Source organism: Pogona vitticeps, chromosome 5 (assembly GCF_051106095.1).
Source record: "Pogona vitticeps strain Pit_001003342236 chromosome 5, PviZW2.1, whole genome shotgun sequence".
Classification (NCBI taxonomy): Eukaryota; Metazoa; Chordata; class Lepidosauria; order Squamata; family Agamidae; genus Pogona; species Pogona vitticeps.
The window spans coordinates 65,388,557-65,593,841 of record NC_135787.1 but is presented as its reverse complement, the minus strand read 5'-3'; the positions used below and the strand labels follow the sequence as shown (position 1 = coordinate 65,593,841).

Genomic DNA, 205,285 nt, shown 5'->3' with positions numbered 1-205,285 from the left:
ACCACATCCAGTATCCCCTTGCATTGCAAAATCAATTTCACATAGACAGGGGTTGGGCAACTTGTGACCTTCCAGATATTAGATTGCAGCTTCCACTGTCCTCATCAAGAATAGTCAGCAGTGAGGACCAGTGAGAGGTATTAAATTCCTCACCCTTGACAGAAACATTGATGCAACACACTTTGCTTTTAGAAACAGGACACAGCAAGATTGGTTCTTGAATTATTTCCAGTAGAACCATTCTTCTTTCTATTCTTTTCTTTTAAAAATACTAAAGAGACTAATTGCAATCTTATTTTCTTCTCAGTCAATTATTATCATTTGCTGTTAATCTATACTCTTAAATGGGCACATTTGCTTTGTATGACAATAGATGCTAGTTTTATGTTCCGTATTTTTTCCATACCATCAAGAATGTCTGTGCACTGTCAGACATTTTGTGACTGTGTTTCTAAGCCGCTGTGCTGCAAGGCTGGAAGACCAGCAGTCATAAGATCGAATCCATGCATTGGGAGTGAGCTCCCATTGCTTGTCTCAGCTCCTGCCAACCTAGCAGTTTGAAAGCATGTAAATGCAAGTAGATAAATTGGTACCACCACGGTGGGAAGGTAACAGCATTCCATGTCTAGTCACGCTGGCCACGTGGCCACGGAAACTGTCTACAGACAAATGCTTGCTCTATGGCTTGGAAACAGGGATGAGCACCACGCCCTAGAGTCAGACATGACTGGACAATTTGTCAAGGGGAACCTCTATCTTCTGACCACTTCTGCTGCATACCCATTTTGTAACATCCACAAAAAAAAAACAACAAGTGGCACCAGCACTAAAGTGTCTAGTACTTAACATTAAAGCACTTCTCAATGCTATGCATAGAATATATGGATGTGATCAGACTGATGCTTAGTCCACTGTTTGGACCATTGCAGGAATGAGCTGATGTGCTAAAGATGGTGCTCACATGACATCTTTGCTAGAGTGCACCAGCTCAGCCACAGAATATTCCTATCCACATCTTTCTAGCCCCTGTCCAAGGGCTTCTACTTTTTTGGTCCAGGTAGGATTGCATTACTTTGGTTTGTCTCCAGTGTGTATGAATGCTGGGAATGAATGAAAGGAAGCCTTCCTCTTTCAATTTAACAATATTGTGAAGTGGCTAAGCTCTGTGGAAGTGTTTAACTTCCAAAGGCAATCCAAGGAGATTTACCTTTGGAAAACTGAAACCTGTGTGCATGCGCACATGCTCACCTATGTGTTTGGCGACCACTGAAATGTATTTCTATTGCCACATCTCTGTATCTTATTAATTTTTTTAATTCTTTATCTTCAACTCTGGCATTTCCTGGAATTGCAATGTCAATCATCCAAACATTTCTTCTTCCTGTTACTGTTATGCCTGGTTTATAAGGTGTCTGTCCATTTAAATCCAAAAATCCCAAAAGATTTTCCCAAAAAAACCCAATAACTAGAAAACTTCAAATTTAATATGAAGAAAGAAATGTATATTATATATTTTACCTCTATTTCTCATTCTGAAAAGGATATTCTATGACCTTCATACTTGACACTTGCTTGCTATAGCTAATGACATGGCTAAAGAAGAAGGAAACTTTACCTAAGAGGTAATAAATATCTTATTGATAAGGAATGCAAACTTGGCTGCTGTGAAGAAGTGGTAGAAAAACTACTACTTTTAAGACCTGGATAGTTTCCAGCCACTGGCCAGTCTCTAGTCCGTTTTGTGGCAAGACAGCTGAGAATGTGCTAGTCATCAGGCTCCAGAAGCTTGTTAATTGCACTGATTATCATTCCCTCTATGTATCATGTTCAGACATGAGTACCAATGTTTTTGTAGCAAAAATGCCAGCTCAAGATAAACTCAAGCTTTGCAAGAGTGTATACAAAATATTCAGAGAAAAATGCTAAAAAGGAAGACAAGTGTATCAGTGGCTAATAATCATGATAGCTGTAAATCCAGAATAAGAAGCAATGTGCTTCTCATTACAGAGTACTATTGCACTCAATTCTGCTGATAGACTTCACATAGGTATTGTCCATTTAGTGAACAGAATGTTAAACTAGACATACCTTTTCTCCAAAGGGCCTTTATTGTCCTAACTAAATGAGATTTCAAAATACCATTGGGTGTAGGTATGTCTAATTTAGAACGCATTCAGACAAGTAATTAATCATTGTTGATGGTCTACCGGAGAATAATTGGCAGGTGTATCTATAAATGTATATTGTGGTGAATTGTGGAGCTAGAGGAGACTCTTGAGAATCCCCTGGAGAATCCCCTGGACGACAAGGAGGTCAAATCTATCCATTTTGAAGGAAATCAACCCTGAGTGCTCACTGGAAGGACAGATCCTAAAGCTAAGGCTTCAATACTTTGGCTATCTCATGAGAAAACTCCCTGGAAAAAAAACCCTCCTAATGTTGGGAAAGAGTGAAGGCAAGAGGAGAAGGGGACGACGGAGGACAAAATGGTTCAACAGTGTCATCGAAGCTACCAACATGAATTTGACCAAACTCCAGGAGGCAGTGGAAGACAGGAGGGCCTAGCGTGCTCTGGTCCATGGGGTGACGAAGAGTCGGACAGGACTTAACAACTAAACAACAACGTCTACTGGAAATTGAGACAAAGAACAAAAAATATAGTAAGCTTTTATGTAAGTATCAGTTTTGCAGGACATCTGTTAAATATTTGGCCATGTTATCACAAGTTATTTTATTCATTTATTTATTCATATCACTAGGACAGCATCATTAAGAGACATTGGAGATCTAGATAAAATTTCAGCTGTTATTAGCTGGCCTAGAACATATAATTACAAAGCTTCTCAGGCTTTTGTAGCTCTGTTTTCTAAAATAAAAGTAACATTAACAATTGTGAAACTTTTGAAATTAGCTCACTAGAGGATACCAAGTTATCAAAACCACAGTGAGAGGCATATAGCTACTATAATATGGTATTGAGTGCATATGTATTGAGAACTATGAGAAGGCTTTCCAGAAAAGTATTAACTGACTTAATCAGCTAACTTTGCTGATCAAGTTAGTATTTTTAAATTGGTCATCCTAATACCAGAATGGATGGTTTGTGTAGACAGTAGTATATCAGAAATCTAAGTGAAAACAGACACGGGTTTCACCAGCAATAGCTTTAGTGCCACTGAAATGTTCTGCTAAACACCATGATAAGAACTTTTAGCACAGGAATTAACTGGTATTGAGTTACATATATTTATAATTTCATATATTTCTCCCTCTCACACACACACTTGTATATTCATGTATGTATTAATGAATGGCTACCACCCCTTCTTTCTGATCCATGTGGGAACAAATGATGCTGCTAGTCATAGCCTTCAATATATTGCCAGTTATGATAGAGCTTTGGGTAAGAAAATGAAGGACCTTGGAGCTCAAGAGGATTTTTTTCCATCTGCCCTTCCTGTCAAAGATCATGGTCCAGGAAAAGACTACTTTAAAAGATAAAAAGAATGTAAACATTGTATATATACAGCACATATGCATATATACGAAGGTACAGTGGTGCCTCGCTTAACGAGCGCACGGTACAACGACAATCCGCATAGCGATCCCCTTTTCGGGATCGCTAATGCGGAGGCATACCGATCGTTCCAATGGGCAAAACTCGCATAGTGACGATCGGTAAGCGTTTCGCTTACCGATCTTCGCTTTGCGATGCCCACGGATCAGCTGTTCAGCGGTTCTAAAATGGCCGCCGGACACCCAAAATGGCCGTGCACAGCGTTTTCGCACCCTCCCCTCGCTTACCAAGGGCGCGAAAATGGCTGCCGCTATGGAGGAAACTTCGCTGAACGGTAAGTTTAGGGCCCATTGTAACGCATTAAACGATGTTTAAGGCATTCCAATGGGTTTTTATGTTCCGTTTAGCGATGTTTTCACATAGCGAGGGTTAATCCGGAACGGATTAACCTCGCTATGCGAGGCACCACTGTACAAGAGTTTATGAATAAGACATTTATCATTGTATTATAACATGTATTGTCCAGTTCTGCTATATTGAATGGATTGATAGAAAACCATTTTTTCGAAAAACAGGAAGACAAATATGATTTAACAGGCATTACTGAAATTTGATGGGATGAGACTTATGACTGGGATTTAGTAACTGAAGTGGGTAACTTATTCAAAAGGAATAGACTACACAAGAAGAACATTACATGAAAAGGATATGTAAGGAAATCCATGGCTAAAAACGTGGAATGCCTTTGGGGTTTTAAAAAAGGCTAAAGAAATAGCACTGACATCACTGTGGAAGTCTGCCAAAGTCATCTCATTCAGACTGAAGATTTGGATTATGCCCTTCTAAATAAGATTACCAAGCAATCAAAGAGAGGAGGGATAGTAATAATGGGAGACTTCTCCTTCCCTAATATCTGTTGGAAGTCCAATCCTGCCAAGAAGGTAATGTCCAACAAATTCCTGAGCTCATCTTCCAGAAAGTGAAAGAAGTAACAAGGGAATCTAGACTTGTCCAGTTGCCTAGATCCAGTTGCCCAGAATCTAGTCAGAATTAAAAAGGAAGAACTGGTCAGGGAAGTGGAAACATTAGGAAGCAAACTTGCACTTTTAGGATTTGTTATACCAAGAAAAGAGAAAATTAATTGTCAGAGAAACTAGATTATCTGTGCCCTTACTGGGGAAAAACTGCTCACTCTGGAAAGACAGCTGTCCTTCTATTATTAGATAGATTGACAGCATTTCAGCCATACCAACATAGGTGTGACACATTCTGTAGATGACAATTTCATATGACTATATTTTTAAACATTTGCAAACCTTTCATAGAAGTGTGTGTATCAATATAATTGCATGAATATGTCTACTGTGGATCTTTTCCTGCTTTTTTGTTCTTTTTCATGATTTGGGAAAGGGAAAATATGAAAACGGAATCAGCCCTCATCATGTTGAAAGCATTTCAGAAAAACAAACAAACCTGAAAACAATTTACAACAAACCCAGCTCTTCTTTATTAATGTATCATAAAATGGAGTTGTGGAGAGACAGAGGAGATGACACGTTGATATAATTTTGATTCCTTGTATAAATTATAGTGTCTTAAGTTACCATTAGTCTCCAGGTGGGCAGCCAGGAAAATAAGACCTCTGTGATATGTTAATCAGGGCAAGCTAAATGTTGGGCATGTTGCTATAGCCCAGAGGGGAAACAACTGACAGTGGAATGGTTCAAAAAACTCACCTGGATCTGTATCCCAGAGCTGTGTCTCTTGAATCCACATCTTGGAGTCTTTGAAGTATGGAGACAAAAACTTCAGGAAAACTTTAAGAGTGGTCTTAGAAGACAAGAGAGGTAGAGGACAATATTGACGCAGAACAGCATCCATGAGAAGGACATCAATGGAAGAAAGGACATGGGTTAGTCCTTAGGCAGAAAAGGCAACTAACCCTGCCCTCCAAGGGAGGTTTTAGAAAAAGAACTTGTAAATACTCATGGAAATGTGAAGGAGTGGATTTCAGTACTCATGACAGAATGGCTTTTCTTGTTTCGTTAGTGTGCTCATTATAGGGGACTGGAATGCTAAAGTAGGGAGTCAAGAGATAAAAGGAACAACAGGTAAGTTTGGCCTTGGAGTTCAGAACGAAGCAGGGCAAGGACTAATAGAGTTTTGTCAAGAGAACAAGCTGGTCATCACAAACACTCTTTTCCAACAACACAAGAGGCGACTCTACACGTGGACATCACCAGATAAGCAATACCGAAATCAGATTGATTATATTCTCTGCAGCTAAAGATGGAGAAGCTCTATACAGTCAGCAAAAACAAGACCTGGAGCTGACTGTGGCTCTGATCATCAGCTTCTTATAGCAAAATTCAAGCTTAAACTGGAGAAAGTAGGAAAAACCACTGGACTAGTCAGATATAATGTAAACCAAATCCCTTATGAATACACAGTGGAAGAGAAGAACAGATTTAAGGAACTCGATTTGGTGGACAGAGTGCTGTAACAACTATGGATGGAGGCTCGTAACATTGTACAGGAAGCAGCAACAAAAACCATCCCAAAGAAAAGGAAATGCAAAGAAGCAAAGTGGCCGTCCAACGAGGCCTTACAAATAGCAGAGAAGAGAAGGGAAACAAATGCAAGGGAGATAGGGAAAGTTACAGAAAACTGAATGCAGACTTCCAAAGAATAGCAAGGAGAGACAAGAGGGCCTTCTTAAATGAACAGTACAAAGAAAGAGAGGAAAAGAATAGAAAGGGAAAAACCAGAGATCTGTTCAGGAAAATTGGAGATATTAAAGGAACATTTTGTGCAAAGATGAATATGATGAACAACAAAATTGGAGGGACTTAATAGAAGTAGAAGACGTCAAGAAGAGGTGGCAAGAATACACAGAGGAATTTTACCAGAAAGATTTGGATATCCCGGACAACCCAGATAATGTGGTTGCTGACCTTGAGCCAGACATCCTGGAGAGTGAAGTCAAGTGGGCCTTAGAAAGCCTGGCTAACAACAAAGCCAGTGGAGGTGACGGCATTCCAGTTGAACTACTTAAAATCTTAAAAGGTGATGTTGTTAAGGTGCTACACTCAATATGCCAGCAAGTTTAGAAAACTCAGCAGTAGCCAGAGGGTTGGAAAAGATTAGTCCTCATCCCAATCTGAAAGAAGGGCAAAGCCAAAGAATGCTCCAACTACCGTACAATTGCACTCATTTCATACGCTAGCAAGGTTATGCTCAGAATCCTCCAAGGTAAGCTTCAGCAGTATGTGGACTGAGAACTCCCAGAAGTACAAGCTGGATTTCGAAGGGGCAGAGGAACTCAAGACCAAATTGCTAACATGCGCTGATTTATGGAGAAAGCCAGAGAGTTCCAGAAAAACATCTACTTCTGCTTCATTGACTATGCAAAGGCTTTTGACTGTGTGGACCACAGCAAACAAGTCCTTAAAGAAATGGGAGTGCCTGACCACCTTATCTATTTTTAGGCATCCTTCAGTCTTGAAGACTATGGTAACATACTCTGTATGGAGGACTTGGAACAGCGTCTAGTGCGGCTGAGAAGGCCAGTTGGAGAGTGACAATCGCTTCCACACTGAAGACAAATCCAATTTGTCCCCTGTCCAGCTCCCTGATTTTGCTGCTTTCATGACTGCCTCTTTGCCTCGGCCTGCTGGACAAGGGTCTCTTCAAATTGGGAGAGGCCATGATGCACTGCTTGCCTCTAGGCTGTACGCTCAGATGTCAGTGTTTCCCATCTGTTGAGGTTCATTCCTAAGGCCTTCAGATCCCACTTGCAGATGTCCTTGTCTCGCAGCTGTGGTCTCCCTCTGGGACGATTTCCCTGCACTAATTTTCCATACAGGAGATCTTTTGGAATCTGACCATCAGCCATTCTCACAACATGCCCAAGCCAACGTAGACGTCGCTGTTTCAGTAACATATATATGCTAAAAAATTCCAGCTCGTTCTAGGGCTACACTATTTGGAACTTTGTCCTGCCAGGTGATACTAAAAATGCGTCGGAGACAACGCATATGGAACGTGTTCAGCTTCCTCTCCTGCCGTGCACAAACGGTCCAGGACTCACTGCAGTACAGGAGAGTGCTCAGGACACAGGCTATATAGACCTGGATCATGGTATATGTCGTGAGCTTCTTATTGAGCCATAATTTCTTTGTGAGTCTAGAGAACATGGTAGCTGCTTTGCCAATGCGTTTATTCAGCTCGACATCTAGAGAGAGGGTGTTAGAGATCATTGAACCAAGGTACATAAAGTCATGAACAACCTCCAATTCTTGTGTGGACATGGTAATAGAGGGAGGTGAGTCCACACCCTGGCCCATGACTTGTGTTTTCTTCAGTCTGATTGTTAGTCCAAAGTTTTGGCAGGCCTTGCTAAAATGATTCATGAGTTGTTGGAGGTCTTCAGCAGAATGGGCAACAATGGCTGCATCATCTGCGAAGAGGAAGTCCCATATGCATTTCAGTTGGACTTTGGTCCTTGCTCTCAATCTAGAAAAACATCTACTTCTGCTTCATTGACTATGCAAAAGCCTTTGACTGTGTGGACCACAGCAAACTATGGCAAGTTCTTAAAGAAATGGGAGCGCCTGACCACCTTATCTACAGTATCTCCTGAGAAATCTATATGTGGGACAGGAAGCAACAATTAGAACTGGATATGGAACGACTGATTGGTTCGAAATTGGGAAAGTAGTACGACAAGGCTGTATATTGTCTCCCTGCTTATTTAACTTCTATGCAGAATACATCATGCAAAAGGCAGGAATGGATGAATCCCAAACCAGAATTAAGATCGCCGAAAGAAATATCAACAACCTCCAATAGGCAGATGATACCACTCTGATGGCAGAAAGTGAGGAGGAATTAAAGAACCTCTTAATGAGCGTGAAAGAGGAGTTCACCAAAAATGGTCTGAAGCTCAACATCCAAAAAAAAAACTTAGATCATGGCCACTGGTCCCATCACTTCCTGGCAAATAGAAGGTGAAGATATGGAGGCAGTGACAGATTTTACCTTCTTCGGCTCTATGATCACTGCAGGTGGTGACAGCATCCACAAAATTAAAAGACATCTGCTTCTTGGGAGGAAAGTGATGACAAACCTTAAAAAGTAGAGCATCTTTAAAAGTAGAGACATCACCTTGCCGACAAAGGTCCTCATAGTCAAAGCTATGGTTTTTCCTGTAGTAATGTATGGAAGTGAGAGCTGGACCATTAAGAAGAGTGACCACCGAAGAATTGATGCTTTTGAATTGTGGTGCTGGAGGAGATTCTTGAGAGTCCCCTGGACTGCAAGGAGAACAAACCTATCAATTCTGAAGGAAATCAAGTCTGAGTACTCACTGGAAGGACAGATCCTGAAGCTGAGGCTCCAATACTTCGGCCATCTCATGAGAAGAGAAGACTCCCTGGAAAAGGTCCTGATGTTGGGAAAGTGTGAAGGCAAAAGGAGAAGAGGACGAGATGGCTGGACAGTGTCATTGAAGCTACCAACATGAATTTGACCCAACTCCAGGAAGCAGTGGAAGACAGGAGGGCGTGGCATGCTCTGGTCCATTGGGTCATGAAGAGGCAGACACAACGACTAAACAACAACAAGCCAGCTCAAGGTTCACTCAGCCTTCCATCCTTCTGAGGTTGGTAAATTGAGCACCCAGCTCGCAGGGGGTGAGATGTGTACCCTGCATAATTTAAATTGCAAGCAACCCAGAGAGTGTTTTAAGCCCTGTGCAGCAGTATATATAAACAGCACACTTTGTTGTTCCAAATAGATCACTATTAAATATAGACTAAAGTTGCTCCCAACTCACCGAAGCCACCAACATGAATTTGACCAAACTCCAGGAGGCAGTGGAATACAGGAGGGCCTGGCATGCTCTGGTCCATTGGGTCACGAAGAGTCGAACATAATGACTAAACAACAAAAAAGTTGCTCCTGGGGCCTGGCTGGGATTAGAGGCCCTGAAGCTTAAGCTTGATTAATTTCATAGTAAATCTGCTCTTGCCCTTGAATCATTGGAAGAAAACATAAAGAAGCCACCATGGCTGTCCTTGACCTAAGACATCTATTGTCACATTCAGTAGCACCTTGAGCCTACCAAAGATCTGTGTCACTGCTGAAGACAAAAGAGGTTTGTTAGCAGAGTTCTGAAGGGATCGACTTTGAGGTCTGTGTTGTCTGGAAAACTGTAGGGTATTGTTAGATTCTGAATTCCTGGAGTGTCTCCCATCCCAGCAGACTGACATCAGGAATTGGACACTACCCTAACTTGTGTATGTCATGAGTGTACTCCTTGAGGGCAGACATTTGTTTTCAAGCCAGTCAGGTGGTTTTCAACATCATAACACTATCTTAACAAAAATTGTACTATGCTTTTTACAATATTTCTACTCTTAAGAAAGGATGAAAATGATGGTATACCCATCATATGATCCTGTGAAAATGTTCTTGAAGGCAAGAGAGTATCTTTGTCCATATTTTGGTTAAGAAGCAAAAGCTAAAGGAAGAAAGTGATAATGCAGCTCACTGATACAAAATTAATGAAACTTCCTCTTATTGGCACTTGGAGGAAGATACCCTTCAAATCTAGCCAAACCACAAAATCACCTGGTTCAGTCACAGTTACTAAGATGATAAGAATCTCCATGCCAAAGGATCCAAATCTCACATTCTTGCTTAGCTTTTCAATCCAGAATAAACCAAGCATTTAATTGCTTTTTAGGTTTAAGATTTACACAGATCATTGAACATATATTCATGTCTCTAATATGTGTGTCCATGCAGAAGCTGGATTATGGCCTGTGGCATCCAGATTCTTTCTTCCATGTATTCAGATATAGGAGATGATCAACTTTCCATGGGAAATCTCACAAATTCTGTGATGTAACATTTGGAAATAGTAGCTGTGATTTATCTGTCCTGAAACACATGAGTCTCCCAAACATTGTGATATCTCTAGTTCATTTGGAAGGAGAAAAGCTGTGGTATTTATTTTCATTTGGAGGCTCTGGTATGTCTTACCCGCTGTGCACTCTGCAATGGCCAATGTGCTCTTTATTGAAATAATATGTTGTTATGTTGTTTGTGTTTCTGCACAGTTATGACTCTATGTACTTCTACCTGGATGAACTGGCTTCTTAGCTCTAAATTCTTTAGTCAGAGTTCCCCTTTGGAGGATGCTGTGCTCTCCCAGAATGGAGCTGTAACTTAGTGCTTGAAGAAAGGGAACATGTCCTACTTTTATTGCAAAAAGGAGCACAGGCTGTGATTTATGGGGTTAATGCTCTTCCTGGGTGTTTTCCATTCATTCATTCAATCCACTGAAAATTTTCCAAGAAAGCATTCAAAAGAAGGAGCTAATTTATCAGTGCTAGCTGCCAGCATACATCTATGCAGAAGAACTGCTAAAAGATTCAAGTCTGCTGGGCACAGAACCAGCTCTTCAAGCATACTAAAGTATGGAGAACTGGCTTGATAGCTCAGTGGTTTAGGTGAAGGTTGGGTGTTTGGTTCCCCACTGTGCCTCCTGCAAGAAGAGCCAGCCCATGCAGCCAAAGGCAAGCTGCAGAGTCCCAGGGTGCCCCCAGAAGAAGGGAATGGCAAACCACTTATGTGTATTCTCTACCTAGAAAACCCTGGAAAGAGTTGCCATAAGTTGGGATCAACATGACAACACACAATTATTAGTGTGGAGAGAGACGCCATCCCATATTTTAACTTATGAATGTTAATTAAACAACAATATGCATTTGCAAGTGCCAAGAGCACATCTAATACACTTTCTAATTGTAACCACATATCACAGCACTATAATGTATGTCAATATTACTATTCTTATATCGTGATGGAGAACACGAAGCTAAGACAGAGTAAGTTGCCTAAGGCTACCTAGAGAGTTCATGTTAGACACATTCCAAGCAAAGACTTCTTAATTTGAAGGATATATGAATAACTACAAACTGTGATGGATAGAGGAAGGTATGGCATTGGCACGGTAGCACTTAAATCTAAAAGAACGAGGGCTAGATGTTTGAAGGCTATCCCTCTTTCTAGCTCTGTCACCAACAGAACTCACTCAGCCAGCCGTCCACTCTATCCTTGATGCTGTTAAACTCCAGATCTGTCCTAAACAAAGCCCAACTCATTCAGGACCTGATCCTGAATCCTGAAGCGCCAGATCTGGCATGTATTACCGAGATCTGGGTGGCTGCTGAGGACGGTATAGCCCTATCATTAATCTGTCCACCCAGATACAGTATTCCATCCATCATCAAGGTAGACTGGAGGGTTGGGGAGGGGGAGTCGCCATTACAGTGGGGTCTTGACTTGAGAACTTAATCCGTATTGGAAGGTGGTTCTCAAGTCAAAAAGTTCTCAGGTCAAATCTGCATTTCTCATAGGAATGCATTGAAAACCATTTGATCCGTATCTGCTCTTTTCCGTCCACAGAAACTAATGGGAAGCTGCTATTCCACCTTCAACCACTAGAGGGGGATATTTTGTTTCTTTTTTTCTTAGGTCAAGAAAGGTTCAGGGAAGGCAGGCAAAATACAGTCCAGGCAGTACCGTACCAGGCAGTCTGAAGACTTGTCTCCCAGTCCACTCTCTAAACGCTGGGAGGAGTGAGGAAGCAGACAGGCACCCTTTTCACTGGCCAACAGTTAACTGAAAGTTCAAATTTTGCACTTTCCCTGCCTCCCACGTGGTTTTTTTCAGTTCGTAACTCAAATCTATGTACGTAAGTCAAGTCAATATTTTCCTATGAGAGCGGTTCGTAAGTCAAAATGTTCGTAACTCGGGCCGTTCGTAAGTCAAGACCCCACTAAAAACACCAAAGAGCTTGTCAGGCTTTCTGCCTTGACAATCCCAGGCCTGCAGGCCCTCCACATGTCAGTGGGAGCCAGGGACGGATTTGGGATGGTGCTGGTTTACTGTGCTCCCTGCAACCCAGCACTCTCCTTTCCAGGACTGATGGACTTCCTCTTGGTGGTGGCATCGAGGTCCCCCAGGCTTCTTGTCCTGGGAGGCTTCAATGCTTATGCCAAGACTGGGGCCACAGCTCCAGCTGTTGAGTTGTTGGAAACCATGGCTTCCTTTAACATGTCCCAACATGTTAATGGTTCCACCCATGTGGCTGGTAATACACTAGACCTGGTATTCTCAACTGGAAAGGGAGTGATACAAGGGTGACCAATTTGACATTGGTCCCTGTGTCATGTTCGGATCACCACCTGATAAAATGAAACCTTTCTCTGGCACTTCCCCCTGCAAGGAGCAGAGACCCATTAAGATGGCTATTGGATCCAGTTGGTTTCCAAGATGCAATGCGGGGGTTACCTGCTGTACTAGTCACTGCTCCTGTCGAAGCTCTGGTGGATGGATGGTACACCAGGGTAGTTGACATGATTGCACGTAAACACCACTTCCTTTGCCGAACATGTCCAGTTGCTTGGTATAACCAGCAGCTATGTGGGATGAAACAGAATAGGAGGAGGCTAGAGAGCATTTGGAGATGGGATGTGATGGAAGCTAATTTAAAAGCTGCAAAATTGCATCTCAGTGAAAGCCACAAGACGATCTTACTTTGCTTCCTGGATAAGCAAAGCTTGTAACCACAAAGCTAAACTTTTCTGTATTTTGCGCAATTTACCCGAGACTGGTCACCAGGACAGGCTTCCCAGTAGCATCTCCTATGACCAATTTGCGGCCTTCTTTAAAAACAAAGTGGAGACAATCTGCCAGGGCCTGGAATCCTCCTCTTTAGCAGTAGATGAAGCCGAGATGTTCATTGCTCCACCTTGCCTGGAGAACCTGATACAAATTTCAGCCTGTGACATCAGCTGAGGTTGACAGGGTACTTGACCACTGTAGGGCCACTAGCTCTTCACTAGATGCTTGCCTGGCCTGGTTGCTGAAAGTGGTCAGGCCTGTAACAGTAAACTGGGCTACTGTAATTATTAATGGGTCTCTTCTTGAGGGCAGTGGGTCCCTTGCCCTCAAGCAGACACTTAATAGACCAATTTGGAAAAAGCTCAACCAGCCAGTGGATGACATAAGCCATTATAGATCAGTCGCCAACATCCCTTATATGAGCAAGCTGGTGGAGAGAGTGGTGGCAAATCAGCTTCAGGCGCTTCTGGAAGAGACCAATGCCTTTGATCCATTCCAGTCCAGGTTCAGGCCATGCCACGGCACAGAGACAACATTGGTTACCTTTTGTGGGAGACCGATAGGGGCAAAATGTCCTTGTTGGTCCTCCTTGACCTATCTATCAGCGGCCTTTGATGCCACAGTATCCTCCTGGGGAGGCTTTCCGGTGTGGGGATCAGAGGTCAGGCCTTGGCCTGGTTGCAGTCCTTCTGGAGGACCATCCTCAGAAAGTGCAGCTTGGCAAGATATTGCCCACCCTGTGGACTCTGAACTGTGGAGTCCCGCAGGGTTCAATCATCTCCCCAATGCTATTTAATATCTACAGTGGTGCCTCGCAAGATGAGCGCCCCGTTTAACGATGAAATCGCATTACAACGAACTTTTTGCGATCACAAAAGCGATAGCAAAACGATGTTTCCTATGGGGGAATTTCGCTTTGCGATTATAGGTTCCTTGCTTTGGGAACCGATTCTCGCAAAACAACGATTTTTGGCCAGCTGATCGGCGGTTTCAAAATGGCCGTCGGGTAAAAGAAATGGCTCCCCGCTCTTTTCTGGGATGGATTCCGCGCTGCAGGGGCAGCAAAAATGGCCACACTATGGAGGATCTTCGCTGGACAGTGAGCTTCAAGCCCATAGGAACGCATTAATCGGGTTTTAATGCGTTTCTATGGGCTTTTTTATTTCGCATTACGACGTTTTCGTTCTACAGCAATTTCGCTGGAACGAATTAACGTCATAATGCGAGGCACCACTGTACATGAGACTGCTGGGGGGGGGGGTCATCAGGAGTTTTGGGGCTTTGTGTCATCAGTATGCAGATGACACCCAGCTCTATCTCTCCTTCCACCCTTCTGCAGTGGATGTTGTCCCATCCCTTGAGCGCTGCCTGGACACTGTGCTGGGATGGATAAAGGACAATGGACTGAGGCTGAACCTGGACAAGACGGAAATCCTGCAAGTGGGGGCCCCTAGTCTCTGTAGTCTGTGCCTCCCTTTGGGGGGGGTTCTCTTGCCGCAAAGGATGAGGTGTGCAGCTTGGACATACCTCTGGACCCAACACTATCAATGGAATCTCAGCGTCTATGGTCCAAACCGCCTATTCCTGTCTAAGGTGGATCACTCAGCTGCCTCCCTACCTTGACATTGGGTCCCTCACTACGATGATCCATGCACTGGTAGTCTTGAGATTAGACTACTGCAATGATCTCTACATGGGGCTGCCCTCGGTACTGTCACAGAGACTTCAGCAGGTCCAGACCTCCACCGCCAGACTACTAAGTGGGGTGAGAAGGCATCAACTTATCTTCCACACTCTGGCCGCCCTGCACTGGTTACCTGTTTCTGTGCCAACTTCAAGGTCATTGTGTTAACATACAAAGCCCTAAACTGTTTGGGATCTCATCTGACAGAATGCCTCCTTCCAACCAGATCTGCCCATCCTATAAGATCTTTGCAGGCTGGACGGCTGAGAGTTTTGACCCCAAGAGAGGCCCGGAAAACAGTAACCAGAAACCAGGCCTTCTCAGCAGTAGATCTACAATTGTGCAACACTCTCCCCACCAATATTCAACTAGCGCCTTTATTGGGAACCTTCAAGCAATTATTAAAAACATTTCTATTTAAATAGGCCTTCCCAGACTCTACAACAGCTGATACAATAGCCCGAAAATAACCAGAATTTGCTAATGTTCAACCTCTCCCATGCTTTCTTAATTTTATTTTAATGTTCTATTGATATTGTTTTCATGTGTCTATCTTGAATTATTTTATTTTATTGTCTTCTTTTGTATTGTTTGTCTTTATACTTTGTTTTATGGTATTATTTAAATCACCCAGAGTGGCCTGGGTTGCCAGTATAGAAATAAAATAAATAAATAAAAATAATTACTGTATCATAGTATATTTTGGCCAAACTAGACTGGCTGTTCAGAAGACATTTAGAAACTGTGCTCCCTTCAAGTGGTGAGAGGCATTTGTCGTATCTTGTGCTTTTCTTCACCCTATCCTGCATTTAGCCATACTTTGTTTTTCACCTAGTCACTGGAAGACAAACATGAGCTTACTTTGCAAGGCTGATTGCAGAGGCATGCATCTTTGTGGAAATCTAATTGCAGGAGAGAACAGATTTGCAGCGATACGTGTATCACTCAACATCTAGGTCAGAGTCAGATTCTTTTTTGTGACTAGGCATGCAGCTAGGAATGAGAGCAGCACTTCATTAATTAACCTTAGCTTCACACCATGACTTCTCAAACTGCTTCCATGTTCAGAAAAAAAATCAATTGGATTCTGGACTTAGATGCTACAGATGCTGGTTAGATACTGCTTAGATGCAGGTGAAAGACCTGGAAAGTGCAAACGTAATCCTACAGAGCAGGATAAATTGGAGGTGTTTTGCCAGTTTTGAATCTTGATAGGGATGACAGCAAATCTTAGCCAGATTTCTTCAAATGAGGAGACTACTCTCTTTCTTTCCCACTTCTAGCATCTGTGCTTGCAGATTAGGAGAGATCTTAGTATGAGTGATTCTTCATTTCAGAACCCCCATCATGCAATCTGTGCCTTTAAATGGCTTATTCACAGGAAGCATGACTTTTCCACTGAACCCCACAAATTTGAGGAAAATGTGGCAAGGTTTCAGGCCTCTGAAATAGGTCAAGGAGAGCCTTTGATGGATAGGTATTACTAATTAAGAGAGCACGGACAGAGTTCCTACTCCTGTCCTCTGAAGATGCCGGCCACAGAGACTGGCGAAACATCAGGAAGAACAACCTTCAGAACACGGCCAAAGAGCCCGAAAAACCCACAACAACCATCAGATCCCGGCCGTGAAAGCCTTCGAGAATATATTACTAATTACTTTGCCTCTCACTAGTGAGAGAACAATTGATAAATTGATAAATTATACTAATAAACAATTTCTCTCATATAAGAGGGATAAAAGCAATGTGCAATAAGAACACTAAGGCAGCAATGTTATAACCATTTATGGAGAATAAGGCACACTGAATTCAGTAAGGCTCACTCCTGATTAGACATACATAGGATGAATTATAAAAATACAAAAAACTTTATGAATTGGCTCAGACAGAACATGATGCTTAAGCCTCTGTCAAATTTCTAATGTTCAGTCCTTCGGATTTACTTACTAGTTAATCCTTTTTGCTGAATAAATTCCCCACTTTTCATGCTAAAAAAAAGCTGTTCAACTGAATAGGAATACGTCTCTCAGCTGTGAGAATTAACTAGTTACTCCAGTTCTCTGGCTCATGTTTCTTGGTTGCCATGGTAAGGCAAATATTAATTTTTTAAAGTTTAAAACTGGTTAGTTTGTTCAGAAGGAAGAGTGTTCTCCCTAAGAGCTGATCATATTAATTCCCCTAAATCAGTATCTTATTTTTATATATATCCTCGGGGCATGTGTGACTTCTTAAACTTGGAAATTCCTAGACCAACTGTTCAGGCGTCAATGTAGAATTCTGTACACTGTCCCCATTTTTTTTAAATTTAAAAACCCAGCAAAGAAGAGAGAGATTAAAGACTCTAATACTTGAAGAAACCTCTAGAAGCATTTTCATCTACAGTACTCTGCTTTAAATGCCAAGCTAACTGAATTCACTCTTCTTTAAATGCCAGGCCTGTGATATATTGGCCAGGTAAGACCCATGAAATTCTAGATCCAGTCCATTATCTTGTTCCTTGGGATCGATCCCTTCTCCATAGACAGGGAAAAGCTCTTATCTGTGTCGGCTGCTGATCAAAGATAAGAATTCTCTCTGAACAAGATAGCTCTCCTTAAAGCTCTTCACTGCTCAGCACTAAGCAAGGGAGTCATTGCTCTGTGCAGAGGATGGGGGTGGGGAGTAGTACAGAACTGAGAAAGAAGTTTTATCTGTAATCAACAATTTCCCCTTTCTTATCAGTTAAAAGGGAAATTTCTCTTAAGCAGCTCTGTATGGATCAGTGGAAGATGAAAGGTTAAGAATGGTGTCTGTATGGATGTTGTGTAAACAATTAAAAGAGAGCAGAACAACCATATCCACTTTGTCTAAATCAGTGGTTCCCAACCTTAGATTTCCAGATGTTTTTGGACTAAAACTTGCAGAAGCCTTCATCACTAGCTGTGCTGGCCAAGATTTCTGGGAACTGTAGTCCAAGAACATCTGGGGACCTAAAGCTGGGAAATACTGGTCTAAATCATGTGCATGGTGTATATAAGAGAGCAAATACATGTACTTTAGGCTTGTGTGTTTGGGGGTCTGTGGGACATTTATAAGCTGCTTTTCTCCCAGTGGGGGGAATCACAAAACATAGAGAATATCCAAGAGAAATTCTAATTGACACTGGATATATTTATTATCCCAGAGAGGTGCACTGTAATTCTGCAGAATAGCATTAGATACATTTCTCTCTATATCTGAAAGCTGAGTCATTGCAACTAGACTTCTTCCTTATTAGGCTTAAATGTTTTGCTATTCATCCAAAGTAGCTTCTTCAGTCTGAGAGAGTTGGTAGGACAGCCATGATATATCCTCCATGTTGGTTTCACTTCCCCTTGGTCTGAATAGGCTTGTTAGATGGACAAAGGACTAACAAGCCTTTTCAGACCAGGGGGAAGTGAAACCAATGTGGAGGATATATCAGAGATCTACTACCAACTCTCTTTAGAATGAAGAAGCAACTTGGATGAGTAGCAAAACTTTTCAACCTAATAAGAAATAAGTCCAGTTGACTCAACTTCCAGATAACCTTACCTGGATGACTGAAAATCTTCATAGATATACCGGTATTTCTCTCTGTAGCATCTCACACACACCCTCTGCCATTATCTCCACTTTCTTCCTTGCCAAACCCCTTTGTCTGTTCAGTTTATGAAGTAACCCGGCAGGCAATTAACTGTTATGTCTACCAGCTGAAGCTGTTTTCGGCTTCCTCAGATCTCCCTGTATACAACTGTGCATGTGTGTCTGTATCTTCCACAAAAGAAGCAAAGAATCCTGCTTCTTTTTAAAAAGAATTCTCTTTCCATGTTCTATAACTCAGTGGCCCCCAACCTTGGGCCTCCAGATGTTCTTGGACTTTAACTCCCAGAAATCCTGGCCAGCAGAGGTGGTGGTGAAGGCTTCTGGGAGTTGTAGTCGAAGAACATCTGGAGGCCCAAGGTAGGGGACCACTGCTATAACTAACCAAAAGGTTTCAGCCAGCAGGACTTAAAACAACAATAACCATGTACGCATACATGAACACCAGCCAAAGCTATGTCTTAAGTGTTGCTCTAAAAGAAACATCCCAGAACTGCAAGAAATGGATGTTGGATTGAATGGTCTGATGAGGAGGCAATAAAAAGCACTAATAAGGAAGCTGGCAAACTGGACAGCAGGACACAACCTCATCCCTCCTCCACTTCCATCTCTAACACATACCGTGCCTCTCGAAGCTGCAGACAACTCTCTCTTCCTCATGTTTTGGAATCCAGCAATGCTGACAAAAATGTTGGTCATGTGCTCCAGGCAACTGGAGAAACTTAATAAGAAAGATAAAGGCAAAGTAGGGTTGGAAACTCAGCTCAAGTTACAGTCATTCCTTTATGTATGTACTTATTTAAAATATTTTCCCCACCTTTCTTCTTGAAAAGGATCCATGATGGCTTGTATCAGGCGCTATTGAAAAGCTAAAAATAGTAAGTATACAAATACTAAAAATAGAATTAAGCACATATTTTATTTAAAATGATAAATGAAATCAAGATTAAAAACACATTTGAAAGCAACAGGGCACAACAATCCATTTAAAAACCCCTCTTAGACAGCCAGTTATCGGAGATGAGGAGTTGCGCAACTTGCTGTCGAGTCAGACTTGCACTCGACTCAGAGTTTTCTTTCAATGACTCTTGACTCAGAACCATTTTTCCAAGTCACGTTGCTGAGTTCCCCTGCCACTGCACCCCCCAGCTCCTGCTGCCACCACAGCTGCCATGCCACCTTCTAGGCCTTCAGGCCTGGAAGGGAAGCTGGGCAGGCCCATGCGACTACACAGAGACAGCGGGCCTGCGTGGCTTCTCTGCCAGGCTTGCTGTCTTTGCAGGCCTGGAAGGTAGTGTGGCAGCAGGAGAGTGGGGGTCATGGATGGGGGAGGTGTGGTGTGCAGTGGGTCACAGAGGGGGTGGGGGTCACAGAGGGGTTGGAAGGGTCAGGGGTTTCCCTTCTAGGCCTGCTGTCTGTGCAGGTCTGGAAGGCAGCATGGTGGCAGGAGCAGTGGGGGGTGCTGGGGGGCGGACAGAATCATGGAGGGGGTGGGGAGCACTTACCCTCTCCTAAGAGTCAGTAGCCATCTTCAGAGGCAGCAGGCCTGGCTTCCCTTCCAGGAGCCAAGGGCCTGCTGCCTCCCACCAAGCACCCACCACACAGCTGATAGGTGGACATGCACAGAGACAGGGGCCAGCTGGGGAAGGGAAGTAGGCCACTGTCCCTGCACATGCACCTAAGCTGTTTAGGGGTTTATAGGTTAAAATCAGCATTTTGAATTGTGTCTGGAAATCCATTAGCAGCCAGTGGAGCTGCTGTAGAAGGCGGGTTATACAATCCCTGTAACCCGCTCCAGTTAACAATGTGGCTGCAGCAATTTGGATCCACTGAAGTTTCTGAACACTTTCCAAAGGCAGTTCCACATAGAATGCATTACAGTAATCCAGCCGGGATATAACTAAGGCATGTGTCACTGTGGCCAGATCAGACCTCTCCAGGAATGGGTGTAGATGGCACACTAGTTTTAATGATGCAAATGCAGTCTTGGTCACTGCCAAGACGTGGACATCCAGGCTTAGAGATGTGCTCCTGTGTTTTCAGAGGGAATATAACTCCACCCGGGCCAGGCTGCATCCCTATTCCTTGCAAAAACTGCTGTCTGCGTTCTCTTCTGCTCTGAACTAGTAAAACGCAGTCATTCTACTACATTCAACTACTACTGCATCAACTATTTGAAATACTGTTAGTGATGTTAACAAAAATAGAAGATTCTTTTTTTAAAAAGAGAGGTCAATCCTAGGGGTATAATTGGAAGGAGGTAATGCTAAAGCTATCACTCTGAATTTTTCAGGACACAACTTCCACCCCAGTGGTCCAAAGGATCAATATAACCAATTATACAAGCTAGAAAGTGAAACAAAACAATGCATATGCAAATGATATCCAAAAAACATGAACTCTGCCAGCTGAACAAAATGTACTGAACACCATGGAAAAGACCAGGTTTGTATGCTTTGGCTGACAGGGAAAACAAAGATCAAGATTAATAGTTTATAATAGAAACAGAAGGACAAATGTCCATTTACTCCATCCAATCATGACCCCATTCCAAACTGGCCTACTAGAAACAGCTCCGATGTCAAGAACTCCTTTGTGAGCCTAGTTTGACAAAGGTTTTCCTCTCCTGAATTCCAGGCTCTAGACGTGCTTTCAGCAAAAAGGAGAACTTAAAAAACCAGGAAAAGAAGAGGCGAGACAGACAAAAGCAGTTCCATGATTGCTTCTCTTTGCTAAAATGAATGACCTGGAGATGCCACCAAGCACAGGATAACTATTATTTGGTTCACACCAGTTCAGAGTTGATGGTTTTTACTGAATCCTCAGAATCTTGTTTAAATGATGATGGTGGCATTAGTGATGATAGAAAATATATAAAAAGATGTATAATGCAAGGCCTGTTTTCAGAAGTAAATCCCTGTGAGCACAACGGACATTGCTCCAAGTGGGAATAGGACTGTGGTTTTAGTGATGCAAAACTGTTCGTGATATATGAAAAAGAAAAGTAACAGAGTTTAGACCATGGTCCCTTTTCATCTCAAAAATGATCTTGTAATATTAAAATCTATCCTTTTTAAATTCTCCTTCTCACTTCTCCATTCCATACAAACTTGTCTATAGATTCTCATCCGACAGTTCTCAATCTTCAGACACACTGCACTTCAGTTTCCAGAAGCCGCACCTAACATGCCACAATGGTCAGGGATACTGGGAATTGAAGTCAAAAACATCTTGAGGGTCACGTTTGTCTACATGATTTCAGAGAAATTATGGGAATATTTTGGCCAAATTTCAACAAATTTTACCCAAAATCTTTTAGCATTTAGCATATTGTTAAACAGTATGATGATCTCATATTTATTCAAGATTATATTGCTCAGCCTAACACTTTATAAATCATCAAATATCACTTCTTGTTGAGATAATTAAGACAAGTATAATTTTAATATCCAGATGTTCTAATATTCTGAAGTTACATGATGCACCATGTAATGCTTTGCATGTTTATTTACTGAGGAATAATCCCTTTACATTTAATGGATGTTACTCTTATGTAACTGCAATCTCAACTATTGTTAACACTTGGTAATGGATCCCACTGAATGCTGTGTAACTTATTTCTGAATCAAACACTCATTGAACTGTTTGCACCATAAGGATAAAATCTTATGCCCATTTATCTGATTACGTATAGGTCTTCCTGTCTTGATTCAGTGGATAATTCACTGTAGAGTTCACAATGTATAGGATTTTGGTATGCCTTGCTTAGAACATCAGCTGGATAGCTCACTTTTGAGTACTCACTACCTAGAAAACCCTGGATAGGGTTGCCATAAGTGTGAATCGACTTGATGTCACACTTTATTATTATTATTATTATTATTATTATTATTATTATTATTATTATTATTATTATTATTATTATTATTATTATTATTATTATTATTATTATTATTATTATTATCATCGTCATCGTCGTCGTCGTCGTCGTCGTCGTTGTCGTTGTCATTATTATTATTATTATTATTATTATTATTATTATTATTATTATTATTATTATTATTATTATTATTATTATTATTATTATTATTATTATTATTATTATCAGCAGCAGCAGCATGGAAGCAAATGTAGCTGGTACTGATGAGCAAATTAACAGACTCAACTCATCTGTGTCTTTTTAGCATTCTTGTGTACTGTCAAGTCACTTCCAATCTAGGTTGATCCTATGAGTTAATTGCCTCCAAAAATGTCCTGTCATTAAACGCTCCGAGCTTGCAAAATGAAGGGCTTGGCTTCCTTTATTGAGTCAATTCATCTCATGTTGTCTTTCCCTACATCATTCACTTTTCTTAGCATTGTCTCCCTCCTCCCCCATGAGTCTTCTTTTCACCATATGCCCAAAATATGATAGCCTCAGTTTAGTTCTTTGGTTTTTGACACCACCATGATAGACATGAATAGATATGAACTCCCAGATAGAGCATTTATACAATGAGTAAGTTTCTACAGGAGTAGCATGTTGATTAATTTATTGTGGCATTAACTGGACACCAGATGCTTTTCAGAACAGCAAAATGGCTTACTTTATATCCTGCATATACTGTATGATATTCAAACTAGATGCTCACTTCAAATCAATTCCCCAGTTCCTTAATCTTCTTTTAAGGGCAAACACTCAAGATAATTTTAAGTGGCTCCACTGTAAAAGTGAAGAATCACCTGATCTCCTCCACAAACAAGATGAATAAAGAGTTTTATAACGGAAGGGGGTCTGTAATCAGTGGAATGAGTTTGTAATCTTCATCAGGAAGATTTGAGGCGATTGTTGGCACAGGTAAATTAACAGGGCCTATCCCAGCATCTCCTACTGTACGCATAGCCTCATAATCGCTTTCCTCACAGGAGAACCGCTTCCTGTCCGCTGTCCGTCTTACGGTTAAAGAACTGGGACGGCAGGGATTTAGGGCGGTTATTGGCCAGGAGCCATGTTTCCTTTTTTCCTTATCCGGGCTGTTCGCATTTGGGATAAATCTATATACTGTAAACAGCGCCTATATGCGGGGGATTGTTGTTCCTGAGGGGATTCGCTGGACTGGAAGAACCAGGATTATTAAAAAAAAACAAACCACAGCTACTCTGGAGGGAAAGCCTCGTCTCGGCTTTCGCAGCCCCTTCAGGATGTCGGTCTGGTAGCACAGGCGGCTCTTCAGCGCTAACGGGAATAGGGGGGGGGAGGGGGCACGACCAAGAGCCGCCTCCCTCCTTCGCTCTCAGCCGGGGAGCGGGGGCATCGCCGGCTGAGGCGGGCGGCTTCCCAGTCAGCTTGTGAGTGGCGGGAAGGACAACGGGAGGGGAAGGCGGTGGTTGGCAGCGGCCGAGGGGAGGAGCGGCCGCTTCGCAGCCACGGGAAGGGGCAGGAGGAGGGCAGGGAGAAAGCGCTGGGACCGCACAGGCGCTGCTGTTTCCGGCTGCCGGTGGGGATGTGGTGCGAGGGCCCCGGGCCCCCCAACAGACGGAGAAGCTGAACCGCCGGGCAGAGGTGGAGAATGGGGTGCGGGAAGATGGCGGCGCCGGCGTTGCCGACGACTTCTGCAGTTTCCTCTGGCAACTCCGGGTCTCGGAGCCGTACTCGAGTGAGCGGCGTGAGGAGACGCTGCCAGTGGCTGATTTACTGGGTGCCTGTTCTCTTCATCTGCAGTATTTTGTCCTGGTCCTACTACGCCTATGTCGCCCAGCTCTGCCTGCGTGAGTCCCGCCAGGGGAGGGGAGGGCGCTGGCTTTCTGGCAAGTGGGGGCTCCGGGGGGGGAGAGGAGGGGCCCCAGTGGCACTTCTGGCTGATGACAAACGTGACAGGCAGGGGAAAAGACGGACTGGCTGGCTTCTCCCCGAGTTGGAGATTTGTGCTAATCTAGTTCCTAGGCAGGTTCTCCCTCTTTCCTCCCTGGCCGAAGCAGTGGCAATTTTATTTTCGAGTATTTTACTCCATCCCTTTTGCCTGCAAATGAGCCCAGTTTCACTCTTGCTTTCTTGGTGCTCAGGGACGGATACAACAAGCTTTGAATCTGACTCTTTAGCTTGTTCTGTTGTTATGGTCTGGTATCTGGGTCTGCATATATATATATGGGCTTCTTGCTAGGCAACTGACCTCTAATACTCAGCTGACAAGAGTATTTTGCAAGAGAGAAAAAGCGTTGCAGACTGGGAAACCTGACTTATTGACAGGAGTAAGCAGGAAATTCTATGTCAGACTTTTTAAAAGAAGTTTTTTAATCATTTGAGATCAAGATTAGTTTAGCCTCTTGAATCTTAACCATCTTAGACAGTAAAATAGTGGTAGAAAGACAAGTATGCTTCTATAAACATACATGGATTTTCCCTAGATATTTATGGAGGAAGTGATGGTTCCAGTTGATGTAATATTTCACCTACAAAGCTGAATATTTAGTGTTCTGGATTATTTAGTGCAGAATAACAAGGGTAATGTTGCACAAATGTCTCGGAACACAACACTGCTCCTGCTTTGCTGTAGTTTGGGAGTGGTGGTGACTGCTACTACTGCAGGTTGTTGTTTACATGCTTAGCATTTCCTGGATTGAGACAAGTAGGCTCTCCTTTTCTCACACTGTCTTCACAGTCTTAACCTTTCCCCAAGGATACAGCAGGCAACATCATGGATGTACAATGATAAGGTTGGAAGGTGAGATAAGAAAATATTAGCTATATAACACTCAGCAATTAAGATTATTGTAATTTGCCCCTTTCTAATAAGCAACATGTGCTCAGTCAGTAAAATCCTGTGCTAAGTGTAGAAATAAAAAACAGACATACTACTGGATTTCTTTAAAGACAGAGAGATACAGTTAACTGTTGTGACATATAGTCAAATTGTTGGGGCTATTCCAGGTCTGATTTTTATTGTGAGTGCTCTTGTTCAGTGACTGTGTTTACTCTAGCTGGGCACATGTTGCTTATTAGAAATTGGCAAATTACAACAATCTTAATTACTGTTATAGAGCTAATATTTTCTTATCTCACATTCCAACTTTCCATGGTATCTTGCATGTTTGCAGTTCAGAGTTACGGAATAATGTAGGATTGCTGAAAGATGGCTGCCATTAACATAGTACTGTACTGGCATTGTAGTATTAATGGTGATCAAAAATGGTTTCATTTGAATTTAGCATCCCAAATTTATTTCTGTTCTTTCAGGTGTTATGTAGCAGGTGTTTAAAGGACTGACAGCTATGTTCTAGACTACCTAAAGTCCAAAATAGTAAATGGTGCTTCAGTTCTTCCATATACAGTAGTAGCAATCTCTTTCAGAACTATAGCCAACTTTAAGCCCAGTGGGTTCTATTTGTAATCTATGGCTTAAATCCAGCATGAATACACTAGAGGAATGCTACTGCATTTTCCACTAATGCAAGCAATAATGCATTTATTCCTATGGTCAGTAGTCATAGTAGAGCTTCCTTGACAGCCTGCACAAGTAGAAACTATGTTGCTCCCCCTCGCCTGCACATAATCAAGAACAATGTGTCCATGACCACAACATCATTTGTGCTAGCAGAACAATACTTTAGGTTGTAGCTTACATATTGGTGGGTTTGGATCCCAGTTCATGCCCCTGTATACTAGAATTTATGTGCAACCATCCCTGATTTAGTTTGGTCTGTCAGAGAACAAGCAACAACACAAAATAGGTGGAAATATTGTTAGTGTCTAACATTTGTTATTTAGTGGTATACTTTGAATGTCGAGGCTCTATGTAGCTGCCTAGGCCAGGGAGTCTGCATATAATTAATTACAGTAGTAGTGGTTTGTGACAGACATAGGCATAATTGTGGCAAATAGCTAAAGCTACCAGTGAACTTTGCCCAGAGGAATATATGTATTTTTGAAATGTTGCCAGTACATTGACAGAAAGGCACTATGTTGGGTTGGAAGGGAGAACCTGTTATAAACGAGCCGCAGTGCTTAAACTACAGTATTGCAGTCAAGATTCTGCCCATGACCTGAGTTCAATCCTGACAGGCTCAGGTAGCTGGCTCAAGGTTGATTCAGCCTTCCTGTTTCCCAAGATCAGTAAAATGAGTACCCATCTCACTGGGGGTGGTGGTGGTGAAGTCTCCCTTGTGTAATTATATTGTCAACTGCCCAGAGAGTGCTTCAAGCATTGTGGAGCGGTATATAAGTAAAGGCAATGAACATACATACACATATACTGCCTGTTTCTACTTTCCTGTTAGAAACAAAAACAAGAACTTATTGAACAGCTGTTAAAACAGAAATGTTCTTACTTTGTTATGTGGAGTACCATAGAGAAGAATCGCATGTACTGTACATAGATTTGAGGATTTTGGACTGTAAAATGAAATATATTTGGGGGGGAGGCTATTTGCTTTTTTCCTAAAATACAGGTCTGATTCTCACAACAATCTGGACAAAAAGTATCTTTCTAAAACTAATACACACATTGATGGTTTGCACATGGTAGTGATGTTATGTACAGATGCTATCACATATAAGATCATATATTTAACATAGTATATTTTGGTTTGTTTATAATGCTGTGCCAAAAGTTCAAACATGTACAAACATATTATTTTATTTTACAGTATAGTGCCTGTACATTTGCATGCAATCTATTTAAATACCAAAGCATAGTATGGTCTTGATGGATGGGGAGGAGGGAATTGAATGGATGGAAGAAAGGTGATTGTATAGAAAGATATGACTCTTACCCATATATCTTGGAAGAAGGAGACAGTACATTTAGCAAAATACAGAACTTCAAAGCCATCTACATGTTGGAGCTTCTCTGTTAATGAAAGTAGAATTCTATGTGGTCAACCTGCCCAGAGAAGTCAGTGTAAAACAAAGGATAATAGGCATTCTTTGAAAAATTATACAAAGATACAACAATTAGAATATGAGGAATGTTGTATAGTAGGGGACTTCAGTGTGGTTTTTGACAAAAAGAGAGAGATTCATCTAAGATACAGAGCAAAAAAGGAACTGAAAGCTGATTTGATCTCCAAATCTTTCCTACAGATGGCAGACAAACTCTCAGTGATAGATGCATGGAGAACAAGATACCCAAAGTCTAAAGATTGCACTTTCTTCTCAAATTGACATAAGTTTTGGTCCAGAATTGATGCTGTATGGATTCCAAGAATATGGATAAAGAACTTAGTGGGGACAGAAATAATCCATAGAACAATATCAAACCATTGTACTGTGGGGTCTTGACTTGCAAACAGCTTGACTTGCGAACTTTTTGAGTTGTGTACCTCTCCGTCCGCAAAAATCCATTTTGACTTGCGGACGGAGACTTGAGGTACGTACCAAAAAGTTCAGAGGAAAAAAACCCGGGAAATTCGCAAGTCAAGACCCCACTGGTTGGCGGGCAGCCTGGACGCTCCTCGGCAGCCCCAGCCAGGGCTCCCGCCTCCTTGCTCCCGTGCCGGAACAGAGCCCTTGCCCTCCCAGGAGCGGCGAGGAAGGATCCATGCAGCATCCACCCAGCCCCCGGTGGCTTCCGGCTTCCGGTGCCTCCGCCAGCCGAGCTCTGTTCCTGCGCGGGAGCAAGGAGGTGGGAGCCCCGGCTGGGGCTGCCGGGGACAGTCTGGCGCGCTCAGCTGGCGGAGGCGCCTGAAGCCCCCGGGGGCTGCGCTTGCCGCCGCCGCTCCTGCTCCCCGCCGCTGCCTTCTTCCAAGGGCCACCCTGCTGGACGGCTGGACGGTCACTGGGGAGGAGCCGGGAGTGAGGCAGGAGGTCGCCGCTCGGCCCACGCAAGGAAGGGCGGCGATCCTGCCTGGCAAAGGGTGCCCGGAGGAGCCGGCCCTTGCCCTCCCAGGACCGGCGAGGAAGGATCCCCGCAGCATCCGCCCAGCCCCCGGGGGCTTCCGGCTTCTGGTGCCTCCGCTGGCCGAGCTCTGTTCCGGCGCGGGAGCAAGGAGGCGGGAGCCCCGGCTGGGGCTGCCGAGGAGCGTCCGGGGCGCAGGGCCCGGGCGAGCACCGGCAGGCTCCACGCCATGCACGACCTGCCCGTGCACCGAGGTCCGGGCTGCCCACCAACCCGCCCCCTGCCCGCTTTCCTTCGGGGCTGCCGAGGGCCATGGGAGCAGAAGTGGCTTGGCTTCCCCGTGCGAGGGCGGATGCTCTCCAATGCCTCCCCTTCTCCTCCCGCCAAGGCCGCTGCCACCGCTGGGACCTGTGGGCCGCCGCCGGGACCTGAGGTAATGAATGCCCTGACTGACGGCACCCCTTCCCTTCCCTTCCTCAGGGCCCCGCGCTGCCCTATGGAGAGCGGATACGGATCAAATGGTTTTCAATGCATTCCTATGGGAATGCAGATTTTGACCTGTGAACTTTTTGACTTGCGAACTGCCTTCCAATACGGATTAAGTTCGCAAGTCAAGACCCCACTGTATAATAAAGTTAGAGCTGGAGACATCGAAACTAACAATATTGTGGTGATTGAATACAGACTTACTTAGAGATGAAGAAATCACCAAGACAGTAAAGAAAGAAATGAAGGACTATTTTCAGAGGAACCTTGCCGAAGGAATGCCCATGTAGACGGTATGGGAAGCTGGCAAGGCTGTCCTCAGAGGCATTTTGCTAAGACTTGGAGCAATGAAAAGGAAGGCAAAAGAGGGCAAGATATAAGAATTTGGAGAAAGAATTGGCAAATTTAGAAAAACAGATGAAAAAATCCATCAGTAGTACAAATAAAATAGAAAAATAAAATTACACGACATAAACTACTCTTTTGACAAAAGACATTGCATCTAAATTGAAATTTGTCAAACAAAATTATTTAGAGAACGCCAATAAAACATGAAGGTGGCCTGCATACAAATTGACGAGAGAAAGATCCCAAAACTATATCCAGAGTCTTAAGAATAAAGTGGGTGAAAACTTCATAAACTTTAAAGACTTTTTTAAAAAGTGGAAAAATTCTATACAACACTGTACACGGAGAAGGGACTGCCATCCCAAGATCAAAACAGATACAGGAAAAAAGCATTTGAAACTATCCACACAGCAACAGGAAATGTTAAATCAACCATACGTTATGAATGAAATTTCAGCTGCTTCCTCTAAACAAAAATTTATGAAATATCCAGGAAATTATGGGATTAGTGCAGAGTATTATAGAAAGTTTGAGGAAATATTGATTTTACATTTTAAGAAACTGCTTGACGAAATTCACCAGGAGAAAATGATACTGAATATACGGAAAGAAGCTGTAATCACAATAATTCATAAAGAAGACACTGATCCTGAAGAGATTCAAAATTATAGACCAATACCTCTTCTTAATGTTGACAATAAAATATATACAACCATTTTAGCTACAAGATTGAAGAAGGTATTGATCAGTGTAATTCATGATGATCAAGCAGGACTTTTGCCAAAAAGATATTTAAGACACAATGTGAGGAATCTTATAAACTTCCTGGAGTATTATGAAAAAGAAAAATCAGAACAGCATTATTTTTATTGATGCGGAGAAAGCCTTTGACAACATAAACTGGAACTTTGTGATATTTTTATTAGAAGAAACGGAGGCAGGCCAATCCTTTATCAACAATATAAAAGCAATCTATTCCCATCAAAAAGCAAAAAATAAGAATCAATGGAGAATTATCAGAAGAAATTGAAATACGAAAAGGTACGAGACAAGGTTGCCCTTTATTACCACTGCTGTTTTGTGATAGTAATTGAAAATTTAATGCATCAGATAAGAATTTATGATAAGATCAAAGGGCTCAAAGTTAGAGGCAAGTTATTTAAAGTACAGACTTTCACAGATGACTTACTTGTAAAGTAGAGGTGGAAAATCCACAAGAATCAATTAAAGCACTTATGAAAGAATTAAAATAGTTTGAAGAAATGGCGGGCCTGAAAATAAACCATAGAAAGACAAAAATTCTTTCCAAAAACATGCAACGTAAAGAGATACATGGCCTCTTGAATTTCACAAATTTCCAGGAAGGAAAGTAAGTATCTTGGAATAAACTTAACAAATAAAAAGTACCTTAATAAAAGATAATTACCTGAAATTGATGGAAGAAATAAAGAAAGATTTGACCAGATGGGGGAATCTACAATTGCAAATTGTTGCAATCCTGATGGGCAGGATTGCAACAATTAAAATGAATATGTTACCAAAGTTGATCTTTTTATTTCAAAACATTCCAGTGATTTTGAAACAATATTTAAAGAACTCGATCAGCTTATTTCTATGTTAGTTTGGCAAGGGAAGAAATCAAGGATAAAACTAAAGGCACTTCAGGATCTGAAACAGAGAGGAGGAATGGGTCTCCCGATCTGGCTGCTCTATTACTGGAAAATCAAAGACTGTTAGAAATGGGGTGGCAATGCCTTTCTTTGGTACAGCAGAGTGAATGATTTTAAACAATTTAATAATCATATTTTGAGAAGATCTTTACTATGGTCTTGAAGTAAAATGGATGTATGCCAAAATACCATGTGGAGGCATTTTCTCTTCTGAACTCGAGAGAAAGAAAATCTTAAAATATACAGAAGTATTAAAACCAGATGGGACACTGAAAAACAAAGATGAATTAGTAGTGCAGAGAACTGATATGGATTGGTGGTCACATTCTCAATTAATTTCAAGATATGGTAAAGATAAGCAACAAGGTTGCTCATCTTTCTCTATATCTCTCTTCGACTTTTATTTCTGTTTAAGCGTAACGTTTTTAAAATTATATTGTTGTTCTTTTGTAAGCTGCCTAGAGTGGTCTAATATGACCAGATAGGTGGGATAGAAATAAAATAAATAAATAAATAAGGTTTCTATGTAGACGATACTCCCTTTGACAGAATCCTCCTGGATACCAAAGACAAGGATATTAAAGCTCTATATAATTTTCTGTTAGATTTTGATACCCAGGAGGAGGTGGTTAAGGAATGTATGATAAGGTGGACACATAATATCGGGTATAATATAAGTTTGGATCAGTGGGAACAAATATGGAAAAACAATATAAAACTTACCAAGTCAGTAGCATTTAAAGAAAATATATATTAAATGTTCTATAGATGGTATATAACTCCCACAAAACTAGCCAAAATGGATGCAAAAATTTCAAACCTCTGTTAGAGATGTAAACAAAAAGAAGGTTCTTACTACGTGGTGGTTATGCAGGAAAGCCCAACGATATTGGAAAAGGGTCAAACTGCTTTTGCAAGAGGTTCTAGAGCAGTGATGGTGAACCTTTTTGAGCCTGAGTGTCCAAATGGCAACACAAAACCACATTATTTTGAAGTGACAACACTGCAATTAAACCTGAATACTGAAGTTTTAGTTTAGAAAAAAAACATTGCATGTCATTTACACATTTTGTCTATCTGGTTGTTTATTGATTCCTCCAACTGAGAGCTCCTTTAGAAAAAAGTCAAGTGTTTTGTAGAGTCACATCTATCATGGCAGCATTTCTCAATGTTCCCAGTTTGGGGACCCAGGGAATCAAAAACAGAGGCTGGGGACTTTGCTGAAGCCTCAGGTGATCAGGATCTAACCAGTATCTTAACGAGGATCACCTAAGGCAATGGTCCCCAATCTTGGGCCTCCAGATGTTCTTGGACTTCAACTCCCAGAAATCCTGGCCAGCAGAGCTGGTGGTGAAGGCTTCTGGGAGTTGTAGTCCGAAAACATCTGGGGGCCCAAGATTGGGGACCAGTGACCTAAGGAACCTGATAAATGACATAACTGAATTCGATTAAAGATAGGGGGAGGCATTCTGAATGTTATATTTAACCAATGAATAGATTAAGTACTCATACTGTTACTCATCCTTTAAAAATCCAGAAAGATTAATGAATAATCATTTATCAAGCCTGTCTTCATATAAACACCTTGGGATTAAGCATCATTGACTGCAAGGGACTTATGCTTGTATAAACATGGATAGCATTGCATTTTAGAAGTGTTACATCACAGGATTGCAGAGCTCCATCCCATAACATATGGTGAAGCTCTAATGATATATTTCTTACATATTTCTATAGTACTATAATTTTTCAAGACCTATTGCTGCCAAGTTAAAAGTTTCTTTCTTTCTTTCTTTCTTTCTTTCTTTCTTTCTTTCTTTCTTTCTTTCTTTCTTTCTTTCTTTCTTTCTTTCTTTCTTTCTTTCTTTCTTTCTTTCTTTCTTTCTTTCTTTCTTTCTTTCTTTCTTTCTTTCTTTCGTATATTACACATTGAGCCAAGCTATTTTGGGTGGTTCATAGCACAAACAAAAAACATAATTACAAGTATAAAATAAATTCAACATATAAAGCATCATAAAATACCGCACTGCCTTTTTCCATCTTTGGCAGATAGCCCAGCTGCGTCCCTATCTTGATGTTGGGGCACTCACTACCCTGGTACATGCACTTGTAATATCGAGATTAGACCACTGTAATGCACTCTACGCTATCTTTGAGGTTGATGTGGAAACTCCAAGTGGTGCAGAATGCGGCGGCCAGACTCCTTAAAGGAGTGAGAAAATACATTTCTCCCACTCTGGCCGCTTTGTATTGGCTGCCCATTAGGTTCTGCATTGACTTCAAAGTTTTAATGCTTATGTATAAAAACCTAAATGGTTTAGGGCAGGCGTGTCCAACCTTTCACCTTCCCTGGGCCACATTAGAAGATGAAAATTTGGTTTGGGCCGTACATACATTTGGTTTGGGCCGCATGGGGGGGGCAGCCCTAGCCATCCTCCGCAGCCCCGCTCCAAGCACGCTTACGGCAGCTGTGATCTCAGACAGCAGAGGCTGCCAGCTTTGACTCCAGCGGCTTTATGGGGCTGGGAGGGGGTCCACCTATTGACGGGGATGGCGCAGTGCAGTCACACAGCCCCCCTGTCCCCTCCCCTCCCACTACTTCCTTCCTTCCCTCTCTCCCCCTCTACTGTTGTGACATGTCCCGGCCACATTCCGGCCGCAAGCGCCGGCAGTGTAACTTGAAACTTTGGAATTTCTTTAAAAATAAAAAATTGCACTGGGCCACATTATGAGTTGACCTGGGCCGCATGCGGCCCTTAGGCCGCAGGTTGGACAAGCCTGGTTTAGGGCCTCGATACTTGGCAGAACGCCTTCTCCCACCAAAATCTACCCGTATCACCAGATTGAGTCAGGAGGTGAGGCTGAGGAGCCTGACGCCAAGGGAGGTCCGGAGGGAAAAAACAAGAAACTGGGCCTTCTCGGCGGTAGCTCCTCGCCTCTGGAATAATCTTCCTCCGGAGATCCAGGTAGCCCCTTCACTGGGCATGTTTAAAAACCAATTGAAAACTTGGATGTTTAGGCAGGCCTTCCCCTCAGTTATTTGATTTATTTATTTTTCCATCTTGAATAACTCTACAGTGGACCCTTGACTTACAGACTTTTTGAGTTACAGACTTCTCTGGCCGCAAAATTTAGGTTTGACTTGCAGCCTGAGAATTGACTTACAGACCAGAAAAAAACCAAAATGGAACAAAAACTGCCTGTTACGGGATTAATCGGTTTTCAATGCACTGTAGGTCAATGGAGACTTGACCTACAGACTTTTTGACTTGAGAACCGCCTTCAAATACGGATTAAGTTCTCAAGTCAAGACCCCACTGTATTACTGTTATATTTTAATATTGTTATTATATGTGTGGGAAACCGCCCAGAGTAGTCAATTGACTAAAGGAGCAGGATACAAATGCAATAAATAAATAAGTAAATAAGTAAGTAAGTAAGTAAGTAAATAAATAAATAAATAAATAATGACAAATAATCACATAAAATATTAGATAAAGTGGTGCCTCGCATAACGATGTTAATTGGTTCCGAAAAAAAACGTTATGTGAAAATGTCATTATGTGAAGCACCATTTCCCATAGGAATGCATTGAAAACCGGTTAATCCGTTCCAATTAGAACAGATTATCCGGTTTTCTCCCTCCCCCCGCAGCTTGGATCTGACCCATGGCGGCTACCTCAGCCATGGCTGGACTCCCTAGAGTCCAGCCATAGCTGGGGTAGCCGCCGCGGCTCAAATCCAAGCCGCAGGCGGAGGGTGGTGGGATTGGAATGCCTTTCAGGCATCCCGGGCTTGGATCCCACCCGCCGCCGGTTACCCAAGGGTAACTGGCGGCGGGTGGGATCCAAGCCCGGGATGCCTAAAAGGCATCCCAATCCCACCACCCTCCCAGCCTCCCCCACGGCTTGGATCCAAGGCGTGGGGGGAGACTGGGTGCGGACACCCCCCCACCCTGCAGCCGCTGCTTGAAGCCTCCCCGTGTCGCTTTCCCCAGCCGTTCTCGGACTTCCAGGCGTCCGAGAACGGCTTGGGTAGGCGGCGCGGGGAGGCTACCGGCATCGGGGACGGTGGGGGGGATCGGGAAGGCTTGAAGCCTACCCGCATCGCTTACCCAGGCCGTTTTCGGACTTCTGGAAATCCGAGAACGGCCTGGGTAAGCGGCACGGGTAGGCTTCAAGCCTTCCCGACCCCCCCTGTCCCCGCCGCTTAAAGCCTCCTTGCGCTGCCTACCCCAGCCGTTCTCGGACACCTAGGCAGCACGGGGAGGCTACTGGCATCGGAGACGGGGATCGGGAAGGCTTGAAGCCTACCCGCGCCGCTTACCCAGGCCATTTTCGGACTTCTGGAAGTCCGAGAACGGCCTGGGTAGGCGCCGCAGGTAGGCTTCAAGCCTTTCCGATCCCCCCCCCCACCCTGTCCCCGATGCTTGAAGCCTCCCCGCGCCGCTTTCCCCAGCCGTTCTCGGACTTCCAGAAGTCCGAGAACGGCCGGGGGAGGTGGCGCGGGGAGGCTGCCGGCAGCGGGGACAGGGTGGCGGGGTGTCCGGAAGGCTTCCAGGCCCCGTACCCTTCCCCACCGCCGCTGAGAGCCTTCCGAGCAAAGCGATTTTTCCCCATAGGCAAGATCGTAGTGCCATCGCTATGCGATTTCTTCGTTAAACGGGGCGCTCGTTATACGAGGCACCACTGTATTTAAATATTTCAGATGGTGCAGAGGGCATAAAATCTTTTCATCAAAGGCTGTTTTAAGACAAACATGTTTAGGCTTCTTTTGTTAATTTCCCTACTTACCAGAAAAAGACATTGCAGTGCCATATTTTGGATTAAAAATAGAGTTATGTGGGAAATGCTTTAAAATTACTTCCACCTCCCACTCTGTCAAACAGAAAGCACCAAAGCAGCCTTTGTAAGGCTGGCCAGAAAAAAATCAAGTGTGTACCATAATACAATCTTACCGAAATCCTTTACTGGGTACTTTCGAATACATTGCAATCCACCAATTGTGATTAGCTTTTGATGCCTTTTTAAATCTTGTTTTATGAGTCAAGTCTCTCTGTGTGTCTCTCACACACATACACACACAAACACTTTGGAAGGTTCCTTTTTTCATGGTTTTATGAAAGAGTCAGTTTCTCACACACACAACCTCCCTCCCTAAATTTTCAGCAATCATTTGCATCAGTTCAATATGTCCCTGTTTTCTCTCATTACATTTAAGCAAGCTGATGAATCCACTCGTCTCTCTCTCGCACTGTCCTTCCCGCCTTAATTGGAGCTTTCCCTCCTACGTGCGGTCATCTTCAACGGAAGTAGTAATTCACAAGCTGGATTGACTGCCCCAGTCTGTTCTACAGCAGTAAACAATAAAGCAGCCTTATCTCTGATCTCTAAAAGAACTGATTTACAAGTGCTTACAATTTTGCAGTTTAGGGTTCGGCAGTGGGGGTGGAGGGTAGCCCTCTGCTCACATGCCCAGGGAGAGGTCTCAGCTTGCCAGCTGTGGCATGCGTGCCATAGGTTCGCCACCTCTGTTCTAGAGAGTCCAATAACTGTAACCCCCAAATTCTTTCTTTTAAACATAATTCCAGACTCAATAGAATGCAATGAAAACATATTTAGCCATCCATATCTTGACAGCTACAAGAATTATCTTTGATAAACATTGGAAAGACCGAGAGAATCATCACAAGATGAGTTAATAGCAAAAATTCTGGACACAGCAGAAATGGATAAATTATCAGAATGGTTAGATCCAACAAGAAAGACAGAACATGAGGACTGTTGGCATAAATTTCACGACTGGCTCAGAAATTAATATTTGATAATAGAAAGCCTATGATCAATTTAGAAATAGAATGTATATCATAACCAAGTTTTACCAGGAACATATGTACCTATGAAATGTAACAGATGCTAATGAGTATTCTAAAATGTTTATGTTGATTTGCACCACCTGTTTATCCCATGCCCCATTTTCTGCCATCCGTACACCCAACCCCTAAAACAAAATAAGAGAAAAAGAAAAAAGAATCTTTGCTGCAGTGAAACTTTTATTGGGCCAATGAAAAAGGGACACAACAACGTGTAAATTTTCAGGATCACTGGTCTTTTTTTCAGGCAAGAGGTTTATAAATTATATGGGTGTGGGAAGGGAAAAGAGAGTGAAGACATGATCTTACAAGCTTGCAGACTGTGTAGTGACCCTGCATGATGACTTGAGATGTAACAGAGGAGGAAAACTATGCAGACAGTGTTTATGAGGAAGGAGATGCATATAGTCAGACATGGCTCATCAAGTGATGGTGTTAAGTTTCATCTATAGTAGGCCAATATCTGGAGCCTTAGAATGGAAGATCAATCTTTTGCTGTTCTGGATGGAGCAAAGGCAATCACAGAGGTTGTTTTATCACAAGGTCGTCATCTCCAGTTTCTTTTTGAAAAGAAATAAACTTCTTTTCAAAAAGATGATTTCCCCTCACATTCAGCCTGTAGCAGATCAAAATTGCTCCCTTCCCAGGATCACTCAGTGGTGTGTACTTAATTAACTAACATTTGTTATTACACTGTTCTGCTACCATGTTGTAGTTACTTACAGTGGTGCCTCGCAGAACGAGCACCCCGTAGAGCGATGAATTCTCTCTACAGTGACGCTTTTGCGATCGCTAATGCGATCGCAGAGCGATGCCCCCAATGGGCGGAAATAGCAGAGCGAAGGTCGGTAAGCGGTTCGCTTACCGACCTTCGCTTTGCGACCCGCCGATCAGCTGTTCCGCGGCTTCAAAATGGCCGCCGGAACAGCCGAAATGGCCGCACGCGGCATTTCCGCGCCCTTGGTAAGCAAGGGGAGGGCGCGAAAACACTGCCGGAACAGCTGAAATGGCTGCGCGCAGCGTTTTCGCGCCCTCCCCTCGCTTACCAAGGGCGCGAAAACGCTGCGGCCGGACATTTCAGCTGTTCTGGCAGCCATTTTGGACCCGCCGGACAGCTGATCTCAGCCATTTTCGCGCCCTTGTTCAGCAAGGGGAGGGTGCGAAAATGGCTGCCGGCCATAGGGAAGCATCGCTGAACGGTGAGTATTCAGCCCAATTGGAACGCATTAAACACTGTTTAATGCGTTCCAATTGGTTTTTTCTTACCGCTCAGCGATGTTTCACACAGCAAGGGTTAATCCGGGACGGATTAACCTCGCTGTGCGAGGCACCACTGTATTTTCCAATTCCCAGTGTCAAAAACTATGCAAAGAAATGTGATTTTATTTTTCTCTTGCTCTTTTATTCTAGTGGTACTGTATGTTTTCTTGTCTGTGCCGTTTCTGTTTAATTCCTTTTCTCAGGAAAGCCATGTCTAGGGCGTCTCCATCAGTTGTGTTTTTTAAAGCATTCGAAGATGCTTTGTTCTCTCTGGGTTATATACATTGCATTATTTTTTTCCTTTCCTTTCTTGTTGAATCCTTTCCCTGTTTCCTTCTATCAAATTATAAGACAACATGCAGGGACAATATTTTATTTATTGTACAGTCCTTTGTGAGGTGTAAGCAATGATGAACATCGAACTTTAAAATATAGTGGCATTCTTTTAATATATTTCCATTTTGTATTTATATAAATTAAATTCAAGTGAGAGATGAGGATTATATTTCTAGTTTGAGGGAAATAATGGATGTGCAAGGACAGTAGCATGATATAGTGCATGGGACTGCCACTTAGTTTTCTAGCAGTGTCTGTACAAGAATCAAAGGCTATAGTTCAAATCGTGTATTTTTGTTGAAGGAAAAATGGCTCTAAACATAATATGGTGACATTTTTTTCAAAATCATGCAATGCATGGAGAAAGTAAATAAAATATTTTCTCCCTCCCCAATAACACTAGGACTCAGATAAATCTAATGTGTCTTTTAAAAAAAATTAGAGACAATTGTGATGAATACTCTATTTTGTATCCCAACTCCGTTTGCCGGCCAAGGGCCTGAGGGTTCCAAATTAAAGGCAGATACAGTACTTTGCAGCAAGCTTGTTGGTGGAGATATTCACATGATGGTGAATGAATAGTTCTCTGTCATTCATCCTGTTATAGTTCCAGATCCACAATGAGAAAGTTGAACTCTCATGTCATTCAATCTCCCTGTAGTGCCATTAAAAATCATCATCCTCTCTATCTTGAATTTATCCTATTAGCTATTGAATTGAACAAAAGAAACATGGTTCAATTGGCAGGATAATTTGTCTGGCAAGATTGCAAAGTTCAGAGGCTTCACAAGGCAAGGACCAGGATGAGATGGAGCAACTTGTGGATCTTAAAAACATTACGATCAGGATTTAGGCCTGAAAGACCTGGACAGATTGCTGGTGCATGTGGGGATGATTTGTAAGCAAGCACAATTTGTGACATTGCACAACATCATTCCTAAATGGCAAGGCATGTCTTTTAAGGCACTGGTCCCCAACCTTGGGCCTCCAGATGTTCTTGGACTACAACTCCCAGAAGCCTTCATCACTGCCTCTGCTGCCCAGGATTTCTGGGAGTTGAAGTCCAAGAACATCTGGAGGCCCAAGGTTGGGGACCACTGTTTTAAGGCATCAGTCTTAGCTTCCAGCTTTCTGCCTCTGTGGGGCATGAACCAACATGAAATAGTTCTATCTCTGGCCCTAAACCACTGGGTGTTTAGATAATTTAGGTAGTTGGATTTCGAATGTTAGCCGTTGTGGTGTTTGCCCTTGTGGCCCCTGCTTGTCTTTCCTTCACAAAGGCTCACATTGCGTTTACTTCTTGCTGCCACCAATGGATTACCTCAGTCACAATATAAATGACGTTTGTCTGAACACTTGTCTTGTGAACAGAAATAGAATTTATTTATTGAAGTGAAGCAGATTGAATAATAGCAGAAGTGTTTCAGATACACATTATACATAAGCAAATTATGAATAGTTCTCTCAGTACATACTTCTTTTCTCTTGCTGTATCATTACCACGTTCTCTACCTATTTTTCTAACCAGCTCTATCTCTCAGTATCTGTCCCCTCTCTCTGACTAACCAGCCCTATCTGACTTCCTCCTCCTCCCGCCAAATGTCATGTAGCTGCTGACTCTGCCTCTCCAATCCTCTCATAGGTTCATGCAAATCAGCTCATGAATATGAATGGCAGGAGTGATGTGGGCGATCGTCACAGCCATCTTGACTACAGTATATTTGAGTCTTGTTTTTGTTCAGCTCAATCTATATGTTATGTGCAGTTATAACTAACTAATGGTAATCACAATTTTTCTCCAAGATGCAAAACTTTTTTTTAAAAAAGTTCATAGAAAAGTAGGAGTACATGACTTTTCACATTTCTTAATTTTCACAATTGCTAGTATCTAATTGTGGTGCAGTGGACAAAGTGGCAGACTAGGAATCTAGAGAATAGCATTCTGAAAGTCACTGGAGGAGTGGAACTGGTCAAACTACTCCTTAAATATCTTACTTACCTTGAAAGCCCTTATTAGAGAACACACACACACACACACACAGCAAAATATATAGTAATTGAGTATCTGTCTTTTTGTTCTCTATCAGCTGTCTTTAACACGATGATGCTTATTTTTCCTGTATGCACATGTTACAAGTCACTTCACACAGGTCTTACAACTAGAAATTTCTCTTCAACAGTTTCCATATGTATTGCTGTAAAGTACTCATACTTTTTTTAGTTCTGTATATTTCTCTTTATCGAATTATTTAATTGATATTGTCATTTATTCATTTCAGTTCTCATCTTCCTTTGTAAAAAGTACATATAAGTGTGATTAGGTCAGTAACATGAGCAGTTTCTTATTTAAAAGACAGGTTTAAATCCAGTATTGTACTAGCACGAAGGCTTTGTTTCCCAATCCACTGCAGCTTTTCTTAAAGCTAAAACCCTGATCCAGAAAGTTTCTCTGCCTTTCAGATTAGGTTTTAGAGCACATGTAGGACTTCAAGATCAAAATGTCCTGTTGATTAGTTTCCAAAGGAGACAAAGCAGTGAGGTATTAATGTATCTCTTATTCCAGTGTTATCTACCGTATTTTTCTGTGTATACAACCCCCAATGTATAGGATGACCCCCTAATTTTTACCCTTGCCAGAGGCAGAGGAGCAGTCAACAGGCAGCAGCGAGTGGTGGCCAAGCATGGCTGCTTCTTTGCCTCAATCTCCACTTCCTCCTGCTGAGCCTGCAACTGGCGCTAGAGGAGACTGCAGCAGGAGGTGGAGACAGAGGCAAAGAAGCGGCCGCGCTTGGCCACCTCTCACTGCTGCCCATTGACTGCTTCCACCGCCTCCGGATCGCCTCCTCCAGTGATCATCTCCTTTGGGCAGGGGACAAGGTGGCGATATGAGCTAGAAGTAAGCCCTAGCAGGAGGAGGTGGCAATTCGCCAGCGGCAGCAGCAGTCAATGGGCAGCTGTGAGAGATGGTCGAGCCTGGCTGCTTCTTTGCCTCAGTCTCCGCCTCCTCCTGCTGCCTTCCATGTATAAAACGACCCTCAATTTTTCCTCTAATTATTTTAGGAAAAAGTGTTGTTTTTATACACAGAAAAATACAGTATTTCTTACTTAGCTTTTCAGCTGTCTTTGAAATACTTCAAATATTGGCTGAAATCCTATTGCTTATCATACCGTATTTTTCGCTCCATAAGACGCACCTTTCCATAAGACGCACCAAATTTTTAGGAGAAGAAAACAGGAAAAAATTATCTGCTTTCTTCTCCTAAAATTTGGTGAGCCTTATGGAGAGGTCCATCTTATGGAACACACCCTAGGGTCCTAGGGTGTGCTCCAGGACCCTTTGGAGCCTCCCCCTGCCTCCCTCGGGGGCGAGAGAGGGTGAAATCGCCACCTTCTGGGGCTCTTCTGAAGTTTCCCAAGCCTCAGAAGAGCCCCCAAAGGTGGTGATTTCATCCCCTCTGGCCCCCAGGGGAGGCAGGGTCAGTCTCCAAAGAGTCCTAGAACACACCCTAGGACCCTTTGGATACTCACCCTGCCTCCCCCGGGCGACAGAGGGGGCAAAATAGGCAGCTTCCAGGATCTTTTCTGAGCCTTTCCAGGCTCAGAAAAGGTCCTGGAAGCTCCCGATTTTGCCCCCGCTGTCCCCGTGGGGGTGGGTGGGTGGGAGCCTGGCAAGGGTCCAAGGGAGCCTCCCACCCCCCCATGGGACCAGGGGGGGTAAAATCGCCAGCTCCCGATTTTACCCCCCCTGGCCACGTGGGGGTGGGTGGGGGGAGGGTGGCATGGGTCCAAGGGAGGGTCCCTTGGACCCTTGCCACCCTCCACCCACCCCCCCATGGGACCCGGGGGGGTAAAATTGCCAGGTTCTGGGAGTGTTTGGAGGCTCCCCAAGCCTCCAAACACTCCCAGAAGCTGACGATTTTAACCTCCCTGGCCCCATGGGGGTGGGTGGGTGGGAGCCTGGCAAGGGTCCTGGGAGGCTCTCTTGGACCCTTGCCACCCTCCACCCCCCCATGGGACCGGGGGGGTAAAATCGCCAGCTTCTGGGAGTGTTTGGAGGCTCCCCAAGCCTCCAAACACTCCCAGAAGCTGGCGATTTTACCCCCCCTAGCCACATGGGGGTGGGTGGGGGGAGGGTGGCATGGTCCAAGGGAGGGTCCCTTGGACCCTTGCCACCGTCCACCCACCCCCCACGGAGCGGGGGGGGTGTTTAAAATCGCCAGCTTCTGAGTGTGTTTGGAGGCTTATCAAGCTTCCAAACACTCCCAGAACCTGGCGATTTCGCCAGGGCTGGCCCCGTGGGGGGTGGGGGGAGGGTGGCAAGGGTCCTGGGAGGCTCCCTTGGACCCTTGCCACCCTCCACCCACCCCCCCATGGGACCAGGGGGGGTAAAATCGCCAGGTTCTGGGAGTGTTTGGAGGCTTGGGAAGCCTCAAAACACTCCCAGAACCTGGCGATTTTGCCAGTGCTGGCCGGTGCGTGGGTGGGAGGAGCGTCGCAAGGATCTGAGTGAGCTCCCAGGACCCTTGCGACGTTCCCCCCACCTGGAAGCTGGCGATTTCGCCGGTGCTGGCCCCGTGGGGGCGTGGGGGAGCCTCGCAAGGGTCCTGGAAGGCTCACCCGGACCCTTGCGACGCTCCCCCCCACGGGGCCAGCAGCGACGAAATTGCTGCATTCACACCATTAGACGCACTGACTTCCCCACCCACATTTTGGAGGGGGGAAAGTGCGTCTTATGGTGCAAAAAATACGGTAAGTCAAAATGTAACTCTCAGTCCATTGCTCCCTGATAAATAAAGCACCCCCCAGGTTTTGGGGTGAGGGTGCACATGTGCTGGCTTGGAGTGTGTGCACATGTACATCCTTGGAGTTGAAACGGTCCAGTTTGTTTACCAGGGAGAAACAGACTGAACGTTATGATTTGGTGTGGCCATTATGTTCTATGTCAAACTATCCCTGTATTAGTTTGCATATGTGCCCATTTGTTGTTTATGAAAACATTTCACCTGCAGTTCTACACACACATATCTGGTCCAGTTATATTCAGAAATGCATTTCACTGTTGATAGGTTTAAGTAACATTACCCATTTATCTGCTATAATACTTGTAAAAATGAATGTATGTCTCTGCCTGTCCTTTTCTGCCCCTCTAGCGTAGCTCCAATATATGAGACCTGGACACTTGAAGCTTGGCGTGCATACTAAGGGGACCATGAGAGTATATGACTTGGGGTTACTATAGTTTTAAATTTTATTATTTAATTGTATTTAAGTAGACTCTACCTGTTGCCTACAGTACCACATAGTGACACTTAGTGCTGGATACCATGTTCCTTAGTAGTAAAAAGACTGCTTAAGAGCAGGGATTCTTCAAGAACAGGAAGATTTAAAGTTTGGTCCAGAGGCCTGCATCTTGTTTGATATGGGGCACTGAAGGATCAAGTTACTTAAATTTTGACTTCTGACCCTTTCACTACTGGAACAGGACAGGTGCAACTTGTGTGTGACCAGGCTGCCTGAAGAACCTTGCTAATTCTTGACTCCAAGTACGTACATGCAGTTGCTCTCACATGTATAAAATGTGAATTCCTGCTGTCTGGTGTGTGTGGGGAGGACACCGGGGAGAAGGAAAGGATGAAAATGCACTTGTCATTCAGAATTGAGATAGATAGAACAATGGAGAAAGAAAATACAGTAATGGAAGGTACAGGTCCTATACGGCCTAGTTGGCTGAGGTTGGATATTAGCTTTGCCACTTTGCAGTTTAGCTGGCCTAGACTCTCAGCTGTTTTTAAAAAGTCGTTCTCCGGCTGTATTGAATCCAAAAGTTTAGGCAAAAGGTGCAGTTACTAGCCCCACTGTTCTGTGAGAAAATAACTTGCTACCATCTCTCAGTTCATTTAGCCAAAGAGTGAAGTTTCAGTTGTGCTTGACACTTCATATTCAGGTCTCATGATCTTAAAAGTGACACAAGAAGCTCTATGCTGCATGTACAGCGCTGTGCATAATCATGCAAGTATCGGTAGTATTGTTGTTAAGCGCAGCGACAGAGCTGGTGACAGAGCTGAACCATGAATGCTAGAACAATCTAAACATTTGTTAAAGGAAGGCGGTGAAGGCTCATTCCCTTCCTTGTGCAGTTTTGTATTTTCTAAAAATATTTTGCCTTAAGTAGGAGCAAGTGCAGCCAAGCTAAGTTTTATGACTCAGTAAGTGAGAGAAAGTGTGTGTGTGCCTCCTTTTATCATTTCTTTATTTTTCAAGATGTTCTCTGTTCTAAACTCACTTGTCCATAAATATCCCACTGAAGTTACTCAGTGGTACCTACTTTTGAGATGTTATACATGAGATTGCATTACTGTTAAAAATAATAATAATAAATTAGATGTATGGCAAAGATTGGAAACCTTTTGCAATTTCCTGAAGGTCCTGGACTTCGACCAGTGTTTAAAAACAGAGCTAGATCACTTATCAGAGGGAAGTTACTCTGGAATACTATAAATTTTGTCCTTGTTATGATTATATAGTATCATTACTAAAAACAGTACATAGAATTTTAAACACGTTTGAGCACAAAATGCACTTTTCCTTATGACATCCCTGACCTGAGTCAGGTCAGTGTGATTTCTCCCATTTTGCAGATAAAGTTTGGAAATGAGGCTAAGCATAGGCAAGTTTGAGTAATATTGGCTCTTCAATAACGGTAATAGTGGATGTAATCGTTAATATGTATAATGGCAATCATTTTATACTTTTTTGCAGTTTTTTGTTGGTCACTCTATTGACTCGCTATCTATGGAGCATGCAATAACTGTGAATCTGTAAACATTCTTACAGGGTGATTTGCAGTATGCTTGTGCAGTCTTTGTGTGCGTTATGGTCCTCTGTACTGAAAATCGCTTACAGCTCTGAAGTGGGCACTTAGAATAAGGAGTTAGAGGCATTTTAAGGTGCTGTCAAGCAACAGTTCACTGCCTTCTTTTGTGCTGAGGCAATTTGTTTTGCAGGAGAACCAAATCATTTGTTCGAAAGAAAGTACAGTATTTTCTCTCAATGTCCTGCTTTATTTATGAGAAAAGAAGTGAAGATGTAACAGATCATGACCATCTTTTATTTTGGTGGTAGGAAGTTGCTTAGAAACCTTACAAATATAAATGTATTTTCCCAGGTCTTATTCAAAAGATAGCATGCCAGTTTTAAATGTACACAAAAGCAAATTTGATATGGTTATATTACCAACCAAAGAAATGTATATACTGTATTAGCTTAATAAAATGAGAGTCATATCTGTTTCCAGATAATGGTACCTATTATTTTTCACTTTGTTTCTCTCTCTCTCTTGCAGTTACAATGACAAATATTGGAGAAAAGGGTAAGCATTTGTTTATTTTTATTTATAGTCTGCTGGTCTTCTATGAAGAATTCACATGGATAGAATTCCCAGGCAGTGACTTATTCAGGCACTGGCCAGGTCAGAGAGGGCACTTTCTGTTTCTAGGAGATGGCATTGGACCCACTTCATAAGGGGCCCCACCACTGGACAATAGCAGCCAGGGTTCCTGAAACCACCACAGTTGCCCCCAACATTCGGAGAAAACTTTGGTAGCTCTGTTTGTTTTTGATTTAACATTGTATCGGAATCAGCAGTTCTTGAGTTTATGACCCACTGCTAGAAGAGTTACTGACAGATCTGAAAGGAATCTTTCTCTAAGCATAGTAAAAATAAACCAGTGTCTGCTACGAGTCAAATGAAACAAATCTCTTTGTTTTCAAAAGAAGACTTTATTTATACTTATCTTAATGACATTGTTTCCTACGTATTTTGAGTAATTGAGTACAGTGGTGCCTCGCTTAACAATTGCCTCGCTTAATGAGGAAATAGCTATACGATGAAGATTTTGCGATCGCAAAATGATGGTTTAAATGGGTTTTTTTCATTTAATGATGATCGGTTCCCTGCTTTGGGAATCAATTTTCGCTTTACGACAATCAGCAAACAGCTGATCATCGGGTTTCAAAATGGCTGCCAGCTGAAGAAAATTACCCCCGGCTGTTTTCTAGGACGGATTCCTCGCTTTACAGGCACCGAAAATGGCCACCGTATGGAGGATCTTCACTGGACGAGCAGGTATTCAGCCCATTGGAATGCATTGAACGGTTTTCAGTGCGTTTCAATGGGTTTTTTTAATTTTGTTTGACGATGTTTTCGCTATACAGCGATTTTGCTGGAACAGATTAACATTGTCAAGCGAGGCACCACTGTACATATGGCTGATTCTTGTTCTGTACATATCTCTGACATTGCCATTTGTTTAATGCCTTCATGTTATTATTTTTTTTTAGTGGTGTGCCTGATTGCGTATCATCTATTTTTCATCATGTTTTTGTGGTCTTATTGGAAAACAATCTTTACATTACCAATGAATCCTTCCAAAGAAGTAAGTGACCATTTGATGCACCAAAACAAAAGTTAGTGAATTTTGTTTCTGGAATGTAGTTTGCAAGTGTATGAGGAGAAAATAACATCCTGTAGGAATTCAGTATGTGTAGCTCTACTTCCTACTGATTTGGAGTCCTCCAGTTAGCAACATACAGTTTTGTTTTGTTTGCTTGCTTATATATTATTTATTTATTTACATCTGTGTGTATCAAATAACAGCTGGTGCTACAAATGTTCTGCCATATTCATATTATATACCAGTGACTATTTCACATAGCTGCTATTAAATATGAGCACAAATTGCTAGTTTGGCATTGTACCGGTTTGGTGGATCGAGAAACAAGTTTTCTGCGGTTCACCACCCCACCAGCTCCGGTAAGCACCCACTCAGAGGCAGTACCCAGAGGAGATAGGGCAGAGAAGCTGTGATACTGCTTCCAAGTGGGTGCCCACCAAAAGGCACTGAACCACAGAACATTTGTTGGGCCATATGCTGAACTGACACAAACTGCTGAACCAGTACTTCATGCCCATCTCTAGTTGCTATCATTCCTCTTTATATTTCCTGTTCGGTTACTTACTGAAAAGTTAAGAAATGAATATACAGAAAACATTACAAGCACCATTATACAGTGGTGCCTCAACCTATGAATGCCCCTACCTAGGAACATTTCGAATTACGAATAGCTCCGCTCGCAAGTCGAAGCAAAATTTTGCGAGCGGAGCTTCGAAGTACAAATGGAAAAAAGGCAGGGGAGAAACGCAGGAAATTCAAACCACCGCCTCTGCCAGGAGGTGAGCCGCTGGACCATGCTGACCGGGCTCTGCCTCCCGTCCCCACTGCCTCCGCCACTGCGGGAGGCGAGCTGCCGGACCATAACAGCTGGGCTCTGCCTCTTGTCCCCGCTGCCCTCTGCCTCCTGTCCCCACTGCCTCTGCCACTGCGGGATGCGAGTCGCCGGACCATGCTGGCTGGGCTCTGACTCCCGTCGCTGCTGCCCTCTGCCTCCCATCCCTGCTGCCTCCACCACTGTGGGAGGTGAGCCGCCTGACCATAATGGCTGGACTCTGCTTCCTGTCCCCGCTGCCCTCTGCCTCCCATCTCCACTGCCTCCGCTGCTGCGAGAGGCGAGCCACCAGATCATGCCTCCCATCCCTGCTGCCTCCACCATGGGGCAGTGGGATGGGAGGCAGAGAGCAGCGGGGACAGGAGGCAGAGGACAGTGGGGACAGGCGACAGCGGGGATGGGTGGCAGAGGGCAGCGGGGACGGGAGACAGAGGGCAGCAGGGATGGGAGGCAGAGTCCGGCTAACATGGTCCGGTGGCACGCCTCCCGCAGTGGCAGAGGCAGCGGGGAAAGGTGCTGCTTTTTTTTAAACTTCTGTTTTTACAGTACAGTATTTTAAATTTTTGTTTTTGTTTTTTGTTTTTTGAAATGCTGGAACGGATTAATTGCGTTCCCGTGCATTTCAATGGGAAATGGTGCTTCGACCTACGAGCATTTCGACCTATGAACACCATTCCGTTACAGATTAAGTTCATAAGTCAAGGCACCACTGTAGTGTTGTAATACAGTTGTGTTAGATTCTTGACTCACTTCTGCATTGCTAATTTGCTGCTCAGTTAATGCATTCAGGGCTATGATAAGTTTTCTACTCTATCATGTCCTAAAATAAAAGAGCCATGAGCTAATATTAATTATGCAGTGGGAAAGAGGCAATGATTTTCAATAAATACCAATATTTTGTTGTTTAATGGAGAAGTAAATTAAAAAAGCGTGCTGCTTATATACCGCCCCATAGTGCTTCAAGCACTCTCTGGGCGGTTTACAATTTAATTATGCAGGCTACGCATTGTCCCCCCAGCAAGCTGGGTACTCATTTTACCGACCTCGGAAGGATAGAAGGCTGAGTCAACCTTGAGCCGGCTACCTGGGATTTGAACCCCAGGTCGTGAGCACAGTTTTAGCTGCAGTACAGCGATTTAACCACTGCGCCATGAGGCCCCATTAAGTAATGGGTTTTTTTTTTTTGACATTACCTATTCAGTATGCTTGTATATAGTTAGTTACATTAGATTCACATCTATTTTGTGTGTTTGTGTGTGTGCGCGTGCGCGCGTGCGTGAGTGTGTGTGTGTGTAAAATGATATAACAATTCTTAATATATAGCACAAACCATTGCAAAATGTTAACATTCTAAATGTTAAGTTTAAAAACATTGTGTTATAACTTCTTTTTATAAACTAATAGGTTGCTAAAATATTGTGCTTTTATTTACTATCATTCATATATGCTATAATTTGCTATCACTCATATATCAATGGTTTTATTTATTATATTTGAATGAGCACATGTGGAAAAGTTATTTTTATAGTGTCTTTTGCTGGGGGAATTTAAGGGTTGAAAGCCTGCCAATTAGACTTTTACTTAAAACATACAATTTATGTGAAATAACAGTGATTTTTAGCTTTGTGTATAAAACCTAAATTTTCTCCAGGCAATCAGAACAATAGCTGAACTTTCCATACATGTCACAATGGATACCTAGGGACCAGGTCTCGTTTCATAATCTGAATTTGAAAGTTTGTTGAGGGCAGGTCTGAAAGTTATCTCCACATAGCATGTCCTTGAGAAATACTTTTTTTAAAAACAATACTGCACGTCGTGGGTATTCCTACTTAATTCTTTGACTGTTGATCTAAAGTCATGTAACATCTTCAGAGCAAGAGCAAATTTCTGATGCTGGTATGAGTGACTAAATGAGCCAACATATGCATTATGGACTCTGAGTGGCTGAAGTACTAATCTTGTTGGTAGACTCATACTTTGTTTGCACAACCTATTGCAATTTTTTCATTTACACTTAAGAAATTACTAGATTGGTCTGCATTATGTCTGTCGGCCCAATGACAGCTGATCACCCGTTACTGACTCATTCTAGTATCATTCCCCATGCTGCTTTTCCAATACCTTATAGTTTTCTTCTCCCTTCCCCTGCCCGCTCCCTGTAATATAAGTGGTGCCCCGCATTACGATGACCCCGCATGATGACAAAATTGCTTGATGATGACTTTTTTGCGATTGCTGTAGCGATTGCAAAACGATGGTTCCTATGGTTTTTTTTTGCTTAACAATGATTAGATCCCTGCTTCGGGAACCGTTTTTTTGCTAGACGACAATTTTCCCAGCTGATCGTCGTGTTTCTAAAATGGCATCCCACTGTTTTCTGACCCTTGTTTCAGAAGACAGGCATTAAAAACAGCTGATCGGCGCTCACCAAATGGCCGCCCTATGGAGGATCTTCGCTGGACGAGCAGGTATTTTCCCCATTGGAACGCATTAACCAGTTTTCAGTGCATTCCAATGGTGTTTTTTTTCACATGACGACGATTTCACTGTACAGTGATTTTGACAGAACGGATTATCGTTGTCATGCGGGGCACCACTGTATTAGAAAGCCAAAACTATAGATAAGAAACACATGGAGTCATCTGTAATCCTTTTCAGATTACACTCATGATTTGGCAGACATAAATCATCTGGTACATCTTAACTTTCTCTTTTAGGGCAGTAAAACTAACCTGTTATGCTACTAATCAACAAGTGTATTGTTTCTTAGTTTCACCTGAGCTATGCAGATAAGGAATTGTTAGAAAGAGAACCTAGAAGTGAAATCCATCAAGAAGTGCTGAAGAGAGCAGCCAAGGACCTCCCCATCTATACACGAACAATGTCTGGAGGTAAAAACTTGTGAAGGGTGAAGTCTGGCTGTATCTTACCATCTATCAGAAAACAGGCAGTTGAATACTTATATATGGTTTAAAGCTTACATTGGGAATGGCCATGTTAACCCATAGGCTAGTGATATTAAATTACTGAGAAACACTGTCCATAGTTTTGGAATGAGTTGTCTTCAGGTTGTTATAGCCACTCTGTTTTCTGTTTCAATTATGCATGCCTGCTCTGTCTTGACCTTGATAACAGACTAGACAAGGTAATAAAACACAACCTAAAAAATCAAAGCAAATTGGAATCATTTAAATCCAGCAAGGGTCTGTACATAAGAGAAACAGGCTTCCCTGTGTCTAGCTCTAGCTAAGTGAAATTCATGCTACAGATCAGTGCTGCATGGGGAGTTCCCCAGATTGGTAAACTAGCTGGAGGCTGATTGAGCATGCTCCTGTCAAGCAATTAATGGTAGCTTTGACCAGCTGCTGTGGGGTCAGGGACTCATTTCACACTCTAGCAAGGTTATACTCAAAATCCTACAAGGTAAGCTTCAGCAGTATGTGGATCAAGAACTCCCAAAAGTACAAGCTGGATTTCGAAGGGGCAGAGGAAATAGAGACCAAATTGCTAACTTGCGCTGAATTATGGAGGAATCCAGAGAGTTTCAGAACAACATCTACTTCTGCTTCATTGACTATGCAAAAGCCTTTGACTGTGTGGACCACAGAAAACTATGGCAAGTCCTTAAAGAAATGGGAGTGCCTGACCACCTTATCTATCTCCTGAGAAATCTATACGTGGAACAGGAAGCAACAGTTAGAACTGGATATGGAACAATTGATTGGTTCAAAATTGGGAAAGGAGTACAACAAGGCTGTATATTGTCTCCCTGCTTATTTAACTTATATGCAGAATACATCATGCGAAAGGCTGGACTGGAGGAATCCCAAACCGGAATTAAGATTGCCGGAAGAAATATCAACAACCTCAGATATGCAGATGATACCACTCTGATGGCAGAAAGTGAGGAAGAATTAAAGAACCTCTTAATGAGGGTGAAAGAGGAGTTCACCAAAAATGGTCTGAAGCTCAACATCCAAAAAAACCCCAAAAACCTAAGATCATGGCCACTGGTCCCATCACTTCCTGGCAAATAGAAGGTGAAGATATGGAGGCAGTGACAGATTTTACTTTCTTGGGCGTCATTATTACTGCAGATGGTGACAGCAGCCATGAAATTAAAAGATTCCTGCTTCTTGGGAGGAAAGTGATAACAAGCAGAGACATCACCTTGCTGACAAAGGTCCGCATAGTCAAAGCTATGTTTTTTCCTTGTAGCGATGTACGGAAGTGAGAGCTAAACCATAAAGAAGGCTGACCACCAAAGAATTGATGGTTTTGAATTGTGATGCTCGAGGAGACTCTTCAGAGTCCCCTGGACTGCAAAGAGATCAAACCTATCCATTTTGAAGGAAATCAATCCTGAGTGCTCACTGGAAGGACAGATACTGAAGCTTAGGTTCCAGTACTTTGGCCATCTCATGAGAAGAGGAGACTCCCTGGAAAAGCCCTTCATGTTGGGAAAGTGTGAAGGCAAGAGGAGAAGGGGACAGTGTCATTGAAACTACCAACATGAATTTGATCCAACTCCAGGAGGCAGTGGAAGACAGGAGGGCCTGACATGCTCTGGTCCATGGAGTCATGAAGAGTCGGACACAACTTAATGACTAAACAACAACAACAAGTGGGGTCAGGGACAAGGCATAGACCTTGCTCCACCTACCATATCTTACACGATTATCAGTTATTTACCAGAACTCCATGTCTGCACAGTCAGCTTGGGATTAGTGGTTAAAATCAGTAGATTGTTTTGTTAAGATACAGCTAGAAATTCTATATTTTTAGGAAGTTACAGCCACAATTCCATACACATATACTTTTTAATAAATACCCCGTGAGTAGATAAGCACAAGATAAAATGTCAGGACCTGAAAAGAAGTTTTGCCTTAAAAAGAATCATGAGACTCTTGACAGAACAGTCTACAGTGGTACCTCACTAAATGACGACCCGCTAAACGACGAATCCACATGACAATGGCTTTTTGTGATCGCTATAGCGATTCGCAAAACAGTCATTCCAATGGGGGATTTTTGCTGGATATCGATTAGGTTCATGCTTCGCAAACCGTTTGTTCGCAAGACGACGATTTTTTTGGCTCCGCAAAATGGCTGCCCTGTCTTTTCTGGACCCATGCTTCGCAGGGCAGCCATTTTTACAGCTGATCGGCGCTCGCAAAATGGCTTCCCTATGGGCGATCTTCACTGGACGGTGAGGTATTTTCCCCATTGGAACGCATTAAACCGGGTTTCAATGCATTCCAATGGGGAAAGGGTTTTCACATGACAACAATTTCGCTAAACAGTGATTTTCCCAGGACGGATTATCGTCATCATGCGGGGCACTACTGTATGTTATTATTGTTACTAATTTTTGCTTCAGTCTCTGGAACCAGCAAAGCAGGTATATTTAAAAGAGAATGTCAACAAATTAGCCCAAATATTAAGCAGAAGCTTTTTTTTCCTTCATTGTGGTCTATATGATTCACACACATGGGTACTTCTGCACCTATGCAGAAAATCTTGGGAACATTCTAGAGTTTAAACTTATCCCCTCAATTCCCTCTTACCACTGACCTGACAGTGTTTAGGAAGCGTTCAGAGCAAGTATTTTCTCTTCAGATCTTGTTCGTTATAAAGTTTTACTTATTAACTTGTGTCTTCCTCTTACAGCTATCAGATACTGTGACAGATGCCAACTTGTAAAACCAGACCGTTGTCATCACTGCTCTGTCTGTGACAAGTAAGGAACAAATATTACATTGCTAAGTAGCATGTATTGTGTTTTCTGTTAATGCTGGAGAAAGTGAATAAAGAAACTAAACAAAATTACTTGCATCAGTTACTGAAAAACCTATATACATACATTTTTTATTTAATAATAATAATAATAATAATAATAATAATAATAATAATAATAATAATAATAATAATAAAATTTATTGTCATTGTAAGTATATACACAGTATACCATACAACGAAATTCACAGACACCCAGAGACCAGACACATGCACACACATAACATTCCCCAAACACTCCCCACCCACTAGAAGTTCCCCACTAAAAATACAAACATCTACACCTCAGGCCAAGTAACACAGTCCAACTAATTATTCACTACTGGTGGTCTTTAAGCTCATTATTAATTGCAATTATAGCTCTAGGATAAAAACTATTTAGAAAACATGTGGTCCGAGTCTTAATTGTTCTATATCTTCTGCCAGACGGTAACAGTTCAAAATAGTTATAAGCAGGATGGGAAGAGTCTCTCAGGATGCTGTGTGACTTCCTCAGACAGCGGGATGTGAAGATGTCATCCAGGGTTGGTAGCTGGAGCCCGATGATATTCTGGGCAATTTTAATGGTTCTCTGTAGAGCTTTTTTGTCCGCTACAGAGCTACTCCCAAACCATGCCAGAATGCCATAAGTTAGGACACTCTCAATGGTGCTACGGTAGTAGGACAGAAGTAAATGCTGTGATAAATTTAACTTCCCGAGCATTCTCAGGAAATACAGCCTCTTCTGTGCCTTCTTTATTAGCATGTTGGCATTTATAGTCCATGAGAGGTCCTCTGAGATGTAAGTACCCAGAAATTTAAAACTACCAACTCTCTCCACTTCCTCACCGTTTATGTACAGTGGTAAATGTACATTTCTCTTCCTCCTAAAATCAATTATGAGTTCTTTAGTTTTTTTGATGTTAAGTGTGAGATGATTTTCTTTACACCATAGTATCAATCTTTGTACTTCCTTTCTATAAGCAGACTCATTGTTCTTATTTATGAGTCCCACCACTGTCGTATTCTTTACAATGATGGTATTGGTCTAAACCAGGGATTGCTTATTCTCTCAAGAAGCAATCTTGTTGTTATTCGCCTGTGTGATTGACCCAGTGTGTCTAAGGATCTATTTGAAAAATTGTTCTCTTAGTATTTTGGAGTACTGCATTTGACATAAGCTATAAGTAAGGAACTTTTGCACTGTACTTCTAGAATATTATTATGCATACTCTTCTGTGACTGTAACAAGGGCAAAACAATTATTTGCGCTGTTGTCATTAAATATGTGTTGTGTTTGAACTCACTCCTGGAATTTTATGTAAGGAATATTTACTCTCTAAAACAGACATATGTCTTATTCTCCACCATAATTTTCCATGTTTTAGATCATGTCTGTGTCCACTTATCCCCTGTAACCTTTTTTTTAAGAAAAAAGAGCAATTGCATGGAACGTCAATATTATTTCACATTGGTTGAAATTCTTAGCAAGGAGTGGGATCAGAGAATCAGTGGAATTTATGGAACTGATTCTCTCCTCAGTAATTCAATGGACGTACCCTAGTTGTGATGTACTACCACAGGCAACAGGATTTCATCAGTCATGTAATCCATTTATTACGAACAGAACTCATGTAGCATTTAATTTCCTTCTGTGTTGTCAAATATTAAAAATAATAGTTATCAAAAGTAAATGTATTTGTATCTTCTTCTGCCATACGTGACACCATTATACCCTTTGAACTGCAGAGCTGGAAGGGACCCTATGGATCATCAAGTCCAACCCCTGTCACGGAGGCACAGAGGGATTTGAACTCCCAACCTCTGGCTCCACAGCCAGAGACCTAAGCCATTCTAAGACAGAGGGAGACAACTTGTGACTTTCCATCTTTTTTAAAAAAATTTCAGCCCACATAATCTCTACTCAGCATAGCCAGTAGTGATGAAGCTGCAATTCAGGAACTTTTCAGGGGCCATTAATTGCCCATCCTTGTTGATTCAGGTATTAGTTGCTTACAAGGAATTCAGAAACATTTAATGGATCAAATATCTGATTACTCACTTTGGCTGTAGTATTTGAAATGGAAATTTTAGAGATTTCTTCTGCAGTGAAATCTGTATGCTATGGTCTACTGCAAGAGATGAGGAACTACTTTGAATCATGCAGCAGTGGAAAGAAATCTAATATTGTTCAAATCCCAGTCAGAGGAAAATAACTAAGTTGTCACCTTGGGTATTGGTGAAGCTGAGATGCTGTTTCTGAGACAATAGGTTGGCCTTAGATTAGTCATACCTAAGTTGTGACTAATATTTGACATGAATTTCAGTGGGACATAAGTATGACTGACATGGCCTAAGACCAACTTATTTTGCCCATTTATAAACTTAGGTTTAGTGTAAATAGTTTGATCTTAACTATAATGTTTTTTGTCTTAAAGATGTATTTTGAAAATGGATCATCATTGTCCTTGGTAAGTAGTATGTTACTTAATGAATTTGGAATAGGTGATATACTGGGAACAGGTTCCCTTTCTTGACGATAAAGAGAAAACAGATCTTTGTGTTAGTGTAGAAACTCAAAAAGATTTTTGGTAAACACCCCATACCCATGCACTTTAAACCCAGAAACACACTTAGGCAGAGACTCGTCCACCCAAAAGACCGGACACCAAAACACAACAGGAACAATACGGTATATGTGGTCCAATGCAAAGAGCAGTGTTTGGAGCTCTGCACTGTAGAAACCAAAGAGCCACTAAACAGGAGAATGGCCCAGCACAGGAGAGGTAATGGCTCAGGAACACAATCAGCAGTGTTCATTTGAGGGACAAAGGACACTCATTTGATGACCAAGATGTACTCATTTTGGACTGAGCAGATAGGTGGTTTGAGAGAGGGGTCAGGGGGCCATACATGTGCATATAGAAAATCCTTCACTCAACAGGGGTGGAGGCCTTAGACACAGTCTGTCTCCTATTTATCATGCTTCCCCAGAAAGATCAGGACCACACACACCAGAAAGACCACTGTTAACTACCTTTGACAAATGGGTGGAGAACGACTGCAGAAGTGGGATTATCCCTCACCCCCAGTCCTTTGTCCTTCTAAGGAGCCTATTCAGACTAGGGGAAAGTGAAACCAACCTGGAGGATATATCAGGGGTCTGCTACCAATTCTCCTCAGACTGAATAAGCTACTTGGATGAGTAGCAAAACATTTCAACCTAATAAGAAAGAAGTCCAGTTTCCGTTACTTATCTTCCAGATACATAAGAATTTCTGCTGATATGATATTAGAGGGTCACTCAGCCTCTTAAAGAATTTCCTCTCCCTCCTCCCACCCCAAATATTTCAGAGATATAGCCAGAAAGCTGTTAGTAAGGGCTCCATGCACACTCTGCATTTGCCTGGGTCATCTCTAGCTTGCAGTTAGATAAACCAGAGATTGCACTCTTGAAAACAGAATGGATTTGTCTCTGTATAAGGGGTTAGTGGATTTTCACTTGTAAGAACAGTGGAAAAAGAGGAACAGACCATTCCACGCATGGTTTATAACCCACAGGATAATGGTGAATATGTATGTTCAGAAACTATTGAATAGACAACTATTATGAGGAAAGTAAGAGTTGTGTATCTCCCAGAGACATTAAATGGTGGGTGCTTATGCAAGCTGTACAGTTTCTGCAAGGAATTCTAAATAGTGAAAATAGTAGCTAAAAGAAAAATCAAAAATTTCAACTTTTTGAAAGTCCTACTATGCAAATGTGGGTGTTATAGTTTGCATGAACTGCCTGGATTCACTATGACAAGCATGCATTTTTTATACAGTCCTGGGGAAAATCTGAACAGTTGGTATTGGCATTTAAATGTCTAATTGTGAGGACAGATATGTTAGCTTTTTTATTATTATTTGCAACCTAGTTGTTAATGGTTTAAATAAAGAAATTCCATCAATTACTTTAGCTTTTTAAAAGTAAGGAGGGAGAAACTTATGCTTTCCTAAGGCATTGAAGGAATATTACAAATGAGAATAAATGTATGTGTGTTCCTGTTTACATTTATTTATGCTTTCTTTCTTTTTTCTAGGGTGAACAATTGTGTCGGATTCTCCAATTACAAATTTTTCCTTCTTTTTCTGGCATACTCTCTTTTATATTGCCTTTTCATTGTTGCAACTGATTTACAATATTTCATTAAATTTTGGACCGTAAGTGTTAAATAATTTCCTGGTCAAAAATACTTAGATGAGAAAACATACATTTATTTGATTACTGCTATTTTTAGGTTTCAGTCCAAGATGGAATTACTGGAGTGCACACTTATTGAACACAGTGTGACATATTGTCCAACTTACATGAAAGAAATTAAATGATTCATTGGTATGTATTTGTAAATCAGCTGGCTGGTTACCTCAGTGGTTTAGGTATTTGGCTGTAGAATCAGAGGTTGGAAGTTCAATTCCCCACTGTGCCTCCTGAGAGTAGAGCCAGCCTGTGTGACCTTGGGCAAATTGCACAGTCCCAGATGTCCCCAGAAAAAGGAAATGGTAAACCACTTCTGAGTATTCTCTACCTAGAAAACCCTTGAAAGGGTCTCCATAAGTCAGAATTGACTGGACAGCACACAATTATTATTATTCTATTTGTAAATCAGGTATTCCTAACACTATCCTAGTTTCTTGAGCTGTTTGTATACTGTATTTATGTACAGATACAGGTGTGGTTGTGCTTTTAGGATAGAAGGAACAGTAACGAGTAAACTTGTTACTGGAATTTTGTTGTTCTTCGTAGTGGTCTCTGTGAATGCACACAAATGAGTTATCCTGCGCCTGCGCAGAAACGTCTGGAAGATTCTAGAGCTTAAGAAAAAAAGAGTCTGTTAGCTCCCTCCCCCGCGGGGTATATAAGCCCCGCCTCCTCCATCTTCCTTTCAGTTCCTCTTTTTCCGCCATTCCTATAGGACGTAGGAAGAGCAGAGCTATCGACCGTTAAGTACTTAGCTAGCTAGCTACCTTTTTCTCTTGTTTTATTATTTACTTTCTCTTACTTTAATGGTTATTTGACAGAACTTGCTAATTTTAAGTTACTTCTTTTGTTCTGTCGCGTTCCCCCCCCCCGATCAACGATCCCCCCTTTTTCTTTTTTGTTTATGGCCCCTCGGGGCTTCAAGCAGTGTGTCGTCTGCTCCCAAAAAATCCCTTTATCAGACGGACACGATAAATGCTTGTTTTGTCTTGGAGAATCGCATCAAGATCAGTCTTGCTCTGCTTGCAAAGGTTTTTCAAAGCAAGCAATTAAGCTGAGGCGCCAAAGACTTTGAGCTTTCCTTTACGAAAAGACTCAGTCTCCAAACATGGAAAGCGGCTCCCTCACAGCACTGACCTCCGCATGCTGAGGCTTCTAAACAGGACTCTTCGGCAGACCAACCACTGCTTACCGTCTCTGTGCCGGTTAAGGCTAAGGACGCTTCCAAACCACCAAAAGCCAAACCGCCTTCACGCCCTGCAAAAAAGAAAGCTACCAATAGAAACCAGCTAAGTTGCCTGTTGTACCTCCTCCTACTCCTTCGATATTGCTCGAGGAGTCTTCGAGGGAAGCAATTGGACTCTCTGATACAGAGGAGCACATTCCTTTAGCCCAGACGGCTCAAGAGCATAGGTGCATGCTACCAAACTCGGGCCGATTTGAGGCTGAGCCAGACGCCAGCCGGGCCGTTGCCCATTCAAGCCCTTGATACTCATGGCAGTCTGATACCGAGTTTCCATCTGAACGGGAGTCTGATCGTGAAACTCCTAGGAAGCATACCGCAAAGCGCAAAAATATCGCTCCGTGCCAGCCTCAGGATGGAGGCGATGGGTACTATCCGCAAGGACTACCACAGTTTGGCCACTCTTTTATGCTCCATTCCAATCGTGTCCGAACCCAGGCTACGCCTACCAGCTGGAGCTGCAGACACAAGTACCATGGCACCATACCGTGGCTTCCTCTATCCCGTGTCAGCCACATACTCAACAGGAATTTTCTACACCTCAAGCACCATCTCGTAAGAGGCAATTTCCCACGGTACCTACAGCATTTCCCAAGCATGCTAAGTACAGTGGAGGACATTCTTTGGTTTGAGCCACAACACTCTACTCCGGTCCTGATGCCCACGATACTGTGCCCTTCTCCCAGTCCACCCAATCGGATGTGGGAATGGCACCAGAAGACGTGGTACCAAGGCGTTCTCCTTCGATCACTTCACAGTCTAATCCATCTACGGTGTCCACTGACTCTGACGCCCCTGACACTGCTGCCCAAGGCTCATCATCTCAGCCCTCGTCAGAGGACTTTTCATCTTATGTACAGCTTATTATGCGGATGGCGAAAACCCTACAGCTTGATGCACAAATCCCTCAACAAGAACGGGACCTTGTTTTCCATGATATGGAACAGGACAAAACCTCACCTCCTAGCCTCAGTCTCATTCCTGCTCTGTTTGAGCTGGTAAAATCTTCTTGGGACAAACCTCCTACATTGGTACAGGTCCCACGCAAGCTTGAGCATCACTGTAAGACTCATGGTTCAGACTCTGACTTTCTGGCCAAGCATCCTTCATCCAATTCCATTGTGGTCGAAACTACTCAGTACAAATCCTGTACCAGATCATCAGTTACACCTGTTGACAAAGCCGGAAAGAAATCGGACACCTTTGGTAAGAAGCTGTATTCGTTCGCCGCAATGCTGATTAAAATTGCTAACTACTAGGCCGCCATGGGCACCTATCAGAAGCACTTGTGGGACAGGGTAGTTCCAGTACTGCAATCACTACCTGACCCCGCAAAAGCAGAAGCCCTTAACGTTTATGAAGAGGCTAACATCCTTACCAGGCAACAGCGATTTGCTGCAAAACATACAGCTGATATCGTTTCTGAATCCATGCTGACTGCCATTGCTGTTAGACGCCACGCTTTGCTTCGAACAGCCAACATCCTTGAAGAGACTAAAACCAAGATTGAAGAACTTCCCTTCGATGCTGTGGGACTATTCAACTCTAAAACTGATGAGACTATGGACAATATCCATAAGATGAGAAAGACGACAAAGTCTTACGTACCATACCAGCCGTATAGGTACCAAAAGTTTGCCTACAAAAAGCCACAGTACCAATCGTCTACTCAGTACCAGCCCTCTCGGTACAGTAAGCAACAGCAGGACCTCACTTACCAAGTTCAGCAGCCTCCTGCGCCGTTGTTCAAGCAACAACACTTTCGTAGCCCTAAGCAGTCCTTTCGCAAGACTCAGCATAAGGGTAAGCAGTTCTCATGAATCTACCTCCTATACAAGATTATCTCCATTCTTACGAGAATGGAAAAACATCACTACTGATAAGGTCTTTAGTATCATTCAACATGGATATAGGATAGAATTTTTCCACATCCCTCCACCAAATTCAATCAGGCCTACTCCCTTTTCCAAGCCGCTGCATTTGGAAATCTCATCCCTGTTATCTAAAGAGGCCATAATCCAAATTCCATCTGACAGTACCAATGGTTTTTTCTCACACTACTTTGCAGTCCCCAAGAACGATGGGGGCATAAGGCCCATCATGGACTTAAGAGACCTCAACCGGTACATACTTCACAAGAAATTCCGTATGTTCACCCTTGACTCCATTCTTCCCCTCTTGTCTCAGGGAAACTGGTTCGTCACCTTCGATCTGCAGGACGCATATTTCCATATCTCCATCCATCCGTCTCATCAAAAATTCCTCCGGTTCCGGTTCCACCACGATACCTTCCAATTCACTGCCTTACCATTCGGGCTTTCAATGGCCCCCAGGACATTCACAAAATGCATGGCACCAGTCGTTGTGTACCTACGAACCCAAAGGATAAAAATCTTTCCTTACATCGACGACTGGCTTCTGGTGGCCCCATCCTATCACGAAGCGCTCTTGGCCATGAGATTCACCCTGTCCATTCTAAAGAAATTAGGACTAAAAATCAATGCAAAAAAAATCCAATCTCATACCCTCTCAAGTAGTCTCCTACATAGGAGCAACCTTGGACTCTGTTCGCACAATGGCTTTTCTCCTACCACAACGGATTCGAAAGATCAAAGCAGCCTTGCGCAAGCTCAAGCCGTGTACCATACTTACAGCACACTACATCCAACATGTTCTAGGGCGCATGGCATCCACTACCACGGTGGTACCGTACGCCAGACTCGAACTCAGACACCTGCAGTCTTGGTTCATCACCCAGTTCGATCCCGTGACAGACCCGCAGTCCAAGAGGTTGAGAATCCTTCTTCAGGTCGTGCGGTGCCTCGCTGGTGGTCCAGCTCCCGCAACCTGTCACGGGGAAGACCGTTCCACTCTCCTCACCTGTCTGTACAGGTCGTCACCGACGCCAGCCCCTCAGGTTGGGGCACGCATTGCCAGAACCTCCGTGCTCACAGTCTTTGGGCCCCAACCCAAAAGACCGTGCACATCAACCAGCTAGAACTGCTAGCCGTCATGAAGGCTTTTCAATCCTCCCTTGCATCCAAGGCCATGCCGTGCAACTGGTAACGGACAATACTACAGTGATGCACTACATCAACAGGCAAGGTGGAACGCGATCACCACATCTCCTCCAACTGACCATCAAGTTTTGGAAATGATGTCGCTCCCACGATGTTTTCCCACAGGTGATCCACATCGCTTCCAAGGACAATTCTCTGGCAGACCACCTGAGCAGGCTCCCTAACAGGATGCACGAGTGGGCATTGAACCACACAGTCTTTCGCGATATCTGTGCACGATGGGGACAGCCCACCCTGGATCTTTTTGCGTCCCACCACAACACCAAGTGTTTCTGATATTGCTCCAGGGCAGGCATGGATGCCGCCTCCCTGGGAGACGCCTTCCTCACACCATGATTGGGGGAACTAACGTACCTGTTTCCTCCAAAACCACTGCTTCTCAGGACTGTGACCAGGATAATGTGGTACGGTACAGATGCAATCCTCATTGCCCCTTGGTGGCTGAGGCAACCGTGGTTTGCTCACCTATCAGACAGCACAAGAAGTTTACTGCCTTCCGAAGATACTGTCCCTCCTGTCACAGAACAACGGGGCTCTCCTCCATTCCGATGTTCGGTCCCTTTGCCTGACAGCATGGAGGATAACCCCCGCTTCCGCGAGGTGCTAAACCATGCATGAAAGCCCTCTACCTCATGCTTATATGAAGGCAAATGGAAAGCCTTTATCAAGTTTGCCCAATCTAAGGGCATGACCACAGTACCAGCTTCTCTAAGTACGGTACTTACCTTTCTGCTGCATCTCTTCAATTTGGGACTTGCTCATTCCATGCTTAAAGTTTACATTTCAGCGATTGTAGCACACCAGCCTCCTCGTTCATACTCTGCGAGGCTTTTTTCTGACCTTACACTCAAAAGATTTTTAAAAGGTCTCCAAAACATATGACCACCCTTCCAAACCATTGCACCCCAATGGTCTCTTCTGCTGGTCTTAGAGGCCCTTACTAAACCTCCATTTGAACCAATGGCTACGTGCTCTGAAAAACTTCTTTCCTTGAAGACAGCTTTCCTAGTAGCCATTACTTCAGCCAGATGAGCAAGCGAGATTGCTGCCCTAAGGTCGGACCCTCCGTACCTGCAGATGCACCCAGATAAAGTTACCTCATACATGGACATTTCCTTCCTACCAAAGTTGGTGTCAGAATTCCATGTCAATCATCCTATTGTGCTCCCCCCACGGAGTATATAAGTCCCGCCTCCTCCATCTTCCTTTCAGTTCCCTAATCCGCCGTTACCATAAACTAGATAAGCATGGTATCATAGAACAGTACCGTGACGGATAGAGGGGAGGAAGGGAGGGATGTGTGAATTCACAGAGTACCATTAGAAGAACCAAAGTTACAGGTAAGTAACCTAACTTTCTTTGTAGTGGTCTCTGTGAATGCACACAAATGGGTGAATAGCAAGCTGTACTCACCGGCAGGAGGGCCGTCACGGTATCATAGATGACAGTATCGCGTGTCCAAACGCTGCATCATTTCTGGCTCTGACATCCAGTTGGCAGTGTCTGGTAAACGTCAGAGGGGTAGCCCAGGTGGCTGCTTTGCAAATGTTCTGCAGTTGGACACCTTTAAATAGGGCTGTCGAGGTGGAAACCGCTCTGGTGGAATGTGCCTTTAAGCCCTCTGGATGGGGTTTCTTGCCCAGCTGGTAAGCTAGGTGAATGAGCTGAGCAATCCACCGTGATACTGATTAAGAAGAAGCAGGAGCACCTTTGCGTGGTCCGTGGTAACATAAGAAGAGACTCAGAGAGCGTCGGATGGACTTGGTGCAGTGTAGGTAGAAGGCAAGGACCCTTCTAACATCAAGAGAATGAAGTTTGAGCTCCAGAGGTGTAGTTGGAGATGGGAAAAAGGTTGGAAGCTGGGCTACCGCACTCCCCGCAACCCAGCCACTTCTCTTCCGGAGCTGGCCGACTTTGTCTCCGCGGCACAGTTGGGATCCCCGAGGCTTTTGGTCTTGGGTGATTTCAACGTGCAGAGGTTTCGGGGCCAGCTCTTGAGTTCCTGGAAACCATGGCTTCCTTGAACATGTCCCAACATGTCAATGGCCCCACCCACGTGGGTGGTCATACATTGGACCTGGCTTTTCCACCAGTTGGAGTGAGTGTGGTCTGATGGTGACCAACCTAGTGTCGGTCCCCTTGTCATGGTCAGATCACCACCTGATAAAATGTAACCTCACAGTGGCTCTCCCCCCTCGCAGGGAGCAGGGACCTATTGTCACAGTCCGCCCTCGAAGGCTACTGGATCCTGTTGGATTCCAGGATGCCATGAGAGGTGTTACGGCTGACCTGGCTAGCGCTCCTGTCGAGGCTCTGGTTGATAGCTGGTCCACCGCTGCGACCAGGGCCATAGACACGATCGCGCCTAAACGCCTTCTCCGTCGTAGAGCTCGCCCGGCGCCCTGGTTTAACCAGGACCTTCGGGCGCTGAAGCGTATGAGAAGGCTAGAGCGTAGATGGAGGAAGAACCCGACGGATTGTAATTGGATAGCTGTTAAGGTTGCAGCTAACCTTTACCTGAATAAGGTAAAGGCTGCATGTCGATCTTTGTTCGCTAACTGGGTAAGCGAAGCGTCAAATCAGCAGGCGGAATTATTTCGTATAGTGCGTGACCTATCCGGAACTGGTTCAGGTGATAGGCCTCCCCCTAGTTTTTCACCTGACCAGTTTGCAGCCTTCTTTAAATCTAAAGTGGAGACCATCTGCCGGGAGCTCTCTCCTATTTTGAATACAGTGAGTCGAGCAGAGATGTCCAGCGCTCCGTCTTGCCCGGTAACTTTTGACAACTTTCAGCCTGTCACGCCTGATTCTGTGGCCAGGGTGCTTGATCGTTGTTGAGCCACCACCTCCTACTTGGACCCTTGCCCGGCCTGGCTAATCAAAGCAGCCAGGCCGATAACAACAGAATGGGCCACTGCAATAATAAATGGGTCTTTCCTTGAGGGTAGGCTTCCTTCTGCCCTCAAGGAGACACTCATTAGGCCCATAAGAAAGAAATCCAGTTTGGCGGCGGACGAAATTGGCAATTACAGGCCCGTCGCCAATGTTTCTTTCATGAGCAAAGTGGTCAAGAGGGCGGTGGCTGACCAGCTTCAAGAACATTTGGACAAAACAGATGCCCTGGATCCATTTCAGTCAGGCTTCAGGCCGTACCACAGTACAGAGACGGCATTGGTCGCCCTGTATGATGACCTGTTGAGGGAGGCTGACAGGGGCAAAATGTCTCTGTTGGTCCTCCTTGACATCTCGGCGGCCTTCGATACCGTCGACCACGGTATCCTCCTGGGGAGGCTCTCCGAGTTGGATATCGGTGGCCTGGCCCTTGCCTGGTTCCGCTCCTTCTTGGAGGACCGCCCCCAGAGAGTGCAGCTTGGGAGAGTATTTTGGCCCTGTGGAGCCTCAATTGTGGGGTTCCACAGGGGTCGACTATTTCCCCAATGCTGTTTAACATCTATATGAGGCCGCTGGGTGGGGTCATCAGGGGGTGTGGAGCATCGTGTCATCAATATGCTGATGACACCCAGTTCTACATCTCCTTTTCACCAACTGCAGGTGATGCTGTCCTGTCCCTTCAGTGCTGCCTGGAGGCCGTACTGCAGTGGATGCGGGAGAACGGGCTGAGGCTGAACCCGGACAAGACGGAAGTTCTGAGGGTGGGCGGCCCTGTGGATGGTGGCTTCGGCGGCCCCCTCATGTTTGGGGGGGCGGCCCTGGCCACGAAGAGTGGGGTCTGCAGCCTGGGGGTACACCTGGACCCGACGCTCACCATGGAATCGCAGGTGGCGTCAATAGTCCGCACCGCCTTATTCCACCTTTGGCGGATTGCCCGGCTGCGACCTTACCTCGACACGGGGGCGCTCACTACCTTAGTACATGCGCTCGTAATCTCTAGATTAGATAACTAACGCGGTCTACGTGGGGCTTCCTTTGAAGCTGATGCGGAAACTTCAGGTGGTGCAGAATGCAGCAGCCAGACTCCTTACTGGAGTGAGAAAACACCATCATATTTCTCCTATTCTGGCCATGTTGCACTGGCTGCCCATCCGTTTCCGCATTGACTTCAAAGTGTTAATGCTTACATACAAGGCCCTAAATGGTTTAGGACCTTGATACTTGGCGGAACACCTACTCCCACCTAGTTCTACTCGGATCACCCGCATGAGCTAGGAGGTGAGGCTGAGGAGCCTAATGCTGAGGGAGGCCCGGAAGGAAAGTACACAAAACCGGGCCTTCTCAGCGGTGGCTCCTCGCCTCTGGAATAACCTTCTCCAGCGATTCGTGCGGCCCCTCCACTGGGCACCTTTAAGAGCCAACTAAAGACATGGTTGTATGTTCAGGCCTTCCCTCCTGTCAGTACTTAATTTCTTCTTTCTCCTTCTATTTATTTTTTGTTTTATTATTGCATGTCTCATTGTCTGTTTGTTAAATTTCTATGGTCTATTGTATATTTTTATTGGAAGCCACCCAGAGTGGTCGACCAGACCAGATGGGCAGGATATAAATCAAATCAAATCAAATCAAATCAAAGAAAGAAAGAAAGAAAGAAAGAAAGAAAGAAAGAAAGAAAGAAAGAAAGAAAGAAAGAGCTACAATGTAGTTAGCTAAGTTGGGTGCCAGTTAAGTTGCATTCAGTTCTTCTTTGTGATCCACATCTGCGTGGAGTCTCATCAGAAAGCTCTAGAGCTTCTGCAGTAGCAAAAAACATTAGAATAAGGCCCCTCCCCCCTCGTATAAGTACCTTGGCACAAAGGCTCCCCTTCCAGTTTCTTTCACCTGTTGCATTGAGAGCCTCATAGTTCTGCTTCTTTGAGTAAAAGAGAGAGTTTATTTCTTGATTCCTTCCTGTTATCAATCTTTTTTCCTTTAAACTTTTAGATCAAATTCATTATCATCAGAAATATTTCCTTTCTACCTCATTCGGCCTCCGGCCACAGTACCCATCCCCAATCTTTACTTTTTCTCCTCAAATTATTTTCTCCTATTTATAGCCTTTTTGGGCCCGTTTAAACTCTGTGTGGTCTGTGATAACAAAACACAGTGGAGCCCCTCTTGACGACGATAATGCATTCCAGCAAAATCGCTGTTAAGTGAAATCGTTGTCAAGCAAAAAAATAAATAAATCCTCATTGGAATGCATTGAAAACCGGTCAATGCATTCCAATGGGGGAAATACCTCATCGTCCAGCGAAGATTGCCCATACAGAACTGCTGATCAGCTGTTAAAAATCGCTGTAAAGTGAAGCTTCCATCCGGAAAGCAGCCATTTTGAGGAGGGAGGGAAGCCAATTTGCGGAGCTGTAAAGCAGCCATTTTGAGAAGGGAGGGAAGCCATTTTGCGGAACCAGAAAAAACAGGCTCCTAATCAACGTAAAGCGGATTTCTCCCATTGGAACCATTGTTTTGCGATTGCAAAAGACTCCCAGAAACTGGCGATTTTGCTGGCGCTGGCCCTGTGCGGGGGTGGGGGGAGCGTGGCAAGGGTCCTGGAAGGCTCCTTCGGACCCTTGCCACGCTACCCCCACCCCCCCACGGGGCCAGGGGGGGTAAAATCACCAGCTTCTGGGAGTGTTTGGAGGCTCCCCAAGCCTCCAAACACTCCCAGAACCTGGCGATTTCGCCAGTGCTGGCCCTGTGCAGGGGGGGAGCATGGCAAGGGTCCTGGGAGGCTCCCTCAGACCGTTGCCACGCTCCCCCCTCCCTCCCACGGGGCCAGGGGGGTTAAAATCGCCAGCTTCTGGGAGTGTTTGGAGGCTTGGGGAGCCTGCAAACACTCCCAGAAGCTGGTGATTTCGCCGCTGCTGTCCCTGTGCGGGGGGGCATGGCAAGGGTCCTGGGAGGCTCCCTCAGACCCTTGCCATGCTCCCCCCACCCCCCCATGGGGCCAGGAGGTTAAAATCCCCAGCTTGTGTAAGTGTTTGGAAGGTCCCCAAGCCTCCAAACACTCCCAGAACCTGGCGATTTCGCCGGTGCTGGCCCCGTACGGGGTTGGGAGGAGCGTGGCAAGGGTCCTGGAAGGCTCCCTCAGACCCTTGCCACGCTCCCCCCCCCACGGGCCACGGGGTTAAAATCGCCAGCTTCTGGGAGTGTTTGGAGGCTCCCCAAGCTTCCAAACACTCCCAGAAGCTGGCGATTTCGCTGGCACTGGTCCCGTGCGGGGGTGGGAGGAGCATCGCAAGGGTCTGAGTGAGCTTCCAGGACCCTTGCGACGTTCCCCCCCACCTGGAAGGTGGTGATTTTGCCGGCGCTGGCCCCGTGGGGGGTGGGGGAGCCTCGCAAGGGTCCTGGAAAGTTCACCTGGACCCTTGCGACGCTCCCCCACGGGGCCAGCGGCAACGAAATTGCTGCCTTCGGGGAAGTGCGTCTTATGGTGCAAAAATATGGTAATTGTTGTCTCTCCATTACTTTTTTTAAAAAATGATGCTTAAGGTAGCATATCATGATTAAGGATAATATAAAACTGTAATAAAGCTACCTTAAGTTCCTTTTTGAATAGAAATAACATTAGATAGATAGATAGATAGAGAGGGAGAGAGAGAGAGATCAGTTAAGCATATGTCAGTTGAGCTGGCTGGCATATTTGTAACTCAGTTTACTTTTTTTCTGGTGGGTGGTTTCGAACTGTCTGTATTTCTCAGAAGGATCCTTGGCATCATTGTATAAAATAAAAATTCCTGATATATATCTTCATAGGTCAACAGATACACCAGTTCCTCTAGATTTACAGTGGTGCCCCACATGATGACAACCCCGCAGAACGACAAAATCATGACGATGACTTTTTTGCTATTGCTATAGCGATCGCAAAACAATGTTTCCTATGGTGGATTTTCGTTTGACGATGATTAGGTCCTTGTTTTGCAAACCGTTTGTTCACAAAATGACAATTTTTCCGGCTCTGCAAAATGGCTGCCGTGTGTTTTCCAGACCCATGCTTCGAAGGGCAGTCATTTTAACAGCTGATCGGTGCTCGGAAAATGGCTTCCCCATAGGCAATATTCGCTGGACGACGAGGTAATTTCCCCATTGGAACGCATTAAATGGGTTTCAATGCATTCCAATGGGGAATTGTTTTTCACATGACGATGATTTTGCTTAACAGCAATTTTCCTGGAATGGATTATCGTCGTCATGCGGGGCACTACTGTACAAGTCTTCTAGTAATTCTGTAAACCTACTAATAAATCAGTACAGTATTCCATGGCACCAAACATACCTAAAATGTTCCCTTTCTTATACTTCTGAAATGAATTGCATGTGACAGATAAACAAATTATGTGTATAATATTTGGTGATTTTAAAATATATTTATAGATGTACAGTATATGTACTATTTGTCTTTCACTGCATTCCAACAACTGTTGTTTTCTTTCTTTATAGAATGGCCTTCCTGATACTCAAGCCAAGTTCCATATCATGTTTTTATTCTTTGCTGCAGCCATGTTCTCTGTCAGCTTGTCCTCTCTCTTTGGATATCATTGTTGGTTAGTCAGCAAAAACAAGTCAACATTAGGTAAATACTGTTTCATTTTATTAATAATCTATTCTCTCTCTTGAGTTGTGTTGCTTTATATGGATTAAGAAATATTAATATCTTTTTTTTAAGAGGCATTCCGAGCTCCTGTTTTTCGACATGGGACAGATAAGAATGGCTTCAGCCTGGGCTTCAGCAAAAATCTAAGACAGGTCTTTGGAGATGAGAAAAAATATTGGCTGTTGCCAATATTTACCAGGTAGGAGCTATATTTGGAAGACAGTTGTTAATCCCAAATAATGGGGAGCACATTCATATTTTGAAGCTAATTCTTACATCAAAAGTTTCAATTTTTGTTCTGTGGAATCTTATTTGCACCGTTTAGCTTAGGTGATGGGTGTTCCTTTCCTACTTGCCTCGTTAATCAAGATCTTGAACAAGCTTCTACTCCTGCAGGACACTGTGCTGCAAACAAAAAGTAAGCCCATATTTATTTGCTGCTTATGTTGCTTTTTGTATGTTGTTCATTGCTTAGTACTAGACACAGATTTGTATGTCCATGTGTAAATGTATATTGGCATAGAAACAGAGTCATAAACTGTGGTTTACAACAGTGGTTCTTAACCTTTGTTACTCGGATGCTTTTGAACTGCAACTCCCAGAAACCCCAGTCAGGACAGCTGGTGGTGAAGGCTTCTGGGAGTTGCAGTCCAAAACTCCTGAGTAACTCAAGGTTAAGAACCAGTGGTTTACAATGCATGAATACAGCTCTATCTACTGACATACTTAGAGTTCATCTTCAGTATTAGAAAAAAAAACTTAGTTTAACAGAAAGACAACATTGCTGATGCATTTGCACACATTCAAATATATGCAGTATATAGAATGCTAGATTGTGATAAGAAAATGTATGATATTAATAGTATAATAATTGTGATTATTCTGTGGTGCGCCTTCCATCTTAATGTATGGCAGACCTGTAGCTTACTTCTCTCTTACTCTACTTATGTCACATACATTACAAACAAGCCCAAACTAGTGTTTTTGAGCATTGCTTTGCATGAACCACTGCTAGCTTTCCATCTTACAAGACAATTGATAGAATTAAAAATTATCAAAGCGCATTGTTTTATTTCCTTGTGATCTGTTTACACTGATCAAATGGTATGTTCACCTAGTGAGAAGTTATGTTTGGGCATTAGAATATCATAAACAGGGCTCTTTTTGTTTCAGGTGTCATTTTTGTATTGTAGATGGTTTTAGACCACATGCAGTAAATAAAATAAGTTTAACTATTGTTACTATACAGTATTCCATGAATGTGTGTATAGAGTACAGTGTCTTATGAAAGCCACTGTTCATGTGATAACTCTGTATTGAGCCTGTGAAGGCTGAACCCTTGAATAGTAGCTTTTTATATCATTATAATCAATAACAAATACCATGGAAAAGTCACAGGTCCTTTCATATGCTAAGATAATTAGGTAAAGATGATTCCATACCTCACTTCAGAGGTCTAACTTTTCTCATCTTCATCTATGGTAATGCCAGCTGACATAATACCAAACAACAGAAATCTCTTGATTGTATCAGTAATAAAATGAAACATAGTTTTGAACATATTGATAATTATATCAGTTCTCTTCCAAGGGTGAGATAAATGTAGCTGTTTTCACCTTATGTGAGATAACTTGTTTTTAAGCAATGTATGTAAGATGAACATCTTTAAAACCTTTCCAAGTTGCTTAAAGAAATTAATAATAATACAAGGATGAAAGTTTATCTCCTCGCTTACTACAGCAGAAAATAGTAATCTGTCCCATATACAGTGGTGCCCCGCATAGCGATGTTAACCTGTTCCAGGATTAACGTCGCTATCCGGATTCGTCACTATGCGGGGGGGGGGGACCCATAGGAACACATTAAACTCCGTTTAATGCATTCCTATTGGGGAAAAACTCACTGCTAAGCGGGAATCCTCCATAGGGCCGCCATTTTCACCGCCTCGATAAGTGAGGAATCGGCATGAAAACGCTGCGGGCGGCCATTTTTTTGATCCGGCGGCCATTTTGGAACCACCGATCAGCTGTTTTCTAAACATTGCAATGCGAAGATTGGTAAGCGAAACGCTTACCAATCATCGCAATGCGATGTTTTGCCACCTAAAACATCGCAATGCGATCGCATTAGCGATCGCAAAAAACGCATTGCTATGCGGATTCGTCATTAAACGGTGTGCTCGTTAAGCGAGGCACCACTGTAATATATGTTAATTAACATATGTTTAATATAGCAAACTATGGTTATATTTAACTATATATATGAAAATATATTGACAGAAATGCAAATACAAACACCAAGGGGCTGGAATACTTAGAGGAGAAAGAGTGGCATATCTCTAATGAATTTTTTTCTTCTAACCTCAAATGTGATATTCTTATAATAGTGCAGTGATATCCTTGCTTCTGTTTTAATATTTCATCATTTTTAACAGTGAGAATAATCCTCATTTTCCTGCCAAACCATTACGAGACTCCCAAAGCCACCTCCTTACTGACACTCAATCCTGGACAGAAACCAATGCAAACATTGAAAAGAACAAGCTTGGTAAGAGATTAGCACTTTTCCTTTACTGAGATTTTTCATGGTTGTTTTCTAGACTATTAAGGGTAACATTTGCAACTAAAATAAAATAACTTTTAAAATAAAGGAGCAAGATAATAGTCAGGAAGTAATAAACCTTATGGCAAGATTAAAATGGGGGCACATTTTTAAAATCCCAACTTATTAAATTGTTCAAACTCTCCAGCTTTTATTTATTTATTTTATTTTATTTTATTTTATTTTATTTTATTTTATTTGTATCCAGCCCATCTGGTCTATGCGACCACTCTGAGCAGAGTTTCCTTGTATTGGAAAAACAGCTTAATTACATTTAATTTCCACAATCCATACTTATGACTTACCTCATGTTGAATTCAGAAATCTTAGCTTAAGAAAATAATCATGAATAAGTAGTTCTTGGAAGTGCAGCTTCTTCCAGTGCTGGAATCCCTGCTATTGGTTCTGATCAGAGTAGCGTGAGAAGACAGATCCTTGCTGGTAACTCTGGTGATCCTTCTTTGTGGTCTGCCTGCCATCCCATCTAGGACAGTGAATGTCATCTGGTGCTTAAATGTTATCTGAGCATCTGGAAATCTCCACTGCTGCTTCTAATTACTGATAGAAGGCCAGAGTAGGAATTCCACTTTTCATTCTGTTTGCCACCACTTGCTGTAGCATTCTGCTTGGGAAGGGGAATCCCAGCTGTTGACTCTAATTATGGATTCGAAATAACAGCAGAATCTTCTTGTGTGTTGCTCATTGCCCCAGCCTTGATGATGAGTAATAATGAAAGCAAGTACCTTGCTTTGTCAGCGCTTGTGGAAATTCAGTCTTTTTCTTTTTGCAAAGTAATGTAGAAAGCAAAATATGGACTGGGGGAGATTATGATCATGATGGCAGGAGAGGGGAAGTATATGCTTCATACAGGAGTGAAGTAATTTCCTCCTCAATCACAAGACGCCCCACAGAGGGGGTTTCCTGTTTAGAAGAAGCCTTCCCAAAGAATATGAGGACTGTGAACACATTTAGGTGTCTCCTGGGAAACAACGGAACTCATTGGTTGATCCTTCCACTCCTGAAGCATGATTGGATTGCTTCTGACATAATTAAGAATATTGACCAGCTTTTGTGAAAAATAGATAATGTGGGGCTTACATTTATGTCAGCTAGAACTAATAGCTGCTATCACCTCTATCTCCCTCATCCATCCAAAGTGCAGATAACTCTGCTTATACAAAAGCTGTGAGGATTTTGTCCCCTGGATCTAGGAGGTTCAATAAACAAAACCAGAAAGAATCCCAAGCCTTCTTCCTTAACTGGGGAAATCTCTGGTACGTGAACCAAGCAGATAGGCTGTGAATAGGCTGGATTATATTTAAGAAGGAACTGAAATGTACTACATCTTAAAGAAAAGAGTTACATCACATTACAAAAAAAGGTTAGTGCAAGGTATTAAAATCACAGAGACAAAACAATAAAAATACATAAAGAAACAAGAAAGCAAAAGAGGCATTTTGGCTGTCCAGCACAACCAGAACAGAATCATTATCACTGAAGCAAACTAGCTCGTTACAGTCATCTAGTTGGTTCTCGTTTGCTATTGTACAGGGATCCGTTTTCCCACATGTGAAAGAAGAGATAAAAGGTATCTCTTGCTAGTAATTTAAATCTCCCCAGGGAATCTTATTGTCTGATACCTATGAATTATCAGTAGCAGCCCCACTAACATCACCTTTTGCATGCTTTTTTCATATATTTTTCCACAATGCATAAAATTGAGAACGATGATGATGATGGTTTTATTTTATTTTATTTTATATATATTAGATGCCAAATAATATTTTTAAGACTGGTTTAATCTATGCTGTTGCAAACAACCTAATTGGCTATAAAGCAATAAAGTACTCAATGCATGAAGTGTAAAGCCTTCAGATAGCTCAACGTTCTTCTTGTAGGTTTTGTAAATGTTTTTATTTAATTTGACCATGTCTCTTGGCCTGTGGGAAGGAGCCATCCAATATAAAATGAGGCATTAGCTTACCTCTGTGAAGGTCTATTCTGGTCTACGGAGAAGGAGACATCCAAAAATGGCTTAATTCCTTTCTCAATCCAGTCCAGGCAGGATTGAGCTGTGTGAAGAAAGGAATTAACATTCCTGGATGTCTCCTCTGCAGAGCAGAATAGGTCTTCATAGAGATAAGCCAATGTCCCATTTTACACTACAGTGAAAAAGGCTTCCATGGTGGGTTGCAAATATGTTCTTAATGATTCCATTCCAGAATGTCTGTCAGGGCCAGTTCTGATATAAGAGTAAACCATAGTTTAGTGTTAGGGGAAAAAGCAACAGTATTCTTGGATTCACTCACTCTCTTCTCTGTCATGGTGGCAAGAAGTGTTGGGAAGTGATTACTTCCATTTTAAGTTATGTCATTTTGAGTTATTTGGTTTTGTTATTCTGTATTTCATTATTCTTCAAACATAGCAAATTGGTTTATCACAGGTTATGAAGCTGACTTGCATGAATTTTAAAAAGTAGATGTTAACCATAGTTTAAGGTTTGATGACACACTAAGCTATGATTTATTATTTGACAATGGAAGCTTCTGATCTCTAACTATTTTCCTGCCCCTTGCACTCTGATACAGTTACAACATTGGATACAGCCTTTTTGGATTATATGCTAGTGTGGCAATGGTTTTCATTTACATTAACGCAGAATGAAATTTTCATTCCAGTTAGCCAAACATATTGCCAGATATGATCATTCAAATCATTACTGAAATTTCTATTATTTTAGGCAGTATCTGTTGCTGTTTGAATTTCGCCTCTTTTAGAGTAGTTATGTGTAAAACTAAGTATCAGTAACAACTTGAAGAAGTAGGCTGATCGCCCTTTTAAGAGAAAACAACAAAGAATGATTACTCAAAAGCATTATTTTGTTTCAAAGGTATGAGCAATCCCGCACTAACTATGGAAAATGAAACTTAAGAGCATCCAAGTAAAAATAGAAAGCCTGGATTTTCAAAGTAAGTTATTTTTAAAATGTTTGGTGGCTCCTCTCTTAAATTCTCTCTTTTGTAATCTTTTCTACATCAGGCTATGCATGCTATTTAGGTGGTAAGACACTTTAAAAAATAAATTAACTTGTATTTGGTTTTCAAGCTGATGTGGTCTTTTTTTTTATGGGTAGTTTGTTATTGTTGATGAGAGGCTGAAGGACTCCTCCATAACATCAGCATTCATCAAACAGCTGCTCCAGTCCACTGCTGTGTGGATCTGTCCAGAAGATATTTCAAGACCTAATTCAGCTGTCTTCGTATCATTGCTTGATGACCTGTTGTCATGTGTGTAAAAGAATGTTTTAACACATTCCAAAATATTGTTAAAATACAAAAGGGAAGTCAAGAAAATCATATGTTGGCAAAGCAGGAACACAGGATAACACAGTTCAGAAAAAAAGCCGTTTTTGCAGCGGCATTGATAGCTCAGGTGAGTATATGTATAGCATGAACATGCTCTTGCAGCAGTTCTTAAATCTTTCTCTTGTTTCTGATTACTACCTGCAAGATACCTTTATTCCTGGAAATGGACTGTCAACTTGGATCAGTTTGTTAGGTAGGCTGGGTATAATGAGTGGATCACGTTATTATGTCTAGCTGAGTTAGCAACACAGTTGTAATTCTGAACTGATTGCAGATAACTTGGGTAAACTTGGAAAAGGTTTTGCTTGGTACTAACATCACTACTCTCCTCCCTTCTTACATACTGACTACCTACTTATAGGTAGACTATACTTTGTATCTTCATGGAAAAGCAGGAAAAAAAGTCCACACTTAATTTATATGTGTGTTCGTCAAGGGTATGCAGTTAACCATGCTCAAGGTAATGTTTTGTGAAACTGTAAATGTGCAATAGCTTACTATTTAGTTATACAACTTTAATAGAAATGTTTGTCAATATTGAGAATGCTAGACTTAAAGCTTAACCTAAGTTTGTGCCTGTAATAGGCTTTTTAAATTTACACTACTCTTGTCTCAATTTGATTTACTATCCTTGAACTGCTGCATTCCTCATCATTACCCTGCTGCTGTATATGAGGCAATGTGTATTATCATGTTGCACTCATGCTCATACTATTTATTATTCCTCTGACTATATTTATTAAAAAGCCAAATAGGCCTTGCAGAGACATAGTCACTAAGGTTATCTAGTCTTTCAGGATACTTTTGAAGGATCAGTTTTAAAACCAGCTTTACAATTTCAGAAAGTTCTGAAGCCAAGGAAATGGCAGTTTCACAAACAATGCTTTTATCAGTGCCTTTGCGTGCATGCTGTGTCCAATGGAATTACATACATTTAATGTGTCACATTTTACAGTATGTTGTTTACATAATATAAGTGATCAGATTTGCTAAGAGACTAAATGAGAAAAATGTATGTCTCACTCAAGGGCACAGCTAAGGAACAGATATTGCCGTTTTCAAAATCAGCTTTGTGATCAGTTTACATTGCTTTTATGGGCACAGTACAATATAAACATGGCTCTGTGATGGAACTCTGCAGCTACAGTAGCACTAAGAGTTTTTTCCTTTTCTGTGACCAAGTAAATAGAGTTTTATTCATGATTCTTTGGGGTGGGAAGGTTCTTTAAAAATGAGGTGGCATAATGTCTCTGTGAGTACATCATTACAATTGCAAGAGGATGAATTGGAAAGGTCCGAGCCCTCATCCTTTGAATTGATGTGAAAAACCTTTGCAGGCTCAATCACCAAAAGTGCCAGAACATGAGTTGGGATGTTTAAAAACTTTCTGTGCAATAGCACATGGTTTTACACCACATACAGTATATAGGCATTTTCCAGTCACTGGTTTCCATAGCATAGTCTTTGGATTATTTCATATTTCTGTTCTGACTGGGAAATAATTAGAGGGAAAGGAAAAGCTTCCATTGCTGAATGGAATATGCTGAATAGGGATGAGGTGCCTCCCTTTCTGTAGCTACTTAATTGTCTTGGTTATAGAGAAACAAATAGCACACCTCTGTCCCCATACATTGTGATACAATAATTATGTAAGGCTCTCTTTAAGACTTACCAGCATATATTAAAGATATATGTAAGTTCAAATGAAAATCTGGAATTCTAAACTCCCTGGAACATATTTATTACAAATAAATATAGCTTGTAAGGGATTTTTTTCAATAAAATTTAGAATATACAGTTTAAATATGGCTCTTAGCATCACTTTGTGGAAATGGTGGCTTTTACTTTCCTGACACTAACTTTTTGAGAAGGAAGGGAGATTTGAGCACACAGCTGAGAAGCTAGATTCAAATAGAACATAAGTCGGACCCATAATGGGTGTGGCTGCGACATAGTGATGCACTTCCACATGTCCACATGTTTGATGTTGGCAAAGACAATGTAAATGTAACCTAGATATGATAATGGCTCTTGCACTTTTCAACCTCAGTTGTATTACACTGGAAACAGATTCTGCTGGTTTCTGTGAGCAGTGAAGCTTCCAATAGAAGTGTATGGTTTTGGATTGGGTTGATACTGGTGGTTAGTGAAGATGTAGGGATGAGGTGCCTCCCTTTCTGTAGCTACTTAATTGTCTTGGTTATAGAGAAACAAATAGCACACCTCCTCTGTCCCCATATGGGAGAAAGATGTACATAATCTTAACCCATCACCACCTGCTATACACCTGTGAGACCACAACTTTAATTGAAAACTAGGACTGTCATGTGATTAAAGAAATCTCAATAACTGCATGTGTGTGTTGATGACTTTGTTGCTGCATATACTTATGTTTGCAATATATACTTATGCAAGAAAAAGATTGTTTAGCATCTGCAGCTTCTTTAAAGTATTTGTGTTACACATAAATATTTATTTTACAAATCTGTTATTGTATACAAGCAGTAACAAGCACTTTAGATAGTTTATAGTACAGATAGAGTTACATTCCCAGTGAAAGTTCTGTCTGAGTAGACATGTGTGGGATTGAATTTAGAGTGGCTTACTTCTCAACAGACATTGCTTGAAATCCTATTGCTTAGCATAGTAAGTTGCAACTAAAATAGGCTTGTTGAATTAGTGAACCATCTAGAATTGACTCACCAAATTTCCACTGATTTAATGAGCCTAGTCTAGTTGTGACTTGCAACAGGATTTCAGCCATTCTATAGGATAGCACTGTAAACTTTTTTTTTACGATGTACTCCACCTTATCTCTAAGGAGTTCAAGGTAGCAAGAACAGGTTTGATCAACTGACAGAATATTGCCATCCTGTTTTAATTATTTTGGTTATGTGTGCATAGGATAGATCATGAATATATTTTAAATAGTCTTATAATTCACATTCTGTTACAACACACCCAATATATTATATTTTTAATCTGTATAATTAAGACATTCAATTCAATTTTACAAATGTAGCAGTCAAACCCACATGAGATTTTCTGCAGGTTAAGAATTCTTGATGAATAAAACACTAAGTGCTAGATAGCTCAGTGGTTTAGGTCTCTGGCTGTGGAACCAGAGGTTAGGAGTTCAATTCCTCACTGTGCCTCCTTGACAGGGGCTGGAGTTGATGATCCATAGGGTCCCTTCAAGCTCTGCAGTTCTAAGGATTATTATCATACCCAGCATAACAGCTGTTACTGCCATGTAGAATACATAGACTGTATGCTCAAAGGACTAGTATATCAGGTTGAGGTGCTGGTGTAGTACCACTTGCTATGCCATGCTCAGCCGTTATTTAAGTTAGTTGATTTCTACTAGAACTCCACACTGTTCCTTTGGAAAATCTGCAGGCATAAAACTGAATTGCAGTATCTGTACAAGTTCACAGCCTGGTTCAAATATGAAAAGCTTGAAAACACATATTCTTCAAATAGTTTGTACAGAGACAGTTCTTCATATTTTACATTATAGTATTGTCTAGCCCACAATGACTACCAGATATCAGGCTTCCAAACTGGTAAAATGAATATTGTAAGCAGCTACTAGAATGGTTTGTCTTAGACTGATCACTAAGAGGGCTTGTTGTACAGCACATAAAGTGAAAAGGAGGAAAAGTCATACATGCAGCCCATTTCAAATTCATATTGTAAAAACTGAGATCACCAGAAACCAGCAGCATAGCAAGATAGATTTGTTCCATCTGACAAAACATGGGTTGTTTCTAACTACATTGCCCCATGCTACGCTATCCAGGATGCGTTTTCAGACTCCATCTGGTATTTTTATAAAGCAAACAGATTGATCATGCAGCGTGTGTTACAGACCTAAAACCTGGAATGAAGCAAAACATATTGCCTGTATGTCAGGATTACTGTTTACAGCTGTCTGAAAGTATCAGCTCAGCCAAGTCAGTTTGCACTGTGATGTTCCCATTGGGATATTAGCATAAACATGCATGTGTCTACATAGGAAGTGTTTAACAGACTTGAGAAAAATTTAGCAAGGGGTTAGTCACAAGTAGCACTTCTGTGACATTGTCATCTCTAGCTGTCACCATTTAAATTCTTTGTGCACATCCAGATGGATATTCTACTCATTCCATCCAACATGCTGGTATGTTTTTGTGCCATGAAATGAAGGCATCTGATCTCTGTAATTTGTATGGAGAGAGACTTGATTCTGATAATGATTTCTGCTGATCCAGAGATTTGTGGAGCAGATTATAGGTGATAGAAAACCAGCAACATTACTACCTTCACCTCAGGGTAAATAGTATACCTTGTGTTGAATGTTTTTCAAATGGATGTGTCTGTGCACTACATTGCCAGGGAAGGCCAATTCATTGTATTATTCACAACTTTAGTAGCCTCCTCAAATAAGTGTTTGCCTTTCTCTAAACTCATTTTATGTGCTACATGTCATAGCTAGTAGCCGATAAAGTGCTGCAAACTGGGCACATTTCCCAGGATTGTTGATAATTGCTGCTAGAGCAATCCAATGGTCCCTTAACTCAACTTTAATGCTTGTTCACACAAATGCATCCTCAGATGTTGGGACTGCTTGTGTGAATTGTATCATATTGTATTTAACCAGCCCTTAGATTACTGTAAAGCACAGCTTGGAATGGAAAAGTTATTCATTCTTGCTACTATTGCAGTGTTAAAAAGGGAGTTTGTCATTACAGGTCAAGTTGTTTAAGATGTAACTACTGATGATATCACCTGGCAACATTTAATTTAAAACTGACCCCCCCCCCCTCCAGTTTCAGAGGTTCCCTAGAGATGCCTTTTGACTGGAAGGCCTTTGGGCACCTTTAATATCAGGAAATTGCTGCAGATGGTCCCAGTCTTAAAGGCTTCCCCCATCCCAGTGTTCCCAAAGCCTCCCCCTTCCCCAGAGGAAAAGGGATTCCTAGGAGGCCTTGGAACCTGAAGAGGGGGTAGGAAATTTTAAATTAAATTAATGTCACTGGGTGATGACATCATCGCCATTTACACATAGCAGAGTTGCATTAGCTGGATTTCAGCCACTCTGTCACACTGTGAATGACCTACAACCTGAAAAATCCAACTCAAGATCCATCTAAACTGCTCTTTCAAAATAATTTGGAAACCTTGCAATATAAATGAAAAAACCAAGGGCTGCTAATCATTCCCACTCATTACAGTGTCAATGACATTTCACTATAAGCACCAAACCTCATAGGTAATGAAAGCCTGAACTAGATGACAACAACATGTAATTAGAAGCATAACTCTCTGAAACGATAAAAGACATTTTATTGCCGTCAGGAGGTAAACACAGGCTTCACCTGCAAGTCTGATTAAATTTTGAAGAACTTCATGACTGGAAAGAAAATGGAGCAACAGAAAATGTTTCCTCTAGTGCAGTGGTGTCGAACTGTGGCCCTCCAGATGTTCTTGGACTTCAACTCCCAGAAGCCTTCACCACCACCTCTGCTGGCCAGGATTTCTGGGAGTTGAAGGCCAAGAACATCTGGAGGGCCACAGTTCGACACCACTGCTCTAGTGCATAAATTGATTCCAAGTTATGATTCAGTCCAAGATCATATTAATAGCTACATTTTAATGTATCTATTTTATTTCTATGCTGCCTTTCTCCCGATGAGAGGGCCCATATGCTCAAGAACTGCTAAAATTCCCACAGCTAATTACAATAGATAAGGTGGCAAGTGCATGTTGGGTGCCCAAGGAGCCCCTCATCAATTAATTGCAGGAACATCTATTTCTTTTACTTACAACTAATTAGTCATAATAATTGGCCATTAGTTTTGAATGTTGTGATCACATTAACTAAACAGACCATGTAACACTAGTAGTTTTCCACTGTTTGGTACAACATTATCAGATTATGCCATGCCAGTAGAACGGGAGGTACTATGTGGGATATAGTGTCCAATTAGTGTCTTAATCCCTTCAGATCATGATAAATACCAGGGTATTACAGATTTAAAGGTTTTTATATTTCTTAACATTCTACAAGATGGTATAATGTACCTGAGAGTGAGAATAAGACTATTCAGTTGCTCCTCAGTATTTTTTCAAGTGGGTGATACTGTCTTTTACAGTGTTCATGTTTGAATCTCAAATACTTAGTGAGCCCTAATATTGGCAGTGCACTTCTAAGACCAATATATATATGGCCATTGAAGGAAAACTACCCATTCGTAGCATTTGCTTTTTTTCTAAGGTAACATAACTAGACAGTAGTACTCTGCTTCGGTGTTATGCTTCTATTTGAAACTTGTAAAAATATGTTGAATTTGTGATTTTCAAGGACTCCTATATCTCTGTTCCTGCCTGGTTCATTCAAGCAAGACTAGAGGCAAGAGCCTCCCTTTCCATAATTTTATTTTCTGCATGCAGAGCAACATGACTGCAGAGAAGAGGTTCCTTGCTCTCTACTTAAGACCCCCGATTTTCCAGAATTTTTGCTTGCATGGATAGCCATTATGTGAACAGGCACTCCTCTGCAGCCACATCATTCTCCACATGGAGAATGCAAGTATCGAAAGCAGCTAGCTGCTCCCCTCCTAAGCATGCTGGAGAACCGGGGAAATTACAGTTGAACAGTGGAGCTCTGTCTGGGCAGACCAACAAATCTCAATACTAAGATACAACTTAAGGATCTCCCACCACGGGAGACTACACAAAATACATATAACTACATTTCTGTATCAGGTATATACATCTGAAACTTTATGGAAAAAAATTCTTACTAGTAATGCATTAAACAGGCTCAATCTAGGATTTCTACATTTGAGAAACAGCATTTGTGTTAGAGAGCTGAAAATGAAAACATTAATTACATTTAACTTCAGAGCAGTTAGCTCCAATGATTTAGCTGGCTGCTGTATTGTTTTTCCATTGATTTACATGAATACTGGATGCATGTTTATGTATAAAATGGTTGCTATTGTACTGACTATTGCAAATTAGCCTTTTGGACTACTCAGGGTACTATGATTAGACAAGACCTTCAGTTACCATTGACATATTACCCCATATTTATGCTCCATTTATCATTTCATTTGCTCTTGGTCCTGCTGTGTTCCTTCAATAATGCCAGCAAGACTCTGAAGCAAAAGGAAGAATTGATCTCGGAATGCTTTGCTGCAGAAAAACATTGTGCAGTTCCTGTCATGAAAAACGTATCTGGTGGTTGCCCAAGTATATTTTGCCAAGAAGCAACATTGTACAGTACATAATAGCTATAAAGGCGTTGAACAGAGTGAAAGACCATCTTGCTTTCCTTTTTTGGTACTCTACAAAGTAGTATATGTATTTTTGTATTATATTAACTTGCCGCTGGAGAACAAATTAAAATCTTTAAAACAAATGACAAAGCTGTTGGGTTCTGAATTTGGGAGACAGAAAATGCTTGTGCTACAAAGCAAACACTACTGAAGATGGTTTAACATACATGCTAGTTTACAGTGTAGTAATGTACATTACATACAGGTGGATGCATATTGGCAGTGCAGGCTTTGCCAGCTTTTCCAGTACACAAAGCTTAGGAAAGAGACCCAAAACTGGAGGCCCCAGGAGCTGAATCTGCACATGCACGCACACACATGTCCCTTCATAGCTGCCTTCTGAACTCAGAGTTAGTTATGTAGATGAAGAAGTAGCTATTTAGAGTGGGATACACCTTAGCCGTGTCAAGGTTGTGGGAACATAGGAAGATGCCATATACTGAGTGAGACCAATGATCCATCTAGCTCCAATGAGTTTCAGGCTGGATTCTTCCTTGCAAGGCTAGGGAAAATAAGAGGTAGGGAAGTAGACTGAGAATTAACAAATATATTCCCTTGAAGGCTTCTGGAGACATAGTTTTCCATGTTTAGCCCATTTTTAAAATCAGTGATGGGAGGGCAGGAGGGACCATCTTAGGCCACACAATTTGCACCCATTCTAGATAATACCATAACATTGTGAAGTATATTATCTTGAAGCATTACAGGTTTGAAAGCAGCAGCAAACAAGCATTTACATGAAAAAGGATTTTTAAAAAAACCTGGGGTTATGCAGAGTGCACTACTTACCTAAGAGTGTGCTTGATACATATGTGGTAAGTATGCAGGCTCAACACCATTTATATATAATGTATAAAATAACAATGTTTTCTAGCACAAGATATGACAGCTCAGACTGCAGTGGCACACATGTAGAAAGATATGAATAAAACAGGCAGTTAATTTGCTCTAAGGTTAAAATAGAGTCCTGGTTGGGCATATTTTATTTTGGCCACAGTAAGGTGCCACCCACTATAGCTGTGGATTTTCAACACAGTATATGTCTCTTGATAGGTAGATTTGAGGCCAAAACAACCAAAAATTAAACAGCTAATGCAGGACACATTTAACACTAAAAGGTTACACTGAACAAAAAGAGATTTAGTGGAACTATCGGTCTGTTATGAGCAGAAGGTAAACAGGTACGACAGTGTTCCAGGTGCAGTAGAATGTAGGCTGTATGGTACAAAGTTGGGAGTGCTTTTTATAGCACTTCTTAATTACAATATGCCTTGTTTGTAGTATTTAATGATTAAAACTCTTCCCTGTAAGAACCTGTACACAGAAAAGTTCCAGGCAGTAAAATAGTCTAATCCAGTGGTTCTTAAACTTTGTTACTCAGGTGTTTTGAACTGCAACTCCCAGAAACCCCAGCCAGCACAGCTGATGGTGAAGGCTTCTGGGAGTTGTAGTCCAAAAACATCTGAGTAGCAAAGGTTAAGAACCAATGGTCTAATCTACCTTCTCCCAAACCTTATTCTCCATTTTGTTGAAACCGTTCCCACATAAGGTTCCAACTGATCAATACATCAATTTACTTCATTATTATCATGTGTAAAAACTATTATTGGCAGCATTCCATCCATTCCTCCAAAGCTGAAGACATAAAGCAGCAGCAGGCAATGTACTTCGTAGGTTGGACTGCAGATCCTATCATAGCCAGTATTAGCAAGTGGTGTAAGATCGTGGGAACTGCAGTCTGACCACCTCTGGAGGGCCCCAGATTGCTCCTTCCTAGCATGAAGGGCTTCTTAGCCAAAATATGAAAAAAAACACAAAGGTTTTCTCCCTGAACCCACATGATGCAAATTAGGTGGTCAGGTTCATAGAAATGAGAATTTCTTTAAAAAGAAAAGGAGGTGCACAAACAGTGCGTTTTTTTCTAGAATGAGAGGGTTACTGCTAAATATGAATACATGGGCCAAAGCTGCCTCTTCTAACAGGCACTGGTGTGTTTGGACCTTCTTGTCCAGTTTTTAAGTTGAAACACTGTACTGCCTGCAGATGTTTAAGATGTGACAGGTGTAATATAATGAACTAACTGGATATGCAGACATTCTAGCAGAGGTTTCAAAACAAAACCACAAGTCTGTGAATATGTAAGAAAACATTTCTGGAGCCTTTATTTACAAAAGCTTTAAAAACAAATACCCTCTTTTGCAAATGTATTTTGTTTTGTTTTTTTCTTTAAAAAGGACCACCCAGTTACATCATTGTAACTTAATGAGAGAAAAAAAGGAAAACAGGTTAAAGTACATGGTAAACAGATCAACTTTGCTGAACACAGTTAAGATTTACTGTACTTGAACTGATCTTCAGTGTAGATGACACACAAAATGTTGCCACAGGCACACCATCATTTTAGGTTAGGGTTTAGATATTCAGTATCAGTTAGTCTTCCTGCACAACTGTAGAAGCACGCTCAGAATGGTGAAGAAAGTACTTTGTGGTCCTTTAATAAAACAATGCATTTATAAAATATATTGCTAAGATAGACTCAAAAAATAAGCTAGCCTTACAAGCCTCAGGTAACTTTATTAGGTACAAACAGATTTGTTGTTTTACAAGAAATGTCCTTTGCAATGAGTTCAAAAAAAAGGACACACCTATTCTCCTTTTTCTATCTAGTTCAATATCACGTTGGTTTCAAATCTTTGGATCTTATTCTGAAACTGAGTTATGTTCATCTATTCAAGTAGACAATAAATAAGATTTTAAAATAGTGTATTTAGGGCATAGCTGGCTGAAACAGGAATAAGAATTGGATCCATAATCAGTGTGTGCTATTCATCTATCTGCTCTCTAAATCTTTTCAATTATTCCACCCAGACACGAAATCAAAGATAGGCACAGACACCTTCTTGAAGACTGTAATGCTTATTTTCAAAGGGGACAAATCCATGAGGAATTTCTTTATCTTTAACACAGACCACCAGGAAATTAACAGATTAGATGCCACACAAGTGTCTCTCAAGTCAGTGGAGTGTCCATAGGGGTGATTCTTCCTGACTCCACCTAGTTATTTCTGTCAGAGCAGTGTTAAACTGGCAAGCCAATTAAAAGCTGGTGAGTGCAGGATACATTTGGAAGACCGGACACCAGTTTACATACAAGAGCAGCTGCTAAGATTTCAGTAGTTTTCAACAGAGATAATGCAGTGGGTTTAATGGATTTGAAACTGGGCAGACAGCGGGGCAACCATGAGCTTGCCCTGTTGGGCAGACAAACATTTTGCCTAGTTCAGAGAAGAGAAACCAAAATTTCAGATAAAACAGAGGATCTGACTCAGAGTCACTCTTCTAAAGTGCACATGTGATGGTCCACAATCTTGAATAGCTAAAACTCCTGTACAGTGGAAGGGATGAACATCAAAAAGGGAAATAGACTACAATCAGTGCTAGTTCAAGTTTGTTTGTTTTTTGGAGGGTGGGGATAATAAACCAATACTAAGACCAATCAAAGTTTATCAGAAATTTCATTATCATTTCAGCTTTCCTCTTCTATCTGCCACGCTGCTCCTACATGTGCTTACGTACAAATGGGAAGGTACAAGGCCACATTTCACCCAGAAACGCCTAAATGTCAAGATCAAGAAACTGGGATAGGAACAGTCAGATTTAGTACATACAAAGGCAGAAAAAAAGTGTGCTGATGGAGGGGGGGGGAAGCCTTGTTGTCCAAGGGGATTCAACCAGAGATAAAACCTATGTACAAGCATGTGGTGCTCAGAAAAAGTGGCTTTCCATTTCATGTCATGATTGCTTGTTGGCTTCTTCTTCATATGCATTTCCTGTCCCATTTTGTACATAAGATGACCCCGAACCAAGACCATACAGGTGACCACAGTATTTGGCGTCATCGATGTGATCTTCAAAGAACATCTGAAGAAAATTTGAAATAGAAGTCAATATTGACCCTTCTTTGAAGGCTGTTAGTAAGAACTGTGTGTGATCTATAATATTCATAGATAACAAATATCCAAAACTTTATAAAATGTCTCCTCCCACAGAATGAAAAGCAGTAACTTTACTCCAACTCTCCATGAAAAGTACGAGAAATTATGTACAGCACAATCGTAAACCAATACACGATATTTCTAAAAAAAATCAACATTACGCAAAGATTTAAACACAAACCAAAAACTTAAAAGCAGCAATAATAAAATAGGTTACAGATCAAAACAATTTTTTCCCCTCAGGACTACAGTATATGTGAGTAAATAGCCTTAAAGCAGGATTGGGCAACATCAATAAAATGCCATTTTTCAAATCTGCTGGCAGACCAAGAGCTCCACTTCCAAGAGGCAGAGCTAATTTGCATTTTTGAGCATTTTAGTTGTTATGTACTGTAAAAGTTCCAATAAAGGGTTATTCTTAACTGGAAAAGGGGGGTATGGGGTCCCTGTGCATGTTAACTCTGCAGAATTTTCCCCTGCACCCTTTGAAGAATACAGAACATAGAAGACTTTCTGAACAACATAATTCAAAGGAAGTTTTAAATTGGGGGCTGCTACTTCCCACCCCAGGCCTAAAGTGATGATGCAGAACTTCCACCTGGCCAAGGACACGGACAAGCACCCCGATTTCCCCCATTCCTTCACAAGAAAGAACATTCCATATGATGTCCTGCATGCCTCAAATCAGCAGTTTGTTAATCCCTTCGGGGATGTAAGATGGGCTAGAAATCAACAGAGTATTTTAGTTTAACCATCCAACTCCTTGTAACTAAGCCTCAGAAGTATTTTTTTCAACCTTGCAGAATGTGTAAAAGGTCACCAAGGAGCAATGTTATGGGGAAGGTAGCTTGGCCAGAAGGGGAACTCAGAGTCAGACCAGAATTGCAAGAGGACTGTAGGCTTTCTCACCCTACAAAAACCTGAGTGCTTCACAGTCATTCAGGTGTTGGAAGGTTTGAAATTTAACTATAAATTTAATGTGGAAGAAAACAAGAAGTCTTGGCCCCATCCTCCCAAACCACCCATATTTTTATTTTTACTTTTCAAAAGTTGTCCCAGAAGCTCCCTTGCATCTTCTATAGAGTATGGGAGGCAATTTTAACATTTGGGGGGGGGGGGGGGTATCACCTTTCAAATTTTGAGAATTTTCTAAAAACAATGTTTTTGTTTTGATTAGAGGACAAAAAGGAACTTTTTTATTTTTTAAAAATGAACTGTCCTTGGAGTAAGCAGGATCCCTGACTGGGTGTAACCCTATAAGGCTCTTTCTGTGTATAGCTTCCAGACCTCTGCAGGTTAATCCCCCCCCCCAAGTTACGTATAAGCAAGTGGCATCGTATTTTGAACAATCTGATCTTCCAAACTGTTTTCCAAAGCAGCACTCATGCAGGGCACTAGAGGTAACTCAAGCATGAATGTCTGCAGTCAAAGTTTTCTTCTCTAAAAAAGGCTGTAGCTGGCCTGTAAATTGAAACTGATAAGAAAGCTATCTCCTCTTAACCTCCATCACTTGAATACCCAACAATAACAGTAGATCAAGGACTAGTTCCCTATCTGAAACCTGTGTATAAGTTCCTTCAAAGCAAATGCAACCCACACCTGAACAGGATGAACCACTTGGTCCAGATCACCAGAATGTCTGATAAACAGTACCTCCACTTTAACTGGATTAAGTTCAGCTTGTTTAATGTCTATCCACTCCAAACACATTCTTACCACTCCCACTCTCTTCCTGTCACCCGGCCTTGGAAACGAGCAGAGCTGGGTGTTACCAGCATACTATAGTGACATCAGCCCAGACTCGGATAACTTCCGCCTACAATTCCATATAGGTATCAGAGACAGAATGGACTTTTGTGGCATTCTCAAACTGAAAGTCTGTCTTAAGTTTGGAAATTGCACATTTAGAATGAGAGTCTCTCCGTACTACCATGTAGGTCCAGTGTTACAATCAGGAACAGAACCACTGAAAAACAGTAACACCTCTGCCCATCCCAGACACAAAATCAAAAGGACATGACAGATGAAACCACCATAATAACAAGGCTGCCTGTGTCCTTCCTCAAAAAAGTTGTACTGTACTTTTAATAGCAGCAGTGTTTCCCACACAGCTTCTCTCTCTTGGAAGAGACTGCAGCTGTTCCTTCCTCTCTCTAAAACTTGGTGAAAATATTCCTGAAGCTGCGGGGAGGGGTGACAGGACAAAGAGCTGGTGATCTTATTGCCACTTTCATGATTCTAATATTCAGCCCTACCCAATATTAAAAGAAAAAAGGGGATTACAGATGTTTCCCACCTTCCATCTTCCCATTTAACTTTTTCTGAATTTACACCCAAATTTAGCAGGACACTGGCAAGCACCCCAATTTCCCCCATTCCTTCACAAGGAAGAAAATTCCGTATGAGTCTCCGCCTGCTTCAAATCAGCAGCTTGATAGTCCCTCACCAGATGGGCTAGAAATGAACAGCATTATATTCAGACCTCCAGAAAAGTTCCTCTTGTTCTCTGAGAACACAGCTACAGGGACAGGCACCACTGTATCACCATCAGAGCTTGGGAGCATGAGGTTTTTTTACTACAACTCCCAGAATCCCCCAACCAGCATTCCTAACTAAAGGATTCAGGGAGGCGACTTAAAATTTTTTTTCCAAGCACTGGCTATTGCATAGCTTACAGACACTGGTGCCTTCTTCCAGTTAGCTCAGGGAACAATGTACCGTATTTGCCGGCGTATAAGACGACTGGGCGTATAAGACAACCCCCCAATATTTCCACTCAAAATACAGTTTGTTATATACTCGCCGTATAAGACTACCCCTTCTTCCACACACCTTCCACACACCAAATAAAAGGTGCTATTCATTGTCACCATTGTACGGCTGCAGCGTGACCGCAGCGCCTCCAGCCCGCCCCTGCATCTCCCTGTGACCGGCACTAGTGTGCAAGAGCGCATGTGTGAGCTCTGCGTAGACAAGGGGTGGGCCGGATCGCCGCTGCTTCCCGCCGAGCAGAACAGGCCAGTCACATTGAAAAGGCTGGCACCCCGTCTCGCTGATGATGATCGCCACGGCTGCACTGGATACCATGCGATACTGGACGGTATGTAGAATGAGGTGGGCAGGCATTGGGAGGCTACTATGGGCACCAGGCAAGCACTGGAAGGCCACTATGGGCAGCTATGTCTATCCCAACTGAAATGCATCCGGCATATAAGATGACCACCCCCCCACTTGGAGGCATGTTTTTCAGGGCAAAAAACTAGTCTTATATGCCAGCAAATGCAGTACTAACTCCCTGAGTTAGCTGGAAGAAACACAACAGCTGAGAGAAAGAAATAAAGCAGCTGAGAGAAAGAAAAGTGCCATGGGAGGACGTCTAACAAACAGAGAAAGACAAATATTTTAATAAATGAAAGAACACAAATATTTTGCATGGGTGAAAAAATCATGATACAGAAAGAAAAAAATAAGCTACAACTGCCCTTTGGCACAACACACACAGAGAATGGCACAGGGGCAGGTTGCTCCTATGGTACTTCCGCCTTATTCTTTGAATAACCTATTTCCAGTGTAACCTCATTCAGCACAAACCCCAGTAACAATTAAAATGACACTTTCTTTTATCCAACTGGCATAGCAAGAAACAAAGACTCAAAGCCACCTACCTCTCTCATTTTGAAGAATGCCATGCCCGTTAACAGAGAATCCGATCCTGCCTGATGCTGTGGACCTATCCGCTCCAACTCTAACTGCTCAGCAACTTCTTGCAGGCCACCCTGAAAGACAAAAGCACTGCACAATCAGAAAATGGCATGTTGAGGCATCAGGTAATGGGACAGCAGATAAAAAACCTCTTTCTACCCTTCCCTCTGACCCGCTCTATAACACTTTTGGGAGAAGAAGAAATTCACAGGGAAAGCAAAGCCGGAAAAAAGGGATATTTCTTGGAACTATAATCCTAGTTGAAGTTCTATGGTTCTGAAAGTCTTCTCACATAAGAGTATGGATTTTCAGATGCCCCACTTATTTATATTTGTACATTCCAAGCCACAGAAATCGTTATACCAAACAGGGCATTCCATACAGTCCAAAATAGAATGTCTTTTTTCTAATTCAGATCTTTGATACAAACACAAAAGCTTGCATTATCCTTAAAATGTTACCTAAAATCAAATATAACTCTCCCTCTACAACTCAAGTTCAAGATACAGCGTTTTCATATTCTATGACAGAAAGACATAGGCATTAAGGTAAGGATTCTGTTTTATCAATTAAGAAAAGCATTCAAATTGCTGAAACGGTAAGGTTCTAGTCAAAATGGAGTACTCTTTTAGGAAAGAGCAGATTTTTGGCAACAGTCTTGATATTGAGATGCTGTTATATTATTCACATGGTGTTTTTTTAAATCATCATCATCATCCCCACTCTGGAGGACACTAGGTTGTGGAAGCTAGTGTACCAACCAGACAATTTAGAATGAACATGTGGAACTGATTAAATAACACAAAGCCACAAGAAATAAAGCATTTGACAACTCTTAGATATTCCCAGCAACCAGACCAACCTTAGATGCCCTCAATACACCTCGCACAGTCCCTGGTTCTATATAGTCTTTTATTTCTTTGTAAAAACACTTGCACTCACCTTGCACATTATTTACCTAGCTCCAGCCTAACGGCTGGAATGAAGCCAAAAGAAGGTAGTAAAAAGGTGAATACAGAATGGGGGAGTGGGGAGGCAAGAGGAGAGAAGACAACCTTAAAGCAAGATGCATACATACAGGGTGGCCTAGATTGAGGGAAACACTGCAAAGGCCTGGAACATCTAGTGTGTCCTCCAGGAACACTCAAGAATTCTACAAGAAAACCTTCAGACCCTGGAGGTTTAAAAACTAAACAGACGTTGACAGCCATTGCTCAAATGTGGTACTGATTGTGCACTTTCTGCCTTGCAAATCAGCTATCCCCAAATTACTTATTCTGCAGGTTTTAGTATTCTCAGGAGAAATGTAAAAGACGACAAGAGATAAAGGAATAGATTACAACAGCCAGATATGGTTTTATTGTGTAGTAAGTGAGCAAAACAAACAGCATATTCATTAGCAAGTTAGACCATTTAGTTGAGCAACTTTAGAGTTCTGCACATCTATACATAGGACAAATATCAGATCCCATTGTTTGAAAAACTTAATGTTTACTTGACATGTCACTAACAGCAACATGGAAATCAAGCTGCATGGTCATACAATTATAAATACTGTATCAAGATGGTAGCTGACATTCAAGTGAAAATTGGAAAACACTGCTACTATTTAACCACCCCTTTCCCCAGAGACAATTTTTTAAATAAATCCTTTATGAAGACAATGTATCAGGAAGGTAAGAACTCAACTCACTCCAGCCCCTTCCCCACAAAGTCTTCAGATTTATCTCTCTCCAGAATGTTCAGTATCTACTTGTATTTCTTTACCAGTAGATAATGTTTATTACACACAAGCAGGCCATAATTTTGACTACATCTTTACATCATTATCTGAGCAAAAAGATGACCAATATACACTTAAATCACAATCGAATCATACTGCAGAAAAGCACACACTTTAAATTCTTTCCTTACAAGAACCCATGCTTGTTTTCCTTCATAATACTAAACTATACTTTTGCCTCAGGTCAATTTTGCACCTTTAAACTCAGTAGCAGTCTGTATTACAGGGTTTTTTTTTTCTTGAGTCTGTTAACACCACAGGAGCAGTAACATTCCACCTTGCTCTTCTTCCATCCATGCCTCATTTTCCAGGGTGCATTTGTTCTTCAGTCCAATATACGTTTCCAAATGCTATGCCTAACAGAACAGGCCAGTTAGTAGCCCAACTGGCTTCTTAGCAGTCTCAACAAAATAAATCCAAGCCCGTCCTGTTTCTTGACTTCTTCCGATGCCTTTGGTCATATACTTGCTGTTTCATGCCATCTACTTTATTATCAGACTAGGAGTAAGAAATGAAGCTTGGAAGTTCACACAGGAGCACAAAGGAGAACTGTCATATACTGAGAAACCTTTAGGTAACTATAGTTATCTATAAGTGCTTTAGGTGATCATGAAGAGCTCCTTTCCGGACCTCCCTTAGTGGTGCCACCCTTCCAACTATAATTGTGAAGAAATAAAAAGAGTGTTACCATTTGCTTCAGGATTTTTAAAATTCCTCTCTGCTACAGCCTGTACTAAAGACAGCTAGAAAGGAAGCGACGAAGAGAGCAGGCTGAAAAGATGGGCTCTGTTAACGGCTGTAACAACTATCAGAAGAGACAGTCAAAGGTTTCTCGCCACGTTCCTTAAAACTACCACACACATCAGTTTCTGGCACATGGCAAATCATCTCCTCATCTCAAGCCTCAAAAACATGAACTCCTAATGGACTGAGCACATTCAATCTCCTTACTGTAAAATATCAGGCATATGATTAAAGAACCTGTGCACACGGCATGACCTTTCCCGTCCAAGTTCCAGGCTGGGCAACTGCTTCCAAAAATTTAGTTTTATTTTTCTCATTCTTCTGAGAGAGAGAAAAATAGACGCTCAGATGGGATTATTATTCTGCGATGGAAAAGTCTCACAAATCTAAATCCTACCTAGTGCTTAAGAACACACATCCGTATGCTCTTTTTTTCCAATAGAAATGCATTACACTGACACAGACTTAGCTCTTTCCAAGGTGGAACGCATCCCTCAGCTCTTGAGGCTCACATAACCATGCACTTCCCTGCATTTTAAATCAAGCTACAATCTCCTGGATAACCATTTCTGTGTACAACTTTCTGTCTGGAAACTAGGTTCGACTGTAACAGTTTATGGATGTTGCTACAAAGGCCAAAGGCAAGACAATGCTTATCCTATACATTATCCATATCTCTCAAAAAAACTAATATACCAGAAAATACTGTTTGAACCCTATGGAAAATATTCAGCCATTTACCTTGAGATTTTTGCAACTCTTCATAAGGTACTTCACATCATAAATGACAGGGAAAAACAATCTCAGTATCTCAAAGAAGTCCACTTCTTCTTCAGGTAAATTGGAATTTGTCAAGATCTTTATCAGATATCCAAAGTCATAGCCACTGCAGAGTAACCACAAGGGAAACAAAAGAAAAACACCTAAGATTAGACAGGTAGTTCAGAAGTTCCTCCTTTCAAATAAGAACAACAAAGCCAGAAAACATATCAAAATTCCTTCTTTCTTCTCTATCTGCATGCTATTTAACATAGTAATGACACTACAATTCTGGCCAAATCCTTTTACATGAGTGGAATTGTCACTAATACTTAGGCACTCACTCAGTTAAGAAACCTATGTGCTCCATGCAACTCTGTTCTTGATACATTCTCAAATATTCAAGACACCTTTCCTCTTTGTTCAAGGAGCATGACCTGTTTCAGGCGCAATGCCAAAATCCTGGTACGAAGGAAAAAGCCTGAAAGAAACCCCAGGCTTGTGAACTCATTCCTAACTCACTAAACATAGCTACTCTGTGCTCTGGATTAAGCCGTAGTTTACCACTACATCTCAACTGGTAATCTACAAGGCATTTTTGCAAACTATCATGGCTGTTTGTCAGTCAACACATCTTCTCCTTCCCATATATCTCATATAATATATTCAGATAGCCACTCTCAAAACAACAGTTGTCAAAAGTCTATTTTAAGACAATATATGGCACACAATTTGAACTGTTATAAACAGTACTTGGTAGTATTTGGAAATTTGATTTGCAGCTATTTATTTAGTTTATTATGTCTTGTACAGAGTGTCTGCCATGCCACAGTACAGTTCATCAGGTGCTCAATATTGTTTTAATCAGACAAAAGGCTTGCTCAGAATAACCAGCAGTCTCCCCAAAATCAGGTATATTTACTTATCTTTGTATACAATGTATTTCTTGGTAACTAAAGAAAGTCAACCGAAAAGACTAAAGGAGATTCCAAAGAGCTGTAGACAGAGCAACATGTTTCCTAGCCAACTTCCAAGCCATTCCCCTTCCATCACAATTCTCTCTGAACCCCACAAAGAACTTCTCCAAAGACCACACTTCTAACACAGCATAAGAAACAGCAGCAGGAATGGAAAAGTCTGAGTCCTCCAGTATGAAGCAGCTGGATATACACAGACACATGGCTTTGTTGATCCTCTGGGCAAGGACTTGTAACCACTCATAACATGTGCAGGGGTGGGGACGCAAATTCGTAAAACTCACAAACAAGCATTGCCAAGTCCTTTAAAGAAGCATATTATCAAGTTTTATGAACAAATAGTTACTGAAAAACTAGGATATTTGAACTATTTTATAGTCTTTTCAAACGTGCCCAACTTTGACAAGCTTAAGAATGTAAATAGGATCCTCATCTACTTTTTTTCTATATCATGCAGAATTTCATACATGGAGTTGTAGAAGGGATAGCTGTTTTAGTCCGAGCAAGTACTATAGGTAAAAGCAAAATAGAAACAAAATGTTAAGACAAAAACATGGTGGCACCTTAAAGAGGAATTTTTATATTTTTAATGTAAGATCTTATGCCTGATAGTGGAGTTGTCCATAAAGGCTCACATTAAAAAAATATTGAAGTTCATCTTTCAGATGCCACCATGTTTTTGTCTTTTTTAACTTTTTATTTCTATTTTGCTTTTACCTAATTTCGCACACCTCTACCATATTTCTCTGTATTTGCTTTTTTTTTTTCTTAGAACAGGCCAAAGCACTGCAACCTGTCCTCAGAAGTGAGCTGTTCCAGCCCCTTGAGCCTTTTGGTTGCCCCTGTTCCAACTCTACCACATCATCTTTTTAGTGACCGAAACTCTAAACAACATATAAAGGTTCCATCTACTGATTATGAGCAGCTGCTTAAAGAGAAAAAACATTTGCAAAATTGTTCGCTGGTGCATCTAATGAGTTCATTATGCACCTCCTTTTCAAAGGAAATATACCAAATATATATATATAAGGATGCAAAAACTGTGGACACGGTGATCTCTTAAAGAATGGATGAGCAACCTGTATATTGATACAATTTATGAAGAACGCTTTAAGAGGCTGTTCATAACAAAGGGCAGGTGACTAGATCCACTGCTGCATCTTAGGTGTCTCAAGGAATAGAGGTCAAAAACTTGCACCTTTTTATTCTCAATAGTTTCCCAAGGTTCTGTCTCTAATCCTAGTCCTGGAAGATGGTGAGATGCATGAAAGGACAACAGCATAACCCCTGGTTGCTCTGAAAATGTTTGGTGTGAGAGAATATCTTAAAAATATCAAAGATTATTCAAACCTTCTAAGACTTTTGAAGCTCTCTCCACATTTTTTGCTGTTCTTGATTTACAAAGCTTAGGTGTTTTGCTGTGCATTTTGAGCACTAGTATCTGCCCAAAGAGGGGTCTGAGAGCCAAGACACCCATTCAGATTTTCATCATCTGTGTTTTTTATTGATTGATTGATTTGCCATTTCCTCTCTTTATACCCACACTTTGTTCTTTAAATGGAGTGCTTATCAGTTTTAAACACAGCAAATACTAAGTTCAAATACCTACAGTACATGCTCCTGCTGAAGTAATAATTCAAGCCTAATTCTACAGTATTTTGCAGACATCTTTTTATAAATGTTCAATTGCTTAAAGTTTATGTCTATAGCGATAATACATAATTTTACAAGTCAATTATTTTGCGCTTATACTCTATAAAACGGTCATTTTGTCTTCTTATACCTTAACGCCAATATTAAGCATGCTTTCTTGAGGCTAATCTGTAACACAGTAGCTTTGAAGTGTGCTGTGCAGTCAGATGCCTAACTCACTGAGTTATTCAGCTGACAATTGTATCTCATATAGGAGATACAATCGCTTTCTTTGCAAAACCTGGAGGGGGGGAAGCTGCTAAGGGGAAAGCAGAAATTGCTTTCCCCCTTCATTTTCTTTCCTTTCCTGGGGGGGGGGGAGAAGAGCTGCTTTTTGCAACGAAAATGTAGGGAGAAAGCAGGAGCTTTCCCCCTCCGCTTTCTTGCAAAGAAAGAAATTTTGATTTAGAAAAGTGGGGGGGGGGTTAATACATGGGGAGTCTTATACACAAAAAATACAGTAATTTATTGCTACCCTTGATATATTTTCCAGTAGCATTTAGCATTTTTATAGCAGTTCTCAGCAACACTAACAAATAAACTCAACATTTCTGGGTTTTTTTTATATGCTGCTTCACATCACATCCACCCCAATCCTATACTCCAAAGAAAATACTGTACAGAATAACAACCAAATATCATGCACACCCCTAGGAACAATGAGTAATGGAGGCCTTCTCTGTACATACTGAAAACAAATTAAGGCAGATAATCCTGCACTTTCATCACTTATTCTGTTTTGAATTGCCACAATTTATTTATAAATCATAAAATCTAGGCCCATTTACCTTTTCTGAAATAACAGAATTTCCAGTTGTCCTTGGATCATCAAATCTGGATAATATAGAATCAAAACTAAAACTAATTAAAGGGGCACTGATAGAGTTGTTTGTATTGATGCCAAAAATTAAAATACTGAATATTAAAATAGATTATCCTAATATTCAATTTGTCTTTTTTCTCGGCTGCTGAAACAATAACCAACTGGCCCATACTGCAGCTGGATTCCTATGACAAGTTTCCCATCACTAGCACAAAGCAGACAGGGGTACCACATGATAAATGGTTTATAAACCTTAGGACTGCCAGCCTACCACTTCTAACTTGCATTTTTTTTACGGATGTTATTGTTGCCATATTCCATGAATGGGCGGGGTGGTGCTAGATAAGGAGATGGATTTAACAATCTACTAACCCTTCATTTATGTATAGTGTTGCTCCACAGCAATACAATTCTGAGTTAACTAAAAAAAAATGCTAGTATCTTCAGTAGAACCACCAACAAAGGCAAATCTTGTTTGCCTATCTAAAACATCCAATATGAATTACTCATTGTCAGTATACTCTACATTTGGGATATTGAAGTTTAACCAAACATTTGACAGACATGCAATTAGTACATTTTCTCTTTGATGCTTCCTTAGTGCTACATGCTTGCCATAGTCAGTACCTCCTTATTAAGTCTGAGACCATTTCAATGACTTGTATTATTTTTATACCTGTGTCAATATTTCACAAAGCAATGCTACCTTTCAACTTAATTATTCTACATTAATCCCATTCACTTAAAACTGTTGCCACCCACAAATATTTTTTTTCTTTACATAACACCCCAACAGGAACAGCAAAAGTAAAACTGGCCTAATCCCTGCCCATAAGATTCTACATGACAGCCACTGAAAATTTTTAGGGGGAGAAGATGCTGGAAAAGCCTACCAAGGTCCTCTAATTTTATAGGCTTCAAAATTATCTCAAGATTTCTAACATAACCAAAACTATATTGAAACTCCAAATATTTTAGCATTCCTCCACCAGCTGTCTGGGCTGAACAGTCATGATGATTTTTAAATGTGTTCTCCTTGTTTCTTCTAACTACATAAAGCATAACGTAAGCTCAATTCATGTCTTCCTCATTGGGGGCTATTAAAAATGAGAGCACAAGTACCTTAGTCATATCAGTTAGAGCTGGAGCTGTTTTGAAACAGAATTTTTTTTCTGTTTCAAAAGGGTTAGTTGACTGGACCATTCAAGCCAGCAAACATGCCTCAGGCCTGTGCATCAGCAGTGCCTAATGCTGAATATGTTTAAGACTTGTACTGATAACCTGCTAAATAAACTCTCCCACGCGCGTGTGTGTATATAAATACTATCCCCAGTAGTTAAGACATTTCAATAAATAATTCATCAAATAAGCATTCTTTCTCATTTTTAATGTCAGTTACATGGTGGCAGAAGTTTCCGTAATGCACTGTGGAGTGAGCAGAAAAAATTCCAAGCATTCCCAGGTTGGTGCAACCAATTTAAAAAATTAGAGTGCTTATACAGTAATCTAGATCAAAATCCAAACCCTTTTAAGTTGATTTCAGCCATTTTCTTTCACTAGGTCTTCAGGAGGTGAGGCTCAAGAAGCTAAAAGAATAGCATTACTGGTCCAAATAAAATAACCCATGCAGCAACAAAATTAAAAATTTTATTCTTCCAATATTTGGCATTACAGGTAAGATAGAAGGTTCATGTGTTCCCTACCAGCATTATCAAAGTGTCTTCAGAGCTGTACTGAATTTGGATTTTCCACCGATGTTAATCAACTAATTCCAGTTTCCATTTACCTGCTAAGCGTACACAAAGGGCAGAGATATGTGGCTGTTCCTTCCTCTGACCTGGGAAACTGTCAAAGCAAAATAGAAAAATACAGTGCTCCCTCTCTACAAGGCCAACACTTAGTACCTCATTTTAAGATACAGATCATTTGTTTCCCAAAGGAGCCAACGTGCAAGTTTGAGAGATAACTTTAAATTAGTAAAACCTTTACAACAAAATCTCATGGATAGGTCCAAAACCCATTGGGTCCCAATGTTCTAACATAAACTAAAATCGCATTATAGTCTCAGAAAAAGAAAAAGAAAATGAACAATGCAAATGACATTTTATATACTACTTTTACCTATGAAATGAAAGCCATTTGACTCCTTCACATAGCACTACACCAGATGTCATAAGAAGTTCAGCAAAGTACTGTGTTTCAATTCCTTCTTCCTCATGTTTTTTGAACTGAATTCCAGATGTTGTTAGTAATTCTATAGAATCCTGGGCATACATGTCTTCTCTACGGGAAACAACGTAGAACAACATCATTAAAAACACGGAAATTTTTTTTGAGGTTATTCCTATGTATGGCTACTCAATAGGTCCCACCAATATTCACAAATACAGTGGTGCCTCGCTTAACGAGCGCACCATATAACGATTAAATCGCATAGCGATCCGTTTTTTCGGATCGCTAATGCGATCGCACAACGTTGTTCCAATAGGGAAAAATTCGCTTTGCGAAGACCGGTAAGCGTTTCGCTTACCGATCTTTGCAAAACGACCCCCGCCGATCAGCTGTTCGGTGGCCAAAATGGCCGCCGGAAGCCGGGAAATGGCCTAAAATGGCCGCACGCAGTGTTTTCGCGCCCTCGTTAAGCGAGGCGAGGGCGCGAAAATGGCTGCCGGCCATCCTGAAGCTTCGCTGAACGGTGAGTATTTGGCCTATTTGGAACGCATTAAACGATGTTTAATGCGTTCCAATGGAAATCGCTGCCCCGTTCAGCGATGCTTCAACATAGCGAAGGTTAATCCGAAACGGATTAACCTCGCTATGCGAGGCACCACTGTATAGGATAGCAATCTAAGTTACTTGTTAAGCACAGGTACAACACATCTCAGGGAAACCAGCTCAAACTTACTATGGGCTACAGAAAAATCTTTCTTACACCACCCTAACTCTCACAGGAGCTGTGCATCTCTTGGCCCACTAGAATTTATCGGTTATAATCAAAAACATTTTGCCTATTTTGAGGTGATCAAAGCATATCTAAGAAGTCAAACCTGCAAGTTGTAAGCTGGAAGAGAGATAGCTATTTATACATTTGCCCAGAGACAAAGGCTACAATTCAATTTACACAATGCACTCAGTGGAATGTTACTCTGAATAATGATGCATAGTGCTAGGCATACTTATACAGAAAAATCCCAATGAAACTAATGAAATCTATTTCTAATAAGCATTCTCATAATTGCAGTGTAAAGCTGCCACTGTAAGTATACCAATGAAGAAGTTTCTACAATAATCAAGGAAAATAAAGTAGCTTAACGCTTAAACTGCATGAACAGTATCCAAAGTGTCACTTTCTCCCAAAATCTGCCATTTCAGTGGTGAAACAGGTTACGTTTTCATTTCCTGCTCTCCAGTGTAACCCAGCATGCACCCTAAAACAGTGTTTATGGAGGACTGAAGGATAAGATTTTCAGGCTGCACAAAGGGTGAAGAATGTTTCATGGCAACCACTAATAAAACATTGGACTTAGCCCTGGCTATACATGTATAATGAACGTATTTATGTATACATGGTCTTCAACCATGACAAATTTGGCTCTTCTGCAGAATAAAACAGAGAAAGTAAAGGTAAAATAACATTAAAGCAAGAGAAGCAAATTTACTCCATACAAGCAAAATTTATCATTCTTCCTAAACAAACATAAAGACGAAGAAAAACACACTAAAAGTACTGACACCAATCCCTTGATATGTTAAAATGTATTTTATTCCATAAAGTTTGAACACTCTTGCTGTCAACTTCTGGCACTTACGTTAAATTAAATTTAAAATTAAATTGCCACGTTGAAGTTCCCGGAGGATATTCGCCTTGCTCATTCATAAAGGTAAGCCCTAATTGAATTATCTTTAGTAAGTCTACATTACAACGGAGTAGCTGGTATTGATAGTCCGCATTGCTTCGGAATTCTCCAATAGGCCGTGCAACTACACCTGGAAATTCTGTGTCCTAAAAATTAAGCACAAATAGCACAGACAAAATACAGATTACATTAAGAAGACCACTAAGACCAACACATCTGGGGCAGGGATCAAATGCTTCACAGAACCCTGAATGCCTTCCTAATGTGCAAAGCCAGCTTATGTATAAGAACATAAATCTATTTTGCAATCTAATCTTATCCATGTGAATGCCCCCAAGGACCACTGTGAAGTGGTTCAATGTTACAGCCTTTTGGATGATTGACCACAGCATTTAGTTAACAGTTTTTTAAGTTATTAGTAACATTACATTCTGTGGTTGCAGCACATTACATGTTAGCACAGCATGTAAAGGGGTATCTGATTTAGCTTCCCCCCTCATGCCCTGTCACAATCCTTTTCATCTGATTCCTGCCAGGCCTTACTGCTACTATACTGAAGTAGACAGACCATTCCAAGTTACCACACTGGTGCAAGAACTCTCCCCAACATACCCATGTCCTACTAGCAATTTTTTAGATCACACACAAAACTATTTACATATAGACATAACTAAGTCTTAGAACTACAGAGCTGGAAGGGACCCAATGGATCATTGAGTCCGACCCGTGTCAAGGAGGCACAGTGGGGAACTCTGGCTCTGCAGCTAGAGACCTAAAGCACTGAGCTATTTAGCAGTTATAATGCAGTGCTAATCTAATATAAATTGAGTCCAACTCCAGATGCTATTGTGCTTGTACAGAAAAAAAATATGAAAAAAGATTCAAAAACGGATAGCTCTAGTCCAGAACTCCTGGACAGCTCAGTGGTTTAGGTACCTGGCTACAGAACCAGAGGCTAGGATTTCAATTCGGCACTTTGCCTCCTTGACAGGGGCTGGACTCAATTACCTATGGTTCCTTCCAGTCTGTAGTTCTAAGATTATTATTAGATAATATAAACCGATGGATAAGACAGTTACAATATATCACAGAAGTGAGTACACCCCCCTCAGATTTCATAAATATTTTGGTATATCTTTTCATGTGACAACACTGAAGAAATGGCACTTGGCTACAATGTAAAGCAGTGATTATAGAGCTTGTACAGTGGTGGCTCGACCTATGAACATCCCGACAAGCGACCATTTCAAATTACGACCAGCTCTGGCCCCAAAAATTTGCCTTGACTTGCAGCCAGAGCTTCGGATTACAACCAGAAAAAGGCGGGGGGAGAAGCGGGAATTAAAATTGCAAACCGTTGGTGGAAAAGAGGCTGCTTCTTTGTAGCTCTTTCGCCCCAGCAGTTAGAGAATGTGCGATCGGAGGCGGCTTTGGACTGCCTGGTAAGGTGCTGCTTTCTACTTTTTTAAAAACTGTTCTGGATGGGTTTTGCAGTGTGGTTTTGGGCTGGGTGATGGGATTATGTTTCTATGCTGTGATGAGTCTTGCAGGGTTTCTTTGTTTTGGGGGGGCTTCTTTTCCATTTTCGACGGGTCTTGCATGTTCTTTTTTTTGTTTGTTTGTTTGTTTGTTTTTTGTTTGTTTGTTTTTTGGCTTTCTGCTTTCCTTTTTTTGCATTTCCAAAGGGTCCTGCATGGCTTGTTTGCTTTTCTTTGTGCCCCCCCCTTCGGCCGGAACAGATTAATTGTGTTTTTGATGGGTCTTGCAGTGTTTTCTTTTATTATTTTTTGGTGATTTTTTCTTCAATTGGAATGGATTAATTGCACTACAATGCATTCCTATGGGAAATGGTGCTTCAACTTACAACCATTTCAAGGTATGACCGGAGTTCTGGAATCAATTAAGTTCATAAGTCAAGGCACCACTGTATAACAGTGTAAATGTGCTGTCCCCTCAAAATAACACAACACACAGCCATTAATGTCTAAACCGCTGGAAACAAAAGTGAGTACACTCCTAAGTGACAATGTCCAACTTGGGCCCAAGTAGCTGTTCTCCCTCCCTGGTGTCATGAGACCTGTTAGTGTCACAAGTCTCAGGTGTGAAGGGGGAGCAAGCGTTATTGCTCTCACTCTCTCAGACTGGTCACTGGAAGTTCCACATGGCACCTCATGGTAATGAACTATCTGAGGATCTGAAAAAAACAATTGCTGTTCTACGTAAAGATGGTCTAGGCTATAAGCAGATTACCAAAACCCTGAAACTGATCTGCAGCATGGTGGCCAAAACCATATAGCCGTTTAACAGGACACGTTCCACTCAGAACAGGCCTCACCATGGTCGACCAAAGTAGTGCCCATGCTCAGCATCATATCCAGAAGTTGGCTTTGGGAAATAGATATATGAGCGCTGCCAGCATTGCTGCAGAGGTTGAAGGGGTAGAGTGACGTGTCAGTGCTCAGACCATATACCTCACACTGCATCAAATTGGTCTCCAGGCTGTCATCCCAGAACAAAGCCTCTTCTAAAGATGATGCACAAGAAAGCCCGCATACCATTTGCTACAGTCAAGCAGACTAAGGACATGGGTTTCTGGAACCATGTCCTGTGGTCCGGTGAGACCAAGTTAAACCTATTGGGTTCAGATGGTGTCAAGCGTGTGTGGTGGCAACCAGGTGAGGATTGCAAAGACAAGTGGGTTGTGCCTACAATCAAACATGGTGGTGGGAGTGTTATGGTCTGGGGCTGCATAAGTGCTGCCGGCACTGGGGAGCTAGAGTTCATTGAGGAAACCATGAATGCCAACATGTGCTATGACATAATGAAGCAGAGAATGATCCCCTCCCTTCGGAGACTGGGCCGCAGGACAGTATTCCAACATGATAACGACCCCAAACACACCTCCAAAAAGACCACTGCCTTGCTAACGAAGCTGAGGGTAAAGGTGATGGATTGGCCAAGCATGTCTCCAGACCTAAACCCTACTGAGCATCTGTGGAGCATCCTGAAATGGAAGGTGGAGGTACTCAAGGTCTCTAACATCCACCACCTCTGTGATGTTGTCATGGAGGAGTGGACTTCAGTGGCAACCTGAGAAGCTCTGGTGAACTCTATGCCCAAGAGGGTTAAGGCAGTGCTGGAAAATAGCGACACAAAATATTGACACTTTGTGCCCAATTTAGACATTGTCACTTAGGGGTGTACTCACTTTTGTTGCCAGTGGTTTAGACATCAATGGCTGTGTGTTGCATTGTTTTGAGGGGGACAGCACATTTACACTGTGATACAAGCTGTGTACTCACTGCTTTACATTGTAGCCAAATGTCATTTCTTCAGTGTTGTCACATGAAAAGATATACCAAAATACAGTGGTGCCTCACATAGCGACAATAATTCATTCCACAAAAATCGCTGCAGAACAAAAACGTCGCTATGCAATATTATAAAGCCCATCGAAACACATTAAAACACGATTAATGCATTCCTATGGGCTTAAAACTCACCTTTAAGCGAAGATCCTCCATAGAAGCGACATTTTCGGTGCCTCTAAAATGAGGAATCAGTCCCTAAACACAGCGGGGGTGGCCATTTTGTTTACCTGGCGGCCATTTTGAAACAGCCAATCAGCTGTTAAAAAATCATCGCTTTGCGATGATCGGTGCCCGAAGCAGGGTACCGATCATCGCAAAGTGAAACTCCCCCATAGGGAACATCGCAAAGCGATCGCTTTTGCGATCGCAAAAAAGGCATCGCAAAGTGATTTCGTCGTAAAACGAAGTGATCGCTATGCGAGGCACCACTGTATTCATGAAATGTGAGGGGGTGTACTCACTTCTGTGATATACTGTAACTGTTTGAACAAACCACTAAGTGCAGTACTGGCATGAATATAAACTGCAGCATCCATCTGTCCCACATAATCTACCCATTTAAAGTCATCAATGTTTAGAAACCAAACACAACCTGCAATCACTATGTAAAGTAAGCATTACTTAAGTTCTTACTTAAAAGTGCATTACATTATTTGAGACCTTTTTCTCATGAAATATATGATACTGCAGCTCTTTGGTTATTCCTGAAAATCTAAACAATGTTCTCCACATCATTTTCATACAGATAGTTTCTAAAGAATAGTTCTACACCTAACAAAGACCATAAATATCTTAAACTCATACCATGGCAACGTAGTTAAATTTCCGTATAACTTGACGAATTTTTTTCATCTCTTCATCCAGGTTGCAAGCCCAAACTTCACAGATTCTTTGACTGTGATCTACCGTAGCTGCTGGCATAGTTAGGAGGTTTCAAATACCAGGCATCAAAAAGGTATACTTGACAAAAAGTCAGTTTCATAAAATAGGTTTCAGTTATATACCTAAAAAGACAAACCAAATAAGAGTCATTTCAAATTCATAAAGATAATAAAATCCAGCTATCTGAAGATGAACCTGTCAACATGTGTTGACAACATGTTGAATCTGCTGGCTTTGTTTACAACATAAACTCACAGAAGTTAGTCATATATTGTTAGCTTTCTCACACAGATATACCAATTTGCACATCACTGGAAAGCAAGAGATGTCTCAGGAAAAGATCAACATCTCTTTGCTCAGCTGTTACATAAACATCTAACTAAGGCTGGAATCCTACACAAAATTATGCAGGAAATGCCTTTGAACTTAGAAGGGCATCACAGTGAACTATATAGCATCTGTCAGACCACATAACAGAGTGAATAGAACATGAGTATCTATATGGTCAGACAGTACTCAAGCTTATGTTATCACCCAGCGGAATGCAAATAGATCAACACTAGGAAACCCTTTTATATCAACAGATGTGAAATAAAATATTTCAGACTTTGACTTTTAACCAAAGGTTTACATTTAAATTGATTTCCTGTCACACAGAGAGATCAGATGTAGCTTTTAATCTGCACCATACCAACATAAACGCAAGAGTATTTGTATAGCACAAAGGTGTATTAATTTGGAAGTAAGCCCCATGGTCGTTGTCAATATGTGTGCCACAGACTGCTGGTGCAGTTATCAGCTGCAATCTCTATTTCAATAGAGCTCCTTCCAAATCTGAATAAGTAAAATGGCAATTATATTTGGTAAAACTACAAGCATTTATTTTTCCTTAACTAAGTGCACTAGTTAGGAGAAATAGTTAACATAACATTACTGGTTGACACAAATTGCAAATTAAATCCACTGTTTACACTAAGCGCTTAAATTGCATAAAGCAATATTGCCTTAATAGGTCAAACAATATGTAAGTTATGAACACAAAAATAAAGACTTTGTGTACTGATGCTGAAGGACATGTTCACTTCCTGATTGTACCAGAAGAAAATGACATAAATTCCCTTAAGTTTTTAAGGCAGGAAACAGGCTTATGAAAACCAGACAGAAAGGACATATAGACTAAAACTGTGACTGAAAAAACGGCAGTTTCTGGCCCTGACTTTGAATCTAGTCACACAAGTTGCATGGCAACTTCATAAAAAATCTACTTCTGCTCCCTCACAATCCATGGTTAATCTGATCATATGGATCTTCTGTCCTGTGAACCCAGATACTATCAGACAACTGCAAATCTCAGGTTTGAAGTATTTGCAAAAGCATGCAAAAAGCCAAAACCAGAATACAGAAGAAGAAATGCCCATGATTAACTTGCCATAGGCTGGGAGAACAATACATGCAGACTTTGACAGAATACACGTGGCAAGGTGACAACAGCACACTTCCCTTCACCAATACTTTTAACTGTCCAAGTTCTAGTTGTAGCAACCAAGAGTTTTCAGTTAGTTACGGTATGAATATTCATGCCTGAGACATACAAATAACCATTTAAGTGGATTGTTACCTATCTATACTATCTATATAAAACCTCTATATAAAGATCTAGATGTCCCGGACAACCCAGATAGTGTGGTTGCTCACCTTGAGCCAGACATCCTGAAGAGTGAAGTCAGGTGGGCCTTAGAAAGCATGACTAACAACAAGGCCAGTGGAGGTGATGGCACTCCTGTTGAACTATTTAAAATCTTAAAAGAGGATGCTGTTAAGGTGCTACACTCAATATGCTAGCAAGTTTGGAAAACTTAGCAGTGGCCAGAGGATTGGAAAAGATCAGTCTACATTCCAATCCCAAAGAAGGGCAGTGCCAAAGAATGTTCCAACAACTGTAAAATTGCACTGATTTCACACGCCTAGCAAGGTTATGCTCAAAATCCTACAAGGTAGGCTATAGCAGTATGTGGAGCGAGAACTTGCAGAAATACAAACTGGATTTCGAAGGGGCAGAGGAACTCGTGACCAAATTGCTAACATGCGCTGGATTATGGGGAAAGCCAGGGAATTCCAGAAAAACATCTGCTTCTTGCTTCATTGACTACGCAAAAGCCTTTGACTGTGTGGACCACAACAAACTATGGCAAGTTCTTAAAGAAATGGGAGTGCCTGACCACCTTATCTATCTTCTGAGAAATCTATACATGGGACAGGAAGCAATAGTTAGAACTGGATATGGAACAACTGAGTGGTTCAAAATTGGGAAAGAAATATGACAAGGCTGTACATTGTCCCCTTATTTAACTTATATACAGAATACATTGTGTGAAAGGGAGGACTGGAGGAATCCCAAACCAGAATTAAGATTGGCAGAAGAATCAACAACCTCCGATATGCAGACGACAGCACTCTGATGGCAGAAAGTGAGGAGGAATTAAAGAACCTCTTAATGAGGGTGAAAGAGGAGAGCACAAAAATGGTCTCCTCTTGGGAGGAAAGCGATGAGAAACCTGAACAGCATCTTAAAAAGCAGAGATATCACCTTGCGGATAAAGGTCCCCATAGTCAAAGCTATGGTTTTTCCAGTAGCGATGTATGGAAGTGAGAGCTGGATGATAAAGAAGGCTGACCGCCGAAGAATTAATGCTTTTGAATTGTGGTCCTGGAGGAGACTCTTGAGAGTCCCCTGGACTGCAAAGAGAAGAAACCTATCCATTTTGAAATCAATCAGCCCTGAGTGCTCACTGGAAGGACAGATCCTGAAGCTGAGGCTCCAATAATTTGCCCACATCATGAGGAGAGAAGACTCCCTGGAAAAGACCCTGATGTTGGGAAAGAGTGAAGGCAAGAGGAGAAGGGGACGACAGAGGATGAGATGGTTGGACAGTGTCATTGAAGGTACCAACATGAATTTGACCAAACTCCAAGAGGCAGTGGAAGACAGGAGGTCCTGGTGTGCTCTGCTCCATAGGGTCATGAAGAGGCGGACACGACTTAACAACTAAACGGCAACATATAAAGCCTTCCTTCTCTTTTCATTCTCCCACTAAAATATATGAAGAATGCAGCTTCTTTCCACTATTAATGTTAGCATCACTTAGATTTTAAAAGGTTCTTGCGTGCAGGCATCTAACCGTTTGTCCCTTTCAAGAGTAAAGAAAACCAGAAAGATAAGTTAAGTAGGCACACAGGAACTAAGACACGTGGGGGTATGGAGCGGTTCTCAGACCTGCCACCCCCGTGATCGGTGTAAGGTGGGAATTTCAGGCACTTTTCCACTACGGGCAGTGGGTGGGGGCTGCGACGGTTGCCTAACGACTAATGAAGGAGCTGGTGGGGGCCGGGAGCCCTTCACTCATAGAGTTGGAAGAGACCACCGAGGCCATCCAGTCCAACCCTCCGCCATGCGGGAACATCCACTCAAAGAGAAGGCAAGGAGGAGCCCGCCTTTCCGCCCTTGCTCCCTTCCAGAGCCTCCGTTCCGGAGAACCGAAACTTCGGGTCGGGAACGGCCACCAGCCGGTCCTCGCTCAAGGACTCGCCCCCCAGACCCGTCATCGCCCGGAAACGCCGCCGCCTTCGCCGACCCCTCGCGCCCCCCATTAACATCACCTTCCGGAAGAAGGGACGGTTACTTACACGGGAAAAGAAAAGAGGACGGGCCTCGTTGGGACCCGGCGCCGGAGGCAGACGCAGCCCGAGCCCCAGCACGGCGAGCGGTCGGGAGAAAACACGGAAAGCGGTCGCCACTCTTCCCGCTGCCCCCCCACCGGCCGCCCAGCGCACAAAGCCATTACATCATCACGGCGCGCCGCCCGCCTCACCTTTCACCTCGTCGCTGGCTGTCCCGCTCCTCCCTCCGCCTTCTCTTCGGCTCGACGGATCCCAGCCCTCAGCCAATCGGAGCTTGCGACTGTGACTGGCGGCTCTTCCCGCCAATAAAGAGAGCCGCTCGGAGAAGACTGTTTAAGGAAGAGGCGAATACCTTGGGGTCGAGTGCGTCTGCGCCTGACGTTTGACAGCTCGTGCCCTATTTTCTCCTCGTTCCCGGAGCTTCCATTTCCTGTATCAGTAGAAAGACGGCTTTCTGAGGGAGGTGGGGGTGAGACTGTGGGGCCGGGGCGGCTAAGGCTGAGGGAAGGAAAGAAGGAAAGGCTCTTTCCTTTTGTCTTGCTGTCCCACCCAGCCCTGTTTGGACAGAGAAAGCGGGACGCGAAAGGAGCGGGATGAACTGGCTCTTCCCGCTCTCCAAAGGGGCCGGCGGTGGCGGGGCCGCCAGCGCCGCCGCCTCGTCGTCTTCGTCGTCGTCTTCCTCGGCCGGCGGCTCGGCCTTGCCTTCCCACCTCACCAGCCTCCAGCAGCAGAAGCAGCGGCAGATCGAGTCTCTGCGCAGCGCCCACGCCGCGTGAGTGGCCCGCCGTCCGCGGAAGGGAGAGGGGGTAGGTGGGTGGGTGGGTGGGTGGGAGAGAAAGAAAGGGGTGGGGGCGCCTTTTCCTCAAGCAAACGTCTCCCCCACCACCACCAGCACCACCCCCCGCGCTGTCTCTCTCTTACCCCCCCCTCCCGCCTCATTGCTGGACTCCAGTCACGGCCTAGACGCATCGGGATCAACGTTAACTTCCGCTAATCGGCAATGACTTGTTTCAGGGAAAACATGTTTAGGATGCAAGGCAAAACCAAAGAGTAATCATTAGAAAACAAAGAAGGCAAAAACGTTGTGGCACCGTAAAGGCTCATTACAATATGTTAATAATGCGCTTTCGTGGGCGTGTCCACTTCCTCAGACATAAGAGTAGGACTGCATGGCAAGTATGTGTATTGTTAGTTATACATGGCTTTGTTTAGGATGACAGTTTTAGCATGAAGCATGCCTTTGGTTTGGTTCTAGAGATCTTAAATATGCTTTCCTTCTTGGGTACCTTATTCCCAGCCTTTTGTTTGCTGGTGCCCTGTTATTCCACATCAGTTATTCCATTCTCGGTAAGGGAATCTTATCTGTCTGGGTCGTCTCGTTAGTACAATGACAGATCAAAATATCAAAGCACCTTTCCAACTGATAATATTTACTGGATGCTTTTGTTTACAAAAATCAAAATCACAATATGACGGTACTCAGTTTTGCTGTCAGTCGCATCAGTTGTCAGAAGAATGGCCTATTCAGTAGTGTTCTCCCCAGTTAGAACCCCAGTCTTAATGAATGGGGTAGGAAATAGAAGTTGGATTTATAATGCTGGAATCTGAATTGGCATAATGATGTTGAGTAAGAGCGATGCCTGTGTGAAGAAGCTGACAAAGTGGGGTCTAGCCAAACTGAAAGTGAAAGACCCTGCAGATGCAGCAGTAGATACATTTTAAGGTGGCTGACATAGAAGAGCTAATATTTGCCATGTTACTCTAACTACATGGCTTTATGGAGACATGGAATACTCTAACTCACTGGTGGGTTACTCAGGAGTTTTGGACTGCAACTCCCAGAAGCCTTCACCACCAGCTGTCCTGACTGGGGTTTCTGGGAGTTGCAGTTCAAAAGCATCTGAGTAACAAAGGTTAAGAACCACTGCCCTAACTAATGGTTTTATGGAGACATGGAAACCGTAGCAATTGCATTTACTTGCAGACCCCCAGACCCCTCTTGTATTTCACAAAACTAGCTGCTGTCAACTGTCATTTATTAGAAAGCAAGCTATTACTGTCCTGTAGACACCAAAATGTTTTCAGAGGCCATTCCTGAGCCCTTGCAAGCTCATTATAGATTGCATTATAACACTGTGCAACTAAAGTAGAGAATGTGGAACACAGACCATGTTCCAGCTGAAGTTAGGAAGTTAAAATTCCTAAATTTCAACCAAATTTAAGGTTAACACTCCCACTGAAATCACTGGGATGTTAAAGTAGTTAACCTGATCATGTTTAAGTTTGTTGATTTCAGCTATTGGATGACACTAATAAATATTTGTACTTCTTTTTATAGCATAGCTGAAATACAGAAGGATGTGGAGTACCGATTGCCATTCACTGTGAATACTCTGACAATTAATATTAACATGTGAGTACCATGTGATCTAACTCTATTTCATCTTGATTGCTTAGCTGTGTTTTATAAATTCTGATAAAGACAGATAGATCAGAAAGACCTTTCCTCAAAAGTAAGCTAGGATGTAACTTACTTTTGTCTTAGTATGCCCCATACATATGTAAATAAGTTTGAGACTGTGAACTTTATTAGAGAAGTTGTGTTTTCAGCTAACATTTTTAATGTATTTAATTATTTTTAAAATATTTGTATAACTTATTGTTTTAGGTTTTAAATATTGCCTTTTTAATGATGTAAGCTGCCTTGGGTAATTTTTTAGGATAAAAGTTAGGTAAAAATATTTTAAATAAATAAATTTTTGTTGGGGGCTGTTTCTGGCTGTCTAGTCAAATTCAAAGGCAAAATTATAAAAATTCCCACTTAATAGAACTCACTCTTGTAGTCTAATACATATGAGCACTGTTTGGGTTTCTGAGGGACTTTTTCTTCATTAGCTTCTTGTTTTTGACATTGGACACTCAGAGGAATAAACATTCCCACCACTTTTACTTTCTGGATGAAAAACTCTGTGCTAGTGCATGTTGTCACTGCAAACAATGTTGAGGGGAAAGCTATCAAGTCATCTACTTTCAAAGAACTAGTTAGTAAGATCACCTAAAAGTAGTTTAAGCAATCTGTTAAAGAGGTTTTTTGCATAAATAAACCACAGAGAGCTCAAAATTTGCATGCTTTTTTCCCTATTCAGAAGCAATAATCGTTTAAAACAGGCCAGAGTTAAGCCTTAATGTTTTCAGGTCTTTTAGCTAACTAACTGGTTTGAATGAATCAGTTTCCTGAGCTTGTATGTAATGGCAAAATTTGTTTTTGTATCATATGCTGGGGAGAAGAGCCCAAGGCTCGGTACAGCTTGTTTGTAATCTGGGCCAGAGAAGAACTGTTTTGATTGTTTGCAGAGCAGAGGAACCAGGGATTTGGCTGTCTTAGTTCAGGCCATAAACTACGCATTGCTCGCATAGTAGAGAGTAAAACATTTTAAGGAGAAAGGCAGGCTAAAAATATTTTAAATAAATAATTTTATGTACGTGAAACCAACAGTGGTAATCTATTATCTTGGCATTTACAGCTTGCTTCCTCCTCAGTTTCCTCAGGAAAAACCAATCATCAGTATTTTCCCACCAATACGACATCATTTAATGGATAAACAAGGAGTGTACGTCACCTGTCCTTTAATAAGCAATGTATGTATCATATAATTTTCTAAAATAATTAAAGAGACAATCCGGTAGTAGATTTATTTGTATTGTTTTTCAGAATAAGTAATTAAGAGCAGTGATTCTGAGCTATATCAGTTGCATTACATTGCAGAATACAGTGGTGCCTCGCATAACGTTTTTAATTGGTTCCAAAAAAAAAACCTTATGCGAAAAAAACTTTATGCGAAACACCATTTCCCATAGAGATGCATTGGAAACTGGTTAATCCGTTCCAATAGGCACGGATTGCCGTCCTTAAGCGAAAAAACCCATAGGAAACATCGTTAAACGATACAATGTATCCTCCATTGGAATGTATTGTAGCTGACTCAATAGGTTTCAATGGCTTTGCGAAGTCAATTTTTGCAAAATTAAGTGTGTCATAAAAGGGTCAAAAATGGTTTTAAATGCTTGGATTAGCTTCTGCACCCTCTAAAACGGATGCAAAAGTTAATTTGGCTTTGATCTGACTTTTCGTTAATTAATGGTGAATTTTTCCCCCCAACTTTTGACAGCTGTCAAAATCTGACAGCTCCATTATTTCCTATGGGGGAAGAAAAAATTCACAAAAAATTAATGAAGACTCAGCAACTGTTCTAAATTCTTGGGTTCGTTAGAGGACCCCCTAAGTTGTGTGCAAACCTGATTTGGCTTTGATCTGAACTTTCGTTAATTTTTTGTAAATTGTTTTCTCCCCCATAGGAAAGCATGGAGCTGTCAGATTTTGACAGGTCCATTGGTTCCTATGGGCCAAAAAACAAAAATTCACAAAAAATTAACGAAACGTCAGATCAAAGCCAAATCAGGTTTGCACATGACTTAAGGGGTCCTCTAACGAATCCAAGCATTTAGAACCGTTTTGGACCCTTCTAAGACACTTTTTAAATTGAAAACAAAAAAAACGTTAAGCGAAGCAGGGGACCTAAAACCAAAAACGTTAAGCGAAGCATGGTCCCAAAAACGCTATGCGAAAATCGCCCATAGGGAAAAACGTTATACGAAGCACAATCTGCCTCTGAAAAAATAAACGTTAAGCGAAAAAAACGTTAAACGAAGCAAACGTTAAGCGAGGCACCACTGTATTTAAAGAAATGCACTTACTGAATTATTGGAGTATGACTTCTGTGTAGAAGAATAAATCTTCAGAAAATGAGAAGCAATAGCATTTTAGAATAGTTTGGTTGACTTTCTAAGGGTTTGTGGCCTCTTCTTTTTGAACTCAAAGAACTTTGATTTATGTTAAATTATGGGTACACTTTAGCTCCATGTTTCTCTATAGATAAGACTTTGAGAGGCCTCCATATGTATGAACATCCATGAGACGCAGATGTATCTGTCATTGACACTTGCATCCATCATCACAAGAAAGCCCCCACAGTTGTCTTAAGTATAAAGTGGATTGTTTCATAGCTTCCAGTGCTTTAATCTTGCTAAGCATAGTATGGCTTTTTAATCTCCTAACAGTTCACAATGCACTCAGACCTTGGAAAAATTGTTCAAAGTATACTTGATGAGTTTTGGAAGAATCCTCCAGTTTTGGCTCCCAGCTCAACATCATTTCCATAGTAAGTAAACACAAAGAGAATGGAGCCTACAATTCCAAATAGAATGGATAACTATCCATTAATACTATATCTGTGTTTTTTTAAATCTTGCCCTACGCCTACATTGCCAAACTGTGGCTCCAGTTCAGATCAGACATGACAGCTAAATGGTATGCGACAGCTGATGCTCCCCCTGCCCTTTTTTTTGGTCATCTGCTAGTCCAGCTTGTCATTCCGTGTCTAGTTTCGCTGGCCACATGACCATAGAAACTGTCAACAGACAAACACTGGCTCTGCAGCTTGGAAACGGGGATGAGCACCGCCCCCTAGAGTCAGACACGACTGGACTAAATGTCAAGGGGAACCTTTACCTAGTCCAGATTATGTCTCTTATTTTCTTGTTCATAATATGTTCAGTTTGCTGTGATGTTCCAGTTACCCCACAGCATGTAAGTGAATGCCAGCAATGGGAGCTGTGGTTTCACAATGGTTTCCAATTCTCACAAGGAGGAAAAGCATGGTTTGGTAACCATAGTTTTGGATGACACTGCAACTTTTATTAAGATAACTAAAAATAGGAACAGCGCATGTTTACTCAGAAGTGTCTTGAGCAGAACTTTTGAGTAAAAATATTTTTAATTTACTGTTCTGTGCCTAAAACATATAGCTAGAAATTGGAGACTGTCCTTCTGAAAGGCTGAGGGTGACTGTCTCTTTGCACTGAATGTATTACTTTGTTTGAGCTAGTTCAGTTTAGGAACTCAGGTAATTAATCATGAAGACAGAGCACAGGTAGCTATCCTGTGATACAGCTGTAGATAGAACGGCTGAAATCCAGTAGTAAGTCACAATTAGAATAGCCTGTTGAATCCTTACAGATTGATTGATCAGTGGGGATGCCATTGATTTAATGGGCCTACTCTAGCAACTTGCTATTGAATTTCAATCATTATATGGCACAGGAACCAAGGGCTTGTGGCATGCCTGAACAAGAGGGTCAATTAGGCTGGCTGTTTCGTCAGGCATATGCTATATTGAGGGTGGGGAGGGGATATTTAGTAATGGAAGACTTTCTTCTACCATTCTGTGGCTCCCAAAGTTGCCACAAAATGAAAGGGATTATTTGAAAGTTACAAAAGCCATGGGAGAGAACAGTAGGCGTCTTTTGTTACAGAAAATGTCCCCCTGCTGGTGACATCATTCCCCTTTCTATCTCAGCCATTGTCACTTTCGTTTCCAGTATTGTCTGGCTCAATAGACTGGAAGTTACTGCCATAGCACAGGTGCTAAATATGTACTACAGGGTGACCTAGAGTGAGAATATCTCACTGTAGTCTGTAATCTGTATCATGAAGAATTGTGAGATCTGAGGTACTGTATCAAAATTTCTACAGGAAAGCCCCAATCTCAAAGGCCAGTGGCCTGTGTTTGGGTGTTCTTTTGGCTTTCTTAAGACAAGCATCCCCACTTTCATAGTGTCACATAGCAAATCTCATTTGAAATGGAGAAGGCTTTCCAAAGCATTTTGTGATACGATAATCTGTATAAACAAGCAAAAATGATTAGAAAATTTCCGCTGGGCAAACTAAGTTTTGCTATGATAGCAGCTAAACTTTACAACAAAGTACAGTATTTTGAAAATGGCACCCTATCCTTTACTGTGATAGTACAATGGCATTGTTGGTAGATAACGTGATACAAATTGTTAGGTTGATAGAGTTAATAATGACTAAGTAATATGGGAAATAGTTAAAACTCTGTCTCTCTCTATGTGTAGATATAGATATATCTGCGTTTTGTGTATTTTAATAATTTTCTTTGGAGAAGAAAGGTGGAAATGGGTGTAAATTGTCCCCTACCCTCTTTTGTTCTTCTTAGCCTTTACAGCAAACCAGCTGGAATTCCTTCATATGCTCAGAACTTTCCATTTCTTTCTTCGTATCTGCCACAAGAAACAAATAGGTCGGTAGCATCTGTGCCACATGCAGAATCGCTTTCTTCAACTTACATGACAGATAGGCCTGCTGCTCCGTCATTTGGCATGATAACAGATCTGCCACTGCCAGTTCCAACAGCAGAAACATTTTCACAGGTATGTATGATTCAGCTGTTTTCTTGTTTTCCTGGCCTCTGGAACAACTTACCTCCTGAGATCCGTGCGGCCCCCTCGCTGGGTATTTTTAAGAAACAACTAAAAACACTGATGTATAGGCAGGCCTTCCCAACAGATAACCCCTGACGACTTCTCTTTTATATATATATATATATATATATATATATATATATATATATATATATATATATATATATATATATATATATATATATATATATATATATATATATATATATATATATATATATATATATATATATATATATATATATATATGTGTGTGTGTGTGTGTGTGTGTGTATTCTCCGATTTTATTTCCGTTCAGCTGTAATGATTTTTAAAATTATATTGTTGTTTCTGATTGTAAGCCGCCTAGAGTGGTCTAATATGACCAGATAGGCGGGATAGAAATAAAATAAATAAATAAATAAAAATACAAGTTGCAGTCCAGATTTCAGATGCTGTAGAAGAATGACACTGAGAGCAAAATAAATTTTAAACCATTCTGTTATGGTGATAAAGAGGTCGTATAAATTTAGTAGAATTCAAGGACAGGAAACATTACATCTCTAAACTGGCTCTCTGTCTGAAAGAATTAACTAGCTCCAGTTGTATTTTAAGATTAGCATAATTCAAACATCAAAATAGTGTTGTGTTTGCATAATAAAGCACACATATTAATGAATAGAAACAAAATGAACTCACTGAACTATGACAAACAAGAAAAATAACCACCCTAATGTAATCCAAAATAAGGCTAGCATCAGCACCATCCAATTTTTACAAGGGGGCAGAATATTCCACAGCTGGAATGGCACAGGCAAGAAGATAGGAACAATGATGTTCCACGCAACAATTCAGCTGATGCATTCTTTGCTACCGGTGTCTTCAAGAACAGTCTATCATAAAGCACATTGCAGTAATCTAGACAAAAAGTTAATACCGTGTTTCCCCAGAAATAAGACAGGGTCTTACAGTAATTTTCGCTCCAAAAACACATTAGGGCTTATTTTCAGGGGATGTTTTATTTTACAGTCATGTCTTCTGGTTGCTGCATAATGCTGCACAATGGTGGAGGGTGGGTTTTCACTTAACTAGGGCTTATTTTGGGGGTAGAACTTCTATTACGAGCATCCTGAAAAATCATACTAGGGCTTATTTTCAGGTTAGGTTACCATTGTCTGCTGCCTGCCCAGGAATAGTCATAATTAGTGGACCAACCAATGCTAAACTAAAGCATTCCAAGGCCACTTGAACTTCTGCTGACAGATGTTTCTGGCAGTGCTCCAAAGCTGTGTAGTTGCTTCTTCATGGGAAATGCAATAGCATCTAGAGCAGGTGGCCTACCCTCTTCTCAGACTTGGTAACCATCAATCTCGATAACTTGTGTCTTCTTGGGATTCACTCTTAGTTTATTGGCCCAAATCCATACATCTGCCTGTCACTGGCAATCCCTACCCAGTTCAAATGACAGATAGATCTGGGTTAATCATTGTTTAGAGAGTGGGAAAGGCACTGTGTCCTAATGTTGCAGGTTTCCTTACTATCCTCGGGTGTTACTGTATATAACTTAAACAATTATATGAAGGTTTACTCCATTCTAGAGAAAGACTGGATTCATAGTCCTTGAAAAGCAGTTTTTGTAATTTTACATCAGAGTGTATCAAGTAATTTTACATCAGAGTATCAAGAGTGCGTTACCCTGATGTTCTTGTTGTGTTAGATGGTTGACATGCATCTGAACCATCTGAGAGCTAGTGAACTATGAGCTGCAAAGTGCTTCTTAAGGATCATGTATTCATCCTTGTCATCCTTTGCTCTGTTTATTGGGAACAACAATGCTTTGTCTTTAGAGCTGGATATGTATTTTTAAATTTGTTTATCTAGACGCATATGGTATAAGTTTATATTCTTTTCTTTACTGAACTTCATTGTACTTCTGTACTAATGATGTGAGCTGTTTATCTTTTATAGTTCATTGCTGTGCCTGGTTACCTGGCAGTAAGCCTTACTTAAATCTGCAAGGCTCATGTCTTAATAGACACATATAAATAGTACAGTTAGCGCTTCTGCTGAACAGACTCTGTATTTATAACTGAGTATCATTTCATACATAATATATGTGACACAGGAAGGATTTTTTTTTTTGTTACCTTTACAGATTTGTCGTGATCTGTATTAAGAAAGAAGTACCATTCTGTGTTTTGCCATTCAGTGTCTTGTCACTTTCTTAAAAATTTCAGGGGAGTCAAAATGGATTCAGTTACAGAATGCCTGATGTTCCTGATGCATTTCCAGAACTATCAGAACTCAGGTAAAAATGCTCTTTTATTATTAAAACAAACTATAGTGTTGTTAAGCTCTAAGCTACCTAGGAGCCTCGTGGCACAGTGGTTAAACTGGAGTACTTCAGTGAGACTGCTCACGGCCTGATTTCTACCCTGGGCACAGGTAGCCAGCTCAAGGTTAACTCAACCTTCCTTTTTTCTGAGGTTGGTAAACTGAGTACCCAGCTTGCTAGAGAGGCAATGTGTAACTTGCATAATTAAATTGTAAACCACCCAGAAAATGCTTTAAGCACTATAGGGTAGTATAAAAGCAGTGCACTTTGTTTTGCTTTCTTACTTGGCTATTAACCCTGCATAACACAATTTGTAAGGCACAATAAGTATGAAAAGAGTTTAAATTGAGATTTAAAATAATGACTTCAGCAACAGCTTGAAATACAGTAACAGTTTGCCCATGCTCATAAAAGTCCTTCAAGTTAAATATTTCCAATTGTGAAATGTTGGCACGTAGAAATGATCCATCAGCAAATATATGTCAGACCAGTGTTCACCTTCAGTTCAGATATTTTATAGCATTATTAGCTGAGCAGTGGTGAACACATCTCCCCACACCATAGCCACCTATTATGTATAGTTTGGAGAGAGAGAGAGAGAAATGGTCCATATAGGTCTACTGCTTTTTACAAACACACTTTTTTTCTAGTCAGTGCAAATACTGGAACAAGCCATGGTGCCTCAGAAATCATTCAGTGCATGCTTTTTAAAATCCTGTTTTTGTCTAACTAGCATCTTTTGCCAGATTGTTCCAAAAATAACCAGTATTCGCTAGAAAAGCGGCAATGAGTGAACATGAGTTTCTCAAAGGCATGACATTATGAAATGAAAAAATATACAGTGCAAAATAAAAGCCAATATTAACAAGGGGTACATCGGCCAGTGTTCTGTTCAGAGCAGAAGGAGAATTGCATAAGCATGCCTCCTACTCTGGCAAGCTCCCTGTTTTGCAGCCAGTGTGAGATCAGGCCCACAAAGGGGAGCAGAGGAAGCCTTGCATGATTGCCCTTCCATTCTGCACTTCCTGAATAGGATAGTGGTCCTCATGTTTAGGCTGATTGATTAATTCAATATCATTTCTACTCTGCCTTTCTGCTTGTGCAGGGAATTGAGGCACCTTTTAAATTAGGGAAATACAGTTGTGTTCAAAATTATTCAACCCCCACTGAAATTGAATGTTTTGGCCATTTTGACATTGATTTTGATCATTCAGTCATCTTGCTTACATTTACATGAAAGAGGCACTTGTAGGTCAGAGAAATATAACCTTAAGTTTATAATGAAATAACCACAAATGTCTTTTCTGTGCTCACATCATTATTAGTTTTTATTCAACCCCCAAGTGACATTCAATCTTAGTACTTAGTACAACATCCTTTTACAGTTATAACAGCTTTTAAACGTGAAGCATAGCTTGACACAAGTGTCTTGCAGCGATCTACGGGTATCTTCGCCCATTCTTCATGGGCAAAAGCCTCCAGTTCAGTCAAATTCTTAGGCTTGCGCACTGCAACTGCTTTCTTTAAGTCCCACCAGAGGTTCTCAATCGGATTTAAGTCTGGTGATTGCGATGGCCACTCCAAAATGTTCCAGCCTTTCCTCTGCAACCATGCTCTAGTGGACTTGGAGGTATGCTTGGGATCATTGTCCTGTTGAAAGGTCCAACGTCTCCCAAGCCTCAGGTGTGTGACGGACTGCATCACATTTTCATCCAATATCTACTGGTACTGAAGAGAATTCATGGTACCTTGTACACGCTGAAGCTTCCCTGTACCTGCAGAAGCAAAATAGCCCCAAAGCATTATTGACCCTCCGCCATGCTTCACAGTAGGCAAGGTGTTCTTTTCGTCATATGCCTTGTTCTTCCTCCTCCAAACATAGCGTTGATCCATGGGCCCAAACAGTTCTAATTTTGTTTCATCAGTCCACAGAACACTATCCCACAACTTTTGTGGTTTGCCCACATGACTTTTGGCATAGTGCAGTCGACTCTTCTTATTCTTGGGAGACAGCAAGGGGGTGCGCCTGGGGGTTCTGGCATGGAGACCTTCATTACGCAGTGTGCGCCTTATTGTCTGAGCTGAAACTTCTATACCCACATCTGACAAATCTTTTTTCAGTTCCTCAGCAGTCACACGGGGACTTTTCACCACTCTACGCTTTAGGTAGCACACAGCAGTCGAAGTCAGCATCTTCTTTCTTCCACGACCAGGTAGCATTTCAACAGTGCCCTTTGCCTTGAATTTGCGAATGATGCTTCCTATGGTGTCTCTTGGTATGTTTAACTTCTTTGCAATCTTCTTATAGCCATTGCCCTTCCTGTGAAGACAAATCACCTCTTCTCTTGTCTTCCTGGACCATTCTCTTGACTTCACCATGTTTGTAACCACACCAGTAAATGTCTAGAAGGAGCTGAGTATCACAGTCATTTTAAAGCTGCCTAATTGGTGCTTATTATGCTTGATTGGTGCTCGGTGACATCCACAGGTGTTTTCAATACCTGATCGAAAACACCTGAATGAACCTCTCTTCTTCAGAGTGGTAGTCTTTAAGGGGTTGAATAATTGTGGCAATGAAGAAACCACAAAAGAAACATTTACTACTGTATTACATAAACAATTGATGTTATTTTAGTTGCATTTGGTTCTTTAAAACGTCCTTGTAGGATTTCATTCTGAATACAATTCCAAATGTACACTATAGTCCCTAAACCCCTTTACAGCATTGGGGGTTGAATAATTTTGAACACAACTGTAGATAGCTAGATGGAGCTGCAAAGTAAGGAAAACATTGTATTTGAAACAAAAATGCTTAGTTGATGTTATACGGCAAGATGCTCGGTGCCAAAACTATAATTTTTTCCCTTCTTTTGAAATTCAGCATATCTCAGTTGACAGACATGAATGAGCAAGAAGACATGTTGCTGGAACAGTTTGTAAATCTACCCCAGTTGAAGCAAGTCATTAACGATAAGGATGACTTGGTGAAAAGTATTGAAGAGCTAGCAAGTAAGACTTCAAAATATTTTTCATTGCAATATTGAACGGGTTTTGACAGTAGCCACCCAAAACTGAAGTGTGGCTTTACTTTGCAGAAAAAAATTTATTACTGGAACCGAGCTTGGAGGCAAAACGTCAAGCAGTATTGGATAAAGTAAGTGAGGAAAAAAAATATTTTCTGGGTTGTTGGAGAGTGCAGTTGAGTCTGCTTGTTAAGAGATGCTGTGTTTTTCTGCCAGTATGAACAGCTTATCCAGTTGAAGGCCATGTTTGAAAAGAAGATGCAAAGACAGCATGAACTGAGTGAGGTAAGCTTTGGCCTTCTTGCACAACAGAAAGAAAAGGGCAAAAAGGGTTGGCCAGATGAATCTTTGCCCTGATTTCAGCAACATTGTTTAAATAGGCAAATACATTTAAATTATATGCTATTAAGTCAATTCTGAATTATGGTGACCCTTCCCAGAGTTTTCTGGGTATCAGGTAATCAAAAGTAGTTCACAAGTGCTCTGATTGGTGTGCACAAGCATATTAATTGGGGCCCAACACAATTAGTAGTGGAAATGGAAAATTTTATACATTTGATATTATTTGCAATAAATAAATAGTAAATAATAGCTCTTAATAATTCCAGGTTAAATGTAAGTACAGCCATTTTGCAGTTCTCACTTATTAGGCATACAACCTGCCCCTCAAAGAAACCTACATTGCTTGGTAGAACTGGGATACAGTGATTAAAATGCAATATGAGAAGAACTGTATCAGTAAAGGCAGGCATGCAGTGGCTTTTCTGCACCTGCTGGCCTTGCATATGACATGCTGCATGATTGGCAATACCAGCTCTGCAGCCAGTGTGAGACTGGGTTTTTGAAGGTGAGCTGGGTAGAAGGGTAATGTTTCTGCAGTCGCAAAAGCAAACCAGATTCTGCAGAATTGATTTAAAAATTTCACCATCATGTCATTTTACTCAATTTTTTGCAAAGAGAATTGTGTAGGCACTGAACACATTTCATATACACAGTACTGTGTTTTCTTAGAGTTGTAGTGCAAGTGCTCTGCAAGCAAGACTGAAAGTAGCTGCTCATGAAGCTGAAGAAGAGTCTGATACTATTGCAGAAGACTTTCTGGAAGGGAAGACTGAAATAGATGACTTTCTTAGCAGCTTCATGGAGAAAAGAACAGTATGTAAAATCTTCTTCAATTTTAAGACAAATATCTATTTTTTACATCTTCAGACTTTAAATAGAATGGAAGGCAGAGCAGTAGAGAGCATTTTAAGGGGCAGAATTTTACTATCTTGCACTGTTTTGCAAAATAACAAATTGTCTATAGCAGAACTGTGCTATATTCAAGAATAAGTGGTTCTTTAAGCCTTCCGCCATCGCTCTTGCCAAGCATCCCCATCAATTTCTTGTATCCCAAGTATGCTGGGGGCAGGGAGTCAAACTAATAATCCCAATAACATCTTACAGATTTCCTAATTACTTGAAATTGTTGGGAACTGGGTAGATAATTGCACTGTACAGATGAGTAAATACTGTATGTATTTTTAAATACTGTATGTATTTTTAAATACTGAAATGGGAAAAAGGAGGAAAGCTGATTTCTGAAATGTAGTAGTCCATAAAATGTTGCCACATTAATTATCCAGCATCCACTAAATCACTGCACTAAATCACCTCTAAACTAATAACCAAAGATAAATTAATGAAACACAGTGTGTTGGTATAATGTGAATAAAGGGGAAAACAAACCATGTGTGATTAAGCACCTACCTACCTACCTACCTACCTACCTACCTACCTACCTACCTACCTATTTGGGCATATCCCCACTTCCCAGCCAAAAGCAGGTTCTCAAAACAGCTTGCAAGGATTTATAATGACAGGCCAAGAATCTAAAAAACAGCAAGGAAAATGAGTTAGGGAAAGAGAAAGGGCAGACCTTGATACCTAGACCTTAACAACAACCAGCTATAATAAGAGGAAGCCACTGTTGCTGGACTTGCTGCTGAGTTGCATCCTACTTTGTTGGATTACAGCACTTTATCCAAGGAATACTATCATGTGCATAGGGGTCGGCACTCAGTCAAGAGCAGCATATAATGTTGGTGGAAAAATAATAGCAAGGTTTGTTCAGTGTATCATTTAATGATATAAGCAGATTTTTTCCATTGATTTTATAAAAGGCATATGAAGTGCAATTAGTGAATGTAGTCATGATATAGTAATGTAATACAAAGTATTACTGTTGCACTATATAAAATATATGAGTGTGATTATTAGTAGGCAAATAGAGTAATTGAATGTAAGGGTTAAACAGTTTATTAAGGGGAATAAATATTTTCTGTGATCAACCTGTTTTCCCTCCTGCAAATGGGATTTTCTTAGACATACTGTACATGCTTCAGCAAGCTGATTTATAGATCAAGTTCTTTACTTTCCACTGACTAGTCAGATGACCGAAACGCTGGGTGCTAAATGCAAGATACAGAGGTGATGCCTATCCCATATTATGGTAAACAGACATCTTGTCACTTGAAAGACTTCCTCTTCTAAAAATGTACCAGCCATTTGACTGCAGTGGAAGTTTTTAGTTCTTTATTTGACATATTAAGTATCTTTGCTGAGAACTAAGTCCCCTGTGTTCTGTGGGTTTGCCTTCTAGCAAAGTATGAAGGAAAAAGGTTAATAAGCACTTTCTTGATTCTGTTACATTATCTGTATAATTCATGTTGTACTAAGGTAATGTAAGGCAGGCAAAACTTAGGATAGCTAAACACATGTGGATCATAATTTAGCAATGGTTAAACAAGTCCAGTTATTTATATTAATAACATTGATTCCAGTGGAAATCAATGTGGTTTTACTCTGCTAATAATCAGCTGATATGTTATGCTAAACATCAACTACTTGAGTAAAAAGTCTGTAGGTAAAGATTAATATCATAGACCATTTCTCATTTTCTTGCAAATTGTCTGGGGAAACAGTAAGCTATATGTCTTAAGTCTGTGGCAGCAAATGAATTTCCACAAGCATGGCATATACCTGAAGTCTGAAGCTCATTGATTTCTTTCATCTTAAATTTCTCAGTAAAATAATCAGGTACCTTGTGACTTGCTAACAAATGTATTTGGAGTTCAACTGGAAATTTATTCATTTGACTGGCATATAAATCTAAAAATGGTATGAGTATTTGTTTGTTTCTTTGTTCGATTTATATCCCGCCCATCTGATATATTCTACCACTCTGGGCGGCTTACAGAATATCAAAACAATTTAAAAACATTAGCATACAACAATAACAAATAGTGCAGGAATAAATAAATAATAAATAGCAAAGCAAAAGAGTATGAGAATAAAGAGCAAAGTTTTTCTCTCTTTAGATTTGCCACTGTAGAAGAGCCAAAGAAGAGAAGCTTCAGCAGGCAATAGCAATGCGCAGCCAGTTTCATGCTCCATTATAGGTATGTTCCAAGTATATATATGGCGAATATGAGAGTTGTCCCACATCCTACACATTCTGTAGCCTGGCTGACCAATGCAACCAGTGCTGATAAATTCTACTTATTTGGTGCAACAGCATGACTCTTAAGTTGTCCCATAGCACATATGTAACCACAGATACCAAAGTGTAACCAAATATGCAAAACTGTAAAATAAAAATAAGCACCAATGGATTGCATGCATTCTTCCCAAAGCCTTTTCTATGTACCTTCCCAAAAATTGCAGCCAAAATTTGCCAGCAACCCAGAACAATTCCACAGAAAGCAACCAGCTTGCTTATTTGCTTTATATAATGCAATATACCGCTCCATTAGTGCAGTGCACTATTTTTGGTGGTTTACAGTGTGCTAAAATAAAATCCAACAGCAGTAAAATTAAAAGAAAACAGTCAGACAGTAAACAAACTATTGAGGTGTAGTTTCAAGGTAAAAGGTAGAACATGAGGCATAAAATAAAGCAGGCTTTATTTATTTTATTTATTGTTTATTTAAAGTATTTCTATCCTGCCTTTTTCCCAAAAGGACTCAAGGTGGCTAACATCATTAAAACAATATTTCAAAGCTAAAAAGAGTAAGGGTACAAATATTTAAGAAGAATTAAGCGAGTGTTATATTAAAATGGTAACTAAGAACAGTGTTAAAGCACATTTAAATCAACAGAGCACAACAATCCATTTAAAACCCCTCTCATATCACCAGTCATTAAGGAAAAGCCTGCCTGAAGAGAAAGGTCTTTACCTGACTGCAAAAGGACAGCAAAGATGGGACCAGCCTAACTTCCCATGGCAGGGAGTTCCAGAGTCTGGAAGCAGCAACAGAGAAAGCCCTCTCCTGTGTCCCCACCGAGCACACCTGGGGCTGTGGAACTGAGAGAAAGGCCTCACCTGCTTAATGTCTGGGCAGGTTCATAGAGGGAAATGCAGTCTTTTAGATAGCTTGGATCCAAGCTCCGTAGGGCTTTATAGGTTAAAACCAGCCCTTTGAATTGTGCCTAGAAACTGATTGGCAGCCATTGGAGTGGTTGTAATTGGGGGGGGGGGTATATGTTCCCTTTAACCAGCTCAAGTTAACAATCTGGCTGCTGCAATTTGGACCCTTTTGAGTTCTGAACACTTTCCAAAGGCAGCCCCATGTAAAGCATGTTACAGTAATCCAACTGAAATGTAACTAAGGCATGTGTCACAGTGGCCAGATCAACCCTCTCAAGAAGCAGGCACAGCTGGGGCACTAGTTTTAACTGCAGAGGCACACCTTGACTGATACTTGACTTTAAATGGGTTTTTCCACCATATGATTTACTGCCAATTTTCAATGGCGGCAGCAGTGGGGTGCAGCACGCCATGGATCCCGGGACAATGGAATGGGGGCCCAGACTCACAAAACTGACCTGCCTACTAAAATGTGTTGCTTGTGTGAACAGGCTTCTCAGTATTTTTGTGATACTTTCTGTATAGTTAATCTATGCAATAATGCTTACACTCTCTTAAACCACTTTATAACTGCTAGTTTTTCCATCTGCTGAGTTCTACACGTGTGGTGCTTAGATATGTGGTGGAATTAAAAGAATGAATGGAGCCCTTCCCTGCAGATAGCCTCTATATGTTTCTCAGATGCTCACGCTTGAACACCTTGTGACCTAGCTGTAATAATTGTATAGCTCACATTAAAAACAGCATGGCTTGTAACCAATTTTAATGTGCTTTGTGCTAATGTGAAAAGGCGCACAGAAAACAGAAAAGATGTGAATATTAATGGGGAAGTAGCAGAGCAATAGATGTCACAATTGTCTTGCTCGGTGATCATCTGAGCCATCTCAAAAAACTTTTTTTGAGAGTGTTGGGAATTCAGGAATGGAATGAGCTATAATATTGGAAGACTAAGGAAGGAAACAAGAATGAGAAATAAGGTAGAAGCACCTGAATGGTATTCCAGGTGGCCAAAAGGGGATCATCATTTTATGTCATTCCACTATTGCCTCTAGATCAAGCTTGCTATGCTTTAAACAATGATAGGAACAAACCTGTGGAGTTTCTAATAACACTAGAAACTCCACAGATTTTTCTACATGTAAATATTTTATATGTTTCATTTTGTATACTAAAAAAATACAGAGCATATAGTAGGCAAAAGGAATTACTTCATCTATTTAGCCTGGATCAATTTGAAATAGTTGCATGTATAAATATATATGTTTGCATACTAGTGTACACTGAGCAATTTGATTAACTAGTTGTCTTTGTGTTCACAGATTTTTCCAGCTAATTAGAAATTCTAAGGCGAATGACTGAATTCCACAAAGCACATGTTCATAGATCTATTATTTTGCAAATAAGCGTTTCATTATGGTTGTATTTATAGAAAAACTGTATACAGTGCAGAGATGGATTTTTTTGTATACATTAGAATGTCTTTATATCCTAATTTTATCCCCCATCCTTCTACTGCAATTTTTGCACTAAAATTTCTGTCTTTATTACTGATAATCCTTACCATGTTCTAAGTTCCTGCTGCTGTCTCCACTTTCCTTATATATTAAATATTTGAACATGTAATTTTGACTAGATTTTTAAATTTTATATAACATAATTCAGAAATTTTGTATCAAACATTGGCTGGTTCAGTTTGGGGTGTGTGTAAAAATACTTATTTACAAGTAAGTTGTAAGGTGAGATGCATCTGCTCAGCCCTCTCCTGTTCAATTTATTGATTTCCAGTTTTCTACCATTTTTATTTATGCTAACAAAACAGTATACTTTGTTAATACAGAAACCAAGTATTAGTCACTGTGAAACTGAAAAGATAGGAGGGCGTGCGTGCTGCATTACAGTCCACTGCAAAGAAGGGAGTCGTTTGCCTACATCTGAAATTTGATGTTTCTTATGATAGAGGACTCCGATACCAAAACCTGTATGGTTTGTCCTCAAGATCACTCTTTGGGGGAAGATACACACACCTTGCCATAGAAAAATGCATAGGCAGATGGAGGAATTGTTTCTATCATACTAAATTCTTGCTTTTTTCCTTCTACTATTGGAAACAAATAAAGGTATGTTCCACACAAGAAGGGCAAGAAGCAGAAGGATGCAGGACATAGTGGGGTATGGGTAGATCTTTGAGGATCTCATTATTTTTACTTTTTTTTTTCATTTAGATCACTTTCTTTCCTCCATGATATATTGTGCTGGGCTTTGTATATTAATGCCTTTGAATCACAGAAAGACAAAGGAGTTTTGCATAGATAGAAAAATGGGGTGTGGGAAGATTGGGTAAAGCAGAAGTAATCTCTTCTGTCTAATTCTCTGAGTTGGAAATTAATAAGCTAGGCAAGTTCATCCATTTGTTCTGTGTTGAATTGGGAGAATAAGGGGAAATGACATAGATTTTCTTCGTGGTCTATGTACATCACATATATAGGCCATCTTCAGAACTGAAATTGTTCAGTAGTTTAAAACCAAAGAATATTGCTTTTCTTTCAGACTTCTTATGATTATTATAGCTTATTGTGTCATCATTCTGTTAAGGAACTCAAAAACTACATAGGTCTTATATCTTTGAACCCCATTTTTCCCATGTAGATAAATCTGTAAATGGCAGTGTAGTAGACAAACAGCTCTAAGTGTATACATTTATTATTTTCCTTCTTAACAGAACTCATTACTTTGTTATAGAATAAAAGTTTCCTTCTTGATTGGCTGCAGGGGAAATTCAAAATGCTTTTGTATTATTACTTACACATACAAAGTTAAACTTCAGATTCTTCTAGAAAAATAGCTACAGAGTCAGTTTTCCAAAACTTTAGGCTCTTTTCTTGATGGCACTGAGTTTTGAACTGGAAATAAATAAGTCTGTTGGAACAAATGCAATTGTTACTGTATGCTTTAGATTACATTATCAGCTGTTGTCTTTGAGATGTCTTCAGTATCTTAGGTTTTCTTCTTCCAGTCTTGTTTCCTGGTAGTAGCTTAGCTTTCAAGGATATTTGGAAATACACAAACTTAAAATACTCACTTAATAGCAAACTCCTTATCCATATGTGAATGTTTGCACAGCCAGAAGGGTTTTTTTGTACACAAGAAGGAAGTATCAGCAGATTTTGGGGAACTCGAAAGTTAGAAGAAGTAGAAAAGAAACCACTATAGAAAATGGTCTATGTGATGAGACCCCAAAAACAGCTCATTGAGGACTAGGAGTGCTCTTTGGCCACAGAGTCTTCTTGACTGTCATAGGTGTGAATGGAGTATCATAGAAAGAGACATGGCTGGTATCTTGAACAAATGACATTTCACATTGCAGTCTTGTGCATGTCCTACTTTAGGTTTTTTAAAATGGCTGCCACCCTTTGCTTTCTCTGCTTTTCCTAAAACAAAACAGAAGTGCTTCTTGCTATTAGCAGTGTATCATTTCAGTCCCTGTGTGTGACATAATCTAAGCCATGTTCAAATACAGTCATGCCCCGCTTTACGATTGCCCTGCATTATGACAAAACCGCATTGCGACGACATTTTTGCGGTCATTTTTGCAATCGCAAAACGATGGTCTGAATAGGGTTTTTTCATTTTACGATGATCGGTTCCCTGCTTCGGGAATTGATTCTTCGCAAAATGACAATTTTCCAACAGCTGATCTGCGGTTTCAAAATGGCTGCCGGATAAATAAAATGGCTCCCCGCTATTTTCTGGGACGGATTCCTCGCAAGACAGCCACCGAAAATGGCCGCCCTATGGAGGATTTTCGCTGGACGGTGAGTTTCCAGCCCATTGGAACGCATTGAAGGGGTTTCAATGCGTTTCAATGGGTTTTTTATTTTCACATTACGATGTTTTCATTTTACAGTGATTTCGCTGGAACGAATTAACATCGTAATGCGAGGCACCACTGTATTACCGAATCCAGTTCTTCAGAACACTTAAAGGGGAGTACTTGGCCTCACCTCTGTCCATCATTTCTTTTTTTATTTGATGACAGAGGAGTCTGAAAAAGAGCCGTTCCCACTCACATATAGGATCTATGTACAAGTGTGAACCCAGATTTTCCAGGGTTCATGTGTTCTTGCTTTCAAGATTCCAGTATCTTGTCAAGAAAATGATAGCAGAAGGAGGCAGAGCTAGATGCTGTACTGTAAACATTCTGAAGAAACCAGATTCACAGTGCCTGAATAGGGGCTCAAATCATGCTGTTTTATATGTAATTGCATATCAGACTCCTTTGTGTCTTGCACAAAGTATGCTCTGGAGTGCATATATGCACACTTTTATCCTTTAATATTTTGGATGGTTTAGGACAGTGCTAGAGAATGTTACCTCTCAGTGTTATCCAGCTGCATCATCTTTCATCCCATTTTGTTAGCCAGGCTGTTTAGGACTAGTTGGAATGCTAAGCACATGAAAATGGGTTTTGCTCTGTGTATCCCCAAGTGAATAGTGAGCCCCTCTAATCCAACAGTTAGTGCTGACTGTAAGGTGAATATTTTTAATATTTTAATATTTTCTGCAATTATAATCCTGAAATGAACAACACAGTGTATATCCTCTACCTTTATTTAAATACTCTTTCATTCAGGTATTACAACATTGTATAATACAGTACAAATTGTAACATCTAAACCAAAGAGGATGGCACTCCAAGTGAAACTGCCAGGAATTGATCAATAAAGCTAGAAGTCTCAAACACAGTGCACAAATTTTGCTAAACATTTTCCAGGTTTGATTCCTAGATTTTCAAAAGTGCAGACAGTATAATATAGTGTACAGTATAGTGTTACATTTGTATAAATTTGATTGCCAGAAATTTTTACCTAAAGATAATCCACTGATACCTTACATAGAAGTCTCTCTCATATCACAGTTTTCTCATTGATCTAAGTTTTCCTAGCATTCTTTTTTCTCCAGAAAACAAATTCAGAAGGTATGTTGGGTGCTGTATACACTACTGGCTATATTTCTAAAGTTTGAACGCATTTGTACTATTAAAATCTGGCTGTTAAATTTTTAAAAATGTAAATTAAATTAAAATGAGACACATAGTTTCATATAAAAATGACATTTATATGGAGTTTCAAGAGGCATTCTCCATAAATTACAGCAGTGTAATTTAGTCCATAAATTATGGCAGTGGCGTGTTCATGGACATGTTTCACCAATGTTTGGAGCATGCCAGGTGGTGGCACACTTTGCCTCCAAACCAAATAAAGACCTTTATTTTATTTTATTTTTCTACAACAAGTGGACAGCAGCAATTATATAAAGAAATTGCCAAAAAAAAAAAAAAAAAAAGGCAGACTCGGCTAGGTTGATGATGTCATTTTTCTTCTTGCTGGCGAAAATTAGAATCCAGTACATATCCTTCAGTTAACGTGTTGAACTAGATTTATATAGAAGACGCCTCACCCAAGGTGCGCTGTTTCTACAAGATAGTTAGCAAGTGCAGTGTAAACCTCTGTAGAGAAATCAGGAAATATCAGGGTATACTTAAATCCTAACGTCCCTCTGAAAGGGTGCCTTCTATGATAATGCATTGATGCCACAGTCTGTTGCACTGATTACATGCAGTCTGATGTACAATAGCATCATGTACAAAGCAGACTTGGTGCCGATTTGTAAAATGCTAAGGGTATGTTTCCAACTGAAATTGAAAGCTCTATCTGAAGGATAAGGATCCTAAAATTCTGAACAGCAGTGCTTTTAACATTCCCAGTAATACATGTAGTGGAGAGCTATGAATGCATGCACTGTAATCCAGCAAAAGGCATTTATAGGCATAAGTTGCTTCTGTACACCTTGTCCCCTCAGATGCAGGCATTTCTGGGCTCACATCCCTCTTGCTGCTTTTCCAAAACCTTCCTGAATGGCCACTGAAATTTCAGTCTGTTACCTACCAACATATCACTGAGAGAGGTTTGTTTAGTTACATACCACATCTTCCAAAATAAGGTAAATCCAAACCCATCCTGGTTTCTGCTCCCCATTATTCTCTTTCTTCTCTTCCTTTACCTGCTGGGGAGCTGCTGTGGCATTTTCTGCCCTTTTGTACCCCTTCCCAGGAATGAAGAACCTTATTCTTTCTGTAACCTCCTGTGGGGATGAAGAACCTTTTTCTAGTTAAGCTTTGCATTACTTCAGTTGAAGTTCGTTGGGGTCCATATTCCAGCAGTGGGCTTGGCCAAAGTCTCAATGATTAGACTCTTATTCAGCATGAACTAAGAACAAATTCCTTCCACAACTTAGCAAAATAATTACACTCCATCCAGGGTAAGACTAAGGAAATATTATCAATACCCAGAGTAGGGCCAGTGAGAGGCCATGTGCCTGTGGAAGAACATAAAGAGGCTAACAGGTCCCCATCTCTCAGTTTCTGTGCTATGGGATAGACTTGCACCACACACTTTTCTCTAGAAAGTATATCACAATCCTTTCCAAGATATGACCATGCCACCTCATTCCATTCTCCTTCAGTACACAGGCCGAACCTTAAGTAAACCACATTCTATACATTTCTTGCTTCCTCCACCAATATGTGGATGACAGAACTATACACAGCACTGCTTTATATCCGGATGTGACAAAGTGATGATCGTGTTACATCAAGTAGTCACAACAGTACTTCCATGAAAGGAAGCTCTGTATATGAAGTGGAGAGTCTGAAAGGGGGAACTGATTCAATAAAGAGTATGCTTTTAAAAGAAGAAGAGTTAAGAGTGCATTTGTTTGGTCTGAAATCACAAAAACGTGCATTTTGAAGGGTGTTTTTGTAACCCTTGGAACTCTTCGCTCTCACTGCAAAACACCAAAAGCACACTTTCAGTAGACATGATTCTTTTATAAATAAGGTGTGCCCACCACAAACTGGGGGAGGTGGAGAAGACAAGATAATTTATCTCTTGGTGACTTACGATTTTACCAAGAAAGACTGGTATAACCCACAGCAGATGTGAGGGTGCCCCCATGCTCCTGTGACATGGATAGCAGATAGTATCCAACTGATGTTGCCCCACTGATGGACTGCATCCATCCTCAGAAGGGGTAGGGAGTATTTTTAGGTGGTTGCACTGCCTCCTACAACCTCGCATGCTATACTAAAGCATGGAATGCCCCAACAGAAAACATGGGGAAGTAGCAGGAAGATGGAAACCACCCTCTTGCCATTATTTCTCATGGATGCATTCCATAAATTGGTTTTCACCCACTGAAATAAAGTCTGATTCAGTTTCATTCACTTTCCGACTCTCAAGCAAATTTCTTATTAACCCTGACCTTCTGTTTCTGCTTTTTTTACCTTGTCCTTTTTTAGCTAGCTATTTTGTGCCAGTTCAGCATTTGCTGGTAAGATGAGACATTTTATCCATCTAAACTCAGGAGAAGTAACAATCGCTTACATTAAAATGGAAGTCACTGGAGGATGCTGGTTAGCTAACAATAATTTCATGAAAACTGAAAAACTTCTCCAGTTCTAAAAAGTTATATACGATCCAAAGAAAGAGACATGAAATTTCAAACAGAAGGACATATGCTTGGATTGTGACTTGGACTTGAAAAATCGTATATTTGGTAAAAGCAGTGATCAAAAGATATTTTGGTCTATGATCTCTTGCAAACTCATGAGAAAAAAGAAACATAAATATGGGGGAAATGGACAACGGATAGGTTTCCTTTACAAGAACCTCCTGACTTGCATCTAACTGCATTTTAATCAAGTATATTTCACCCTTTATTCAACAAAATTAAGGCAGGAAACACAACTTTTTACCCACTCCAATTATCCTTACAAAATGAAGTAGGTTAGATGACTGGCCCAAGGTCACCCAAGTGGGCTCATGACTGAGTAGCAAATGGACTGTAGATCATCCAGATTCCAATCCAGTACTTTTGAACAACTACACCACATTCCCTGTAGCCCTGTTTACAATGGTCGTCTCCCCCGTGTTGAACTTCCATGAAGCAGGGCAGAACAAGGATGTTAGCACTGCACACTCTGTCACCATTCCTGTTGCCTTCCTTGAGTTGGAGGGTGGATGAAGTAGAGGCCAATCTACTTGTGTAGCATTGTCCTGGAGAGTTCAGAGGTCCGAGGATTCTCAATCATGCAAGGATCCTGCAGCAACACAGAAAGCTCCCTCCAACAGAAACACATCCTCCAGCTTCTGGGGGAGGGGCTGCTGGCAATCTAGGTTCCACTGTCACATAATTCTAGCCACACACAGGATTAGAACTCTTCCATTGGGCTTTTGTTTCCAGTGTGATTTGCACTTTCAGTTTTGGGAACGGCACTTTAGGAACTTGCTAAATTTTGTGACAGTGTGCTATGCAGTTCAAAGTGTGCGTTTTGGTATACTATTTTAAAGTAAAGCACTTCCTGAAGAGACACTTTAGTTCTTGAGAGTCCTCATTTCAAATAATGCTACTAGTCTATAGAACCCCAAACCAAACAGAGGTACTCCCTTCATGGCAATGACTGACTGTATGTCTGGGCTATTACAAGTAACTTCTGGGGATGTGAAAATATTTCCATCAGACACACTGTGGCAGATGGATGGTTTGAAATGCAGAAACTGGGAGCATCACCATATTCATCCATCTGCTACAATATTTAATTGGGGGAAATTTAAACTGAGATCTAAAACTGGTATAAAATGGAGGCATGCTGATACAGTAATATAGAAGTGCCCTATGGTCCTACTCACACTCATATACAGAGTAAATTAATTTACTATACCTTGGAAGCTGATTTTATTAATTTTCTGAATGTGTTCAATATTTATCTTAAATTAATGAACTTCTCCTTTTTCCAGAAATATTTTAAATACACAAATGGCAAGGTCTACGTTTTTCAACAACTGTCTTCAAAACAAGGAGGAAAGTCTGTTCTAATCATTTACTTCTACCATTTTTTTAATTTTCATATTGGGGAGCAAGAAGTATCTTGGTTTTAGAGTTTGTTTCCTTTTTTCATGGTTTACACAAATAAATTATTTCGAAGTGTCTTTGTAAAGGTAGTAGATTGGCTAACTAAGTATGTATCAATAAATACATACTGTATATGCTAAATGTAAAATGTGCATGCTATAAGGTCCTGTAAACTAATGATGGCAGATGAAACAAATCAATTAGGATATGTATGATCAATTAAATAAATGAACGAGATATTTCTTCCCATTTAACATTCTTGCTTACAATGAGATTACATCTGGACTTTTTAAGTGCACAGCTTCCTTTCTTTGGACTTTTTTCACGGACAGTCTTTTATCACCAACTGACCAGCAGATGTTTCAGACGGTGAGACAAACAGCTTCATCCAAATCACAGTCTTTCATGTTACCCTTGCTGAGCAAACATCCCCTTCCATTTGGGGACCTACAGCTCATATCCTCTACCCCAGATTCCTGATCACTGTTGGCCGAAAGATCAGGATCTGAGCTTTTCAGGTTATCTTGTGTAAGAATCAGAGCAGAGTCTTCTTCATCTCCCTGCGAAGGACTTCGAGAAGGGAAAGATTTCAGGTTGCCTGTATAATCCTGGGGAGTGTTGGCTATGCTGTCGTTAGATGTAGTGTGTCCAAAGCCATTGCTTCCATTCTGTTGTTTTGGTTTTGCCTCGCCATTATTTAATTGGAATTTTGTAAGCTTTGCCAGTCTCTGCGAAATAAGAAACAAGAAATCCATTCATTCCATTAGCCTGTACACAATCATATTAATAGTTGATATATGCACTAGTAGGAACACACCTGCAATAACATGGGTTGGGTTGGAAAGATATTAAAAATTCTAAGTTGTTGTCATTGTTGTTGTTGTTGTTATATCCCAGGCACAGTCAATCAAAATTATAAAAACATTGATTGGTATTATATAAAAGACGTTTTAACCAAAAACATAAGTATCTGTTAAATATCGGTGCAGTATGTTGTTCCTAATATTGGCATTTTTGTAGCACTGATGGTGTTATTTCTGAGATCTGCAACTGCTCATAATACTGTGTGAAATTTCTTGATATTGTTTCCAAAGCCTCAAGGACTATGGGGACCAGTGAAGTGTGTTTCATCCACAAGCGAGATGTTTAGATTGCTAGATGATGATGATGATGATGATGATGATGATGATGATGATGATTTATTTATTTATTTATTTATTTATTTATTTATTTATTTATTTATTTATTTATTTATTTGGAGGAGCCTCCCTGTTCCTATTTTTTCTACGCAAAAAGGCTAGAAAATGTCTTCTTTCAAATATCTTGTAACTTAGAAACAACCCCCATGCTCCAGGTCAACCAAGATAGCATTGTATCAAAATGGAGAGTTCTAAAACTATGATTGGGAAGACAAAATAAACGGTTTTAAAAAACTTTTTTCTCTCGCTCTCCTGTGGCATCTATTCTTTCTAAGGGGAACCACCCTATTGTTTTCTTTTGACTTGGTTTTGCTAGATCTCATATGATAACCTGCATATTTTTCAATGCCTCATGAAGCCCACTGTTTTTGCCTTGGGACAGAGTACAATTATAGACCATAATGGCTTCAATCATCTAGCCAACATTTGTGGATTTCCATGCCTCCTTCCCCAAATTCCTAATTCTTTATTTTCTCACCTGATGAAAAAATATGGAGAACAGAAGATCCTGCACACTTTTGTGGATTTATAATTGATTTAAATACAAGTATTCTTGCCCATCTGTGGATTTTGTTTTATGAACATTTAAAGGAGTACAGGAATGCAGTCACTGAAAGAGGCTAAAGACTGTTTTCTTGTATCACTCTAACAACATAATTATTACTGTTTTGCATGAGCTCACCTATTCCATTTTCCATTTACAATCTTAGCCCCTTGTCTTAGTGGGTTGTAGCTGTAACTGAGGGAACTCCACCTGTTGAATTTTGGCTTATAATAGGGATCTTAAGCACATAGGAATTCTTCAGACAAAATCAGTATAGTACAGTGATTAGAATATGGGACCGAGATTTCAGGGATCTTTGCTGAGCCACAAAGCAGAGCAACAGAAGACACACATTCTCTCTGTTTCAGGCTGACATACCTAGGAGGTTTGTTGTGAGGATAAATAGAGAGGAGGGAGACATATTATCTGCTTTGACCTAATATACATGTATATACATGTAATAAATCATGGAATCATAGAACAATGGAGTTGGAAGGGGCCTATAAAGCCACAGAGCCCAAAACTCTGCTCATTGCAGGAATCCAAATCAAAGTATATCTGACAGATGGTTATTTAATTTTCTTTCAAATGCTTCCATCGCACCCTGAGGTAATTGGTTCCATTGTCAGACTGCTCTAACAGGACATTTTTCCTGATATTCCTGAAATCTGGCTTCCTGTAGCTTGAGCTCATGTCCTGCTTTCTGGAATGACTGAGAACAGAACCTGTGCCTCCTATGTATGACAACCTTTCAAATATTTGAAAAGTGCTATCGTATCTGCCCTCAGTCTACTTTTGCCAAGGCTAAACATGTCCAAATCTTTCAGCCTTGCTTCATAGGGATTGGTTTCCAGTCCCCTGATCATCCTTCCTGCCCTCCTCTGAATGTGTTCCAGTTTGTTGGTATTTTTCTTAAAGTGGTGTCCAGAAGTGGACAGAGTATTCAAGATGTGCCCTAAAAAGTGACAGAGAAAAACTAGTATTTCACATTATTTGGAAATTGTTGTTGTTGTTTAGTCATTAAGTTGCGTCCGACTCTTCATGACCCCATGAATCAGAGCACGCCAGGCCCTCCTGTCTTCCACCCTCCTGGAGTTCAGTTAAATTCATATTGGTAGCTTCGATGACACTCTCCAACAATCTCATCCTCTGTCGTCCCCTTCTCCTCTTGCCTTCACACTTTCCCAACATCGGGGTCTTTCGCAGGAAGCCGCCTAGAGTGGTCAAAATGACTAGATAGGCGGGGTATAAATACAATCAATCAATCAATCAATCAATAAAGTCTTCTCTTCTCATAAGCTGGCCAGAGTATTAGAGCCTCAGCTTCAGGATCTGTCCTTCCGGTGAGCACTCAGGCTTGATTTCCAGAATGGAGAGGTTTGATCTCCTTGCAGTCCAGGGGACTCTCAAGAGTCTCCTCCAGCACTACAATTCAAAAGCATCAATTCTTCAGCAGTCAGCCCTCTTTATAGTTCAGCTCTCACTTCCATACATCGCTACTGGAAAAACCATAGCTTTGACTATGTGGACCTTTGTCGGCAAGGTGACTTTCACACCGTGATGCCAGATTTGGTGGACAAAGCGCTTGATCGCTGTTGGGCCACCACCTCCTCCCTTGACCCTTGCCCGGCCTGGCTAATCAAAGCAGCCAGGCCTATAACAACCAAATGGGCCACTGCGATAATTAATGGGTCTCTCCTTGAGGGCAAGGTTCCTCCTGCCCTCAAGGAGACACTCATTAGGCCCCTTAAGAAGAAACCAAATTTGGCGGGGGACAACATTGGCAACTATAGGCCCGTCGCCAATGTTTCTTTCCTAAGCAAAGTGGTGGAGAGGGTGGTGGCCAATCAGCTGCAGGCTCTTTTGGATGAAACCAATGCCCTGGACCCATTTCAGTTGGGCTTCAGGCCGCGCCACAGTACGGAAACGGCACTGGTCACACTGCTGGATGACCTGTTGAGGGAGGCTGTTTTTGTTTAACAGTGATTTTCGCGGAACAAATTAACATTGTCTTGCGAGGCACCACTGTATAACCCATCAATCCATCTTCTAGGAAGAATAGCAAAACTTCTCACATTGGCATCCTTTCCTTTCCCTTTCTATTCCTCTTCTAAGTATCAGGAGGATGGAGGAGGAGGTTGGCCTCTGTCTTCTTTTTCTTCTGCTCCTAACTGTGACTCTTTTCCACAGTGCTTCCTCCACTATGTCTGTTTTCTCCTCATCATTCTCCTCCTCTGCTTTGTCTTACTGTTCTCCCACTTCCAGTGCCTTCCTTGGCTGCTGCTGCTCAAGAGTGCTGTCTATTTATTCTTCATCTTCTCTTATAACCTTAAGCATTGCCACTTGCTCCAAACTTCTCACTTTTTCTTCCACTCTTTTTAAAATTAATTAAGGCTAACAAATCCTGCTTTGCTCAAAGTTATCTAGTGAGTTCATGACAGAAGTGACAACTGAATTGTGGAATTTTTTTATCATTGGTTCACAGTTCACAGAATATTTTTGTGCATATTTCGTTAGAAATCAATAAAGCTTCGTTCCCTGGTACTAAAGTGCTGTTCCTGCAACTTTCTGAGTCTATAGAATTCTAGCCAATCTGGCTCTTTTTTTATCTATTAAACTACAAATCCCATCCTGTATCCAATTGGATAATGTGAGGTGGAGGCTGTAATTAAAATCATCTGGGAAGAAGGTACCAAGACAGGCTTTGCAAGGTGTTTTTCATGCCATTTTCAATGTGCAATAAATGGAAGTGGCCACTTGAGGATACCAGTGCAGATTTTCAGGTACCAAAGGCTGCATCATTAACAGAGAGCCATTAGTAACAAGGGATCAAACTAGTTACTTTTGCAAACTAGTTCCTTTTGCAGAAAGGGTAAGGTATCTCCTATCGATCCAATGTAGCAGGTAAATGGAACAAGTCTTTTAAGAAACTAACCTTCTTAACTCTGATTTGAAGCATTAATAAGTGACATTAATAAGTGGTACCACTCTCACCTTCTACCACTGTCAGCAAAAGCAGACACATGTCCTGGTCAAAGACGACAAAAATAATAACAACTTCCTCCCAAAATCCATCACATTAACTAAGTTGTACTGGTGACCCAGCTTAGAATAGGCGACCTGGAGAACTGATACAAATCTATGCCCAAATATTGGTGATGCTCATGGGCCTCATTAAACTTGATAGAAGCATCTACTGATTCAGAGGGTGATGGTCACACAGACACACCCAACCTAGTGCTCATAGCACATCCATCTAAAGCTAGATTGAGGCTGGGCAACAAAATTACTTCATGAAACCAAGAGCCTCTACCTCTTCCAGGATTACTAGCTCTTCTTCCATCTGCTGTGTTTCTTCTTTGACTGCCATCAGGTAGTCAGTAACAGACTGGCGAGGATGCAGTCCTTTTTCAAAGCGGTTGTACATTCCACACCAGAACCTAGGATATAAATTGGGAATGCACATAAAGATGTAAGACTCACAAAGCAACTCTCAACATCTACTTAGCCATAAGTCCCATCAAACTCTATTACTTCTAAGGTATAGGGTTGCAGCCTGAATACCCGCCTGAACCTAAGGACTAACACGGGACTCCATATTTAAGTTGTCAAAAAATGAATATTTCTATGTAGATTCTTGTAGTTTAAGACTGTTTCATATGGAAACATAAAAAACATAGATTTAAGGCAGTAACTAAGTTTCCCGTCTTGCTATATCCCAAGTAGTACTGCTGCAATACACTTTAGGAAGGAAATTTATATCCAACTAGTTGCAACATTTGCAGTGAGTAAAGAGAAACATTTTGCATTTTTTCCCTGTAGCTTTACAAAATGAACACAGGCATTGAAGCCAGGACAAAATACAAGAGTGTCCCCATCCAATGAGTGAAGCAGCTCTGTGGCAGACGTCTGGTAGTAGACATATGAGCCATCCACCCTCAGCAATTTTCCAAGAGGAAGGAACAGCCAGTTCCACAAGCCAATGCTTTTTTGTATCTCGCTGACCCATAGTTGCCTACTGTTGCTTGTCCTAGATCATAGCTGCATAACCCTTCCCCATTTAACCTGCAAATAAATTTCCGAGAAGCAGGGGATGTGTAAGTACGTAAATTGTGAGGCATGTGGTGGACAGCGTGGCTGATGGTGAGAATGATCTGCTGAGTTCCTCTGCTTATATGTGGTCACAGGTTGATTGAGTGCACATAAGCAGATCAGTGGCTGGGTTAAGTAACAGACATGGACTCAGACTAGAGCTGTCTAGAAAAGACTTGGGAAGCTATTTTAAGAGCCTCTGTAACATTAGACATTCTAAAGATAACCACCCCCTCCTGTTCCCGAATCTGTAGACTTCAGATTCACTTTCAAAAGGTGCAGTTAGCTTAAAATTAATTTTCAAAAGCAGATATTGCCATGGTAGTACTTAATGCAGTAGAATTCCACATTTTAGCAATACAATACATTATTTAAACATGATATGTGTGTGAATAAGAGAAAGAGGAATGGCCATAACTGAACTTTGAGGCTTAGAAAAAGGAAATGTGTACAAGTTTACAAAATTATGCATACAGCTGAAAAAACAGAAAGAGCTCTCTCTCTCATCTTAATACTAGAAGCCAGGGCCATCCATGTCTTGAAATAAATTACCTCTCGGCGAAACAAATTAGAATGTATCATTGTCTTACTTTGGTCAACTTCTTCAATAATAAGGACATGGAATATATTGAATGTCCCACTGTAGATTAATTGCTACATGAACAAAATTGTGTGCCAGTGACACGGATGGGAACAAGTGATTGCTGAACAGTTTTTCTAAACAGAATTTCTTTGTGGATTGGGCCTCAGTGTTACTTTCAGGAACAACCCAATATCCAAAACACAAGTACTCTATAATCTCAATGTATGAAATAACTCTTATAGTGCACAGGTCCTAACATTATTTATTTATATGCTAGAACAAAACCAAGAAAATGACATTGTGACATTTTGTCCCAATATTTTCCTCCTGAAAACTGCCAGTGCCATGGATGTGACTCACTTGTAGATAAAATGGCAGGGAGTGGACTGTGGATGTAGGGTTCTGTTATAGTCTTCTCTGTACAGAGGGTTCACATAATCAGCTCGATTTTTCCACAAGTGAGCCCAAAGTGAATATGTCCGTTCTTGAACCCTGTAATGTAAAAGAAGAGTCCATGAGGCACACCATTGCCCATATCCATCCCAAATGCATAGATGCAAGTATGTTACAAAAACAGGTATGTATTTTAGAATGCTTGGAATTTAATTGTTCCTGGATATGTTCTCTTTTCTCTAAAGGGGTAAATGAACCTCCCTGTTTTGAATGGAGAAAGTACACTGAATTGCCCATATAGGCCAATAAAGAAAACATACATAGCAGGGATGGGGCCACAGGTGGCTCCTGGGTACAGTGGGCCCTCGACTTATGAACGGCCCTAGTTACTAACGCTTTGGGTTACGAACCTGATTGCATAGAAAACAGCAGGCCCTACTTACAAGCGTGTGTCAGAGTTACGAACCCGATCTCATAGAAAACAGTGGGCCGTACTTACGAACGTGTGTTTGAGTTACGAACAAAAAAAAACTGCGTGGGAGGTGGGGAAAGCGCGAAATTTGAACTTTCAGTTAACCGTTGGCCAGCAAAGAGGGTGCTTGTCTGCTTCCTCGCTCTTCCCAGCATTTACAGAGTGGATAAAGGGACAGTCTTCAGACTGCCTGGTACTGGTACAGTGCTGTACGGACAGTACAGTATGGTATTCTAAATTTTTTGGATGTTTTTTTAAAAATTGGATATTTTATTATTGACATTCTTTTTTTAAGCAGAGAGACTGCCTGTTCTGGGTGAGTACACTATGTTTTTACTTTACTGTACAGGGTTTTTTGCAGCTTGTTGGTTGGGGGGTAGGGCTAGGTGGGGGGTTCTGAGCTCTGATGGGTCTTGCTGGGTAGATTTTACAGTTTTAAAATGTCTGCATGCTTACTGGAATCTTTCCCTGCTGTGTGTGTCTCAGGTGGGGGGTAATCTGAATCTGTCTAGTTAAAATGTGAATTCTGCTGGGAAGAAAGCTTGCTTGCAAGCAGGTTAAAAATGGAGTTCAGAGCCATGTCTCTCTTTGTGCTGAGGAGTGTTTTTCAAGGTGTTCTGTTGTCTGAAAGGTGTTTGTTCCCTCTCTCCTTTGCTGCCCGCCCTCTTTCCCCCCAAAAGGTGGTTGTCTTGGCTTGTCTTGGCTGAAAATGTGCTTTTCAAGGTGTTCTGTTGAAAAGGCGTCTGTTCTCTCCTTCCCTCCCCCCTTTCTTTCCTTTTTTTAACCTAAGTCATCTTAGGTTAAAAGGAAAAAAAAAATTAAGAAAAATATTCTGCCCCTAGTGGTAGGATATTTTTCTTAATTTTTTTCTTTTTTTTTTTCCTTTTAGGAAAGGAGATGGCTGGACAGTGTCTGCGAAGCAACCAACATGAAATTGACAGACCTCCGGGAGGCAGTGGAAGATAGGAGGGCCTGGCGTGCTCTGGTCCATGGGGTCACGAAGAGTCGGACACGACTAAACGACTAAACAACAACAAAATGGTAGGAACGGATTAAGCAGCTTTGCATTAGTTCCTATGGGAACTAATGATTCGAGTTACAAAGCGCTGCTCGACTTAAGAACCAAAAACAGCAGGAACGGATTAAATGGTTTTCAGTGCATTCCCATGGGAAATGCTGATTCGACTTACAAACCTTTTGACTTACAAACTTCCTTCCAGAACGGATTAAGTTCGTAAGTAGAGGGCCCACTGTACTTTCAAGGTCCCAAAGCCACTTGAAAGTATTATTATTTTTTAATTCCTTATAAAAATGGTTTCTTCGTCTGGACATGTGCAGCAGGTACTCACAAAACCTCTCCTAACACAAAATACTAAAAATGCATTGATTCTCCATAACTGCTTTAGAATAAGTAAGCATTTCTCCTTACAGCCAGAAAACATAATGATGTCACAAGTTGTTACATTGCTTAATAAAAAGAATGTCACCACATGCTTAAATAAAAACTAACAGGGAATGGTGTTACTTTCAACTTGTTGCTTCCAAGATTTGTTCTGTGTAAATCTTTGATTGGAATCCTATATTTGTGCAAGATTTGTGTAATTTTCTTTGGTTGCACAATCTGATGCATGACCAGGCACACAATCCCCAGCACCTGATCAATTTGCCACCATTAGCTCTGACTTTGGGTACATCATGAGAAGACAAGATTCATTAGAAGACAATTATGCAGGGAAAAGTTGAAGGCAGGAGGAGCGGAGAAGAACAAATATGAGATGCACATTCGCCCGACCTAAAGGAACCCACAGCCTTGAGTTTACAAGGATGAGCAGGGCTGTTGAGGACAGGACATTAAGGATATCATTCATTCATAGGGTCACCAAAGTCAGAGGCAACTTGACAGCATGTAATAACAACAGCTGTATAAATTATGCAAACCTTATGCGACCAGGACTGTGGCCAATAAAAGAGAGAGAGAGAGAGAGAGAGGGTCACCAAAATGTTCGTGCTTTTAAGAGTGGCGCTGTTCACCCTCCCATTCATGGAAATGAAATACAACTGCAAATGGGTGAATGGTATATTATATACACATAGTGAGAGGTAAGCCTGCCTTACTTCAGCTCACTTCTTTCCTTCTGATTGTTGCACAGGAAGTTCCCAAACTGGCAGGAATAGACATGATGTTGTATGTGGATCAGGAACCTTTCATTGAATTCAAAGGCACAAGGAAATTGTTCCATAAGTTGCCAAACACACTCAATGAATTGATCAATGACTGGAGATATCTCTTTTGGGTCTCCATCCAGATTGCCATACCTAAACAAAGAAAATAAAATAGAAAATAATTCATAACATTTGATCTGTACAGGGATTTGCATCATAGCAAATCCAGTCCCAAACATCAATCTTATATTTCTTTCTCTCTTTTTAAAGATAGCTTGGGATTACTCCTAGCAGTGCAGAGCTAATAATACAATGGTGCCCTGCATAGCGATGATAATCCGTTCCGGATAAATCATCGCTATCCGGAAACGTCGCTATACGGGGCAAAAAAAACCATAGGAACGCATTAAACCCTGTTTAATGCGTTCCTATGGGGACAAAACTCACCGTTATACGAAGATTCCCCATACGGTCACCATTTTCGCCACCTCGGTAAGCGAGGAATTGGTGCGAAAATGCTGTGGGTGGCCATTTTCTTCATCCGGCGGCCATTTTGGAACAGCCAATCAGCTGTTCTGCAAACATCGCAACGCGAAGATCATTAAGCGAAACGATTACCAATCATCGCAATGCGATTTTCGCCCATTAGAATCATCGCAATGCAATCGCTTTTGCGATCGCTAAATCCGCATCGCTATGCAGATTCGTCATTAAACGGGGCGCTTGTTATGCGAGGCACCACTGTAGTTGCAAGTAAAAAAATATATACATTTCCTAATACAATCACTCATGAAGCTCTTGTATAGAGAGTATCAATCACAGCATGCTATTCTAGGACAGCCATTCTCAGCCTTTTTTAAGCCATGGCTATAAACACCAGGGACGTGGTGGCACTGCAGGCTAAACCACAGAAGCCTTTGCGTGCTGCAGGGTCAGAAGACCAGCAGTCATAAGATTGAATCCACGCAACGGAGTGAGCTCCCATCGCTTTGGCGCAGCTCCTCGCCAACCTAGCAGTTCGAAAGCATGTAAATGCGGGTAGATAAATAGGTACCATTTTGGTGGAAGGGTAAACAGCGCTCCGTGTATAGCCGCGCTAGCCACGTGACAACGGAAACTGTCTTTGGACAAACACTGGCACTACGGCTTGGAAACGGGGATGAGCACCGCCCCTAGAGTCGAACACAACTGACTAAAAATGTCAAGGGGAACCTTTACCTTTACCTGTAAACACCATATGAAAGAAATATAGGTCAAATCAGGATTGCATAAGTCACATAATGAACCTTATAAAGAATTGTTTCTAGTCTGAGGACTTCCGGCTCGACGCTGCAACGAGACAGCAGTAGAAGGACAGAGCTCTATCCCCTGGGCTGAATTCCGACCTGTTTGGGACCCCGCAAGGGGGTTAAAACCACCCCAAAGAATTGGTGAAATGGGGGAGATGCCTGTTGATCACGGGGGCAATGGCAGTTCCACCTGTTGGATCCAGGAAATTCCCCAATCAACCAGTAGGCGGAAACAAGCAGCTGAAAAGCTCGCTTGCAAGTCGTTGGCAGCCGGCAACTGAGAAGCGATAAACCAGCTAATTAACATTGTTATCATTGGGTGAGAAATATTTATAACTATTCTATTTTATGACAATCCCTGGACGAGACAATCCCTATAACAGAAAAGTGTCTCTTCGCCTCACCACTTAAAGAGCAGTGGTGAATTTGGAGAGAGGAAGAGACTCGAAGAGAAGCAAAGAAAATAAATTAGGCACTAATTAGACATTATACTTCAAGGAAGGAAGTTTGATACTACTCTGGCATTAGAAACTTAAGAAATCTTTCTCGTAAAATTATTAAACAACTCTGGAGTTAAACTGGTTATGTTACAGCTACAGCTATTGATAGCTATTTACAGTGTTGACAAAAGCAATATTATGATAGTAGCCAATATTGTACACTAAAATATATACATGATTGGTTCAGTCTTTAAAAAATGTAAAGATTTTGAAGGGACAACCAAGAAGATACCAAGATGCAAAAACAAATAATTATAAGCAACCTATGTGACACCATGTTTAACAGGCACGAACTGAATCTAGATAGATTGAAAAACTTATAAAATATTATTTTTTAAAAAATAATTGTTTCCAGTCTGTGGCCCCCTTCAAATATGCCAGGGGGCCCACAGGGCCATATTCCCCCCCACCTTGAGAATGGCTGCTCTAAGTATGGCAGGTAGCATTGCAGGAAAAAAATAACCACCAAACTGAATACAGCTAAAGGGGTAAGACATTTTGATTCTTTTGCAATTGACTGACATCCTTTTATTGGTTTTATGAATGAAACAGATAATAAGGGATTCCCTGATGCATACACGATTTATTGGTCTTTGTAATATACTTGGAATGTGACTATAATTTTCCCAGGAAACCCTGATAAGAATTTGGATAGGCCTCTGCTATGAAGAATGGGAAATGAAGGGTGGGAGGGAAGAAGAGTACAGAAATATATGAAAAAAGAAAAAAAATTAAAAAATAGCCACTCATAAAGACATCACAGTTATGGAAGGTGCAGCTCAGAGTCAGATGTTTGGGCCTAAGCCAAACACCCAATCATTACCAGCATAGTTGACAGCACATAATTATGGGAGTTGCTGGTCAAAATATCTGGTGTGGCTCACAGGTACTATGGACACTATTCAAATATTCATTTGACTTCTGGCAACAACAAAGAAGATTGTATTCAACGGGTACCATTGCTTTAACTTGCAATATGTCAAACCGTGCTTACCTGTGATTAAATTTATGACCAAATGAAACCCAGTCTTTATCAATTAATACCTAAAATGAGAAAGGTATATATAAATACCATCCAATGAAAACCACGTATCTTTTAAAACCAACAGACGTATCTTTACTGACAGTGTAGATAGCTCTGGCATCCAGACTCAAGCTGGATCCAGACTCAAGCTGGGGAGGAGAGTTGGCAATAAGAGCAATTTAAAGGCATGTAACATAAATGCTGGTCTTTGAATATTTTTATTTTAACTATCAATATAAAGTTGGATCCTTTTTCAATGTCTCAAGCTGTATTTTGCATGCATGGAAGTTCTTGCCCTGGAGCTTACACCTGAGCAGATATGTACAGAATTGAGTTGTGTTTTACATGTCTGAAACACACTGCATTGGGACTTAGATCTGAATAGGCATGCAGTGACTGAGCTGTGCTTTGGATGCCTGTTGCCCCTTGGTTCAAGTCTTGCTGCTGGAGGAACCTGCGTCCTGCAGAGTATCAAGTTACAATCTGTACACTTGGTGGGAAAATATCCTAACTGGTTAGAATGGGAAGGATGCATGCATGCTTGTGTGCTGCCATCTTCCCTAGATGCCACTCTCAGTTTCAAAAGAGTTGTACAAAACTGATTTAAAATGCAGTCTATGCTCCTGTTCCCTATGGCTAGCCAACAAAAGGATTCAACACAATGTAATTAAAGGCTGATGCACAGCTCCTTGCCTTGTCCCATCCATTCCAGGGCTTTGAGGGACAATGGCTGAAATCCTGTTGCTTAACATATTAAGTCACAAGTAGGGGAGGTCCATCTCTGCAGATTCAACGGGTCGACTCTAGGTGCAACTTACTACACTAAGCAACAAGATTTCAGCCAATATTTTAAATGCCCTACAATACCATGGAGCACCGCAACATTTGGGGCACTAAAGTTAATTTAAAACAGTAATTCATAGCCGGACAAGTTCTATGCCCAATTCTATGTAACTACTCTGTCTCTGATGGTATAAACTAACCAGTGATTTGAAAAATGTCAAAGCCTTCAAAGAAGGAAAGATGACCAAGCACCTCTAGCCTCTCAAAAACAATTCCTTCCTATGCCCATGACTGCACAACCTGGTAGTTAAGGTGTTTTGTGTTTCCAAGGAAAATAAAAGTCTGATATATTCTGGGCAATGCATCGAAGGCTTCTTTCTGGACTACAAATCCCAGAATTCCTGGTAGTCATAGCCGGTTGGTGGATTTGGGTACCTATAGACCAAAAACGTAACTTTTCAAAGGTCTGATATAGTCTAGAGCCTTTAATTCCTCTCCCCCATACCTATTCCTACCAAGTCTTTATCAAGTGTCTATCTACAGTTCTTCCACACAATGACAAAATTAGGGATGTGCTTAATGATACAGACCACAGACACTACACCGGGCTCTGATAACATGGAAAGTTGCTGTTAGACAAGCGCAGCACCAGCCAGCTGGATACTCAGACCACTTTAATCATTCTCTAATTATGCTCCAATATTACAAAACAGCCTCTTTATTAATTTAGTTAATTATGAAGAACATTTCCTGCATTTTCTCTGTAAAGCAAGCAATCTTACCATAAACCCTTTCATAGTACGGTAATACGGATCTAGCAGAAGGCTCGCCACAGAGCAAACCTGAGCTGTCCGGTCCCACCCATCAGAACAGTGAACAAGAACGCTCACTCCTTCTTCAGCAATAGCCTAAAATAAAGGAACAGAGAGAGAATGAGAAACATTCTTGATAGAGAGCAAAACAGTATTTATTTTGACTTTCAGAAAAGAAAACCTGCAGAAATGTTTTTAGTCACCACTACATTTTTATCCTGTCTTTCCACTAGAGCTGCTAACAAATGTCAGTAAAAATAAAGTAAATTATAATAAATAAATTTTCAGAATAATCAATAAATAACAAAACTGCTTAATGACCAGACTGAAAAGATATATCTTCAAACCTAACACCAGAGAGATGTCTTCAGAACCTAAAATGAGCATGAGTGGGAACTAATCATACCTCGTAAGAGCGTATACTACACTGCAGCAGCAATTCAGGAGAAAGCTTTTTCCTATGTATCAAATAATGGCATTCTCATGAGACCAGTCCTAAAAGATCCTAACGCATAGAAAAATTTATAAGAAGACAGGTGTCTCTTAAATAAGCAAACCTCAAAGAGTTTAGGATTTTAAAAATTAAAACCAAAACCTTGAACTGGGCTGGGAAAGTAACTACTTAGAGATAGGATTTTTGAGTTTTAATGAAAGGGGGAAAACATGAATTGCCTCAATAATAAAGAGGCAGTTTTGCTTTTTCATGCCTCTTTCTTTCATTTAACTCTCTTTCTAGTTCTGTCTGTCAAATTGCCTAGGAAACTTTTTATCCAATAGCATTGTGAGGGTCGCTGTCATCAGCCAAGTTGAAAGTGCAGGAAGGGTGTGGCAAGGAGTTTGAAGTTGTAAAAGGCTTTGATGGTTGTGCTGTCCTCTGATGATGCCGGCCACAGAGACTGGCGAAACGTTAGGAAGAACAATCTTCAGAACACGGCCAAAGAGCCCGAAAAACCCACAACAACCATTAGATTCTGGCCATGAAAGCATTCACGAATGCAAAAAGGCTTTGAATTGGTTGAAATTCAGTGAAACCCAATTTCCCCTGATTTGGGGGGGATTTTCTCTGTTGCCTTTCTTCTGCTTTTTGGGGTAGTTTTTATGAGGGGGTTATGGCTTTATTGCACTAGTACCATAAAATATGAAAGGGAAAAACAAAACACAAAAATGAAGAAAGGCACCTCCACACAAGCTGAAAGAACTCAAAACAAAAGGGGAAAAAAAGGTTTTCACAACGCACATTTCCAGGAAAGTAACTGGCCAGCAGTGTCAGTCTTTCAATATAAGAATAATAAGATAGCTCTTGGATACTATACTAACTAATCTCCCAGACATTATTTAAGGACAGCCCTATATAAAGCATATTTCAGTAGTAAAGACCAAATGCAATTACAGTAATACATGGATAATGCCTGCCAAATCAGGTTGACTCAAGAATAGTTGTAACTGGCACACTAAGCAGTAGCAGAAAAGCACCCTTCAATACCGCTGACATCTGAGAGTCCAGAGGCAGTGCAGAATCAGGATACACTCTCAAGCTGTGAACTATGATCTCCCACATGACATAGCCAGTGGTCAGGAGTGTGGTGTACTTAGAAAAGGTTCAAAGGACAGGTGATAGCCCCTTGGGCAGGTGGGCCAAACAGGCTGCACATAATTTGTCTGAATGACTCTGTTCCGCAAGGAACATCTTGTTAATGAACAACACCACTTCCTTCTCTGGCACTAAAACACCCCATATTTAGGTCACATTCCTTTCTTATATAATAATCCTTCAAGGCAGCAGTAAGATGATAGCATACAATCAAGTTTCCTCAATCAGCACATTCCCGGTTTTCTTTTAAGAAATGCAGATTGTACCTTTGCAATAAAGATGCCTGCATCCATTATGGCTTTGATGTGCTTCAGCCAGCCTGAATTCTCTAGTCCCCAGAGGAAGTCACTCATCGAAGGAGATCTTAGCTCGCAAACTGCAAAATAAGCTAGTTTCAGTAAATGAGATCAATGTTTTATATGACAGTTCCAAAATATATTACATGGGTAGAGAGGGTGGGAGCATCCAAGGTGCTTGTTCACATATTCATATTCATCACTTTCACTGCAAAGATCGCTTAAGTCTGAATGGTCTGTCACAGATCTGACATTTTTTTTACATCATTGCCAAGATCCCGCGCTTTCAAACAAGGAGAGCTCATACATTTAGGAAAAAAATAAAAATTATTTATTTTATTTATTTATTTTATTTATATCCCGCCTATCTGGTCAAACGAGGACCACTCTAGGCAGCTCTAGACAGGCAAACGTCTACAAAACTTAAACTCGAGTGGAATAATAGTTTGGGGAATAGTAGATGTTGGCAAAAACCCTGTTCTGTAAATTATGTCTGTGTAAAGATTATGATGTCACTGGCAGAGACAGACTGCTTTGATCCCAGGGTTTGCCTCACTAATCAACAGCCATTCTCATTGTTCTAGTGAACTCTTGGATGGAAACAGGAACTCTTTAATTACTGTTAATCTCTTTTGCTGGTGAAGCCATCAATCGTACACAAGTATAATTAACAGAACAAGATTTTGGCCTCTCTGAAGAAGGACGGAAACTTTCTCACAGGACATGTTTTTCATACAGAAAATCCCATGTTCAAATCCTCACATTTCTAGATAGGGTTGAGAAAAAGATCTCGGAGATCTCCTATCAGTCAGTGTTGACAAACTGAGATATGTGGACAAACTGAGATATGTGGTCTAACTCAGATACACCATGGCTATGTTTGCTGGGGAATTAAAGAAGCTGGAGTCCAGAACAATAATGTTGCAAGCTCTGACTCAATATGAGGCAATGCCTTAATTTCCTGTGTTCCCTGGGGACAGCTGCTGTAATTCAAGTAGACAGCACAGAGCTTAACAGGCAATGTGTTCCAACATAAGGCAGCATCCTATGCATTTGACTTAAAGGACATCCGTCTGATTTTTCACCAAGCAATTCCTTCCACAATTTATCAGAAAAGGTTGTTTTCAAAAAGGCATCTCACAAAACTGTCCTCAGAACAGTGCACTTCTGACAGCAAGAAACCTGTCAAATGATTAATATATCCACACAGATGGGCACGCAAACCATTAACAGCTGGATTTGATCTGAGATGGCTACTTCTCTGTTTGCAAAGCACAGATAAAGCCAAAATAGAGCTTTGTTCCCCTATCAAAATCAATATTTGCTCTCCACTTTACTGAGCAAAATCCATAAAGCCCTAAATTACCAACCTTCGTCATATATATGGCAGGTGATGATGGCCACTGACCTGGAGTTCAATGGTGAATTCATCTAGCAAGGAATTCTATTACTAAGCAAAAGCTCCATTCAAGACCTGCATATCAGCACCAGAAAACTTTAGTCTTTAAGAAGTATCTCTAGAGAGGAGAATGTGGGGCAGATCCAGCCTTAAGCACAGGAAACAACATGCTGTTGAGAGGGAGGCTCAAGCCTCCAGCAAACTCAGCAACGCACAAGATGACCTTATTTCTTATGCTGGAATGGAGGAAGAGAAACTGATAGCATTCTATCTTTGTTAGCAATAAATACTAAAACAACAAAAAAAGCAGCATTAAATTTATTTCTCGCATTCTTATCCTGGTCTTCCATAGAGTTGAAGGAATGATATATAGATTTATCTCAGTTTATATTTACAATAAGCCTGAAGGACTGGTAAGGCTAACAGAGAGAGTAACATGTCTAAGCTTACCAAGCGAGTTTCACAGCTGAATGGCAAACTACTTATATCACATCTAAATCTTACATTCTACCTCAGCAGCTCTCTTTGCCCAACCTCCTTCTGAAGTATTTTGGCCCTCCAGATGTTTTGGACTCCTACAGATCCTCAACATTGTCCCTGCTGGTTGGGGCTTGTTTATGTTCCAAAAAATCAGGAGGGCTTACAAATTACCAGTCCTACTATGAAGTCTGTTTATAATCAGGCCACATATGCAGGTCAAAGATTTGATTATAAAAAAAGGAAATTTTGATCTTTCCTTCTTCCCAGCAAGCTGAATGACAAAGAGTAAGTATTAAACATTAATGCTTCAGCATCAAAACCGTTAACATGTAGTGGGCTAAATACATTGTGAGGGCTTCATGAAGCCCCTAGATGTGTTTTATAGCTGTCAAGGTGACCCCAGAGAGCCTCCTGCACTGACATTCCCAGAAATCTCCAGAAAGGCTAGTTTTGGGATCCTCCAAGTTTCCCTGCCCAATGCCCCCTCCCACAAGTCAAAGATGGATTTGCCTGCCTGGACCTTCCGTTTTGTTTTGTAAACAATAATGGTTCTGGCCATTTCTAGGCCTACTCCATGATCTGGGGCAAAAATCTGGTTCCCAAGTCTCCCCAAGCCATCTACCCCTGTGGTAAAATATTAATGCTATTAACTAATTACTGCTAAACTACAGTATAAAGATATTTATATTTTTGAAGACCTTCACAGCTCACTCGCCAAAAACCAGATGAAACAGAGTGGAAATGGTTATGGTTATCTACAGGGGTGAAGTTTTACCTTCTAGCATTTTTTGGAGACTGCTCCGCATTACATGGATGTTCTCAATCCCTATGAACTGAAACTTTATGTTGGAGTAATTGTCCTCATTCTCATAGCCCTTCCCAGCTGCTCTGTTTGCCATTGCGTTGAGCTACAAAAGGAGAACAAGGAGATGGAAAAAACACTACAGGGATCAGACCAGATAATATTCTCTGTCAAAAGATAAAGGAATATGCAATGCATCGAAGACCGAGACAACTTACAATGAAGTATTCAACTATGCGTGTGTGTTCTGTGCTGTGAAGGCAGAAATGACTTATAAAGACCCTAACAGGTCTTTCAAAGCAAGCAAAATGTTTAAAGAATAGTTTTACCCATTCCACACATGCCGGTGCGTTTCCATGGCCAAGTGGGGATTTGAACCCTCTTCTCCAGAATCCTAGTCCAACACTCTATCCACTACATCACACTGGGAATGCTACATATCTAAACTTTAAAGCAGGAGTAGATAACTGTGGCCCTCCAAATGTTTTCCTAGCCAATCATAGTCCAAGGTCGTGGGAGCCAATGTCCAGCAACACCTGGAGGACCACAGTTGCGTCTGTCTCTTAAAACCACCATTAAAATGCTTATGCACACAAAGCGAAACTGGGACCTTTCTCTGCAATTGCTGTCTCGGTACTAAGGGCATTTTAAAATGGTAAACCGTCCCCCAGATTTTTATCCCACCCCTACCCCAATGATCCCAGAGTGCCATATATAGTGATGCCCCCCACCCCATTTTATTTTCACAATGAACTAGATTGAGCCCTAATGACTGGTCCAAGATCACCCAGTAGGTTTTGCAGCTAAGCCCATGTCTTCATGGTCTATGTTCACCAACAACTACTAGATACTGCCTTTTGGGCATCATTATACCAAATGATATGGAACTGAAAAGAGATTTCATGTTTTACAGACATTTTTGGACTGCAGCACCCAGCATTCCTTGCCATTCTTTGCGCTGGCAAAATGGATGAAAGTTATAGTCCAATACTTGCAGGGTTAGACTTTTTCAGGGATACTGAAACTGGCAAATTTTTGCCAGTGAGGTTTGGGTCACCTGGTATTAGGACAGAAGATGGACCCCTGAACATCCAACTGCAAGCTTTGCTCTTCAGCACAGGAATCAGGGTTGCCCTTCTAAGAGAGAATTCTTAAAAGTATAGGCTTGGATGACAGAAATTGAACCTGTTCGTTGCTGTGGTAGACTCTTGCTATTGAGAATCAAGCCTTTATAACACCATTCTGGGCTGCCTCAGATTCAACTGTGATGGGCTGTGTGGAAATGGCTTTCATTTATTGATGATGGTGTTGATGACTCTAACAATGATTTTACACAAATAAGTTGGGAACAAAAATGCACTTCCAAGAAAAAAAGGCAGAAGACAGCAAAAAAAGACCAAGGTGGTTTCAGAAAAAGGTCAGAGAGGACCTGAAAACAAAGAAACAAAAAAAGGACAAATATAGGAAAGATGGTCAAGCAACAAAGGAAGAGTACAGGCAGGTAGCAAGGAATTTAAAGGATAGTGTTAGGAAGGCAAAAGCTGGTGATTGGCTGATTTCAGGAAGAGGCTAAAAGCAGCAAAAATGCATTATTCAGGTATGTGTGTAGCAAAGGACAGAGAAAGGAAATAGTGGCTCAGTGGGGATGGGAAAATGATAACAGATGACAAAGAAAAGGCAGAAGTGTTCAATTCCTATTTTAGTTCAGTTTTTTTAGGTAAGACAGTATGACCTTCAGGGCAAATGTGAAATACAAAGGGAAGTGATAGGAGTGCAGCTCAAGACAGATAAACAGTCAACAGACAGCTTGCTATATTGAACAAGTTCCAATCTCCAGGACTGGATAAACTGCATCTGAGAACACTGGAGGAACTGGCTGAAAAACTCTCAGAATCATGATCCAGCTGAGGAAGGCTAACATCCCTACATTTTAAAAGGGCAAAGAGGAGAAACCTTGGAACTACAGACCAGTCAGCCTGATATCGACCCTGGAGAAAATTCTGGAGCAGATTATAAAGTGGTCACTCTGAAAGAACTTTGGAAACAATGGAATAATAACCAGAAGCCAACATGGATTTGTCAAGAGGAAATCCATGGATTTGTCAACAAGAAATCTATTCAGACTAATCTTATCTCATTATTTGATCAGGTAACCTCCCTAATAGAAGGTGGAAATGTGTAGATGTAATATATCTTGACTTCAAAGCTTTTGATAAAGTGTCCCATTATATTCTGATTAGCAAGTTAACTAATGTGTACTGGATAGAACAACTCCCAGGTGGGTTCATAGCTGGTTACAAAACCACAGGAAGATCTGGATAGGCTTGAGCACTGGGCTGAAAACAAAATAATGAAATTTAACAGGGATAAGTGCAAAGTTCTATATCTAGGGGGAAAAAACCCAAATATACAGTTACAAGATGGAGGGGATATGTGGCTCAGTAATATTACACATAAGAAGGATCTTACAGTTATTGTACACTACAACCTGAATATGAGCCAACAGTACAATGTGGCAGCAAAGAAGGCAAATGCTATATTAGGCCGCATTAACAGAAGTATAATCTCCAAATACCATGAACTACTGGTTCCCCTCTATTTAGCACTGTTTCGGCCTCATCTTGAGTACTATGTCCAATTCTGGATACTGCACTTTAAGAAGGATGCAGGCAAACTGGAAGACGTTCAGAGGAGGGCAACAAGAATGATCAGGGGACTGGAAACCAAGCCCTATGAAGGTCGACAGAAAGATCTGGATATGATTAGCTTTGAGAAAATAAGACTGAGTAGAGATGTGATAGCACTCTTCAGTTACTTGAAAGACTGTCATACAGAGGAAGGGCAGGGTATGTTCTCAATCATCCCAGAGTGCAGGACACATAATAATAGCCTCCAAGTACAGGAAGCCAGATATCACTGGAATATTAGGAAAAATTTTCTAACTGTTAGAGCTGTATGACAATGCCTTGGAAGGTAGCAAGAGCTCCAATGCTGGAGAAATTCAAGAGGAAATTAGACTTCTTGGGCAACATGAGTTATTGCAGCCAAACCATGAGAAGAGCCTTTCAAGCTAACAAAACTCTTCTATTCTTTTTGGCTCTATAAGCCAACTGCCCATCTGTCCTTCACTTCTGGCATGATGCCCTCTCTATTCATAATGGAAGGGCAAACTCCTGTTTGCCACTAAAGGAAACAAAACAAAACAAAACAAAACAAGGGTGGAGCACCCACCAACCTTAGATTGCGAGGGCACGAGTATCAAACAAAAATGAGAAATGATGCTTTTTTACCCAAACAATTGATAATTTTTTTTTTCCATAAATGGATGAAACAATGCTTTTGATGGCACAATTTATCCAGAAGAGGGCAATCTCTCTCTAGTATCGGAATAGAATATATATACAGTTTTGTTCTCCAACTTCCAAGTCTTCAGGGCCTGGATTAATTTAGCAGAGGTACTAATGAATGAACTAATTAATAATTAACCAACTAATAATTAACTAATTAATAACAACACTTTACAAAAGTGGGAGAACTTCAGAGAACTGTGTTGTATTTATACCAGAATGCAAGTAACCTGGAATAAACTTTGTTTTTATTGAAAGAAAAAAGAAAAGAAAAGAAAACGAACTCTACTGCAGGTCTGAAAAGTTTCCCTGATGATTTATGGCAAGCTCCTGTGACAGGAATACTGACCTCTTCATACCACAGAACACCTTTTGGCAACAATACAATGTACAAAGCTGCAGAAGACTCTAGAGCTATTTATTAAGCACAATACTAAGACTTTGAACACTGCTTGTGGGTAGGGATGCAAATACCACCTATCAAGTAGCAAAATTTGCTTTGGCAGTAAAGGAAATACATGCCAAGCATCAGAAGTCTTAAGAAAGAAGGGAAGTTATGTCATCTTGAATTTATGTACAGATATATGGGGTCAGTGCAGTTTTGTGTTGCTGTTGTTATTGTGGTGACCCATGGTTTTAACTCCTGCCAACCTAGCAGTTCGAAAACATGTAAAAATGCGAGTAGATAAATAGGTACCACCACGGTGGGAAGGTAACGACGTTCTGTGTCTAGTCGCGCTGGCCACATGATCACGGCAACTGTCTATGGACAAATGCTGGCTCTACAGCTTGGAAATGGGGATGAGCACCGCGCCCTCGAGTCGGACATGACTGGACATTTGTGAAGAGGAGCCTTTACCTTTACCTATGGTTTTAAGCAATAAAGCTTGTTCTGTTCTGTTCAAAGCACAATACTAAAAAATGTCTTGTCTTTATATTGTCTTGGTCACAGCCATTGTTCATTGAGCCCTGTTGTCTCCACTTAGACCCTGCTTGCCTATTTGGCCACAGGAGCACATGTTCCACTTCACCTAATAGTAGAGCTGGTCCAGATGAATGATGGCAGACTGTTTTCCAGCTACTTGTCTGCTACCTGTCTAAATTGGTATTGAAGCCCTCATTAGATCTCTCAGAGATCTCTAATTCTGCACCTCCTTGTAGGCTCATACTAAAGGGGAACTGCAGGAGCTCCCATACTTAGAGGGATAGGAACCAGGCAGGTCCGAGGCCACCACTGCCGACTGTGCTTTGGCAATGGTGAAAGAAGAACATCACCACCAAAATCAGCAAAGGTACAAAAAGCCCTCTAGTTAGCTTTCTCTTCCTTTCTGAAAAGAAAAGCAAGGGAAGAAGAAATTCTGCCTGGCATAAACCGGGGCTCTGCGCTATGAGAAAGCACAGAAGGCATCCTGACCTCTTATGCTCTAGAGCAGTGGTTCCCATCCTTGGGCCCCCAGGTGTTCTTGGACTACAATTCCCAGAAGACTTCACCACTAGCTGTGCTGGCCAGGGCTTCTGGCCGTTGTAGTCCAAGAACATTTTCAGATCCAAGATTGGGAACCACTGCTCTAGAGAGCTGCTGCACTTGCTACCAAACCTCAGCGGAAACTGCAGCGCCAGCGGGAACCACAGGGACAACCGCAGGAGAGTTGCAGTATCCAGTAGATATGGCTCAAATATGTCGCCTGTCTAAGAGAGGTTGCCCACCCCAAGGTCTTACCAACCACACACAGAGAAGCACCTCTCTCTATCCTTTCTAGAGATGGCACAGCAAGTGTGGCTGCAGTAGGATCACTGCAATAAGCAAGTCAAAGAATGTGTAACCCTTTCTGGTGCCAGTTTCTGCAAGCTTCAGTCACACATTAATGGAAATACACACACGGACACCTTAGGAGAATAACTAAAACTCCACTTCTTTGCTGTTTTTTTAACTGAGTACCTAAAGAGAATGGAAGGAAAAGAGGATTCTGAAAAAGTCCCTACAAAACAATGTAATACAGCAATATTTTCACTTGTTGCGAGTTTGAGTAACAAAAAGCGTTTGACAATGTGAGCTGGCAATTTATGATACAGCAACTAAGATATATGGACTTTGGCGAGAACTTCATAAATGTAATTGAGACAATCTATAATGAACAAACAGCAAAAGTAATTGTAAATGGTGAGTTGACGGACAATATTAATACGAAAAAAGGCATTCATTTTGTATTCATTTTGGAAGAACCGCTGGAAACAATGTAGAAATTACTGGGAAAGATTGAGGAATTTGGACAAGTAGCAGGACTGAAGATAAATAAAGAAAAAACTAAAGTTATAGTGAAAAATTTAATAGCCAAACAAAAAAGTCAACTTTCCGAGAGGTCAGACTTAGAAACAGTTTAAAAAGTTAAATACCTTAGAATATACTTAACTGCCAGATAAGTAACCATAAAAGAAAACAACTACATAACATTATCTAATCAAATAAACATGGACTTGGAAAAATGGAAAAACAATTAAAATGAATACTCTACCAAAGTTACTTTTTTATTTCAAACAGTACCAGTGAAAAAGAGAAGAAATACTTTGATGACTTAAATGAATTGATATTAAAATTCAATTGGCAAAGGAAGAAAGCTAGAATTAAACTGAAAATGTTACAAGACGCTAAGGAAAAGGGGGGGTTGAATTACCGAACTGGACTTTATATTATCAATCATGCATTTTAATGTTGCTGAAAGAATGGATCACTCTGAGGAACAAAAGACTTCTATATTCGGAGGGACATGATATACAACTGGGCTGGCATTCCTTTTTATGGTATGAGAAAGCTAAAAGTCATAGATATTTCCGAAACAACTTCATTTCAATGCCATTAACTAATTACCATTTCATTTCAATAAGCTTTTACACATACCCTATATTACAGCAACAGAGATGGGTCTGGCCACACTCAGCATTAATAATCAGACAACAGAATAGGAATCCTCTTACTTTGGGACGTGTATCAACAACATAAATGAAATCACTTCCTGGATTTGCCTTTCGGATTGCCTGTAGCATCTGTTCATCTTCGAGGCATCGGGCACTGAAGCCTGACAGAGGCTGGCTACTCCGGCATATGGATGCCTGTGAGAAAGCAAAACTGGGACATAAATATTTAGATTTGTAAACTTGGTATGACCAAATGAAAATGACCATTTCGAAGTGGTACACGTTCACCATTCCTGGTTTAAGGATAAGCAACTGGCTGCCCCAAAGCTCAATTAAGCGTCACAATGGGTTCCTATTATATGCTTTGGTTCCCAAAAAGCACCCCATTCTGCACCTAAGCTGACTTCTGCTTAGCTGTAAGCAAGAACCCAAGTCAAAGGCCCTTTAAAGCAAACTATTCTCGTCAGCCATGGAAGGCAGCCCATCTAGGAGAAGGAAAACTCCAATTTCAAACCTCCACTGCCTTGTGGCTATATCCACTCATGGAAAAGGCTTCAGGAGTTAACCTAGAGGCAAAATCCGGAGCTAGAGTCCCGAAGGCAGTTCATGTCGTCCTGCCAACTTCTGCGACGTTGCTGGAACCAGTTGTATTGGCTCTTGCCTTTCCATTGGACCATTTCAGCAACATGGAGAGGGGGATCTGCTGCTTGGGTAACAGCCTATCCTTTATATTATTTTACCCAGGCTTCATGCTCTGGAGAGGACACTCCTCGATCCAGAGCATGTTACCATAGTCTCTCGAGACTGAAGGATGCCTATGCTATGTAAGCTACACATTGCCTCCACAGCAAGCTGAGTAATAAATTGACCAACCTCAGAAGGATAAAAAACTGAGTCAACCTTGAGCCAGCTACCTGAGCCCATCATGATCAAGCTCAGGTTGTGGGCAGAGTTTTCACTGCAGTTCTGCAGTTTAACCACTGTACCACCTACCTCTAAGTGAGATTGTTTAGCAGGAACAATAACAAAAAAACTCAGTTTCTGATGTCTACATTCCACCCAGAACACAAGTCCATAAGGGCTGCTAGTGGCCATGTCAAGTTGGGGATTCTATAGCTCAAAGAAAAAGGAAGTTTATCATCTCAGTAGAAAGAGCCAATGAATACTTTGTGTCTTAAAGTTAACAGCTAAAGAGAATAGAATAGAAGAAAAACTCAACAAAAATCTTTGTGACAATGATGGAAATGTGTGGCGCCTCCAGAGGTGACCAGCTACAGCCCCAACATCTCTTGCTATTAGCTGTGTTAGCTAGGGCCAGTGAAAGTTCTAGTAAACATCTGGAAGGCTACACAGTCAGAATCACTGCTTTGCAGTGATGCAATGGTTAAACTGCCGTATTGCAGTCAAGTCTTTGCTCATGACTTGAATTCAATCCCGATGGGCCCAGGTAGCCAGCTCAAGATCAAATCAGTCTTCCATCCTTCCGAGGTTGGTAAAATGAGTACCCAGGTTGCTGGGTGGGGAAAGTGTTCTTTCTATAATTATGCTGTAAATCACCCAGAGAGTGCTCCAAGCACTACGGAGCGGTATATAAGTATACCAATAAAAGCAATTTTATGCAATCCCAAACTGAGCCCATTAAAATTAACTGGCAACCAGCACTCATAATATCAGCAAATGTATCATCCAAATTCTCCTACTCTGATTTCAATGTATGTGACTAATTTAGGTAAATGGTTTATAAGTCTGTATTTGGTGCTTAAATAAACTAGTCGCCCTTTCTGTTGAACCCATCTGAGACAAAACACAATACCAAAAACTATCATATCATATTCCAAGCAAAATTGCAATTTCTAACCTACTCTTATTCTAAAGCGAGTCATAAGTCTGCAAAGTGCTAATGAGCTCAGGGTTCAGCAACATGAAAAGTAGAAAAAGAGAATCAATTAAGGTGCCCCTGATTAACAGGACAATAGAACTCTACAAAAGAAGACTCTTGGAGGAGCAATTTTTCCTTCTCTTTAGCAAACAAGAGGAAACCTAGGCATCCTCTGTTTTATTAGGAGAATAACAACTGCTGTACCAGTATGTCTAGGAAAATCCAAATAGAGCATCAGGAGACATATTGTGCAATATCATTTGTCCTTAATCATGTCATTTGTCCTTAATCCTATTCAAATTATTTTAATATTAATAAACAGGCCAAATGAATTAAATATGCCAAAATATCCATCCGTCACTTACATTATTTTGCTTGTAGTAATAGGAAAGTGCAGGGAAACGCCTCCTGCTGCGGAATTTAGAGCTTCCCACAATGATGTGGGCAGTAGCTGATTTCGGGACATATACTTCAATGGGATACGAGTCACATACCTGTGCAAATAGATAGAAACACAACTCAGCATTCTCAACTGGTTTGTGAAAGCAGATTGTCCAACTGCACATTAAAGCATTCTCCCATTTGTGAAGCACTTCCCATTGTTTATTGGGAAGTCCTTCACAAATGATAATCCATATCTCTCCACAGTAAATATGAATTCTAAAGAAAACTAAACAAAATTAACGCTCTCCAATTCAGATATACTAAAAGCTAGGTTGTGCAGAATACTTTTTGCAAAGAGTAGTATCTATGCACAACCAATGAAACAGAATGAGCATATGATAAGACTTCAGATTTTCTCTCAACTATGGTATAGTTTAGAAGCAACATTGTTGGTCCAATAAACTGTGATTTATGCTCTCACACACCATCCTTTCCTTGTTCCTCTCCTTTTGTCACTATCCATTGTGTTTCTCATAAAATATGATTCAAGCCACACCATCAATAAACAGCAACTTACTCGGTAATCTCTGTTGACATCACTGATCTGCCAGTAATTATTTGGAACCCCCATCCGATTATACTCTTTCTTCAAGTTTATCAGATTCCAGCCTTCTTCTCGTTCCTCTTTGTTTAATTTTGGGTTGAAGGAAAAACAATACAGCTCTTCGTATTTCACTGGGGGGGGAGGTGGCAGACATAAAAACTATTTATCCATTTGAATTATTTTTATTGCTTCACAACCATCAGCAATTATTTGCTTAGCTGTTCAGCTGTCACATTTCTCACAGGCTATTAAAAGAAATGAAGCCTGCAATTTGTTAGAATTGTATGTAAGAAGCATCTTATTAGGCTTTCAGAAAAGTTCTGTGTTCTTTCTATCTAGACATCTTAAATCCAAACTTATGGTAACAGCCAACATTTTCTCTCACCTCGATTAGGTACTTTTGGCCATTTGGTCCACATCACAGAAACACAGGAAAGGCTGTGTGAGAACTGAGTTCTTTCTGCACCTTTATTTTAATATATTTTAATATACAGTAGTTTCCTTTTCCCGTTATTTCTTTGCAGCATGGGGCTAGACCTCTTTGGTTGAGTTATGTGGAATAATTTCCCTTGAAGACTGCTGTTTTTATATTTCTAGCTAGGTCTCAGTTTTTCCTCCTGTCACTGTGTGGCTTGATTCTGGACTAGTCATTTGGACAGCAAAAACTATTTTTGGTAAATGAAACAGGCAAATGATATGACATTTTTGAAATTCCCGCCCTTTCCCCCTGCCTTCAGCAAGCCTCGGAAGGTAAAAAGAAAATGTGGTATTGGAGGGGAGTCCTATAGATACCACAGGCTGCTAGAAAGATAAATAAGTAGGTTTTAGATAAAATTAACCATGAAGGTAGTAGGAAAAGTGGAAAACCTAATATGAGATGGGTTTTGCTTCAGTAAAGGAAACCATGGCTTTTAGTTTGCAAGACCTGAGCAGGGCTCTTAATGATAAGACTTTAAGTGATAATTTATTCCTAGATATAATTCTCAAAGTAGCCATGTTAGTCTGTGCAAGCATATCCAGAGAAAAAATTAAAATAGATAAAAAAGGTACCACAAAGGTGCATAAGAACCACAAAGGTGCATAAGAGTGTGTGTGTGTGTGTGTGTGTGTGTGTGTGTGTGTGTGTGTGTGTGTGTGTGTGTGTGTGTGAGTGAGAGAGAGAGAGAGAGAGAGAGAGAGAGAGAGAGAGAATGGGGGAGGGGGTGTAGAATGAGAATGAAACCAAACCATGGATTTCCAGTGGAGGTCAATTAATCCCTGGTTCAACCTCCTACATCTCCTCACATTTCTTCATATTTATATTATAGGTAATCTCTCTGGATACCCATTTCTCAGCTTAACTGTGGCAACTGTTTTGTCATTACAAGAAACATTTTGGTGGAACATACTAGTTCAGTCAAAAGGTGAGAGCAGCACTGGCTCTACGATTCAGCACAATGGGGCAGCTGCCTGAGGAAGTAGATTATGGATGCCACAGAAGGCTGGCAAACTGCCAGCTATATAATAAAATAATCAAGTGCCCTCAAGTCAATTCTCACTTTTTGCAGGGTTTTCCAGGTAGAGAATACACAGAAGTGGTTTGCCATTCCTTTCTAGGGGTGCCCGGGGACTGTGCAGCTTGCCCGTGACTGCACACACTGGCTTTTCTCCCAGGAATCGAACTCCCAAACTCTGGCTCCAAAGCCAGATACCTAACTCACTGAGCTATCTGGCCAGCTATCAGCTAACAATATTGTTATTGTATTTTTTTTAATTGTGAGAGAGGCATTTATGGGAATTCCTGCTCTATGTATAAAATATCTTGGCTGGTTCTGATTACTATTACATATCTTAGTTTGAAGAGGAGATTGGCATCTAATGTTTTGGCCAAGGGGGCAAAATGTTTTGGGTTGGCCCTGAATCTGAGGTGAGGAACGAAAGCAAAGAAGAAGTTAATAAAGTTATAAACAGTAGAAAGAAAGCCATTTCTAAAAACCAGAGAGAGATGTTTGGTACCTTAGAGACAAAACACATTCTACTTGGCATAAATTTTCACATACAGCATCGCTCTTAACTACAGTTATGGAACACATTAAACCTCGCCAACGTGCTACATGCTAAGTATAATGTATATAATACTGTCTTTAGTGATGACTGGAAATTACTAAATACAGCACTGACAGTTAAGTTGCAAATGCTGCAAAATGTAAATACCATTTTAGGCTGCATTAACTGAAGTATAGTCCCCAAAGCAAACACAGTACTAAATCCCAGTCTGTTCAGCACTGGTTAGGCCTCATCTTGCATACTATGTTCAGTTATGGACAAAAAACTTTAAGAAGGATGTTGGCAGACTAGAACAAATTCAAAGGAGTGCAACAAGGATGAGCAGAGGACTGGAAACAAGCCATTTATTATTATATGTTTGATTGCATTTTCATATTATCACTTACAGTAGTTTAAAAATTATTTTTGCAAACTACCTTTGGTCTTGTATTGGAAGAAATTTAAGTTTTAGTAATATCATACATTTCTGGATGCCTTTTTGCACAGATATACAATCATACTAAAGACAGCTTGTTTAAAGGACAACAGAGAGAAACTGCGTGGTTTCCTCACTTGGTGAAATAGTGTCCAAACTCCTCAGCCCCCTTCTAGAGAGAGGACAGCGGTCCATCAACAAGCATGTGTGCCTGGAAGGAAGTGTTTAATGAGACTAATTAGCAGCCTGTGTTCAGGCCCACCTCCTCCCCTTCCATTCCATACCTGGGCGTGCCAAACGTATTAAAGATATGTAAACATCATGGCAATTTCTCTCCTGAGGCAGGATGAATTGAATGTTCTGGAAATTCTTGCAACGAATCAGCAATGGACAACCAGTAGCTGTTGTTGCCTGTTTCTCAATAGAGGAGATTTGACTGTGGAGAATCTGAAAAATGAGGAACAGGAGATCAATCTGAAGAACAACCAAGGATATATCACAGTAAAAGAATACAATTCAATCCAGTTGCTTATGTACATTAATGAGTGCAATGCTTGAAATAACAAAAAGAGCAAAGTGTCTGGGCAATACACAATTATTATTATTATTATTATTATTATTATTATTATTATTATTATTATTATTATTATTATTATTATTATTATTATTATTATTATTATTATTATTATTATTATTATTATTATTATTATTATTATTATTATCATCATCATCATCATCATCATCATCATCATCATCATCATCATCATCATCATCATCATTATTATTATTATTATTATTATTATTATTATTATTATTATTATTATTATTATTATTATTATTATTATTATTATTATTTATTGTCATTGTAAGTATATACACAGTATACCCATACAACGAAATTCACAGACACCCAGAGACCAGACACATGCACACACACACAAAAAAAGCAACTAAGTAAGCGGAAGGAAGCATCGTTCAGCCCCACTTTGGTAAACTGCCTATGGAGACATGGTAGAAGGAGAACTGTAATTAACTAACTATGCTCCACCTTAACACCAGTGTTTGATTTTAGTTATGTGTGTTCTGTATTTTTGTTTGACCTGTCTAGATTTATGTTTACATTTCAGGTGCTTTAACTATACAGTGGTGCCCCGCATAGCGACGTTAATCCGTTCCAGGATTAACGTCACTATCCGGATTCTTCGCTATCCAGGGGGGGGGGGAACCCATAGGAACGCATTAAACTCCATTTAATGCATTCCTATTGGGGAAAAACTCACCGGTAAGCAAAGAATCCCCCATCCAGCCGCCATTTTTGCCACCTCGGTAAGCGAGGCGCGAAAACGCTGTGGGTGGCCATTTTCCCCCAGCTGGGCGGTGCTGGCTTCCGAGCACCCGCGGTGGACGCTTCCCCGGAGGTTGCTCTGAAGCAGGCTTCAGAGCAACCTCCGGGGAAGCGTCCACCGCAGGCGCTCCGAACCTTTTCCCCCCAGCTGGGCGGCGCAGGCTTCGGAGTGACCGCCGGGGAAGCCTCCACCGCGGTTGCTCAGAAGCGCCCGCTGGCCAGCTGGGGGGAAATGGGGCCTATGGGGAAACATCGCAATGCAATCGCTTTTGCGATCACAAAATCCGCATCGCTATGCGGATTCATCGTTAAACGGGGCACTCGTTATACGAGGCACCACTGTAATCAGTGGTGGTCAGCTTCCAGAGGTGTAGGGATTACGTTCACCTCCAAGGGCAATGAAGGGCTACGCCTGTCCATGAACCCTCCTGTTGCCTCCCACCTCTTCTACTTTTTCTAATGTCCCTAAATGGCCAAGTGCACCCTCTGGGGCATTCTTGGGCATGTTGGATTAAGGATTTTCAATTCTTAACTCCAGCAGAGCACATAAATTTAAGTCTTTTTTAATGTACTGACCTTTGACACAGTATGAATTTTCATCTGAGAACATTTTTAAACAGAAAGCTCCCAAGACGAAGATTTTTTTAAATCTACATATGTAAATTCTAATTATAGAACACATGCACAGAAATAGCCAGTACTCTTTGATTTTTTTCTTTATATCTTTGTAGAGCATTTTTAAAGTATAAAAATAAACCAAGTTCTATGCAGAGTGCATAGCAGTAATATACAAACTGTCATCATACCCATGTCTCTTTACGAGCATCTGATTCATTTTCTACAAAGATGACATGAGTTGCTGTTAGGTACAGAGTCCCTGATGCAGCTCTTTTGCAAGATAATCCATCAATTAAGCGGACATTTTCCACCTGAAATGAGAGAGAGATGGATAAGACATAAACAGGATGTTCAATAATGCTTTAATAAGAAAATCAGAGTAAAGACGTTTTATGTTTAAAAACAATAATACCCATTTTACTGCATCATTTGTGTTTCAATTCAAAAATGTTGCAATAGCCTCTGATTCACAACAGCCATTGCTTCATCCAGTCAAAAATGGATGCTGCCAATTTGATGATGGCTAATTCGCAAACCCATGCAGTGCCTCAGAAGAGTTTAGCTTTATTATTAAACAAATAAGCATATGAGTACAGATGAGGAGGTAGACCCATTTTTATCCACTAGAATATATCAAGACTGTAGTTAAACAGAAAATATTTTTAAGGGGGAGGACAGAGAAATACACTAAATTTGTTATCAAGAGACAAAACAAATGAAAAATAGAGGTTGTACTTTACCTACAAAAATGCTCAATTAATTATAAAACATAGTAAATCTAGTACTTCCAGAGTTCCACTGTAGGTGATGATTACCTTTTGCCAAGCTAACTAGAAAGAGTTAATGGCATAGTAAGTTACATTCAAGTAGGATCAATGGGGATTTGGTGATTCAACTCCTCCATAAATTCAGCTGATTGAAAAGGGTCTACTCCAGTAGCTACTTACTATGCTAAACAAAAGGATTTCAGCCCAGATTATTTACTTTTCTAACAAATTGGTTAAGGGTGGAACTTCAGAATGGAACTAAGGGCTCAGCACAGCCACTTTTTAAAAAACTGATAATGACTCTGATTTCTTGGCTAGATCTTCTAACGACCTGAGTAAAAATCTGGCCACATGACAAAAGCTAAAACACTCCCATGACAGATATTTCTCGCAAACTTGGCCTCTGGGAACTATTTCTGTGCATTTCACATTGTTCCCAGTGGAGAACTAAACTCTTGCTTCATCAGCTGTAAAGTCACCCTTGAAGCAGCTGACTGTCAGGTCAAAGTACTTAGGCCAACTGGAGCTACACTGGGGGGGGGGGAATAAGTTTATGCTAGAAAATACATTCAAAAACTGGTAGAGCTAAAGCCACAAACTAGAAGTCCAATTTCTCCAGGCTCAAGATATGGACCCAAAAAGTACAGTTCCAAGCTCTTTATCTCAGATTGTATCTCAGTTCATTAAATTTAGATATATTTCCATATTAGAAAAAATTTGCCTTTCTAGTAAAAAAGTAGAAGGGAGCTCACTATCTAATTAAAAAATATTACTCTATACCTGGAAAACCCTGGAAAGGGTTGTTAATTTGCAATCAAGGCGATGGGACACATTTATTTGTTGTTATATATAAGTTGTTGTTGTTCACCCATTTGGTGCAATGGAAGTTAATGTAATGTACACACAACAATCAAAATAGTCTCAAAAAGATAGTGCTACCACAAACTATGGGTGCACCTTTATACCCTTAGTTTGTGGCTTCACTAAGAGAAAGATACCCTTTCCCATTAATTTTTGACTTTCTAGTTAAATCTTTAGTTGCAATTCTATACCAAATTATCTGGAAGCAAGCCTGCCCCATTAAATTCAATGGGACTTTCTAATCCTTGATCAAATTATATCACGCTATCTAAAACAATGTCACACACCAGAGATGTTGGCAAGTCTTTGGTCCAAGTCCTATGTCTGAGTCTTTGATATCAAGTCTGAGTCTGAGTCTTTGGTACCAAGTCCCAAGCCCAACTCCCCATTCAAAGCTTTTCCCCCCAGAAAAAAAGGGAGAGGTGGGTTCTTGAGTCCAAATCATTGGGGGTAAAACCCAAGTCAAACCCGAATGCAGTCACTGATGCAACTTAATTCTGACTTGACAGTAAGCCCTATGACTGAAGTCCCCATCCCTGTCACGCACTGCATACAAAGAAGTAAAAGACAATTTAAAAGAATCAGAGTAATAATTAAAATATAAAATAATTACCAATAAAAATACGAAAATATCAACTGTTCAAAGAGTCAGGAGCAAACTCCATTAGGGTTAACATACCAGCACCTTCACATTCCCTGAGATACAATGAGCAGAATCTGAGACAACAGGAATACTCCTTTATAATGTCACAGGGATTTTTCCTTGGGGAATGTTTCCAAAATAATGTGTGCATGTATGTCGGAGACATGATGTGAATTTTCCACACCCCTTTTAAAACATGTTATGTGTGCAGCACATATACAAGCACCTTTATGCTGAGCCAGTGAGCCCTGTCAAAACAGCTGGGAGGGAAGAAAAGACAGGTATGCAGGCATTAAAATCAACAGAAACAATAAAATCATTCTCCTTCACCACCACTGCTCACCGAGACTTCTCTCGGCCTACCTGGAGATCCAAGAATGCATAGCAGTTCCCCGAGCCAGCACCCTGATCCCTGCCGGCCCTCAACATAGTCATTCAGAAAAAAAACTGAGTGAAGAAGTAGGTCTTCAGTCAGTGCTTCAAGCATGACACAGTTGGCACTTCCCAAATACCAATGGAAGGGCATTCCAAAGGTTGGAAGCCACAGCATGGAACCTTTGCTTCCAGATTGCTGCCATGGATCAATCAGCAAATCTACACCTCCACCTGACCACAGGTGACCCTAGATACAATGCACCAGCCCACTCCCAAATGAGCAGTATAGACCAGTGGTTCTTAACGTGGGCGATAATGCTCCCCAGGGGGCGATTTCATTTTTCAGGGGGGCGATAGAACGAAAAGAGGTGGCGTGGGGGCGCTGGAGCAGAAGGGGGGCGGTGGGGGGGGCGCTGGAGCAAGCCAAACCTGTGAAGACGGCTGCAGCCTTTTTACAGTGTGCATGAATATATATTTTCCTCCAATTTTAATTTAGTTTCAGACTTTTTGTCTTGAAATTTTTAGTTCCTGCATTTTTTTTATGCCCTTTTTATATTTCTTTTTGTGTCTTAAAATTCACTTGCAACTAAATCATTAAATGTTACTTTTTGGGGGGTATTTCATTTTCTTGGAATTTAATTTTGTTTTCAGGGGTCATTGGATTTAAGTGTCTTAAATAAATAAATAAATAAATAAATAAATAAACAAACAAACAAACAAACAAACAAACAAACAAACAAACAAATAAAAAAGATATCATCACTGTGGGGAGGGGGCGATGACAACTTCCTCAATGGCTCAAGGGGGCATTTCTTTCAAAAAGATTAAGAACCACTGGTATAGACAATCCCTAAGGGAAGCATCTGAGTGCCTTGGTAGGATTTTCTCTCAGCTCCAGGAGTATGGAATTTAGCTTTCTTTGTATGGTGAATGGTTCCTAGGATTTAAACACAGGATTACTTTAAACTCTAATTTCACAAGCCTGAAAAGACTTCCTTAATTATCTCTCTGCAATGTTAACATATGGGCTAACTCTAATGTCCATTTCTGGCCCCATGGTATCCATGGAGATGAGCCAAGCTCAGAAAATTGACTATTTTGAACTACAGCTCCAAGATCATAGCTCCCTGGGCAGCTAGAAACATATAGTTCATAAAAGTAACTTTAGCAATGATAAAGTTACTTTTCTGGACTATAAATTATCTTACTCTGGATATGGGCTCCATATTCTGAAGTTTAAAAACAAATTAAGACAAAGGAAAAAATGTGAAATGAAATAGCTTATGGCTGTCCGGAGAACCACTCTCTATGATCCTCCTGAGCCAAGAGCTTTTAGCCATCAAAAATATTGGCTATGATCATCTCTGACTGATTTTGAGAGATATAAAACATACCTTCTGTGACCTAGTTCCCACTCGTGCATGGTGCATTCTTAGACAGAGAGTATATGAAACTGTGAGAGATTGTGAGGTACAAGAGATCACAGAGAGGACAACCAAGCTCCTAGAAGAGACAACCCTGTCCACATAAATTGTAAGTAATTGGAATACTCACTATTTAAACAATGTCTCGCCACCTTGATTGATTTAATTTTTTTCACCACAAACTTGTGGGATAAAAAGAGCAGAAGGGCTTAGAGAGATTTATGAGGTCAAGATATTTATGAGAACTAGTCAAGATAACTACAGAGACTAATGCAAGTTCTTTTATTAGCCTTCCCCAACCTGGTGCCACCCAGATAATTTGTCTGGGCTTGGGGGGAAAATACTATATTGACTATAAAAGAATGCCCCCAGGAACGGTGGCCCAAAAAGTAACTGCTGCCTCTGTGTTTGGGACTATCAGTTTTGCATGCTGTCAAGTTGCTTCCAACTTTTGGTGACTCTGATAGTTTTCAAGGTAAGCAAGATGTTTTGCCATTGTCATTCCTCAGGCAGTTTCCAGGGCTGAGAATGGCTTTGAACCAAACTCTCCTGAGTCCTATTCCAACATTTTATCCACCATAGCACTTAGGCTCTTGTACTCTAGACTACAATTCCCATAACCAGAACATTCAAAGAGCTCCAGATTGAGAAATGCTGCCTTATATGGTATACATAAGTTGCACCAAGAATGCTATTTTCAGCACAGTACATCTTATAGAAAGAAGGCAAAAATAGATGTTAAAGGGAACACAAATTGCAAACAGCTGTTAGACATTTTCACAGAATAAACTTGAAATCTGACCTTATGAACAAGGTTACTGGGAGGACATTCAATAAAAAGAATGTCATGTTTGGGAAGGAATGGACAAATACGAATTAAGACTGAGTTCAGAGCAGAGAAGCTCTTACACAGTGAGTGCTATGAAACTACATGCCTGCATATGTACTGCAGTTAGCATTCCCAACCATAGTTAGTCCTCAAATGCATATCTGTCTGTCTGTCTGTCTGTCTATCTATCTATCTATCTATCATTTCCTATACTGCCAACTTAGTGCTCTGCATTACTCTAAATGATTAACAACCTTGGTAGCCAGATGGGCAGGATAGAAGTTGAATTAATGAATGAAATTTAAGAAAAACGAGTCATGAATCATAGACATCTCCACCCCACACCAACACTGTATTACATTCTTCATGTTTTAATGTAGATTTGAGTGAATGTTGACTGTGGATCTACTTGTAATAAATACATGCTGGATGGCAGTAACTTTTTATGCAAATATGAAAAGAAACCTCCAATATGGAGGTTTAGTTTTGTCCTTCATTCAGGATTCTTGCCTTGTTGCTCTCTCTACTGAGGAGCCAGATATGAACCCAGTTTCTTTTTAATGATTCTGGATTATCAGATCCTTTGGTCGTGATATATAAAAATAAGAGTACATACTAACACATAGACAAACGTAGTTATTTTCAGTGTGAACACTTTCTCACCATGCATACAGAATATGTGAATTCCAGATGTTTACTCAGATTCCAAAGTTAACAGTTTTCCAGCCAGTAGTGTGCAGGCTTGTGGAGACAATTTAATGGTTGTCTACTCAGAAGTAAGCCCAGGTTTCAAGCATGCAAATACCAAGCTCAGGACCAAGTTATTTCAAGTTTTTGTGTTTAAACAGCATGGTATCTTAAGTTTACATATTATATTGAAAGTGCAGGATGTTTACAATCTAAGTTTAAATTTGGAATTGGCAAGCACAGGCCCAATTTCTGAGACCACCTACAACCCTCATTAACCTTGAAAATGGAAAACGGGGCTGGGGGATGAAAACAGAAATGGCTGGAAGTGTACTTCCTGTTTGGCACATTGTTCTGAAGGAGAATCAACAGTTCTGGAGACTTCCAGGAACAGAAATTCTCATTTGGGGGCTGGAAAAAAAATCTGGCATGAAGGCATTTGAAAGGGTCTGAGAGGGGTCTGAGTGGAACAAAATAGCTTTGGGGTCACATGCACGATTCTCGGCCCTGCTTTAAATGACCCTCATCTGGGATCACTGACTGAAAATAACACTGGGGGGTCCCTGAGTAACAATGGAAAAAACATCTCACCCCTTACCCCAACAGGGATTCCAGAGCTGCCAACAGCTGCAGTCTTTTCACAAAGACTACCTGCTTCAGCTTGTCTGTTCAGAGTATGGTGGTAGTAATGGGATGTGCACAACTTAGAATCAAGAGAGTCAAGGACCTTTAAAACCATTATTTATATAGCAGTATCAGTATACCGTATTTTTCCATGTATAAGATGATACTTTTGTCTAAAATCTTTAGTCTAAAAATTGAGGGTCATCTTATACAAAGAAGTAAGCTGAGGAGAGAACAGAAAGAAGTGGAGGGGGGGAAGGGATCAAAGTAATCCTGACGCGCTTTGATAGCTGCTTTCCCCTGCGAGGCTTAGCAAAAGAAGGGTGAAGCAGGGATCAAAGGGCTGCAGGATTGCTTTGATCCCTGCTTTCCCCACCAGTTCCTTAGACCCACGGGGCTTAGCAAGTGGAGGGGGAAAGCAGGGATCAAAAGGAGGCAGGATTGCTTTGATCGCTGCTTTCCCTGCCACTTCCTAAGCCCCATGGGGCTTAGCAAATGGAGGGGGAAAGCGGGGATCAAAGGGTAGCAGAATCACTTTGATTGCTGCTTTCCCCGCCACTTCCTAAGCCCCACGGACCTTCCTAAGTCACTTCCTAAGCCTCACGGAGGTTAGAAAGTGGAGGGGGAAAGCAGCGATCAAAGTGATCCTGCAGCACTTTAATCCCTACATTCCCCCTACCTCTGTGAAGCTCCGGGCTTAGGAAGTGGCAGGGAAAGCAGAAATCAAAGTTTCTAATTTGGGGATAGAAAAGTGTGGGGGGTGTCATCTTATACATCAGGGCATCTTATACACGGAAAAATACAGTACATGGGACTTGAGCAAGTATGATAAACAGTAGACAGTTCCCTGCTTTGCTGCATTCAAACCTACATAGGGTGTGGTTACATGCCAAAACACTCCTGAGCTTGCATCAAGTTTAGCACATTTGAAATTGATTTAAAAATATATGTTTACATAACATATTGCTAAGCACACTTTTCATTTTTGGCTAGAAAGCTTTTTTTGTTGTTGTTCAGAAAGCAAGTTTTTTTAAACACCTGCTAGAGGGTTGTTTGTTTTAACTTAATTAAGAAAGCAATTTATTTTGAATCATTTTTGCATGTATGCCCTCCTGTGTGAGAGTAAATGGTGTCTATGGGGTTTGTTTGGCTGTAACTGATATTTACCCACCAGAAGGATATAAAAGGGAAGGATATAAAAGAGAATGGAGGAAGAAAGGAGGGGGAGTCAGAGAAAGAGACAGAGGAAGAGACATGTTGTTGGGGAACTGAGGAGAAGGATGAGAGAGAGAAAGACTGTAGAGATAGTGGAGGAAGATCCTTGGACGGGAGAATGGACAGAGTTCAAGGTGCCTAGGGACTACGCGGAGAAGGTGTGGAAAAGACAGATATACCTTAAGCCACCTTATTGGGGCAAAACTGAAGAGAGGGAACAGAAGATGGAAGCCATACCAACCCTTTGGGGTTGGAGGTGTTCACAAATAGGATTCCAGAAATTGTTGCAAGTCTTAATGAAAACGCATGACACAACAACCAGAATCATTGCAATCACTGCACGTATGCACGCACACATACACACACATACTGGGGGAGTGGAACTGGTACAAGCACTCCTTTAATATCTCACTTACCTTGAAAGTTCTCTTAGGGTTGCTATAAATAGATTCCAACTTGACAACACATAACACAGAAACACATAATAAAATAAACCAAATGTTGACGTAATTCCATAACACAGTGCAGAACAGTGCTATATATGTCTGGTGGTAAATATCAGCTACAGCCAACTACCCTTTCTTAGAAACTTGTATTATAGAACTGATAAGTAGGGATATACACATCTGAGTAGAAGCAAGCACAAAACTGGCTGCTTAGACTTGTTTCTTTCCAAGTGAAACTTGTGAAAATTGCTCACTGTATAATTATAAAGCAGCTATAAGAGAGTCATTTCCTAGTATAAGCAGTAATAAAAGGCAGCACAACCAAAGGACAGAGCCCAAAAGGAATATTAATGATGTCTTTTTCCTTAAATGACCTCAAGCCTACCAATAATAGAAAGTTATGAGATTGTACAGATGGATTATGAAAGCTTTCCAGCCTGAAGTAGGACAAAGAGCACCCTCTAAAACAGTATCAGTCAGAAGGCTGTGTGATCCTACTCTACACATCAGGAGCAGAAACACAGTCATCTGGAAGATGTCATTTAAGAGGACTACAGAAGAAGATCCAATTTTTTAACCGATGAATTTTAGCTTGGCATTTTTCAGTACCATTGTAGCACAAAGTCTTTGTAAATCCTTTGAAGTATTTCATGCATGTTTTCTGGGGATGACAATGTCAAAGAAAAGACTGGGTTCAAACTATAATCCTAGAAAAAGGGGTAGGGAACCTGGAGCTATCGTAATATGATAAAGATAAGAAAGAAAACAAGGAAGTGGCATTGTCATTACATGCAACTGCTGAATAATCAAAGTATCCTCTAACGAGTTATAAGAGTACCACAGGACTTTAGGACATTCTTCTAATTAATCAGGCAAAAAAATATCAGCTTACACAATCCTCTGGAACAATCAAAGATAAAATTAACCTCTTTGGCAGCAAAAGATATTAAATTAATTGCAGTGTGGATTTTCCTAGCGTAGACACATTCCTGGCTTCCTACTTGAGAATCCCTTCTTTTTCAGTTCAAGGCTGATTGAAGTGCAAAAGAGGTGAAGCATAATACAAATATGTTCCACTTCGAAAGTCCCCGTGTTAGAGATCTCAAATCTAACTGATGCAGTAGTAAGACTATAGTAACCCAGTAAAGTGAAAGGAAAGTCCAATGCTGCAAAGAAAAATACTGCATAGGAACCTGGAATGTAAGATCTATGAATGTTGGGAAGCTGGAAGTTGTCAAACAGGAGATGGCAAGAATAAACATCGACATCCTGGGCATCAGAGAACTAAAATGGACAGGAATGGGCGAATTCAGCTCAGATGATTATCATATCTACTATTGTGGGCACGAATCCCGTAGAAGGAATGGAGTAGCCTTCATAGTCAACAAAAGAATGGGAAAAGCTGTAATGGGATACAATCTCAAAAATGATAGAATGATGTCGATACGAATCCAAGGCAGATCTTTCAACATCACAATAATCCAAGTTTATGCACCAACCAGCATTGCTGAGGAGACTGAAATTGAACAATTTTATGAAGATTTACAACACCTTCTAGAACTGACACCAAAGAAATATGTTCTTCTCATTCTAGGGGACTGGAATGCTGAAGTAGGGAGCCAAGAGATAAAAGGTACAACAGGGAAATTTGGCCTTGGAGTTCAGAACGAAGCAGGGCAAAGGCTAATAGAGTTTTGTCAAGAGAACAAGATGGTCATCACAAACACTCTTTTCCAACAACACAAGAGGCGACTCTATACATGGAAATCAGCAGATGGGCAATATCGAAATCAGATTGACTATATTCTCTGCAGCCAAAGATGGAGAAGCTCTATAAAGTCAGCAAAAACAAGACCTGGAGCTGATTGTGGCTCTGATCATCAGCTTCTCATAGCAGACAGTGTCTGCGAAGCAACCGACATGAAATTGACAGAACTCCGGGAGGCAGTGGAAGATAGGAGGGCCTGGAGTGCTCTGGTCCATGGGGTCACGAAGAGTCGGACACGATTAAACGACTAAACGAATGAACGAACCCAGTAAAACTGTACTAACTGGAGGTCTGTGGTGCAAAGAGTATGTGTGTGTGTCTGTATGATGCCTCACTCATGACCAGAGCAGCCATCACCCCCAATTCCAAGTTTTCAAAACTTATGTGCCCACAGGGATATAAAAGAAATATTATTGGTATTTAATCAAAAAGTCCAAGAAGTGTTTCTTTACATCAAAACAATGTCTACTTCTTTAGAAGACTGTTGTGTAGATGCTGCAGATAGTGGACAACATAAATGTGGGAAGAAACAGTGTATTATGAAACATTTATTCCACATTCTTTGCCACACTGGCAGTGACTTATCCATGGTTCTGTCCTATGTGATGCAGTATGTGTATGAGTCATCAGTGGGGCTGGGCATTCAAATTTAGCTCTGAAGGTGATAAGAATCCATGAAATCAGACTTCTCTCCCCTTCAACTACAGTATGGCTACTGTGCCAAACCCTGAATTATTTTTCAAACAACTGTCCTGATCTCCCATTCTATTTAAGCATAACCTTCATCTGCTGGACTTCAAGGATGCTTCATTCACTCACAAAGACATAAAAGGAAAATAGCCAGCCAACTGTTTGGAAAAATGTGAGAAGGCATCGAGATGAATGATCTTGCCAAGAAATGGCACGATGACATCCTCTGAAATATTGTAAAATAATAATTGCGTGCTGTCAAGTCATTTCTAATTTATGGTGACCCTTTCCAGGGTTTTCTAGGAAGAGAATACATTTAAAAAGTTTACCATTCCTTTCTACCTGGGGTGCCTTGGGACTGCACAGCTGGCCCAAGGCCGGGCAGGTTGGTTCTTCTCCCCTAGAGGTACACAGTGGGAAATCAGACTCCTGACCTGGGGCACTACAGCCAGATATCTAAACCACTGAGAAAGGGTGAGAACCACCACCACCACCCCAAAAAAACTCAAATCAAATATTTGTTAGGTCTTAACTTTTATTTCAGGGATCTGATACCCTAATCTTATACAATATATTTCTAGACTATCTTACTATATTTTCACAAAACGAGGAATGGCAGAATGGAAGAGGATCCATATCCTGCTTCTTAACATGAATCAATGATATCTGTAAGGTTAAGAACCCCTTCACGGATTGCTGCCTTGTTGTGTTGAAGGAGCTGGATAACTCAGAGAAGCTATGGGCTATGCCGTGCAGGGGCACTCAAGACAGACAGGTCAGAGTGGAGAGATTTTTTTCTTCAACCGGGAAACCCGGTGGATGTCCCCAGCAGCTCATCAGCTTGCTGTGATGAGTTTGCCATTCATTTTGAGGGGGAAATCGCTCAGATTCTCAATAGGTTGGACTCCACCGGTACTGCAGAATCAGACGATGTGTCCAGTGCACCGTGCGTAGGTCAAGTATTAATGGATGAGTTTCAATTGTTGAGACCTGAGGATGTGGACAGGGGTGCTTGGATCTGTCTATTCTACCACCACTCCGCTCAACCCTTGCCCATCTTGGCTAATTGGAAGATCTGCCAGGGGGGGTTCACACCTGGGTCCAGAAGGCCGTGAACACCTCTTTGAGAGAGGGAGTGGTCCCTAACATCTTGAAAGAGACAGTCATACAGCGACTCCTTAAAAAGCCTCACCTGGACCCATGGCTGGTGGTTAACTATCGACCAGTGGCGAACCTCCCTTATTTAGGCAAAGTGTTGGAGTGGGCAACTCCAGGCACTGCTGGATGAAATGGATTTTCTGGATCCATTTCAATCGGGTTTCAGGCTGGGTTTTGGTACAGAGACTGCCTTGGTCACCCTGTACGATGACCTTTGCCGGGAGAGAGACAGGGACAGTGTGATATTCCTGGACCTCTCAGCAGCTTTCGACACTATCGACCATGGTATCCTTCTGGATAGGCTGGCTGGGTTGGGAGTTGGGGGCACCGCTTTATGGTGGTTCTGCTCCTTCCTGGCTGACAGTGTCCAGAGGGTGGTGTTGGGAGACAGTTGCTCTGTCCCATGGCGTTTATGTCATTGAGTTCCTCAGGGCTCGATACTGTCCTCCCATGCTGTTTAACAGCTACATGGAACCGCTGGGAGAGGTCATCAGGAGGTTTGGGCTGAGGAGTCAGCAATATGCTGACGACACTCAGCTCTACCTCTCGTTTTCCACCAATCCAGGTGAGGTGGTTTCTGTGCTGAACTTGTGTCTGGACTTGATAATGGACTGGATGAGTTAATAAACTGGAACTCAATCCCAACAAGACGAGAGTGCTGTTAGTGAGTGCTTCACCGGACAGGCTAGAGGGCCATTTCTCTGTCCTCAATGGGGTTAAACTCCCCCCAAGGGACAGGGTCCGCCGCCTATGGGTGCTCCTGGACCCCAGTCTAATTCTGGAAGCCCAGGTGGACTTGGTGGCCAGGGGCGCCTTCCTTCAGCTACAGAAATTATACCAGCTACAGCCCTTACTGGACGAGCAGTCTCATGACAGTTACACATGCACTGGTAACATCTCATATAGATTACTGCAATGCGTTCTACGTGGGGCTGCCTTTGAAGACGGTCCAATAACTGCAACTGGTCCAGAATCGAGCTGTGCAGCTGGTGAGTGGTGGGGGCGCTAGGGGACACATCAAGCCAATTCTGTTTAAATTACATTGGCTACCAGTTGCTGCCTGGACCTAATTCAGAGTGCTTGTTTTGACATATAAAGCCCTAAATGGCTCAGGCCCTGGACACCTGAAGGGCCACCTCCTTTGATATGAACCTACCTGGCAGTTAAGATCTAGCCTGGGGGCCCTTTTGAAAGAGCCATCCCTCAAGGAGGTAAGATGGCTTGTAGACAAAAGGCCTTTTCAGCAGCTGCCCCCAGACTATGGAATGCCCTCCCAACTGAGATTCGTCTGCCGCCAATGCTGATGACATTTCAGCGCCAGGTCAAAACATTCCTGTTCCAGGTTTTTAATTGAAATAATATCAACTGTGGGTCCTGATGGCAACTTTTAGAGTATGTATTTTAATTGTTTTTTAACTGTTTTATCTTTTTCACTGTAGTTAAATCACTGTAAGCCGTCCAGAGACCTTTGGTTAGTGTGGGCGTCATATAAGTAGAATGAATGAATGAATGAATGAATGAATGAATGAATGAATGAATGAATGAATGAATGAATAAATAAATAAATAAATAAATAAATAAATAGGATTCAGGATTCTCCTGACAGAAACACTCTCTATTCAGGTGTTCATAACCTCTGTAGGGAGAAAGGAAGCTGCTGGGCTGAAAAATGTCTTGAGTGGCAGAAAAGTCCATTCTTTGCTCTACACACCCAGTTTTTACTGTGTTTTTGTTTTGTTTTGTTTTGCCAGAGCCAGTATCCCCTTCCCTTTCAATTGAATAGAGAAATGTCTCCATTCACTTGCACAGGGAGGGAAAAGACGCCACATAAACAAAGAGGTATAAGGAGAAATCCACTTCCTCCTTGTTACTCACTGGTTCTTGTTGAGGCTCGCCTTCCATTCCTCACTGCCATTTTGTTAGCATGTCCGTCCTCACTCTGCAAGTGAATGGGAAACCACTCCATTTACTTGCTAAGGAAGCAAGCCTGGATGGGACATCAGTGTGGTCTTGAGAGTGCAATGGGACCCGTAGGCATTGACAGAAGTAGTCCACAGAGACCTGCAAAATGGGCTAATTTCACCCTACATTTGTGAGGCGTGAAGAGTACTCAGGCTATAAGCAGAAGAACCCTTGAACCAAGAGGGGTTATTGTTTGTGATAATATAATTTTCAACAGATCACCTAAAAGGTTGCTGTGAAACAGAAAAAAAAAAATCAACGACATGGATCATCACGTAACTTCGACCACCCAGAACGCTGCATTAAACAAGCAGATGCAACAGCAAATGAACTCCTAGTATTATTATTACTACACTGTAGACACTAGGGACACATTTGGCATGCTCCCTAGAAATGAAGCTAAATAGCTCTGTTATTGATATATAGCTACATGGATATTTTATTTCTCCCTTTTACATGGCTTAGTAAAGTCTTATCTATATAAAATGTCTCATCTCTGACATTTTTGGAAGCAGCTGTTCCCCATCCATTAGGTTAACACAAGGCATTTTCAAACTACACAATATGGCTTTCTCTTCCTTGATATCCTGACCCCTACTTTTGCTCGTTTATTGAATGCTCTGCCAGTGGATTATTATCTCATTTTGTACGTGACTCAGGTTTTAGCAGCTTCCCCAAGGATTCTTTCTGTACCAGATCAATAATCAGTTATAACCAATGCTCATCTCTCCCAAGAGAAGCTGCAGTTCATGAACTTACCAGGGACAGCCTCTGATATCAGCACCAGCAGAGCCCAAATCACACTTAAATGAAGTGTCATAGCTGAATTACATGGCAGGAGATCTGCTCTCAGGTTCAGTCTCTGGAATCACCATGTGGGTAACTGGCAACAATCCTGTCTGAACCCTGGAAAACCAATATTAAGCTATAGGGGCCAACTGTCTAAATTGGTATAAAGAAATTCCCTGTGTTCCCATAGGTGGCGGGGGTGAAGTGAATGGGGATAGACAGGGCTAGATAGATCAGAGGCTTGGCTTGATACAAAGCAACTTCCTATGTTTCTGTAAAACATCAACACCATAAAGAAGCAGAAAGGAGGGTTTAAGTGTGACCAGAGATTCAAGACTGGAATGGAAGTAGCCTTTTACTCATGCAGCTATTAATTTGTAAATTTATTTTAAAGCAAACACCAGGTGTTAAGGAACACAGTCTACACTGAGGGAAGAGACTGAGTCCTTCACTATACAGTAGGACCCCCTTATCCATGGGACCAGTATCCACTGATTCATTTATCCATGGTCTGAAAATATAAAAAAAATTAAAAGAAAAAATCCAGAAAAAAACTATTTTCACATGTATTACCAGAACCAACCACTAGAGAGAGCCTGAGAAAGAGCCAGTATTTTTCTTTTTACCATGTGCTCCCTCCCTTCCCCTCTCTCTCATGTTTGCTATTATCTGCAGTTTTCAGTATCCACAGGCGCTTATAACCAATCCCCAGCAGATAGAGGGGTCCTACTGTACCAAGGTCCTGATCCTGCCAAGAGGGTCTCACTGATGCTACTTGCATCTGGAGAGAAAGGTGACACAGTTTTCCAGGGAAAATGTAATTTAAACAGCAGGTCCTTCTCCAGACTACACAACATGGCTACCAACACGTGATTCTGGCCTTGCTTTCTTCAGTATCAGAAGAATGATGGTGCAGGAATCATGCGAACAAAATAAGAAGGGAAACAGGTGTGCAGATCTTAATGCTGCCTGAGTGAAATGTTTTAGGTCAGCTGCCTGGTTGCACTGCCCTCTTTCACTCATGTAGAAAACAGTATTGCTCTCTGGCCCTGGAATACCACAGTTTCTCTCCATTTCTGTTATCTGAGGATTAAAGAACATTAAAGGAAGATAAAGGGACAGGGGATGGGACAGAATATAACTGAATTGCCTGCCACAGTCATAATGGCATCTCCCTCCCTCCCTACACTTCTACATGCTGGAACAGCAGGGGAGAAGAAGGGTGAACCATACTGCAGCAGTTCCACTGCCAAAGAGATAAGGCACTCTCCTGTTTAAAAGCGGTTTGGCTCTTTGGCAGCTGTAACTTTGGCAGAAGTAGCAAACAAAACTCTAACCATACCACCTGCTCTGGCCACACTTGTACGTACATTCACGCAGCTCATTTGGGTCACAGCTACAGCAGCTATAGTTCCTCACGTTGTCTTTAGATACAAAAAGTAGGGAATGTATGGCTTCCAGTTATTGTTGAACAGCAATTCCCACCAGCAATGACCAGCGCTGCTATAAGGATGATGAATGTTATATTTCAACATCTGGAGGACCACACATTCCCTAGGCTTATTTGAAAAATGATATATTGTTATGACCAAACTTTTATCCTGGAGGTCCTTTTCTAGCCCCTTGGAGGTTTTGGCTTGGGACTTCATTTTCATACTTTATGGTGCATCTCCATTTGTGGGCTCAGTTGGTTACTCCTGCTTAGTGACTCATCTTAACCTTCTCTCACTAAACCTTTCCTGTATCTTTTCTAATAGCCCCTGAGGAGCAAAGGTATTTCAGTGGCAGTGGTGCTTTAAAAAGGAAGGGTCTTTTTCCTGCTGCTCCAGAAGTAGTGTTAGGTATGTTCTTCCTCACTGACTGTTATCCTGGGTAGCCAGGCTGTGTTGTCTATGGGTAGGACTAGCTCTGATGTTTTTACTGCCACCTTACCTGTGACTTTCTACTAATATCAACCTAGAAAACAAATTCTGTAGTATTTCAGAATATTGGATCATCGCTTCATTGGACATAATTTGGTTTGGTTCATCTGAAAATAATAAAACTATCTTCTTTTGCAAACATGCACATGTATTTAAACATGCCAGTTTGGATGTAAAATTCCTGCAACCAGAATAAATAGGAAGATACAATTATTCTTTTTTGCTTGTATGATTCAGATTGTCAATTAAACTGGAATACTTTTTGACAAAAAAAATGAGGAATAGTGTGAGAGAAGACACACCTGATATTTCCAAAAATCTTTAGCAACCATCAGGCCTAGAAACATATTTTTAAATTAAATCTGAGGGGCGCTAATTTGGCAATATCAACACAGCACAGCAGACAGATGCCTGCACATACAACCTTCCCTAAAAGAATACAGCACCTGTGTTGCCCACATAGTAATAATCTTTCTCTTTTTAAAAAAGTTATTCTCCTTTAAAAACAATCAGATTATAATTGTATATGTTTAGGAAACTTGTAACCTTGAAACAGGACACAGTTCTTATGGGCACCTAGAAATATTAGAATTAATGTTACAAATGAAGTTTTCTTCTTGATTTATAATAAGAGGTAAAATTAATTTATCAGTATTTTTCTGTAAAAGCAGGAAATAAATATTCATATATGCTCACATCACATTTCCTGTCTTGGAGTAAGAGGCCTAGTGATATAAACTGAAGAACAAGAATCCATTCTTCTGAGTCCATGTTCTCGTGATGACTAATAATATACCAATCAGCATTTACAAAACAGGGTTCTATAACCTTACAGTTTTTTTAAAAAAAAACCTGTCATCTGCATACAACACTATTTAATCAAAAAAGGAATAAACATTAACATTATCACCACCCATGTGATCTGTTATTTTTTTTTATATGCCAGTATTACTTTTAGCCACACAGTAATTACATCATATCCTGAATGTGTTATGCTGGAATCCTGTGTCCACCTTGGTCCAATACAGCTGAAACACCAAGGCTTTCTGTAGCACCTGAGAGCCAAACAATTGTAGTTATATAATTAAGATTTCATGGCCCTTAGTCTACTTTACCAAGAAATGGGTGATAGCACAAAATCTCATAGTTTAAAAAAGAAAAAAGCTTTTAAGCAGCCACAGGACTCTTTTTATTTTTGCATGCTTTTGCACCATAGAGTGAAGAGATAAATCTGAATTTCAAATACACAAAACAGCAGAATGCACTGGTGGGAGGGTGAAGAATTTCTTTCACCCATGCATGGTGCAGGAATTAACAAAGAAGCATCTTTTTTTTTTTTTTAACTGTCTGGAGAATGTCCCAGTCCAATTGGGAAGCACTGTTCTCTTAGGGGCAACTTGCCTTGCAAAGTATTAAAAGCAGAGAAGAAAGGGAGATGGCGACTCATAAATATTCACTTTTCCATCTTCATTTGTTTTATAGGCAGAGGTTAATTTACCTCAACCTCGACCCCCACCCCCATCCCAAGAAAGAAAACATCCTGGCATCTGACACATTCGAAGAATGAGGAAAACCTCGGGGTTTTGTCTTTTGATTTTTTTTTCTCCCCCTTCTGCCCGCATCTATCCACCTCCTTTGCTCTCGCTCTTTCTTCTCCGCGGTACTAACCTTGGGCATTCTGATGTACTCCATGGCGACCCGGTCTCCCCTCCTAGGAATCTCACACACCTTTTTAGACAATCAAAACAGAAAAAGGATGCATGGAGCGCTACAACAACGGATGGGGGTTGATCGCCGAGGGAAACCGGGGCGGGGGACGGGTTGGTCGATGGGGGAAAATATGAGAGAAGGCGAAGGTGAAGGTGGGGGTGGGGGGGGCAGCTCTATCAGGCTCCCAGATAATGTGCCTCTCTCTGTTGTGATGCTCGCCGGTCAACGTCTGGCTCCGCCTCCTGCAGCGGCTGCCTGCCGCGCTGCTCTTTTCGGCTTCGGATGCAGGCAAGAACCTTAGGCCGCCTGGCGCGACCAGTCCCAAGGCCCTAAAGGCTGCCGTGTTCCCCTGTGCCCTCATCTCAAGGCAAAGGGAGAAAGGGCTGGAGAGAGGAAGAGAGACCTCCGCTGAGGTAATCCGGACCCCCCCCCCTCACACACACACACACACACAATACTTTTTTTTCTTTTCCTTCTTTTTAAGGCTATGAGGAAGGGCCTTAACTTCCTGGGAAAGCGCCCTTCCAGCCCCGACACCCTAAGGATGCGCTTTGCTCCCACCCGGCCATCATCACCCATCCGGAGAGGCAGAAGGACCACCGGGGGAAAGCGGTTGAGACTTGAGACAGAAAGCATTTTGTATAGTAAAAGTCAACTTGCAACGCAATTTTGAACGAGAAAAATAAGGACCCCCCACCCGTGGTTTTTTTTTTCTTCCCATTTATAGAACCAAAAACCTTTCATGTCTTTTAATGAAGGGGGGACAACTGTAAGCCTCCAGAGGTTTCTGAACTACATAATCCTGTACCATTGAGCATGCTGACTAGAGCTGACGGGAGTAGTAAGCAAAAAAAAAAAAAGGCATCTGGCGAAGGACAGTCCCATTGCCTCAGCAGGACAAAGATAATATTAGGGCAAAAAAAGCACATAACCTGATTTCATTGGTCCCCAGGAGCTGATTTCACTGAGCATGATGACCATCTATTAACTGGGGAAATTCTGCAGATGGTGAAGTCACTCTGACCCAGATGTGAGCAGCAACCAGCACTTGGATCAGTGTGGCTTTCCTCATCCTGCTGCTGGGGAAGAGGCAGGAAGAACTAAGTGCATCTCTCTATAATCAAAGTGTCTTCCTTCTTCCATGCAACTGGATTTTCCACTGGGAAGGCTAGCAACAGAAGTAGGAATCTCCCAGGATACAGTGGTGCCTCGCTAGACAGTTACCCCGCATGACAGTTTTTTGGCTAGACATTGGCTTTTTGCAATCGCTATAGCGATTCGCAAAACAATGATTCCTATGGGGGAATTTCGCTGAACAATGTTTGGTCCCTGCTTCACAAACTGATTTTTGCTAGACAACGATTTTGACAGCTCCCTCCGCGCTCGCAAACAGGTGTTTTCGGGACCTAAGCTTCGCAAGACAGCGATTTAAACAGCTGATCGGCGGTTCGCAAAGCGGCTTTCCTATGGCCGATCTCCGCTAGACGACGATTCTTCCCCATTGGAATGCATTAAACAGGTTTCAATGCATTCCAATGGGGAAATGCTTTTTGCTAGACAATGATTTCGCTAAACAGCGATTTCAGTGGAACTGATTATCGTCTAGCGGGGCACTACTGTATTTGGTGGGCTGGGCAGGAAATCTCTACATGCGTGGGAGCTAAAGCTTCTATCGTTGCACAGAATACAATGACAGAATTGGCCTGTGAGTCATAATGACTGATTTTGTTCTGGATTCACTTTTATAAAATTGTATTTTAAAATGTTATTGGTTTTATTGAAAGAAAAGGCCTTTTGGGGAGAAAGGTGGATAAAAATATAGCACACAGCAGTGAAACGGAACAGCTGTTAGTGGGGAGAGCAGTTCAGGAAACAGGTGTCAAAGTACATGGGCACTCTTTTTAATGCGTACATGCGCGATAAGTCAAATATAGCAACAACAAAAAGATAAGCTCAGATATTACGATAAAATAGCATCCTATTATAGTTATAATGGCCAGTATCCCAACTAGAGTATACCCATTGACTCAATGGGATTTGTATAATTTTTAATATAGCATAGTAATGTGCAACTGGGGTAGGCGCATTGAATCAATGCAATATATTCATTCAATCCCCACTGAATCCATTTGTTGTTGTTGTTTAGTCGTTAAGTTGTGTCTGACAATTTATGACTCCATGGACCAGAGCTCTCCAGGCCCTACTGTCTTCCACTGCCTCCCGGAGTTGGGTCAGATTCACGTTGACACAGTGACACTGTGACACTTCAGTGATATTGTCCAACCATCTTGTCATCTGTCGTCTCCTCCTCTTGCTTTCACACTTTCCCAACATAAGGGTCTTTTCCAGGGTGTCTTCTCATGAGATGGCCAAATATTGGAGCCCAGCTTCGGGATCTGTTCTTCCAGTAAGCACTCAGGTTTGATATCTTTCAAAATGGATAGGTTTGTTCCCTTTGCAGTCCAGGGGTCTCTCAAGAGTCTCCTCCAGCACCACAATTCAAAAGCATCAATTCTTCGGCGGTCAGCCTTCTTTATGGTCCAGCTCTCACTTCCATACATCAATACTGGAAATACCATAGCTTTGACTACCTGTGTGGGCCTTTGTCGGCAAGGTGATGTCTGTGCTTTTAAAGATGCTGTCTAGGTTTCCCATCGCTTTCCTCCCAAGAAGCAGGCGTCTTTTAATTTTGCGGCTGCTGTCACCATCTGCAGTGATCATGGAGCCCAAGAAAGTAAAATCTTTCACTGCCTCCATTTCTTCTCCTTCTATTTGCCAGGAGGTGATGGGATCAGTAGCCATGATCTTAGTTTTTTTGATGTTGAGCTTCAGACCATTTTGGCACTCTCCTCTTTCACCCTCATTAAGAGGTTCTTTAATTCCTCCTCACTTTCTGCCATCAGAGTAGTATCATCTGCATATCGGAGGTTGTTGATATTTCTTCCGGCAATCTGAATTCTGGCTTGGAATTCTTCTATTCCAGCCTTTCCCATATAAATTAAATAAGCAGGGAGACAATATACAGCCTTGTTGTACTCCTTTCCCAATTTGCTTCCTGTCCCACATATAGATTTCTCAGGAGATAGATAAGGTGGTCAGCCATTCCCATTTCTTTAAGAACTTTGTAGTTTGTTGTGGTCCACACGGTCAAAGGCTTTTGCGTAGTCAATGAAGCAGAAGTAGATGTTTTTCTGGAACTCTCTGGCTTACTCCATAATCCTGCGCATGCTAGTAATTTGGTCTCTGGTTTGTCTGCCCCTTCGAAATCCAACCAGTATTCATAGGCATACTCTAGTTCTTATTATATTAAGTCGTATCAGGCAAAAACAAATAAAAATAAAGAAGGATGCTAATAGGCTTTCAGCCATAGGTTCCATGCCAAGTGAAAAACAAAAGTAGAAAAAAGTATAGTTTATATTAACAGTTTGCGGGTAACATTGAAAACCTGTGATTCTAAGAGGAAATGTTTATAGGTTATATAACAGATTAGAAATACCATGGGTCATTCATATTTGCTGCTTGAAGAACTGTTTGACTTTTCCCCCAGAAGACTTGATACTTCTAATTTCTATGTCATGATCCAGTTGATTTGCACACATAAACTTTTCCCCCAGTTTATGTGTGCAAGTCAGCTGGGTCCAGCTGGAAGCAATACATGAGATCCTGGTCCCGAGATGAAATGTTTTCACGTGGATTTCTTTTGTAAATATGTAATCTTTAACTCTGTTAAATGTCATTTAGCTTAACTTTTAACATAGACTTTAAGAATTATTAATCTGTAATCTCACTGTGGATCAAAGACAGATGATGCAAAATAACGTAAGTGCCTTAGTGTAGAAAGGGGAAACTTCCTATTTACACTGCATGACAGGCCACTGTTTCTGTAAATTAATGATAATTATAAAATTCAGCATATTCCAGAACAGGTAGAAACATTATGTAATAATCAATAAAAGGGACTTTTTAAATTGCACATATGTGTGCAAAATAAGAGTGATAATAATTATTGGTATTAATAATGGCAAATTGAAAAGTTGTAACTTTTATGGGCTCTTTCTTAGCATTATTTATTTCTGGTGGATGTGAGGATTAATAAAAATGGGAGGGGGCAATGCTCATCATATGATCATTGATGAATACGTTGTGTGGAAGGAGGGTTGTTTATTAAAAAACCTTAGGAGGGATTAAAAAACATCCCTGCATACTGCTAACAATGTCTTCTGGCACTCTTAATGGAATGGTGGAAGCAAACCCATTTATACTGAGAGTAGTTCCAGAAACAACAGTTACAGAATCTGCAGCAGAGAACTCAAGGAAGTAAGCCAAGCCAAATATGTTGTCCAAGTTGCATAAATTGATATGATAAAGAAAAATAGGCCTATCCAGAAACACATTACCTGTAGGGAGTTAAACCTAGGAAACAGAGCACACTGAACACATTTCAATTGTGCATCATACCCACAAACACAGTCAAAACTAGAACCAGACTGAAACCCAAGCATTGTTAGGATTCTTTAGTATTTTATTCTGAAATAGTGCAACTGCCAAGTACTGAACATGGTGACTGAAATCCTGTTGCTTAGTGTAGTCAGTTGCAACTAAAGTATGCCCACTGAATTAGAGGGAATTTCATGAGTCAACTCCTCCATAAATTCCACTGATTCGGTGGTTCTGCTCTAGTTGTGATTTACTATGCTAAGTGACAGGCTTTCAGATGTTGAGTTTGTGGCTACAATTAACTTCTCAGGAGACAAAGGCAAAAAGGGAAATCTTATTTTTTGTGTGTTTTGAAGAAATCTGCATAGGAGGGGGGGAGGAATCCTAAACCTTTGTTCAGAAAACTCTATAATTTGCAGTAGTGCTGAGCAGCCATTATGGAGAAATTATGAACCTGTTGCCTCTGGCTAGCTAGGGAGAACAACAAACAGGAAGTGAAAGGGAAAAGAAAGGCAGAGGGAGGAAGTTAACCTGAGAGCAACAATCTAGAAACAGTAGAAGACAAGGAGGCAGACATCAAATAGTGCTGTCTGTATGCTTTTCTGCTTCCATAAGTGGTGTTAAGCTCCCAGCGGTGAGCACACATTTACATACAGAGTCAAAGAACAAGTAGACTCTTTAGACCTCCCTGTCCTTGCTTGTTCACTGCAGGTTAAGTTAAACAATACTCCTTTCCTACTACAGTGGGGTCTCTACTTAAGAACTTAATCCATATTGGAAGGTGGTTCTCAAGTGGAAAAGTTCTTATGTAGAATCTGCATTTCCCATAGGAATGCATTGAAAACCATTTAATCTGTATCTGCTCTTTTCCGTCCATAGAAACTAATGGGAAGCTGCTATTCCGCCTTCTACCACTAGAGGGGGATATTTTTTTCTTTTTCTTTTTCCCTAAGGTCAGGGAACAGTGTTAAAAGCACTTCTGACGAAGCTAATTTTGAAGCAATGGACTGAAAACCAATTAATCTGTTCTGGCTGGTTTTTTGTTATGTAGAGGTGCGTTCGTACATTGAAGCATTAGTTCCCATAGGAACTAATGCAAAGCTGGTTAATACGTACTCTACCACTAGGGGGAGAACTTTTTTTTAACCTAAGATGACCTAAGGTTAAAAAAAGAGCAGGAAAGTTTTTTTTCCTGTTCTTATCTTGGATTTTTGTTCTCAAGTAGAAGCAAAATTTAGCAAATGGAGCTGTTCTTAAGTGGAATTGTTCTTAAGTAGGGACGTTCTTAAGTAGAGACCCCACTGTACAATTTTTTTTGCAGGATGAAGTACCAGCTCAAACTGTGTCATTGCCTGAAGCAAAGAATAAGGTGGCACCCTTTCCAAAAGCTAGTCGGTCTGGCAGTTGAATCAACACTGGCAATGGAAGAGCATCCTCCAGCACAGCTAAAGGCACCAGATTTTAGCTCCACATCAAGGCAGACTACATACTACATGGCCCACTTTATGCCCCTACTGCTTTCGACCACTTCCCATCACCTAGGTGGCTAAGTCACTTTGCCTGATGGAAAGGTTGGTCCTGGCTGAGCACAATATTTGCTGGGCACATGAATAGATTAGAGAGTGCTCTTGGTATGCAAACCTTGGTTGGTAGCTGCAAGGCAGACAAAAATCAGTGGGCCAAATGGCTCACTAGTTGCTCTCCTCCTCCTCTTCCAAAAAAGTGCCATTCGGCTTCTCTCCATCCAATAACAAGTCAGGGAGCAAGCAAACCAAGCAGAAAGCCAGACTCCTTACTACAATTTGAGTGTACAGGAAGGAAATTTGAGAGAATAACAGGAAGACATGGCAACTATTCAAATTGCACATCCTAAGGCTGGTCTGATGCTAACACCAAATTGTGAAAAAGGTTATGATTTTGGTTGGGGGGATCCTGGGAGCATGTAACACTTCTGAACTCTGGACGACTCTATCCATTTATAAAGATCTTCCATTGCTCACTATTCATGAATAGAGAATACATACATGCATTAAATATTTGGATTTGATTTGATTTGATTGGCCATGCACTCAATAGTCTGTGGACACAGACATGCACACAAACAGTGAAATCACAAATCTGAAAATAGAAAAAATAAATAAATCGACCCAAGTGGTATCATGGTTAAAATATCTAGAGCCACCAATAAAACTTAAATGGTAAATATAAAAATAAACATCTAGAACTGGATGTTTGCCAAAGATACACATCTCAGCCAAGATCCTTAAATAAACACCTTTTAAATCTGGATTTATATTAATTTTTTAAATATTACATAATAGCCTTGCCCAGACCCAGAATAAATAATAAAGCAGAAAGATATTGGTGGACATTCTTAGTTTAGTGCAATCAGTGTGTGAAATTAGCAATTATACTGTTAACAATAAATAACAAAAATGTCTTGTAATTTTCGCTGTATCACATACTGTATATTCTTTTTTCATGTGGAATAAACATGCTGAAACATATGAATGAAATTCAATTAAAATAATATGTTACAGATTGTTTTAATAAAAACATTTTAAAATGAAATTTTATTGGTGTCTTAAATAATAGAAATATTTTAAATAGCCATTGGGAGAACTAGGTAAAAAGTGAGCTTCATAAAATATCCAAAATTTTTATATTCATTTGTGGATAAGGCCCCAAATGCCACATTTTAGAAGGGAAAATGGCTGTTAGCATAAATGGTTTAGAATATTTCTTGGCTGACCTGCAAGTCTTGTGATTTTCTTAGACTTCTAGGGTTGCTAGTCTTGGCATAACACTGTGGTGTTAAAGACTTAAGCTAACATCTTCAAAGTTCTGTCAGACATATCTGTCTTATCAAATGTACTTATGAAGAAGTGTTAATCTTCTAAGTACAAAGAAACACTGGAGACTTCCAAGAAAACAGCCAATTAATCAAGTTCAGAGGCAAAAAAACCCAAAACCAAGAGAACAAGTGAGAAAATTATACTTTTCTCTATCAAAAATATTTCAGTTCATTAGTAAGAAATGGATACTAGTTGGATGGATACTTAATTATATAACTTAATATTGTCTGTACTATATAGGGTCTACATATTTGAATGATGGGATAAAATTCATTACTGTATTCTTTAGATTTAGGATGCGATCAGCTTGACATATCAGCAGAGATATAACATAGTTCAGGGACACAGAGAGAGTGCATGCTCCAAGCACAGCTTAATAGGATGCCAAACATCCCCAGTTTTTCCTCACCAGTCATACTAACTCCCTTTGAAACAGCAGGGGAACAAAGTATTGTGATTCTCAGATACATGCTAGGTTAACTATTTTTCTTAATTCCTTTTATACAAATAAATGGGACATTGGGCACCAGTTGCTGACAACATCTTTATCCCCCTTCATGTCCCATCATGACAAAAGCCACCTTCCTGACATGCTCTCTGTCTTGCCCATAAGATCTGCTTAACTCTCTGGGAAGGAAGTAGGCTGACTCCTTTCAAGTCAGAGTTACAGATAAGGCATTAAAATTCCTTGTTGAGCTGCTTTGGGATGCCTTCTAATAAAGATAAGCATGGAAGCATTTATTCCTTGCTCAGTCCTTTCTTTGAAGTTATCAATAGCAGGAGATTAGTTGAAGGTGTGTACTGTCAATTTATACAATGACCTCTTCCTATTAGGTCAGCTTCTCAGACACTCAGAGAAGCATAAAAGAGTCCAGCAACTGAAATCCATATTTCATATACCCCATGTTCTAAATTTTCATACACCAATGCTTTTGGAACAGTTTCTACTTCACTTTCTAGAACTGCAGGTTCATCATAGGATTCCTCTTCAAGGGATATAGTTTTAGAAGAGGTAGCTATGTTAGTCTGTGCTATCATGTCAGGCAAAAACAAAACAGAAATAAAATAAAGAAGAATCCTTTATTTTAGGAGCCTTGAAAACTCCTATACAGTGGTGCCTCAATTTACGACCATAATCCGTTCCAGAAGATGGTTGTAAGTCGAAATGGTTGTAAGTTGAATCAGCATTTCCCATTGAAATGCATTGAAACTCGATTAATCTGTTCCGTTTGTTTTTTGGTTGTATGTAGAGATGCCGGTTGCAAGTCGTGCAAAAGTGGTTAATCCATCAATGACCACTAGGGGGATAATTTTTATTCTTTTAATCTAATATGATTAAGTTTTAAAAAGGGCAGGAAAGGAGGGAGGGAGGGAACAATGGGGAAAAGAGGAAAGAAAGAAGCTCATCACTGGGGCACACAGACCCCTCAGACAAAGGTTTGTGTTGTTAAGCAAAAAAAAAAAAGGAGAGAAAATAGAGAGAGAGAAGACAATGGGGGGGGAGAGTTTGGAGTCTAAAAGACCTTTTAAACAAAACACCTTTTAAACCAAACACGTTCTAAAACAAACACATTTAAAGCCAAACACCTTTTAAACCAAACCAAGCACGTTTTAAACAAAACACATTTTAAAACCAAACACCTTTAAAACCAAACACATTTTAAACCCACCCACAAACACCTTTTAAAACAAAAGAGAGGTCACTTAGCTTTCGGTGTCTTCTGGCTGGGGGACAGGCAGGTGGGTGGTGAGATGGTCATCACTGCAAAGTAGAGGTCCCCTCCTTTGGGTCATCTTCTCCAGGGGTTCCCTGTCACTGTCTCTTGGCTGCAAGCTCCATCCTGGTGAAAAATTTGTCCAGTTCCGACTGCTTTATCCTGCACTGCAGAACCTTTCTGAAATCACTGACCACGTTGTTGTTCACCATGTCCATAACAGTCCTGTTTGGGTGGTGCCTCTCAAATAAGTCCTGGCACTCATTCCATTTCTTGCAGATGGATCTTATCTCCTCACTGCTAACCTGCCCGGCCTCTTCCTCTTCCTCAGTGGAAAGCTCCTCCACAAGAGCCTTCTGCTGCTCGGTCTGCAGTTCTGCAAGTTCTTCTGTGGTCAACTCCTCTTCGTGGTCTTCAATCAGCTCCTCCACATCCTCACCCCTCATGGGTGAGGGATATCACCCATGGAGACAATGTCCCTCACCACCTGTGAATAAGTCACCTCAATGCCATTATCTGTGGCACATTCTGGCCACAGATTCCTCCAGGCTTTCAAGGTCTGAGTTCTGACATCTTTCCAGGCCTTGTCAATGAGTCTGATGCAGTCGAGGACATTGAAATGGGTCTTCCAGAACTCTTTCAGGGTCAAGGACATCTCCTCAGTGATATTGAAGCACCTGGTGAAGAGTGCCTTTGTGTACAGCTTCTTGAAGTTGCTGATCATTTGCTGGTCCATGGGCTGCAGAAGAGGTGTTGTGTTGGTGGGGGAGGAACATGACCCTGATGAAATCATATTCCTCGTTGAGATCATCCACCAAGGATGGGGCGTGTGCTGGGGCATTGTCCATCAGCAGAAGGCACCTTCCAGGAAGCTGATTGTCGGAAAGATATTTCTTGACAGTGGGTGCAAACACTTCATAGAGCCATTCCAGAAACAGCTATCTTGTCATCCAAGCTATTGCGTTGGCCCTCCAGATGACAGGCAGTGCGGCCTTGTTAACTTTCTCTCTATATAACGGGTAAGGAGTCTGGGAGAGGTACACCAGCAGAGGCTTGATCTTCAGATCGGCAGTGGCGTTGGCACACAGCAAAAGGGTCAATCTGTCCTTCATGGGCTTGTGGCCTGGCATTTTCTGTTCCTCCTGAGTTATGAAGGTTCTCCTGGGCATCTTCTTCTAGAGCAGTCCTGTCTCATAAGAGATGAAGACTTGCTGTGGGAGCTAGTCTTCTTCCTTGATGAATTTGGCAAAGTCCAACCTGAAGGCTTCTGCACCGCATGGTCAGAGCTTGCAGCCTCCCTATATCTTTATCACACCGTGGATGCCATTTCTCTTTTGGAACTTTTGAAACCACCCCCTGCTGGCTTTGAATTCTTCTCGCGCTGCACTTCCGGAGGGGTTTCTTTCCATTAAGTCACTGTGCAGATTCTTTGCTTCTTCACAAATCATGGTTTCACTGATGCATTCCCCCCTCAGTTGTTTCTCATTTATCCACACCAGTAAAAGCTTTTCCTCCTCTTCTATCGGGGTACCTGTGCTTTGTTATGATTGTGACGCCTTTTGTCACATCAATTTCTTTCAAGACACCCTTCTTCTTTAATATGGTGGAGATGGTTGACTTTGGCATCTTGTATTCAGCGGCCAGGTGAGTCACACGCATGCCATCTTTTTGATAATGTCCTTTTTCATTTCAGTTGAGATGATCTTCTTCTTCCCTTTGCTTTGCTCTTTCCTTGGAGCCATAAGTACTGTTTAGAACACCACAGTACACAAACCCTAGAAGCCACAGAATCCAGCAACCATTATTCCAACAAACAGACCCCCTCAGGACAAAAAGAGAGCATAGAGAGAGGGAGAGAAGACAATTGGGGGGAGACTTGAGTCTAAGCCACATTTTACACCATGCCAGCCACAGCTGCCCCGCACAGAAAATGTTCTGATTTTAAAACAAAAAGACTTTGTAGTCACATTTTAAATCCACACATTTTAAAACAAAATAGAGGTCACACAAACCCTAGGAGCCACAGAATGCAAAAATAAATAAATAAATTTTACATTTTAAATTTACAGTCTAATTTTCACATTTAATTTTAATTTAATATTACAGTCTACTTTTCACATTTTAAATCCACACTGCAAGACCCATCAGAGCATAGAAACATAACCTCCCCACCTGGCCCAAACCCAAGCTGCAAAAACCCTATACAGTAAATACTGTGTACTCACCAGAACAGGCAGTCTCTCTGTTTTAAAAAAGAAAGTAAAAAATCCAAAAAGCCAAACCCCCCTCCCCAAAAAATGTACAGTACAGTACCAGGCAGTACAGTACCAGGCAGTACCAGGCAGTCTGAAGTCTCTCTCCATATCCACACTCTCTAACCACTGGGGCGAACGAGGTACAGACAAGCAGCCTCTTCGCTGACCATTGGTTAACTGAAAGTTCACATTTCCCTCTTTCCCAGCCTTCCCCATGTGTTGTTTTTTTTTCAGTCATAAGTCGAAGCTCCAGTTGTGTCACGTTCCTGGGGTTTACAACAGCCGAAGTCCGATAAATCAGTCCAGGGTCAAGGATACCAAGAATGCAAAGCCAATGTCCGTAAATCAACTCACAGAATGAAGTCCAGTGTCAAAGTCCAGTCTGATACACAGCGTAGTCCAGGGTCAGAGTCCAAAGTCCAATACCAGCGTAGTCCAGGGGCAGAGTCCAAAGTCAAATACCAGCGTAGTCCAGGGGCAGAGTCCAGAGTTCAGAGTCAGGAACACGGTACAAGAAGCGTGAATGCAAGCCAAGGTTTTGACTCTTTGCTTCCACAGAATTTCTGGCTTTACTGGGAGCTGTTTTATAGTAAAACAGCTCCTTGAGCTGCTGGAAAGCTTTCTATCCTGTTAATACCCAGGACTAGATGATCGTAGGTTTCTGTGGACAGCATTTGAGCAATCTCCGATCTTCTTGTCCTAAGTCTTTCCCGAAGCCTGGCCGGAAGCTTGTCTGCCATGGAAGGAGAATCTGGAGGCGGTTCAGGTGTTTCTGATCTCTCAGCTTTCTCTTCAGCCTTTCTGGTTCCAGGTCTTCGGATGCACTCATGACAAGTTGCAAGTTGAAGCAAAATTTTGCGACTGGAGCTGTTCGTAAGTTGAAATGGTCGTAAGTAGGTGTGTGCGTAAGCCGAGGCACCACTGTATTTTAATATGAGTTCTTGTGTAGTCCACTTCTTCAGACTACTTTTCTTCAAATTCCTTCCTGTCCAATTCCCTCCTGAATGCCTCCAGAATTGGAGCTGTCACTACCTCCTGAGGTAATTGGTTCTATTGTCGTACTGCTCTAAGAGTAAAAGAATTTTTCCTGATATTCAGCCCAAATCTGGCTTCCTGTAGCTTGAGCCCATTATTACATGTCCTGCAGTTTGGAATGATCAAGAACAGATCCTGCCCCTCTTCTGTATGACTACCTTTAAAGTATTTTAAAAGTGCTACCATCTCTCCCCTCAGTCTCCTTTTCTCATAGCTAAATGTCCTCATTTCTGTCAGTCTTTCCAGTCCCCTGATCATCCTCATTGCTCTCTTCTGAACTTGCTCCAGATTGTTGGTATCTTTCTTAAAGTTTGGTGTCCAGAATTGGATACAGTACTCTAGTTTAGGTCTAACGAGCGCTGAATAGAGGGGAACTAGTGCCTCGCGGGATTTGGAGATTAAACCTCTTTTAATGAATCCTAAAATAGCATTTGCCTTTTTTGCAGCCACATCACACTGTTAGCTCATAGACAGCATTTGAGCTACAACAATTACAAGACATCATTTCAGCTTTAATCTAGTTGTGTCATTATCAACAGCTCTATTCATACTTGTCCCTTGCTTTTTTCCAGTAGCTGATTAAATGCTTTCCAACCTAGAAGTCTCATCGATCTCTTGTTTCATTTTGGACTGTCTCATCATAGGATTTTCATGGTAACAAATACTGGTGAAGTTTTGTAATTTTAAACATTGGTACCTAAATCTGCTTACTTTCCTTTTTCTCCCCATTCCTGTAGTATATGACTATTAGACTTTGAAACCAGCTTTTGCGTTAGGAACCTATCTAAAATAAATAATTTTTAAAATCAGAGTTTCATAGACAGTGGTATAGTGCCCTGCCAATTAATTTATTAATTTATTTTATATTCCACCTTTCTCCCAATACAGGGACTCTGAATAGAATTTAAAAAAATATTACAAACAAAAGTAATTAAAATAAATAAAGAACAAACAACTTTTGACCAAATAATGTTAACATCAGATGACAAATTAATTAGGAAAGTATATAAATACCTTCTAAATTGGAAAATGGAGGATGAACAGGTCAAAGAAACGATGGTTCAATGGGCAAAAATTTTTGGGTACAATATTGACTTAGAAAAATGGCAAGGGCTATGGTCTAGAAACTATAAGATGACAATGGCAACATCTTATAAAGAGAATCTATATAAAATGTTTTATAGATGGCATTTACCTTCTGATAGATTAGCTAAGATGTACTCTAACAGGTCAAGTAAATGTTGGAAATGTCATAAAAAAATGGAACCTATTATCACCTCTGGTGGACTTGTGATAAAGCAAAATATTTTTGGTACAAAATACATACATGGCTTGTTAAAATAATCAAAAAACATGTAGATTTTAGGCCAGAGCTCTTTCTGTTAGGTATAATACCAGAAAGTGTTGATAGACAAAATGTATATTTAATACTGCATATTCTAACAGCGGCGAGGATTATTTATGCACAGTATTGGAAAAATGAAGGAACACCTACGGATCAAGAAATAATTAAAAAGATATTGGACTGCGCCGAAATGGACAGACTAACACTGAAAATCAAAGGAAAAGAAGATACAAAATATTATCAAACATGGGATTTATTCTATCAATGGTTAGAAGGATGTTGTATAGATTAGGAGTGTAATGTGTGTAGTAGTTGTTTTACAAATGATTATAAGCTGTACCCTGGTGACACGATGTTAAACCAATATGGATGGATTTATATAATAAAAAAAAAAGGTAACCAAAAAGTAATTAAAATAAAGTAAAATATTAAAAACAGAAAGTAAAATATTGAAAACATGTTTAATTAGAAACATAATGGCTGAAATCCTGTTGCTTTTCATAGTGACATAAGAACATAAGAAGAGCCCTGCTGGATCAGGCCAAGTGTCCATCTAGTCCAGCTTCCTGTATCTCACAGTGGCCCCACCAGGTGCCTCTGGGAGCACATGAGACAATAGATACCTGTCTCCTGATACCCCTCCCCTGCATCTGACATTTTGAAGTATCTTCCTTTTAAGGCTGGAGATTATAAATCCCCATAATGGCTTGTAACCTGTGATGGACTTTTTCTCCAGAAATCTGTCCAGTTCACTTTTAAAGGCATCTAGTCCAGACGTCATCACCACATTCTGTGGCAAGGAGTTCCACAGACTAACAACATGCTGGGTAAAGAAATATTTTCTTTTGTCTGTTCTCACCCTCCCAGCACTCAATTTGAATGGATGTCCCCTGGTTTTGATATTGCGTGAGAGGGAAAAGAGCTTCTCTCTATCTACTTTATCCATCCCCTGCATAATTTTATATGTCTCAATCATGTCCCCTTTCAGGTGTCTTTTCTCTAGATGAAAAGAGCCCCAAATGCTGTACCCTTTCCTCACAAGGGAGGTGCCCCAGCCGAGTCATCATTTTAGTCACTCTGTTGTGCATATTTTCCAGTTCCACTAGGTCTTTTTTGAGGTGCAGCTACCAGAACTGTACGCAATACTTCAGGTGTGCCTTACCAGCATTTTAGGCAACAGATTTCAGTCAAAAAAATTAAAATTGTAAAAATGCAACTAAATCAATATTAAAGCAACTATTGAATTTTTAAAAATTAAAACATTTTGAAGGCACATCAGGAAAAAAAAAACAGGCAGTCAACTTCCAGAAACCTGTCTGACTTTATATGTTTTCCTGCTTGTTGAGGAGCAGCAGGGAGGAGATCAGTCCAGCTTTCCTTGGAAGGGTTTTCTGTAGCTTGAGAGGATCCACAAAAAAGTCATCTTTCACATCCACCTCAAGCTTGTTTATATACATTGTGGCACCAAGAGAAGGGCCTCTTCTAAGATTTTAAAATCTTGTGAGACTCATATGGTGACATGAAGGCTTTCAAGTCATATGGGGCTTTATAGATCAAAACCAGACTTGTAACCTGAAATGGACTGGTTGTCCATTAAGTTGTTGAAGCAAGAATATCCACTCCACCCTTTATCTAATTGCAAATAACAGTCTGGTTGCAACATTCTATATCACATGCTACATTTCCAGAGGCCATCTCAGGTACAGTAAATTATTTTACCAGAATTACCCAAGAGTAAAGAGAACAACCCCATAACAGGAATTTGCTATGAGTTAAGAAAATTTGCTCTGTGACATTAAGGGGTTTCTATTTTTATCCTGACTTTAATGAAGAGCTTTCTCATGGGATAATTGTAACAGTGGAACATGACATTTTTTCCTTCCTTGGCCTGCCAAATTGCATGACAGAAAAGATTAGTGTGAAAGTTGTGGAATACAAAACAAACAAATAAAAAACCTCTGAAATCTTGGTGACTGAATATATAATCTAGTAGAGGATAACTACTTTTCAGCTGCCAATGAGAAAGTAGTCTGTGCAAATAAATGATGGTATTAGATGAGGTATATTTGTAGATAACGAAGCAGACAATGACTGATCAAGGTAAATAGAGGGGATGAGATGTTAATTGGAGATAAAGTTTGCTTCAGGGTTTCTGTCTCTATTGTAGCTCCAGATGTAGAAATCTGAAACTTGTCCTAGACCTTAAGGACAGCCTGACTGTGTGCATCTCAGATTTATGTTGTTTTTAAAACTAAGTAATTAATTGTAATTAATTAACATTTGTTTGTAGCCTGCCACAATACACTGTAATACTAGGTGGCAAATAGGCTATTCAGAAGTAAGAGTGCTCTTCAAAAACACGTGTCTCCTGAAGAGCAGGAAATTTTGTGGTTTGGTCCAAATGCTTGCTGCTGATTTCAGGTGATAATGACAGGACAAGATGAGTTACCTCCAAGCAAGCCAGCAAGAAGTAGACAAAGACAGACAGAGAGACTGAGACAAAGTGAGTGAGTTAAGGGGTATTTACGACCCAATGGAAATTCCAATGTATTCAGGGTTAGAGTTTGATTATGTTTATATATTTTGAATTTCCTGAATGCCCCCTCCTCCAATACCACTTTTTGATTTACTAAAATGTGGCATATGACATTTCTCACCCAAATGCATTACACTCACTGGATTAAAAAAAAAGAAGGCAGGGGAATCAGTCGATTTGTCAGGACAATTTTGTCCTGGATATTTTTGGTTTTTGTTTTGTTTTGTTTTTGTTTTTGTTTTTGTTTTTGTTTTAAACATAGATGGCAAGAGGTTGCAATTTGGGAACTTTGTTTACAACTCTTCAGTGTCAGGGTTGTAATTCTGCTATACTGCTTTACTTTAGAGAATGAAAACATCCTGTCCAGGTTGATGAAAATTATTGTTTCTCTCATGTCACAGATGACCAGCAGTGACCTGAGTACAACTGCACTCAGAGGTTAAGGAACCAGTAGTATCTGCAGATGATAGCCCAGCTCCAAGGACTCCTGGGGAACCTAATACCCTCACGCCCAAAACCTACTTGCCTAAGACTCATGGGTCTAGACCACTACTGACAACGCCTGAGCCTAGTTCTGGCATTAGAACAGCACACAGTTCCCGAAGAATTCTGTAACTCCTCAAGCTAGCAGAATCAATGCCAAAAGCATGCCCAGCATGAGCTCCTGAAAAGAAGCAGTTGTGGGCTAGGAACCAGAAGCTTTCATCTTCCCACATTGTAGGAAAGGGTGTATCATATCCTGAGGTGGTGGTGGTATAGTCCTGACCAAGAGGTATTATAAGCCTCCATATCTTGTTTACCAACGTGCTCACTTGGAGATGTCTCTGGTCATGCACACCCACTATCAGCCTAAACATGACACTCATTTGTGACTATTGGGAAAACATAGACCCCAGTTCTATAAAGCTAGCATACTCATGTCCATTGTGTGTGTGGGAAGAGTGGGAGAATGAAATTTCCTGCTGTCTGATATGTGGGAGATGGAAGAGAAGACTGAATGGCTACTGTTGTGTGGCAATAGAAAGAGAAAAAAACAGTGAGAAAAAAATTCAGTGGAAGGTTTACTTGCATTCCAGCCATGCCATTTGATGCACACACATGCATATATATAAGGAACTGGTGCAAGTCATGATGTTTGCTTGCCAAAGGTTAAACTGTGCAACAGGATTTTGGCCAGGACATATCTAGCCTTTGTAGAAGCTGACACATAGACAAAATGTGCAGTCACTAGTCTGCCAAACCTTTTTGCAAAAAAAAACCAAACAAAAACAAAACACCTTTCCACAGTCTTTTACTATATTTAGCAACAAAGGGAAGTCATTACATTATATCTTGAGACCCCAAAATTTAAAATGGTACAGTTAACCATTGATCTCTTTATTGCTTGTGCACACATTGTGTTTAACCAGACTAAATGACATTGTTATTAAATAATTAAAGTGTCAGTTCTCAGGTATGGATGCTGTAACTGCCCTTTTTTTCAGATATGCCATCACATTGAAACTAACATATAGTGACCCTAACAGGGTTTTCAAGGTAAGTGAAGTACTGTATTTAAGGAGTGCTTTATCCAGTTCCACCCCTAAATTAGTTTCCATGGCTGAGAAGGAAACTGAATCCAGGTCTCCTGGGTCCTTGTGTGTCACTCCATCCATTACACCACACTGGGTAAAACAGCCCAATGGCAGGTGGTAAACACTGTTTTCCATTTGCCTTGACTTGGTGGCAACTTTTTGCATTTTTTAACTTGAAACAGACTATTTTTTACTAGAAGCAGTTAGAGCTTTTCCTCAGCTTTAGCCATCATCGGCGTCCATGAAGTGGGTGGGTTCAGCGTTGTTCCTGTGCAACACTTCTGGAGGTGAAGGATTTGCCAGTTGCACACTGTTACCCTGGATATGCCTGAGTGTAGTCACAATGCTTTCTCACCCTTTGAGGAGTCTTGTTCTAGTCATTTCTAAGTATAAATATAGCAACAGCTATATTCAGATGCAACAACATTCTATTACATACTCTATTTATTTAAACCAATTTACTGTACATATGTAAACATATATGCTTTCCACCTAGAGGAACATGTACAAGTTTTGTGGCAAAAAAAGTATTCAACAATGCATCCACAACAAAAACATGCTGATCACCATCATCACCCTATCTCCTGAAAAGGACAAAAGCTTTTCCCACATCTATAAATACTCAACTATCCAACAAACAGCAACAAAGCATGGACAGAATTCCTACTCCTGTTCCTTTGAAGATGCCGGCCACAGAGACTGGTGAAATGTCAGGAAGAACAACCTTCAGAACATGGCCAAAGAGCTGGAAAAACCCACAACAACCATCAGATCCAGGCTGTGAAAGCCTTTGAGAATACTGTACATATTCAAGTTACACTTAAAAATACTTAATTGCCCAGTGTGCTATTCAGAGGTTTCACATGCTACTGTGTGATTTCTCTGTGGAGTGATTATGATTGCATATTTCCTGTTATTCCTCTTTCATAAGCCTTCTTTTAACACTTTCTTTGCTATGTTTTGGCTACAAAACACACCACATGTTGGAAACAAATCTACTAGCATGCATTTATTTAGTTCAATCCTTATTCCTTCTCTGAGGAAAAGCTTATCTGAGCTAAAGTAAACAAACTCTCATGAAACCTGGAAAAGGAGGAATTATTGAGTTTTTAGAGACACTTATGTTTGCACTTCATGGATTGCTGCCTTGTCGTGGCAAAGGCGCTTGAGTAACTCAGAGAAGCTATGGGTTATGCCGTGCAGGGACACCCAAGACGGACAGGACATAGTGGAGAATTCCGACTAAACACAATCCACCTGGAGTAGGAAATGGCAATGCCACTCCAGTATCTATGCCAAGAACGCCCCATGATCAGAAACAAAAGACTAAAAGATATGACGCTGGAAGATGGGCCCCTCGGGTCGAAAGGCATCCAACATGCTACTGAGGAAGAGCACAGGACAAGTACAAGTAGCTCCAGAGCTAATGAAGTGGTTGTACCAAAGCCGAAAGGATGCTCAGCTGTGGACGTGCCTGGAAGTGAAAGGAAAGTCCAATGCTGCAAAGAAAAATACTGCATAGGAACCTGGAATGTAAGATCTATGAACCTTGGGAAGCTGGATGTAGTCAAACAGGAGATGGCAAGAATAAACATAAACATCCTGGGCATCAGTGAACTAAAATGAACAGGAATGGGCAAATTCAGCGCAGATGATTATCATATCTACTATTGTGGGCAAGAATCCCGTAAAAGGAATGGAATAGCCCTCATAGTCAACAAAAGAATGGGAAAAGCTGTACTGGGATACAATCTCAAAAATGATAGAATGATGTCAATACGAATCCAAGGCAGACCTTTCAACATCGCAATAATCCAAGTTTATGCAACAACCACCATTGCTGAGAAAACTGAAATTGAACAATTTTTTGAAGATTTACAACACCTTATAGAACTGACACCAAAGAAAGATGTTCTTCTCATTCTAGGGGATTGTAATGCTAAAGTCGGGAGTCAAGAGATAAAAGGAACAACAGGAAAGTTTGGCCTGGGAGTTCAAAATCAAGCAGGGCAAAGGCTAATAGAGTTTTGTCAAGAGAACAAGCTGGTCATCACAAACACTCTTTTCCAACAACATAAGAGGCGACTCTATACATGGAAATCACCAGATGGGCAATACCGAAATCATATTGATTATATTCTCTGCAGCCAAAGATGGAGAAGTTCTATACAGTCAGCAAAAACAAGACCTGGAGCTGATTGTGGCTCTGATCATCAGCTTCTCATAGCAAAATTCAAGCTTAAACTGAAGAGAGCAGGAAAAACCACTGGGCTCCTCAGGTATAATCTAAACCAAATCCCTTATGAATACAGAGTGGAAGCGAAGAATAGATTTAAGGAACTCGATTTGGGGGACAGAGTGCTGGAAGAACTATGGATGGAGGCTCGTAACATTGTACAGGAGGCAGCAACAAAAACCATCCCAAAGAAAAGGAAATGCAAGAAAGCAAAGTGGCTGTCCAACGAGGCCTTACAAATAGCAGAGAGGAGAAGGGAAACAAAATGCAGGGGAGATAGGGAAAGTTACAGAAAACTGAATGCAGACTTCCAAAGAATAGCAAGGAGAGACCTTCTTAAATGAACAATGCAAAGAAATAGAGGAAAATAACAGAAAAGGAAAAACCAGAGATCTGTTCAAGAA

The 205,285-nt window shown here is 41.1% G+C and overlaps 4 protein-coding genes and 2 long non-coding RNA genes across 16 annotated transcripts; 2 read left to right on the top strand and 4 right to left on the bottom strand.

Annotated features, from left to right (window-relative positions):
- Window positions 1-23,773: 23,773 nt before the first annotated feature.
- Window positions 23,774-77,761, top strand: ZDHHC2 (zDHHC palmitoyltransferase 2). 3 transcript variants are annotated; one of them, XM_073001322.2, is made up of 13 exons: window positions 23,774-23,825; window positions 45,624-45,650; window positions 46,622-46,716; window positions 50,340-50,460; window positions 53,240-53,309; window positions 55,783-55,815; window positions 57,430-57,550; window positions 69,288-69,420; window positions 69,514-69,640; window positions 69,767-69,859; window positions 71,876-71,988; window positions 74,933-75,011; window positions 75,176-77,761. In XM_073001322.2, the coding sequence occupies exons 2-12, from the start codon at window positions 45,629-45,631 to the stop codon at window positions 74,971-74,973; spliced, it is 969 nt and encodes a 322-aa protein (XP_072857423.1). In that variant the 5' UTR covers window positions 23,774-23,825; window positions 45,624-45,628; the 3' UTR covers window positions 74,974-75,011; window positions 75,176-77,761. The 3 variants fall into 3 exon arrangements, with proteins under 3 accessions (XP_072857423.1, XP_020647118.2, XP_078250769.1); XM_020791459.3 differs by lacking the exon at window positions 23,774-23,825 and adding an exon at window positions 24,060-24,245; XM_078394643.1 differs by lacking the exon at window positions 23,774-23,825 and adding an exon at window positions 43,137-43,824.
- A 7,106-nt stretch (window positions 77,762-84,867) lies between these two features.
- CNOT7 (CCR4-NOT transcription complex subunit 7) lies at window positions 84,868-109,269 on the bottom strand. Of its 5 annotated transcripts, none has more exons than XM_073001323.2 (9): window positions 109,186-109,269; window positions 105,239-105,438; window positions 101,016-101,209; window positions 99,328-99,489; window positions 98,993-99,051; window positions 97,172-97,217; window positions 93,697-93,841; window positions 90,392-90,502; window positions 84,868-86,652 (listed from the first exon to the last, which is right to left on the bottom strand). In XM_073001323.2, exons 2-9 carry the CDS (start codon window positions 105,353-105,355, stop codon window positions 86,524-86,526), a joined length of 963 nt encoding a protein of 320 aa, XP_072857424.1. In that variant the 5' UTR covers window positions 105,356-105,438; window positions 109,186-109,269; the 3' UTR covers window positions 84,868-86,523. The 5 variants fall into 5 exon arrangements, with proteins under 5 accessions (XP_072857424.1, XP_020647120.1, XP_078250768.1 ...); XM_020791461.3 differs by lacking the exon at window positions 109,186-109,269 and adding an exon at window positions 109,001-109,136; XM_073001325.2 differs by lacking the exons at window positions 84,868-86,652; window positions 90,392-90,502; window positions 109,186-109,269 and adding exons at window positions 91,761-92,867; window positions 109,001-109,136.
- Window positions 109,270-109,447: 178 nt separating this feature from the next.
- VPS37A (VPS37A subunit of ESCRT-I) lies at window positions 109,448-128,844 on the top strand. 5 transcript variants are annotated; one of them, XM_073001318.2, is made up of 12 exons: window positions 109,448-109,766; window positions 111,333-111,407; window positions 112,519-112,633; window positions 114,113-114,213; window positions 116,071-116,284; window positions 118,552-118,622; window positions 121,531-121,658; window positions 121,745-121,803; window positions 121,889-121,957; window positions 122,684-122,827; window positions 125,032-125,112; window positions 127,400-128,844. In XM_073001318.2, the coding sequence occupies exons 1-11, from the start codon at window positions 109,588-109,590 to the stop codon at window positions 125,110-125,112; spliced, it is 1,236 nt and encodes a 411-aa protein (XP_072857419.1). In that variant the 5' UTR covers window positions 109,448-109,587; the 3' UTR covers window positions 127,400-128,844. The 5 variants fall into 5 exon arrangements, with proteins under 5 accessions (XP_072857419.1, XP_072857421.1, XP_072857422.1 ...); XM_073001321.2 differs by having other exon boundaries at window positions 109,749-109,766; window positions 112,535-112,633; XM_020791457.3 differs by lacking the exon at window positions 109,448-109,766 and adding an exon at window positions 110,038-110,170 and having other exon boundaries at window positions 112,535-112,633.
- On the bottom strand, window positions 114,989-118,121 carry LOC144589602 (uncharacterized). Its single transcript, XR_013545816.1, has 2 exons — window positions 116,746-118,121; window positions 114,989-116,315 (listed from the first exon to the last, which is right to left on the bottom strand). It is a non-coding gene; the product is annotated as an uncharacterized LOC144589602 (long non-coding RNA).
- On the bottom strand, window positions 123,227-124,667 carry LOC144589601 (uncharacterized). Its single transcript, XR_013545815.1, has 2 exons — window positions 123,462-124,667; window positions 123,227-123,429 (listed from the first exon to the last, which is right to left on the bottom strand). It is a non-coding gene; the product is annotated as an uncharacterized LOC144589601 (long non-coding RNA).
- A 1,828-nt stretch (window positions 128,845-130,672) lies between the features above and the next one.
- Window positions 130,673-185,158, bottom strand: MTMR7 (myotubularin related protein 7). The gene is made up of 14 exons (XM_020791453.3): window positions 184,852-185,158; window positions 167,212-167,334; window positions 165,345-165,507; window positions 162,573-162,730; window positions 161,977-162,105; window positions 159,793-159,927; window positions 153,446-153,578; window positions 150,762-150,871; window positions 148,875-149,000; window positions 147,280-147,329; window positions 144,449-144,649; window positions 141,829-141,960; window positions 140,107-140,233; window positions 130,673-135,778 (listed from the first exon to the last, which is right to left on the bottom strand). Exons 1-14 carry the CDS (start codon window positions 184,873-184,875, stop codon window positions 135,413-135,415), a joined length of 1,977 nt encoding a protein of 658 aa, XP_020647112.3. The 5' UTR covers window positions 184,876-185,158; the 3' UTR covers window positions 130,673-135,412.
- Between the last annotated feature and the right edge of the window lie 20,127 nt (window positions 185,159-205,285).

Excerpts from the sequence above, each read along its gene's own strand:
- ZDHHC2 (XM_020791459.3), top strand. The coding sequence starts at position 24,062 with ATGGCGGCGCCGGCGTTGCCGACGACTTCTGCAGTTTCCTCTGGCAAC. Across the intron at positions 24,246-45,623 it reads TGTCGCCCAGCTCTGCCTGC|TTACAATGACAAATATTGGA; the intron begins GTGAGTCCCGCC and ends TCTCTCTTGCAG. Across the intron at positions 45,651-46,621 it reads GACAAATATTGGAGAAAAGG|TGGTGTGCCTGATTGCGTAT; the intron begins GTAAGCATTTGT and ends ATTTTTTTTTAG.
- VPS37A (XM_073001318.2), top strand. The coding sequence starts at position 109,588 with ATGAACTGGCTCTTCCCGCTCTCCAAAGGGGCCGGCGGTGGCGGGGCC. Across the intron at positions 111,408-112,518 it reads CTGACAATTAATATTAACAT|CTTGCTTCCTCCTCAGTTTC; the intron begins GTGAGTACCATG and ends TGGCATTTACAG. Across the intron at positions 116,285-118,551 it reads CAGCAGAAACATTTTCACAG|GGGAGTCAAAATGGATTCAG; the intron begins GTATGTATGATT and ends TAAAAATTTCAG.
- MTMR7 (XM_020791453.3), bottom strand. The coding sequence starts at position 184,875 with ATGGAGTACATCAGAATGCCCAAG. Across the intron at positions 149,001-150,761 it reads CAGGCATCTTTATTGCAAAG|GCTATTGCTGAAGAAGGAGT; the intron begins GTACAATCTGCA and ends CCTTTATTTTAG. Across the intron at positions 135,779-140,106 it reads AGCTAGTAATCCTGGAAGAG|AGACTGGCAAAGCTTACAAA; the intron begins GTAGAGGCTCTT and ends CTTATTTCGCAG.
- CNOT7 (XM_073001323.2), bottom strand. The coding sequence starts at position 105,355 with ATGCCAGCAGCTACGGTAGATCACAGTCAAAGAATCTGTGAAGTTTGG. Across the intron at positions 101,210-105,238 it reads AATTTAACTACGTTGCCATG|GACACAGAATTTCCAGGTGT; the intron begins GTATGAGTTTAA and ends CTTAATTTTTAG. Across the intron at positions 86,653-90,391 it reads CATTCTTCAAAATGAGAGAG|ATGTTCTTTGAAGATCACAT; the intron begins GTAGGTGGCTTT and ends AATTTTCTTCAG.